The sequence below is a fragment of the Psittacula echo genome, assembly GCF_963264785.1.
Source record: "Psittacula echo genome assembly, chromosome: 2".
Lineage (NCBI taxonomy): Eukaryota > Metazoa > Chordata > Aves > Psittaciformes > Psittacidae > Psittacula > Psittacula echo.
This window is the reverse complement of record NC_137737.1, coordinates 3,868,512-4,144,369: the sequence shown is the minus strand read 5'-3', so window position 1 is coordinate 4,144,369 and position 275,858 is coordinate 3,868,512. Positions and strand designations below refer to the sequence as shown.

The 275,858-nt window shown below is 42.9% G+C and overlaps 8 protein-coding genes across 12 annotated transcripts; 6 read left to right on the top strand and 2 right to left on the bottom strand.

The window, feature by feature from the left end:
- Nucleotides 1-41,255: 41,255 nt before the first annotated feature.
- PIK3R4 (phosphoinositide-3-kinase regulatory subunit 4) lies at nt 41,256-65,793 on the top strand. 2 transcript variants are annotated; one of them, XM_080611118.1, is made up of 20 exons: nt 41,256-41,288; nt 41,469-42,231; nt 43,453-43,586; nt 43,760-44,342; nt 46,603-46,737; nt 48,641-48,862; nt 51,287-51,460; nt 52,653-52,798; nt 54,666-54,869; nt 55,086-55,287; nt 55,834-56,033; nt 56,991-57,201; nt 58,155-58,320; nt 59,058-59,222; nt 61,140-61,351; nt 61,617-61,748; nt 62,721-62,821; nt 63,874-63,962; nt 64,377-64,485; nt 65,329-65,793. In XM_080611118.1, the coding sequence occupies exons 2-20, from the start codon at nt 41,502-41,504 to the stop codon at nt 65,497-65,499; spliced, it is 4,086 nt and encodes a 1,361-aa protein (XP_080467244.1). In that variant the 5' UTR covers nt 41,256-41,288; nt 41,469-41,501; the 3' UTR covers nt 65,500-65,793. The 2 variants fall into 2 exon arrangements, 1 of the variants encoding a protein (XP_080467244.1); XR_013956284.1 differs by lacking the exons at nt 61,140-61,351; nt 63,874-63,962; nt 64,377-64,485; nt 65,329-65,793 and having other exon boundaries at nt 62,721-62,791.
- Nucleotides 65,794-71,299: 5,506 nt separating this feature from the next.
- On the top strand, nt 71,300-103,915 carry CAPN7 (calpain 7). 4 transcript variants are annotated; one of them, XM_080639337.1, is made up of 21 exons: nt 71,300-71,497; nt 75,210-75,318; nt 76,394-76,551; nt 78,923-78,990; nt 80,719-80,916; nt 81,750-81,836; nt 82,774-82,900; nt 83,635-83,720; nt 84,622-84,715; nt 85,062-85,208; nt 86,738-86,844; nt 87,766-87,886; nt 88,116-88,260; nt 89,895-89,994; nt 91,756-91,891; nt 92,351-92,426; nt 94,681-94,826; nt 95,507-95,569; nt 98,510-98,640; nt 99,848-99,940; nt 100,023-103,895. In XM_080639337.1, the coding sequence occupies exons 1-21, from the start codon at nt 71,396-71,398 to the stop codon at nt 100,165-100,167; spliced, it is 2,439 nt and encodes an 812-aa protein (XP_080495463.1). In that variant the 5' UTR covers nt 71,300-71,395; the 3' UTR covers nt 100,168-103,895. The 4 variants fall into 4 exon arrangements, with proteins under 4 accessions (XP_080495463.1, XP_080495465.1, XP_080495464.1 ...); XM_080639338.1 differs by lacking the exon at nt 71,300-71,497 and adding an exon at nt 71,787-71,831 and having other exon boundaries at nt 100,023-103,894; XM_080639340.1 differs by lacking the exons at nt 71,300-71,497; nt 75,210-75,318 and having other exon boundaries at nt 76,415-76,592; nt 100,023-103,890.
- A 1,416-nt stretch (nt 103,916-105,331) lies between these two features.
- SH3BP5 (SH3 domain binding protein 5) lies at nt 105,332-155,954 on the bottom strand (the record flags this gene model as incomplete). Its single annotated transcript, XM_080639341.1, has 9 exons — nt 105,332-105,522; nt 105,868-106,128; nt 108,806-109,025; nt 110,573-110,615; nt 112,485-112,615; nt 122,370-122,534; nt 142,948-143,076; nt 153,410-153,472; nt 155,874-155,954. 9 exons carry the CDS (start codon nt 155,952-155,954, stop codon nt 105,341-105,343), a joined length of 1,275 nt encoding a protein of 424 aa, XP_080495467.1. The 3' UTR covers nt 105,332-105,340.
- A 26,676-nt stretch (nt 155,955-182,630) lies between these two features.
- On the bottom strand, nt 182,631-187,810 carry METTL6 (methyltransferase 6, tRNA N3-cytidine; the record flags this gene model as incomplete). The annotated part of the gene is made up of 5 exons (XM_080611530.1): nt 187,517-187,810; nt 186,910-187,044; nt 185,556-185,726; nt 184,861-185,002; nt 182,631-182,788 (listed from the first exon to the last, which is right to left on the bottom strand). The coding sequence occupies exons 1-5, from the start codon at nt 187,796-187,798 to the stop codon at nt 182,631-182,633; spliced, it is 888 nt and encodes a 295-aa protein (XP_080467656.1). The 5' UTR covers nt 187,799-187,810.
- A 1,748-nt stretch (nt 187,811-189,558) lies between these two features.
- EAF1 (ELL associated factor 1) lies at nt 189,559-207,391 on the top strand (the record flags this gene model as incomplete). Its single annotated transcript, XM_080611150.1, has 6 exons — nt 189,559-189,661; nt 193,173-193,267; nt 197,071-197,207; nt 199,850-200,016; nt 205,083-205,313; nt 207,345-207,391. The coding sequence occupies 6 exons, from the start codon at nt 189,559-189,561 to the stop codon at nt 207,389-207,391; spliced, it is 780 nt and encodes a 259-aa protein (XP_080467276.1).
- A 12,115-nt stretch (nt 207,392-219,506) lies between these two features.
- MTURN (maturin, neural progenitor differentiation regulator homolog) lies at nt 219,507-231,300 on the top strand (the record flags this gene model as incomplete). The annotated part of the gene is made up of 3 exons (XM_080611472.1): nt 219,507-219,668; nt 225,350-225,472; nt 231,190-231,300. 3 exons carry the CDS (start codon nt 219,507-219,509, stop codon nt 231,298-231,300), a joined length of 396 nt encoding a protein of 131 aa, XP_080467598.1.
- A 16,982-nt stretch (nt 231,301-248,282) lies between these two features.
- ENTPD3 (ectonucleoside triphosphate diphosphohydrolase 3) lies at nt 248,283-262,957 on the top strand (the record flags this gene model as incomplete). Its single annotated transcript, XM_080610936.1, has 9 exons — nt 248,283-248,402; nt 252,511-252,628; nt 255,774-255,924; nt 256,710-256,869; nt 258,890-259,120; nt 259,583-259,855; nt 259,953-260,063; nt 260,552-260,689; nt 262,380-262,957. The coding sequence occupies 9 exons, from the start codon at nt 248,283-248,285 to the stop codon at nt 262,611-262,613; spliced, it is 1,536 nt and encodes a 511-aa protein (XP_080467062.1). The 3' UTR covers nt 262,614-262,957.
- A 4,023-nt stretch (nt 262,958-266,980) lies between these two features.
- RPL14 (ribosomal protein L14) lies at nt 266,981-270,247 on the top strand. Its single transcript, XM_080610344.1, has 6 exons — nt 266,981-267,038; nt 267,473-267,574; nt 268,198-268,292; nt 268,974-269,073; nt 269,461-269,514; nt 270,060-270,247. The coding sequence occupies exons 1-6, from the start codon at nt 267,036-267,038 to the stop codon at nt 270,225-270,227; spliced, it is 522 nt and encodes a 173-aa protein (XP_080466470.1). The 5' UTR covers nt 266,981-267,035; the 3' UTR covers nt 270,228-270,247.
- Nucleotides 270,248-275,858: the final 5,611 nt, after the last annotated feature.

The following is a 275,858-nucleotide window of genomic DNA, read 5'->3' as shown; positions in this document are numbered from 1 at the left end:
AGCTCTACTGTATAGTGACAGCTGAAAAATCTTCATCTCTGGAGCTTAATCTCTTTACACCAATCATACACAGCTGTAATGCTGCCAGGCAGCTGGGAAGTGCCTCTTCTGCATTATACCAGGACTGTATCCATCCTTGAAGATTATATTGCTGCTTCTGCCATACTCTACACCTACAAACAGTAGCTGTTTAATAAACAATGCTCAAAGTATTTTATCTCCATCTGCTGCTAGATATTGCTGTTTAAAAAATCCTGACCTTAATGTGAGCTTGATACACAAGAGTGTATCGGGACAGCATTAGTATCTTCAGGAAGCCTCATTAAAGAGTGTGGCAGAGGCATTATTTGGCAAACCAAAGAAACGTTATTAGAGTATGACTGTGGAGATGAAGTCTGAAATTAAAGAAAAGGGCTTTGCTTACAGGAACCGGTTATAGCCAGCTGTACTCACAAATTAGAATCATGGAATCACAGAATGGTTTGGGTTAGAAAGGACCTTAAGATCATCCAGTTCCAACCCCCTGCCATGGGCAGGGACACCTCCCACTAAACCATGTCATCCAAGGCTCTGTCCAACCTGGCCTTGAACACCGGCAGGGATGGAGCATTCACAACTTCCCTAGTTGCGGGGAATAATCCTATTAGAATAGGATTTGTTTTACCTTTTTTAATCTTGTAAAAAAATCTTGCAGATAAATGCTCTTCTGAATAAATATCCAATAAGCAAGCATGTCTAGCCACAAGAAAATAATTGCAGTAAAAATACATACATGAATTAGAAGAACTTACACAAATTCAAATATGCAAGGCCAAACAATCTCTAAACTTCACAAAAGTAGTACTTGAAAGGATATGCAATAGTGATGGGTATTTGGGGAAAAAAGACTGGACATTGTTAGATCACCAGTCTTCTCTTTTCTAGTTCACAGACCTGAAGAAACTTCCTAAAAAAGCAAGTCAACCTGCTGATACTATGTTTGTATTTAGGAGAACAAAGTTTCATGAGTGTTCAATGCCACCTTAAGCAGCTCCCAGCCCCAGGCATTCTCCTTCTCTTGGTGTGTTGTCAGGTTTAAATGCCACACAATACGATCCTAATCTTCTGCATCAAGAAGAGTTCCTGTCATCCTGTCATCCTGTCAACCCCAGCACCACACACTCCCTGCACCCCTCATCCCTTCCCCATCCTTTTCCCCACAGACCTCTCCTATTTTGCCTCCTGTTGATGCCCAAGGCAGACCTTTCCTTCTATGAGTGGCTATCAGCAGCAGGGAGCCACTAGATTATCTCAGAATCACTACTTCAAACTGACAAAACACTGAAATCTATGTGGAACTGATACATGTCCTGAATAACCCAGCAAATCAGTAAATAGAGACTTCTCTGAATCAGGAGTGGTTATTCTGCCACAGCCAACATGGTGGAAGAGGTGTGGGGAGCACAAAAAGGTACTGTAGCTCTCAGTACCTTCTGTGCTCCTCTAGGTATCGAGGGCTGGAAACCAGTGATTTGATAAAAAGGATTGGTTGGCTGGTTGGTTTTTTAATAGTCAGCTGTACAAAAAGCATAGTTAGCTTCTGTGTGAATCTAAACGCAACCCAAAAGTTGCTTTTAGTTGCCTTTCTACTTCAGAAGAATTAAGGGCCTCTGGAAGGCTTGGAAAAATTAAAAGATAATAAATACGTGACATTGCAGATAGTACCATCTATCAATTGGAAAAGAAGAAGGGAGAATTCGGTCTAATGGCATTGATCAGATAGCCCCTAACCTGAAGCATGGTTATATGCAAGCTTAACATCAAGTTTAGAATCACAGAATCATAGAATGGTTAGGGTTGGAAAGGACCTTAACATCATCTAGTTCCAATCCTGCTGCCATGGGCAGCTTAATTTAGTCTTCATGATCACAATAAATTCGATTTCATCTCAACTACTTCCATGTGCTACAGCACTACCAGAAGTAGTAAAATGTATTTTAAACGCAACAAAGATACCTATAACTGCATGGCTCACAGACTGGCAATCTGGAAGTTGTTCAAGTCACTTTTCAGACTGTAACAGCACTTGAAATACTTGTTGCTCTGAAGTGAGCTTCCAGATCCTTTTAAAGATGCATTTGTTTAAACTCTGTCAGTGTTGAGCAATGCTAATGAAATCTTCTACAATTTTTGTTAGTCTCGTGAAAAGCTTATTTATACATTATAGTAACCATCAGTAGTGTTTTAGCATGGACAAAGCTTTCTGTAGCATTTCAGTTTGGGGCAGAAAATGTTAATATGTGATCCTTCTGTCAAAACAGGCTTCTCAACTATTTGCTTACTTTAGGTATAATTCAAACTGTCCTTAATACACTGAGCACAAATTACCTTTTCTAGAAGAAAAGAAGACTTTCTGGTAAGATGGACCTTCATTTGATTTCATCTCATTATTTGTTGTCTTTCATCTTGTCGTCAAAAACTCACCAGTGCTTTTACAGTGCTCTACAGAGTACTTCTATGACTGGAGTCAGGACAAGGGAAGGATGATATTGAGCTCCTCATTTACACAGTTTAAAAGGCATGTGTCATTGGTAAAGCCTGCATTGCGTATTTCCTCCCCACATCCTTTCCATCCATGCTGTTCAACTGATAGCTGATAGAAGCAATCATCTCATCTCTGGATAGAATTTTCCAGAGGAAAATCCATGGTAATACCACCTAAAGTGTGAATGTTTTTATGTGTGTATGTATGCCTACGTACACACACACAAAAGCCATTCACTAAATTTAAAAGAAGAAAAATGATACATTTTCCCCAGAGGAAACAAGTGCTCATTTGATTTTAGAACTCGGAGCACGTTAAGATGTAAGAAACAGCTACATTTTCAAATTACTTTTGTTCAGCCCTGTCTTGACACTGTGCAATTATGCTAATTAAGGTTTATGGCTTTCATCCCATCCCTAAATAGCATCCTTACTGGCATCCAGGGATGGGGGTGCAGCACCACAGCAGTTTAAATTGATATGGACCCAGGCTTTTGTGATTCTCCTTTCACCAATGCTCAGTTTTATGCTTCCCATGTACTGGCCCTGACACTGTCATCTCTTGGTATCCCAGCTCAGGGGAACTGATCCAGCTATGAAGAAAGCCTGCCTCAAAAAAGGCTGAACTCACAGAACTGGTGCAGGAAGGCAGTGTGGGGCAGTGGTGGGACTATGGGAGTGGGACTACGGGAGTTCCAACCTTAGATCAGTTTGAGCTGTTGTGAACATACACTCTCAGAGCATTCAAGAATATCTGGTTTAACCTATCCTGCAGGGAAAGACTAAAGGAATTAATTTTCTGACCATAGCACTCAACTGTTGTGTCAAACCTGTATTTCATCTTGGATAATTTTCTTCTCGATACCTTCCATTTCTCCCATATATTCCACACTCACCCGCCACTCTCTTCCTTCAGCAGCACTACTTCGAAATAGTTAAAAACATTACTGGCATATTTTCCATAGAGCTTTCACCTCCCTTCATTTAGGGCATAAAGAGCTCTTTTGCTGTTTCTGTTTTACCCTCAGTGATTGTTTTCAAACCTGACTACTCCAGTAAAGCTGGCTATTACTAATGTGGAAGCTCTCAGAAGTGCCTCTATGCTGTCTACTGAGGTTTCACATTTCCGGAGACAATCCTACTCATTTTGTGCAGTAAAAGAGCTGGTTTCCCGTTGCCTGCAAAAGACAGCCAAGAGACACGTCCAAGGAGATTGTGCTCTATAACTGGAATATGCTGTGAAGCAAGTTACTATAGGAAGTCGTAGCTGAGGCAGGCAACATGCCTTGTCACATGTCTGCTACAGGACAAAGGCACCACTCCTCTGCACTGTCAGCTGCAGCTACAGTCATGTTATGGCGCAAGTATAGGATAAGGTGAAAAACTGGTCCCTAGTAAAAGTTTATGTCTCATCGAAGGATTACTGCAATTCATTAAATGGGACAGAAGAGTACCCCATTTCCTTTTAAAATATTTCAGTTACATTATCATAAGATGTAAGTGTGAAACATCTTTACTGTGATGGACAATAAACATATTTCAACAATGAAACTATCAGCAGTTAAAAAAACAGTGGTAGTGAAGTACTTTGAATTTATTCAAGGCTAATGTCCCAAGAACTTCAGGAATGCTGCATATATTACAGACAAGTGATATTGCCAAGACTCTTGGCACTTTGGAAATCCTTTCTCAAGACTACTGGTGGGGGTAAAACAGGGTGAAGGTAAAACTCAGTAAGGACCTGGCATTAAGGTTATCTGTTAGTAAACAGATGTTTACGTAGCTACAAGATGTTAGCTCCTGGCAAGAGTAAGATAATTTGGTTGATACAACACTGCAGTGTAATTCGGTTCAGACTCAAAGCCAAAGAAATTATCAAATGAAAGCAAGCAGCAGCTTTTCAGGTTGGGAGAAACTCATTACAAACTTTTGTTCACATTCCACTTACCTTTTTATTTTCAGAGTTACTGCTATGTGTATGTAAATGGAAGTGAAGTATTTTGAGGGTTTTGTTCCTCCCTTATGTCTTAAAAAGTGGTCTGAGGTCACATTTTTAAAGCTGGTAGAGGTTATTGATAAAAGAAATTAATGTAGCATGCTTCTATTGCAACTATGTGCTATAGCATAAAAGACCCCTAACCTTAAGGTAACCCCAAGCCGTTTATTGAAAGGCTAAATCTGTATTAAGGAGCATTCTTAATTGACCTCAACAATAAGGTTGCAAGGAGAGGAATACAAACTGTACCAACAGGTTATGAAACACTTAGAAACACAGTGAGGACACTTAGTAAAAATACCCAGATTTAGCAAGGGCATTTTGACCTGTTTCCTACCCAGCTACACCAGCTTGTGCTAGGACAGCAAGTGCTCAGAAGTGTTTCAATACCACTGATGCTGGATATCAAACTTTGGCACAAGGGAATTAAAACCCAGACATCCATGGCAGCACAAAAAGGCTCCTGTCTGTCTTGGAAACAGGTGCTAGAATATTTTTCCACCAACATCACCATCTTTAGCTTAACTCTTAGATTAAATAATAGATCACATACTCAAGTCTGCACATCACCAAGAGTTGGATACAGCCCCAACTGCAATTGGCAAGAGTGGATATGGGAAGGACAATCCCATGTGAATTGGGAGGGTATGTTCCACCAGCCTGTCACAATGCGAGGGTTAAAAGGGCCCTCTTTATCCCTTTCAGTAAATCAGTGACTAATGTCAGCTGCATTCTGTGCATCTGCAACAAGCCAAGAAGCACCAGAAGGGGGGTTAATTTAAGAAGAGTTGAAACTTGTGCCGTATGCCCTCCTCCCCACCATCTGGCTAGTGGGGACATTCTGTACAAACTGAGAATGCTGACTGCCTATTCCGAAGGAGAAGAAAGTTTCTAATTCACTAAAAATATTAGGCAGTTCCCATTCCATCTTTAAGGGCCTCCAGTATAATCCAGATCGGTTGAGGAGTTCTGAGGCTACAACCCTATTTATAGACTACTGGTAGTGATAGACTATGTGAAGTTCTGTTTAAAATAAATTATAACCCTAAAGACTCTACATAATATTTTAAGACTGCCCTCAATCTGTTTGTATCTAGTTAGAGGCATGATTTCTATCAGATATCTTACATATTTCATATAATAAATTTAAGGTCAGAACTTTCTAATATCTTGTGATAAGATGTATTAATATATAATTGTCATGAGTTTATATTGCCTCAGATATGTCTTACATTTTATATTTTTTATTCCTATCATATCTATGATTTATTAATCATAAATTTATATGTTTAAATCCATCATTAGTTTACCTATCATTAGGTTATATCTAATCATCTATCTATCCAGCCTATAGCTTACTTAATATGCTGAACTAAAAGGATATCAAGCTGTAAAGGCTTCATGCACCACGAAACCCACCATTTTCCCACCAAGTCCTAGGCCCGCACATAATGGCTTCTGATCCCAACAGGAACTTTTTAATAAGTATTTTCTAAGGAATTTCAGGTTTACTGCAGGTACAGAAGCTTCACAGTCATTTCTCTTCAAAGCAGAGCTCTTTTTGTTACATTTACATGTAGTCATCTGTGACAGAAATTCCATTCAACCTTTTAAAATAGCTGTGGCATGATATCCTGTCCTTCCATTAAAATTAGCCCTGCTCAAACACAGTGCCTCTTGAAGCACTTTAACTCAAAAAGCAACTACATGAAATTTGTTCAGGTCTTTTAAAAGCTTCTAACAGCAATGCCAGCACTTCCGAGTCCTATACATAGAATGGTTGCAAATACATGGGGGTGTTTTTACGTTAGTCCTCATTGAAAATATCACACATTACTAGGAAAGGCCCCCACTATTGTCAAGATTGCTATTGCTAATTCAGGTTCCTCCCTTTGTCTTAAGGACTGAGTTCAGACTATAGTAGCCTATTAGAAACTGTGTGGCATTTGTTTTGCATCCACAGGAAAAGGCATGGCATGAACACCAGAGAAAGGCTACAACCAAAAGCCTGATTCCTAGAATACTGCTGTGTTAATATCAGTTGCACTTCCTGGGTTTTCATATCATATTCTTTGATATTACACACTGGTTCGTGGAATTCTCAGTTCTATCAAAGATGCTTGCATATGCCAAAAAAAGTTTCTAATCCTTTTAGCTGCATAGGAAATCTTGAAAGCATGAACCTCAAAACTTGACTAGAAAGGCCAAGGGGAATTTCTCTGAAAGGAAATAAGGATTTGAAAGGCTAAATAATTTTTGTAATTGTTAGGATTGACAGTCCTAGAATTTCTAGCATTCAGAAGTATTTTCAGTTGGCTTTTTATGATGCCTTTTAGGCATTTTCTGCTCCAATTAATTTTATAAAATGATTAAATACTAGGGGCTGCTATATTTCTGTCTAATTTCCTGAGGAGAAATGTGAATATATACATATGCTACTGAATGCACATGAGCCTAGTACCTCTTAATTGTAGCACATGTTCAGTACATGGTGTGATAGACTAGTTTGACAGGGCATAGCTGAAGAAATTCCATTAAGAAAACAGGAATCACAAACATCTGGTTTGTTTGACTGTCTCAGAACTTTAAATGCTGCCTAAATTTTGGTGGGTTTCTTGGCTTTCTGTGGTACTAGAAGTGCCCACATTAAGGTCCCGTAAATTAAATCTAATCCATCTGTATGTGGCAGACTTATTAAACTTAAAAAGGGAAAAAACAGTGGGATGGGGCAGGGAATTATTTAAATCAAAAATTATTCATTTTATTTGTACACAAGTAAAGCTACAGTAAAGGAATATATCTTAGTTTTGAAATCTCTCTTGGCCTTCAACCCTTGACATACTTGTGGTTATTTACACTGCTCTACCAGTTACTCAAGTAATGCTTTAAAAGTTGAGCTTAGTCTTTCTTTAAGCTTTCTACTGCACAGCCTATTCTGTTAGGGTTTTTAATTCTACTGCATCTCAGAAGTGGCAGCCAGCCCGCTCCATTCCCCACTCTGTCCCAGCAACAGTTGTCATCAGCAGCAATCCAGGCATGATACTGGCCTAAGCAAAGAACCTGACTATACCTGATTGAGGTGATAGCAGTGTTGCTAAACATGCCTAAACAAAAAATAGTATTTCAGGGAATGTAGTACAATCCTATTTAATGTCAATGATGTAAGAATTCTTCAGCAGCCCATCTCAAACTTCAAAACATAAATAAGCATTGACCATTTAGTTTAAGGAGTTATCAACTTTTTCAAACAAGGATTTGAATAGTTAAGAGCTGCCACAGTCCATAAGCAGCTAGATAAGTTCTTCAAGATCCTAAGGGACACCAGCTGCTCTTTGCTTTTGTCAAAAAGGCAGAAGCTCGACACTTCAGATCTTTATTTAGCATAGTGCTTCCTTCAAGTGGTTTGTATTAATTGCTGTTTTCCTATGACAGTACCAAAACCTGCTCATCTTAAAATGTGTGTATATTTTAATACACACATGTATATGTCTTTCTATAGACAGACATAGCATATACTCGAAAAATTGACTAGTCCTGTCTGCCACAAAGCAGTGGAGACCCAGCTTACGTTTTAACCAGAAGATGATAATTCAAAGATGTTTATCTGAAGAGGCGAGACATCCAAGCTTCAATACCAATGATCATAATTTAAGAAGAAAATCTACTTGGGGAGGGGAGGGGGAAGGAGGAAGAATGGGAAAAAGAAGGGGAGGGAAGAAGAATCTGCATGTTCGTGGAAAACTTCATACAATCCTGACAGGAATTTCTGTGTGACTACAGTAGGAAGTCTAGCATAAAGCCAAACCAGAGCAAATATAGATTTCTTCTGCTGCAGCGTCTTGAATATTGATCCAAATGAGCTTAGAAGAAGCAAATGTGACAAAGAGAACACCTGAGCTACTCATCCCTACTAGAAGATAGGGAGTTTTCCAAATGGATTGGTGAACTGTCAGGACACAGGAATCATTTTGACATGAGGGTGTTAAGTATAGAATATTAAACAACATAATACTCATCAATCGCAGAGAACCACAAAGTATTTCAGATTCTGGATGTACAACCCTTGGGATACAGAGCAAACAGTTAGTGCTTCAGAACAATGAAGAACAGAAATTAAGGAAAACGTTTCATTAAAGAAATGAGCCTAGCTTCTGTTTAACCACCAAAATCACAGCACCTTACACAGCACCTTAAGTCATTCAAAGCAAGCAGCACTTTTAACATGTCATCTCAAATATAACATATGCATAATTTTTACATACCGAAAAGTATACCACTATTATTAAACAAACATAACATGTCTAAAGCCATTATAATGAAGTCTTCATTAATAGCTATATAGATTTCTTTGTTGTCATAGTAGAGAAGTACTGTGTCATTTGTAGGCACTAGAACAGGTTGCCCAGAGAAGCTGTGGCTGCCCCAATCCTGGCACTGTTCAAGGCCAGGTTGGATGTGGCTTGGAGCAACCTGCTCTAGTGGAAGGTGTCCCTGCCCGTGGCAGGGGGGTTGAAAGGTCCCTTCCAACTCAAACCATTCTACTGTTCTATGAAAATGCCTGCATATACTGGAAACTTCAGGCAACTACATCAAATTTATGTGTTTTGTTTTGGGGTTTTTCTGGGAGGTGTGGTGAGGGTGGTGTAATACCTGAGAAGTGCCAATACTGATTGGAGCTTTTCTGGTGTATGAAGTACTCATGATTGTTCTCCGCTGCATGATCTGCTTGATGAAATGCTGCTCTTAAAGGCAGTTTTAATAGGTTGCATTCATTATTTTCATTAAGCGTGTGAGTGCTTTGCATCTTTGAGACTTTTATCCACAAGGTCTACAGTTACTGGGGGAGAGGACAGATCCAGCTGATATCCTTCAGCAAAGAGGCTAAAAAGGATTCTGCCAAAGCAGTTGTGTTAATTGCTGAAGACATACATACTCTCAATGCCAAGCATGATGTACAAATTCTGTGCTGCCTCAGTTCTGGACTCACAGAATTCATTTGGTGGTTTCTCTAATGGATCAAACCCCATCTGTTAATACTCATGTAGAGAAGCTGATTGATGGTATCACTCTTAGGCATAGAACTCTTAGCTGGAGAAATTACTTTAGCATTCATCTTGTGGCTGGTGTGTAGTTCAGAAATAACTCTGAAGAAGTTGGGCTGGAGAGGCTGCAAGAAATGCCTATTTACTGCTAGGATTCAACAGGAAAGCTGACGGTTTCTCAGCACAGAACAACGGCTCCTCCATTTTCTTTATCATTAACCACATGCCTTTTGGAAGCCAATTGTAAAGGGAAAAAAGCATCCTGTGGTTTTATCTGGGTCACACTGGAATTTTCAACAGGATGTCTAAGTTTTATGGCCATGTTTTGGAAAGAGGTAGCATTACAATACTCTTGAAAAGTCATTTCCTCAAACGCTAATTCAGGGACACTCAACAAAGGCAGAAGTTTGGTGGGTTTTCACTTTCCCAAATGAACTGAAAAATTACTTCAAGGAAAGGACATAATTCTCCCAGCATAGACACCATTAAACAAGCCTCATAAATGCTTTCTATTGCATCTTATCTAACCGGAGAGGCCTCTTAAACACCTTGAAATAACAGGCGTTTTATGTTTGACAAGAAAATAACTGGCGTGTTTATAGCTATACCATGGCTTTATCAATAGGAGCAAACAAAGCTTTCTGATTTATATACTCAGAAATGGGGCTGACTGGGGCAAGTTGGCTTGGTTATGTCATTAAAACCACAAACCCATTGCATAGTCACCAAGGAAAACTTATTTCCAGGGCTACTCGGAGCTGTTCCAGGATTGCTTGCAGTCACTTCCAAGGCTACAGTTCACAGGGCTTTAGATTGGCCAGCCCCCAAAAGAAGCAGTAACCATATCAACACATAGATTGTATTTTCACCTTTCTTCTGGTGTATTCCTTTCTATATTTTCTAAGTTCATTCATTACCATTTTTATTTGGAGCTTTTTTTTTAAGTTACAGGAAAAAAAAGGTTACTTCCCCTGTCAATGGCAGTTCCACATCCTAGGACATCGTTTCATTCATTTCCTTACTCAGGCTGAATGAATATTAAATACCTCAGAACTTTTAAGAGCTTCCTAATATGGAAAAATTCAATGTACAGAATTAAATAAGAATTAATCTTAAAAATACATATTCCCATAAGAAATAGCTATACAGGTCTAGATAAAAGCCTTATTTAACCAGAATTACCTCCTAAACTCAGCTAGACTGTTAAAATGTCACTTATTCTCAAAGAAACTCTTAACATGTAGCTATGAAACACTTCTTTACAACACTTCTATAAGGCTTGCTAAACTTGCAGATTTTTGTGCCTTAAAACATTCAATATGAGTTTAAAATAGGAGAGGAAATCTTAAAAATCATAAATAATTCCATTATTGGATCATACCGATGCTCCACAAAGTCCATGCTTCCAGGCCTGGTGTGTTCAGTAAGAAATTATTCCAGAAGGTAAGAAATGTTTCCAAGAAAGGAAACATTTCATATGCTGCTAGGATAGAAATAGGCTTCCTAAACCATACTGTGTACCTGAAGCAAGCAAGTTTATCCTTCTTAGTGTAAGTCTGGATGTTCTTCTCTATACATGTCCTTCTTATCTGCTTATCTCTTGGGTTTCATAATATTCCATGCTAATTTTCAGAAGCTATTGTTTCTGAGCAACACACATTTATTCCACAGCTTTAGGTTTTACTGGAATATTTGATGTCTAATGCTCTTACTGGTGATCACTTTCTAAGCAAGCAGGTAAACAAAATCTTTAGATAGAATCATAGAATCATAGAATAGTTAGGGTTGGAAAGAATCTTAAGATCATCAAGTTCCAGCCCCCCTATCATGGGCAGGGACACCTCCCACTAAATCATGTCACCCAAGGCTGTCTACTTCCCATAGCAAAATGCAACTCATTAAAATAAGGATGCAAAGCTGACCTCAGATTGAAACCATTGCACTTATTTTAACGTTGTATTTCATTTAAAATGTTTGATCAGTGAACAAGTCTCATAGGATGCCTATGTTTTCTGGAACGCCACAGTTCCAAGCAAGCCTGATTACATTCGGGGCGTAATATCAGGCAGCATAACACGGATTGAATAGTAGCATCACATTCAGTTCATTTTGTATTGGTAAAGCTTTGTGTCTTGGGACTAACACGCTAATAACCACATAAATGCTTGTTTTGCTTAAATGGATTTCTTCCAGCAGTTTGGAGCAGCAGTGCCAGAAGCACACTGCACTGAAGATATTCACATCCTTACACAAACAGAATGATTACATTTAGCATCAACTTATAGTTTGCTCCTTAAACCATTCAATCCCACCAATGAATGTTCAAGTTATAACTGGTCTATGCATCCTCTGAAGTTCACCTGGCAGGACAAGCCTTGAATAACTCATAAAGTATTAGCCAACCAGGCCTGCATGCATCGTTGTGATTTTTGCCTGTGTGGCTGGAGAAGCAGCACTACGCACATCAGGCAAAAAAACAGCAGAAGAGGGCATGACAACAGCACACCCAGCATGAATCCATCACTTCTCCTGAGCTTTAATATCTGTTGAGATCATTAATTGCTGACTATTGAGAAAACAACAGAAAAAACCCAAAGAAAAAGCATGCATCCTCTGATTACGCTTATTAAAAGGCGTTGAGAGCCAGTACTAGGCAAATAATCCCAAACGTTTACCCTGCTAGGTAAAAGAATGTCATCCTTAGAAATAAAAAGCTTATTCTCAACACCATGCAGGGTGACCTGCTGAGCTCAACTGCACTTCCCACCCTAAGTGTTTGTAGAGTAAAGAAGCAAATGTTAGTGTTTGGTGTATATCAGCCCCGCCAACATGGAACAAATCCAAGGAGAACGAATACAATGTTTCTTTAAGCATGGAGCACTTGAGCTGCTAGCCATTGTGAAAACATTAGGAGTAAGAAAGAAAATAGTGGACATGACTGCACCAAAACAGGAAAAGCAGATTTCCCCCACCCCCTGGTATATTTTTTTTCTCCAAAATATATCATGTCAAAGGAATGTGCCTCTCTCTGCCGGCTGAGCTCTCATTTCCAGAAGCTTTTCAACAGCATTTAGGGCTCAAAGAACAAAGAAGTTCCACTGTTGCAAAAGCAGGCAGAATTTCAGCTCGTTGTAGGCTTCTTCTGAATTCTCATCATATAGCTTAAAATTGAGCACATATTGAGGGAAAAAGCACAGTATCTCAGAGATGTCCCATTCCTGACCAGATTCACCTCTCCTCTCTCCCCCCCTGCCTTTCCCCCTCCATTTATAGCTTTCATTGCCTTGTGGAGCAGCAACAGCTTCAGATAACAATTCGTTTTTCCTAAGGATATTCATGTTGCATTTAAGTTAAGGAATCATAATCTACCAAAACATTTAAGAAGCTAAGTTACAAGCCCTAATGCCAAGAATTCAACTTTCTGTTTAACACAGATTTACATGGCAAAGGGCCCAAATACTGACCAGTCCCTATACCTGATCTCAGACTAAATAACATCTCTTAGACAACAACAGGGCAGAAGAGTTGAGAAAAGAAATATGGTTTATTTTATATACATAGTTAGGATTTCATTTTCTCAGATATACCTCCTTTAATGTAACAAGCAGATTCAAGACTATCCAAAGTAAAAGGAAGTTTAACAGTTTCTTCAGCCAGCTAGGATGGAGATGAACTGGAATTACACTGAAATCGGCTCATGACAGCAGTAAAATATGGATTTTTGTGATCCCCAACAGACAGGTAATGACTACTTAAAGCTTTATTGTCTCAGATGCCAGTTGCTTTAAGTGTCCAGTAATTTCCTCAGAATCAAAAATTATCTGTTCTCAGGGCAAACGTTCCCAGTCACAGAGCTCTCAAAAGCTCAAACGTAGCCATTACACCCAGATACTGACATTTAGAAAACAGCACAGCTAAACTTTAATCCTCTCCCTTTAAGGCAGAGCCAGGTCACCCACAGGGTTACAGCTGAAGGGTTTTGTTTGTTAAGTTTTTCATTTCCTTTACCTTTGCTTGAATCCTCTTGTCTTTCACTGTCGATACCAGTTTCCACACTGCATGGATAGGCAGCTTTATGAGAAAGGAGAAGACGGACTTGGGAAGGAGGTTATCCATAATGTAAGCAGTTTCTGCACAGTTAAAGAGGTTTCCCTGTTTGGAGGCTGAGATCTGAATGCATGCTCTCTGCCTCTTCCCAAAGACTGGTAGTCCTCAGCTGTTGCACAATCCTTTTCTGCAGAGCAACTGGGGAAAATCAAAACATCAAATGCAGAGCCTACAACAAATGACCAGTGTTCAAGTGCCACAAGGGCAGTGCAAGCTGGAAGAACTGAGGGGCAGTTCTACCAAATGCAAATCATTTCCTTGACAGCATGATTTAACAGCTCTACTTCTGTTAGGCATATTGTGTTGCAAATATCAAATAACAGTGACTAGGTCCTGATTTCTCCTACCCCTCTAGCTACAAAGAACAAATCCTAATGCCTCTTAAAGCTTGTTCAGCTGCAGTAAAGAGGTTAGAAATCTGCTGTTTATAGCATATTCCCACCTCATCCTCAAGCTATAGTTCACTGACTGCACTGTCTGATTTCACTTTTGTTTTGCACACAATCCTGTTATGTGGATTTCAGCCAGATTAATGCTTTCTTTCATACTCTACTTTCTAAACTGGAACTGCAAAGCACCAGTTACAGGGCATAACAATGTAAGCTCAGATAAAGCTTAGCCTGCAACTGGAGGCTTTGCCTTAAATCTTACCTGCAAACTCATTTCCTTTCAAGTCATCACATTTCTCTTTCAGTGAGCCTTTCTCTACCTTGCACCTTTGATAAGCAGCCAAATAGTGTGTGTTTGCCTGGCTTTTCTATAAGCTGCAAAACATATTTCCACCAATTATGATCCTAAATTCTTCAGTTTTAGAGTTACGGAAGTCTATGTTGGTGTTGTCCACACAGAAAAGTCACAGAGAGGAGCTGGGTTCTTATTAGAGTGAGGCAATTCAGTCCTTGCTGCAACTCTGCAGCCATTGGAGATTAACTCCAAGCCTTTTAAATCTTTACTAAGGTATATTTTTTGTCTATAATGACTTATTTAGAGCTTGGCTAATACTATGGAATTTGTCCTGAAGCTCTTATACAGCAGCCAGAGCAATGTTGCAGGCCTCCTGCACATCAACATCTGTGCAAGGAAAAGGAGATCATTTCTTTACCTTGTCAGCACAGGTTGTGGAAACTGATCTCTGTGGCAGGGACTGTTCTCCCACTCATCCCTTCTAGGTCTCACAGCTTTCAATGGACCCAGGAAAGGTTCCAAGGCAGATCTTCATGCTTGTTTTCAGCGTTAGCTCATCCCACACTACTCACACGTATTCTCCCTTTCAAGTGTGGGGGCTTGACAAAGGCAACCATTCTGAGATTTCATGCTTGGAAACCATCAACAAATTCATTTTGTGTTCTTAAATGACTGTTTGGCTGCTTATACTTTAACCCATCTGTTTGGATGGCATCAGGCCTGCTTACAAGGTCATCTTCCAGCTTTCATTTCAGTTCCCATTCAGAGATGCCAGCCAATCTGGGGCCCTCGGCACAATACCTCTCCTGCCCTCACTTTGGTACAAAGCCCTGCTAAGTCACAAACACTGCTTCTGTGCTTTATCACGTTTGTCAGGACTTGCATGGCTCTGACCACCTGAACAGCAGAGGAAGAAAACTGTAGTTGTCAGTGCTGGAAACTGCCAAGTACACTTGTTGCTGTGAAGCCAGAGGAATGTTATAAAGATCAGTGACACATCATGGCATGAGAGTTCTAATTGCAAACGCTCTACAAAGCCAGCATTGCTATAAGCAGAAGGACAAGGACAGTAAAACTGAAGATAAAAGCCCAGAAGATTCAAGTAGGTGAAAGCATTGAGCTCCACTTTGCTATAATGGTCCCTTTAAAATGAACAAATACTAGGACATAGAGTGTTAGTGGTTTATGACATTTGCTGAAAAATCATACCACAGTGAAGATGCTTCTTTGCAAAGTTCTGAAGTGCATGACCAAGCTCTTCCAGAGGTACAGACCACTTCTTATCAGTTGGATTGTTTCAGGCTGGCCTAATATCAGTGCTTCAGCATCCATGTGTACACCCAGCTCATATGCATATCACAAAGGGAGACATCTCCAGTAATCCAGACAGCTGGAGCCTCAGAAGTGTGGAAGGACATCGTTTATATAACTTGGTCTTGGCCAGTATCAGAATTCTACATTTTTTTTACTAGCCCCTTAAATTCCTCATTGAAACAGAGATGAAACAGTCATGTATAATCTGGCTCTCTTAACTAGAAGAACTCACACTAACAAGAGTATGTCAGTGGTACATATCACTAAGGTTCTCCCCCGCCTCTGTCCCCCTTTGAAAAAGGCAGTAACAAGCCAAGGAAAGCAAAGGCAAGCTTTCAACATACCATATCAGCTGTCAGAATGGTTTAGTTGAAGAGTTAGCGAAAAAAATCTCTTTTCTATGGTTTAAAATAATGTGACAAAAATTTCCAAACAGGCATTCTGACACCTGAAAGAAGAGTTTCTTCTTGTGCCCTCTGGTATTACTGAAGACATACTGGCTTCTCAGGCCATAATAGATTTAAAAGGAAAAGAAAGAAATTTAAACACTAACTTTTCCTAGGAATGAACCCAATTTAATAATAAACTAATAACATAAATAAATAAACTAAAATAACAATCCATTACGTGTTCAGAAAACAGCAAACAATAGAGAATAAACCGCTCAGCTCTGGCATACCAACTATCCAGTATCAACAAGAACAGCATTAACCTATTTGTTCAGCTAATGCATGTGGTATTAGTCAAGGTGAATTTAGCACCTCCCATGCAGCAATTACACAACCCCTACCTCGTATTATAAAAACCTTTATTGATAGTAATGAAATATTCCACTAGCAGCCGAAATCCACAAAAAGCATCCAGATCCTGTTGTAATAAATAACTCTTTGCATTGAGTGAAAAAATAATATCTATATATGCATCTATATAGGTATACATGTAGAGCTATACAGATTCATACACACAGCAACCCCACCCAGAAAACACATACGATCAGGTGCTGATCAACAAATACAGACTTTGTCCTGCCACTCACTGCAAGCTGCTATTAGCTTGAGAATTGGAAAGATTTAACTCTTGCTCATTGTGAGATGCTTTGTCATCTTCTCCTGTCATTTTGGTGTCTCAAAGGTTCATCTTCCAAAACTATTCATTTCAAAGTTCATTGGGCCAAGATTTCTCTACCCCAAAGAAGCCATGGCCCTTGGATCCTTTAGGCATATCTTACGTATAACGTAAGTGTTATGTTTTGGGTTTGTGTACTGTTACAATAAGAATTTGCTTCTTTGCCATCCTCCCCCCTTATTACTTTGATAAATAACAATAATTCCAGCATAGCTGTTAGTGTAGGGTTTTAAACTAGTTTAATTTCCTGTTCTGTGAGCAGGATGTATTAATTCAGTTCTAGTTAAAACTTGAATCGGTTCCTATTTTACTTTGAATCATGCAAACCATCTTCAATTCGCATCACTCATTTAGATTTTCTAAGATTACAATGAAACAGTATATTTTTAGTTCCTTGTTCACTTACAAGCTCCCCAGTACAAGACAGACATGGTTACACTGGAGCAGGTCCAGCAAAGAGCTACAAAGATGATTAAGGGACTGGAGCATCTGTCATGGGAGGAGAGACAGAGAGCTGGGACTGTTCAGCCTGGAGAAGAGAAGACTCAGGGATCGTAGCGTGCACAACTACCTGAGGGACTGAAGTGAAGGACCCAGATTTCTCAGGAGTGCTTTGTAAAAAGACAGGAGGCAGTGGGCACAGACTGAAATACAGGAAGCTCCCTCTAAATAGAATTATTTATTTATTAAACCACTGTAATAGCGATGAAACACTGGAACATGCTGCTCAAAGGATTGTGGAGTCTTCAACCTTGGAGGTATTCAAAGCCTCACAATCAGTCCTGAGCAGCCTGCTCTTTCTGACTCTGCTTTGAGCAAGTGTATTGTATTAGTTGGTTTCAGGAGTCCCTTCCAACCTCAGCTATTCTAAAATACCATGAAATTACAAGCTATTACTATAGAAAAGCCCCAAGCACATGCAAATGCTTGTATTGTTGATTCTGTGTAAAAATAGATGCTATTAAAACAAAGAAGATATAGTTAGAAAATGTCACCAGTAAACTGATTCCCAAATGTATAGATTGTTTGTGCAGTGCCAAAATATGATATTTAATTTCACTGCAAGAAAGAATTTACCTGAGTTTTCATAAAGCTTCTCAACATAATACAGTAGTCTTGTGTAGAGGCATTCACACAGACACAAAAATAACTGTATCTACTACAAGTTTTGTGCAAATAGCTTATTTAGAACTGTTTGACCAGTTGTCTGGCCTATAACTCCTCTCAGACACCAAAGGAGTTTGACATTAGTTTTCTTTCTTACCTCTCCCACGTATCCATGAAGCAGTTTGCTTCCCTCTTTTCTTCCTACAGATATGCAATTTCCCAAGAATATGAAACTATGAGAAGCAACTGCCTGCAATGGTACCTCTGCTTTGCCAGGGCCTCAGTCTAGATGGAAGTCACTCTTAGAAAGCAAGACTACAGCTTTAAATAAAGGCTCAATAGGAGTACCCATTGCTCAAAAGCTCTTTCCCTGGTTGCATTATTCATGTTGGCCAGCCTTCCCCACCCATCAGAAGATACTGCTAATTCAGTTCTGTAGCTCACAGGAACAGGTTAAGGTGGTAGACAGCGGCTAAGACTTCTACGCTTACATTCTGCTACATTTTCTGTGATCAAAGCAGCTCACTCCCATTGCATTTTGCCTAGTATGGGAATGCATCAGAAGTCAGCATCACTGGGTCATATGCAGGGTGCCTGATTAGGTGCCACCTGGCTGAGGGGTGGACTGCCAGTGGCGCACAGTGTGTTCATGTGCTTCTCAAAGGCTCTGTTCACACATCTGTCAGCTCTGCATCACTTTGAGAAGCTGTATTCCTTTACCATCCAACCTAGAGGTCACAGTCAAGGAGCTGGGTAACAGGTTGAAACTCTACACTTGCATTGCTGCACTAGAAACAGAGAGTTGACATCCTTATGGCCACTGTCCTACAAATGACCTCCCTTTCACTCTCTGTACAGCCAGGAAAGCTATTTGTTGTTTTAAATCTCTATGGTACTGGGATTTGTGTCCCATTTGTTACCCACTCTCCTAAGTCCTTCCCTCCATTACTGATCTCTAATCAGCAGGATTCCATTTTATAAAGTGTCACCCTTTAGTGCGTTGTTTAACATTTATCTAAATTAAAATCTCAGTCTATTTAAAATTTGCCTTTTTTACTCTAAAATCTCTTGATCAATCTTTCTATAGCTACAGCTTGGCCATGACAAATTCTATCAAAGCATGCTTTGTTTTATCTTCCAGATTGTTTAGGAGAAACCTTAATTAGTGTTTTCATTAATTAATACCAGACCCAGTGCTGATCCAGAGATGTTCTATTTGATAGCTTCCTTGTCACTGGTGTTTCATTGTTAGTTATTCTGACATTGTAGCCCAGGCAATTCTGTATTCATATTACAGGATTATGAAGCAGAAAAGGGCTTTTTTTCCTACTGAATTCTTCCTGAAAGAGCTTCCCGCACATAGCAACAAGAAGCCATGGCAGACATATGTTTTATTTGTTTCCTAAACACATGATACACTGCGGACAATTAGCTGTGTCTGAAAGGAAAACTGATCATTCATGTCTGTCTCAAAGAATCATGAAAACACCTTCCCCACTGTACTGATGCACTGTGGGTCAGTTTTAGGGTGCAGTAGGGCTGGAAAGGCCAGGCTGAAGTCCTCTGCTTGTGAACCTAGCAGCCAGCTGAGCTTATTCTCATCTTGAGCTATCCCTTATCCACAGTCCAACACATTAGATTCCCCACAGTCTTCTGACTACCACAATTAATCTTGCTATAGAGATGTGCAGTAACTGTTCTCAGATTTGCCCTCAAACACAGGAAATTAAGTAGCCTCTCCAAAACCTCACGAAGCTCCTAGACAGGAGAAAATGCTTGAGGGAGGGGAAAAAGTACTGCTGTGAAGGGGGACTTTTCTCATTAGTCTTCCTTTCCTCGTACACACAAAGCTTCCGGCTCTGAAGTGGACTCATCTGAATGTTTTCCATCTCTCACTCAGAAGAGTCTTATGTAAAGAAACTGTCACAGCAGGTTTGCCTCAGGTCGAGAACACTTACAGTACAGTCCTGGGTTTTAATAAGCCCACATTTAAGACACAGACACATACAAGGTCAGATTATTGAGAAAACTCTTACTTCAGTACAAGCTTTACAGTAATTGCATAGTGGACATCAAGGACTAGATCTGCAGATGTTCTTAGGGATAAGACTCATTCTTGCTAGGAGTCCCACAAGAGACTTTAGAAATCTAATTTGACTTCTTAAATCTCATCAGAAGGCTTACAGTAAGAGCCAGAAGTGCTGCCTGCTGTTGAGAGGCCTTCCTCTTCTTCACACCTGAACCAAAGGAAGGTCTCTCTCAAACTGAGTCCGATTCCAGCAGTTCAACCTTAAACACTTGTTACTAACTTTTCAACATATTTCTCATGTAAGACTAGGAAAAGACAACAGGGAAATTCAACATGCATTCTGCCCGATGTGACATACAACTTTCTCCTTGGAATTAAGTAGACACTTCACTAAAGTGGAAGCAGCACCTCCTAGCAACTCACCTTTGTGCCTCACACTAGCTGCACAGTATACTCTGCTATATATCTTTATGGCTTTATACACATGTAAAACTTTTTTCTTTCTAAATGTAGCTACCATTCTCAACATAATTTAACAGCTGGGAAGGAAAAATAACCTTTTTTTCCCATGTTCTCATGGTCTGTAATTCTTTTTTTTCCAAAGCGTTTCCAAATGTTCCCCTAGGAACATGCCCCTCAAGAACACTGCTACACATGCAGAAAAAGAAGGGTGCAATACTTGCATTATAAAGGCTCACCTTGCAGCCCTTCCCTCTCACTTAGAGTGTCCTAGCCTCGCCTATGGTGGCAGGAGACTACAGCTAGGTAATTCTAGAGTTTTTCCTCTTGTCTTTATGAAGATCATAGAATCACAGAATGGTCTGGGTTGGAAAGGACCTTAAGATCATCCAGTTCCAAACCCCCTGCCATGGGCAGGGACACCTCACACTAAACCATGTCACCCAAGGCTCTGTCCAGCCTGGCCTTGAACACCGCCAGGGATGGAGCATTCACAACTTCCCTGGGCAACCCATTCCAGTGCCTCACCACCATTACAGTAAAGAACTTCTCCCTTATATCCAGTCTCAGATTTGAAGCTGGTGAAGTAAGCAAGCAAGCAAGGAGAGGAGATATTTTGAGTGCACAACATGTGGCTTGTGAATCCTGCCAATGACACAGAATAAAGGATCTAACTGAAAGCATCTATGTAATTTGAAAGTGGTGGAGAGTAATGACCAAGTGATGAGCACCTCAAACTCCAGGTGCAATTAATAGTTAAAGCTGCTTAGCACCTACTGAAAAAACCATACCCTATTCTATATGGGACTCCATTTTTAAAAGGTCTATCTCTCAGGCCAGTTCATTTCTCTATTGATCAGATAATAAGAAGAATGTGTTAGAAACCTACATGCAACTAAAAGTAAGAATCAGCACGATAGTTTAGCATAAAAGCTCAGCCAAAAGGCTCCGGAATTCATGCAGTAAATTAGCAAATGCCTGCCCTGAAGAATGGTATTTGAAAGGAAAAAGACACTCAGAAAATGGATTCTGGAAAATTGTGTCTGGTTTAGAGTTTATCTGTTTATATATCAAAGAACAGCCTTCCTAGTAGCTGCATGTCAATCTGTTCTTCCTGCTTTGCATACACTACAAAAACCATTTGAGGATTGAATTAGCTGTCAGTTTTGTATCGCTTGGATCTCTAGTGCAGAGGACATACAGCCACTTTAAAGACATCAGGTAGAAGGTACTGCTCACATTATGCATGAATGATCAATAAAGTAGGCCTAGAGAATGAGATGAGGCAGTATTAGTTGCTATTTTAGAAACTAAGGATGTGTCTAACTGGCAGCACCCATAGCCAGATGTATCATCATCTCACACAAAAAGCTGCAGAAATGCAAAGATATGAGACAGACGATGGTCATGAATAGTTGTACAAGAGCTTTTATATGAAGAAGGACTGAAAAGATGCAAGCTGTTTGGGGCAGGCAGGAGACAGACACAGAGAGAAATAAAAGACAGTACAGAAGAACAAAGTACAGGAAAGAAGAGCTGAGCTCTTACCTGCTTTTACCCTACACGGGGGAAGAACCAAGCCCCACCACATCTGAAAGGTAGGAAAGAAGTCTTTTTCTTTTTCTTTCTTTTTTTTTTTAAATAGATTTTCTTTTGAATAAAATAGGAAATGATTAAAGTGTAGATTTTTTCTTTTTTTTTTTTTTCTGCAGGTCATCTCAGTGGTCAAATGTTACTCAGATTCAAAAGAAGATTGGACAAGTAAGCATATAATGGGAACATTCATTAGAAAGGGTACAGGCTGGGATATCAAACTGTATGCTTCAGGGCATAAGTCCCTCATAAGCTCTAAGGAATTAGAAACCGAACTTCCATAAGCAGTTATTGTGGCAGACAGGGAGAAAGTTGTTAATTTATCATTCCAGTGGGTCACTGGAATGGGTTGCCCAGGGAAGTTGTGAATGCTCCATCCCTGGCGGTGTTCAAAGCCAGGTTGGACAGAGCCTTGGGTGACATGGTTTAGTGTGAGGTGCCTCTGCCCATGGCAGGGGGTTGGAACTGGATGATCTTAAGGTCCTTTCCAACCCTAACTATTCTATGATCCTATGATTCTATTTAGAATGCTTTTGACCCAAAACACAAGGGAAGGATATAGACGCAAAAGGAAGTATGAGTAGATTTGCAAAAATATAAATGAATCAACATGTTGTGACCTATGAGAAAAGAAAACAACTCAGTCTTTATAAAAAGGGAGGGGATGAAACATCAATTAATTAGCAAGAGAGAAAAAGAGTGGGGTTCTGAGGTTAGGCCTAGTAAGGTGGAAATATAAGCAGACAGAAAAAGTGCTCTAAATTGTTGAGTGGAAGAGAAAAATGCACGGCAGTTATAAAGAGGCTGAAGCAGAACTGTATCATATGGAAGAGATGAATAAAAGGGTTTTCTATTACAACAAAAATTACAGTGAATTACATCTGACAGAGCAGATGCAATATTAAATGTTTGAAGGTTTTGTTAACATAAGCTGATGCTTTACTGAGGGAAGTAAATTGACTAAATGATTTGCTCTATGTCCTTTCTCGTCCTGAGCCTGGACATGGGTCAATTCTAGCAGAGCAGAAGGTAACAAAGAAATATTCCTTCCCCACCGGCACTGAAACTTGTTGACAGGAAAGGGTGCTGAAACTTGAATTATTTGATAAATGATCATTTGTAGGGGGTGTTTGACACCAGCTTCCTTTGACACTGAACTCTCAAGGAAGGAAAGCAGGAAAAGAAAACTTGCCACCGATTCTCTGTCTCATGGGGCAAATTAGATTAACTGATTCCAACTGCAGACTGTGCTGTGTTATTAACTTCTCTCAACTCTGGGCAGTGCTTATGCTGATAGACAACCTGTTGGTAGCTGGAGGGCATTATCCTAGCTTACAGCTGCAAGTGAGCCATAAGCCACATTTCAGCCCAGGCCATTTTATTGTCGTCTCCTGTTCCAAGTCGAAAGAACCCACCGACAAACTTCTAAAGACCCTGGGCAAGACATGTCTCAGTCACTTTACCATCGTTGCTGGAGTTCATTGAGCAACCATATCCCGACACACACCTAACCTTTGTGTTTGACATGGTAACCTTCAAACTTTCAAATTCTTGTAAGAGAACCTCTGCGAAGGTGCAACTGAATTGCAAGATTCATGGTGCTGCATGATCAAGCATAATATTACTGTCAGATCTATCATTTTTAATCCCAGTGTGTGGGACCACATGTGCAAGGTGCACATGGCAGAGGCAAGCAAGCAATGTGATAGGGGGGTGTTACAGCTAGGGTGTGTGCCTGGGCCCCACAAGACATAGGTGTGCAAAACACCATCCTTTCATCACCTACTCCATGTTCAATGGTCAGTGGATCACAGATTCGATCAGCACACTGGTCATGGCGTATCAACTGTGAGCTACAGACATTGGTGTGGCACAGCAAAGGAGTGAGATAAGAAGCTAAGAGAACCTGTGAGCCATGGGGAATTGGTGGGCCAGGAGGGCACGGCCTCACCAGCCAGTGCCCATCCCACTGTCCTCATGGAATGAGCAGGGCAGGCTGGGGCTGTGGACAGGCAGGCATAGCCTGGAGCAGAGATCATCAGGCAAGTCCATGCGGGATGAGGCAGGTTTAGGGTCAGAAAGCTAGTTCACGAGTCAGGGTCCACAGCCAAGCCTGGGTATGGCTGTGATGTGGCTGCAGTGCAGATTGTTTGGGACCCAAGGAGTCTGAGCCCAGCTTAAAACCAGATCCTAGGTGAATGGGAGGTGGGGAGGGAGCTCACCAAGTCCCTAAGACCACCACCTATGCCACAGGGCTCTAGACTGGCAGCCAAACTCCTAGAAGGTGTAGGAGATGCCCTGAGGGCCCTGACACAAGGTGAGCGACTGTTGTCACCCATTTCTGCCAAACAGGAGTATTGTCATGTTCTTGTATCACAAGAGCAGAAGTTACAGTTCTGGGGGCTCTCTTTGAGGTCCCACCATTTGCCTTAAGGGATTCGTAAGAGCAGCCATACCTGGTTAGAGTATGTGTCCATTGTGATGTGCTTTCTGCTGTGGCTTCAAGCAGATGCACAAAGAAATGGCTAAGAGCAGAGCAGGCACATCATAACATCACTTCCCTGGGGTGCTTTCATCAGCTTTCAGCAATCTGCAGGTCAAGGATTTCCTGCACCAGAAATGGCCACTTCAGGTGTGACAGCCCAGATTGATTTTTTGTGCATGAATTTGTCTAATTCCAATGAGAACTTACATGAACTGCGGGTGCCAACAGCATTCTGTAGCAATGAGACCCCCTTCTTAGCTTTTCTGTCTGTTGAATTCCTTAATGAATCCCTCTAAAAAGCAAAACATTATATGTATGTGTAGCTAAATTACTGCAGAATTCTTATGGGTATCTGAGAACAGACTTTGATCTGGTACAGCTATAGAAACATCAGGTGGTTTGAATGATTTAATACCACTGTTCACATTCAAATATAGGATTTCAGGCTTAGAGATACAAGTAAGAGCACTCTTGGGAAGAAACAATATAATGTACTTCTTTTCTGTAAAATCTGACAGCCAAAATGTGGAGCAGATTAAAAAGGAAGGTTAAGGGCATGTTAATAAAAATTTTATTGCATAGAGATACTTCCAGAGATTACAAGAGCAGAGAAATCACAGTGTCAGTGCCATTTATCACTGAGGAAAGACTTGGGTTCCCGCTGTAACCTTGTGTTTCTATGGAGAAGGCTTCTCTTGGCTTTCTCCCTATATTATCAATATGACACACTGAATATGCACAAATGCTGTTTCTAGACTCAATCAAGTTTTCATGATAGAGAAACAGGACATAATCCGTCATTCAGAAAAGAAAATTACAATACAAATAATGTATTATTCAGTGCAGCAGATGGCTGCGAAATGCTTCCTAACTATGGATTATGGAGGAAATTTGAGAAGTAACATTGCAGAAGTGGGACAGATGAGGACATCAGCAGAATGGCATCACCTACTGCTCGTATCAAACGCAGGGACTTTTCGCCATGTCTCTGCAATGGGGACATGCACACTGGGAATTAGGATCCTGCACTGTTAGGCCTTTGTTGCATTGCCTTTTGGGGTGTAGGAAAACATGCTCCATCACAGAGTATTTTTTTCTTGGCATTACATACATTCAATTGAAAGAGTGGTTTTCAAACAGCACTCTTGAGAGTTTGTTGGGTGTATATGCCATAGGGCACAGCTAAAGGCGTCACATACCGCACATTTCCAGCCAATCTCCAGTTGCTCCAAGCAACTTCAGGCTGTTGCTTCTCTCCAACAGCAGCTTATTGTGTGAGAGAAGATACCACTTCCCCATCTGATGCAGAAAGCTGATGCCCGTGGTGCTCTGCTGGCTTTAAAACAGTGATGAAAATAAAGCCTCTATTTTCCTCATGCCTCCATTTCAGGGTTTTCCTTGCAGGAGTAGCCTCAAAGGCTTCCTGTACACAGAACAATAAACTTTTTGAATGCTCTTACATTTCATACTCTCAAGAGATCATTTTTTCAAAACAAGGTTTCTAATGGAGTTAGTGTTGTCACTACTGGAGTTAACAGGGCATCTCACCCCTCTTTTCTCCCATTTTCTAGTTAAAGCCCATCTTCAGCATACGGTTCTCTCAATCACTCTGTAGATGCTTACAGTGCATGTGAAAGACATAATAACGTTCTACTTCCATTTGTTTTTCCAGGACATCCCATGAAATAACATGATGACCTTTGAAGGTCCCTTCCAACCCGAACTATTCTATGACTTTATGACACTATGATGCCATCATCCCATGATTTACTCCTGTACCCTTTTGTTTCTTATATCTCTCCGTGCCAGAGCGCAGGAAGCTAACCTCCTGCTCTGTTATCTCAATGCAATTTCCCTCATCACCTCATGCAAGCTAAGTCCTTATCATCTTCTTTGATTCTGCTTTAAATAACAATCTTCAGACTGACTTTACAGAGAGCGTACCATACTCCCTGCTGTCAATGCAATGTTAGCTTCTGTAAATCAATGTATTATGACACACTTAACAAGAAATGATTAACAGTGCAAGAAAATAACATTTGCCTAACCTGTAAACTAACCACCTGGAAAGCCTGCGTATAGGAAACATCTGGATTTCTTTTTGCTATATCAGAATTTGATTCAACAGTACTGGGTTATTTCATTCCCTTGATCACTCTTATTACCCTGGAATGAATGGTGCAAGTTGTGTGCCAGGGAACACCTATGTACCAAAGAGTTGTAAAGTAAATGGATTAAAAGGACCTGTAGAAGTCCTTAGCTGAATACTTCTCAAACACTTTTCACCACTGGCTCATCAGATCTTAGAGGGCACGTTTACCGGATGATTTTAAACCCCATAATGTTAATGAAATATACAGCCAAGTATAAGCAAATGAATAAAAGTGATAGTAAAAAAACTAGAGCATGAATGATCCCATTTTAGCCCATGTGTTGTTTAGCTACACAAGAAAAAAAAATGACAAAACCAAATAGGGTATATCTTTCTTTGCTTAAAGCCTGGCTTGTTCTTCACCTAAAAAAAGGCTGAGAAACATTGACATAGACTATTGCTCTGTCCTAATTTTTGTGTATGTTATTCCTCACAGTGTTTGCTCTGCAACCAAAGATCTTCAGGGATGGAAATTACACAAGTTCCATGAGTGACACATGGACCAGTCTGTGGAGGGTTGAGCTGAGTAACCTGTTGGTCAAAATGTGGCCCCTGTGATTCGTTCATGCAGCAATTTCTGAAGAAAATGAAAATACAAGCATAAACCCCGTGTATAATTCACGTCCTTTCCTTCTTTGCTGGGAAACAGCACTCGTTTTCAGAGCGAATTAAACAAGGAATAATTAAAAACTAAACATAAAAGAATGAAATATTGAAAGACATCACCTCCTGTGACAATTTTACTCAAAACTGCCCTGAAAGTCCATAGCAGCTTTATAGTACTAGGACGTTAAATCAAATACCGAGGAACTAGCATTACATGATACTACAGCAGTAGAAGATATTATGATACTAGCCTTTCACATTTGCAGATCCTCCTTTACCCATAAGATCTGAAAGGGGGGTTGACAGTATTATTCTAGACCCTGTCTGTAGGTATCAGGGAATAATGACTGTTGCAGTTGCAAAACTGGCTGAACCTGTTTAGAAAAGGCTTGTCGTGGGAGTAGGAGTGATGGGAGTAGGAGTGATGCTGTACCTCAGGAATTAGTCTCACATGCTCCTGCTACTAGCACATGAAAATACGCAGCAAAATGTCACAAAACTTGCCTTTTAGCTTCAGCATAAGCCAAGGCATCCCATCTGCTGTGCCAGGCCAACAGGGATCTGCATGCTGCTGCGCGGGAGTTGCCAAGAAGTGCAAATGAAGGTGCGGTATGTAGGAGGTAGGTGCTGCAGGTGAAAAAGCAATTGGTTATATGGTAATATTATTCCTGTAACAATCCAATAAAAGTAGCATAAATGGTCATTTCTGGAGGCAATATTGTGCTGCAAAAACTCTATTCTCCAGAGAATAGAGGTCATCTTGCCTGGTTACCTGAGAAAATCCACCACTCTTTTTCCTTAATTGTCAAAATCAAGTTCTTGGTTGCAGGTATCCGAGTATAAATGTCTAGATGCTGGGAAGAGGCATGATCAGGGGAGATTCTTCCTTCTGGAATTCATTCATCTAACACAATCCAGGTGCTTTGACTGAAGCAGGCTATGAAAGGTAAGAGTCTATCAGTACAGTTTCAAAATACATATTTGTTGTGTGCACATGAACTAATAATTCTTTAACAGGCTTCAGCACCACTGGAAGCAAAGATTTATCACTCAAAGGTTCTCTGTATGTAGGTAGGTAAGAACCAGCTCTTACTCTTCCTTTTATATATAAAAGGAAGATAATTTTCTGTTAGTTTAGCTTACTGGACATGAGATGAAAGTTAACCAAATGGGTCGTAAGTAAGGATGGTTAAGAGGCAAATTATTAGCTATTCAGATAATCCTCCAAAACACCCTTCAGTGCAAGGCTTCAAGGCTGAACTAAAGCTTGGTCTGCAGTCTATGTAACCTTAGCTTGTGAACCTTGAGCAACCCAATTTCCTTTTAAGTAAACAGGTTAATGTCCCCAGATACTGATTAATTATACTGCAAAATCCCTCAAGCAGCAAATCACTTGGTTGTCTGAAATTGTGCTTTGGCCCCTTTCTGCATACAGGTAATCAAGCATATGATACAGTACAGATGCCAGCTGGTTATTTTATCTGGTAACTCCAGAAATGAGGACTAAATTGGAAAAAATACTGTAGCACAGTTATCTAGAGTTATAAAGTGAAAAGAACTTCCGTTTTCAAGACCATGCAGCTCCTAATGGCTGTTTTAGATTATTCCTTATTCTTCATAAGAAACATCTGGCCTACAGAGTTACCATGTTGGCTTTGACACCATGGATTAGTTAGATGTGAAGCGTAACAGGTCAAAAAGAAAAAGCCTTCTTCAAACATTAATTCTTGAGAGGATCATTTGAAGAATGTGTATGGCAAACTGTTCTTGTGCACAGTGCTCAGAGGAACATGGAGGAACGCCAGCATTGCAGATACTTCCACTCAGCGAGGGATCCAAACACTCTGAATATCAGGATTCTGCCCAACCTACATTTTCAATGGTCATGCATCTCTTTTAGAGAAACACCTGTATCAATCAGCAACGTCCAGGGGTCATGAACAGTTTTCTGACTTTGATGAGAAAATCAGTCTTCAGTCCCCCAGGAGATGCTGGTGTGGACACTTTCCTGCCAGCTCTTCTAAAGAATAACTACAAATTCCTCTCTTATCTATTGCTTAGGGTTTGTTGGGTTTTTTCTGTCAGTATTATGTTATTTGTATACAATCGTGGGTGTAGCAAAAACCTTTTAACCAAGACATCTTCATGGATGCTAATTTAGCACAATTATACTTACTGACAGTGAAACTACATAACAGGCACATATTCATTCAGTGACACGGGCAGTTAAGTACTAATGAGCTCTTAAATTAGTGTGAAACACCAAACTTCGATCTCCTTATTGCTGTAGTTTTACTTTGGTGTGTACTTTATGCTACAGCAAGTCTTTTCAGAAGCATTTTTGTCTCTCTTAATCAGGATAGCTGTTTAATTGAGTTGGCTGTCTACCAGTTCAGAGGATTCTACTGATTTAATATTCAGATTTGCTTAGCTTTAGCTAATCAGATATGAAGATGTGGTGCTCCCGCAGGTCTTTCAGTTAGAAAAACAAGCTTATATGTTGAAGAGCATCGGTTAGAGTAATGAAGAAGATATGCTGCAGGTATTACGCATTCCTCAGTGTACCAGGCTGCTTTTCTTCCTTCTAAATTTTATATCACTGTTACAAATCACTATTGGAAAAAAACTGTTTTGTTCACATTAAATGCAATCTGAATGTTTAGGTTAAGAAAAAGAAACTAAGAAAAGAAGTCCACAGAAAATAAGGGGAAAGTGCCTAAATCATTAAATTTGCCTAGCAGCTAGGATGGCTGGTGTTCTCCAGTGATGCACCACCAGTCAAAAGCACTCTAGAAATAAGGTCACAAACACAATTTCCATTTATCCCTGCAGGTTCTCTTCATGCCACAAAAAGCAGAGGAAGAGATGTCTACTGGAGAGGGGAAAAAAAAAGGAAGAATAATAAATTACCCCATGAAAGGAATTAATGAACAGTCAATAAGTAGCTTTACTTTCAGCAGCCCACATGTAATTGCAAGACCTAAAGCCAAATCTGGCTATTCCTGTGGAGATTTTTAGGGTGTTCAAGAACAGGATGGTCCTCATCTTTCTTGAAACACCTATACCTCCCCAGGGCGCTCAGGACCCTGTCTCTTGTACTGAAAGCATGAGGCTAGAGGGTTTCTACTGCTACGGCCAAAGATGAAGTGGATGTAGTGCACTCTGCCCTGCATACTCTTATAGCCAGCCCAGGACAACAAATAACACAACAGAAAGGTTAGTAGGGTTTTTGTGCAGAAAAAGGAAATATATCATTGCTAGCGAAGTTTCTAATTTGTGAAGGTGTATTTTACATAACAAAAAAGGGCTGGGAGAAAGGGATACATCATCAAGACTTTACTTTGTGCTTCTTAAATCTCAGAGTTCTTTTCTTCTTTCATGGCAGATCTTCTGTTTTCCTCTTTTTGGCCACTAAGCTCTTCCAGTGAGGATATGGAATTTCCTTCCTCCTCAGGCACATCCTGGGTTTTGGCATTTTTTCGAGTAAACATGCAGGCCCAGCTCTGCACCACTCAGTAAGGCACTTAAGTTACCACTGTTTTCATCAGAAAATGACCTGTTACTGTTGGTTACATCGTAGAAATAATTTTTTGAAGCATATCGAGGCCAGAAAGGAACCAGCTTTAGCTATGAAGAGATTTCTGCGTGTTAGTGTCTTCAGAGGAGGAACAGGATTATTTTGTAGTCAAGCTCTCCAGTCACTTAGGAGTCAGCTCTGTGCTCTTCACACCCGAGCCTTTCGTCTTCCCTTGTTTTGCAATGGCTACTTTTAGGACCGTGTTCTGAAAAGGAATGTACACCTTGGCACATCAGCTCCAGAAGCTGTGAAAGTGTAACAGCATTGATAGACATTTCTTACTTTATAAAGCACAAATTACAGCAAACTGTACTTTTTTTTTTTTACTTGAGTAAAAACAATTCCAGCCTTCCTGCAGCAAGAGGACAAGGGGCAACGGTTTTAAACTGAAAGAGAGAAGATGTAGACTGGACATAAGGAAGACATTTTTTACAATGAGGGTGCTGAGGCGCTGGCACAGGGTGCCCAGAGAAGCTGTGGCTGCCCCATCCCTGGCAGTGTCCAAGGCCAGGCTGGACACAGGGGCTTGGAGCAAGCTGCTCTAGTGGAAGGGGTCCCTGCCCATGGAAGGGGTTGGAACTGGAGGAGCTTTAAGGTCCCTTCCAAACCAAACCAATCTGGGATTCTGTGATTCTTGTTATTCAAATTGTATTTCAGAATACTTACAGTACGGAAATGCCCTAAAAAAGTAGAAAAACATGATTTCCTGTTTAATATAAAATTATGGAAACTTTCTAGTAAAATAGGAAGACATATGTACAAAAGATCAGCATGGAATCTTGATATAAACTATATAGGATCTCCTGAATATTTTCTTCGCCTGTGTTTCTAAACTCCCTGGCAAGCTGTTTATAATGTAAAGAATCTCAAATGATGAACATGATTCATGTTTTTTGCAGAAAGAGAAGGTGATTAATTATTTACAGGAAGATATAGCAAATATGTACCAGCTGTCAACTCACGTGTAGTTTTGTCCATCCTGACAGATTGTTGAGGGTATATACACCAGTATTGTTCTTCAGTTTATCCTGCTTTGATTTCATTCATAGCTGACAACTGCATTTTCCCTTTTTATATTTGCAATAAAATACTGTACAAACAAAATCTGGGGGAATACATGCAGCAACTCTTGTAACTAACACTGACTGGATGCCAGACTGGAATCAATTCGCTGGTTAGTTTGAGGGTGATTAATGTGTGTGTTTAATTTAAATCCCCAATTTAAAAACATTATGGAAAGAGAACTGAGAGCATAAATAGCACTTCAAAGTGCTACAACTGTTTCTTCCCTAGACTCTGCCTCTGTGAAGTCTGTGGGTAAGTTTTTGCTCGGGTACAACGTGCCATAAGGTGATGAAGTTCAGATGCCAAATTTTTCAGCCCTTCTTACAATAAGAAATGGTAATTGGTAACAGTTTCTGAGGAGAAAATGGAAGAAACCCCACTTTTTTCAACCAAAAGGAACACCAATAGATGGCTGGATAGGGTACACAGGTTAAATTCTTTATATATCCACACTTGGAATTTCAGTGTGCTTATGTATACTACTTCTAGCCAGGACAGGACAAGTAAAATTGCATTTTAGGTTCAGACAATAAAAGAAGTCCCTGTAGAGGGTCCAATGGTTTGCTGGTGCAGACATTAACTAGACTAGAAGCTTCTCACTGTCATACCAAACCTGGTGCCTTCCCTCTCTGTACAACTCTGCCCAATACTCACTGAAAACCTGTAGTTCAGGTCCAGCCTGGCCTTCCAGGCTGGTCTGCTGTCCTGACTGCTTTGCAGCCCTCCAGGAGCAGTGCAGGAGGGATCCTATGTAATGAACCCACTAACAGAAAAATCTCAAGGCTAACACTGGGAAAGAAAGGGGTCTTGACATTAGGCCTTGTTTTGAAAGGCATTATGAAAAACAGGAGTCACAGCACTGAAAAATGGTCCCTTGCATAGATTATGAAGGCAGCAATCCTTTAGGAGATCAAATAATTTCTTTTTATTAGGGCATAGCTGCATGCTTTCCCTTGAACAGACTGAATACACATCCTCGTGCATCCTTGAACTCATCCGATTTTGGTTGTTTGCTATGGGATACTGTCTTATGATCCTTCTAAGTCACTTCCTTTCTCAAAGTCAAAATCACAGCAGCGTTTTATAGACAAATTACTGGAAGCTCTCATGTCTTAATGTATGGACATACACCATCATTGTTTAGTTGACCCTTTCATCTGTTTAGATCTGCCTGGACATGCTGGAAGCAGCCAGTATTTAATGGAAAATGACAAATGCTCAACGGCATTATAGGGTTTTTTTCATTCCCCAGCTCCTTTGGGAAAGATTTATAAATTAAATCCAACATGCAACAGTGACATCTGAGATCCAACATACTCTTCAGGCAGATTTCCCAGATATTTGGAAGACACAGAATTCAGAACTGATGTTGTACCTAGCAAGTATATTTTTGTGAAGTGTTTTGCAGCCCGTAGCAAACTCCATTCTATCTCTTATGGTCATATGCAACATGAATAATGGTATTTTTTTCTCTGCTCTGCCTATACCTTCCTAGGTAAGAAAAGGAAATTGCCTCTTTCTTCTATTACTTTAGGCTGTCAATAAAAGTAAAACGTTGCAGTAACCACCCATCATGACTTAGAAGAGATTTTCATTGTTCTACAGAAGTTTGGCAATTCAGAGCTGACCTAAAGTAGGCTGTATTGACCTGGATTATATTCAGATTAACAACTGGAGGGAGACATTCTCCTGTCCTCATCATTAATCCCTCCAAAGTAGCTTCGCTGTGGTTTGCGGTGAATTGAACCCTATGGAGTTTGTATGTAGAATCAGAGAGAATGGATTCTGGCCTTTTATGGCCTTCTGCCAAGGGAAAAAATTAGTATATTGATTATAATGTTAATACTTGACTAGCAAGCACATACAATAGTGTCATTTTGCAGAGCTTATTCACTGTTCTTCAAAACACAAAAAGCACAAGTTCTTGTTAGAAGAGAAAAATAAAGAAGAGAAATTGCTCCGCAAAACCTTTTTCTTCATCTTTTGCAATAAGCTCATAGCACTCTGTCTTCATTAAACTGTAAGGGATCTGGCGTGGGTCCTGGAATAGACTCTGGTTCATTTTAAAAGAGGGAAATAGCTCCTAAATACATTGAGCTGCTTTTTGGAATTTATGAAGCAGAACACAGATCTAAGAGCTGGCAACATTTAACAGTAATAAGGCAATTTTTACATCAGAAAGTTCATTACAGGATCATTTCATGATGTTTTCCAGCAGCTGGAAAATGGAATCTTTTGCAGGCTGGGAATGAAAAATCTTGCTTTAAAATAATCTTGTGGATACCCCAATACACAATTGGTTTGAAATGGAAGCATAGCAGAATTCATCCTGCTGCTTTTAATGCAAAGGGCTTTTACTGAAGGAAGAAAATGTGTTTTCAACATGCCATGCATTTGTGCTGGCTGAGCTGCAGCATATAGTGGAGAGTGGGTCTTGCCTGTGTTTTGTTCCTCTGCAAATGTTTTGAGGTGGTCAACACTGCTCTTGTACAAGACAGAAGCTGTTCTTGTATTTAAGGAGCACTAGGACAAGGATTGTGCCTGGCCCCATGTTGCAAAGAAGAGGCATTTCCTTACAAATTCATATTTCTTCATAGTCTGTCATAACTCCCCAAGCCATCCTTCCTACTGTTTTCCATCAGCAAAAGCGTGGCCCAAGGAGCTTGAAGTCTCTTTGCAGCCTAATAGCTGGAGTGAGCTTGCCAGCACTGACTGAGCGATGTAGATGTGATGCCTATACCACAGGTCACTCTCACTGTTCTTTCACTACTCAGATTCTGACCACGATGAGTTGCGATATGCTGTTTCTCAAAGTGACTGTGTTGGTCAGCCAGTGGATGCCACTACAGTTGAAAACGCAGCTGTTTAGCATCTCACTTTGCATTTTTCTTTCAGCTTGTCTGCAGCATGCATGCTGAGAGATTCTCTAAATCACCCACGGCTGCAAACACTCTCACCCCAAAATGCAAGTCCCACAGGGAATATTTCGTGTCCAGGTTGCTCTCTGCTGCTCCTCAAAGTATTTCTTTCTAAAGATGCTGAGGACTATTTCACTTCACTTGCTACCTGAACACTGTCCCCAGCTTTAAAAGAGAAATAAATAAGTTGAAAACAACCAGACAACAAAACATCCCACTCAGCCTTTTTAAAGACTGCAGAACCCAGAGGATGCTTAGAACCATTCCAGAGGCATTCAGTCACTCCAAGTCAGCTGCAGTCCCTCACCAATTACTGAGCTGGCTCCCACAGTCAATGCTGGTGTAGGAGATGGTGGAGACCAAGGACAAAAGCTTAGTCCCTCTCTTGAGTACTGCAGTTTCCCATCTGGCTAAGGGAGCTGGCTGTCATCACTATTTCCCTCTTCTCCAGTTAGGCATTATGCAAGGCTCAAATATGCTTTAGGAGTGAGGCCACAGAAAATACAGTTGGAGAATCAGGAAGGGTGTGGGGAAAGAACAGAGATGAACTGTAACCCACAGTGCATTTTATATTTAAAATATACTATACTAGTAAAAATATGCATGAAAATTGCAATTTCAGATTTATATTAATTTTATAGCAACCTAAAATTAAGGTTGTCCTTTAAAGAGCAACCACTAATGGTCTGAATTTCAGAAACAAGTGAAGGGAGGAACAGTAAGCTCTGAATGGGACATGAGAGAGAGAAAGTATCTCCCAATAAACCTTCCTAGTAAATATGGGTATTTATGAGACAAAGAGGCTGCAATTCTTGGCCTACCGCTCAACCAGGATGTACAGGTCTGCAGCAAGCTTCTGGCTGAGTATTTGCCTCTCTCTGCAAGAATTCAGACTAGCTGGTAGCAGCAATTTCTGTCCTGAAATCCAGTCTATAGTTCTAAGAGACTACCCTGTTGTCATGGCTGAGTGAGATGAGGAATAAACTTTAATAGTGTTAGCAAATAGAGTGATACAGCTGAAAGCCTGGGTTTGCATTTCTGTGCTGGAGAAGACATAATTTCACAGTCATTTTTACCCTCATTATAGGCAACTGACAACTTCCCAGTGAAGTTGGTGGGCAGATATCAGACCTCTTACTGTGAGCTGACAGGTGAATAATAAGGTGCTACATATGAGAATGTGATTTACCCTGTATGTTAATAAAAGTTATTTTTTAACAGCTCTATAATATCAGGGATTCTTTAAAAATACAGCACTGGCAGATTAAAATGCATAAATGACAATGGTTTGGTATGAAAAAAGCCAAGATATTTTGGTGAACACCCTCCCACTCCTGGATGCATTAAAGCTGCTTTTCTTGAAGCAGTGGAGAGAACAGAGGAAAGGAGAAAAGCCTGGAAATGGGGGAAAGGAAGCAGGAGAAAGAAGTTATCCAAAGATGAATCTGCTATTACTTGTAAGACCCCTGTGTTATCACCAGCCACTTATAACCGGATTTGCTAGAGACCATTCTGCTGAGCATTGGGCCTTGCTTTTTTTCTTACTCTCTTGCTGTACCCAGAAACAGCAGCGATCCTTGAAGTACCTGTGCATAAAAGCAAAGCCCACAGGGAAGCCCAGCGTGTTTTTTTCCATGCACTTTGTGTGCAAGGAGTGAAACCATGGTTCATTACCTGTCTCCAGCCACTCCTTAAAAGCTGAAGAGCTTTTCTTTGTGTTTGTATGGCTATGTTGCCATGGCAGCTGCTCATTTATTAGCTGCAGCACACATTAAAGCAGGCTGTGTAACTAGATTGTGTGGAAGGTGAAGATGCATGCACATTTCTATTTGTAAAGAAAAGTCAACTATCTCTTTCCTGAGAGCAGGTAATGGAGATACCAAGCCAAAACAGAAACTGCCATGTATTGAACCATAAAGCAAAAATGACTAATGACTTAATTGCACTGATTTATGTAATTATGCTTTGATATGTCTAACTACACCAGGCATCTGATAATAGATCATTCACTAAAGATGGGACTGAATCAACCATTTTCCTCTCAAATTTGAATAGCCAAAACCTTTGGCAACATTAGATGCTGTATTCAGACTGGGATTTAGAGCTAAACACAATCACCGACCCCATTAAGACAGAATATTCTAGGGAAGGGGAAGGAGAAATAGAGGGAGAAAAATAAAATGCATAAGGTGTTTGGCTGGCGTCAGAACTGACTTAGGCCCAGAAAAGGTGGCCATTAGCTAACTTGTGGCTTGTACAGAAGAACCACTGCTGAGTCTCAGGCAGAGGAATCAAACATGGAAAGGGGGAAAAATTACACAGGTTAGTTCTTGATGTTAAAGAGCTACCAAACTTCCACGGGAAGCTCAAGAAGGGCTGACATTTCTCCCCTTGAATTTCCATAGTGTGGTAAAACAAAACCCAAACCATTCCTCCTGCTCTGCTCTCACTGCAAGGGGGTGGCCAGTCAGCACTATCAACAGCTTACAGGTATGCTTAGGCTGTAATAGAGCCTGGCTTTATAATTTCCCCCTTTCTTTTTTTAACTCCCAAAGTTAAAAGTAGCCACAGGCAGGAAAGAAAACTACAGTAGGATGACCTAATGGTGGGAACACATCCTAGCACAATTTAACCTACTGGGTGGCACAAACACTAAACTTGGTCTGAATGAAACACTAATAGGACCGTGCCTGTGAAAGTACCACACAGGTCTTGATCCTTCCAAGCACATGGTGCGGGAGTGCAAGGGAGTGACAACTGTAACACAACTTGTTAGTGACTGGAATCAGCCTTGTTTAAAATAAACATCACTCTCCCCTTCCATCTGGTTTCTTGCTGAGTTCTGTGAAACTGATTTTGTGCATGCTGCTTTGGGAGAAGCATGAAGGAGCAAGTGATTCACATTTCAAAACATAGCACACGACTAGGGAACAAATCTGTCAATACCTTCGGTCTGGAGACTACGCTTCAGGCAAGTCTCCTGCTTTAGGTGCTTTTAAAGAAAGTATTTCTCTCACTCATTTAAGTCCCTGGGATCACTGCCGTATCACGGTGCTAAATCAGCAGGACAGGCTGCCAGAAGATCTGATAGCACAGAGTGGTGCTGCAGAAGGTTTTAAAGGGTTGACACATACTAATCAGAGGTAAGATGGGAAAATCTTGAATACCTTTGCAGATTAGTAACGAGAAAAGTGCCATTCAGATGAAGTCAGATGACACAGGAATAAATCTTTTCAAAACCAAAAAATTAGCTCAAGCATTGACACAATCACTTAAATGAAAACCTCCCAAGCCCCTTTCAGTAAAACACATGAATTTAATGAGTTTCAGAAGCTTTGCTCTTATTCCAAGATGCTTATGAGTGGAGATTGATTAAATCCATTCTTTCCTTCCAAGGCAGCTCTGGTTTCACACAACATAAATACCTCCAGAAGCCCTGGGATTAGTGAAATGGGGTTTCTTACAAAGTTGTGCCTCCTGTCTCCTTTCCTTCATTGCCTACTCTTACCTTAGTGCTTTTTGTGTTTCACAGACACAGTTCTTCCCGCTGTTACAGGCAACCTGCTATTTTTAAACAACTTGCATGCTGACCCCTTCCCACTCATTTCTCCATATGGGATAAGTTCTTGGTACTGGGGCAGGAGCATTAGAGGTCTATAGGACACAATATTGAGCACAATGAGTTTCCAGGCTATTTCCAATCCTTATCATGATCATAGAAGCATCATAGAATCCCAGACTGGTTTGGGTTGGAAGGGACCCTAAAGCTCATCCAGTTCCAACCCCCTGTATACATCTGAATAAATGCTGGCTAAAGATGCCACAGTGAAATGCTAGGTGTTCCTTTCTATTAGTTTTCAATTTGGAGGAGCACCTAAAAAGCATATAACTGAGAAAAGGGAGGAATGGCAGGAGAAGAGCATATACACAGCTCACTGTTTTTGCTATTTTATTGCTCTGAAGCCACAAATGCCTCTCTCCATTTGCTGTGGCCATTTTAGCTTAACTAGAACTAACTCCCATTATAGTGCATGAAAGTCTGCCACTATTTTTCAGTGTCTCTGCCCACTATACACCTGGCAGTACTTCAGGTGATTTCACCCGAAGACAAGTGGCTGAAAAACTGTCTTGAACTGTGGTGACTCTAGCCCACAGCAACCACGTGCACTGACGAAACGATATGTCTTAGCTAGGAGACAATAACTAACAGCTGAATACATCTAAGCCAGGAGACAGTAACTAATGGCTTAGCTGGGAGAAAGGTCTGCTTAGGGGAGTTACAAAAAGCCCTTGGTATTATAAAGCTCTTAGTATTAAGAAGCCCCACTCTCTTTTGAAAATTGAACTTACCTCCTACGAACAAAGGGAGGAGAGCAAAGCCAGGCTGCAGGGACTGAGTGATGCTCCTCTCCAGCCACATCTGGAGCTTGACTGCATGGTGCCTGGCATCCCTTCACAGCTAAGGTGGAAACTCAGTCATGGGGGAAGCATAAACACCTGTGAACTCTGCTTTGGCAGGTGTAGGCTCTTATATTGTTAGTGTTTTCTGTTCAAAGAGAATGAGAGGCACATTGTCAGGATGGGCTGGCCTTCTGAGCAAGCTCTGAGAGGGTCAAACCTTAACTAAGGACTGCTGTAGCTACAGTCTTAGTTCAATGGTTTGAGCAGTAAGTAAGTCACAGCATGAATACAGGTTCTAGTCTTCATTGAACACACAGCCAGAGCATAATTTAGGTAGTTTTCATGGGATTTATGCTCACTGAACAGCCCCAGATACTTTCTTCTGAACTTGTATTTCCGTGCATCTGATTCAGCTGAGAAAATGTTTTTACTTTAAATCCATTAGCTTTTTCCATTAGAGAGAGCAACCTCTATGTAACTGTCTTGCAGACAAGCTAATGGAGATTTTCTGATTACCCACTTACTGACTTATGAGACAATCTATGTCCAACTTGGCCATAGACATTCAGCAGTCACTCAATTTTCTTCCCACACAGCTGTCTCCACACGTTTTGCCCTAAAAGAACGGGATGAAGTTTTAGGTTATTAGGAGTAATCAAAACAGCTCACTGTGTTTCAAAGTCAAAAAGGGAGCACAGGAGTCACAACTCCATATTCCCCTCTCTACCCACCGTGACAGCAGCTAAACACTGGGGTCAACAGCATCAGTGTTACAGCATGAAGCCAACCTGCCAAGCCTCAAGCAGAGCAGGAAATTCACTCTATTTTCCATCTCTTCCAAATCTCCCTTGGCAGTATTGATGCATACCCTGCCTGCCACCCAGGTAAAGGTCCTGTGAGCTGAACAGTTATGTCCACATCATGGCATCCGAATGAGAAAAAAGGGCACAACTAGGATTCTAGAAGGAGCCATGCCTAAGCACCAATCTAAATGCCTACAGGTTTCCTACTTTTCACTCTCCTCACCCTATTCCCAGCCCTAACTGTAATCCTAAGCCTGCACCAAGATTCCTGCCCTGCGATGTGCTGAGCCCCTGGGTACCAATTGCTGGTGGGAGGGTCTTGCAGGCAGGAAGCCGCTGCTCGCACAACCCGATCCCCTTGGGAGACGATGTGTTTAAGTGACCTCATGCACAGCTTGGTGGAAATACACATCTGAGTAAGTTTCAATTGTACAGGCACTGGAGTGGGGGACCCACACATCACTTTGTTAGTGATGTGTTACTTCTACTAGTTAGCAAAAAACCAACATTGCAAAGGCAATTGCAAAGGGAAGGATGCACAACCAACCATGGGCTTCTCCTTGCTCTTACAGATCATAAGGTCCCCTTCTTGTTCCATTCTGAGCTTGCTATGAAAAGCCTTTTTCTCCTATTTCAGATACATGAAAACCTGTCAGGATTTACAGACCTAGTAGTGAAGTAATCTAAAAAAACTTTCCCACAGGCACCTCATGCTAAGCATTAGGACAAGGAAGCATGGCAGCTGTTCTCCTGTTTGCTTGGCCAAGAGAAGGTCCTGACTAATGCATCTAATGCCTGTTTTACCAACGTACTAAACTCCTCCCATTACTTTCTGATCCACACAGCTTGCACTGCATCCGTACCAAGCTCAGGGAAGCAGATACGCTGTACCCACCATAGCTCTTCCCTGACATTGCTGAATAGGAAAAATAACTTATAAGCTGCCCAAGCGCATCACTGTTCCTCCTCCCGCCGTACACTCTTCTCAATTACAAAGCACACAAGAAGGACGATTCCCTCACAGGGAACCCCAGTCCACCAGCAGGTACCCATCCCAGGTCACAGCGAAAGCCGCCGCAGGGTCACTACAGCAAGCACCAACGCAAACCCATCCGCTTTCGAAGCGGGGAGGCGGCGCGGCAGCACCGGGTCCCGCAGGATGTGAGCTCACAGCACCGCCCCTTCCCCGTCCGCCTCTCGGTGCCGGTTCCGCCGCCCTCCCGCAGTCCCGCCTCGCTCCATCCCTCCGCGGGAGCTGGGCGGGGGGATCCCGGCTCTGCCTGCGCTGGGGGCGCCTTGCCGGTGAGTGCTGCAGAGAGGGACCCGGCCCCGCGCAGCGCTGCCCCGGCGGCGGGGCTTGGGCAGGGGGGGGAGCCGCGGCGGCGGGGCCCGCTTGTGGCCGGGGGAGCGGGGCTGCGCTGTGCGGGGTTAGGGGGCAGCGGAGGAAGGTCCGTGTGAAACCCGCGTCGTGTTGTTGCGCAGGCAGCGGCGGGAGAGCCGCGGTGCGGTGCCGTCATGGGGAACCAGCTGGCTGGCATCGCCCCCTCGCAGATCCTCTCGGTGGACAGCTACTTCTCGGACATCCACGACTTCGAGTACGACAAGAGCCTAGGGAGCACCCGCTTCTTCAAGGTCGCCCGAGCCAAGCACCGGGAAGGGCTGGTGGTCGTGAAGGTGTTTGCCATCCAGGATCCGACCTTACCCCTGACGAGCTACAAGCAGGAGCTGGAGGAGCTGAAGATAAGGCTACACTCGGCACAGAACTGCCTTCCCTTCCAGAAGGCCACCTTGTCCGAGAAGGCTGCAATGCTTTTTAGGCAGTATGTGCGGGACAACCTTTATGATCGGATTAGTACTAGGCCATTCCTGAACAACATTGAGAAAAGGTGGATCGCTTTCCAGATCCTTACCGCTGTGGACCAAGCGCACAGATCTGGAGTCCGCCATGGGGACATTAAAACAGAGAACTTAATGGTAACCAGCTGGAACTGGGTTCTTCTAACTGATTTTGCCAGTTTTAAACCAACTTATCTCCCTGAGGACAATCCTGCTGACTTCAATTACTTCTTTGACACATCACGGAGGAGAACGTGTTACATCGCTCCCGAGCGCTTTGTCGATGGCAGTATGTTTGCCACGGAGTTGGAAAACATGCGGGACCCTTCAACTCCTTTGGTGGACTTGGCAAATAGCAATCAGCGAACAAGAGGGGAGTTAAAACGTGCAATGGATATCTTTTCTGCAGGTACTTGGAGCCATCAGGAGGGACCAGCCTGGTGTTTATGAGTATGTCAGGGCACAGACCCAACCCCAAACCTTTCATTCACAAAGTACACAATACAATAAGCTACAAAACTTAAGTGCATTGCCATGTTATCTAAGAAGGGAAATTGCAGACTGTTCCGTTATGGTTCAGTGCTGCCCTGGGAAAGAGATGGTTCTGCAAGGCACAGACCATCACCACCCTGTGGCTGTGGTTACAGGGATGCATAGTGTATACCTCGTGGAACCCAGGAGGAGGTTAGTCAGTGGTTCACCTAAGGTATAGCTGCCTGGGGGACTGAGCCAGCTTTTAGTTTGGCAATATTGGCTTTAGAAGCCCCTTCTTATTTCATTGTCTCCCCAGGCAGGAAGTTGGATAACTAAGTAAGATCCTGGCATACTCTCGCTCACAAATACTTGCTGCAGTCAGACTGTGGGGGTCTGCCTTGAATCTTGGGCTTGTCTTGAGCAGTTAGAAATCCATAAGTTTGGTTGGGTTTTTTGTTTGTGTTTTGTTTTGTTTTTCATAAAGTGATTGAAAATCTGAATTTAAAGATAATGATTACTTCATTGTGCAAGCTGCTCTTATGGCCAAACTTCCAGGGCACTCCGCTGATAAAGCAAGATGCTGACTATTGGGAGCAAACTGCAGGAGTGGGACCACTGAAGAGAACATGTGTCATGTACATGATGGGAGGGCTGTGTTTGGAAGTCATGTTTCTCGCTGGGCTTATAAGCTTGTGTGAATGAATATATGCTGTGTTTCAGCATCACTGTGGAAGTAGAGAATGTTTCTTTACCTTCTGTAAAAGGATGGTGTAGTTTTGACCTACTGCCCGATCTATCCTGAATTACTGGTGCTCTTCTGCCACGTGACAGTGATGTAGATTCCTTTTCTGGAGGTGTGTTTTCCAGCTGGCAGGTGGCTGAAGGCACTGCCCCGTGTTTCCTAATTGCAAACTCCTCTGCTGTTGGCATGTTTGAAATAAAATACTTAGGAGATATTTCAGGGACCAAGGGTAATAAACAGTTTTTAGAGTTTGAGATGTTACCTTCTTTCCACAATTTGGCAACTCATTTGCCTTGTTTTTAATCAAGCTAACAGTCACATAGCGTTTATTCTTGTCTGCACATAGAAAGCAAAACTAAAGTGTTTATAATCCTCTGATATCTTTGACTTTTTTGGGGTTTTTTTGTTCCTCAGGCTGTGTCATAGCAGAACTCTTCACAGAAGGTGTACCCTTGTTTGATTTATCTCAGCTTTTGGCTTACAGAAATGGCCTCTTTTCCCCTGATCAAGTCCTAAACAAGATTGAAGACCGCAGTATCAAAGAACTGGTAAGGATGGACTACAGCTTTAGAATTATTTCTGTGTCTGTTTGTAGCTTTTCCACCTACTGTGGTGACAAACTGCTAATTGCTTGGGTTTGGATTTTGGTTTATTTTGTATTACAAATGTTTAAACCCTTAATCTTTCTCTCCCATTCCCTCCTACTCCTGCCTTTCCCAAGGTCACTCAGATGGTCCATCGTGAGCCAGATAAACGTTTAGCAGCTGAAGATTATTTGAAACAGCAACGTAACAATGCATTTCCTGAAATATTTTACACTTTCCTTCAGCCTTACATGGCCCAGTTTGCCAAGGAAACGTTTGTATCAGCAGATGAGCGTATACTGGTCATACGTAAAGATCTGGACAACATTGTTCACAATCTCTGTGGGCATGATCGCACAGAGAAGGCCGAGGGAGAGACAAAAGAGAATGGGCTGGTTATTCTAGTGTCTGTGATAACCTCCTGTTTACAGACTCTCAAATACTGTGACTCGAAACTGGCTGCTTTGGAACTGATTCTTCATTTAGCACCAAGATTAAGCGTAGAGATTCTTCTGGATCGTATTACTCCTTATCTGTTACATTTCAGCAACGACTCTGTGCCCAGGGTGAGGGCAGAATCCGTGAGGACACTAACTAAAGTTCTTGCTCTTGTCAAAGAGGTGCCACGCAATGACATTAACATTTACCCAGAATACATTCTGCCGGGTATTGCACACTTGGCCCAGGATGAAGCCACCATCGTCAGACTTGCATATGCTGGTAAGAGGAAATCCTGTCAAAACTCCAAATCTTGAGCTTTTCTGTATGTCCTTAACTGTTTTCTCCTCTGCTCAAAGTCAAAAAAGCTTGCTGGTTTTGGTTCAGTAAATCTCCTCCGAAGTCTCAGAAATGACTGCAGGTAAAGACACCTGTACTCACTTAAGGTTGATGGCAGCAACTAAATGATTAAATGAGTTGAACACTTAACAGGTGAGTTTCCAGTGTAGATGTGCACCCAAACTAAAGAATTGCATTTTAAATAGCTGACAAAATGTGTTTGCTCTCTGCTAGATGAGTAAACGTTTTTGTTGTGGGTTGGTTTTTTTAATTAACATTTAGTCTTCACTGTAGTTTTGCACATAAAAGCAACTTGCAGAGTGTATACATGTGCTTTGAGCTAGGGCCTGGATATAGCACACAGTAGGTCTGCCTACAGATAAGGAAAGGGTGAGAGTTTAGGGAAGCAGCCCTGGCTTTATTCCCTCGATAAGCAACAGCATAATGAAGAAAAGTACCAAGCAGCCTTTATGGGGCTAATTATGCGAACAGGGCTTTCTGAGCTTGCCCACCCTTTGCTGCTTTTATTAGTTAATCTCAGTTGACATTTCATTAGCTCACATTGTTTGCTTAGAGTGGCCTGATTGAACTGAATAAATATGAAACTAACTTAAATCATCTATGTGTTGCTATGCTTCAGCGCTCTTTTCCCACAAAGGGAAATATGATATTCAGGGACTGAAATTACAGTATCTGCTTTGTAATAGACTAGTTTATACCATAGCAGGTGTTTTCTTTGTACGTTACTCGGATGAGTTATGCCCGGATTAGAAAGAAACTTTATAGTTATGCCCGTATTTGTTATTTATCATATACCTCTATTTGCTACGACTAGCATGTTTTTAAGCATGTTGTTTTGTTGTTTGGTTGAGTTTTTTTGTTTTGCTTTGGTTTGGGGTTTTTTTCCCCCAAAAAACATAAATGCAGAATCCAGTTGAAAATGTCTCAGGTGATGTTTCTCTTCTGTTTACTAAGCTGATAAAACTACTGATAAAACTAATTATTAAAGACAGTGTATGGTTAATGCATAGAACCAATTGCTTCTGATCACCTTGATCTTCCACATTTAGGTCTTTATGGAAGAACCATATTTTCATGTCTCACTTTTATTTGTAGATTTTAAAAAAATCTTCTGAAATTATAGTATAATGATTTTTTTAAGTTAAGTAATGTCAAGCTGAAGTTGTTAAATAAGCTGATATGGAAGAAACAAAATGCAGTGTCTTTTATGAAAAAAGGCTACAGGTCTCAGTACCCTTAGCCTCCAGTTGCATCTGCTTACACAGAGATTCTCTCTGTGTTCAGTGGCTTGACTTTATTTTCAAACTAAGAGCAGCTACAGTATTATCTGAACTTTGAAAAGGCTGTTTGAACTGTAGATGGTCAGGTCTGATTAAGTTGCCTTAATTTCAAATAGCTTTTCTTTTAAGAAAGCAATTTAAATTTCAAGTATATATATATATATATTTAGAGGTAGTCTAATACTTGAGTTGTGTTCCTGTAGGACACTTCTTGGAAGTGCTCAGACTGGTGACTTGCAGCATTCGATACGGGCTGTGGTCAGGCTCCTTTGGCATGCTGCTGTTGTCTTGGCCAACACTCAGAACGGCTGCTTAAGTAGGACTTCTATCTCAATGAGATTATTCCTGTGCCAGCACTGGCCTGACCCATATAATATAACCTGCGTTGCTTCAGCAGATTCCAAATAGTGCAGAACAGTGCCAAGTTGCATGAAGAGGTATGGGGACAAATGTTTTAAAACCAGAATCCAGACCTCGAGGGTAACCCTGTTGTTGTTCCTTAGGATATGTATCCTGGCATGGTGGTTTGTTGTTGCTCTTTTGTTGCAGTCTGCCACATGGGCGTGTTAATTAAGTTAATTGGCCTTTAAATTCTATCAAGTTATTTAGTCATGAGCCTGAGATTAGGTGGCATTTAGGGCTAGTTCTAGGAGACTGAAGATAGTCCTTGTTACACTTGTTATCCTTTCCACTTGTTTACATGACAAAAGTACTGTGTAATTTGAAGTACTTGGCAGTTTTGCTGGAGTCAGGGTTGACCAAAGCATGTTGTGTAATTTCAATCCCATTTGCCCATCATGACCAGTATTGTCAGTGTTTATGATCTCACATCAGGAGGATCGTCAGACTGATGTAAATTGGCAAAGTAGAACAATTCTTAACCAAAATGTTTTCCTTTGCAGAAAACATAGCATTGTTGGCAGAAACGGCTCTGAGATTTCTGGAGTTAGTACAGCTGAAAAATCTAAATATGGAAAATGAACCAAATGGTGAAGAGATGGATGAAACATCTCACCCTAGTGATAACTATGACACAGGTAATGTCACTTCTGCTTACCTTACCTGCTTATAATAGCAAATCATGGGCTAAAGCTCCTAGTTAGCACTGATCTTCCTCACATCTTAAAGTTTAGCCTTCCTATTGAATGGGGAGAATGCTTTGTCTTGACCAGTGTCAAAGCATGTGTGTTACAGTTTCATGCAGAAAAAGACACCTCTGTTCTGAACATTGTGCGAGACAAAAAACTATGTAAATGGCCCATTTTTCTTCTCCAAAAGTTCTCAAGGTATTTGTGATGCTGGCTGCCTGGTTGCCTATCCAGCTTTACTCATTTACTCCTGTAAACAAGTCAGCTGCAAAAACATGGCTGTATTCCAAATACTGCTTCCATTGAAATGGCAAGCAGTGTTAGCTTTCAAAAACCTGTCAAATTCTGGCACAGTCGTAGTACTGTATTTTGTGGTCATTCTTCCCATTCTGTTCTTATGCCTGGCAATTCCTGTCTCTCTTTTTGCGTGAAGGTGCTGAATGTATGGATGCCGTTGGGCAGTATCACTGCTGTCTGTATTACTCTGTGTCACAGAGAATGAGTTAAAATCCTAAGGATGGCTTTTCATTTTCTTTCCCTTGGGAAGGAGAGATGTTAGTAAGTGACCTGGGTGTCAGCTGCAGTGCCATTTAGTAGTGCATGGCTTTCCAGAACAATGCTGGGTCAGTCTTCTAAGCTGGGAAGCATTTGTGGTTTAAGAATTGTCCTTTATCTTTTGGGTTAAGTAGATCAGTCTGTGACTGTAATTGGTAAACATGCCACACATATTCCATCTGGTAGAGCAAAAGGCATGTTTCAATTATTTCTTAGCTAGTTGCAGGATGATAATTTATAAAAGAAACCCCAAACCACGCAAATCCTACCAAAACCAAACATAAAAGAATCCCCTTCAAATTCTTAATGTAAGGCACAGGATGCTCAGAATTGCTGAGGAATTAGAGAGGAAGGCCCATCATACAGGCTGTGTATTTAAGAAATACTGTTCCCTATCCCTCAAAATATGCCAGACATGAAAGAAGTAACACAAGGAAGAAAGAAGTTTGGATACTTCTATTCGCTTTACCCTTTTAGAAACCAAGCATGAGAAATTTAAACCCAGAAGGCAACTCTTACCTCAGAACAGAGAGAGTCCTGATAAAAAGCAGAATAGCTGATCATCTGACTACAGGCAAACGGTAATCACCCTTGCAAAGCTGGGACAACTGTGTGTTTGAGAACCTCCTTGTACAGCTGTCAGTAATAGCCAGTGCATTAACAGTTCTGGTTTTTCCATGTAATAGAAATGTTTTCTTAGTTGCATCATGGAGTAGAAGCGATGGGCAAGGTCATCTTCAAATTTTCATTGATATTGTTAGGGTCACTGCTGATATTTAATGAAATTGGAAGCTCTCGCTTTTTCAAGTGTTGTTTATTCCTCTCTGTATCCTTAATGAAGCCAATCTATCTACCTAACTCAAAATATACTCTCGATCTGTTATCAGTTCACGAATTTTGAAACTGATAGGCAGATAAGCATATCACACCAGAATTGCCTTGAAGCATTTTGTTGACTGTTGTAACATTATCACTGACTCATTCTGATGCTTCTTCACATCTGCATTTCACCTATATATCTAAAACGAGCTGGATCATCTTAGTTGAAGTTACAATGATTTTAGAACATATTGGTCGGGTATGGATGTCTTACATTTCTATCCTTTCTTGCTTTGCCACCACCTCATGCTTAGCCTGAGGTCTTTGGGGAACCAGTTGTTGAAATTATTGAGGTTCTCTGGTGTTGTCCATCTTGCTGAGTTTGGTGGTTTTCAGTGTAATTCCTTTAGCAGCAGGTAGTGCACATGCACGTATCGTTTCTCTCCAGTCCAAATACTCACCCTGTTGTCTCATGCAGAGTTGCAAGCCTTGCATGAAATGGTCCAGCAGAAAGTTGTGACATTGCTAAGTGACCCGGAGAATATTGTGAAACAAACACTGATGGAAAATGGAATAACACGTCTCTGTGTCTTTTTTGGGCGTCAGAAAGCCAATGATGTTCTTCTGTCTCATATGATCACTTTCTTAAATGATAAAAATGACTGGCATCTTCGAGGAGCTTTCTTTGACAGTATTGTTGGTAAGTGTTTGGTTTCAGCCAAACAAAACAGGGAGATAATAATGGCAATTAATTTTTGCATATGCTGAAAACTCTTACAGTCATACAGAAGTCCTTTCTTATGAAGATTGCTACAATTTATAGGAAAATACTTTGCTGAATTACTGGGTGTAAATGTTTCTTTAGGGAGCAAAGATAAATATCTGAACTAAAAGAAAAATATGTTTGTATTTATTTTAATACAAGTGAGACTGAGGCATTGAAGTCTGGGTAAGGTTAACATAAACTTTAGATGCTGAGGGGTGTTTTGGGTCTTTTTTTTTTTGAGTCTTTGCTAAAGCCACTAACTCAAAAAACTGAATTATGACAAGTAAATACGAAGACTTCTGCAAGCTGTCTTGTAGATGCATCACTTCACATGTGTGCGTGGTGCCAATAACTTCAGTTGACCTGTTCATATGATGGAAAGTACGCGTTGTTATAGGCCTAAATTATAATAGATTTCTTTTTCAGTGTCTTAAAACCTCACTTAAAGAGTCCTGTGAGCTCAGAAAACTTACCAATTCTAAAATCTTACCAGTGATGACGTCAGATGTTAAGTATATGTAATGTTCTGTGCGTGTTGGAAACTGTTCCGTCTGACTGTTGCTGAGAGTCAGTCCTCAGGATTTGTGGGTCAAGAAAACTTTCCCATTGCAGTACCTGGGAGGAAAAATGGTATATCAGGTGCATGGCAAGAAAAATGAGCATGTTCAGACTTGAAGAAGGGCCACTATGGTAGGCATACATTCCATATGACTGGAAGCCACAAAATGCTTCGCTGGCAAAGCCTGCCAAGATGTGATGCTAGTAACTTGTCGGAATTTGTTTAGAAGGAGCAATGGGGTTGCCAAAGCACAGGTCAGTGTCCTGGCTTGCAAAAGACGTGTAGAGAGATGTGAGACAATTAAGTGTAAATGTCAAGACATGTAACCTATATTTTTAACTCCTCCTCTCTCAGTATCTGTTCAAAACCTCCACAAAAGAGTTCAGGTAAAGTTCAAAAGTTGTATTTTTGTTTTACACTGTTTTACTTAAAGCTTTTGCACATCTTTAAAACTGAGCTCTAATGTGTTTTAAGTATGTGCAGGCACTGCTGCCTGTGCCTGTGGGCAGATGCCCTTCTGTAGCAAGTGCCACCAAGGGGATTTCTTACTTGTGCTTTTTCTCCCTTCTTCCTCTCTTCCTTTTAGCAACTGGTTGCAAAGCCAAGAATTAATAGATGAGCAAGTATATGGATTATTACCTTATTAGAGTGAAAGCCATAAAGTTATTTTATGTTTAATCTTGATTCTAATGGGAAGACGTAGAGTTCTCTGGTAATTATCAATCCCAAGTAAGTGGACTAGAAGCAGAGGCAATTATGGTCTGTGCTGAGTACCACATATAACAGTAGCATCAATAAGCTCGAGCTATCCATGAAAACCTTTTTCTTTACTCTTGAGAACGATCAGAGGACTTGCTCGGTTGTTTGTGGTAAGAGATGATAGCTTGATGGATGTAAAGCTAGAGGAAAGATCAGAAATCCAATAAGGTCCATCTTCCTGACTGTTACCAGAGATCAATTATTATAGATGGATTATCTAATCCAAACAAGCAGTTCCAGATGGTAGTTTCCTGTGGCCAGTGGCTGGTTTTCACATGGGAAAGGAAGAATAGGAAAGCAGTTTATTTTACTGTGATGCAGTTGATATATTTTTCCAGCAGCTTTGAAGGAATTACTTTCATTTTGCTGTTAATCTTGCCTTATTTCTAAGATTTTGAATTATATTTTAGAATTGGATTTATTTTTGAAACTAGGGCCAAGGTGCCTTCCTGTTGGCAAATAATTTGAGAGTGTTTAACTGAATGGCAGATCTTGCAGCCAGTTCAGGCTGGAAGATTTTTAGAAGATTGTTCTAAAATTTCCTTTTTGACTGCTAGTGATTCTTTCTTTTGTGTCTAAATGAATGTCTGTGCTTGTAGACATCCCTTACTGATAATCAGTCCAATATCCAGTTCAGACTTCAAGAATCTGAATGATACAACCACTGTTAAGTTAAAAGACAAAATCCTAACAGAACTATTCATTGTTGCTTACTTGTCATTTCCATGTACAAATGCAGGCACGGCACCCCTTAGGAGCACTGCTGGTTTTGCCTTGCTGTTGCAGACTTCTGCTGGCCAGCTGTGTGCTGACATCTGTGCCTGGCATCTGGAAGGACCTCTGCAGGCACAGGGATCTGCTTTTATCAAACAGTTTTCAGAATGTTGGTCTAACTTTGAATGGAAAAAAGCTTCCTTTTTTTTTCCTAATGACTAATAATCTATTTTGAGATGTCTCTGTGGGATAGCTATTTTAAACTCTGGTGAGGAATGGCAAGGAAGTGCTACTTTGGATATTTATGGTTTTGTTTTATGTTTCAGGTGTTGCTGCTTATGTTGGCTGGCAAAGCTCATCAATACTGAAGCCTCTGCTTCAACAAGGTCTCAGTGATGCTGAAGAATTTGTCATTTATAAAGCCCTCAATGCTCTCACGTGCATGTGCCAGTTGGGGCTGTTGCAAAAGCCCCATATTTATGAGTTTGCTTGTGATATCGGTGAGTTGGAGCACTGGAGAATACATTGTTTTTCCTAGTTAGGAAAAGAAATCTGAGTATTACAAGATTATTAGAAATTTTAGTATTACATAAAGCGTCACTCTCAGCTTAGCTGTCCAATATACATACCTATAGTACTGGTTTAGAATCTACACGAAACTCTGTTAGTGAACTATTGCTAGTCAGAGCATGTGGGTGCTCAGAACTCTTAAAATATTAATTTCGGTGAAGAAAATAGAAGCAGCTTCTCTGATTTTATATAGGACAGCTGCAAACATCACTTAGTCCAAAAGCATTCTGCTTTAAGATCTTTCCTGCTTTTCATTACAACCTCCTATAAAGAAAAACTCCTGGTTACTTCTGGAAGCTGATCAGTCGCGTAACTTGCAAACTCTTAGCCATCAACCTTTGAGGAAGGAGGGAATCCAGTCCTTCAGACAATAAATTATCCTTTCTTATCCTATTTCTAACACCATAAAAACTCACTTAACTCAATAGAATCTTGAATAGAGTTGGTCTCCTTCCTCATCAGACTGACAAGTTTAATTTAGATGTGCCCAAGATTTACCAGATATTTATGGAAAAGAAAATACCAACTGATCTTTTGAGATGTGGTCGTCTTCTTCTTAATGTTATGGCTTTTCAAATGCCATAACATTATGGGGCAGATGATCTGTGACTGTATCTCGTGACTAGATACAGTCCTTTGATTACAACTTCTTAGAACCTACATAGAGATACATGAGATGGATTTCTGAGTCTGATAATCTTACAATATAAGTAGTGACTATTCAAGGCAGAGAGGGCGAGAAGGAAAGAATAAAGATTTACTTAAAAATGAAAAAGAATAAAAAATAATCACTGGTATTAGGATTCTCCATAGTAGCCCAGAATAAGGTTGAGACCTATTTTTGGATTAGTCTCCTTTGCAAATCTGGAGTTGACAACGAGGGATTGAAATGAATAAATAGGAAAAATATACTTTTAGGCAGCAGCAAGGAAGCTCAGCAGCATGGACACAGTGAAGTCCATGAAATAGTTTTCTCAGTATGAGTGTTTTAATCTTGGTGCTCTGAAGGAAGGTTCAGTTTTGGGATAATTCTAGGGGAAGGAAGGCTGCCATATACAAGGTGATTCCCTCTTTTTAATATGAATGATGTATTTTAACAGCCTATTACTTTTTTTTTTTCAGCACCTTTCCTGTGTCATCCTAATCTTTGGATATGTTATGGTGCAGTTGGATTTATCACTGTGGTAGCACAGTATTTGAATATTGCTGATGTCTACTGCAAGCTAATGCCGTACCTCCATCCCTTTATCACACAACCAATAATACAGGTAATAATTCAAATACTATTAAAGTGAATATATCTTGGCTAGTCATAACTCTTAAGTCTGTCTTGGACATAGTCCTGGCCAAGATTAGTCCAGAATCAGGTTTTTTTTCTAGTAAGGTTAGAGGCAGTATTTTTGGACCTCACCTGGCAGGCATTTCATGTTTGAAAGGCCGTTTTCTAATTTGTTGCAAGTTACAGAATGTTTTACAAAGCTTAAAGTCAACAGGCATGTCTTTGGTTCAAGCCCTTTTCTGCCTTGTTTGCGATCAAACTCTTGCAATATTGTGCTAGTTTATAGGAGGCTAAAAGTCATGAAAAGTTGGCTGTGAAACAAGTGTTTCTGTGTTTTCTGTGTTTTATGCTTTCATCTTCAAGACCAAGTATTCCAGCCCTGCCCTGCTAGCACATTTGACTGTGGGCCTGACCCTCTGAAAACATGGGCAGTCTTGTTAGGCAGTGATTACCATGCTTGTGACTTCAGCAGTGCTACTGCCAAGGGCAAGGGCAGAATGCTCAGCATAAATGAGTTAAGTAATTTCATAACAGCGCGTGTCTAGGAATGACCTGCATGATGCTGGTAACATGTTCATATTTGTATCCTATTGCATATAACTTTAGGACCTCTAGAATGCATCTCTCAGGTGTTTAAATAAATAAGAAACAGGTGCAGTACTTAAACACATGATGCACTTTTCAGCATAACATTTTCTTGTAAGCCAGGCAGGTGGTAACTTCACTAGTTTACATCTCCCTAGACACCTTGTGCAGTGTTTTGGGCACTGATTGATAAACCTGTCTTGCTCACTTCCTGCTTCATTTTAGTATGCAAGTCTTTACTATGCCACAGTAAACGTAGTAAGCAAGTAGGGGGTAGTATTGAGTTGAATCATAACAAAGTCCTCCCTTTGGACTCATTTTGAAGTTGTTTTTCATGTAGATGGTCAGCTATGAGATGCGTGTTGTAGGAATGAGGTCTTCGGACACTGATGGGAAGAAACAATTCTTGAAACAGCAAAGATCAAGTGCTAAAAAGTATAAACTCAAAGGAATGTTGGGGCTGCAAATAATATGGATTGTATACAAGATTTTGTTTGTTCAGACGCATTCTGTGGACAGAAGCAGACACTGATTTGCCACCTGGGAGGATAGAAACTTGTTTGGGTTTTTTCTGTTTCAACAGTAATGAACAGTCTTTAGCAGTAAGGAACTGCCCTAGTTAATGATTCTAAATTATGCCCTAACTCATCAGTTTCTTATGATCGTTTATTAATGTCCCAGTATGCTTTTAAATATTACTTAATTACATGCTTGTGCATCCTTATTCCTTTGTATACATAGGAGGAAGCCTGGTAATCTGACTGACACAGGGGAGGAACTTTTCTAGTTGGCATTCTTACAGTGTAAATAGGCCAAAGAAAGTTTGAAATATGTACTTGTAACAGAATTTTTAGTGCATCTAGCAATACCAAGTTACCATTTTGAGACTGCTGGGAGAAGAGGGAAAGAGAATGGAGAAAACTGGATGTGACCGACATGGATCTTACTTTCAAGAAAGGAGAGAAATTGAGTCTAGATTATTTACACAATGATGTGCAATGATTTTGAAGTCCTACATGATTTTTTCTTACTGTAAGTTTGAAACCATCTCTCCAGGACTGAGCTTGAAACTGGTTTTTAGAACATGCATTCAGGGGAAGAGATTAATTTTTGTATCATATTTGCAGTTGTCCAGTTACTGACTTTCAGGATAGGAGAAAAAAATGCAAACACTGTAGACAGGAGGTGACAGTGTTTACTGCTAGATTTCCTCATGTTTATGTGGATATCATCCTCCTCCACTTTGACTGATCTTTCTTTTTGAATTGCAGATAGATAAAGAAATAGTCCTGCTAAGTGTACTTAAAGAGCCTGTCAGCCGTTCCATATTTGATTATGTCTTAAGATCAAAGGATATCACAAGCCTCTTCCGACACCTTCATATGCGTCAGAAGAAGAGGAATGGTGTTCTCCCTGACTGCCCGCCCCCAGAGGACCCTGCCATTGCACAGCTTTTGAAGAAGCTTCTTTCACAAGTAATGTTTTTTCATTATGTACCTCGAAAGTCAGGCTTGAGACGCTCGGGCTCTGGACGTCTCCACAGACCCAGACCTTGCCATTGCTGCTGTGAGGGACTCTCAGGATGAGGTTCTGATCCTGCAGTGTGCTCTCTCCTTCCATTTCTGAGCCAGAAATTAATGCTACTGCTGCTTACATCTTTATTATAAATAATATTTTCTTTTATTTTGTAGGGGATGACTGAGGAGGAAGAAGACAAACTGTTAGCACTGAAAGACTTCATGTTAAAGTCAAATAAAGCTAAAGCAAATATAGTGGATCAGAGCCATCTGCATGACAGCAGTCAGAAAGGGGTGATTGACTTGTCAGCTCTGGGAATAACTGGGAGACAAGTGGATCTTGTTAAAACAAAGCAGGAGCCTGATGACAAGCGTGGTTGGTATATTCTGTGGTCTGTATAAAGTATAGCCTTTCTTTCAGGGTCAGAGAAATTTAGTCTTTAATTTACTCAGCAAGTGTTCTCAGTAATTCAGCCTACATAATTATCACCATCCTCACTGGATTTGCAATAAGAAAATTACTGCTGCTATTTGAAATGTGAGGTGGTGAAAGACGGGCATGTTTTGCCCCTGAGAAGATTTAAATTACTTTGCATTTGCAGTAGTAGTATGCACCGTTTGTTTAGCAGGTTGTGACAACCAGGGCTCTAGTGACCCATGCTAACTGCAAATTATAAAGGTTACATTTCTGTCCTCTCTGTTTTCTCTCAGGAAGCAATGAGCTCTAACATGTATCTGTGTCAGCTGGTTTAACCTAGCAGTAGGGGCTTCCTTATATAAAAAATAATAAACAGGCCTATAAACATTGGACTTGCATGTGGCCTGAAAGTATTGACCAGCCTGAGTTTATGTTGTCATGATAGTGTTTGGATTTTGGGGTTTTATTCTCTTCTTCCACCTCCTCCCTCTCTCCTGTTTATAGCTAGAAAACATGTAAAGCAAGACTCAAATGTAAATGAAGAATGGAAAAGCATGTTTGGGTCCCTGGAACCAACAAACATCTCCCAGCCCATATCCAAAGGACATGGGCAAACAACTGATCCCGAAGCCATCCAGGCTGGGAAACCACTTCGTTCAGAGTCCTCAGCTGGCATTTGTACAACTTTATCATCCTCTCCACAGGTATTACTGAAAACCATTATTTTCACATCCTAAAGTGATTCAGTTGTTTTAAAGCCAAGTGGGATGTGGCATTTTTAGAATCATAGAATCATAGAATAGTTAGGGTTGGAAAGGTTGTTAGACACTGGTCATGGTATTCTCTGGTGTCTTCTCTAGTACAGTAGCTGACTTTCAAGTTCTGAAAGTAGGAATTGAGAGGAGGACAGAAGTAAGTTTAGTCACTTGAAGAGCTTCACTAACAAGTAGATGCTTTGCAAGAAGGGATGGGGCTTTGTGAATTAGTCAATCATTAGGTAAGCTGTTCTAGCAGGTAAAACTTTCCCTCAAATTGCATACCCTGATATATGTTGTGAGGAAGAGATGTCATGATTTTAACTTGGAACTGGTGTATCACATCATAGCTGCATTTGGATATCCCATACCTGTAATACTTAGTACTGGCTACAGAAAGATGGGCTGGAAGTCCTGCAGGCTGTGGAGGCATCTGAACGCTGTTTCCTATTTGGTTTCTAGTTGGAGATTAACTTCTAGCTTTAAAGGAGTGTCCACTCTGCACTAAGGGGGAAACACTTCATACTTTTCTTTTTAAAGCCCAATATAAAGAAATAATTGTTTGAGAGCTAACCTATAATTCTGTGTGTCTTGAGAGCTGTAACTGCTTCTGTAATCACATAAGATGTGTGCATGGCACAGTTTGTACAAATAGAATACAGAACAGACTAGGCAAACAGTGTAGAGTAAGTGAATGGTTAAGCTTTTCTATAAATAATAATTTTCACTATTTTAAATTGTTTTCATGGAACATGATTTTTTTTAATGCTAGTTTATTGCTAGTTGGTTCAATTTAAAAAATAATAAAAGCTTTTTCCACTTCAGTGTGACCCAGTAATCTTAAAAGCAAGATCTATCTGTGTGTAGAATATAAGGGTTATATTTTGAAATACTGACCTCTTACAGGCATCTGATGGGGTGGTTGTTCAGCCCAGGAAACCGACCATGCAGGTGCTGAGCAGTACAGCATCCCCATCTGCACACCAGTTACGCATCACCACTTGCAAAACAGAACTTCAGCAGCTAATCCAGCAGAAGCGAGAGCAGTGTAATGCAGAGAGGCTTGCCAAGCAGATGATGGAGAATGCTGAGTGGGAGAGCAAGCCCCCACCTCCAGGTAAATCACAGGCCACTGAGGTGACTATACAAAAAAATATGTATATACAATTTGAGTCAAAACATCATCATCTTGAGGAAAGAACGTAAAAGATGAGGAAAAGGGGAAATTATTAGAATGCATAACACCCATTTGGCAAAATACATGCATGACCTATGGAAGAGGTCATGGAATGTAGAGCTTTACCTTGCAGAAACAGACCCAAACCACTGGTCTGAAGCCCAGGTTCCATGCTCTGTTCGAGTGAGTTTTCTGTTTGCAGCCAAGTATATGGCAGATCTGGCATATAACTTGCCATCCTGCAGCAGCCTCCTCTTGGTTTGGACAAGGGGAGAAGCACTGTGTTGGGTGGTGAGAAATGTATTTTGCCTGGGGTAGCTGCAGATTTTTGGCCATCGTGTGAGTATTGTGACCTGTTGGCCAGGTTTTCTTACAAAGTGGCCCACGTACTGTGGTGGGCCGTTGGAGCTGCCCTTCTTTACAAAGAAGCCTGTCCCCATGAGCGGTGTAACAGTGACACAGTGCCCAGCCACAAAAGAATATGTTCTGTCACACGAATGTGTGTTCTCATACTACGTTGTTGCATTATTGTTCCTTCTCGTTCCTCCCCTGGAGCAACACCCAGGTTTTGCTGATTAGGGCTCTGGCAGCCACTGTGGGAGAAAACGTACAATTTTAAATCACAGCCATCTCCCTATGGCCACAACTTAAATTTTGAAGCTCCAAATCCCTCTCCAGCATCCTTGTAGTCCCCTTCAGACACTGGAAGCTGCTCTGGGGTCTCCACGCAGCTTCTCTTCTCCAGGCTGAACAGGCCCAGCTTTCTCAGCCTGTCTTTGCATGGCTTCATATATCCTGATACAGCTATTGGTAGATGGGATCAGGGAGATTTTCATGTTCCTGATGAGATTATGAAATCAACACCAAATTCCATGGTTTGTTTTTCCCTGTAGGATGGCGTCCCAAAGGATTGTTGGTAGCTCATCTTCATGAGCACAAATCTGCAGTGAACCGTATTCGAGTCTCTGATGAACACTCCATTTTTGCCACTTGCTCAAATGATGGCACAGTGAAAGTTTGGAACAGCCAAAAAATGGAAGGAAAAACCACTACAACCAGGTAGCTTTAAAACTCATGGGGTTTGGGGGCTGCTGTTTCAGGAGTGCAAAATAAAGCAGAGCTGGAAGCAAAGTATGAATCACTTGTGAGTGTGCTGGAGATACCGATAATGAAATACACTGATGTTCTTTTTGGCATGCAGCTATAAAATACTAGGTTTCAATTAGTTAATGAAAGAAAGTAAATCAGTAGCAAATGCAATCGCAGCTGTGGTAATTACGGGCTTTTTTATCTCATTCCTATATATACATAAATATCTTCTGGTGCTGCTGTTTAAAACCATCTGAGGTTTTTTTGAACAAATTAGCTTTATGCTTGACTGTCTCATCCACTGATACTTGATGCAGGAAAACTGTATTGCTGTTTGAAGCACAGGTGGTATGGTGTGCTGCTTTGATACAGCCCTAGGATAGACTTTTATTTTACTGGTAGGCAGATGTGTGCTGCTGCACCTGGAGACTTCTAACCTAGAGGCTTAAAGATGGAGAGTTAAGCTTGCAGAGGCAGCACAGGCTATGTTGCTTTGTTATTTTGGAACACTTAGAAAATGTTATATAAAAAAGTGTCATTTTCACTTGGAAAATGTTACTACATTACCAGAATGTAATGGTTCACTGAAAATAATGAACCATTGGTTTTAAGTAGGTGTTTGGGAGAAGTAATTTTTTTTTTAAGTGCCACCAAAAAATGCCATTTTTAATCCTTCTTCCCCCCCCCCCCCCTTCTGTACTGTTTAGATCAATTTTGACGTACTCTAGGATTGGAGGACATGTAAAAACACTTACATTCTGCCAAGGATCCCATTACTTGGCTATAGCTTCAGATAATGGTGCCATCCAGCTTCTTGGTATTGAATCTTCCAAGCTCCCTAAATCTCCTAAAATTCATCCAATACAAAGCAGGTATGTACTTAGAGCAGTTAAATCTCACTACAGAGCTCAAGCTGTTACTGTATTCCTCGTTTAGGTCCCTTGATTTGCTTGAGGCTTCTTGCTGGCTGAGGCCCAGGCTGTACTGGAAGGCTGTAATCCATGATCATGGATTCATACTGCTTCATACAGAAGTGTTGAAAGGAAACCGTGCAGGGCTGAGAATTCATAGCTGTAGGTTATTGGTGCCTCCTGTGTCACTGGACTTACTATGAGCCTAAAACAATCAGTCCTCAAGTTCTTTTATTTATGCACTGGGATTGGTAGTTTCTTACCTCCTCCATTGCTATGTTAATACTTATAAAGTGATTTTGGAGGTTCTTTTACAGGTCAATAGATAAATGTTTACAAATGTACAACATGTGGTTTGGCCTCAGAATTTTTCCTCCTAGGCTTTTAATATGAGTAAGGTGACAAAGATATGGGGGATGGGATACCAAGTAGGGGGAGGAGTCTTTGAGGATGATTTAGTTCTTTCTTACCTCTCTCCATATGAGCAGTTCTTGAGTAGTTGGCAGTGATTCAGCAGCTTAGTCTTCCATATTGATGAGGGACGTGTCCAGGCCCCAGCAAATCTAGCAGTCATCTCAAAGACTTCTTTTGTCCAAAGTAATAAGTATCTGTCTTAAATGTCCTCTCCTATTTGGGGTTAAGTGCAGAAATTAAATAAGCCAAATACAATGGAGGTGGAAACTATAAACCGTACTTTCCCTTTTGGTATACACTGTATTTCTGCCTGAAGAAAGTGTCTATTTGCACGGACAGTAAGTGATTGATGACAGTGCTGGCAGTATAACATGAACAGGGGTGTTCCTGCCTGTAAACTCTGGGTAGGTGAATATCTGATAAATATGGAGCATGAATTACAGAATCACAGACTGGCTTGTGTTAGAAGGGACCTTAAAGTTCATCCAGTCCCAACGCCCTGCCACTGGCAGTGACACCTTCCACTAGACCAAATTGCTCCAAGCCCCATCCAACCTGACCTTGAACACTGCCAGGGATGGGACAGACACAGCTTCTCTGGGCACCCTGTGCCAGCGCCTCAGCACCCTCTTAGTTAAGAATTTCTTCTTAATGTCAAACCTGTATCTACCTTCTTTCAGTTTAAAACCATTCCCCCTTGTCATATCATCGCATGCCCTTGTAAAAAGTCCTTCTCTGGATTTCTTGTAGGCCTTCTTTAGGCACTAGAAGGCTGCTGTAAGACCTCCCCAGAGCCTTCTCTTCTGTAGGCTAAACAACCCCAACTCTCTCAGCCTGTCTTCATAGGAAAGGTGCTCCAGCCCTCTGATCATCTTCATGGCCCTCCTCTGGACTCGTTCCAACAGGTCCCACATTCTTCCTATGTTGGGAGCCTGGAAGCTGAATGCAGTACTCAAAGTGGGATCTCAAAAGAGCAGAGTAGAGGGGCAGGATAACCACTCTCAACCTGCTGGTCATGCTTCTTTTGATGAAGCCCATCGCACAGTTGGCTTTCTGGGCTGCGAGCGCATGTTGTCATGTCATGTTGAGCTTCTCCTTGTCCAGCACCCCCAAGTCCTTCTCCTTAGGGCTGCTTTCAGTGCATTCTCTGCCCATCCTGTAGCTGTGCTTGGGATTGCCCTGACCCGGTTGCAAGACTGAGAAACCCAGAGCACAGAACTGTGTTTATGTTTGCAAATTGCCTCTGACAGCCTTTTACTAGTTCGTAGAAGGCTCACAGGTCCTATTGACAGAGAGACTTAAAAGGGCATAAGCATCTGTTGTACTAAAATCACAAATTTGCTTCTGACAGATGCCTTGAGAAGTGATATGAAGAGGAAAATGCTCAGCATTAGCTATTGGAAGGAGTCCTAAACTTAGAGAGAGTCATACCTATTTCTAAATTCATTTATTCTTTTAATCCAGGTCCTTAGATCTGAAGGATGATGGCTGTGTGGTAGATATGCATCACTTTAATTCAGGAGCCCAGTCAGTACTGGCTTATGGTACAGTTAATGGATCTCTGGTTGGATGGGATTTGCGATCTAGCAGCAATGCTTGGACACTAAAACATGATTTGAAGTTAGGCCTTATAACTTCATTTGCTGTCGACATACACCAATGCTGGCTGTGTATTGGTAAGCCTGTATTTCTTGTTAGCCTCTCCCTCCCCTTCTGGTTTTCTTTTACAGTAACTGTTGCTCAAACTTCTGCTTGATCTCATTTGCCTAGTATATGCTTTTCTGAAACAAGAGGAGAGAAAAACCTTGTGATTATTTGTGGGAATTGTTCTGACCTTTAATGATTGAGGCTGAAGTCCATCTCCCTATGAATAGAGCAGAAGGATATGGGCAGACCTCCGTATATTTATGCTTCTGATTATGGCGAGCTTTCTCTCACCAGGAACAAGCAATGGTACCATGGCATGTTGGGACATGAGGTTTCAGTTGCCTATCTCCAGCCATTCTCATCCCTCTAAGGCCCGAATCAGACGTCTGCTCATGCATCCTGTCTATCAGTCCTGGGTAATTGCAGGTAAAGGGTGTCTTAAACTTGCCTCACTGTTGCCAGAGGTTGCTTCTGCTTAGTTTCTGCTTCAAGCCCTAGGTGGAGTGTTTTTATTCCCTTGCAGATTCTCATGTGCTGTGCTTGGGGAGAGTATACTTGTGTTCTGCCACTGCTCTTTCTGGCTTTTTGAAATTGAAAAAGAGAGAGAGGAAGGGAAAAAAAAAAAGAAGCAGTGTTAAGCCATTATGAAAATTACTAACAGCCTTTACAATTCCCATCTTCTGAGCACTAGAGGGTCACTTCATGCATGCTGTCTACCACATCACTTTTCAAGGACAAAACCATGTAAAAGATAGAACCCAAACTCATGACATACATTGAAGTTGATGGGAATTCTGCCACTGCCTTCAGTGCCTCTGTAGAGCAGAGAATGAACGGCTGTCTCATTCCAATTCCCCACATGAATCTAACACAGCTGTGTCATGGGTTAGAGCTTTTGAAAATCTCCCAACATTCCTCATTTGGTATGCTCACAACTGCTTTATTCTCACTGCATGTAGCACTGTTATATACTTTTAAGTGTTTGTTTGTGTTGGGAATACATTCTGAAATGGACAAGTAGCTTAAACTAACCCTGCAATAACAAAATATATAAGGTTGCTGTAAGATGAGAGTAACTTGAGTTTCATATTTTTCTTTGTCAAAGAAGGATGAGAAGTTATCTTGGGGGGAAAAGGGAGGTTTTAATAACTTTTTAAAGGGTTGGAGATTAAAGCAGACACTTCAATTAGACATCTTTAGCTGTAGTGAAGCTGCTTCCAAGTGGTAAATGGAAAAAAATCGTGCATGGCTTTAGTGCTAAAGTAACAGTAACACAACTGCTGCTGAGAGCAAGGCAAGAGTATTTCTATGTTTTACCCTCTATGTCATGTCAGCAGAATGGGTGAGAGCCAACTGACCTGGTTTATATTTTTTGCACTGGCAATATCTTTCCTGTAGCTGTTCAAGGCAATAATGAAGTCTCTATGTGGGATATGGAAACTGGTGATCGGCGCTTCACTTTGTGGGCCAGCAGTGCACCTCCTCTTTCAGAACTGCAGGTCTGGTTTCCTTCTTTTCCAGTTTCAGTTGTGTGGCCAGGGCTAGAACAATCTCAGGCTCCATGCTGTGCATCAGCACAGTTATGTGTTTCCATGGCCAAGGCAATTTGGCACCTGAACTTGCCCTGGGATTTATTTTGGCACCGTAATTGTTTTGTGTCAAAATCAAATTCCCTTTGTAAAACAGCAGTGTAACCTGAACCTTCACTGGTATCTTCTGCTGTCTGTGGAATGTACTTGTAACACTCACTTGCTATATCCAGTCATGTTCTTAGAAAACCAGGGAGCCTGTCAAGCCTGTGAAGATCAGGGCAAAGCCAAAACTCATGGTGTGGCATTGTACTTACTTTTACATGCTGTTTCTGGGATTGTGCATACTTCTGTGAGCATCTGCTCTTTGCACATTCTTTCTGTAATACAATGCCCCTACTATACTGAACTGCTAATTTAAAGCATGAATTTGCTCTTTTTCAAGGAGTTAACTGGGGAAGGAGCAATCTGGGATATTTATTGTTCTTAAAACAGAAATACACAAAATAATTATAGCTGCTTCTATGCTGGTTTATAGATCTGGAATCTATGTTGGTTAGGTAGATCTGGAATCTACCTAAACTTGAATTTGTACAGGCTGCAAAGATTGCAGGTTGAGTTTATTTTGGTCATGCCCTTTGCACAGGAATCTCTACAGTTCAAGCTAGTTTTCTGTTGCATATCCATCCCTTAATGCCATCATACCATAAAAATTGAACATCCATGTGGTTTTCAATATGATTTGCCTTCCTGTTCTTTTAGAAATAATCTCTTCCATTTGCCATTGAGAATGGAATTTCCAAGATTCCAGACAAGCATTAAATCTGCTGCATTACACTCTGAAATGTTAAGAAGCAATTTACCTTAATATATTAAGATGTGGCGCATTAAAGTAACTTGGCATTTGTCAGAAAGATTTGGGAATTGAGTGGATGAGTGTGGTAAAGAATGAATTCCCTTTCTGAAGCATGGCAACAGCTGTTGGTAATATATTATTTTTATATATCCCTTTTCCCTGCTAGCCTTCTCCTCACAGCATCCATGGAATATACTGTAGCCCAGCATCTGGTAATCCCATATTACTGACAGCAGGCTCAGACATGAAAATAAGGTAATAAAACTAACAACTATTTTGTTTGACACCCTCCCCTCCAGCCCTGCTGGTGTGCTAAATTTTGCCAAGTATTGCGTAAGTAAGCTCCAAGAAGTCAAAACAATATTGCTGAAGATGTGTTCATTTAGTAAGCATCAGTAAACAGAGAGAATTGTTCTCAGCAAAAGTACAAAACTTGGTGCTTCTCTGAAACACATGTAAAGTTCTTGATAGAATGCATTGGCAATATAAATCATGTGTAAGTTTGATGTGAATGTTGGTATTTCTGCACACTCTTTTCCACTAAGTGTAGAAGAGAAATAACATTTGTACCCACTCATTTTCATCGTAAGAGCAAAACAGCTTTTAAACAGCTATATTAATATGATAAAATTGAACATCTCAGCTTAATTTTTGTTTCTTTGTGTTTAGGTTTTGGGATCTTGCCTACCCTGAGAGATCATATGTTGTTGCTGGGAGTTCTAATTGCCCATCTGTTTCCTACTACAGGAAGATAATTGAGGGCACAGAGGTGGTTCAGGTATTTGCTTTGTTTGGTAGACATCTGTTCTCCTTGCCTTTTGGATGGCCCCATGGGTCATGTTAATTACATGATAGCTTTAATTATAATTATCTCACTCTTATCTTTTACGGATGGTGTTGGCCTTGCATTTTCAGACGCCAGAGTTGCATGTTTCTTTTGGATATTGAAATCTAGTGTTTTAACACTTTTGAATTTGATCAGTCTTTGGGATGTCTCTTGTGTAGGATTCAGCAAGACAGTGTGAGATGTACTGGCCCCAAAATAATATGGTAGCAGAACTTTGTGGGTTTTATTACACACCTGAGAGTGACTTTTGGAACTGACAGTGCTGCTAGTTATTGAATAAGCACTATGTTTTGTTCCAGTTCAATTGAATGAATGCTACTTCAAAGATGACTGGAAGAAAAGTCAGCGAGGGTCTACCTATGCACTATGATATTTTAGTGCTGCTTCCTCTGAAGTTCTTGAACAATTACATTCATTCTATTGAACCCTTGGGGAGATGTATGTGTCGCTGTAGCTTCTTTTTCGCCTATAGGAATATCAAATCTTAGTAGTAAGTGTAATTGAAATAAATATGAGAAAAAAAATTATCCCTAGTTAGAGCTGTAATGTCAGTCCAGATTAAGAATTAGGTTGTGTGTGATGAAAAGAAATGAATGAATCAAGGAGTAATAATAAGAGAACTATCAAAGGGTGGAAGTTTTTTTTGTTTGAGTATTTTGTTTGGTTTAAGAGGTTTCGGGTCTTTTTACACTGAGAACCTAGTATGTGTGACAGTTCCCCTTTGCAAATGCTCACCCTTCTGTAAATAATATTTCTCACTTTGTTTTTGTACAGGAAATTCAAAACAAGCAAAAACTGGGGCCCACTGATGAGACGCCTCGGAAAGGTCCAGAGTCTCTACCAGTTGGACATCATGATATTATCACAGATATCGCAACTTTCCAGACTACGCAAGGGTTTATAGTAACTGCATCAAGGGATGGAATTGTTAAAGTGTGGAAATAGAGGTTGCACTAATATATAGTATGTAAATATTTGTAATAAAGAAATGGTGTTATAATGAAGTTTTCAAGGACTGTTTCCAGATCATGGAATAGAATGGTCTTTAAAGACTGCAAAGGTGATGATAAAATTGGTTATCTGTATCCTACCACCCTGTTAGCACTTCTTAATCACTTCTTTTAATAAAGATGTTTTGTATCTATACCATTTCCACAAAATGCCAGTCTATGAAGGAATTGTTTAGCCTGAGTTTGACTACATTGTTCTTTAAGAATCTTTCAGAAGATGATTTAAAGATGTCCCACATTATACATTCTTAAAGGTTCTAAAAGCAAAGAGCTGATAGAAGTACTTCAGTGTCTGACTGCTATGTTCAGTCTGAGAAATGAAATGAGAACCAGTGCACTAATGTACCTGTACATTCTAATAATTAAAATAAAGTCCACTTGAGCTTCCCTCTTTCGTACTTGGGGTTTTTTATAACCTCTGCAGTGTCCCTGGTCTCAGCTGCCAGTGCAATTGGGCTGCTAACTGTAGTTTGAGATCAGCTTAACCTTGCATCAGATCCTTAACTGCCTCCGCGCTCCCACCGCCCTGTGCCCTCACCTCACTCCCACCCTTTGCCCTTGCCTCGCCTCCACTGCCCTATACCCTCACATCGCTCCCACTGCTCTTTGTCCTCTCCTCACTCCCGCCCCTTGCCCTTGCCTTGCTCCCACAGCCCTGTGCCCTCCCCTCGCTCCTGCTGCCCTGTGCCCTTGTCTCGCTCCCACTGCTCTTTGCCCTCTCCTCGCTCCTAACACCCAGTGCCCTTGCCTCACTCCTACTGCCCTGTGTCCCCACCTGCTCCCACCACCCTGTGCTCTTGCCTTGCTCCCACTGCCCCTTGCCCTCACATTGCTCCCACTGCCCCGTGGCCTTGTCTTGCTCCCACTGCTCTTTGTCCTCTCTTCACTCCCGCCACCCTGTACCCTCACCTCACTCCCGCACTTTGCCCTTGCCTTGCTCCAACAGCCCTATGCCTTCCCCTTGCTTATTGCTACTGTGCCATTCCCTCACTCCCGCTGCCCTGTGCCCTCACCTGATCCCACCACCCCATGCCCTCGTCTCGCTCTCACTGCTCTTTGCTCTCTCCTCACTCCTACCACCCCGTGCCCTCGCATCGCTCCCACTGCTTTTTGTCCTCTCCTCGCTCCTGCCACCCTGTACCCTAGCCTCACTCCTGCCCTTTGTCCTTGCCTCGCTCCCACTGCCCCGTGCTCTCACTCACTCCCGCCCTTTGCCCTCGCCTTGCTCCCACAGCCCCATGCCCTTGCCTCACTCCCGTCATCCTGTGCCCTCACCTGGTCCCACCACCCCATGCCCTCCCCTCACTCCCACCGCTCTTGGCCCTCTCCTCACTTGTACCACCCCGTGCCCTCACCTCACTCCTGCCCTTTGCCCTTGCGTTGTTTCCACCGCCCTGTGCTCTTGCCTCGCCTCCACTGCCCTATACCCTCACATCGCTCCCACTGCTCTTTGTCCTCTCCTCACTCCCATCACCCTGTACCCTCACCTCACTCCTGCCCCTTGCCTTTCTCCCACAGCCCTGTGCCCTCCCCTCACTCTTATCGCTACCGTGCCCTCCCCTTGCTCCCGCTGCCCTGTGCCCTTGTCTCGCTCCCACTGCTCTTTGCCCTCTCCTCGCCCCTAACACCCAGTGCCCTTGCCTCGCTCCCACCCTTTGCCCTTGTATCACTTCCACTGCCCTGTGCTCTTGCCTCGCTCCCACTGCTCCATGCCTTCACATCGCTCCTGCTGCCCCCTGTCCTCGTCTCGCTCCCACTGCTCTTCATCCTCTCCTCACTCCTGCCACCCTGTGCCCTCACCTCACTCCCGCCCTTTGCCCTTGCCTCGCTCCTGCTGCCCCGTGCCCTCGTCTTGCTCCCACCGCTCTTTGCCCTCTCCTCGCTCCTAACACCCTATGCCCTCACCTCACTCCCGCCCTTTGCCCTTACCTCGCTCCTGCTGCCCCGTGCCCTCGTCTCATTCCCACTGCTCTTTGCCCTCTCCTTCCTCCTGCCACCCTGTGCCCTCACCTCGCTCCTGCCCTTTGCCCTTGCCTCGCTCCTGCTGCCCCGTGCCCTCGTCTTGCTCCCACCGCTCTTTGCTCTCTCCTCGCTCCTGCCACCCTGTGCCCTCACCTCACTCCCACCCTTTGCCCTTGCCCTCGCTCCCGCTGCCCCGTGCCCTCACCTCACTCCCGCCCTTTGCCCTTGCCTCGCTCCCGCTGCCCTGTGCCCTCACCTCACTCCCACCCCGCGCCCTTGTCTTGCTCCTACAGCCCTGTACCCTCCCCTCGCTCTTATCGCTACCGTGCCCTCCCCTCACTCCCACTGCCCTGTGTCCTCGTCTCGCTCCCACCGCTCTTTGCCCTCTTCTCACTCCTAACACCTCGTGCCCTTGCCCCACTCCCATCGTCCTGTGCCCTCACCTTGCTCCCACTGCTCCATGCCCTCACCTGCTCCCACCACCCTGCGCTCTTGCCTTGCTCCCACTGCCCTGTGCCCTCCCCTTGCTCCCGCTGCCCGGTGCCTTCACCTGATCTCACCACCCCATGCCCTCGTCTCACTCCCACTCCCACCACTCTGTGCCCTCACCTCACTCCCGCCCTTTGCCCTTGCGTTGCCTCCACTGCCCTGCGCTCTTGCCTCGCTCCCACTGCCCCATGCCCCCCCCTCACCACTACTGTGCCCTCTCCTCTCTCCCACTTCCTTGTGCCCCCACCTGATCCCACCACCCTGTGCAGTCTCGCTCCCACCATTTGCCCTGTCCTGGCTCCTGCCACCCCATGTCCTCACCTCACTCCCGCCCTTTGCCCTTGCCTCGCTCCCACTGCCCTGTGCCCTCACCTGCTCTCACCGCTCTGCGCTCTTGCCTCGCTCCTGCTATCTGTGCCCTCATCTTGCTCCCACTGCTCGTTGCCCTCTCCTCGCTCCCACCACTCTGTGCCCTGAGCTCGCTACCACTCCACGCCCTCGCCTTGCTCCCACCGCCCCACGCCCTCACCTCACTCTTGCCACCCTGTGCCCCTCTCCTCGCTCTCATCGCTACTGTGCCCTTGCCTCGCTCCCACCACCCCATGCCTCTGTCTCTCTTCCACCGACTCGTGCTCTCGTGTCGCTTCCACTGCTCTCTACCCTCTCCATGCTCTTGCCGCCCTGTGTCCTGAGCTCGCTCCTACCACCCCATGCCCTCGCCTTGCTCCTACCGCCCCGCGCTCTTGCTTCCGCCTGCTTGTGCAGTACACCCTAAAACCCCAAAACACGGTGTCGTGGTTTAAGCCCAGGCCGTAAATCAGAACCACGAAGTCCACTTCCCCCCCACCTTTCTTCCCCCCGCTCCTGGAGGGACGGGGAGGAGAATCAAAAGAATGCAGCTCCCACTGGTTGAGATAAGAACAGTTTAATAACTAAGGTATAACACAAATCACTACTGCTACCACTAATAGTAATAATGATAAAGGAAATAACAAGGAAGAGAATACAACCGCTCACCAACTGGTACCTCACCCCCACCCTGCAGTGCTCCAGCCCTTCCGGGAACTCTCAGTTCTACCTCCTGGGCATGACGTGCTGTGGTATGGAATACCTCTTTGGCTAGTTTGGGTCAGGTGTCCTGTCCCTGCCTCCTCCTGGCTTCTCCTCCTCCCTGGCAGAGCATGAGACTCTCAAAGTCCTTGGTCAGTCTAAACATCGCTGTTATCAGCCCTGTTCCCAGGCGGAAAGTCAAAAACACAGCACTGCACCAGTAGAAAAAATGACTGCTACTGCTAAACCAGGACAGTATCCACCCCTTATTCCATACCATTCACGTCATGCTCAGATCCCACATTTTCAATATACCCTCACTCTCATCTCAGTGCACTCTTATCATCATGCACAGACCAATCCCTATAAAGCGCTGAGTCCATATGATGTTGGGCTCCATCTCTTGTAACAGTCTTTCAGAGTAGGAGAGGCCCATTGCAAAGTCCACCCCTCGATCATGAGTCCATCTCTATGTTGCATCTCTGCCCTGATGGCCTGAAGTGCCATGGGCCCATCAGGCTCAAAATAATTCACCTTCCCCTGCAGCAGTCTCTGCAACTTGTCGGGGACTCCATGCGGCTGCCTTCCATCTCCGACGCTTCCAAAGCACTGGAGGGGCCCAGTGGATTAGATACTCGCCCATACTGTCCCACACACCATGACACTCATGACTGTCCAGCCCTGGGGAAAACCTCTCGGTCCCCCTGTATTGTCTAAACCCAGACAAGACCCAAACCTGACTCTGCTTAACTCTCAGGATCAGACAAAATGGTCGTGGGTAGAACACACTCTGTGTGTGTGCCAACATGCTGATCCCCATCACAATCAGCAGGCAGGTCCCAAGGGTACCCAAAGGCCATTCAAAACTCTCAAATGATGCTGCTGTACTTGTCACTGGGGCTAGTGTAGCTGCTGTGCTTGAAGGCTTTCTCACCACCAGCTTCTCTTTTTCCGAGTCCAGATCTTCCTCCTCTGCCTTGCTGGGAAGCGCTGCGTGGTCTCCTGCATCCTTCTGGGGCTCAGGCTCACGGGGCTCGGCAGACGGCTGCTGGGGGATGCTCTCGGCCGCCGCGGGGCTGGGCTCGGCTGTGGGGCTCTGCTCCTCCGCCGCCTCCTCCCGCTGCTCGGCAGCCGCCTCCTTCCCGGCCTCCGGCCCCGCTCCCGCCGCCGCTTGGTCCCCGGGGCCGCTCTCCCGGGCCGCTTCGGCCGCCGCCGGCTCCCGGGGCCGCTCCCCCTCGGCTCCCCGCAGCCTCACAAAGACGGAGGCGAGGACGAGGGCCAGGACAGTGAAGAGCAGCGGGACGGCCAGGTACAAGTCCATGGCCACGTCCATCCCACCCTGCTGCCGGAGCCCCCCCGTATCGCAAGCCATTACCATAAAGTACAGTGAAACAAGAACCTTAGCCCAAGGCCCACACTTGATAAACACTAACACAGCAAATACCGGCTCTAAGTAAGCTACAGCATACTGAAACTGTGACATCAAGAGAAACAACTTTGAGAGCCAATAAATCAGCATTGTGCCTTGGTCAGATCTGTTGTTATCTCAACCCTTCGTGCCCCACGTTGGGCGCCAAAAAGAACTGTCGTGGTTTAAGCCCAGGCCGTAAATCAGAACCACGAAGTCCACTTCCCCCCCACCTTTCTTCCCCCCGCTCCTGGAGGGACGGGGAGGAGAATCAAAAGAATGCAGCTCCCACTGGTTGAGATAAGAACAGTTTAATAACTAAGGTATAACACAAATCACTACTGCTACCACTAATAGTAATAATGATAAAGGAAATAACAAGGAAGAGAATACAACCGCTCACCAACCGGTACCTCACCCCCACCCTGCAGTGCTCCAGCCCTTCCGGGAACTCTCAGTTCTACCTCCTGGGCATGACGTGCTGTGGTATGGAATACCTCTTTGGCTAGTTTGGGTCAGGTGTCCTGTCCCTGCCTCCTCCTGGCTTCTCCTCCTCCCTGGCAGAGCATGAGACTCTCAAAGTCCTTGGTCAGTCTAAACATCGCTGTTATCAGCCCTGTTCCCAGGCGGAAAGTCAAAAACACAGCACTGCACCAGTAGAAAAAATGACTGCTACTGCTAAACCAGGACACACGGGCACCCCTCTGAGGGCATGCGCGCTCCCCTTCCTGCCCCGGCTTCTCCGGACCCGCTGGCACCGGGGCAGGCTCAGTCAGGGCAGGTGGGCGTGCCCAGGGGAGCAGGCGGTCGGCATGGGGGCGGAGCCGGCGGCTGTGGCGGGGTCAGGGAGGCGGAGGCGGGGGCCGCGCGGTAGGTTTAGGGGCTCGCTGCCGCTGGCGGCGGTACTGGGAGAGCGCCGGTCATGGATGCTACTGTGCACGAGCTGGATGCGGTGAAGTTCGCGCAGCTGGCGGTGCAGAGGGACCACAGCGGGCGCTACCAGGAAGCAGTCTTCTACTATAAGGTATGGGGGGAACGGAGGGCGCGTCGGCGGCAGCCGGTTCCCTCAGGGCGCCGGTGTCCATTTCTCCTCGCTGTCCTGAGGTCTTTGGCCTACCGGTAGGTTTGCGCACCCCCGCTGAGCCACCAGAGGGCTGGTGGAGGGAGAGGTGGCCCAGCCCTGTCCTGTCGGTGGGGGATCGGTGTGCTGGGTTAGCGCTGCCGGGACTGCTTCCCGATCCTCTTGGCGGGTGTGTCCCGGGGACGGGAGCACTGCTCGGCCTGGGGCAAGGCGTGTCGGTTTCAGCCGAGAAGAGACCGGAAGGCCGGCCTTGCGCGTCGGAAGTTTGTCTCCGGAGGTGCGGCGTCCTTCGGGGCGGGTTGCGAAATGCGTTTTTCCCTGCGTTGTGTTACCGGGTGGGAGTAAGGGCTGCCCATGCGCTGCTGCCTGCTCGCGGGCTGTGGGGTAGCACTGCAGCGGCGGTACTTGAGAAGCGGGTATGGGCACGGGCACTTGTGCAGCTGGTGGAGACACAGGCCGTTTTTGGGACGTTGCTGCTTAAGCTAGCTAAAAACGCCTCTCTCCCGCTGGTGGTCCACTTTCATTCTTGGCCTCTCCCCTACCTCTGCCAGGCTGTTCAATTTTATGTTGGAGGTGTAAGCGCTGAGCATTCTGGAGAACTGTGTTAAGGGAGGCATAAGAGAAGCGGGCATACTGCAGCTCTTGAGCGTGCATCTGGGAACAACTGTTGTATCATCAAATGGAGACTTACATGGTGAAATACAAGATGTTCAGTAGTAAGCTGTCTTCAGGTCGCAAGCTACCAGTGATGTGTTTTAAGCCACATATGAATATCCTTTATGTTAGGGATCCCACTTTATTATTTTAATGCAGCTTCCTCTTCCTCTTATTCCTGTAGAATCCAGGGTATGTTGATGTTGATTCAATGTGTTGCTCAGTATCTATACACTTACTCCTGGTATTTAGTAGCTTCTCTGCAATCATTATGACTTCTTTACCTGTGCAAGTGGTCTCATTTTGTTGGATTTATGTTTTGCAAAGTTACACTAAAGTTCCATATCCCACTGGCTTTACATCCCACCTGTGAGAAGGGATTTCTTTGAAGCCTATGTTTAATCCTTGTTTGAGTAATCATTCCACAAATTCCATTATCCTGCCAAAGTAACTCTTCTCCATTAACTTGCTAAGAACTCTGTAGTTGACCTTTTACTTCATGAGTACTATGTGTCTTTGAAACAATATAAAAAGTATAGTGCTGTTATCATGGTGGCCTATGCATGTGTGAAAGGATAGGTACTTTTTTTTTGAACCTGGTTGGTAATGTAGGGTGAGCTAAGTTTATATATGTAAAGCATATATACACTCCTAAACCAAGTGTAGTTACCCATAATAATACAACAGTGTGTGTGCAAGGTCTAATAGCTGTGCGCAGTACTTCTTTATTACTTTACTACCTTATTTAGTACATTTCTTAGTATATCTGGAAGAAATTATCAAATGCTCTTCAGAAGAAAACCATCTTTTTGTGCAGGTAATCACTCTTGTGTGTTTCTCTACAGCGTTTGGAAAATCTCTTCCATTTGCAGAATTCTTCATGATGATTTAGCCTGTGTAGGTTTGGCTTTCCGGCTGTTTCCTGAAGAATCACTGTCAATTTTAAATTAAACAAGAATAGTAAGAAAATACCACCTAGTATTTTGGGGTTACTTTTTTATTGAACAGTGTGAATAAGCTCTGGCCTGTCACCAACTTTCTTATCAACTGCTCTAAGCATTTCAGAGCCCTCTGGTGCAATTACTAAGCAATTCAGAAAGCTTGGGTGCTGAACAGGATTCTGCAAGAACTTGACCTTACGGATGAAGCACAGGAAATGATGCAGTTTGTTGCTGATAGACAGCAAATGGCCTGTCTAAATGGAGTTCCAGTGGCTAGCAAATGCTGTTTGCTTCCTGCTATTGTGTAACTGATAGATCCCTAGAGGAAGTCTGCATGTGAACCAGCTTAGGGTATCTTGCTAAGGGTGCTTTATGGAAACATCAGACTTATTTGGGCAGCTGACGACTGCAGCAAAACTGGTGGAGGCTGTTGCTAAGTTTGACTGTTGACCACCATTTAGCAATTTAGACTGATGACCAATAGCCACTGCTGTGTTTTGGCATGAGTAGTGTGCAACAGCTACACTAACTCTGAACTGCATGTCCATTTTATCACTGGAAACGGTTGGCATGCTGGCTCTTCAGACAGTTTGTCAACTGCTTCAGTCCTTTAGAGGCATAAATTATAAAAGACTGTTTTCATTATGTTTACATCTTAAAAACTGGCAAAACAGTTGTGCTTAAAATCACAGGAGCAACATCAATTGTGCATTGAATTTGCAGCACTGGTTTGAAAATCCCACAGTTGATCTTTGTGTCATATGTAGACAGCTTGTTGTCTACAATATTGCACCTGTTTTGTCAATCTGTAGTTGTGGTGTGTCACAGACAAATACGTATATATCCTTTGAGCAGATCTCTACAGTGCACTTTTTATCCCCGTGAAATATAGTTGTATGCTAGACCTTGATGGTAGTTAATTGCTGCATATGAATGGAACAGTACTTATATTTACCTTTCTGTTGCTGTGAACATTTTATATGATGTGATATGGTGATGGATGTTGACGGAGTTTGAAGTACTTGGTTCTGTGATGCTTGTCAATAAAAAATTGCCCTGATAACAAGCACAGGTTGTATCAGGATGAGTTTTAAGCTTGGGTAAACTAGGCAGATGTGTATTGGAGCAAACTGCTGAGCTTGGCAGAAATTATGGCCATAAAGCACGCAAGAGAAATCTTTTGGCCATGGCTGTGTGCTTGACCTATGCAGAGCAGCCTCTCCAAGCACCACCTTTGTGGAGCAGCTCTCTAGTTACTGATCTCCTTCCTAAATACTCAGCCTGCTACATGGCCACCTTCTCTACTGCTGCTGGGAAGATGAGTGCTGCCACAAAAGTGGATTTTTCCATGCGAGTAATGAGGACAGAATAGAGTTTTTATCCTCATCTTTGTGAGTGACAAATTTCAGTTCTCCATATGCTTCTGACACTGTGCCAGCTCTGTTTATCGCAACCCCGACAAACCTTGTATGTTTTTCATAAGTTTAGTGAAATGGATAGACAGCTGATGCAACTGAAGGCCTTTTTTCTTAATAAATTTGTACAGTCTGCAAAAGCCTTCATGCAGATAATATACTGTGCTTCTGAGCTGGAGGCCTATGCTCTCTCCTGGAAGTAGGCTTTCATCCAGTGTTTGGTGTATGGTTTTTTCACCCATAACTTCAAGTCTGCAGCTTTAAAATTAAAAGGCAGTTTGTGGCTTGTGAGCTTTACTGAACTGATTTCAGTGCATGTTTGAAACATGCTGATTTTACTTAAAATCTCTTAATTCCATGCATTCCTGTATGGGCAGACCTAAGATCTGGCCGTACAGAACCTCCAAAGTTTGATTTCTTTTTTTTCTTTCAGTGATATTACAGCTTGTCCCATGTGTGAAATCTTGAACGCAACCTCATTTGTAACTTGAAATTTGTTATTTCCAGCAGAATTTCCCTGCAGCCATATTGCAGATGCAGGGGCTTGCTTTCACCTAATTTATGGCTCCTGTAGGTCCTCTGTTTACGGAAAGTAATTTTCTAGGCAGCAAACATTAACTTTGTCTCAAATTCTTTTCACTGCAGGAAGCTGCACAAGCCTTGATTTATGCTGGGATGGCAGGGTCCAACTTGGAAAATATTCAAGAAAAAATAAATGAGTATTTGGAAAGAGTTCAAGCTCTCCATTCAGCAGGTGAGTAAGGACCTTTCTAACTAAACCTATGCGTAAATTCATTGAGTGTAAAGCCTTTCAGTGCTGTGAAATAGGTATCAATGATGTGTGCTGGTTTTCGTTATTCTAATTTCCTTGTCTTTTGTGAAGAATGACAAATGAAACAAGCACATCAGTGCTTTGAATTCTGATATATCAGAAATGAAGTGGAGATTTACTTCCTAAGGATGTGGGTGTTGGGTATCCTTTCCTTTTAAATATTATTAGGAACCACAACTGCAGAGCAAACCTGAAAAAGTAATTCAATATAGCAACAAAAAATGTTCAGGAACAAATCAAAACTCATGTCTAAGCCTCAGCTGAATGATGGATTTGAAGCAAGTGGGTTCTGGTATTCATGTAGTATTACTAACTTTGAGAGGGCAAAGAGCCCTTTGCTCTCTTAAGGGTTTCCTTGTTTGATCCAGTTTTGGTGTTTGTGCTTAGACCAAAATCCCAAATTTTTGTACACCTGCAATTCTCAGTTAGAAGCATAGAATCACTTGGCCAGAAAGGGGCCTTGGGAAGTCTATAGACCAGTCTTGTACTCGGAGCACTGTAGACTTTGATTTTTTGGACCAGGTTGGTCAGGTCCTCAAAATGCCTGAGAACAGAAATCTTCTTCAGGTCATTAATAAAGGTATTAAATTATATTAGACCCTGAGGAACTTGTATGTTACCATAGGTGATGTATTTTCACAAATGATGCAATATTTTGGGGATTGAAACTAGATGATCTTAAGGTCCTTTCCAACCCAAACCATTCTATGATTCTGTTTTGCATAATTAAACATCCTTGTCCTTAATATAATATGAAAGAGGTTTTATTTACATTGACTTGTGAAATACCCTGAGAGTGTATTTCTGCTTCAGGAGGTGGTAGTGGTGGTCGTTTCTTGTCCTTGCAAAGATGTTTTTAGCAAAATTAAGAAATATTTGCTTTCCAGCCAAGAAATAGATATTGCCCATCTGATTAGAACTGCCAGTGTTTCAGTACCAGTAGCTGTTTTTACATATCTGCTGCTGTAGAAAACTAAATACTTTCTTTTTCATTTAGTTCAGTCACAGAACACAGACCCTCTGAAGTCAAAACAACAGTTGGACTTGGAGCGTGCTCACTTCCTAGTTACACAGGCTTTTGATGAAGATGATAAAGGCAATGCAGAAGAAGCTATAGAGTTGTACACAGAAGCAGTGGAACTCTGTTTGAAAACAGTATGTTAAGCTACAGATTAACTTGGTGGAATTATGTGATGGTAAGAAATTCTTCCACTTATGCAAGTGACTGGCCCTTAAAGGCTGGCTTAAAAATGGAGTACCTGTATTTCTAAAACCTAATTTTTTAATTGGTTTGTTTTGTTTTTTTTTTTTTACTTTTTCCACTGTTTGGGTTTTTTCTCTTTGTTTTGTTTTTTTTGGAGTGTTTTTTTTGTTTTGGGGGGTTTTTTTGTTGTTGTTGTTTTTTGTTGGGTGGTTTTTTTTTTAAGTGTTTCTTCTAGGATTTGTACTATGTTGCTATTCAACACTGTAAATTTATGGGGACTTGAAATTTGTGTGTTTTTTCCTGAAATGGATTATACTAAAACCTAGAAGTATTCTGTAACTGTTCTCATGTTAATTTTCGCTCTGGAGCAGATGCAACACTAAACCAGAAATTAAACCAGTTAAAACGGAAGCTGTCTGGCTGATGTGTAAGCTGTATTGCTTTCTGACTACATTAAAGGAAGCAATTTAAGGGGAATTTTTGTGTGTAACAGTTTCTGAGAAAATAACAGACTCCTGGTGCCAAAACTGGTAAAAATACTACTTGATTACTCAGTGCTCGACATTAAAGCTGTTACATGTGAATTTAATTCACACTGAAATTAATGGTAAGGATCAATTGGCTATTATGTAAATGATGAAGAATGTAATTACAGGTACTGCTTTTTTCCCTTAAGTCCAGTTGCCTTAAATAACTCGTTACAGGAAGAGGCTCACCATCATAATGTAACTCCACCAAGTCTGTTTTATTTTTTCTCTTCTTTTCCTTTTTTATAATGTAAATATATGTGGGTTGTTGGGAGGGGAGTGTTACATTTGTTACATGCTAGAGTAAAATCTTCTTTCTGAATTCTGTAAACTGTTATTATGTAGGCTAAAATACCCTGGTGATACAGTGTAACCGGATGAAGACTAGAGCTGCTCTAGTTTTTTCCGCTTGAGCTGCTGGAGCAGAGCATTTTCAGTCTATTAGATAACATTTACTGCAGCAGCGTACTGTTTTTCCTCTGTTGTGTTCCTCCTCTTGTGTCAGTGCGTGCAAATATTACTTACGTGTACTGAAGTTATTCTGAAATTATCTCATTAACAACTGCCTTTATCACATATTTCATTAAGTAGAGATACTGGTGAAGTTTGTTTTAATTTTGACTAACATATTAATTTGCTGAGATTACTGTAGGCTTTGTCCCTCAGGGTGATTAGAAAGTACTGCTTTCTTCCCCAGGATGAAAGAAGACTGAAGGAACTCTGCTATCTTGAAGCTTTACTTCTGTCTCTCTCAGTAGATTCAGGTGGAGAGATTTAGTTCTTCCTTACTCTTGAAGCACTTGGAGAGCAGCCATTCCTCCTCTTCTATGGCTGACTCCTAGATAAGTGTGCTGGTGTTCCTGCTTATCTTCATATGTCTTTCAAAGTCTTTTCTAACCAGGAACTCTGGAGTGTAATTTAATTGCAAATGAAAACATTTGCTTATAAAGGGTGTTTCTAGTTTTGTTTCTTGATGTGAAACTAGCTTGCCTTCTGTTTACTCAGTTGACCTAGCTGACTCAGGAGAAAGGTACAAGTCTAGAACTTGAAACCTGCTTGTTGGTGTTACGGGAGAAGGCACACCTTATGCTGTGCCTCTTGCAGATTCTTTAGCTGCAGTAGCCGTGCTTCATCTGTAAGGAAAACAAAAGCATAAACTGTCATAGCTGACCACCTGTCCTGGGTTCAGCAGTAGCAGTAACTGGGAAGTAACTGAGATGAGAAGTTAGGACTCTTGATACCTGTTTTAGTGCCTTCTCATAGATTGTTTTATGCCTTTGCTTGCAGGTTAAAAATCTTGTTCTTGCACATCTGTCTTGTTTGTTTGTATTTTAAAGTAAAATTGTTTGTTTGAAAGTAAATGTTCAGATTTTCTTTTTTTCCTAAGTTACCATGATTATTTTTGACTAATTTGGGAAAAAGATTGGAACACATTTAAGCTCAGTAGTATAGATAACATATGTTTTTGTCTTCTTTCTGCTCATAATGTTTTAATATAGTTAATTCTTCTGGAGACTTGGTGTTGTGTACAGTGTTTCCCATGCTGAAGAATTTTAAATGCCATGTTCTCGAAACACTTACTTAGAACAACAAAATTACATTTGCTCGCTTGGGATGCTTTTTATACTAAGAAATAAAAAAAACCCAAAACACATTTGCTCATCTGAAAAGAGAATTGGAAAAAATAGCTAGTTGCTCTTTGATTCAACCTGTAAGTGTGGAATTTTGCAAACTGAGCTTGTAAAACCTTCTGTTTTTTTGGATATGTAGGTTTTTCTTTTATTTTGTATTTAAGGCTACTGAAACTTCAGAAGCAGGCCTACAGTCCAAACTGAAACAGCTGGCTCGACAAGCACTGGATAGGTGAGTACTGCTAATGTTAGTGACCATACTTGCTGTCAGGTCTGAATGCACTCTGTGAGTTGGATTCTAAATCTAGCATGTCTGTTCTGTACTGCAGAGTATGGATTCTGAGTTTGCTCCTGTAGAGATCTCCTTGCAGGTAGCTGTCAGCTGCTATGCCACTGACTACAGCAGCTCTTGTGCCAGCCCTCTGGGAATATTGGAGCATGCAGAATTAGGAAAGGACTGTGTATTTGTTGGTACCAATGCACTACTTCAGTATTCAGAGATATAAATTGGAGTACTCTACTACAATTACTGGCTTTTATAAAAATGCTGAAACACAGAGATGTGTTTCACATTCTGTGTGTGAAACACAGAAAAACAGATAAGGTGTCAATGTCCCTTCATAAGGAAGACAGTTTGGAAACTGGGACATGTTTATCTTGATGGTAGCAATCTAATTGTGGTGTAGATATAGTGAATTGAAGTCTATATCTGAAACAAATTACATGAGCAGAAGTTCACTCTTAATTCTTTTCCAACCAGCCGTTTGGTGCTGAATAATGGACTGTGTTGGGCTACATTTCCGCTTAAACTGGTTTTTGCCTCTTCTCACTCTGTGTTAAGAAACAAACAAAACTTTTTGCATGTGTGTGACTATCCAGCAGCTTAATGCAACAACAACAAAACATAGCTTCTGAATATACAGCCTTCAAGCCATTGAAATGAATATAGAATGCTAGTGAGGTTTTTTTCTGCTTTTGTAGCTCTTAGACAAATTAAATCCTGAAGGTATGAGGGGACACAAATCAGTTTTCTCTCCCTGTGTTTCAGTGGCCTCATTCATTATCTGGAAGCTCAGAACACCTACACCAATTCCCCCAGTAACGTAATTTAAAGGCAACTGTCCTGGTTTTGGCTGTGGCAGAGTTAATTTTCTTCCTGGTAGCTGGTACAGTGCTGTGTTTTGGCACTAGTCTGAGAATAATGCTGATAACACACCAATGTTTTAGTTGTTGCTCAGTAGCACTTACCCTGATCAAGGAGTTTTCAGTCTCTCATCCTCTGCCAGTGAGGAGAGGCCTGGGAAGCCAGGAGGAAGCAGAGACCAAACACCTGACCCAAACTAGCCAAAGGGGTTTTCCATGCCACAGCATGTCATGCCCAGTATAGAAACGGGGGGGAGTTACCTGGAACAGATAAATCACTTTTCAGGTTGAGCTGGGTATCAGTCAGTGGGTGGTGAGCTATTGTGTTGTGCATCACTTGAGTTTATTGTTCTTTTTGCATTTTCCCTTTTGGTTTTATATTCTTACCCTCTGTTATTTCACTTATTATCACTATTAGTAGTGTTAGACTGTAGTTCAGTTATTAAACTGTTCTTATCTCAACCTGTGGGTTTTTCATTCTTTTGATTCTCCTCCCCATCCCACCTGTGACAAGGGGAAAAGTGGGTGGGGGGAGCGAGTGGCTGCGTGGTGCTGAGGTAACCATGACAGCAACCAAAATCTAGTGAGTTTTGCCATGAGTAGTTTATATACGAGTTGAAAAGGCTAAATTTTAATTTATTCTGGAACATACTGTAGTACTGGCATCAGAAATTGATTTCTTTTCTTAGAAAAGTGGTGGAGGTTAACTTGGCATTTGTTCATTCCATTTAACATATGTGGGAACATGAAGCAAGCAAATCAATTATTGAACCATAACTACTTTTCAGTCATTATAAACAATTTTTATTTGCTTTAGAGCAGAGGCACTGAAGGAATCTACGTCAAAGTCATCTCAGAAGAAGTCAACTACAGCTAAACCAAATCATCCAGTCAGAACATTCTTTCCACTGGGACCTGATTTTTCTTTAAATGATAAACCACAGACAATCAGAGCAGTGCAGGCTAGTGAACCTCAAGGTCAGAGATACACTGCAGAGGAGATTGAAGTCCTGAGGTAAGTTGAAGACAAGTTTTTCCAAATTTCATCATTTGTGCTCACATCCTTTGTGCATCTTACACAGTAGATTGAAACAGCTGAAGCACGAGGTTTTAAGCAGAGGGTTGGAAAACTACTTCTTACCTCATTGCTGGTATTGCCTACACATCAATAAATTGTGTTATTTATGGTGGTGTAATTAGTGGCTTTTGTGGGAGGGAGTTGGAACTGGATTACTGTAAGGTCCTTTCCGGCCCAAACTATTCTGTGATTCTGTGATTTGATTTTAAAATATTTTGCCTAGCTCTTTTCAGTTAACTCCTTGTTTGAAACGGAAATTACATTCATGTTTAAATACGATCCTCGTTTTTTAGAAGGTATTCTGTGCATTTTAGTAAAAAATGTATTAATAAATATGCAGTATTTTTGTTGTTGTTTGACAAAGTATTCCAAAATAACTGCCCCAAATCTAGTGTTGCTAATTATTAATTGCTGTCAACTTACTCTAAGACTCTAATGAGAGGCCTAAGTGACTTGAGAAATTCCATTTAGGCAAATGTAGTTTTAAATGTGACTTCTAAAAGTAGCAAGAAGTTTGTGGCTGATAATCACTTTTATCCTGGCATGGAGACTTGTCCACAGATATGTATGTGCAGGATTAGTGCTGAGTCATCAAGTACTGCATGTTTCAAACCCAAATAAATACAGTGGTGGTTTCATTTTCAACAGATATTTTCACAAGCACTGTGTCTTGTTTGTTTTTAAAAACTAAGTTTGTTGTTACCTTCTGGAACTTGGTGTTTGAGAGACTGTAGACATGTTTGTAACTTCTTTTTTCTTATGACTTACAGGAAGACTTCAAAAATTAACGGCATCGAATATGTACCTTTCATGAGCGTTGATCTGAGGGAACGTTTTGCCTTCCCTATGCCGTTTTCGTAAGTGTGATTTGATTACTGAACTTTACTTTTGTTTTTATTTCCAAAGCTTTCCCATATTTGGTGTTTCTATGTTTTGTTTTCCAGAGTTTAAAATTGTTTGAATAGGCTTTTAAGCATAATTCAGGGAGAGATATTTAAATACTACCACTTTCTTCTTCTAGTCTGATTGTAAAATTTCAACATAAGCTGATCCAGTTGTGCACTGGTTTTGCAGTTCTATCTTCAAGCCCATAAGGACGATATTTTATTTGGCTTTTTAGACTATTAGGCTGGACTGCCAACTTGGGTCAGTTTCCTGGTTCTGCTGCTTACTAATGAGTTTAGCTCCCTCCCTCTCAGTTACCTGTAAAATGGAAGTGGTAGAAAATTCGTCTATAAAAGGACTCTTCTGAGGAAGAGTGATATGTAACTGTTAGACCTTCATTCATGAGAAATAATAATGTTAAGATTACATAACTAATAGACAAAACCACTGAGGGTTGGTTTTTGGATTTGGGTTACTTTGGTTTTGTTTTTTTTTTTTTTTCCACTAACAGCTTGTCAAACACACAGGCCTTGATATTTCAGAACTAAAGAAACTCTATTATTAGGTTATCATACTGAAATAAAGTGAAGAATTTGAGTTTCTGCTATTGTAGATGACTTTTTGGAATCCAGTTCTCCTATTTGGTCCTGTATGAAGGAAGTTCTTGGGTTGCATTTCATGGTTTTAATATTTCTGCTTTTTTTCTCTAAAAATCACAAACTTAGGAGTAGTGTTCTTTGAAATTGTTTTACAGCTCTGTATATAAAACTGTGTAATTGTTCTGCACATATTTTGCACCATCTATCAGATGTATATAAGACTAGGTATAGCATGAAAAGCTTTTCTAAACTGCTACTGATTTATTTCTACTACTGACTTATTTCTACTCTTTTTCTCTCTTAAATCTAGTGATAAATGTGGGAAGCTACCATTGTCTCCCAAACAGAAAGCAATGTTTGCTAAGTGGGTGCGACCTGATGATATAACAAATAACCCCACAATGATTTATACTGTATCAAGTTTCAGCATAAAGCAGGTAAATTGTTCCTAAAGAGAAAAGTGTGCTGCTAGCAGTGTATTGCAGGGGACCTTCTTGTTCAAAAAAGAATCCCCAAATGTGAGAGTGCTTTCCATGGTTCTCATGAGATTAAATAAATAGTATCACTTAAGATTCCATGCATTTTCTAGCCATGAGAATAAACAGCTGTGTTAGCACACAGTGAAAATCAAAATCTGAATTCCAGCAGAAAATCCTATTTTCCAGAAATGGTGGTTAGGAAAAAAGGTAAGGTTACTCTGCAGCAAATTGTTCATTTAATTTACTGCATAGAAAAAATAATGAGTGCAATTTTTAAGTTTTTATTAGACAGGAAGCAGGGTGACCTGTTGAGAATCATGGGAGCATCTTGCTGAGTGTTGAGTTGCAGATGCCCCAAGCTACGCTGGAATCAACAGTAGAATATGCCATTGGATATGGTTTATATTATGCGGTTTGTTTTGGGTAGGGGGGAGGAAGTGTAAGTGAATGCTGAGGTATCTGCAGTTGTCACTGATTCTCACTAATAATTCTGGTTTGCTCTGTAGGGGCCTTGTGTTGAGCAAACATACATTTCCTGTCTTTTTAAGAGTAACTTTGCTTCTCTTGCTTGAAATCTTTTCCATTTGAAGGGAAAAACTCACTGATGATTTTCCTTCCCTCCATACATCCGATCTGTTTTTCAATATCTAAGTTACTAGTAAATGTCCTCACTGGCTTTCTTTTCTTTATAGACAATAGTGTCAGATTGCTCTTTTGTGGCATCACTAGCTATCAGTGCAGCATATGAAAGAAGATACAACAAAAAATTGATCACAAGGTAAGTAGCTGTTGCTTTCTAAGATCTTTTCAGACTTAATAACTGCCAGGCTTCTGCAATATGTATGACAGTTGCAGTTGGATACAGTAAAAAACAGCACTTTTTTCACTTTCATCTCCTTGGGACTTGTGGCTTTAGCACTTCTGAGAGGAAAGCCAACTTTATACAGATATGTATACAGACACTGGAGTTTAACTCCGGATGTGCTTGGAGGAGTTTTAAAGTTTGGAAGGTTTTGTTTGGGTTTTAATAGAAATTTTACTTTATAATGCTTTATATAATGCAAATTTTCCTACTTTGCTATGGCAGCTGCTGTGCAACAGGCATAGCATCTCACTGTAGAATTAATGTTAACAGCGCTGTCTCAGTTCCACTTGACTGGCATTCTGTGATAAATTTGGCATGGGTTTTGCCACTGCCAAGAGCCTATTGCCAGACCAATGTGTAAACACTATTTGTGGGGTTTTTTTTGGTTTAACCTATTCTCATTAGAGCGGAACTTGCTCTTTTTTGAGAGCAGTGAGTTCTGTGCTGTCTTCTCCTTCTTCAAATGTTTGACTTGTCATTCAGGCAAATACTGTATTTATACTACAGATATGTAAATAGCATTTGTTTAATAGTAAGATAAATTTGTTTGCCTTGCTTCTGATGGAGAAGCAATTAGGTTACTTATATTCTCTTTATTGCTATATTAAGCAGAGAACTGCAGCAAGAGCAAGGCCTGAAAAGTAAGACCTGTTTAAACATCTTTGTCATTTTTACTGAATTGAAGTTGTTCTTCCATATGTATGTTCAGTGTAAATTCTAGAAATAGACTCTGTTAATCCCACTTCTGTTATCAGTGTGTGTGCAGCCAAGGTATTTATGTCATAATTTCTTTTTTTTTTTTTCTCTTTAACAGTATTATTTACCCTCAGAATAAGAAAGGAGAACCAGAATACAATCCATGTGGCAAATACATGGTAAAGCTTCATATCAATGGTGTACCTAGAAAGGTAAATGGTTTGGGGAAGACTTTTATTCTGGTAATTACACTGAATATTTCTGTGCCTACTTTTCACAAGGTGTTAGATACTTTACAAGAGAGTACTGTCATCATCCCCATTTTACATAGGAGAAAGCAAGGCATGTTATCACAGGTCACCTGTAGACCTGGAACTGAATTTCTTGTTCACTTGGGCAAGCCGTTGCAGGATTGCTAGAGGTGTCCATATACGAGAACAATGGTCGGGGCTGGTTGTGTCTGAAAAGCTGTATATTTATTAAGTTTGGGCTTATTTTTTAAAATACTTCCAAAATACTTTATTTGCATAATGATGATTTTTCATTTATTTCCCACAGGTAATCATAGATGACCAGTTACCTGTTGATCATAGTGGAGAACTTCTCTGCTCTTATTCTAACAATAAGAATGAATTATGGGTATCATTAATAGAAAAGGCTTACATGAAGGTCATGGGAGGATATGATTTTCCTGGATCAAATTCTGTAAGTACTAGATTATTTCTAAGAGGCAAAATATTCCCCTTAAATAATCTTGGGTCTAATATTTTTCCTTCTAGTGAAATCAAAGTAAATTGCCTGGGGAGGCAAGTATTTGGTTTGACATTTTCTTGATATTTTTGTGTTTCTTTCTTTCACAAATATGCTTAGCTGTACTGTTTGGTGCTTATGGTTGGAAAGGACATGTATTTATATAATCTAGATGACAGTATTGGATGAAGTAATTATGTTTTGCCCATTTCAATATTGCTGATTTTGGTTTCTAACTGTCATTCAATAGATAGGGCAGTTAGTTAGGAAAGGAACAGGCTAGTCATTTAGTACATGTTTGTAGAGGGAGCAAGTACTTTGATCTGTGGAAGTTTATCAGATTTACACTCCTTTACATAAATATGTACTGGGTTCCTATAATGTGGTTACTAAAGAAGCAGTCATTGTACTGCAGCTAAAATGACATGCAAACTATTCTTTCAAAGGACAGGTTACTGAAATGGGCAGCCCACATAATCTTCATTTGTTACTTAGGAAGAATTTCTGATTTTAATTTGAAATGGGTTAAAATTTTAACACTGTATTTTTATTTCATGGTGCTGTCCACATTCTAGTTGATGTCTTAATGATTGCATTCTTGAAGGATATACTAGGTAATCATTGTCTTTTGAAAAATGATAATGGAGACAAATGTGGCTTTGTATAAGGGGTCAACTTGTCATACATTTTTATGTTTATGTCAGTGTTAGGCTGCTTTATTTTGGAGGACAGAATTTTATTGTTAATAATCTTATTATTCTCATTGTTGTCCTATAACTTGCTATCTGGAAGAACAGCTTGACGTGTGACATTTAATCTCCACCCTTCCTGCCCTTTTTCAACTGTATTACAGCTTCCTTGTATAATAAGGCTGTGGTGTACTTGTAATTCCTCAGGTTCCTACTCACCAGTGCTGGTTATTAACACTTCAAGCATTTATAGTTTCTGCTTTTGCTTTGAGGAGTACAAAGTGAAAGAAAAGGGAATAATCAATATTTCAGGGAGATAAAATTGGGAGATTAAAGTGGCTTTTTATGGAAATATATGTCAGTGTCAGCTTTACCAAAAAGGATAAAAACCCAACCCTGAGCCTTAGAAGTAAAACTTAAATAATTTAAAATGCACGTGTAATAGCAAAGTTCCAGATGGTTTCTGAGACTGTGCTTTAAAAAGTCTCTGCATCAATTAAATAAAACGCATCATAAAATTGAGCACAATTGATCATTCTTATGCTTCTTCCATTGCTCTGAAATTACAGTTTTCATTAATTCACTTAGTTCACTTTTCAGCTTTTGTCCTAACCTCATCAGATGAGGTTTTGTTTGTTTAATATAGTTTTAATCTTGAGCCTTTAATGTGTAGAGCTGTATTGTAACTTGTGTATACTTGATTTCTTTCAATGCATTTTTATAACCTGTTCACAGACATCATATGCATATAGCTGGGTCATCTGCTCTCATTTCTTTTGAATGTTTGTGTTTCAGAATATTGATCTCCATGCACTGACTGGTTGGATACCTGAAAGAATTGCTATGCACTCTGATAATCAAGCTTTCAATCAAGATAGTACTTTCAGAATACTTCATCAGAGGTAGAAGTTTTTAATTTCCTGAGTACTTAAAATGCTTGCTGTTTAGTAGCTCTAAAAAAGCAGTAAAAGCTGCCCTAGAAAAGCACTCTGAAAGCAGTACAGTCACCACAGATCCTTAATAGCATTTTGGTACTGCTGCAAATTGTGCTTTATAAGGCCTCCACATTGCTTTCTGGAAGATTTGAGATACTGATGGTTTTGATTGATAGAACAGAAGAGTGAAATATTGTGGAATTTTATTTGAGGTGATTTTTCTTCTTTCCATATGAAGAAAAAGAGTAGTAGCCATTTCTTGATGAAGAAAATAGAATATAGATTCAGAGAAGAGCAGTTTGGAACCAATTTACAAGCTAAAAGTGTTTAAAAAGTAGAAGGACATGTGTTCTGTGTTCTCACAGAGTTCCCCAGATCTTTGGCATTGATCTGCTGTCCTTAGCAAGCAGGTACAGTATAGTATTTCTAATTGTATCACAAGACCTTGGTTATTATACCCCAATAGTAAATCCCCTGGAGGAGCAGCAGAAGTCTTTCAAAACTGTGATACTGATCTTCAGATGTGTGAAGAGTGTCTTTAAAAAGTGACACACATTGAACTTCAGGTTGATAAATGCTGATTTTTATTTATAAAAATATGAAATGATGAAATTGTATGCAAATATTTTTTTCATTTAAAGCCTATACTTAAATACTGACAGAAAATAGTTTCACTTTCTCAAGGTTTTTCAGTAGTGGTTTCTGCTGATGAAAATGTGTTCCAGTTTTTATAAAGCAGGGTCACACTAATAATGTAAAAACATTGTTACAATATCTGACAAGTGTTAGTTTGAAACTTGCAAGATTTTAAATTAAAAGCTATTTTATTTGGGATTTTTTAAAAGCTAATTTTAAATTTAAAGCTATTTTTCATCTCTCTTTGAACAGATTTCACAAGGGAGATGTCCTTATCACAACAGCAACAGGGGTGATGTCTGAAGAGGAAGGAGAAAAATGGGGTTTAGTTCCAACCCATGCATATGCAGTCTTGGATATAAGGGAATATAAGGTATCAGTGTTTTCAGATGACTGTTTGAAAACTGTCTGCAGTGGATAGCTGCTGATTTTTTTTTTTTTGCTCTGATGGCTGCTATAGTTTATTTTGTCTTGAGCTCCATTGGGAAGTTCCAGAAAGCTTAATGATGCTGTATTTTCTTGAGCGGTTAGTCCATATTCTATGTTAATATAAATATAAAAATTACCTTGAGAAGATGAATCCATCAATTTTATTTCTTTAGGGACTTCGGTTTCTTCAGCTGAAAAATCCCTGGAGTCACTTACGTTGGAAAGGACGATACAGTGAAAATGACACAAGAAATTGGACCCCAGATTTACAAAAATACTTGAACTTTGATCCAAGAACAGCTCAGAAAATTGATAATGGTAATAAGGTTTAAAAAGTCACTATCTTTACAGATAATATAGATCTTTGTGGAAAGAAATGCGTAAGTACAAGGAGAGGGAGAGTAAAACTAAATAGCGTCAAAGTTTAGGAAGTCTTTGTGTATTTAAATCTGTAATTTCTGGTTTGTCTGTGATTTAAGTTTAATCTGGACTGTTTAATATAAATCAAATTAACTGACAAGAAATTATCTGCTTGCTTAAGTGTTGCTATCAGTATCTGGACATGAGGAGGTCGGGGCAAAGATAACATTCTGATAATAAACTGCATAATGCTGCTTTTTAATACATGAATAGACCTTTTGTGGTTTGGGGTTTTTGCCTCCAAAATTTGTGAATATGTGTCAAAGTGCTTTTTAAAATCAGTATTTAAACTAGTCTTGCCTGTATTTGAGTTTATGAACTGGAGGTAAGTGGTGGGTTGTTTTTTTTTCCTTGCATTACATTAATATATCCATACCAAATCTTTATGTACACTCTTATTTCTGGCTTTAAGAGTAGATCAAGACCTGTCTTTGAAACAGTGGTACTGCTATGTCACTGTCCAGAAAAACCAATTGGAATGATGCCTAGTACTGTCTTGTCCCATCTTCCCTGGGGAGCAGCAGAGCGTAGCATCTGGAAAGTCAGTGTGGGTTTGCTGGTGAACAGGCCTTCAGAAATTCCGCAGAAACTCTTTTTGTACATTCAGAAAGAGATATTTTCCCATTTTATAGCATTCTAGGTGCTGTCTGTTTATCTCTGTAAGGGAGCCCTTTTTTTCAGCGCTACTCTATTTTTGACAGCAGTGTGTATCCAAATGCATTAAATTATAACATTTATTGTTAAATTTCATACAAATGTATAAGGAAAACTTTTGATTTAATTATAAGAATAGCAGCCCTGGCTTTGTGACAATTATGGGAGATTAGCTCATTGTTTGGGGTTTGGGTTTTTTAATTGCGGACAGATCTGCAGCTGCCTCTGTCAGAGACTTGAATTATAAGGCTGTTACCTTTTTGAGAGCTCCTTTCATCAGGAATCTGTCAGCTTGCAGGTGGTGGTCTTGGTTGGAGTTGCAATTAGAGGTGCTATGGAGAATTAGATTAAACACATGAGAATGTTGTAAAGATAAAGCAGATTCAGGGTGCCAAAGCAAGTCATGTAGGTGTTGAATGAAATAGCATAGAAGTACATTCAAATGTACTCACATGTTGATTGAATACTTGATTGTGTTGGATGACTATTGAAGCAAATTGTTGAATTGATGGAACCTTTTAGGCTATGTAATGATTTTTAAAATCTTGTTAGGTTTTTAAAATTCTATTAGAAACCTAGGAAAGGGGGAGGAAAGGTTGGAATCATCTAGTGATGTCTCTTTCAATACAACAGATCCTATTATTACTTATGCTTATTGCTTGAGAATGAAAAGTGTCCTGACAGCTTCAAAAAGTGAGGACACTGACTTTTTGAAACTGACTTGGTTTAACATGTTTGTTTTGAGGTAAGTTTAAGTTTAGAAACGTACAAGGTTTTACAGAAATGTTGGTTTACATAAACTGTATTTATTCACCTGCAAAGAGGCAAGTAAAATCAAGGTGTCTAGTAAGGAAACAATAACAGCATGTCCTTTTTAGGCATTTTCTGGATTGCCTGGGAGGACCTGTGCCAGCACTATGATGTTATTTATTTGAGTTGGAACCCAAGTCTTTTTAAAGAATCTACGTGTATTCACAGGTTGGTCAAATAGAGAGAACTTTTGTGTCAGTATTTCAGTAAATGTTCTGATGGGGTGTTTCCTTCCTTCCATTCTTCCTAGTTACAGCTGAAGAGGTGAACTCCAACCATGCTCTCTTGAGCCTGACTTTACGCTTTTAAACTCTGAGCCCAGGCTTTGGTTTTGACTGCTTGTGTAACATCATTGAAACTCCAGTGACCTTTGTGATGTTGCTGTGGACCTAAGGCTGTATAACCAGATTCTGACCTCAGTCCCGCCTCTCTCTATGAGACTAGAAATCAGATTTTTGTGCAGTCTGTCTTTAAGCAAGTGATCAGACAGTACTTGAGTGACCTAGTTTTTGTTTGGAATTCATTTTCTTGGCCGGTTGTAAGTTGGTTGTGCAGTGTGTGTTGTCTTTACAGGGTGTGTTCACTGATGTCAGGAGTTTAATTCTATTTTTCCCCAGTTGCAGTTATCATAAGTAATCTTCCTTGCCTGCTGAGTTTTGCTTTTACTGAGCACAGTACTTGTCTCCTACCTAGTATCTATCATATTCAGTCTTTTTGTCCCCCAGTTTGAGGATAAGTGTGTGCCTCAGTTTCAGAAAACAAAGGTTTCTCTATTTTTCCTACTCATACTGCACTTTGCCGCTGCTTTCACACTGTTTCTGCATATGTTAGCTCTACACAAGCTCCTTCATTCATAGTTTAACTACTGAGTTTATCTGCGGCTCCTTCCATCTTTGTGTTCAGATTAATTCTAAAATACACTATGGTGATGTAGCAAGCTATGTAACATGTTTGCTAGTCTCAGAGCTCATCTACTAGTCTTTCCTTATATTGTGATTGTCGTACCTCTGTGTAGGGAAATGCCTAGCACAGTGGCAGCCTACATAAAAAGCAGAGTAATGATGGTGCTAATTTAAAGCTTAGTTTATAATGCAGACTTCTATGCCTGCTGTTCAGTTTTAAAAGTGGGGAGGGGGCCAGTTTGACTTAAGTGGCTTTATCCACTTCTGATCCCAGCATGCCATACTTTGCTTTCAATCATCAGCACTTTTTCTTTTTTCAGACTGTTATTTTCCTTGTCCGGACAGTTCATGAGGCAGCAGGCAGATTTTGCAATAGGGTACCTCAAAGATCTGTAACGCTTCATGCAAGTACCCGTCCAAAGAGGAAACAAATGGAATTTTACACTAAAAATTACCTCAATAAAAAACTGGAGAAATAATATTTGGCAGGGTTTTGAAAGTAACCGTAGCTTATATATGGATTTCTATAGTTACAAAAGCACAGGTGTCTTTCATTTAATATCAGTGTATGCAGTCATGACTATAGTCAGGTAGCCCAGACTTCTGAATGGTTTGGCTTTTTCTGTGCTTTGTGTGGTTGCAGTCACCATACCAAGCAGCCAGTCTGTTTGTATTTAGCATTTTTCATCATCACACCTGTATTGCTAAGTAATTTATAAAACAAAGTTGTAAGGTAATGCTTCTGATGTGTTCTGGTGTTGTCCAGCCACTGCAATAGAGTCCAGTGGAATATTGGCCTTCAGTAACTGTGTTACTGATAATAGCTCTGAATAGATGTAGGATCCCTGGCAGTGTTGAAGGCCAGGTTAGATGGAGCTTGGAGCAACCTGGTCTAGCGGAATGTGTCCCTGCAGGGGGTTGGAACTAGATAATTAAGGTCCCCTCGACCTAAACCATTCTGTGATTTGATTTTTAAAGCACCAGATAATGTCTTACTCAACTAATCATGTGTCTGCATTACTTCTAGTACTTGGGATGCCAAGCAAGGTCCCGTGAAGGATGCTTACAGCCTGGCTAATAATCCTCAGTACAAGCTAGAGGTCCAGTGTCCACAAGGTGGAGCTGCCGTCTGGGTCCTGCTCAGCAGGCACATCACCGATAAGGTGCTGGGTTCTTTTCCTGTATTGTGAGTTGTGCAGCATCTTCTGTAAGCCTTTCTGTATAGCTTTCTGTTATTAGTATATCACTGCTTATGTTTCTTGTTCAGGTATTTATGTCTATCTATATGTCTACAGTTTAAATTTAGCAGCTGCATGCACCTGCAAACAAGATCATTGAAATAGACCCAGGTTAAAAATGGAGCTAAGTGATTATATTCCACTATAAAGGTTCTGAAGTAACTTTGAATCCTGGGGCCTGAATTGTTATAAGTGAAACCAGTGGCGGTTTATTTACTTCAGGTATTTTAAAATAAGATTGGATTGGGTATCTCAATAAATACTAATATCATATCATACCATGTGGTGATCAACAGGAATGATAGAATGTGTACTTGATTCTGATAAAGCATTACTTATATTCCACAGAAGTGTACAAATCTACTTGATTTGTGTTTTTTATAGGATGACTTTGCACACAATCGGGAATTCATTACAATGGTTGTATACAAGACTGATGGCAAAAAAGTTTACTATCCAGGTTAGTGTACCTTAATTGCCAAGAAGATTGTTAGAAGGAAATGGAGAATTGCAAAGGATTTTGTGGAGAGAAAAGACATTTTTTGCTTTAAAACTAGAACCCGTACTCCAGGAGGTCAGTCTTCTGACACAGTTGTTTAGGTCAGTGTGACCACCTTCAACAGTCTACACTGCAGAGATAAACCAAGCTGTACATGTTGGAAGTGGCAGTAGTTAGTGCTTAGAGGGAACAGATGATGTGCTTCTGTTTATCTGATAGCATAAGTATTTCCCCCATTTTTGACATTAGTTAAAGGACTATGGCTTCCATTAAATGTAAGTAATCAAGGTTAATTGTTCTGTGAACTTGTAAAGTTTCTAAGCTGGCTCATGAGGTAAAGCTGAACACTTCAACATATGTCAGACTATCAGGTCTGGAATGCTTAAGAAAAATATTTAGATGTCCAAATTTTATGACAGTATTACGCTTGGTAATTGTACATCATATTCTACTCACCTTGAGAAAAAGGGTCTTGGCTTTTGAAGCTTTGTAGCTGTGAAAAAGCTGTGTGTGTTTTATTTCAAGACAAATAGGAGATATGAAACATAGGAAGTTAAGGTAATTTCCAGGTTGAATGGACAGATTGCAACTTTGAGGTAGAGCTAATAATGGTGGGGGGGTTTATTATTTACATCAAGTTAGAATGCTCTGTAAGATATTCCTTGGATTTATTCAGTGAAGGTGCATCCAAAGGCAGATAGGATTTGGCCTGTTGCTTTTACATTTAGGGATCCTCTTTAGAACCAGAGTTGCATTCAGGTAGCCACTCATATGCAACGTGTAATAGCAACAGGTAATGTGAGAGTAGCTTTTAAAGCTCTTTTCACCAAAGAGTGGAATTTGTGGGGTTTTTTTCCCTATTGGAATGGTTGGTAAGGGTTGCATTATTCATCTCTGATCTTATTCAGTGTATTCTGCTAAGTTCCACTAGAATCCAAGCTGTCTTTCTGCAGAAAGCATCTGCTGAGACCTGAGCAAATCATCATCTCTTTTTGCAAGAGCTGATCTTGAAAGCATCTGCTTCTCCATATAGCCCAGGACTTGCTTCTGGTGTTGCTAGTACTTGTGGCAGTGCTTATTTTACAGTGTGTCTTACTGAAAACATTAAGTGGCCAACCAAACACACTTGCATAGTGGAAGAAATTGTTCAATAGTGCTTGAAAGAGACAGTCTTCCACCAAGACCACTAGCAACAACTGGATGATTCATATGTTTTGTCTCACTACCCAAACTCTTTTATAAACTTCTAATCTCACAAGCTCAAACTTGTTTAAATTTTTTTTCCATGGAAATCTATTGGTCAAGCTGCAGTACTATTGTTACCATCTGTTAAAATGAGATGGGAACAAAGCAGGTTGATCCTTTGCAGTGAGGTGAAGATTTCCCTTTCCTAAGCTGCTTATTGTTTTATAGTAATCCTTTCCCCTCTCCCATGTTGCTTTGTGGAAAAAATAAAAGGATGTGATCCTGGGCCTCCTGAAGTAGTTGCTAGACGTGTTCCTGCTTCCCTGAAATGAAAAGTAGTCTGGAAAGAACCAAGTAGAGGCTAAATAACAAATTACATTGTCTAACTGTAAAAGCAAATATTTAGGATGTTTATCATAAGTAGTGCATGTACATTGGTACTGCGAATCAACTACATCTATATAATGATCACAAGGATTTGGAGAGAGAAAGAGAGAGAGAAAGCATGTGTGACTTAGTTAAAGCAATTAACATGTTTTAAAGTCTTGTTTTCCTAGTGGCCAAAGATTCGGCAGCTTGCATTCTGAACTCTCCAGCCAATGGAGAAGGAGCAAACTCCTCAGAGAGAGTTTTAAAGAGTGATCAAAGGTGCCTTATTTTTCTCTTGAAATTTCAGCATCATTGCAGTAGGTCTTCTTTGAGTAGTGACATTGGTGGGAGATGGGTAATCAGTTCTTGAAGGTCATGGGATTTAAGCTGTGCTTTCAAGTGTAGAATTTGTGTCCCATCATGTGTTATGTACGTCTTGATAAGGTTGAAGGTACCAATGATAGTTGCTCTTGCCTGCCCTTTTTATGAGCAAAACTTGAGGCTCTGTTGTTTTGAGAGCACTCAGATCTGCTTACAGTCTAACCTTAATACCAACAATCTGACTTTCCTGGCAAAACTCATTGATACAAAACGGCTGAGAAGTCTACCAGGCTAGGGGATGTTTTGATCAGAGAAAAATGTTCATCCTTCTCTTTTCCAGCTTCTCCTCCTCCATATATTGATGGTATTCGGATCAACAGTCCTCATTATCTGACCAAGATAAAAATGACCTCTCCGGGGCCCTATACGTTTACCTTAGTGGTGTCCCAGTATGAGAAGCAAAACACTATCCATTACACCATCAGGGTATGTATTGTTAGTTTCACAATGAATATAAACAACTAAACTGTAAAATACCCTTTATTTGTAAGTTTGATAAGAAAGTGCACTTCTGGATTGATATTATTATTTTGGGGAGGAAGACTGAGTGATGGAGCAGAACCATTGGATGAAGTGTTTGATAATGTTCTTTGTTTATAGTTAAGACAACATAGTGTGTATGTTTTGAGTAATGAAACTTTAGTAACTAAACTAGCTGGAAAATAATACTTCTATTTCCTAGAATAAAAGATGTATATCTCTGTACAGGCAAAGCATTGACTCTCTTTATATATACAAAATAAGGCTATTTTATATCCCAGTTAACATTTAAAGTTTTCTAACTTCTCCTAAATTCTTGGACTCAGTATTTGGGTTTTTCTGTATCTCCTGAGTCATGTGATGTTCAATGCTTGATGTCTGGTTTTGTCACTGAAAAAGGTAAAATGCAGATCTTCAAGTAGACCTAAGTCTTGTTAGTCCCAGACTACTCTGGATTTTGAATTTCAGACAGACTTGTCTGATGAGTAATATAGGCATGTAGTGAACAAGTATCTAAAAATGATGAGTAGGTAACTCTGCTCTTTTATTTTAACCTGTCATGATTTTGTATCAGAAGTGCAAGATTTTGTATGAATATGTAACCAGCTGCTTCTTTTACAACACAGGTGTATTCCATGTGCAAGTTCACCTTTTCCAAGATCCCCACACCTTACACGATTTCCAAACGGGTAAAGAAATACTTTCTTCTGTGGGGCACTGGATAATAATTCTGGTTTGGCTTTTCCATATTTGAGATGTACAAGGTTTTTAAATATATTTTTATACTACTGCTCAAAAATGCTAGCTTAGGCCATCTTCTGACAAATGACAGTTCTTAATGAGAGCTTAATCTAAGCATCATTAGCACAAGGCCAACCTTCTATTTAAGTTACATACAATTTGCCAGTTAGCTGTTCTGTTAGCATAATTCATACCAGCATAAAAGTCCTTGGGCTGTCTCACTTTCACACCACTCTGGATGGATGGAGGCTTAATTCCACTGGCATTTAGTACGTAAATTCTACCTTCAGTGCAGTGTGTTGATGCAGCTGCACCATTGCAGAAGCACTGCAAAGCCTTTAGAATAGACTGACCTATTTAGAATAACAATCTGTACCCTAATACACAGTTACTCTACAGAGATCAGGTTGATTGTGCTAGTACTACTGTAGAGTAAAACCACTGTAGAAGTGTTGCTCATCTTCCCTTGAAAGAATTGCGTGATTTTCTTGGAAAAATTCTTGGCATGGTGGGACAAAACCAGCACTGACAAACCAAAGGCACCAGTAGCAAGCCTGTGACAAATGCACTTAGGATGGTAATATCACAATATATTACTGTTCCTCAATTTTGCAAAAATGTCTCAAAGGTCTGTAACCACTGGGCTAAGCACTCATGGTGCCAGATGGGATCAATGTGATATCCTGGTGGCAAGTTTCATGTAGAAATGCTCCCTGAGAGTACAGAGGCAGAGCAAGAGCAAAAAAACTAGTCAGAAGCCCAGGCAGTTTTGAGGGCAGCTGCTGTTTGTATTTCAGCTGTCAACATGAGCTGTAGTTATACCTTCAGCTGAAGTATAAATATAGCCAAGGGCTCACAGGATAAAGTAACTTGCATGTATTTTCATGTATTAGCAATTTTATCCTCAAGAAAGAATAAGGCAGCAGCTGTTAACTGTAAGCTCTGTACCTACTATGCCTACCCTGGGGAATCCTACTAGAGGCAGAAGCTTTCTGTCCAAACAGTGATTTCTGTGGGAAGAGGGAAATGAGGCTAGTTTGAGCCATGGTGGAACAGTCAGTTTTCAAGGAGACTCATGCCTGAAGCAGAGGATCACATTACTTTGTGTGGTCAGAGGCGACATGTCAGCTTGCAGCTAGGGTCTTGAGTTCAGACAGTGTTTCATACCAGTTGTTATTTCTGGAACAACCCCTTGAAGTGAGCCTGTTCTGGAGAACACTCAGTAGCTAGAGAGATTCCTGGGAAGAAGACAAGATGATTTGCTTAGTTCGTCCCGAACCCATTGTCCTTTTTAGCTCTTAAGAACTGGGCCTAGTTTGGTGGAATGCTCTAGGAAGTCAAAGCCTCATTGAAGGTGACCAGCCTGTTTGAGGCTGGACATCTGTTTTATGCTGTAGTATGTTTCAAAAGAGCATAAAGTATGTGGAAACCTCCTGTTAATTATTTGAAGATGCATGTCTAGTATTCAAATAAAAGGCATGTTCAACTTATCCAGGGCCAGCTCTGCCTTTATGACTAAATACAAAAGTTAATTGGCTGTGTTTAATGTTTATTTGGTCTTTGCTTAGCAGTCATCACACTTAACTTGCAGATAACTAACTTGCAGTTTACCAGTAACAGCAAGTTCTGTTAGATATATACTTATAGTCTTATACTAAAGTTGAGTGGTTGCCTCTGAGCTCACCAAGGGGATTCTTAGACCTGAGTGCAGCGGAGGTGGAAAAGGCCTGGAAAGCTACAGCAGGCAGCAGGTTTAGGTTCCTGGGTAGTAGTCTGGTGAGGGAAGAAATTCCCCTTGCTTCCAAACTTGCCGTGTTTGAGGCTTTTGGACACAGAGTAAAGGACTTAAATCACAAGAGAAAAAAAGAAATGTTGCTCCTTGTTTGACTGAAAGGGAAGGGAGGTAACAGAAGAAACAGATCTCGGCTATAAATTTGTGTGAATGCCTGGCATGTCTTGCAGGTCTAACCTTTCAGTTTAATGACTAGCAGGAGGAACTTGCAAGCAGATGGCCCATTTCTTAAAGTCGGAGCAGCATTTTTCCTTTTGTATTTCTTTGTCCTTATGGAATCTGTCCTTATGTCTATCTTGTCCCTGTAACACCAGTTATCAGAGTGCACGGAGGTGAATGGACAGGGCTGGAGGCAATGATTTCAAAAGCAAAAGTTACAACACAAGTAGCGTTGGACTTCCTGTAGTGCTGTTGTTTCTTGTTTGGTGCAAGAGGAGTGTGTGAGCAAACAAAATAGCCTGCAGAGTCCAGTTGTCACAGGGTAGATGGGAATATCAAGCTTTTGTTAGATGCAGTTTGTTATAGTCAGTCATTCATTAGTTATTTAATATAGATTGAAAAAAATGCAGTATATTTCCAAGGGATCGGGAGAGGGACTCTTCATCAGGGACTGTAGCGGTAGGACAAGGGGTGATGGGTTTAAACTGCAACAGGGGAAGTTCAGGTTAGATATAAGGAAGAAGTTCTTCCCTGTGAGGGTGGTAAGGCACTGGCACAGGTTGTCCAGAGAAGTGGTAAATACTCCATCCCTGGCAGTGTTCAAGGCCAGGTTGGACAGAGCCTTGGGTGACATGGTCTAGTGTGAGGCGTCCCTGCCCATGGCAGGAGTTGTACCTGGATGATCTTAAGGCCCCTTCCAACCCAAACCAGTCTGTGATTTTATGATCTAAGGCTTTGACGAAGGTGGGTGGATGGCTGCAGTGAAAGTTTCTGAATTCTTAACACAGGCTTTCACTTGCACTTTAAAAATTAGGAGAGATTACTAAAGTAAGTGACCTCTAAAGCGAGAGGAGCCTCTAGTCTTGTTTGTGTGTGTAAATAAGCAATATAAATCCTCAGCATATAAAGTATTTTTTGTACTTTTGACTTCTTTCAGGTTAATGGACAGTGGAAAAGTCACAGTGCTGGAGGATGTGGAAATTTCAGAGACACCTACAAAAATAACCCCATTTATCAATTCCAGCTGGACAAGAATGGACCATTACTAATTGAACTACGGGGACCAAGGTTAGTAGACAGTAAGTGTGCATCAACATAGCGAGAGTATCACATGCTACAGGGAAAGCTTTGTCAGTATCTTCCATGGGGAGGGTGGGAAGCTCCCTGAAAATCCTGAAACAAAGTGTAGGAGGTAGCTCAGCTTTTGTGCTGCTTATGTTTCTAGCTTTACCATCAGTACTTTTAAATGTGTTTTAAACCTGCACATTTGCTACTGAGGAAGTCCTTGACCTACAAGGAAAGCAGGAGCCTTCTTTCTCTTCAGTTTTGCGGTCTGAGCAGAGCTAGGCCTTGCACAGAAGGGAAGAAGGTGTACAAAGGACTTTTTCTTCCTCTTTAATTATGATCATAATTCCTTTAGCATTAGAGCTAATAAGCGAGATATAACCCTTACAGGCTCTCAGTCAGTTGCTGCAGTTCTGAAAGTACATTTACTCTGCCACTAGCAAGCCAGAAGTATTGGATGTCAGTGCCCTATAACGTAGACCTAGGCAGGTCAAATTCCTTTGGCAAAATTAATGATCTACTTCAAACCACCAGTATACAGGGCTTCCAAATAGTATCATCTCCTGACAGGCAGTCAACTGTTTTATCTTTTGCCAAGCTGTGCAGTGCGTCCACAAAATGGCAGTGCTTTTCTGTTGGTCCTCCCCTCTTTGAGGAAGCTTCTGTCATGAAATGGAGTGCAAAGGTGTGTGGCTATACAGTTCCACTAATTAAGCAGGTTTTGTATGTATTTTGTCCTGCATTTGTAGATCATATTTGGGTAGTTTGAATGATGAGGCAGTGGTACCTGTCACGTGCATTAACAGGTAGTAGACAAACTGTCCCAAGTTAGAGTACAACATGAAGAATCCTGCTGAGGTCACTGACATTCATTCCTCTGACAGCAATCAGACCACATCCCAGGATCTGCACCATGTGGCAAGGGGTTGAGTGACCAGACGTTTAACTAGTTGAAGTCTGCTTAAATATGGAGGCAGACTTCTAGCAGGCATTTTCCCTGTACTGTACTCCTGAACCTGAAATGTGCCCTGTCTTCCTCCAAATTCTACATTCATGTCATGGCAAATTTGACTTAACATTTCTGTCACAAATGTGGCAATACTTTTCGATGTCTTCCAGTCATGTTGTCTAGTTTTTAATAAATAGCCCTCTTCATGGTGATCCTGATGACCCAAATAACTATAGTAACAGTCTGTCATGTTGCTTGCAGGCAATACAGTGTTGGTTTTGAACTCATCACAGTCTCGACAGTAGGAGAACCTGGTTCCTATGGCTTTCAGAAAAAGAGCAGTGGTGACTACAGGTAATGCTCACTTAATGAAGTCTTAAGAGGTTTGAAACATACTTCAGATTTTAGTTCTAACAGGTAGTTTCTTTTATCATAGGTGTGGATTTTGCTACTTGGAAGTGGAGAACATAGTTGCTGGAGTTTACAACATTATCCCTACCACATTCCTGCCTCAACAAGAGGGTCCTTTTTTCTTAGACTTCAACAGTACTACTCCTCTTAAGGTATCACAGCTGCAGTGAGGAGACAGATCTATACATTCCTGTTTCAGGATGTGATTTTGATCTGTCCCACTGTCTGAGAACAGGTGGACAACTCCTAGTACACATACACAGAAAATAAGATCATTCTAAGTTACAGCCAAAAGCATGGCATTGTGGGTTTGCCAGTTTAATTGTTGCAGACAACTGTGGGAGTTGCTGCTATGGTATTGGAGCAAGCACTGCTCAACAGGCTAAGTGATTATAGTCAAATGGCAGACTCCATTTATTGCAATTTTTTCACACTTCAGAGTCTAGCGAGTTAAGGGAAAAAGCCCTCACAGTGACATTCTCTTCTCCCAAATTACAGGGTATATGGGTTTAAGATTTTATTCTTAGAAGTAAACGTGTAAGGAAAAAAAAAATGTTCTTGAGTATCTGCTTATTCAGTCTCAAGACCAAATAGCTTTTCCTACCTATTTGTGCTGCCATCTTGAGTGTTTTCAGCATTGAACTAGTTCTGACATCTAAAGGTAAACTGCTACTGCTGAGCATATAGTATTCCAGACGAACATGTTCAGCTTATCCAGGATACGTATATTGGAGTAAAGAAAAAGGAAGATTCTGGCTTTAGCTATTGCTAAAAGAAAAGCAATGGCTTCACTCATGTTATGTGTACTTGAGAGCTGTCACTTCATACCTGCATTATTTTAGTACATAATATTACAGCACAAGGTACGCTATGGCTTTCTTCCTACTTTCTTCCCTACTTTCATTCTATGGCTCAAAGATCCAGATCAGCAGTAAAAACAGGAGGTTAGGCAGCAGCATACGGAGAGTGCAGTAAATCCTTCATTTAGCAAGTGGGAAGGGTTTTCATCTGCAGGTGCACTAGAAAAGTCCCCCCGTATCTGCTGAGGCAATCTCCTTTGCTGGTGTGAGGAGGTAGGGAACTACGCATCATTTGCATCTTAGAAAGATAATGAAAATAAACATGTCTTTACTATGTGTTCAGCCTGAAGGGGAATGATCAGTTAAACTTCTCTCCCTAATAAACTCCAGCTCTAAGAAATACACTTGCTGCTCCTATTAGACCAGACATCTTCTGGTACCTCTTCTAAGTTGAGACCAGTGAATGAATCGAGCACTTGGCCAGTGTTGTCAGCAGGAGCAGGGGCAGAGTTTTTAATAAAATAGTGGAAGTAACGTTAGTGCAGAACAGGATGTTTTTACAAGATGCCTTTATGTGCTTTTCATAGAATTGTGGAATGGTTTGGGTTGGAAAGGACCATAACATCATCCAGGTCCAACCCCGTGTCATAGGCAGGGGACACCTCACACTAGACCTTGACTCCCAAGGCTCTGTCCAACCTAGCCTTGAACACTGACAGGGATGGAGCATTTACCAGTCGTGTGGGCAACCTGTGCCCAAATGGCTTTTAGCTGAGGTTAAACTGGAGTGGCAATGGAGTCCTGCATATATTTCTCACCTGTAAAGTTAGTTAGGAAGTCTCAACTGAGAATGTGCTTGACAAAACCAAAGGTTTTGCCAGAACCGCTTGCTTTCACTACTGTGTTCTTGCACATCCTTTGCTGTTTGAGATCAGGCTGGTAGGCTTGTCTACAGTAGAATCTGTTGTCGTTCTTCTGTCTGCTCTGCAGGAAGGGGTTTTTCTTTCCTGTCTTGAGCACAAGCTAGTGCCAAACCTTATACTGGATCAGATGAGTGTAAGGCTCAGTTTTCATGATGTGCTAAAGTAAAAGCAAGGAATGTACTCACTTCCTTAAGGACAAAGGCTCCTGTCCCCACCAGGATCCACTGACATTTCTTGCATATGCAGGACAGGCACTGGATTGTGCTTATCCCCATAAGCACACAGGGTCTAAGGTTAGTATCAGTGTCCATTACAGTGCAAGACTTATTCAGATATTGCACCTACATGAACAGTATAAGTTTCCTCCCTTCAGATATAGGACAGAATACTCAGGTGGAATATTGAAAAGTAAATACAACATATTCTTATAAATTCTAGTATACAGATTCTGCTTGTGGCAAATTACTTTTATAATAAAATTTTCTTACCTTTTTTTCTTAGAGAAAAAAAGTTCATGTCAACACTTATGATTTGCTTTGATATTTTCTATGTATCTATATAATTCTATATTATTTCCACAAATAAAGCAGGAAAAATTACAGGAAAGTGTAGATCCTTAGATTTTTAAACACAGCATCTAGGTTAAGCTTTTATTTCCTCGATACCCCCTTACCATTTTTGATCCATGTGACAGAGACTATAAGATGCAGATGCAAGCATGGAAGTGTTATGCAGCAAGGCATTTACATAGCTGCCCAACAGCTCAGCCTGTATCAAAGGTACACTGGTCATGTTACTTCCAGTTTCACAGCCAGGTACCTCTTGCCCCTTAAGTCTTTTCTGCCTGTAAACCTGCAGTTCAGGCCTTTAAACATTCAAATACAAAGCCTCATGAAATACACCAAAAAGCATCCTGCTCTCCCAAGTTGTTTAGCACATGCTGGGCAGTTGTGACTACTACCTGAGCAACACAATGAGGGATATGATGGGCAAAATGAAAGCCAGTTACTCTAAGGGGCTTTAAGAGGATTTAGGTTTTGATTTACTAAGTACCAAGGGAAGACTACTGCAAAGGGGAATGACTTTCAATTCTCTGTCAGCAATGCAGAGGGGTAGATGGAGATAGCCTCTGCACGAGCTCTGGCATTCTCATCAGACTCTGCAAAGCCTTGTTTGTAGAGTTTTGGGTTTTTTTTGAGTCCTACTTAAAAGCCCCATAGTGCTGCTCTTATAGCTGAGGATGAGCCAGCTTCACAGACACACCTCCCCAGTTTGTTTTGTTTGTTAGGGAGAGACAGGTTAATATTTGATTACTCCAATCTATCAGTTCTCAAAAACTCAGTCAGAGGAAGTACTGTGGATGAATGGTATCAACAGCTTCTATCCCATCTGCCTCATGAGTCTGAGATTCAGCCCTGGTTTCCTCATGCAGGTTTCATGTAACTCATTTGTACAATGATTAAGCACTTGATCATACAATCTATGCCAAGTTTGACCAACAGCTAATTAGAATAAAGTCTGTGTACTTACAGTAGTGGTCTTCATGACTTAGTCAAAAAGGACATTTACATTGTTTGATTAATACCAAAGAAGTTAAATTCCTAAGTCAACTTTTGCTTTATACATTCTCACTTCAGCTGAAGTGATCACATATACTTTGATACACCAGAGGCTTATTTTTATACCCTTGAAGGCAGCTACCATCGTATCACGCTTCAGAACACACAAAGAGCTCCAGCAGACAACAGCTTAACTACAAATGTTTAAGCAGAAATATGTAATATAATGTGCCACTTCTGTACGGCTTTGCATTTTGTATTGTCAGTCCCAGCTTTTCCCCAGGTAATGGTCAGATCAGAACTGGAACCATGGACTTCTTTCCTAAGCAGTGACTGGGCTGGGAAATGCTAGCAAGGAAAGAATTCAGCCTTTGGGGCTTCAGAAGATGTAAATGTATAAATAATTAAAGCTATTAAAGCTTAACAGCTGTAATGTGTTGAATCTAATTTTTATGAAAAGGGTTTCTGTACCTCCAGCTCAGCATGGCCTTACAGGAAATGTCAGCAGTGTTAAGGATAGAGCTGTTTGTTACATATTAGAATGTCTCCCTCGCTCCTGCACACGATGGGATTTTGGAAAACCTGACTAAAGCGCTGGTCTTGTGCAGCTTAAAATAAAAAGCACATCAGGTTTGCAGGGATTCAGGAAGCTGAAAGGAGGTAGGTGTTGTCTATGTACTGTGAAGGATTCTAATACCAGAGTGACACCAGGCTGCAGCAGGAGTGCATCTTCAAAGACTAAACTTGCTGCGGGAGAAAATTCGGTTCTTGGCGCTTGAGATGAGATGGATTTGGCTTGCACTGAGTCGGAATGTGGAAAACAAAAATGTTTACTGTAGTGTGAAGAATCTTACATTAACTTTGAGATACACAAGCTGTGGCAGGGACGAAATACAGCAGGACTGCAAAAACATAGAATAGAAAACACTTTGGGCAATACTAAAATTCCCATCAAATTAATGATAGAAATGGATGGTTTCGATAAAATGGTGCTTTCAGAAACGCTTAGCTACCAAAACTGAAGAGTCCTAGGATTTTTTACTACCACTTATTAGCATAATTACCAGACACTACTACTGCCTAACAGCTGCTGGCAAAACACACCCTTGCCCTGTCTAGTTTTATTGAACAGTTTCTCTAGGGCATACTAAAATCCCAAGTCCCTTAACAGTTAAAAAAACCCACACGGTACAACCTACGGAGAAGCTTAAAAACACATTGTCAATCTACACTGGCAATTCCTTGTCTTCATGCATATTCCAAGGGTGAATCCCTTACCAAAACTGTTCTGAAAACACATCCACAACTCCCATTTTGGAGGAAGAAGAACCCCAAAACACTTAAAGTGCTGAAAAATAATACTTCACTTCTCAGGGAAGGGAAAGGCCAAGGAGCCAACCGACTCTTTTTGGTCACTGGAATCACCCTTGGAGTCCAAGCCAGACTTGGGAAGAAGGTCTGAAAGGGCCACCGCTGTTACCATCATCTGCCTGTCTCTCAGCACCAGTTTTTATTGGCGTGACTCATCTTCATCCCTTCTGTGAGCACCAAGGGAAAAGTGAAGGCTTTTAGACCCTGCACATGCAACAGCTGTCCTGTATACAAAATATTTCTACAGTTTCAGCATAATACAGACAAATACAGATATTTAAAGAATATACCACTTAGAAGATCCACCATATCTAAAGAGCATTTCGTTCTACAAAACTGAAGCCAAACTGCTCTCTGCAAAAGTCTGGCTTGAATTTCAGACCCTCTACTGGCGTGAGTTTCCACGAGAACATTACTAGTTATTGCTTCAGCCGGCTGCTACAAAATAAGTTACAAAGTCTGTGAAACAAGAGTACAGCTTAAACAGTTGATAACGCATCCGGCCTACAAAAGATTTACTGAATAAAAAACTTCAGCCCTCCACATCAATTAGACTTAGTGCAGTTTTAAATTCTCAGAGTAAACGCTTCAGATTTGGCATATATTATTGGCACAATGTTCTTCAAACACTTAGAAGTTCATATATAAATATCTATACTCCCATTAATCAGGACAGGGCACAAAGAAGACTCAGCCAATCTGGGCAGCTTTTCTGCCTGAGCATATTCCCTCTTTGATTTTCATGCACTGGAGGGAGAGCTGCTTCATTCGGTTATCCAGAGCCAGCCCTTCAGTGGAGCTGTTCCTGTTGCTGCTCCTATTCTTGTTCACTCTGTCACTTGTCTTGTTCTCAGCCCCTTCTGCCCTATCCCCTGCAAAGAAAGGAGAGAAAAAAAAACAACCCAAAACTCAGATTTTCCTTAAAATAAAGGTCCCATCAGAATCTCAATGATGACTTATTTTGTGAGATACCTCAAACCCCTCCACCAAGACAGAACTGGGGAAGCTTCCCAGCCAAGAAAAGCATCCTTACAACACTTTAGATGCCACTGTTACCTGTGGGATGCAGGGCTTTCAGGAACTGCCTTTCCCAAGGAAGCAGCCAGCTGGTCAGAGCTCAGTGAGCTGGCAATATGCCTAGAGGAGCTGAGAAGGTTTTCCTGCTCCCCTCATAAAGCTGAGCAGCATTGGCCCAGAGTGTATCCAGCTGTGCATACCTCTATCAGCTTCACACTCAGGGGAGGATGCTCCACTGCATTCACTTCGGGGGCCAAGGACAGGAAAGATCATCCCGAATTCAGATAGGGATACAGGGCTGGGCAGATCCAGGCTTCCAGGTCGCATTGCAGGAGGAAACTGAGTGGGCACCTCGCAGGGACTCGTAGGACCAGAGCTGAAGCTGGACACGGACTGAGTTTCTGAATCTTCTTCAGATACGAAGCTGCTGCCATTGTCATCCTCAAACACTTCTGAAGCCACTGCAATGTTCAAAGAATATTCCAGTGAGCAAACCTACCTCCCTCCTGCACCTTCCCAGGCAAAGGCAGCTTCCCAGGTTTGCATCCTCTGTACATGCGTGCACTGCTAACCCACCGGCTGCCTCTTCTTGCACACTGTCCCCTTTGCAAAGCTATAATCTGGCATTTCACACGCAGATCACAAAGGCCTGACTGTGCTTCAGGGAACAGCACACCCGCCAGCCGTGCCAAACCAGCTCTACTCTACCTACTGCTCCTCATGCCAAGATGCTCTTGGATCGTTGCTGCCCTCAGTCCAGCAGGCCTTGTTCACTTCTGGTCTGCAGTATGTAACTCAGGCCAGGGCCAGGTCCCCTGTGCCCACCTCACCCAGGACCACCTTGATCCTGGCAGGGACTCCTCTTTCCTTGAGGCTCAGATTTAGAAGATGTAGCTCCAGGGGCAGATTGCTTCCATTTTACCTTCCCACTTCTGCAGTTAAAATGCAGCATGAACTCCCAAGATCTCTTTTTGGATGAGGATCACCAAGCAACACTGCATTAAAACCAGCCCCACCCACAGATATCATTTTCCCTGCTCCTGTTTGCTCAGATCTGAATCCTAATTAAAGCAAACCAACCCCAAACTGTCTGGCTAAAGTAAGCTGCAGGGTCTTTGTTAGAAACAGGAGGCGGAATCCATTAAGGGAGGGTCTATTTTGTGCAACATAATGGTGTTGATTTTGCTAAAATTGGACATTTTCAAACTTGGCTCATTGTGGGATGGGGACCCGTGAACCAGAGACTCTGCACACCATAATCCCACTGAGATCCAAAGGGGTTTTTGCATGCATCAGCCTCTCCACAACAAACACATGTGCTGCAATCACACTGGTCTGAAGTCCCATGAACAGCAAGACATTTACAGTGACCTGAGGTTATCTGCAGCTATGCCTCCCTATGAGTCCTGCCATTGCTAGGCTCAGAACCACCTGCAAAGAGCAGCAGGAGCAAAACAGTTAATGAAATGGCTCAAAGAAGAAGTTCCAGACTCATTCTGTGATGCCGGGGTTCACAGGCACCCCGGACACAGAGGGTGCCAACAGACGCGTCCAGTTACAGGAGTCCTCTGCTTGGCAAGAAGCACTGACATCAGCGGGTCTACAAGCAGCACAACTTAAACCATAGCTTACTTGTCACCATCACGGTTGTACCATAACACTCAGGAGCACCTGCTAGGGCCAAGACACTCCTACTGCTGCTAAGGTGGTTCATTTGTTCAGCTCCAGCAGACAGAAATCAAAATATGAAAAGGCCCTGGTGGAACCCCATACACACATTACAATGCATGAGAGCTTAACCCGTTGAGGCCTTTTTGGGTACTATGGCAGGCTGTTAGCCCTGCCGTATCAGTCTAGTGCCTGTGCTGGCACTAGACACAACCTGGAGTCCTTCCACCTCTGTCAAGCTGTGCAATTCAAGGATAGGGATGAGCCCGCGCCCCTGAACACCTTTCAGCACAAGAAAACCCTCAACTCAGTTATACCTAAGGCTCCTGGGAGGCCTTTGGTGCAAGCTGGGGGGGCTTGTGGGTATCCAAAGAGGCAACCCCTGTCTGACTCGGAAAGCCTCAGCTGTGGGACTTCAGGGTGGCAGAAGACAATGCAGCCGTACCAAAGCCTCACTGCATCAGCTGGCCCAGACACTGCACTCCTTGCAGTGGCAACCCTGGTGCCCGCTGCACAGCACGGAGTGAGCTCCATTGTACATCGTATGAAAGCTCCTGCCACTGCAGAGGAAGGCCAGCCCAGGGCTGCCTCCCAGCTCCCATGGCACAGATGGGCTGTACCACAGACCTACAGGGCCTCAGCACTGCACGCACCAGTGTCTATGAGGAAACTGCACATTCAGCCTTTGGGAACTGGGGTCGTGTAGTTACAAATTCCTGCAATCCTGACCTCTACTTTTCCCTGCAGAGTGAGTGGCTGCGTGGTACTGAGCTACCAGCTGGATTTAAACCATGACAGTTACCTAGGACTGGAGCTCATTCAGTGATTGCTGTTGTTACCCAAGAGAAAAGTCTCTCCTAGAGAGCCTCTCAGTACACTGCATTAGCATACTGCTGCTTCTTCACTTCCCTTGCTCGCAGCACACATGTTCTGCCAAAATCACATATTGGCCCAAGATCCTGCAGTGTGAAGGAGCTTATCCTTACACCCTTCCTGGGTGAGCATCATGCCTCTCTGCACTACTGTAGCCGCAACTTTAGCCCCCCTGCCACAGGTCCAACACTGCAAGACAAGTGCTTGATCCAAGAGGTCTGTTTTCAACCAGTCTGCTGCCTCGACAGCCTGGCTCAATGATCTGCCACCTCCTGTGACCGCTCTGGGCAAGTCACCAACAGCAGCAGCAGAGGCATGAAAGTTCAAAGGATGCTTTGAAGCACATCAATTTTGTCTTTTCATAACAGCACTGTACAAAACCCAGCAGTGATGCTAAGGGAGCAGCTGATGCGCTTCAACTCCTATCATTTCCCTTTGCAAACTGGCTATTAAGGAACACAATCAACTGCAACAGTCACAACAGCCAGCAAATTTCAAGCTGCAGAATACACAGAGCGATCACTTGCTCATATCCTCAGTGTTTTATTTTATGATGCTGACGGGATATTTCCAGGCACGGGAGTGCTCTGTACTCACCGGAGATGGTGTCTGACTCCGGTTTACTTGCTGACAGGTCTTCCACAGAGGTATTGTTCCCTTCAGCACCCACACCACATCCTCGGGGCCCCATGGCAGTGGAGCGTCTCCTCTCGTGAATCTCATCTGAGATCATCTCCAGGTTTTTCAAGGCAGTTTTATACTCTCCCTTTGCCAGGGCCAGTTTTGCCTGCAGATCATCCACTGTTTTCTTCAGTTGCTAACAAGGAGGACAGGTATTAGAGGTGCTTTCATTACAAATGACATGGATGCAGTTCTCTGTTATGTGTCTGTGGAACTTGGCTCTGCTCAGGCAAGCCAGCATAAACCAGGGTTGGTATCTAGGTGATGGAGAGTTCATAACTCACAAGCACCCCAGCTCGAGCAGTGGCACTTGTGGAGGAGACAGCAGCAAGGCACACCATGGGATCCAGGGGCTGCGACTGCCTCTGATATGTGGTGACAGCCCCTGGCTGAGCACAGAGCAGGGTCCCCCCCCACTAACATGCAGCTTTCAACAGTATGCTGCTGCTTATCTCACAACCCTCAGGGCACAGCACGGCTGTGGGTCATCCCTGAAGGGGCTCAGGTTCACTCTCTGAGCACCAAATCCATCCCTTCTTGGTTACTAAAGCTGCAGACTAGAAAGCAGCAAGCCTCAAATCCTGACAGCTGGAATACAGCAGTTTCCACATCTTCAGGCACAAACTCCATTCTACAGTAAGGGCAAAAGTGTTGGACACCCTGTCTCCCAAAGGTAAAACACTGCTTATGTATCTGCAGCTGTCTTAACTCTGTTTTATATTGTACATTAAAAGCAGTTTGTGCTGTCTTTTGTAGTGTGTTTTACACAACCACCCCTTCTTCAGGAGAGCACGGAGCAGCTGTCACAGAAAAGCAACAGGCCCCCAAACAGCAGCAGGCCTTTGCCCATGGGGAAAAGGGCACTTCTTAGAAGATGCCTCTTGCCAGAAGGGATTATTGGGCTGGCACCCAGCCCAGGGTGGGCAAGATTCACCTCTGACCACAGCTATGCAGGCAAGCAAGACGGAGGAGCAGGGGACAGCCCAAGCCTAAATCCTGGCAAGGAAAAGGTGTGCACCAGAGTCTCTGAGCCTTACGGAGAGAGCTGCTGCGTCTCAGACCAGGGAAGGGCTCACAAGACATGTGTGGGACATACCTTGCATCCCAGGCAAGGAATGGGAATCTTTAGCTAGGCTCCAACTGAGCCTTCTCGCACCCATGGCCAACAGTGCAAGGCATCGTGCTCCTCTCAGACCCCGTGCATATCCCACACACCTACAGCACCAGCCACTACACTGCAACTCAGAGCAGCCAGGCTCCCAGTTTTGGGGGGCCACATGCGGCGTAAGTCACTCAAATAGAGAGTGGTTCCCATGAACTGACCCAAGCAGTGACAGAAATGAGCACCCCAAGCACAGTTAAACAGCCTGATGCGTAAAACACTGGGGGGGAGGAAACACCAAAGACCAAACCAACCCCAGGACTTGGTCCCAAAGCCCAAGACAATCCCCAGACTGTTCAGCTCTGGCAATAAGCAGCAGGGTTCAAACACTTCTTTCACACAAGGAAACAAAGTCTCTCAGTCTTTTATCTTTAAAAATGTGCTTAGCAAATTGCTCGAGACATCCTGAACTGATCTGGTTTTGTGCAGAAACGCAGCGCAGTTGTCAGAGCACTTTAGATGTAACTTCAGTATTTACCGTAAGCAGTAAAGCTTCAGATGGATCTGAATTACACACGTACCTCTAGCTGGACATAGTACTTCGCCTTGAGTTCAAAATAAGGTCTGTGGGGAAACAAAGAACCGTTGTTTACAATCACTGGCACTGAATGGGGAGTACTGGAGTGGGAGCTGCTCTCTCTGTAGCATTAAGATAGCTATTTAGTGTTCCATTGCAATTCCAAGACTACTATCTAGATGATAGAACTCAGACGTGTTCTCAAGATCTCTCTTTTCCCCTCTAATATATCTATTCCTCGAGAGCCTTTTGACCTAAATACAGTTTTGAGTTGAGGCCTAGATTCTCCCAGGTATCTGAAGGCAACATCCCGCTCCAGGTGCAGCATCCTCTCTGTATCCATCACAGCACATCACTCCACAAAGGGCGAGCCTTAAGCTTCCCCGTGATCAGATCTGGGGGTGGAGGGGAGGTTCTTGGGCTCTTCAGTGAAGGAGCAGGGATGAAGGGAGGTCAGAGCATCACACACGCGGGCACAGAGCTTCCCTCCTGCTGCGCAGCAGTCAGACGACTGACCTCTCCAGCATCCCCATGCATGACTTCAAATACACCCGCAATAAGCCTGTTTGCGCCATCAGGCATCTTCCACTTTAAAACTAGGTTAGAACTGGCATTTCTGTACAGCCCTTATTAAAGGATCTCCAGAATACTCTATGCAGGTGGTTTTTGCTGAAGTCAGCCCTGCTGTGAGACAAAGGAGTAAGCTGGGATCCTTCCAGCCCATCCTGAGGAGGATGACACAAGACAACACCCCCATGACGGTAGTTCCAGCAAGGAAATGAAGATTCAGAAAGCAAATCATAAGAGAGGCAGCTGGGGCATCAGGCTCAGCACCATCAGTGTGATAAGAAAGTATGCAGGACCCCACTGACCACTTACCATGGTCTTTATTTTGCATCTTATTGCAAGGAAAGGGCTCTTAGCAGCCAAAATACTTGTCAGATATTGCTCTTATCCAGAGGAACCTGCCATTTAGTGACCTGGTGATGTTTTTCCCAGTCCCTGAGCAGTGCTAGACAAACAGCACGCAGCTCATTCTCAGAGGCCGTGCTGCCACACTGTTCCGACAAAGGTGCTTGAATCTGCCTTAGGAAGTGCTAATCCTTTCTTGAATTGAGCAAACACCAATCAAAATAGGCTTTTGGTTGACCGATTTCCCCAAAAAGTCATTTCTAGATGGAGGGATTAAAAACTAAATACAGCAAGCAGACTGTTTAGACAAGCTACAGTCTGGAGATAGAGGAAATGAGTGTGAAATATAAAGGGAATTAAGAATTGGTTGTAAATCAGGGCCAAAATTTTAAGCAGGTTCTGAGCAAGAAGCTGTTTCATCAAATGCAGACACATTTATTAATGACACTGCTTAGCTATGCTCTCTGAAATGCATTTTCTTCCCCAAGAACAGCGCTCTCACAGCTTTGCTATGGCAGCATTAGGAAGTAAACAAGTCTGATGTACAGCACTGATGCAGTCTCGCACCTTTCAGGGCTCTGTCACTTGCTTTGTCGCTCTGCTAACTAGAAAGAACTAAACTGCAAACAGTCCTAAGCCGCAAAACATCTACACACAGAGCTCTGCAGCTCTGTAGACAGCATCTATGTAAATCCCACAAGCCTGTTTCTCGAATCACAGTCCACCAAAGGGTTCAATGCACTAGAGAAAGATCAAGGATGTGCCCAGAAAAGGTTTCTATTGCACTTAGGTCACCAGTCTGCCACATCAGGTGCTTCACAGGACACTTAGAAGGACAACAAATGCAAAGACAAATGCCAGTACCAACTGTGCTGTGAGGCTGTTGCATGCCGATAGGAGCCCAAAGAAGAGGTACAAAGGGCAACACACACAAAACCCCACAGAAATGATAGTTCCCCCAACCAGATTTCCCCACGAAACTCATCTCCAAATGTAAAACTTACTTTGATTTATTGATGGCTCTTTTCAGCTTCTTCTCCAGTTGTTTCATCCTTCCCATAGCAGCATTGTATTTGGCTGCAGTCTCCTTGTGAACCAACTCACTTCTCGTTTTGGTCTGTTCTGCCTCCATGACCTTCAACAGGATAAAACCCAGGTTGAGTGGCAAGACACAATGATCCATTTCTTATCATTTCAATAAACAGCATCTCTATAATCTCTCCAATCAGTTCATGCCAGGAAAGTGAGGGTGTAGGAAACACATACTTTCAATGAACCCACTTAAAAGTCTTTCCTGAAATGAGCAGCAATATGCCAGATTTGCAAACACTGCGTTAATTATGACAGAGGTGTTGCAGCTTCTTGCATAACCTCTCTTACAGGAAGTTCAGATGAGTCTCACATTTTGGGATCATCCATTTCTTAACCCAGCCAAGGGAGCAGAGTAGTGCTAGCAGAAGTCACCCATTGAACAGCCTCCTGCTCCTCTCTGCAGGCTGCTCAGCCCCCAGACGCAGTCCCACCACTCGGGGAAGGGCTGAAAACCAAGCACAGCAGTGGGAGGGCTGAATCACCAGGGAAAAGCGTGTCCGATGACTGCCTGTTTGCAGAAGGCCAGGAAGCTTTTCTCTCAAAGCATCTGACCAGCCTCAAATCATGGTTTCAACACTAAAACGCAGAGGTTTGAGCCCTCAGCTGACACCCCCATAATGCAAACAGGGGAAGACTGCCCACTGTCAGGCAGGCAGATGCTTAATGCGCTGCTGCCCCAGGCCCAGCACATCAGCCACTGTCCATAAGGAAGATTCGTCTTCTTTAATGCACGAGCCATCAAGATTTGGACAGGGAGGTAACAGATTTGGTTAAAGTAAGAAAAGTGGTGATGCAATCCCAGAATCCCAGCCTGGTTTGGGTTGGAAGGGACCTTAAAGCTCATCCAATTCCAACCCCTGCCATGGGCAGGGACACCTTCCACTGGAGCAGCTTGCTCCAAGCCCCTGTGTCCAACCTGGCCTTGAACACTGCCAGGGATGGGGCAGCCACAGCTTCTCTGGGCACCCTGTGCCAGCACCTCAGCACCCTCACAGGGAAGAGCTTCTGCCTAAGAGCTCATCTCAGTCTCCCCTCTGGCAGGTTAAAGCCATGAGTCCAATCTGTATAATTTCTTTCATGATGAAAATAAAGAATATTGCCTTGATTATTTTGGGTGAGCAAACCAAATCTGAGCCCCCTCTTCAATCTCGAAATATGATGCTATTCTTTTTTGACATATTTATGATCGTCCTAGAATCCACATGGAGCAATCGATTCGGCCAGTGTCCTATGAACACTTTCATTTCATTCTTGAGTGATGGTTCAGTGGTTGTAGGTTTTGCAGCAGAACTGATTAGAATTTAGTATCATACAGATACAATTGATAAAAGCATGATGAAAGTAGGCCCCACAGAAGCCTTCACCAGTAGATGAAGCGTTTACACAAAAACATGATTCAAGGTAATCAGTATTAAAATAACAAAAAAGATATAAAAATCTCCAAAAGAACAGAGAGGAGGACATAAATCAGACATCACTGAACATAAGGTTACTTAATGATTTGCTGTAGGGGTGGAATGTACATCTCCAGAGGAGAAAGCAGGCAGTCTACAGGCTCCCTTCTCTTGTAGCTATGAATGCATCCATACAAAAAATGGCAGGACTTGGTTTTCACCAGTCCTGGGTCTCAAAATGCCTCAGCTTTGACCACAACTTCAAGCGCAGTTTGCTCCAACTGGCTCCCACCACTAGAACACACATCTGAGCTCTCAGATCCAGACAGAATAGTCAAGATTTCCTCATTTTAGACAACCTCACCCACAGAGCTCTGATTTCCTGAAAGCATTCCAGCCGTCAGGCTGAACTGCACAGGGAAAAGAGCACAGTCAGCCTTGACTTGCCTGGAGTGCTGCTCCTCCCAGGAAAACTGTCATGGTGTCCTTTCTGATTCCTAACTGAAAGCATGAAACTGCTATATGTTATCAGATTGATAACAGGCTCTCTCCTGCATCCCGAAGTGTATCAGCATCAACTAGAAGCTCCTGGTGCCACAACCTGAGGCCACATTTTGCTCATCTGCACACACCACTTATTAAACAAAGAAGTTGCTACAGGACTATGAGAAAGAAAGGTTTCCAAAGGCTCTTTTGATCAGATATAAAACAATATCCTCATCTCCAACACCCTTCAACTATTTCATAAATAAGGCACCCGGGAGGGGAAGGGAGGGGAGGAAGGAAGACAGAAAGGAATCCGCCAGATTGATAACAGGCTCTCTCCTGCATCCTGAAAGCACACTGCAGCTTCTTATCTTGAGCAGCTGTTTGAAAACTAGCTGGATGCAGTGACTTCCCTTAGCGAAATACGTCAGACAAGGCTGGTTTTAGCACGGAAGCGTCTTAAATTGAAACGCCGTCTCCACAGACTGCACAAAAGCACCTTGCTTGTGGTGTGGCAAGGAAACTGCAACTTTAAAGTGCTGGAAGCCACAAAATAATGGAGCAGCTGGAATTTGCCAGTGCTCAATTAAATGTCGATCCCTCACATCCATTCCAGGGGCAAAATTAACATCAACTGTGACGCGTGGGATGAACCACATCAGTACTGCCAGCATCAGGGTCATGAAGCCAGGTCAGGCATCCAGTATTGACTTGATTTTGCCCATCTTTCATATCGAACATTGCAGAAATGCTGAACCCTGCAGAACTGGGATTAGAGGGTGACAGACTGCAAACACCTCTCAGTATCTGACAAAATAAGTCATTTGCTGCCAGCCACATGTACCCATGTTCAGCACCCTTCCCAAAACAAAAAAGACTGCATACTTCATCCGTCTGGGAAATCAGCGATGCAAGGAAAAACATCTTCTCCCACTCTCTTGTTTTCCTATGGGACGTTCTGTCATCACACATTACCCACACAAGTCTGTGCAGAGGCCAGGGGCAACCTGTTTCCTTTCCCCCAGGACAGCAGCTCGGGGTGCATGCCTAAGGCTGAGGACAATACCTGGATGATCGTGAGGTATCTGTGGAGATCCATCACCTGCCAAGATGCATTTCATTGAGACAAGAAACAATAAAAGGACAATCCACCCCTCACAAAAGCCAAAGGCCCTACTAAAAGGCCTTTAAGTACAGAAGCTGTCCATCAGGGCAGGTGGACAGAACCAGACACAGCAAACCACGCTGCCACCTCTGCACCTGGGAGGTTCATTGGAAGACCAGCTAGGGAAACCGCTCACCTATTGAAAAGGTCTTACTTAAAAGACGATTGACACTGCTTGTGTAAGTGAGAAGTACTTTTAATCAGACCTCATAATACAGTTGGGGACCCGTAAACAAGCTTTTGGTCGCAGTCATCAAGTAAGCTGTTTTGTCAATGAGCTTCTACCACCGACCTTGCCTTGCTGATGCTCCTAAGCCATCACAGATGCAACAGCATCGCTTTGAAACAGGCAGAGATATAAGTGAGGATGACACCTCTTCAGATTAAGACGGCTCAAGACACACCTCTCCTTGTTACTTAGTGCCTGCCATTCATACCCTTAGGGCAAGCAGGAGACCACTCTTACACAAAACCACCCAAAACAGGTGAACTTCCAGGATGCCCACAATTTCACCAGACATTCCCATAGCTCTGTCCTTAATTACCAGATTGAGTTCTGCCTGGAAGAGGTGCTCTCCCAAAGCAGCACAGGCTACAAAAAACCCAAAACAGGTATCAACTGATTCCTCTTCTCTCCTCCCTCCCCTCTATTTCCAACCCAGCTGTCTGGGAAAGGAAGGTTAGTGTAGAGTATGCATTTTTAGTGAATAAATCTGAACTAGTAGCTTTGTTCCCCAAAAGAGATTTGCATGACCTGAACTCAAAGATGGACTCCAGGCAATATTTCAGTGATAATGGATGCAAAAGGAACATGCAGCAGTGAAATGAAGCAAAGCTGACCATCTAAGCCAGAGAATTACTCCTGAGAACGGTTGGGTTTTTTTCCCCCCTGAAAAATAGAAATTGATGGCTCTTCTAGGGGAAGAATGGTAAATAAAAGATGTAAGGAGCAATGCAAGATTAGCAAACCAGGAGGACAGAATCAACAACACAGGAGACTTCATTTAACCCCCGCATTTCCAGGGTAAAGGGACAGACACATTAGGATAGGGAAGGATGCAGATATTTTTGTTGTTTCTTTCACAGACTTCTCTTCTCCCCCCCTTTTTCTCCAAGTATTGCTGTCTGCAGGAAGTATCTCTTCTCCCTACACCACGAAAGCACCCACGCATTGTACAGTGACAGATGGTGTAATATCAAAGGGAGCTTCACAAGCCAAATTGAACCAAGAGGGAGCATGCCTCCTCCCTCTTCGCTCTCCCCTCATCCATTCCTTTTTAACATTGCTCATGATCAAGAGCCAAAACATTTCTTCTCCCTGCCAGAATTCATGAACCAAACATGTCTCAGGAAACACTGTAAAAGCAGATTGCATCGGCAATTAGAAATCAGCGATTCCTCTTGAAATTCATAGAGGAGCTTCCTTTCTCCTCCAGCGTGTCTGAAACTTGACGTAACCCATCTGTGAGCACTTTCCTTTTGTACACGTGTATGAGTGATTTTCAACACGAATACAAATGTGAAGATCTCTCTCCTTCATCCCCCCAGAATTCTCCATCCTTTGGCCTTTCCATAGGCCTGCTCTCTGCATCCCAACCTGCAGCATTATAACTCAAGGTACTTGCAGGTAGGAACACACTTCCCAAAAACATTTTCTCCACATTTTAAAGGCAAACTATAAATACCAAAAATCTGGTAAGCCAGCGGCTAACAATAAACAGTGCTTTTCTTCTCCAGGCAGCTTAAGAGCTCATCAAACCTGTCTACATGATGATATTTCCATTATAATCAATAGAGAATTCATCTGACAATGAATTTGCCCCTCTGGTCACGTGAATTGTTCTCCAGACACCATCAACTTATTGAACAGACCTCCTTTGATTATAATGGAAGTTTAGGCAAGTAACTGGGACATACAAAATCATGTCCAAGACACCTGAAGCTGACGAGCTAAATGCCAGCCTATGTGTCATTACACTTACCTGAGATCTGGAGAGAAACAGACACCTAGGGAAAAAGGCACAGGAATATACCCAAAAATACATACCAAGTTAAGAGTAGAAGCAGGTAAAGCAGCTGCCTGACTTGCAGGATCAGATCACAGTCCTGTGCTTCCCTGTGTCAACACATATCTCAAGCGCAGACATTCACAGGGCTTAGTTGCATCTTAGAAGGCAGGCCACCTCCTATTTAGGCACCCAGCTTCCTTTGGAAACATAGCTCAAACTGCAAGGTCAAAAAAATCACTGGGTTCTCACTGTAACCTGTTCCTGCCAGTCCTGTCTGCTCTGCAAACAAAAACACCTTCCAAATGTTCTGCTTCCAGCCCACCTGTGATAAGCAGAATTTCAGTAACTTCCATTTCGCATCAGTTTAAGTATATGATTTTCTGTATCAGTGGCTACAAAAGGTTTGTTTGCAGTAACCCATTAGGCTGTTGTGTTCCAAATAGTCTTAATAGCCTTTCAGTCTATGAAGAAATCCAAACATACAACCCTTATCTCCATTTCCTCCCAGTGAGGGTCTGCAAACAGCATTTCCCATTTGATACTCTGGAACCCAAGTCTTTGTCCACATCCATTGGATAAAGTGCAAAAGTAACCTGGCAGTATTTCCATACATGCCTATATATATACACACACACACATATATATATAAAAATTCAATGTCTGATTTGTTCTCTTGCCCACCCTTTTCCTTTGTGCACTCTGCTTGCATAAAGCATAAACCCAACCTACTACAAGGCCTGGGTTTTGTTCCAAATTCCAGATTAATTTAAGAGTCTGCAACCTCTGCCTAAGAACAGCAAATAAAACCACTCTATTCTTGCTTCAAAATCCTATCAATAGAGAAACAAATTAATTAGTAGCCCACTTCTAACATTTGGCACAGAAGTGCTTTTCTGCTCTTGATGCATTGCTGTAGAAGGCCCAGTGCAAGATTATTCTCTGCCCAATGCAACTGCCATTTATAAATACATACAAAAAGCTAGCAAATCCAAACAACTTGAGTGCAAAAACTTTCCCCAACAGTGATTTCATAGGTAGAAATAGAGGAATTCTATTTCTTAACCCTCAGAAACAGTTTTTTTTCCAGTAGTAATTTCTAGTGTAATTAATAGTTAACAATCCGAGTTAACAGGCAACACTGTGGCAGTCAAGGAGAACTTCTGTTCTAGGAGATCTTATCCTCCAACCTGTTTTCATTCACAGCTTGGTAGGGAATGATGATGGCTTCTGCTCCTCCAGATCCCTATTATTCTGCTTTCCTCACTGAACACCAAGCACCTCACTAACTGCATGCACTGAAACCAAGAAAGAATTCACTCTGCTCCTAAAGAAGATACAAAACTCAGCCAGGGGCTCCAAACAGGCTCATGCTGGGTCTGTTCAGTCAGGATTTCCAAGAGCATTTTCACCCTCCTTAGCTCTGGCCCCAGTCTTAAGACCTCCAAGTGTGGCCAATGAAAAATACCAACCAAACTTCCATGTAACTCTTCCAAACCTGTCTGTACCCTGGCAAGGTGCAGGTCACTGCTTTCTGGGAACTGACCTTACTCAGGCTATTTTAAGCACCAGGAAGAATTGGGAAACACACTTCGCATTCAAGGAGCCACCAGCTGCTCTATACAATCCAATCCGTGCCTGCAAGGTGTTATAACTGCAGTAAATAAACCTAAGGTTCCTATTTACTGTGCAGCTATAGCCATTATGGCTTGGATCAGCCCACCAACAAGCAAATATTCTTCATTTAGTGATGATATCGTATCAACACCAGCAACAGGACTCCATCAAACACTGCCAGCAGCCCTCTTCTGCTCTAAATCACTGGGTTTGCCCATCTCAGGTGGACTCCTCTTGCAGACGGTCAGGGAAGAATTTCAGGTTGGAGAAGGACACAGGGATCCCCTTGAAATATCCAAGGAAAAGAGGAATCCATTTGAACTCTCAAAATTGCTGGCATTTCCCAACCCAACAGAAAATATTCATTATGCCAGTTAGAGGCAGCTGATTTCATGGTTGTTATCACCCCTCACATCTGGTGATGATCGCATCAGTTCACCAGTCAGGAGCTGTAGGCAACTCCTTAGATGCTTCTAGTTTTCTCACCTACCTATTCTAAGAACCAAAAATTGTGTATGCATATATAGACTTTGCTCTCATTGAACAGGGATACCAACGATGCGCTGCTGAAAACTACACTGAGAGCAATGGGCAGCGGGACTTTCAAACACTGGGATACACATTGAGGGAAAGTCACCTGGTTGGTCAACACCAGGGGATCCGCCAACAGGGCTGGCCCAGCTGAATCAGAACATTTATGTACCATAGTGGGTGATAAAGTTCCCATGGTGCACATAAAGAATCTGCTGAGGAAAAGTCTGGGTCATTCCTGCCTTGGACAAAGGCAAGCCCATTCGTGGGATTGCTTTTGCTCAAGGACCTGCGAGAAATTAGTGGGTAATGTGGGAGGATGAAGAAATCCGATGTGTACCTCAAAGGGGATTTAATTTGGGGTAAAACCAGCAAATTATATGAGCTCAATTATACGCTATATAACACTCATGCGGCAGCTAAATGCCCACCTCCATCACTCCAGACTTTGAAAAGAAGCTATGTGCTGTCATGATCATCAGCAGAGACTAAAGTCATGGGAAAAGCCAGCAGCAGCAGCAGGACTCTCCCAAAACCGTCCTCAGGTCACCACTGACTGACCCTGACTTCCCTCCGACCATCACCCCAACAAACAATGAACTTTGAGGAGACCGGATGAGCTCAGCAGTGACCAGACGAGTTTGGCAGTATCATCAGCAGGCAACAATCCAACACTACACACTGTCCCTCCTGCCCTGAAAGACTGTTACAAGAAATGGAGCCCGACATCATGGACTGAATGAATTCAGCAAACTTTATAGGGATGGTCCATGAACTAAGGAATGATATCTGTCTGTGTGTATATATATATATATATATGCGTGTATATATATATATATATATATATAAAAAGAGATCGATCTCAAAATACAAAAAAGTGATGGGCATATTGAAAACTGTGGGATCTGAGCATGATGTGAATGGTATGGAATAAAGGGTGGATACTGCCCCGGGTTCAGCTGTAATAATATTTTTACTCCCTAGTAGCTGGTGCAGTGCTGTGTTTTCAACTTTAGTCTGACAACAGTGCTGCTAACACACCCAGGTTTTAGCTGTTGCTCAGTAGCACTTACCCTGTTCAAGGACTTTTCAGTCTCATGCTCTGCCAGTGAGCACAAGAAACTGGGAGGATGTAGAGACAGGATCCATGACCCAAACTAGCCAAAGGGGTATTCCATACCACAGCACGTCATGCCCAGTATAGAAACTGGGGGGAGTCACCTGGGAGGCCCAGATCGCTGCTTAGATGGGGCTGGGTAGCAGTCGGTGGGTGATGAGCAATTGCATTGTGCATCACTTGTGTTTATTATTTTCTTTTCCCCTTTTAGTTTTATATTCTCTCCCCTTATCATTATTAGCAGTAGTAGTACTAGACTGTTCTTCAGTTATTGGACTCTTCTTATCTCAACCCATGGGGTTTACATTCTTTCAATTCTCCTCCCCATTCCTCCTCGGGAGGGAGAAAGCAGGGGGGATGTGAGCAGGCGGCTGCATGGTGCTGAATTACCAGCTGGGTTTAAACCATGACAAACAGGGATCCCAACAAGGGATAACGGCAGCTGCTGGTGACCTGGCACACACACACTGATAAGGTGGGGCTCCCTTCAGAAAGACCTAATGCTAACAGGGACAGTAACACAAACGATACCCTGGAGTTTGCTTTCTCTTTGTAATATATTCCAGGTTTTCCATCTCTCCCCTACGCACAGCCAGCATCCTTTTTGTTCCCTGTTTCTTCATCAGGCAGCTGGTTTTTAGAATTCACTCTGAAATAGAAGCTTTCTTATAACTGAGAAGCTTCTGCAACAGAACAGAGCTACTGCATTGAGAATTGAGAGACAATACAAACATTGTATGGCACACTAGCGTATTTGGAATAGCAAGCTCAACTTCACTGCCATATTAAGGGAAATCTCTGACAGAACAAAGGTTTTTAACTTCAATTTTTGATTCTTTCATGTTAAAAAGAATATTTCTGCCTTTTCAATGAATACCACCTTTCATTGTTTGATGGCGCATCCTTTCTGTAGATTTAGAAAGACTTTATAAAGGAGGTAAGACCTTGTCTAAATTTGGAAGGTACTTCAGGATAGAGCAGTATGCAAGCTTAAAATGCAGCACACATCTTGAGCAATTCTACATTCAAACACGTTTCTGAAGCAAAGTGCCTTGTTCAACTGACCCCGTAATAAGAACATGCTATACTGAAATTGGAGCATGTCTCTGTTTTTCCAGAGTAAAAGTTTCCATAACACATGCATTCAGGAATAGGCATCCCTACGCAATTAGCCTGGTATAACTCCAAATGCAGGTATGCCTTAAGACACTGTTTATCCCTATTACATAGATGGCAATTTTTTCTTTAGAGAGCTACTTCACTAGCTATTAGCACAGGCAGATAGGGAACCAGTTGTCTCAGTAGCAGCCCAAAGCACAAATCACTTAACCTTAGGCTTCACGATTTTCTGTAGCTTAATTCCCTACAAAACTGTGTATCTGGACCAACAGGAAAAAGTGGCCTTTCATAAACTCAGCCTCATGCACCACAGAAGAACACAAAACACAGAAAAGACAGATGCTGCGGCAAGTCTGTGTTACCCTCTGAGTCGCATGGTTGAGCATCTCTTGCCAGGCAGAGTCAAACTGACGTTTGTCATCTTCCAGTAGCCTCTGCTCAGCAAGCGAAATGGTCTCTTTGGCAGCACGCAGCACTTCAGTGGCCCTCTGAAAATCCTGAGTTGCCCTCTGAGCTTCCAGCTGTGCCTGAAAAACACAGAGAAGTTGGGATGAGAGATAAAGGAACGCTCTGGATCATGTTTAGAAGATCCACCACGCTAATCCAAGGACTTTAAAACCACCACGCCAGTGTTACGGCTTCCCAAACTTTTACTTGGAAGTGACACATATTCCCTCATTGGAGTAAGCACTGCTTATTACCCACCCAACTGGGTAATTTGCAAAGAACTGTCCATAATCAAAACCCACAGAGCTAGTTGCCTACAAAGAAGCACCTACTGGAAAGATAACTACCTTATGAGGTAGGTTTAATCACTGAGAAACAAAAGCAAAACACAATAGCAAGCTTGTGGCGTGTCAAGAATACCTTGAGAATGGCACTCCCTGGATGTAGTCGGGGTGGGTTTTTACCTGGTGTACCATTAATCATGCTGAGGAGACATTCTGGCAGTGTTACATGGCTGTAAGCCTCAAAACAAGGTTTTTCTGAGGTGCCTGCTGACTGTGAGGACTTTGCTCTCACTGATTCCTACTGGTGCTGCAAGTCCACAGTACATGGACAGGAAGGTAACCAAGGAATCTACACTGCATGTAAACCACTGATAAAGGCCCTGCTAAGTCCTTTGGAAAGTGCTGCTTCTTTTCACCAATATAACACAAAGCTTGAGTTTGAAGGAAACCCTGTCAAGTGTCTGCATGGAAGCAGGGATAAACAGAGGCTTCTGGTGAACTCTACGGTTCCTGCTGTGAGATCAGACTTGTCCAAAACAACATATGACCTTCCCAGCAAAGCAGGCACAGCTTAGAATCAATGAACTGTGATCTCTTTTATTCCAGACCAGAACAAAATTCTCCAAGACACTGCATTTACAGACACCCTCACCTCTCCTGAAGGTTTTAACACAGCTCTCACAACACCCAAATCCCACTCTGAAGGGTCCTCAAGTAAAATGCTCACATCCCATTTTGGAGGCTGAAGCCACATCCATTTTTCATAGCTGAGCACCTCCAGGGTCCCTTAAGGCTGCAGCAGCACCAAAAGGGAGAGCAACCAATAAAGCAGAACTAAAGCCAGTCATACTGCAGATTTCAGTAGTACCATGGTGACAAGAGTCATCACAGAGTTCGGCAGTCTGCAGTGTTGCACCATAGTACCAGTGACAAGTTTTAAACGCTCAAAATTAGGTGATGCTACAAGAAACAGACAAAGAATATCCATAAACAAATCACCGGTATTGGCTGGGTTTCGGTTGGTTGGTTGATCAGATAAAAATGCCTTCTCTTTTTATAGCTGTCACTGAATGAGTAGCAATTTGAACATTCAGGCTTTCAAACATGCAGGTTTCACGTTGCTTTCCTCATCAGAAACTTTTACTTTCCAAAGCTTTTGTATTCATTTGCTGCCTCTTAACTATACCAGCACTTTACTGCCCTGTTGAGGTTGATACCCAAATACCTTGTTTAACTCAAAAGTAAAGTCTTCACCCAAACTTTCCTACATTATATATTTCAGAAATGTCTATTTAAAGGAGGATTTTGGAGCTATTTTGCAGTGAAACGCCACCCTTCAGACGTAAGCTTCACTTAACTGAACATCCAGCACCGTGAAGACAGTTTCAGTGATTTTTTTTTCTTTTTAAATAAACTGGAATTACCCAGTTTATACCTATGGGAAATGCCTTTGACCAGACATGGCTGACAGAACAGGATAATGGATAAAACTTTCATGTCATGATATACAGAGGAGTCATCTTAGGCTGAAACAGGGTAAAGGACTCTGACATACAGAATACTAAACTGAGGAAGATGAAGTCTTATGGGTAAAGGAAGAGGTTTTAGTGTGAAGAAATGGTGGCTATTTTGGAAGTGGCTAAAAGTCCCTGATACAAAGCAGGAAATAAGTAGAAAAATGGCGCATTTCTCCATCAAACAGCTGGCTACACCTCCTCAACACCAGCTGCACCAAATACATTTGAGCCACCAAGTTATTTGTAAAGGTGATGGAAAAAACCCTTCCCTCCCTGCCGCGTGCCAAGGAAGAGAGGCTCCTAAGTTAAACACAAGTCTCAAAAGGAAATAAAGCACACTAAGTTTCCCTCACTGGCTCCTGAAGTAGCAGAAGGCTCTTCTTACTTCCTTCCTCCTATCACACAGAGGTACTTCACCCCAGAGCGACCGTGGAAAAAATAGAACTTATGTGTCAGGGGTCCTTCAGCTACCAGCTAGGGAGGGAAACCAAAGTCATCACAGTCAGTGCAGTAATTTCCTTCCAACCAAGTTCCTTGATGCACTTCCTTCTGATGTGGCTGCTGATGTTTTCCACAGAAAAGAAATTCACCTAACCATGCCCTTTGCTGCTTTCAGGCAGCTCACACCATACTACCCTGCCAAAAGCCTTCATGAAGAGCCAGGGCATTGAAGTGTGCATTTCCATGCAGTATTGTACATCCCAAAGCAGCACGGAACTTCGGGCCAGTGTGAGTGGATGAACAGCATCCTGCATCATTCATAATGATGAATGATGTTAATTCATCATTAACACGGTCCCTTAAGAAGTCTAAGGGAAAACCCCCATACATTACATCTCCTCACCACCCCAGTCACCAGCTGCCCATTCCAAATGTATTAACACATTTTGTAAGTACAGAATAAGCCTGACTAAAGAATACTTTAATTTAGCATTAACTAAACCATGGTACCCACCAAGCACAGGAAACCCATCTGAGGAACTTGAAACAAGGCTCAACCTAAGCTTCCAACGATGGACACAGCAAGAGGCTTAATCTTAATCACCAAAATAACCTCTGCTGAATCCTCTGCAAATTCACAGCTTCTTTTTTACCTCCCAGTAACTCTGACCTATGCTAGTAAAGGGATCAAATGCAAATACAGACCCAAAGTTTTCCATAAAAATAGTTTGAGATGGGATTTTCAAAATGCAAGGCTCCAGTAAGAGCCAGCACCAAGTACTGCAGAACAGTGCTGGGGATGCTGGAAGAGCAGGACTAATCTTCAAGAAAGACCCTTTTGAGGGTCAAAAGAGCCAAGAGCCAAGTCCCAGTGACTTCCAGGCAATGATGCCGTCAAAGCCTTGCCCCAGTGAAGGCTTCAGCTCCACATCTGCTCCACTGCAGGATGAGCCCTGCCCATGCAAGAACCAACTTAGGGACACATGAAAACAGCCCGGCAAAACCACTCTCAGCAAAGGCAGAACTGCACCAGCAAGTAACAGCTTTCGAAACTCCAGTAAAACCAGGTCCCAGGGGCAATGTGAGCACAGGAGAAGAACAGTTTTCTCACCGTAACTGCATCAGTACTTGTAAGTTTCTGTTGGCACAGATACTGGGTCAGGGATCAACATCTAAGCCAGCAAAAAGTCTTCAGAGCATTAGGAACCGAGTTACTAAATCCCCATGGAAAACATTTAGTGGTAGCTTGCAGTACTAGTAGCTCGTCTGACGAAGCCTCTAAAGCACAACTGGCTGCACAGGGGAAAATGTTCTTTATGGTAAGAAAACCAGAAGCTAAATTGACAGTTCTGTTTGATTTCTACTGTCACCCATAGGACATTGAGAGATGAAGCTGTTAACAGGTAGGCCCATAACTCTGGCCACATTCAGCTTCATGCCTCGTAGCTGTGGGAGCAAATGGAAAACTGAAACAAAACCACAGTTAAATATTGTCTCCCAGCTCTATTTGTTGAACGCTACTCTGCAATGGCAGCTTGGAAACTTTTTTGGAATACAAAGTGCTTTTTGGTTTAAGTCAAAGAGTCCAAATAGCAATTTAGCTTCAACAGTTATCTGAGGTCAGTCTACAGTCTTTCAAGCAACTTACTGAAAGTCTGGGAAAGAAAAAAGCCAAATGCTAAGGTAAAGAATGACACATTAGTCATCAGAGAAACATCAACGGGTTTGTGGCTTTGCCAATGCGAAAAGGGATACACAAACACTTTAGTTGGTACAGTTATCCAGTAATTAGCCTTCATTTAAAACTCCCTCCAGCATGTACAAGTTGTTCTGCACCATCACAGGCAGACTGCTCTCACGCTCTCCTTCTCAAGCCTGCAGATCACTCAGTTTGATGGAAGAGAAAGTAGCCATGTTCTTCATGTGCTTTTAAAACCATAACGAACAACAGGAGCTCACATCTCCATCCAACCTCCTGACGCTGTATATGAACTTCATTATTTTAGACAGTGGCTGTTTCTCTCAAAAGAGCAGAATTCAAGACTCAAACGACGAGCTGAAAACTAGGTTATTTTGCTTTCAAGCACAAACTGGTGTTTGAGTTGAGAGAGGTTTAGCCTACAGTAGCACAAAGGAAAATGTACTAGATGATGATGGAGGTTGGAGGCAAATGGGATGTCAACTTTCTGCCTGCCAACCTTATCGCTCATGGATGCTTGATGGAGTCTACCTGATAGAGAAGTGAGCATCTCTTTCAAAAACACCAGAAGGAGCCAGGCCACTGAAACCCTTTATTGCAAATGATGAAGCCTTGACACCTTGAGAACTGGGGAACCTGTGCTCCTGCTCCCACTGCCACAATGACAAGGAGCAAATGGTGCCTCATCACCAGTGCTTTTTGCCAGGGAGCTCGACTGAATGTCTTCACAACTGCAGACCCCCTACTACTGTAAAACATAAAATGGGATGCCTTGAGAAATGCAGTTAAGCAGCCACAGAGATCTCAGCTAAGGAGAATCCCACCGTCACAGCAGCCTCTAACACATGCCATCTACACAGCACACCAACTCTTTTTGCCACTGTGTTCATCCCTCCTCCACAGCCCAGCACTCTGCAAGCAACCTGCTACAAACAAGTCTCCCACAACAGTAAATCACTTCCCTACAACAAACAGCACGCTCAAGTCCTGCTCTGCTCACCCAGTCCCCTCCTCTCCACCTCTCCTCATGGCCAAGAGCCTTCTCTTTACCACTATCCACCCTGTGCTCTCTCACCAGCTCATCTGCCGCTCACCGCCCTGGCTCTGATGCTCACAGACCCAGACTTCCCAGCCAGCTCCCAAAGAAGCAGAGGTGACACACAGAGGCAAATGGAGCACTGCAGTATAAAACAGGTCAACTTTTAAAATGAACAATGAAGTCAAATTAAAGGGGTACTGGAAGGCTATTAATGCAAGCTGTTACTGAAAGGAGCTCAGTCCTAACAAATACCTTTTGGGGGGATAAAAGCTGTGCCCTCATGGGCAACCCTCTGCTTCGTCTACACAGGGCTGTGCATAGAAGGGAGCTGGGCACAGCAGCTGGTTGTGTTATTAACTAAAGATAGCGATGAAAACAAACTGCCAGGCCATGGTTAAGCTAATTGAAGAAAACAATCCAGGCACTTTTAAAAGCATGGTCATTCTTCTGCAGTTGGCAGCAGCGTACAGATGGGTTTTCAGGCCTGCACAGACACATCTGCTTGTCCACTTTCAAAGCAGAAAACCCTGTACTCTCTAATTACAAAATACAATTTTCTGTTTAGTCCACGTAGCTTTTATTGCCCCAATCCCCCTTTGCAGTCAGAGCCCCTGCCCAGCTGACATAATAGAGGATTTTTCTCACCCTACCATACAAAGCTTGAACCTTCAGTATTAACATCAACCAAGACTTCTCTTCTTCATTTCATTTACCTCTGATTTTTGTTTCTCCCTCCCCGGTTATACAGGACTGCACAATATCACTGACACAAAAAAACACAGTGCAACACAGCTAGAGCAGGTTAGCTGACATCTAATATACCCTGACACCTAATACAACGCTCTAATATACTGCTCAGCCTCTGATACGTGCTCTGACCTGTGAGCACATGCACACACCTAAGAGCCAAGCCAGACTGCCAGAAATAGAAGCAGAGGGTACATGTTGTAGGGCCAAGACTGCTACTGAATTTCACCCCTCAGGCAGCCTCCCTCACCAGGGGACCAGGACCACAAGTGTTGATGAATTCGTGAAAAGGGCATCGCTAACACAACAGGCAAATGTCCCATTAGAAACAGCAGATATATGAAAATAACTAAGAACAGTTATTTTCAAGTATTTACAAAACTGGCTTCTCATCTGTCCAGGTGAACCTACCTCATCCTGTACGTGCATCTCTGTATTATTGCCAATAGAAGGCATGAATAATCTCTGTTTCTAAAAATCACTGTAAGCTGAAGCATGATGGAAACACACAGCTGCTGCTCAGAACAAGGCGCTGGCACCCCACATGCTGACCCAAGGCTTTTGCTCTAAAAGGCACTTGTTTGTCACTGTGAAACCAATGTCTCTCCCACTCGGTAATCTTTAAAACAATAGTTTAATTGCTAGCAGCAAACACATGCTTGCGTACTACCATATACACAATGATTAACTGTGTTCCAGTCCCACTCTTCAGAAGGAAGCAAGTTTCAGATGTTTCCATTCTGGCCCCCTCTCATTCTTTTAACAACATCCCACGGTTAATTTGCTGTGCAAAGTACAACATGAAGCCTGTTTTAAAACAGGAACTTTCCTCCATCAGTCACCCACCAGAGTTGCTGTAGCACTGCCTGTCTCCGGGGATTACCCTGATCACAGTGACTGCACTGCAGCATCCTGAACTAGCTTCTGGCAGGGATGAGGACAGCAGGATCACAACTCATTGACCAAGGCATACTTGTCTTACCCACCACTGCAGTGAAGTCAATAATTCAGAAGCCTACAAGGTGAAGGCAGGTAAGTGCTCGCTGCAGCATTCACAGTAACTAGCAGCTGAATGCTGCTGGTTTGGCTCCAGTTTTCTTCAACCTGTTTCAATGCAGCTGGTAGCCAGTAACAAGAACAGCAGCCTGGATATCAACACAAGAGCTTGTAATGCTCAACATCCAAATAACTATCTTGATACCAGCACAGCTACACCCCCAGCAAATCTGGGGATGATACTAAGTTAGAGGAGATGATTGAAAAGGAAAATGCAGAACCTCAACCCAGATGGACTTTGTGAAACTCGACTGCACCAAGAGAAACCTCACAAAGCTCAACAAGGAAAAGTGTATAGTCCTGTACCTGGGGTGGAATAATCCCATGATCAGCACAAATAGGACGATCAGCCCTGTGTGTTACATCTCAGGCTGAGAAAGTTGAAAAGGCGAACTCCTGTAAGACAAACCATGTCCTAGGCTACATTAAGAGGGCCACGGCTGGCCAATCATGGGAAGTTATCATTCCTTCCAACTCAGTGCTCGTGAGGTTGCACACTGAATACACGTCCCAGCCCTCCGATGCAAAAGGGATGTCAAGGCAGGGTCCAGAGGCCTACAAAGAGTGCAAGGGATGTGGACCTTTTTAGTCTAGCAAGGAAGAGACTGAGGAGTACTCTAAGCTAATTGACTGCCAGCTAAAAATTGAAGGGGAGCTGCAAAGATGACAGAAGTCAAACAACGTTTCTCAGCAGTATTGGATGGTGTAACATGAAGCAACAGCCACAGGCAGCAGCTTGGATGTTCAGGTTGCCCATTAAAAAAGTCTTTCTTACCAGGACGGCAGCATGACCCACGGACAGGTTACAAATCTCCATCCCTGGAGGTTTTCAAGACTTAGCAAAGGCATAGTTGATGCAATCCATCAATGGTGACAGTCCCACTTTGAGCAGGTGGCTGGGTACAGAGGTCCTGTACAAGCAGCACTTCCATCAAACACCAACATTTTGTCTTACTGTTCCTCAAAAACCAAAGAACATAGCTGCAAGAACTTAGCTGCGATGCTGAATGCTCTGCTAGATTCCATGCACTTCTTTTCTGGAATGATCAGACAAGTGGTGCAGTTGTGGGGGTAGAAGTTTTGTTTGCTTTTGAAGTTCCATGATCCTCCTTTCCATTCTCTTTGCAGACTAAAATCTCCAAGCCAAACCAGAACTGAGAGGTAGCAAATAAAACCGAACCTGAAACCCCTCCTTCCTATAGACCATGTACAGGGTTTTATAAACAATTATAAAATCCAAAGCCTTGGGAGTGACCTCATTTTGGCAGATCTATGAAGCTTTGCGAGCTATATACTAATCTGTGATGGCTGTTTGCATTATTGGCAGAAAATATAGCCTCTTGAGCCTGAAACACCTTTGTATTCTTAAAGCAGTTCATTGAAAAGCTATAAAAAGGTACATGGGTTAAATTTGGCTAATACAACAATCAGATGTCACTTAGTCTCTGCTTTTGATTAGGTGTCTTGTTCTTGTGCTGGGTGGTTTTGGGCCCATCCATGCATCCACCCCATCTCTCCTAACAGCTTCAGTGTCATGGAACTGACCTCACCCCAGCTCTGCTTCATCTTCCTGCTAAACCTGTAGTCTATAAAAAGGTTGAAGAAATAAGAGCAGACCTACAAAGCATGTTGAGAGACATCGAGCTCTGTGCTAAAGTTAGGTGATATATGTAACTCCCTTAAGAGAGGATCACAAGCCATGTTCCAAGAAGCAAAAAGCTCAGGGCACAACCAGCAGCTCACTTCCTTAGCTGCTTCTATTACCACAGTACAGACAGCTCATCTCCTCAAAGATAATGCCACCTCCCTTCTTTAGGAGCTACATAAGGAAATGAGGAAGAAAATACCTAAACATATGATTTTCTTAAATGCTGTTAGGATGAATCCTGGACTGGACCAAACAATCAGCTGCCACCCCTTCTCTGTTGGCTCCCATCTAGGCGTTACACTAGGATCTCGTGAAACAAAGGCAAGAATATGATCTCCGGGCCAATCATGGCCTTCAGGCATTTCAAACCTACTGAAGTCCTCACTGGTTTTAAATGATCGAGCTCCTTGCATTACAGGAGTAGGGAGATGATGCTTGTTTGGGCACAGAGATTGTATGGGAGATACAATTCCATACAAGCCTTTTGGTTCTCCCTCACTTTTCATGAGGTTGTTGCAAGATGCTGGTCTACTTGGAGTTACTCACACTAACAAGTCTATGGCACCAGAATATGACAAATTGTACATCCTAATAGCATCCAGACGCAGCCTTCTTGGGTGTTCACTGCCACCTGCTTGTTAGCTGTGCATTTGTTTGTGGCCAAAATTATAAAGCTGATGCCTTCTGGAAGAAGGGATCACAGAATCCCAGACTGGTTTGGGTTGAAGGGACCTTAAAGCTCATCCAGTTCCAACCCGCTGCCATGGGCAGGGACACCTCACACTAGAGCAGGTTGCTCCAAGCCCCTGTGTCCAACCTGGCCAGGGATGGGGCAGCCACAGCTTCTCTGGGCACCCTGTGCCAGCGCCTCAGCACCCTCACAGGGAAGAACTTCTGCCTTAGATCTAACCTGAACTTCCCCTGTTTCAGTCTGAACCCATCACCCCTTGTCCTATCACTACAGTCCCTGATGAAGAGTCCCTCTCCAGCATCCTTGTAGCCCCTTCAGCACCCTGAGGTCTCCACGCTGTCCAGGTTTTTCTCGCCAATGTAAAATTTAAGAGAGAAAAATATGAAGCTAATCCTCCCCCAAATATGCACCTGCATTCTGAGACCTTAGGCAGGGACCCAGTCCAGGGTTTACAGCCGGTTTCTAGGTTTACAGAGGCTCTACATGCTCATCTGTACCTGGCAGCAGCCTCCTTTGCTGAAATCAAATATAGAAGGAAGGAACAAACTCCCACAAATACACCCTGCAAGATGTACAGTGCCTGCCTGAGTGGATTTTGCTATTTATCTAAGATAACGAATGTTTGGCACATACAGATGCAACAGATATATTCAGGAGAAACACCAGATTGTTGTCTCACCTTACTGCCGCCAAAGCAGTGAATGTTTGGAAGTAGAAGTTTCCAGAGGACTGGCAAGGGAATTGGCAGCCTGGTTTTGAATGCACATCTTGTGCAAGCGTGCATACTGCCATAAGCTAAGACAAGGTGTGTGGGTAGGAGTTTCACCCGGGTGATGGGCTGTTCTGGACGTGTTCTCCCAGTTCCCAGAAAGCCTCACACCCATCAGCAACTGCCTATCCTCAGGAGCAGGGACATGCTCTGGAGAAAGGGCCCAGGCTACCTGACTGCATGCTCACAGCTGCTTCTGAGACAGTCATTTCCCAAGGGACCTGTTGAAGCTAATTAATCACTTGACCCTGCACATTTGTCCCTAATGGAATTACATGACTCTACAGCGCATGTGAATAACAGGCTTGCTTCACTTAAGGGAAAGAGCTGTGGATGGTGTCCTGGACAAATGAAGGGCTAGGTCCATTCCTTGAAGGAAAGAGTCAAGGTAGCAGCAGGGGCAAAATTTCAATTCCGCTTCACAGCAATAAAATCCTCCCTTAAGAACAAGCCATTAGCACCCTTTACCAAGTGAAACAAAACACAAACCACCAAACATCAGGATCAGATGCAGCTGAAATGCCAGGCATTGCTTCCACATCCTGGCAGTTTCATATATTTTCTAACAGTAGAACTACAAGTTTGCTGCAATTAAGAGAGATGTTTCTAACAGAAACTGAGTCAAGGCAGAGCCATTCCCATGCATGCTACAGAGGAATCTGTATATAACTTATGATATTATAATAATAATAATATATATAAGTAATAAATAAAATATATATAAAATATATAAAAATATATAATATATAATATATATTTAAATAATAATAAATAAATATATAAATATATAATTTATAATTTGTAATAATATATAAAAAATAAAATATATATAAAATATATAAATATATATAATAATATAATAATATAATAATGATATAATTAATAATAATCTGTATATAACTTATGATATAATAATAATAATGATATGATAACTTATTATATAACTATAAATGAGGAATCTTCAGATAAGTTTTTCTAGCAAGAACAGACATAAATTCATACTGTTTCATACTAGAAGTCATAATGAAACACACCCAGAAGGCAGTAACCACCATTCATATCAGATTTGTTTTGGTGGCAGCCTCTAGCATAAGCATTTATCACTTTATAATAAACTCCCACCTATTTAGACCACTGCAAACCATAAAGATTGGGGTGGCTGAACAGCTTCCCCAAAGTTGCAAGACTCATGCTGCCTTCAAGCAGTCATCCCTGAGCAATTGACATACAAAACAGGTATATGGGATCTTGCCCTGACCTTGCTACTATTTTTAACAGATGATCCTCTCTGTGGCTTACAGTCTCTTTAAATAGTCTTTACTAGTGGCCAGCAAAGGCTGGGAGGGGAAACAGAGAGAACAAAGCAAAGTAATCCTTTCTTTAGATTACTGGGGTTTTAAATGCTGTAGATTCTGCTTTTGGAAATAGCTGTGCAAAGGAACACACAATCTAAACCTCTTGGTTTTTTCCAAACTGAAGAGGATACAAGTTGATGTTAACGAAATAGACAACAACAGTGGGAAAAGGAATTAATCTCTATTTTCACATCTCAGCATCCTTTGAGAACTGCTCACACCTTCTCACCAGTTCCAGCATCTGCCATTGCATCTGTGACTAACCATAGCAGCCAGACCACCTGTATCCCTTCTTTCTGCCTTAATCAGCTGACGTCTACCAAAAAAACCCCAAACTTCCCTTCCTTAGCCCTTCTCCTTGTTACTCCAAAGAACAGAGGGCATTTCTACACCAACTTACTCCAGTATTCCAATATTGAAGACCTACTTCCTCAACACTTCTAGTGTTTTACAACACAAGAAGAACAAGGAAAAACATTCTTGACAGGTAGGCAAAATAATTAGGTCATTGCATACTTGACAATTAATGGAGAGGAGGTTGGACAGTTAGCTGGCCTCATATTGCTGCCAGCCAGGTTAGCTAAGAGCCGATGGATGCTCTGTGGGACTGGAGAAGATGGGAGAAAGAGACACCAAAAAAAGAGTGATTCTTTTTTCCTCTCTTTTACATGAATTCTTCAAAACACTTAGATGAAAACTGTATTTTCTTCTTCTGGAAAGAAAAACAGAAGAGGGAAGAACCTCTAATTGACAGTGCACAGCTAACAAATTCACATAATAGAGCCCTCCAAGGCAAGTCTTGTACTAATGATGAGAAGACCAATTAGAGTTTTTGCATCACTAGCTCATACAAACTCATCACCCATCAACAGAATAGAGCTCACATAAAAAGAAAACATAGAATGTATAAATACCAACCCAAAATAAGTAGACCCGAGGCATAGAAAGCATAGACACAGGTAATCTAACTTTTAGAGGGGGATGGATATGCACAGGATTTATTGATACAGGTATTTCAACAATCAAGTGGATAAAAATTAGTTCCTACTGTCCAAAGATGCCAAGTGCATGGTATTTGCAGATGGTTTTACTACCGTTGCCACCTAGTTTGCAGAACATACAAGTAACAGAGCACTAAATATGAATCAGATAAAGGGCTTTTTTCAGGTCATCTGTGAAGTAGCAGCTGTTGCCTTTCTCAAACATGGGACAGATTTCCAGCTGCTCAGGATTAAGAGGGTAGAAACCTGCCAGTCACACTGACCTACTAGTGTGCATTAGCAGGGTTGATGGGAAGAGAAACACACTGAGGAGCTTTCCTCCACAGATCAGAATCTTTGGCTTAGCTTTCCAAATTCAACCAGGCAACATCTGTTACCTTCTCAGCAGTTTAAGGACAGCTACTCTGAGACACTCCAGTATCACACCGCTCAACCAGACGACAGAGCCAGAAAACAAATGTAAAACCAAGGTCTTAAACTTCAAGCAAATCAATAACACCACTAAGAAATCATCCAGGCAAACCCCAGCTGATTGACTCAGGTAAGTCTCACTGAGCTCCCTGCCTCTTGGGCTTCATCGCAACCTTGGTCTGAAGGAAAATGCAACAGAACCATAATATAAGACTGAAAATACAGCTTTCAGGCTTTGAGTATTCTGGTGGAGGAAATAGAATGCACCAAGCACAAGCTCCATCTGCCAACAGTGAAACACTGAGCATTACATCCCTGAACACAGGGTAGCAACTCATATGTGCTACTCACAGGGCTTCAATCACAACTGTGCAAACATGGTAAGAGTACAAGGGGCACTCCATCAGATTTTGAGTGTGGCACAACATTTTCTTTACTTAACCCAAAGTGCATCCTACTTTAGAAATAAAGTTTACAGAGGCCAATGGATTCCCTGGTGGAATTCCAGGAAGTGACTCCTCACCCTCAATAAAATTACTGATGTCAGATTCCTTTGCTTGGCTTATTTCCTCTTCAGATGGGTGCCTGACCCCACAGTCAGACATGTACCATGTAGAAAGGGAGATTAATATACTGAGAACGCCCCTTGGGGTCACAGCAATGGCAACTCCACATTTCACAAGAGGACTGATGTCACATCAGGGTGGTTTCCGATTTAATGATGTGTTTCGTAACGACAATAAAAAAAGGAAGAAAGAGTTGGAGGGAAGAAGGGGTTCAGGTCTAGAGCAGCTCCACAGGGAACAGAAAGGGAAAAAGGACACACAAAATGAGGCCATCAGGTACAACCCACAGACCTCATGCTTTATCATTTTGAGTACCACTATTTTGCATAGCTCAGAAATTTAATCTCTTTACCATTTCTCTACAGCACTGGGATCCCTGATTGCCCACACAGCAAGTTCTGTATCTCGTTTCCCTTTGAGCACCCCAGCTATCTCTTCCCAGGCAAAGCTTGCCTGCCTCCCTCCCTTCTGTGCCTGGCCTGCCCTAGCGCTGTGGCCATCATGTCAGCCTCCCTCACACAGACAAGTTTGTCGACCACTAACAGGTAAATCCCAGCTCAGGAAGGAGCTGCTTCCCTAACTCTGAGTGGCCTCTCAACCCCACCAGCCTTAGTGATCCAAACTCAAATCACAGCATGGTTGATTTACACATCTGGGGAGCAAAGCACTTCTCACACCATTCACGCCACCTTCCTAAACCAGTGATCATTACCTTTTCTATCCTCACACTATTGTGAGGCTCCCCGAGAGCCACCAGGGCAGCTGCAATACAGCATCTTCAACTAAAAGGGCAAACTATCAGCATAGGTAAACCACAAATAGCCTATATGGCCAGCCTGGACTGGTTACTGCAAATGGCTGGAGGAACAACATCCATGTAAAATCGTTTCTGCTTGCTCCCCCACCAGAAACATGAGTGGAAATACTCTTAGGAGCCTATGACAGTTACTGATCCCACACTGACAGAAGTTCTCATTTGATAAAAGGGGCACTTTTGCACACATCAGTGTCTAAGGCTTTCTCCATAGCAAGATGAACAAACTGTAGGAGAGACCAGAATTAACAGCCCATTAATGGCAGCGATAGTGAAGCACCAAACCATAGCCACAGAAAGCAGTCAAGTGCTCTGGGTGTTTGCTTTTCTTCTTCTGAAGTGGCTGGAAGGATTTGTAGTGAGTTTGTCAAAGTCAATTTTCAAGTTCCTGTATTCCTGCTTTCAAAACCTGAATCCATCAGACAGATTTTGGTTCCTAAACAGTTAACCAGAAACACTCCTTCAGGAAAGGTCAGTTGTTGTTCCACTGTAACTGTGATGATAATTTGACTTTTTACTATCTCCATAGCAAGCTGCCAAATGGGAATGCAGGTCTGTCACAGTTCTGCTGACACTTAGTTTTTGCTTCTCAAGTTTCCTCTCCCTCCACCAAAAAGCCAAGATAAGCTTACCTAATACTACAAATCAGTCTTAACTCCTTGTTAACGTGAGCATCAGGACTTGAGCTCATAAAAGTAGGATCAAAAAGAAGATTCCTTATGACATGTCTACCTGCAGTATACCAATGGATAGCACATTTAATGCCTGAGAACCAGAAGGAAAGATCTGGATATCCACCATGTTGGATCTGGACCCAGGAGCTGTCACTCACACTCCATGCTGTCCTCCTGTCCCCAGCAGAGCCAGCTGGTGCTGCAATCCAACTAGCTCTCACTCGCTGACCAGATTTGGATGGGAAACTTGGGTGCTGCAGGAAGTGACACTGGCAAGACCAGTTTCCAATTCCTAATTCATTTTTAAGGGTGATTGGCAGTTTTGAAGCTCCAACTTCTATGAATTTAAAAAGCTTTTGTCTAAGAAAGTTATCATCTGTAACTTTCCAGGCTTGCCATGCTACTTTCACACATCTCAAGCTGGACACTTAGAAACTGAGATGCAATGGCCACTTCGGAAAGCTTCATTCATTTATAGGCATGGCAGTCCTGAATACTATAAAGGATAGTATCTGTCTCATCTGCTGAGAAGACTCTTTCAAATAGGTAAGTGTGCTCTTATCTGCTTATACCCCTCCCACCTTCACAATCAAGTGGTTCAGTTTCACCTCATTTCCTGTTCTGCAAGATTACAGCAGCTCCTTTTCATCCTGGTTCACTCGGATATAAGATTCATTGAACCACTTGGTGCAGGATTCACCCGACAACTTTCAAACAACCCAAGATTCATTATCTAAACTTCCTCTGCGTTTAAGGAGGAGGGATGTATGTCAGAAGGCTTTTCACATGCACCTACCTCTCAACACTGATTACAGTCAGGAGAAGAGAAGCTGCATGTGGAACTCAGAGCAGCCTTCCAGTGTCTGAAGGGGGCTACAGGGATGCTGGAGAGGGACTCTTCATCAGGGACTGTAGCGATAGGACAAGGGGTGATGGGTTCAGACTGAAACAGGGGAAGTTCAGGTTAGATCTAAGGCAGAAGCTCTTCCCTGTGAGGGTGCTGAGGCGCTGGCACAGGGTGCCCAGAGAAGCTGTGGCTGCCCCATCCCTGGCGGTGTTCAAGGCCAGGTTGGACAGAGCCTTGGGCGACATCCTTTAGTGTGAGGTGCCTCTGTCATGGCAGGGGGTTGGAATAGGATGATCTTAAGGTCCTTTTTAACCTAAACCATTCTATGATTCTATGCGTACCCTTCAATATACTCCTGTCTGAACACTTGCTACAAATGGGTCCTAAGAGATACATATAGATGTGACCTAGCATAGATCTTTCATCTATTTTTGCCTGAAGCAAGTTTTCTGACACTCTTTCTTAAAAGCTAAATGAGGTGAGGCGAATATCACACAGCAAAACCATGTCCCTCCCAAATAAGCTCAGTACTAAAGCTGAGTAAAGCACCTGCACCTACTTTCAGCCTGAGCCAGTACTGGGGATTACAGCATAACTCCTCACTCTGTAAACTCCCCTGCTCATTCAAAGGAGCTAAAGCTTAATTAAAACCAACACTCCCAACACGGGTGAGGGTCACTACTAACACATGGTTTGTTTTACTTGCAAGGGTGAGCGGGAACACATTTATATCAAAATTTAATTTTTTTTCCAACAGAAACAAAGCAGAAAGACAAATCCTCCTGTTCACTTTGTCCCTGGGTTCACAAGCAATGACGTACACACAACAATGTTTTAATGGCACCCCTCACCCAATGACCCCGAAGTGCTTTTACTTCCCTCAATGAACTTGGCTTCACAGCAGCCTGACAGCTCCATTTTACATGGGAACTGAGAGGTGAAGTCATTTACCTCTGCCATGCAGCAACACAAAACCAGCTCCTACAGACTATCACCTGCTCAGACACTATTACACGGGCACTTTCCGCCCCAGCCCTGCAGAAGTCAACAGTGGCTTTAAGACACTCCTTAACTCAGAGGCTCAAGACCTGTTGTTTACATTATTAATGTTTCCTGGTAACGTCACCCTTCTCCTCTATCACCTTAGGGTGAGAAAAGTCTCGTTCTTCACCTAGCCATTCAGTGAAGCAGATTACTAGCAAATATCCCCCAACACCACCCCTCCACCCCCCCACAGGAAAACCCCACTACAATAACAAAAAAATAATAATTAAAAGAACCCATCAACCTAACAAATAGGTATGGGACAACTGATCTTCCCAACACCTGTAAACACCTGGACCACCTCCTGGATTAAAGGAATTTCATATTGTTGCAATGTAGTCATTGCTTGTGTACATATACAATACTCTGCTATATGCCAAGGTTCTTCCATTGACCGCACACATTATGGCATAAGTTAAAGAACAACATGAAAAGGCAGTTTGCCAAATGCAAAAAGGTTCTTGCTGCAGAAATACATTCAAAGTTGATTAAATAACAAATTTGGATTAAAAAGCTCCAAAACAGTAAGGTGTGCACCACAAGGCCCACTGCTACACCACATGAGGAATCACAATCAAGTTGTCTTGGCAGAATTTGCATGAAATCTACAGGGGCAAGAATATTAGCCACTTCAGTCTCAGCAAAAGCCAAATGCTACTGCTTTGATACCAACAGACAGCATCCTCATTCCCCACGCCACCACTTCAGAGGGCAAAGCACTCAAATCCTGGCACTAAGGGTCCATTGTTCTGTTAAAGCAAAGTTTCACCTTGAGGAAGGCCAAGTTGAAGCTCTCTGAGCATAAGTTAAACTAACAAGATGCTACAGGACTTATACATGGGAGAATCAATTTGTTTTGATTTCACCATCTTCTGCCAACACAGGATTGTACACGATGCAGATACGGGTGAGTAGACAAAAGCACTCAAGATCCTAAAGCTTCTCCAGGGAGCTACTTGAGTTGGGGGCCTGTTTTTTGCTGAGCTCACATCAGTGCCCTCATGCCTTTTTAATGGGTTTTATCTCAGTAGATGAAACAAGTATTTCCAGAAGAGAATCATGCTGGTGCCAGGTGAAATCAAGCTCCTTGATATGACTAAACACAGCTTGCATCAGGCCACTAACCCTACAACTGACACCTTAAATGCAAGGAACTCTGGAAAACTCCTGCATTTCTGCCAAACTAAATGTTATTAATTACGTAGTTCTTTATTCCCAGAAGACTTAATTTATAGGTCGTAATTTTACTTCCCTTTACTGAGAACAAAACTGAAGAGTTTACACTTCCCTTTCTCTTACAAGTACACAAGAACCTTGTGCCTGTGTTCTCAGAGGCAGCCTAATGGCTCTAAAATAAGCATAAAGACAGGAGGAAGAAGTCAGTCTTCATAGGCTAGATGTTTCTATAAACTTGAATGGAAAAATATCAAGCTGTTCCCATATTTCTCTACAATTTTACAAATCAAAGTAAAAAGAAAGATGTGGACTGACATCTAAACATATTCATATTCTGATACATTCCTCCAGTTTCATGTTTCCCTACCCACTCACACCTTCTCCTCACTTTAACACAGCAAACTTGCTCCTAGTTAAACAGATTTTTTTCTAGACTAAACTTTAGATGCTTTACTGATGATTGGTACCAATCTTTCCAATCTCCTGCTTTCCAGATAAGATTCACTGTCCTTCAATGGTAATATTCCTCTTGGCCCTCCTATTTTCTATTTCAAGATATTATCAAAGAGCCAAAGGGAAAGCAGAGACAATCTTCCAGCTCTGTCTGCTGAGCAGATACAAAGAAGCAGCTCTGTTCTGTGACCGGCTCCATAACACAAAATGGAAAGAAGTGAAATGAACAGTTAGAAGGGGAATCCTGGCTTTGGAAAACAGAAAACGTTATCAAGGAATTAATAGCAAATTGAATGTGCAGCAAATTAGCAGATCTGGTATAAAAGCATTTGAGCCTAGCTAATGACAGAACAGACTGCCAGAAAAATACAATACCCTCCAACAAGCCCAGTAGTGGAGTGGCGATTCTACAGCACAGATCTTCAGAGGTTTGGGTTTCTTAGTGTATTCGCACTTTTGAACCAGCATGACTGAATGGGTTTCAGAGATAGCAAAGACATAGCAGTAAAAAATTCCACTTTCAGGGCATAATCTGCTGCCAACTTCAGGACAGAGGGCACAGCTCACTGCTCTTGGTGCTTGCTCAAAGTCATCTGATTTGCATTCTGAGTATGCATTTCAAAAGTTATACCTGGAAAAGTCAACAGTAGAAGTCCTATGCACACTGTGCATTACAGAGGTATTTATAGTAAAAGGAAGTATAAGACCATACTTAAGGCAGAGTTTTGGGGATTCTTTTAATTGCACTTACTAATTAACACAATAGAAACAATTCCTTGGTCTTTATTACTAACTTCCTCTTTTTCTCTAGCTCACTACTGGTTTATCTCTAGCACATACTAGAGGCCCCAAGAGCAGAGATTGTTTTCAGAACAGCTACAGATGAGTAGTAGATACTGCGCTTTCTGGGCTTTGAAGCAGAGGTTACCCATTTGCCACACTGCTTTCAGTCTGAAGGATTAAGCCTAAATAACCCCCACACGTCATCCCCAGTGCCTGAGACAATGGCTCCAAAACAATGTAATGCAATTTAAAGAGTTGACATGGTCACATATTATCTTGCATGCCACATCCCACCAATCCAATTCCTGCTTCATCAGCTTTCAAAGTGATGAAGCTTGCGTTCATGCCTCCCTTTCCTGTGCCTTGTTCTGAGGATGCATTCTCTTCTCTCATGCTGCAAGTTTCCTCCTGCCCCCCAGCACACACCTACACTACTTTTCTCATCCCTCAACCTCATCCCTACCTACTCTTCCAAACAAAATCCTTCTGCGCTTTTCATGTGTTTCACACGTGCTCCCCCATCTCTCACTCTCCCCTTGAACACAATCCCATCCCACCTACCCAGCCACAGACGCCACCCCTCCACATCCTTCCAGCCGAGCACAGAAGCAGCAGCTCTAGGGCAACTCTTCCACTACTTCTGCTTCTCCCTGCCTTGAGAGAAAATAGTACCCAGGAACAGCCTCCTGCTTGCCAAAAAGCCTCAGACACCAGCAAACCCCTTACAGACACCTAACAGAAGCAATGTCTAAATCACCACACATTCACTTCTCAGCTACTTCTTCCCTGAAGTGAGCAGCTGCCTGACATCTCACAAGCTCTCTTTGCTTTCCCTGCAGTAGATCAGACCCTTATTTCCACACCTCATCCTTCCCTGCCTCACCCACACAGGGCCTATCAATAATCAAGTACTTGAGAAAAAGGAGATAAGGTTCTGATGCCAGTACAGAGAGCAAAGCTCAGTTTCTGCCCAAACCAACACACTATAGAGCCCCAGTCAGCACACTCTTGCTTCAGCACAACCTAATCAGCACAAACCCCTGCAGGCTTCCCCAAGTCTGCCTGACTCCTGTCTCTTTCCCAGCAGCTTCCTGTTGCAGCCATTTAACTGTGGAACATTTTGCTTTAAGATTAAAAAGCAGCTACATGAAGTCTACACTGTGTTTTCAAATACTTACAAGTACTGATAGGAAAGAGCAGGGCTCTGAAAGGCCATTGATAATGAGATGAGAACAGAACCAGTCTTTTGCTATTGATCATTTACGTCTGCTATAGCTGTTCCTGGACTGAAGAACATGTGCAGCTGTGGCAGGGAAGAAACATTTCTGCCATCAGCTCTCACCACTGACATGCAACTCAAGACATAGACCAGTGTCAGCCAAGTGCATACCCTTAAGGTGTTATTAATAGCAGGAAAGCAATGCAATCAGCATGTGCTCTCCAGCTACCAGCACAAGCTAGTAACAGAAAGTTCTCACCTGCCTGGCCACCCTCCGAGCTTCCCAGTAAGGTTTAGAGTCTTCTACAGCTTTTCCAATCTTCTTTACCAGTTCATCCAGTTTTACTGTTGCTTCGACCAGCACGGAGCGGAACTTCTGGCGTGCGTCCTTCAAAATGTTGCAGAAAGGAAAGACAGAACAAAGACTGATTAGAGCTTTAAATATTCTTTCTACCTGTTTGTTCCCACCCTCAGGTTGCTCATTTAGATCCACAAACAAGGCGACGCATTCAAAGCAGTTACTGGCATTTGGACTAAGCCAGAGTTCTTCAGTAGAGGTAGTAACAAGAACTCAGAGCCATATCTGAAAGCTGGCATCCTGGACACCAAATCTTTGTCTTTCAGAGACAGCTTTCATATAAAGCCTGCAATACCCTGTGCTAGGTGTCACCTTTGGAAGGGTTTTACAGAGAGGAATAGATGTAGATTACTCAGTGAGGAAGCAAACAGCAGCGTAACAAGTTCCAGTAGGGCGCTCAGTGAGAAAGACATCTAGACAACACTAGAATGAGGCCAGCAGACAGGCCAAATACCCACAACAGGCTGGCAACTCAGATGGAATTAGCATCTCCTAAACCTTAGCATGCGACATCCCTAATACTGTTCCCCCCAGAGACACCACTTCACAATGTGAACAAAGATGGGCAGGATCTGCTTTCTGCAGGAAGAAATGGAGGCTGCCCACATGGTATATTTTCAAGTCAGCTCCCCTTTCCTTTCACAAACACACCCTACTTACTTTGATAGCAGCAAAAAGCTTCCAGGTCCTTGTGGCACGACTTGTTGCTATAAAAGCCCATCTTTTCACCTATGGCTTGTACGAATGGGTAAGGACACCTACTTTCAATTTATTATTTACTACATTTACAAAATGTAAATTCCAGCTACTTCCAAACTGGACAAATTGCCCTCTTCACATGATTAGCTAAAGCAATGAAAGTATTTTCTCTGCTTTGCTGAAATTTCCACACTTTTAAGCAGAGTGATTCTGATTTCGATCTCAGCATCCAACACAGGCTCTAAATCAACAGAGTTATTGCAGACAGATGCAAATTCAGGCTGGGACCTAGCCCGGGATTTAAGACTATGAAGAGGAAGGGCCATGTGAGCTCTTGACAAACCTTGTAATTCTAATTAGAGAGCAGCATTTATGCAGACTGCCGGAGTGACATGGTCATTATCAGGAAGCAGCTGGCTTGAAGAAGTGCTCTAATTCAGGAGGGTTTTGACATTATTGTTGAGGATTTCTAGAGTGCACAACACTTTATTCCCTGGAAGAATTAAAACACACAGGAACCTACCACTATGCATTCAGAAGTTGAAAAACCCTGCAATAATACATTAGTTTTTACAGAAAAAGTGACATACTTCAGTAACAGCTTCTCTGCTTCCTTTATCATAGAATGGTAGCTGCTCTGCTGGAAGCTGCTCTGAGGTCTCCACGCAGCTTCTCTTCTCCAGGCTGAACAGCCCCAATGTTCTCAGCCTGTCTCCATATGGGAGGTGCTCCACTCCCCTGATCATCCTCGTGGCCCTCCTCTGGACTTGTTCCAACAGTTCCATGTCCTTTCTATGTTGAGGACACCAGAACTGCACACAATGCTCCAAGCGAGGTCTCACGAGAGCAGAGTAGAGGGGCAGGATCACCTCCTTCGACCTGCTGGTCACGCTCCTCTTGATGCAGCCCAGGATACGGTTGCTTTCTGGGCTGCGAGCGCACACTGAAGCCGGCTCATGTTCATTTTCTCATCGATCAACACCCCCAAGTCCTTCTCTGAATCTCTTCTCTGCCCAACCTGTAGCTGTGCCTGGGATTGCTCCAACCCAGGTGTAGGACCTTGCACTTGGCTTGATTGAACTCCATGAGGCTGGCATTTGGCCACCTCTCAAGCATGCCAAGGTCCCTCTGGATCCTATCCCTTCCCTCCAGTGTATCAACCAAACCACATAGCTTGGTGTTATCTAAAACCTTAGCCAGCATTGGTAACATTTTAGTCCAATGTGAATAGTTTAGATTCTTCAGGCACCTCACTTTGTCCCAAGGAAGTATTCAAATGGATAACAAGGTCAAAAATGGATAACTAAATGCACATTAATTTATTATTTTATTGACTCCAACCCAGTCAATAATCTCATTTCTTCATGAAAGCCTGATATGTATCATTAAAACAATGGGTATTGAGTCAATGATTTTCTCAGTGAGAATTTGAATACTTTCAATTAAAACACTGGATGATACATGGTTCACTGTTCAACATGAGTTTCACAAGCAATTGAAATCAGACTGCAAACATGATGACTGTATTGCAAGAAAAACGTTAAATATTGACGCATAGTCAACAAAATCATTTTCCCTACAAGTACAGGAACAAAATGAAAAACTTATTTCTAGATGAGTGAGCCTGAAGGTTTGTTTTGCACCTTCTCTGTGAAAAGTGCACATTAGGATACTAATTGTGGATAGCAAACAGTTAAAGAAAACTAGAAATGCATACACATTAAGCAAAAAAAGCCCTGTGCAGTGATTCATCAAACAAATCAGTCCACATGTTTAGATAAGCACTTGGAGCAAAGGCACCATCACCACCAAATCTGTGCTTAGAGACCTACCCCATATTTATTCATTTAATAATTATATACACTGTTATCTATTAGGATAAAGAGGCCTGGTCTCCACCCGGATTTAAAAAACTAAAATAGAAAAATAACAAACTGAAAGCCAAGGACAGAGCTGTGAAGCCAATAGCAAGTTCTGTACTTATTAATCCTCCACCAAATCAGATGAAGCACATACAGATTGCTAAAGTGTAACTAAACCTGTACCTGGCACCTAAGGCACAGGTCTTTCAAATGGTTAAGCAGACATTTGTCCATGAGTGCAGCCACACTTCAGTAGGTAGTTAAACAGAATAGAGAGCTTCAGCTGCAGAATATGCTGGTGTCAACTTCCAGTTTATCATTTACCCCACAAGAGGCCCACTTCCTATTCTGAGGCTTTATTTGGGCCTGATCATCTTCACTTTTTCAGTGAAGAACAATAATGAAAACTGAAAGCCCCGGAACTTTATACCTGTGTCACCCACCACATGACTTATTTTAAATGACATTTATCCTCAGGTTCCTGACTGTCAGGAACACAAGCCTGCAGGCTCTGCCACCTTCCGCGTGAGAGAATAAGCATATGCTCATGCTCTGTTGTGATCAATCTCCTTACCAGACATTTCCAGCCATCCCCTTTGGACACAGCAAGAAGATGCTGGGGTCTCTTGAGAAAGCAAAATGCCAAACCCATCCCCTCTCCTGCACTACATGCATCAATTTTACTCTCCACAAGCCCCAACTACACTACAAAAGCAAACAATCCCACGTTGTATATCTACACTGCGCACACCCTGCAACAACCCAGTGCATTCATAGAATAGCTAGGGTTGGAAAGGACCTTAAGATCATCCAGTTCCAACCCTCTGCCATGGGCAGGGACACCTCACACTAAACCATGGCACCAAAGGCTCTGTCCAACCTGGCCTTGAACACTGCCAAGGGATGAAACATTCACAACCTCCCTGGGCAACCCATTCCAGTGCCTCACCACCCTTACAGTAAAGAATTTCTTCCTTAGATCCAATCTAAACTTCCCCTGTTTAAGTTTTAACCCGTTACCCCTTGTCCTATCGCTACAGTCCCTGATGAAGAGTCCATCCCCAGCATCCCTATAGCCCCCCTTCAGATACTGGAAGCTGCTCTGAGGTCTCCACGCAGCCTTCTCTTCTCCAGGCTGAGCAGCCCCAACTTTCTCAGCCTGTCTTCATACGGGAGGTGAAACACTGCTCAGCCTCTTCACGCCAAACTGATTCAGCTCTCGTGGTCTCTGACACAGCTCCAATCTGGGAGCTATGGCAAGATCTCCCAAGAGCCAGGGCACAGCTCCCTCCTGCAAACACACAGCCATACTCTGTGCTGGCTCAGTGTCAGCCCTGCCATGTGCTGGCAAAGCATCTGTAAAAGTCATCACCCCTGGGACAGTGCAAACTTCCCCTGGCAGGTGCCCCCAGGGAAGTTTAAATGAGAAATACCGATGCAGCAGCTATTTCTACTCTTCATGTGAAAACGGGGTGGTCAGAAGCACCAAGGGAATTAGGTTGCTTTACAAGCAAGGCAAGCCTGGGAACATTGGGCTTGGTGCACTTGCAGCTTACATGACGTGAAATGCTCATCTGTGTTTCATGGGAAGGATGGGCCTGTGGTCAAAACAATAACTTGGGAATCAATTTAATTCCCTGCTCTTTGTCTAGCTTCCTGTTTTATTGTCAGTGAGACGCTTCGACCCACATGTGAAGTGATTCAAAACTATAAACCGTCTTAATGGTGTTTTCTGTGAGTACACTCATATCAAAAACTTAGAGGCTCAGAAAGAGCACAGCAGTGCAGTTCATCCACAATCCCCATCAGGAGGGAAGCCTGAACATCTCCGTTAGGGAAACAATCACACCAAGCAAAAGCTCCGCTCTCATCAGCTTTCTTCCTGGAACTCCTTAGCACCTTCCTCCCAAATGATAGATTTCATGAGCAGAATCTAGGGAGCATGCCAGGCTTCTACCCCATACATGCTTTTGCTGCCATAGTTCGTCATTAAAAACAGACTTTGTTTCCAGTAATTTGCTATTGGGCAGCAACCTGCTATTGCACCAAAAGAGGGACAACACTTAACAACAGGCCATCCATACTACAGGATTTTGGAGATCCACCCTCCAATGTGAGGAGAAACTAAAACACAACTTTACACTTACACTGTGCTGGAGAATAAAGCACGTTTGTTTTCCTTCCTCACAAGTGATGGGGATGAGGTGGTGCCAGATGCCAGGCAAATAACTATTTCTGCCCACCAAATACAGCTTGTATTTTCAAACAACTTTGTTTTTAAAATGAACTTCACACATCAAGTGGGTAGGAAGCATCTTAGTGCCAAGCACATCTAAATTTCATTTACAAAGGCTGTCCTATGCTCTTTTTGACAGCTTGGTGTGCGGAACCTCCAACAACCCATTAAACAAGCCTGGAAGGTGCATGGGAAATGAAATTGATGACTGAGAGATGGGCTTCATCTGTTTGCAAGAGGCAGCAGGATCCATACCTACCTTCCTCTGCTACAGAGACCTACCAGCTGTCAAAGCTCATATTCCAAGCATTAACAGCATCTGTATCAACAACATCCAAGTGCAAAAGCAGGTAGGCTTCCCAGTTACGTACACACCAGATGCACATGGAAATCTACCACAGAGCATCTAACAGGTTAATGACATCTTTAACATCTATGCGGTGCCTGGGCAGTTCAAGTAAACCAGACTGACTACCCAACCTCAAAAACAAAGTGCAAGGAATGGGTTAAGTAATATCTCAATTTTTGTGCATGCAGAAAAGTCTTTTTTTTCCACACAGCTACTAATTTGTCATGTAAGAACAATAAAAACTGGTATTTAGAAGCTGCTCTAATGCAGACAGTTACAGACTGAGACTACCAACACACTGTTACTCTTAGTCCTTTCAGAAGAAAGCAGCGCAGCGAAAGGCACTGGGTGCTCCTTCCAAAACAAGATTTCTCTGCCTAACCCTTCCTCCCTCTCTTAGGCTGGAAACACATTTTGAGCTCAGGAATACGAATCAAGTAAAGCCCTTTGACTCACTTGGGCGACAAAATCTTTCCAGCGCCATAGCAGAGGAAGCAGCCTTGCCTCACTCATCCATGCACAAAGCAGAAGGCAAAACAAGAGGCAAACCACATGCAGGAAGCATTTCCTATGGAAACAAGTAGATTATAAAAAGACATGGAAAGAATTGTCCTGCTAGTGCCGGATAAATCCATTGTGCGTGTATAGTGCACTCCCAAACCCAGCAGAAATACCAGCTAGCGAGCTGTTTCTCCCTTATCTGTGTACCCTTTATGGACACTGGAATATGCTGCACAGGGATACTGATAACGAGGCAGATGTTTCTACAGAAAGATGTTTGTGCAGGCCAAGCAGGCGTGATCAGAATGAGATTCCTGCCACTGAAAGGTCATTTTTCTAAAACTTGAAAGAGTAAGGATTGTGTAAGAAAAGGTTTACTTCAAATTCTTGCCTGTGATGGGGTCAAAAGCTCAATCTTTATCCCAAAACCAAGAGAAGAACAGCTCTAAACAAAACAGACCTCGCCCTCCGAGGGGGGTTTAAATGCTGACGAGGCTCACAAGTGGAAAAGCACCACAGTTGATACATCCCTTTCCTTTGACTCCATCCAACACCAACCCAGGGTGACCTTTACGATAAATCCAGGCGTAAAAGTAACACAAGGTCCTGCTGATCAGGACTAGAGGATCTAGACAAGCATACAAGAAGGATCCTAACCAGGCTCTACTTACAACAAGCACGGCTGAAAGCAGGACTGTTCAGCTCTGGTTTTCACGTGCAGCCATCTCCCCTTAATGTTGGCAAGCTCGTAGCTCCAGCAACACAACGCTAACAAAAACCACATTTGGATAGCTGGAATTCCAGTAGTAATTTTAATGGTATGTGCTGTATTTCCCCTCCCTGAAATGTTGCCAGAGAGTCCCTGAGTGAATCTGTTACATCTGAATTGTACATTCAGGAGCCAAAGACACGTATGAGTTAGCTGGGCAGGCGAGTCATGCACGTTTGTTAAATGCATTTGCAGCTCCTGATGCGAGTTCAGATGGAGATGCATTTCCCATAAACAGGAAAAAAAGCTCAAACAGCAAAGCACCACTCTAACTTGCATTAGGCCAAAACATGCCTGTATCTCCCCTGCAAGATGCTTCCCCCACCCTCTCACAGACACTTCAAACATAAACAGGGACATTAGCGAAGCCAAGTGTTAAATCTCTCAGAGGACCCTTATCATCCTTTGGCTGTGTCAGTAATGCTCAGTGTTGCAATCAGTATGAGCAGCATTATGGATTTTAAATCAAGGCTAATCAAAGATTCATTAACAGGCAATACATTAACGCAACATACAACTACCAGCCACTCAGTGCCCTTTAGCAGCTCCACAACTCCTGAACAGGCTGTGAGCATCAGAAGGTCAGCGTATTTCTCCAGGGTTTAATAGCATAGGTCAAAAGAACAGAAAATGAGTAATTATATCAAATAAAAGATGTAGCCAACTTCAACATACATGTTCAAGCCACGCCATGCATGTAAATCCACCCCTTTCACATGTGGTTTGGGTGCAGAACTTATATTAAAAGATAAAGAATGGCAGGCTGATCAGTTTAAAACTGAATTCCTCATTTCACCACCTCTGTGAGCAGCAAATACCAATACATTCTACACTGATCAAACACAGACATGTCTGTGGCTACACCAAGAGAGGGTAGTCTCAAAATCCTAGAAGCCTTTTGTGATATCATCCCCATAACATTTCCATTGGGGAAAGCAGAATTTTCACTCCCATTTTGCAGATGTAGACCTGAGGCTAAAAGCATTTAACACTTACAGCCTTTTTTCCCAGTTAATGGAACCGGAGACAGTCAGCAGTCCCAGTTAGAGGGACTCGTGCAAAGCTACAGGAAGTCCAGAACAGACTCACTGTACTTAGATGCCACAAGGTTACTCTTCCTGCTTATCAGAGAGTACATCAAGTCAGAGAAACATGGGTGTCTTTTTCTGAACTTCCTTCAAAGAAATATTCCTTCTACTCCCATTGCTTTTCCAGATTAGTCTGAGGGAAAATATCAACAGTGGGAATGTATGGACCACAAAGTAATGCTACAGGAAGCTGGCAATCAGCATCTTGTGCTGTAAATAGTCTAATTATACTATGTTAGAATAGAATCATAGAATAGTTAGGGTTGGAAAGGACCTTAAGTTCATCTAGTTCCAAATCCCTGCCATGGGCAGGAACACCTCCCACTAAGCCATGTCGCCCAAGGCTTTAATGTTTCCATTAAAGTCAACTATGATCAGATATTGAAAAGATGAAGAAAATAATAATAGAAGAATAGGATAAATAGAACCCCATTGTCCGATTTAAAAAATCCACCAACTCAAAACCAAAGCAACACATCTTTCTTCTAATGAAATATCTTGCAATAGCAGCACCACCATAAACCGGGAAGGGGTAGCAAGAGGGACCTAAAGCAGCTAGTAACAGCCAAAACAGCAAATCTTCAAAGGCAAACTCAGCAAGACTCTCCCAAAAGCCCACGTTTTCAACAGCATTCAAGGATTTTGGAAGACTTTGAAGCAGAAAGATCCCACTTCTAAACTCCCCCTTGCAAACTCTCTATTTATCCTAAAAGGCTGCTAGGCAAAGATTTCTTTCCTTATCCAGAGTAAGAATGCAGGGAGTGTCTTCTAACCACAAGTGTTGTGTTGCTTTGGGCTTTTTACATATCTTTCCTCTACTAAGGTCTTAAGTCCCTTTAAAATGCATTTATCAGCAGGTGTATAAATTACGCCTTGCTTACATCATTTGCATTTGTCCTCCAAATTTAAGCAGATCAAAAGTAATGAAAATCTTTCTGGATTAGAAATTATGCAGTTGCATGATACCACAAACTGGCTTCCACCCAGCAGATTTTCAGAAGAAAAGCAAAGAAGAAACTTTCATGAAAGCACACTGCCAATGGTATTTCAACTTAGTTCCATCAAAGACTCTTTACAGTAAGTACTACAGACAGATCTGCTGTAAACATTTAATGACATAGAGGTAGAAAGCATCATATACTCATTCTCCACACTGACACCTACTATTTCTTAGACTTAACTATTTCTTAGACTTTCTTACACTATTACTTATTCTTAGTAAGCAATAATGTAAGATCGAGCTAACGTGGAAACACTGCTCTTTCATTTACAGTGATATATCCAGGAGCCTTTTGGCCTTTAGAGCTCTGCATGTGCACACATGCAGTAGCTGAAAATCTCCAGGTTCTACAAACACTTGAACACATGAATAATTTCAATCAAGCAGCCAAATCCCATCTTAAGTCCCATCATTGGGACTTATTTCATGAGTATGCATTGCATTATTGTTACTACTATTCTATCTGCTTCATAGTATGTCTGTCCTCAGTGCAAGGTTATGACAAGATTAATGAAATCCAGGCAATTATCCATAGCACCATCTTTCAATTTCAGTACCTCAGCATGAAATAAGGAGACTGAAAAGATATACATAATTTTTTCCAATAGATGTATATAAGGAGTCCTGAAGCCCATTTAATCGGTGCTGCTGCAGACTAGCACACTGATTTCTAAAGTTCACTCATAAAATTTAGATCAAGCTGGTGATGCTGAACAGTTCTCACAGTTGAAATACAGTTTCATTTTAAATACCAAATAGTCCTGCATTCCCCAAAGTTTCATGATCATTTCGACAAATCAATTCATGATCTACATGCCACAAAGCACAGAACATGCAAACAAGTAGGGAGAAGAAAACAGCCACATAACAAGGCTGCTTTGTTTCCAAAAGAGTTCATAACCTTGTATTCTGTTTGATGCACACAATGGATACTCCAGTATTTTATAACACTACCAGGCACCATCCCAGGCTCCAGGCTTCCATCTCTTGAAAACCCACGTACAAGGAGGTATAACAAAAAATCAACAGGAACATTGACATTTTGAAGATGCAGACAGAAATCTAGAGATGTACTTTCAAAGTATGTTCATCACCGCAATTTCAGCATGTTTTGATGCAGTATTCCAAAACAATGTAATGTTATCAAAATTATTTAGGATGTAAAGTAGCATTTTATGCCAGTTTTCCTTTAGTAGCATATTCATCTTACACTCCTACTGGTTTTCTCTATTTTTTGTAGTTAATGAAAGAAAATCGGACATACAAGTAGGACAGCCTGTTTTGATTTGTTATTAGATCAGCAATGCTGAGCCTTCCGGAATAGCTACCAAGTACCTGAAGCTCAGATCTGGGGCTTTAGAAACAATTCCTTCAGAACTTTCTATTGGATGTTTAAGTGTCCAAGAAAACCTCTTTTTCCAACTACAAAGTATTTTCCTTCAACTTCCCTTACTCGGAAAGTAAGGCCAACAAAGGCAAAACTATGGTGGCCAAGGAGGAGATCTTGGCAGGCGATTATATGGCAGAGATCTCTTCATCGCATAAACTCACACTGTCTGCAACGGCAAGAACACAAACTCAAACCAGTGACTTGCATAAACAGAACTTGTCCAAGTTTAGTTTCAAAACCTAAAAATAGGGTTTGGCAGTGGGTGGGGGGGTGTTCTCCACGTTGACTTCTTCCCTTTCTGTTCCAGCTGTTAGCTCAAGCCACACCTTTACAAAAATCATCACTAGGCTCTTGCTGCCAAATTACCATCCAGGATGGCACAATTCAGGAAGGAACCTACTCAAAAATTACTGTTCCGTTGCTCACAAAATCCAACACACACAGAAAAACACAAGGATGAATTCCGTACCTCCAGCTCTGTCTCTCTGCGATTGATGTCATCTGTAGATTGATTCAGCTTTTCCAGCTCTCCCTAGAAAGAAAGAATGAAAAGTCAAACATGTACGAAGAAATCAGAGCGGGGAAAGTGGCTGAGAAGGCACATTCAGCATCCCCACTGAATACTCACAAGGGCTGTGGCTTATAAATTCAGTGAAAAGAGGAAACCTTGCAACATTTAGACTAACTTTGCCACTGCTCTTCTACTTACCACTGGGTTTGCTTCTGACAAGCTAAATAATAGAATCACGGAATGGTTTGGGTTGGAAAGGACCTTAAGATCATCCAGTTCCAACCCCTTGCCATGGTCAGGGACACCTCACACTAAACCATGGCACCCAAGGCTCTGTCCAACCTGGCCTTGAACACCGCCAGGGATGGAGCATTCACAACTTCCCTGGGCAACCCATTCCAGTGCCTCACCACCCTCACAGTAAAGAATTTCTTCCTTATATCCAATCTAAACTTCCCCTGTTTAAGTTTGAACCCATTACCCCTTGTCCTATCACTACAGTCCCTAATGAATAGTCCCTCCCCAGCATCCCTATAGCCCCCCTTCAGATACTGGAAGGCTGCTATGAGGTCTGATCATAATCAGAGAAGCTCCATACTTTTATTTTAAGGCAGTATATTTCCCTGTTCCAGTTTATGCCTTGCTATTTTAAATAAACAAAAGGTACCCTAAGTTCTGTCTTGTTAATCAATATGGTCAGTATCAGCTAGTTTCCAGTGAGATACACACACACACCCCCAAAAGGATTAGCATAAAGTTACTACTATCACAGAAGATGCGCAGTGAAATCACAGTATTGATAAGAAATCTGTCTTGCAGCACAAGAGGCATTTTACTCTGGATTTTGGCAAACCATTTCATAACACAACCAGTCAATGGGGCATATGATTATGTTTGCTTAGTCTGCCTCCCTGCCAGGGTTTTGATCTCTTAACAGCAAACCCAAAGTTGTTAAATCCCTTGAATAAATATTTACTAGAGGTGGTGTTGGCATGAATGGAGTTACTGTAAAAACAAAGCTCATGTTTAATGGCTTTCTTACCACAAAAAACAACCCTAAGGAGCAGGCTCCAATGGGCTTCTTTATTTGAGCAACATTACTCCATGGCAGATCCCACAATTTCAACAGGAGCCTTCTCTAACTGAAACGGTGTTTTATTGTGAACCGGTGTAACAGAATCCACAGTGAATCATCCAGCCGTATAACCCAAACACTGCACACAGATTGCCACCCGAGCAATTTCCCACGAGAGGACAAGAACGACCGCTCACACTAAGACAGGAATTAACTCTTATCCTTACAGGCCAGATTTCACTTCCAGCTTCTAGGATTTGGAAGAAACATCTTTGTGCTTGGCCTCCAAAACAGACAGACATACAGAAATTACCCAATTCCCTTTACTGTAAGGCTAAGAACGCTACAGCTCTTGTGGAGGCACACGCAGCAACCTGTTCTCCCAACCAAACAGAAAACTCAGCGAAAACACTGTTTCGCCACCCATATGCAAATCAGGTACCTGGAAACATGTTGCAAGCCGAAGAACATAACGCCAAAAATAGATCAATAGGCACTAATGGAGCTCAGCTTCTCAAAACCAGGGCAGTAACAGGCTGGCTTTTGGCTGAGGGCCTTGCTCTGTGTAACCATGTCCTGTTAATTTTGCAATTGCTCTGCTTGGCCCTGGAGAAGAAATGCTCACGATGGAGAAAAGAATGACAATTACAGCAAGGAGGGCCCTATGCCAAGAATCCATCCTCTCAGCAATGTACACACGGGTTTATATTCTCTTGTGACAAATGGTCCCAGCAATCCTGGAGGCAAAGGCCATAAATCTGCAGAGACCTAAAAATACTTCTCATTTCAGTGACCACAGTGGGCTGAAGTTTGCACCAGGCAATTGGGCAAGACATGATTTTGGGAAGAAAAGCTTTGTTTAGGAGCCATGCCAGAATAAAAAGCATTTCAGAAGGTATTCAGAGAGAAGAAAAATACCATCTTCCAACAGATCTTTTCTAAACAAAAATAATAATAATTAAAAAATTAAATATAAAACACCACCAAAACCTTTGGGTACCCCCATTTATAAATCTCTGAGCATCGGCCCTGTTTGACGAGCAAGGTCAAGCTGTCATGATCAGAAATGAAAGAGGAGGGGGATTTCAGCAGGGGAAGAAGGAAAGACGCTCAACCGCGGAGCCCGGCGCAGGGCCGCGGGGTAACAAAGGACTGGGGAACTCCGGAGCCGCTTCCTCCCCGCACCCGGTGGGTATCCAGACACTCCGCTCTGGCACAGGCATATATATATGCGTGTATATATGTACGTGTATAGATATAGCTATAGTAAAAGGCAACCATCATAACAATTATTATCGACATTCCCCACGTATTACAATAACAGCTTAACCCCGCGGGAGCCCTCACCTGGATGCGGGGATCCACCTCCTCCTCCTCGGGGAGCGGGCCCTCCTCGGCGGCGCGACCGCGCCTGCCCCCCGGCTCCATGGCGGCGGCAGCGGCTGCTGCTACCGGTACGTCCCGATGCACCGCTGCCGGCTTCTGCTCCGCGGTCGCTCCGGAACGGCTCCGCCTCCAAAGGGGTGGGGGGAGAACCCCTCCTTCTTCCCCTCCCTCCTTCCCCCCAGCATCCCCCGCCTCTTTCTGCATTCGCACCGCAAGGAGGAAATGAGCGCAGGATTGCGGGGTTTCCTCTGTTTTTTAAGCGGCCTTCCCGTCCCCACGGTGCTCTCCAGCGCCCCGGTTTTTGTGTGTTCAACGCTTGTGCTCCGCTGTGCTCGGTACTGGCTCCGAGTGTGCGCACGAAACCGAAATGAGTAGGTTCAGGTGCGGGGAAACGCCTGCGGTACCTTGGGTGGCTTTGTATTGATTAATTAATTAATAATAATCCTCTTCCCTCCTTCTTTCATCTGTTGCAGGTTGGGCTGGGGGCTGGCATGCTATGGAGAAGAAAAGGGGAGAGAAAGGGAGGAGGTAAAAATAATACAGGCACTTTCAACAACCTTGAAATTTCAAGTGAAACCCAGGTTTCCATTGTGGCAAGCAACTCTCGTACCTACTGGATACAACAGCAGGAGACACACTAAAGATGTGCCCTTGTCTTGTCAGTAAAAAAGGGACTTCTGGCAAGAAGCACTGATGTTATGTACATGCAGGGCCCCTGGCTAGCACAGTACTTCAGATTAGGGTCGTCTTCATCGTGGGGACAATGCCCAAATCAGCACCCAGACACTAACAGGGAAAGAGTGGGCAACCCTTCTCACTAGCAGTGCACAGCAGGAATGAGCTCCAGTGCTGCTTTGTCCCACTGACCTCGGCCACAGCTAAAAGCCCTTCTGTGGGCTGCAGTGAATAAATAGAATTGTGAACAATTGCTTTCTCTTCCCTTCTCATGGTAACCCCAGAGAGAAACCAACAGCTCATTCCCTTATTATTGAAAAGGACAAACATGATTCTTTGTCTTTTCCCTCCTGAAGACACAGAGAAGACAGTCCCACCATTGCACATGGGCCAGGCTACCCACATAGCTAAAACAAGGCAACAAGTGGCAACTGGCTCAGGCAAGGCCCTTCCTTAAATCACACCAACCACAATGAACCCCTTCCTCGCTCCCTCTGGGTGGACAACTATTCATTTGGTATGGATGAGGAATATAGCTCCACTTTAAAAGTATCACTTTTGATGTAACACCATTTTTGTTTGAAAACTCCTCAAAAGATTACCAAAAAATCAAAGTAAAAGCTTAGATGTGGTAAAGAAGCTTCCTTTGTGAGACTGGAGATGAAAAATATCTCAGCAACACGCAAGAAGATAAAACCCCATGTTCCTAAGGTAAAAAAGGAGGAAAAAGAAGAGTCAAGCTCTTCCAAACGCTGTAAAACTACCAGTAAAAAAGAGGGAAAAGGGGGAAAAGGAAAAGATGGGAGGAATAGGAGTGGCACAAATAGTTGGAAATAGTGTAAACATGCAAAGTGACACCAACAAACTAAAATAATCAAGGAGCAGAGGAGGTGTTGCCAAAACGCAGATGGGTTGTTTGCAACATCTTCATTTCTCACAGCAAAATAAATCATGTAAAGGGGGAAAAACCCAAACCAAATCAGCCATAGCCAAGGGTTTGCTCTCCCTGCTGTCCATAAAGGGAACTCAGTGCATACACACAGCCCGAGGTCTCCAGGACCCCAGCATTCCTCATCCCTGGTGTGCTGTGGTGGTCAAATAACAGAGGTTATCTTCATCCTAACAGGGCATGGAAAACACAAAGCAGCACCTGGAAGAGTTAATGATGGATATCCCCCTGTCGTTGCTTAACGTGTCTAGAAAACAAGGCTATGTAACACAGCTACTGCAGCTATGCCATGACTCTCCAAAGCCTATGTGGTCTGACCCACAGCAATATCATGTGAAGCACTGCCTGGGGTACAGAAATGCTGCCCCACAGACATGCTTTCCCAGGGAATTTGTAATGTTCACACGAGGACCCTGTTCTCCCATTATCACCACGACAGTCCCCATGATTGTCACAGCTCCAAAAACCTCCAGCCAAATTCATCAATCTGCTACCATCAATGCGGAGCAAGCTGTTTCATCCCTCAGTCAAACAGTGGGATTTGCATGATGGGAGAGCTGCCTGCAGAGCTCAGTGCTGTGCAAGAGACGGTATGAACACACAGGCCCCTTTCCCCATGACTCTGAAACTTCACATTGAGCCCCAAGGCCACCAAGATCATTTTATATCAAACCAATATATTGGAAAGATTTATATATAAAGAACTCGCTGAGGAATGCACAGGTTATACATCAGCCATCACCGCAGACATCAGTAAGGCATAAGCAGAAAAATGGCCTTAAGGGAAAGATTTGACTGAAAAGGGAGAGGGAGACTATTCTGTGCACATTAAGATCAATAAAAGAGACAAGAATATTGTTTGCATGCCCAGTTTCTTCTCTTCCCCATGAATTAGTTTTAACTGAAATCGTTGTCACATGCAAAGGGAGTCAGAGTCCCGGGAGTGTCCAAGGAACAACCCTGTACAGCACGTACATCAGCATCGTGCTTCAGTGCATTTCAGCAAGTCTGCCTATGACACCAAGCTGTGTGGTACAGCTGACACACTGGAGGGAAGGGATGGGATCCAGAGGGACCTTGACACGCTTGTGAGGTGGCCAATGCCAACCTCATGTAGCTCAATAAGGCCAAGTGTGAGGTGGTGCACCTGGGCCAGGGTAATCTCAAGCACAAATACAGGCTGGTTATAAACTGGATTGAGAACAGCTGTGAAGAGAAGGACTTGGGAGTGTTGATTGATAAGGAGTTCAACATGAGCCAGCAGTGTGCGTTTGCAGTGCAGAAACCCTTCGTGTGCTGGGCTGCATCCAAAGGGGGTGACCAGCAGGTCAAAGGAGGTGATCCTGCCCCTCTACCCTGCTCTCGTGAGAATCCCCCCTTGCAATCCTGATCCAGCTGTGAGGCAGCAGCACAGGAGGGATGTGGAGCTGCTGGAGGGAGTCCGGAGGAGGCCACCGAGATGCTGCGAGGGCTGGAGCAGCTCTGCTCTGGAGCCAGGCTGAGAGAGCTGGGCTGGGTCAGCCTGGAGAAGAGAAGGCTCCTGAAGGGGAGATCTTAGAGCAGCTCCAGTGCCTAAAGGGGATACAGGAAACCTGGAGAGGGGCTTGGGATAAGGTCCTGTAGGGACAGGACAAGGAGAATGGCTTTAACCTGCCAGAGGGGAGACTGAGATGAGCTCTTAGGCAGAAGCTCTTCCCTGTGAGGGTGCTGAGGCGCTGGCACAGGGTGCCCAGAGAAGCTGTGGCTGCCCCATCCCTGGCAGTGTTCAAGGCCAGGTTGGACACAGGGGCTTGGAGCAACCTGGTCTGGTGTGAGGTGTCCCTGCCCGTGGCAGGGGTTGGGGCTGGAGGAGCTTTAAGGTCCCCTCCAACACAAACCAGTCTGGGATTCTGTGCTCTGCTTTAGTCAGTGCGGTGCAAGAATTCAGCTGTGGATGATGACATTTTGATATTACTTTAGCCAAGCCATGAGTGATCTCATCCCAGCAAATCTCTCCTACATGGTGTTAAAAGCCAGACACATCCCCAGCCCCACCCCACTTGCAGAAAGCCAGTCATACCGACCACATGCACCAAGGCAGCTGAGTAAATTCTGCACAAGGCTTGACCAAGGCGGTCTGTGCTTTCTCCTGTCTGAAGATTTCCAAAGCCTGGTCCCAAGTCTTCACTGTTTGAACAATCTGAGACATTAAGGCAGGAAAACCCAGCTCGTTCTTTCACTAACGGAACTGCAGAGTGGCCACCAGCCTGGACTGCAGCTTGACACGAGCTGTGCTGGAAATGGTACAGCTCACCTGAAAACCACGAAGTACTGGTGTAGGAAAAGCCATGCTTCAGGTTACTTCAACAACCAGTTTAATTGCAGCAGGCAACGCCTCTGTGTTGTGACATGACAGCAGGCATTTGGGGTACAAGCTTTATCATGAACACCAGATCCCAGAGCATGGGAACTCCTGAGCAAGGGTGATGCTCTGGCCAAAAGCACTGCTACAGGCTTACTTTTCAGGGAAGCTGCTAGATAACATCATCTTTTGGTCCCATGGGAATCCTCAGTGTACAAGCAGCATTTGGCAAGGGGAAATAGGGAAACATTGGTACTTCGAGGGAGGAGTACAGAGAGGAATTCTCTCCCTCATTCTGGAAGCTGGTTTGGAGATGAAGTATTTCATCTCTGAATAGACACTGGGGAACCAGGAGCTGTATTTTAAATAAAATCAGCTGGGAAGATCTATGCATCAGTGAAGAACTGCTTGGGGAAACATCCTAATGAGAATCAAAGGGGATGGATAGTGTAATTTTACATATAATTGATAACAGTAGATTCTGAATGGACTTGAAGGAAAGGTTGAGTTTTCTTCCAAATCTCATCTTGCATTCAAACTTCTGCTCATACTTGCCCTCAAAGCTTGTTTCTGCCCAAATCCTAGAGGGCCTGAAATAGAAATCAAAGTTGCATTTCCTTCCCTAGAAACAAGTCTGTCCTCTTTTTGAACACTGATAACATATTGAGTGGAGTGCAGGATTAATTAATGCACATTTGATTCTTGAAGACACATTTGCAGCTCATGGAAACCTTTGTGGAGAAAACCTGAGAGCCTTGCCCATAGAATACTGCCTCTGTCCTCAAGATGACTGGAGAAATAGTTCTGCTCTGCAAAATTCTTCTGCTTTTGTTAATGAGGATGCTAGAGGCAAACTTGAAATTGGCTTCAAATATTGAAGCACTGCAGCAATTTGGTTTTCAGCAATTTACCATCTAACAAAACACAGAAGAAGTACAAACAGCCCAATTCTAAGGAGAAAAAAAGAAGTGTCTAAAACATGGCCCCAAAAACACATTTATGGGTATAAAATCCTCCATACAATTTTTAAACTCAGTTAATCCTGCAGACCAGTTTACCCCACTGACTTTTGCAATGTTACACCAGAAACCAGTGTAGCTCATAGTATGTAGAGACAAACCCACCATCTCCTTCTTCCAAATGGCAGCAAAGACATTGCTCTGTCAACATGCAAACCCCATATGCTTTCCTGGGTTTCAGTAGTACATGGCACGTGTTTGAAGCATTTAAGCATTAAGTAGGATCGTGGCCACAGTCACAGTACCTCTGCAGATCTCCTCCATATCTGAATCGTTGATAAGAGGCTAAGCACATACGTGTTTTGAAGATTTTGAATGCCCTGGGTGCAGCCGCAGGGTATTAAACACTTGAAAAGTGGTCAGAATCAAACTTCCTCTGGCTTATTTCTCAAGCAGATTTTCCATCACAGCCATAATGGCTGTGGCATGTTTGTGCTCTGCATTTGAGGAAGTGCTAGAAATCAGTTATCTTTTTTACACTATTTTGTAAGATGCTATTACCTTACAAACTTGCATGCAAACGATGTATACAGAGACACATTAATGGAGCTTGAGCATCTACGGTACAAACAATTGTAGATTTCCCCACCTACAAGGAACGTGTTTAAAGAAAAAGCTACGTCCCAAAATACCCCTTAATTTCACTTCTTTTTAACAAGCACCATTTAAAGATGATTAAAAATACCCTTTAGGCTTCCCAGGGCTACAAACAAAGGAGGCTCATTTAAGGGGGTACAATCTATTTTTAACTGCACTAATCATAATATCCTTCATAAAACCTAAATACAAATATTTAGGTATATATAAATCTATATATAAACATATATATAAAAATGTATATATAAATATATATCCCATAAGCTACTTTTCTTATTATTGTGAAGCCTGATATTGATGATGGATTGTACAGATGGTTTATATACACACACACACACTCACATATACTGTGCTATAAACGTATAAAATGCACAGCTAACAACTTGATGGATTTCCCTGCTTGCTATTGTTTATTGGGAAAGAACCATCACCATCACAGGACTTCTTTTTTCCTCCTCCAAACTGTCATTTGGTAAGGGGGGTGGTGGGTGGAATTTCCCACTGGAAACCATCAGTGTCCACAGTTCACGTGTCTCCTTCTAGATATGTATGAAAATCTACAAGCCTTTAAAAGATCCAAATAAAGGAAAAGTCTGTCTCAGCTTTGTGAAAGTGAAATGCTTCCTGTGTGCAAAGCCCCTTTCCACCATCTCCTACCAGTAACAGCAAAGACTTTCTGCCCTCTACCCACTGCCTGGCAAAATCATACAATTCAGTGCTTCCAATTACATAAAAATCGAGTGATTGAGCACATTGTGTGTAGGAGGGAAGTAGAGTCTGTTTTAGCACCCAACTTTATATATGAGGATAAGAAGTAGTGATTATTTGTGTTCCCCCTCCTGCCTTCCTCCATGCCACAACCCGCAGGGGCATGCTGCTGCAGAGCCACAGCCCTGCATCTCCAACGTGGTGCCCAACAGCAGCCCAGAGCATCAACAAGGCTGTGAAACTTGCCCCAGTCCAAAATCAGTCACACAGGGCATGTTTTGAAGCCTCGCAGCGACAGCCCTGCTGCCAGCAGCAGCAGACCAAGTGCCTCACATCTCCAAGAGCTGCATAAATGCTTTTGGATTGCAATGCAGATTGCAGGCTCTCCCTCTCACCTCTGCTGCCCGCTCCTCAACTATGTCTTGTCTACCTCTCCCTTACCATCCAAGCTGAGCCTCTTTTTTTCCCCCAGTCTTAATACCTTCCCCTTCTTCCTACCATCTCAAGTATCATTGAACCCATTGCTTCTGTCCTTCCTTAGTTTGTCCTTCATTTCTCTTTTTACCTTCTTCCAATCTCCCCAACTTTATGCCCTGGAAATCCCTCTCTTAGAAGCAGAATTTGGTGTTCACTCTACCCAGCTGAAAACTTTCCTCTCATTTCCCTGTTTCATCCCATTTCTCTTTCACTTCCCCACACCCCAACTTTTCATCACCAAAACACAGTCTCAGTAGCTCTCTCTCTGCATTACAGCCCAGACTAGACACAAATCCTCAGGCTGACCTTCACTCATCCCACCCTTCATCAGCTGGCAGTGTGTTCAAGGCCAAGTTGGACAGAGCCTTGGGTGGCATGGTTTAGTGTGAGGTGTCCCTGCCCACAGCAGGGGGTTGGAACTGGATGTTTTTAAGGTCCTTTCCAACCCTAACCATTCTATGATTCTATGTCTGGAAGATACAACACAGATATGCAGGACCAGGGGATGGGAAGGGTCTTCAGAGTTTTGTGACACTGAGTGGTTCAGATCTCCATCAACTGAAGAGCTCTGAAGGCACAATGACAAACCTCTGAAGCTACCAGATTACAGATACCTGCACTACATGCTTCTGGTCTCACGAACTGCTGAACTGCTTCAGACTTTTTTACCAGCAGATGCAAGCAAGTTTCAGACCTAGGCTTAAAAATATTAATTCAATATACCAGCAAAAATCTGTTCCCAAAGCAAGGCCAGCTATGGTGTCTCCTGGGTGGTAAAAGCAAGTGCTATACCAGAGAATGCCAACGGAAGCAGCTTTGGGCAAGAGACTGAGAGAAGATCTGTACCTGTACTATTGTTATATCCATTTTCAGGCAAGGCCATTAAGACATAAAGAGGCCAAATGACTGCAAAAAAGCATGTAAAACTCTTACGGCAAAATTCAAGACCCCAGGAATAGCTTTTTAAGTTTAGTTTCCAGTATCTTAGTTTTAGTTTTTATTCTGGACTCGCCTTTTTAGCATGCTTCATCCTTGCTCTATTCCTCTAGTTCTCATTTTGAACTCAATTACGTATTCAGGAGGATGCCTTACTGCATAGCCCTTAAAGAAACCCCTCTACAATTTCCATCACACAAGTTACACAACTGAAAACCATAATTCTTCACAAGTTAGATAACTAAAACCCATTCTTATTATGGTAATAAATTCCTTCAAAACCAGGTTTCTTTTGTTCATGTATATATGTATATAGCTATATGTATACAGCACTTGCCATGAGCCATGGCTCGACACCAGTGTTTGTCCAAATGATGCAGCTCCACCATTTCAACCTCATTTTGGAGTCATGCTTGCTTGCCTCTTGCAGAGACTGGAGAATTTTAGCAGTACTGTCCACAGTATGTTAATCCTCCCAAGACCAGGTGAGTCTCTTAGCCCACAGAAAACATGTTGTAGCCCTAGGAAAGACTGACATTTTTACCATCCCACTGAATAAGAGCTCATAGGGGTAGAAGTGAATTATGTCACCTTGGGAGGCTCCTAACAGTCAGAAAACTCACTATGCCCTCTAGACACAGCGTGGGGTGTATATAGGATTGCTATGTGCCAGGGAATTGGATTAAAAATCTGCTCCCTTTCATCCCAAAAGGCTGTTCATAGTGTTGCTTTCCTTGTTCTGTTGGCACAAGGAGGTAAGGTGACAATTCCTTTATTCTCAGCCGGTGACTATATCAGAACAGCACTTTTCCAGCTCAGATGTGCCGGCCGTTTGCCAGCAATAACAGGCAGTGCCTACCCCAGGAGCAAGCTCCACAACAGCAGGAAGAGATAAGGGAGGACACTTCAGAAAACCCTGCCCAAGAGGACCACAGGGAGCTGGACAGATTGTCCTTCATTGACATGAACACAAATCACTCCACACCGGGGATTATGTCCCTCTGATCTAAAATGTGACCCCTGAGACTCCCTTTTAGCTCCTTTGGCCTTTCCTTCAATTTTCTCCCATCTTTTCATTTCCTGCCTTCCCACAGGGTAACTCCTTGCAAGTGAGCTGTTAGCACCAGCAGCCACACATACACCCCTGCAGCCACACTTCTGATGCGCTGCCAAGGCACAAGCCACTCTCTCCCATTGCAAAGTGGCTGAATTCCCTGGGAAAGGTAGGCGCGATGAATACCTGGGGCAGGTTCTGGGTAGGACAGCGGGATTTTACATGTCCAGAATTTGATCTGAAAGGGTACCTTCATTTCTCTAAACTTTTCGCATTGCTTTTTGTTAAAAACGAGGTGTTCAGGCCCTGTGCCTAGGAAAGGAAAAGATTCCTAGGTTATTTGTTGCCAGCAAGCGGACTGAATGGCTCAGGAACTCAGTATGGCCACCAGCAAAGATGCAGATAAGGAGGAAGGTACTGAAGGGACTTGTGTTTGGCAGGTTGTGAGGATCATCCAGCCCTTGTTTGGGGAAGGATCCGTGTATTGCAAAATATTCTGGGAACACGTTTGACGCACAGAGCAAGCCTATCAGGATGGATCTGCCTCCTTGGTCACCATCACAAGAAAGGGTACAGTGTGTCAGCACCCTGGGGACCCAAGAGGCTTGTCTCTGAGATTTCCCAAGCAAATTGGGAAAACTCAACAGTGCAAATGCAGTCCTTACACATGGGGACAGAAGTTACTCTAAATCCGGCATCCACACTGCTTCCCAGTCTCAGCAAGCAGGACTGGGAGGGAGCCCCAGTCAAACAATAGCTGCAGTGACACAATCAGTCCTCCAACTGCTGCTGCACGGTGCTGGGGATGCACAGTGGGATGCATGCATAGGAACTCCCTCTCCAAACAGCAGAAGATGAAATTGATTTTCAGATGCAGAGAGAGTGAAAGGAACAAAGCAGATGTCAGGCGGTTGCAGTACAGCTCTCCCCTTGTGGGCAACCCTTTGGAGCAATCATTCCTTCAATGAGAGGAAGGGGAGGAAAACCAACCACCCAGCAGTGTGCTAATCTTCACAGACAGAGCAGCTTTAATCCTGACTAAGCCTCTGGAGGGAGGAAACAGCACTTCCTTTTGCCAAGCCTATCAGCATGGTTGAAGGTAGCAATCTCCGCCGGCATTAGCTTTATTAAAGAAGGGGTATTTCCACAAGTCCTGAGAAAGCTTGGTCAAGAGCCAGCTGGAGACACATTACTATATAAGCATCTACTTACAATGATGGTGACTGCAGGCAGTTGGGAACTCCTGGAAGAATATATAGGCATCAAGCGTACGCACAAAGCAGAGACTGCATATCACAGCCACACACATCCATTTTACAGCTATCAAATAATAGCACAGCAGCAGCAATGTGAGCAGCTAATCACCACCTTCTATTCTTTTTAAATTGGGCTCCTGTATTATTTTGCTGCATCTATATAATTCACCTGTATTTTGAAGGGAGGAGTGGTGCCCTGGGTTGCTGCTACAAGAATGCCAAAGCTTCTTGAGCCACTTCCTCAGCAGAGAATGATTTATACCATGTAAATTTGATGCAAAAGTGAAGGAAAGGAGATCTGAGTAATAGGAGCCTGCATTTAATGAAACAGTCACTTTCACGTTCTACTCATAGAAAATACCAATACATTCATCTCCCCTTCCTGGAGGACAGTCCCCAAGCAGATTTTGCACTGAATCACTGTGACATCTGCTAGGGAAATGAACACAGATCTCTATATGCATGCAGCAAATACACTAGCAAGGTTGCAGTGGGAGGAGGGGAAATTGCCACTTTTCACACAAACTAGAAAATGACAGCTTGTCACATCCATAAGCAAATACTAGCAGAAGTGAGAGGAGGCAAGAGGCTCCTTCATCTTTCCACCCCCCACCTCAGCATTACAAAGGTACAAATTAAGTACAAAACTGTGGCTTCTTATCCGCTGCCTACTGTAACAGCATCTGAACACGTCTCACCCCCTGGGAATGCTAACAATAATGCATCATACCTACCACTCACATACATTAGCAAAGCTCCACTGAGTTCAAGGGAGCTCTGCCCCTTCCCAAGCTGAAAAGCCAGTCCAACATTCCAGAACAGAGGCCAGAAGAGACCCAAAGGGTGAAGGTGTAGAGTAACCTCCTTTGGGTCACAGAGAACAAGGATTGCTCATAGCCTTATCAGCAGCAGGGACAAGGTTGTACTAAAGAAGCAAGGGGTTTAGTCATGACTTGTCTACATGCAAAAATCATGGCATAATGTGGTGCAACCTTCTTCGTATTGATAAAGACACCCAGAAAAAGGATGAAGTTAACTCAAAGTCCCCCATGTTTCTCAAGGGACTTGAGTATGGACATGCTGTCAGATAACAGCTGCAGAGCCACCGACATGCTATAGCTTGCTTGCCTGTCTGAGCCCATAGGCACAAAGGTGAAGACCTTTCCCGTCTTCTTTCAGTCTAACACGCAAGGCTTCACCAGTTGCATCACATGGCAGGGCACAAGGTCAGCTCCCAGCTGCAGGATGGAGGAAGGGTCATGGTATGAAGCTGCTGATAGAAAATCACCTTCTAGCAAGAGGTCCCTTGGCTCCAAAACCTACCCCATCTGCACCATAGACTGTGGCCTCTCCTCCATCCCAGTCATACACAATGCTGGAGATGAAGGCAACACAGCACAGCATGACTGAGACACACGTATCTGAGTCTCATGCAGGATCTAAAAGATGGATCTGACCTTACACTCACGTGAGAAACAGCAGCATCATTCTAAACGCCTTTTAAGCTAATGATACCATCTACACAGGACTACAGTAACTGCAGCTGTTCTGGGAGGAAACAGGCTCTACCAAAAATACATAAATGGGTCCACAAATTCTGCATATCACATGTCTACTGATCTTCACCTACTGACCTTCACCTATAAGAAATGCATTGCATTAATACATAACAGTATCTCATTGCCGGAGCGGAGCAGCACAGCACCATTCTATCTATTATGGCTTGCTTTCAGGAGCACTTTCCCCACACCCAAAAGCCTGTGCTCAAGATATTGTGCGTTCTGTGATTCAGACAGTAAGATTAACATGACTGTAAAAAGGGTATTATTTTAAAGAGATGTACAACCCTCCACCCACCCTTCCTTGTGCTTTTACAGTGAGAATTCGTTCCCAATTGGTATTCAAGTGGGTATCCAAGTCAGATCAATTTCTCTTCAAAAAAGGAGTGCTGCTTTTTATCCTGATGAACGCAGATACTGCAGACTTCACAGATACAGGATCTGATGTTTAAGATTACTGTAATCAGGCTTTGATGAAACCACTCTGATAACAGACATGTGGCTAACATGTTTCCTAATTTCATAATAACTCGACTACAGCCGAAGTCAAGAAATGGCTTAAAAATAAGCAAAGCTTCAAGAACATGGACAGTGGTGATGAACCCCAAATTCAGAGCCCAGAAGTCTCCTTTGAAGTGCTATTAGTCCATATCCTCCTACTTCTCCACAATCTTTAGAACTTCAGATAAATGTATATAAAGAAAACTGACATTTGGACTCCTGGTCTGAATTTGCTTTCTCATGCAAGGGATAAACTTTGAGCTTTCAGGAGTTACATATTGACAGTCTGATTTCACAACAAAGACCATTGATTCTATTCAGTCGAAAAATAGAAACACTTCCTTCAAGAAAGCTGTGTTCTATAGTTTACAATGAGAAACTGCCTGAGAAAAGTAGAAAAGAAGCAGTACGGTTTGTTAGGTTTTTAAGCTATGTAAAGTTATTCTCAGAAGTGAAAGAATTCTTTACACCGGAATGATTTAATAAGCATACAGAAATACTTTTTATCAAATCATGGGTTTAAGACAGGCACTTTAAACTGATATTGTCACAAACCCATGTGGTCTAACTGCAGGGCTGTTGGCCAGAGCCATTCCAATGCCCTTTTCAAAACAGAGGTGAAGAATAAGCGTATGATCTGCCCGATATCTCCTCCTGTGCTTGCCACAGCCTGGCCAAGAGCCAGGCTGCTGCTGCCACCCCTGCCTCAAGCAGTACAATAGAAGATTGCAATAGGGGCGTGCACAGAGACAGCACAGAAACACCTGTATGCCCTGAAGGGGAAAAATAAATGCAAAGAATTAAACAAAATTTGAGGTTTGAAATTGCCCTTCAGTCCAAAAGGTGTATTAGAAGAGTCTCATAGCTGTTTTACACACAGGCTGACAAGCTATAAAAAGTCAGCAAGAAGTTCAAAGACACTGATTGCTTTTATCTGCTGGACAGTTTGCCTTCAAGTCTGCAGTTCTATGTAGCTTTTCAGACGAGCAGGTTGCTCTTCCAAGCATTTCTAACATGCGTACTGACTTAGATTCCTATCCTGCAAATAATAACAGTCATTACGTGCATTCATTCTTGTCTGCCATATCCAGAATACATTTTATGTACATTATACCTAGGACACCTTTAAAAGCTACAAGCACCAAAGAGGGACACATATGAAACACAGCAGAGTTACATGAGATAGTTGAAATACAAAGAGTCTTCCAGTTTTAAAATCAAGAAATCCTAAATAGGTTCCCCTCCATCAGCTCCAGGTTCCATGGAACGTTTCCCACCTCTACAAGAACTGGGGTGGGGGGGAGAGGGGAAAAGAATTCTGCTGCTTCTGCATAGTGCAGCCAAATCTCCTCCTTCCGTCAAATCCTCCTCCTGCCCACAAAATGGCTTAAAGTAGATTTGCAGAAGAGCCTTATTTTGGGGGTCTTACTATCTTATTTATGCCACTGTTTTGAGCTCTGTAACTCAAAGGATTGGGAAGAGATTGCACTTCTAGGAACAAGAGCTGAGTTTGTAATACAAGGACTCCAAGACAAAGGAAAGCAATGAAAGTGGGCTGCACATTGAGAAGGCAGCAGAGAGCTGAGGTTGCACGCAGAACCTTACTTCCATCCTCCTGGCTTATTTTCTCTTCTAGTGGTGTTCAAAGCGTGTTTTTGTCTTTCATGTACTGCGCTTGTTCCCTACTTTAAGGCCAGATGAACAACTTTTGTTTGTTAGGGACCTAAGGAGCTCAGGGCAAGACAATGAAAACTTTCTTGAGAGCTAAAGCCAAGTCTTGCTGAGTGAGCAGTCTTCGCTATTTATATTGACTAAGAATTTCAGCCTCATGCTGCTGCATGGTATATTATATCGAGAGCCTTGAGCCAGCTAGAAATGCTTGGGAAAACAAGAAGGGAGGCACCTCGGATTGCCTGCAGCACAGAGAACCACAGAGCTGAAAACAAGCAAACACAGCCAAGAAACTCCAGCCTCAAGGAAAACCAGAGCCAGATTTTCTCTGGTCCCTTTTTGATGTCCTTAACAGACTGTGAGAGTGGCCAAAATTCCTTCAGAGCTGCTTAACACAGCATTTTCTCCCTTGTCCATATCCTTGCAGGGTGGCAGAGCTGGCAGCCATTTAGTTATAGGTAATCTCACTATACAACCTCAGTGATACTCACCTGTTAGTGAGCCTGGCCCATCACTCTCTGCTGCTTGAGTCCCTGGCCTCAGGAAACAGGAGCTGCCATTTAAGTTTCTCCAAACAAACTTCGTGTGTGTAAGGCACTACATCCATTTGCTAGCTAGCTTTAAGTTAGGCCAGTGGGATTTACACTGGCCAGGTATCTCTTAGGAGCAAAGCAAACTGCTTAGAGGACAGCTAGCAATAACACTTAGATTATCTTGCACCCCTGTTGGATTTTGTCTCTGTTATAATAAGGATTCTCCCCTGAAGCAACTCTCTAGGCAATAATTAGCTCTGCCCATGCTTCTCTGGTGGTTACAAGGCCCTACAGCTTCTGTGTTTTGGAACTGAAGCAGAAGCCCAAACAGTTTGTGTGCTTCTTATACATGCCTGAGCCCATCACTCAAACAGGCTTCTCCTCTGTTTTGCCAAACAGCTGAAGCTCATCCCCAAATCTCTCACTTCTCTTCAGCTGGGCTGCTCCTCCTCTCACCCCTACTTTCTTAAGGGAACATCACCCGAACTGGGGACTAGGCACTGGTCCTGGCACTGCAGGTTTCCTCTCTTTCCGTGCAGCCTCACAAACCAGGCTGCATTACATATAGGCTCACAGACCAATTAAAGCAATTTAGGATCTTTAGTAGCCTAAGAGCTTGCTGAGATGGGAACAAATAGCTGAAGGGAAGACGTTTGGGGACATACTCTGAGTAACTCTATGTGAAGAGTGACATGGAACTGAACTCACTAGACAGAGAAGGCTGTTACAGCTTGTAAAAGAAAAATAATCTGAATTGTCAACATTTTTGTTAGTGCTTAATAGAAAAAGGAGAAATTAAAAGAAAAAACAAGGAGATGTTGAATAAGGGAATAATAAGGAGCAATTAACCCCATGTTGGGTATAAAGCAATTTCCTCCAACACATCCTCTTTGCAAATGAGGCACAGCAGGAACTGGGACCAATGGAGGCAGCAGTGCTTTTGCCAGAGCGTTTACAAGTAGAGCTTCTCATCTATAAACGGTAAATAAGAATAGGGGTGACTAAATACTGGCAGGTGCAGCCCAAATTTGGGTTCCACTGTTCCAAGTACCACATAAGCAAACAGGAAGTCAAACCTGCCCCCAAACATTTGCAAGTCTGAAGGCAACAAAACTACACAGGGAAGGAAACGTTTATCACATGCAAATGGCAAATGTTAGTTGTATGGTAGCTTGTATCACTGAAGGCAAGTCAAGTTACTGAAGGGAAGGAGAATTCGAAAGAGGAAAGTTATGGAAAAGGGCGAAAAGGGTTGGACAAGAGGTGACTTCCTGATAGGCTCCATTTCATGGTTCAGAAATCACCGTGAGCCAAGCAGGCAGAGATGTGCCTTGTGCAGTCTGCAAGCAGCAACCATACACCCCTGTGTAACAATGGGACTCTGCAGGGGACCCTCCCAAAAGGTGCAGCACTGCTTCCCTTCCCACCCATGCACAACTGGTGCCCATCAGCACCCGTACGCTGCATGGACCTGGTTACTCTGAGCTGCTACCAGTCAATAAAATAGCTCACAGTTGTCTGCTGAGAGGAGACCTATGCAGCCAAAGCAGCTCTCTGTATAAACCTTTGTTCCTTTTACCATTTACTGTCCTTTGCATTTTCCAGTGAGATTCCTCAAGTGCCAAGAAATCCCAAATGGCAGCTTAAGGCCATCAGGATGAGTATACTCCATAACAGAGGCACATGAGAGTACCCACGGGGACACTTCTGGCTCTCTTTCTGCCCACACAGCAAAGCCCCTTCTGTAATGAAAACCAAGACTTCAAGAGAGAGGAGGGGAAATGGTGTACAAAAAGCTTATCCCAACATTCATTCATCTGGAGCTCAGCATGCAGGTCCAAGTCCCACAGCGTAGCTACAACCCAAGAAAGCAACGTCGCAGGAACACAGAAGGTTTGACTACAGGCGTAGGCTTCTTCTTAGACTAAGAGCATCTTCCAGAAATCTGCACTCAGCTTAAGAAAAATGTATGACATCCTGAAGCGTTTTTCTTCCAGGTTATGGAAAAATGCTCCCTTTCTAAATGCTTATGAATTTTCTTTGGGTTCATATATGAAGTGGATGATTCTGAAAGGGGCTACAAGGATGCTGGAGAGGGATTCTTCATCAGGGACTGTAGCGATAGGACAAGGGGTGATGGGTTCAAACTGAAACAGGGCAAGTTCAGGTTAGATAGAAGGAAGCTCTTCCCTATGAGGGTAGTGAGGCCCTGGAACAGGTTGCCCGAAGAAATGGTAAATGCTCCATCCCTGGCAATGTTCAAGGCCAGGTTGGACAGAGCCTTGGGAGTCACAGTCTAGTGTGAGGTGTCCCTGCGCATGGCAGGGGGTTGGAACTGGATGATCTTAAGGTCCTTTCCAACCCGAACCATTCTATGATTCTATGATTCCAGGTTTTTGCCCTCTCACACAACAATGAGCAAATGGGCATCCATTCTATTTGCTTGTAGATTTTGTGATTCTTAGTGCAAGCAATCTGCCCATCTTTTCCCCCAGACTTCAGCCTTAGGACAAGGAGAACTTTATTAAGGGTGTGAATTATGGCCCAGTTGGACTCTCTCTGTTTGGTGCTGTGTTACAAATGTTGCTGATCTGTGAACACACTCTCAAATTCTCTATTTATTCTTTTCTTCCTGCCTGGGTACAGAGGACAGCAGCAAGGTAAGTCCCAGATTCCTATAGCAATTTACAGTCCTCTCCACTCCTGCTCCCAGCACACTCGAACAGTGACCACTCACAACCTAGTTAATTCACATCTCTTACCATCATCACTTAGGCTTTATCTGTTTCTCTTCAGCCTTATCAGCATGGTTTCAGTCTCGACATTCTCATTTCTGATGTATCACTTTGTGCCCCACTGGCTAACGCATTGCTAACACATGTCCCATTTGCTTTAGGTGAGGTTATCTATATAGCTTCAGCATCATCCACTTTTCCTTTCTTCCTGAAGCTCACTGTCCTCCAATCCAATCTATACTCACTGCTGCCACTAGCAAATAATACAACCCACAGCTGTTCTTGTATCATCCTTTCAAATGCTGCATTGTCTTGGCTCACAACATTTGCCAGAGTCTCTGCATCATCCCATTTTGTTTCTTGAGAATCCAGTTTTGAGCTCTGGCATCCCTTTCTGCATTAGATCTCCTCGCTTGTAGTCTATCACATTGGACAGTTGTTCAGCCTTCATCCATTTCATAACCTCTTATCTTTTTCAGACCCCACTGTCTGCATAAAAGGCTTTCTTAGTTGGCCTCTGAATGTCAGCTGCAGTGGCATTTTTAGCTGTGGCATTTTCCCCACTCGGAATATTTTCTTAGCCCATTATACTCCATGTACCGCCTGCCATATAACAGTCATACACTGCCAAGAAGCCCGGCCAATCTGCTTTATTTAGTGGACAAGCCCAAATAGCTTAGCCTGGCACAACACAAGCCACCGCACGGCACCGCATCCAATTCCAATGGCTTGTGCCACAGTTTCTCAGGGGTACAATGCTCCAGCACAGTCCCAAGGGCAGCTGTGACCACCGATTAGTTCCGACATAGAACAGACGTGCTTCCATTCAACTTCTGTGAAGAGAGGAGGGAGCGACCACTCTGTAGGCCTCTGGATGCCTTTTGTTCCCAGTTTCACGCTGGGAATGTGGCAGAAAAATGAGACCATGAGGCTGGGACTTGAGCAAAGCACTGCACATCCTGGATACGAATTGTCTGAGTGATTCTACTGTCTTGGCTGGTGCTAGAGAATGCTGGAGGGGTGGGGAGCAGGAAGGCTGGGTGTATGGTGCTCTATCTAGCTGTGTATTGGATGCAGCTTCATCCAATGGTACATGTATGTCAGGATCATCCAACAAAGGGCAGATGCCAGTTTTAGTACCCCTCTTGCAGCCTGTATGGCTGTTGGCTCTGAGCACCTGCCTCAGTGCGTGCACTGTAGAATGCAAGCACTCAATCTCATCCTTTTCCATTGTGAATTGGCCATGGCTCCTCAGAGCCACAGGCAGTGACACAGACCAACCTGCCAATAACACCAAAGCCCAGGGCATGGCTCAACATCCCTGCTCCATTGCTGTTTCAACGTCTACCAAAAGCAGATGCTAAGGCTGAACACAATCCTAACCCAAACCTCACAGTCTCAGAGCTCTGTGACACCCCAGCAGCCTGTGTTAACCAGAAAGGGAAGCCTTCTTGTCCTGCCCAACTACACCAGTATGCTGTCAGCTGGCACTGCCCCTACGTCTGCTGCTCTCTCAGCCTGTATGCACACACGGATGTTATACGACAATGATGCTTTTCTTTCTGATCACTGGCTAATTAGAGAGGCAGTGGTAAGCCAGATACAACTTCTACCCAGTGGAAATCAGGACAAGCTTGATGTACTGGGAAGGAAGAACAATACAATGTGCTAGGACTCCAGTACCACACTATTAATAGTCACTTGTAAACCCCTATCACAGTTCCCCGTCAAAGAAACCTTTTCTTGAAATATCTCAAGGCCCAAACATGAGGGATGCTGTGATCCCTCTGTGGAAGTCAGTAGAAATTGATGGCAGAACTCAGCATTTTGCAGGATAAGCCCCTTGGCAATAAATAAGAAGGCTCTGAGCAGGAAAGCCCACAAGATGACCTAGCAGACAGACAAGACTGCTTGGAGAGAGGCTGCGAAAGAAGACGTTGCCTGTGGGAGGAGAGCCCTTTGCAACACTTCTCCTGGGCTGAACACACTTGTTTAGTTCAAACCACCACTGTCCTGGGAAGCAGGAAAAGGCAGCTCTCAGCCTGCTCCATTTCTGCCTATCGCCGAGTTGCTGAAAAGGAACCATCGAGAATGCAGCCTCTGTGCTCTGCTTGGTGACAGATTTCACTACAAAGAAGCCTTTCCATGGACCTCCTAAGTCTGGGACCCGCAGATCCCCTTCACTTGTGTAAAAAGCAAGGATAAGCCAGTCCTAAATAAAGAGAAGGGAAAGTGTAAGAAAGCCAAGGAGAGGAGCCGTGTTCTTACAAATGGGTTTCCGAACTGGCAGACAATTAGCATTTGCACTAATTCAAATATTTAATATCCAAAAGAATTACTGTTGCATAAAATGCGGTTGAGGCAATTTTATATGTAGCTTATTAGTGGTAATGATTATATGAAACACACAGTGTTTAAAGCAAGATATCAAGCCAGCACAATGTAAATGTGATTTTATTCTATGCTTCCTCTTTCCCTTGAAATGAAAAGGGCTTGCTGGAAACAAAATGGGGATTACTAAAGTAGAAGAAACTGTAAAATGGCAAGCTAAACTATAGCTGACTTCAGTCAATGATTAATGAGAGAGATACAGCCTTCTGGTCATCTGCATCTTGTGCAGCTCTGCTTGAATGGCTGCTCAACTGGAAAGCAGCTTACCTACAAAACAAAAGAAATGGAAAGAAAATGGGAGCAGTTCATATAAACAGAAATTTGTCTAATATTTGTGAGGAGTTAACAAAATACAGTATTAAGGCAGTGCATTTTTCAGTCTGTATCTTAAATCACTGCAGTTTCTAAGGTAACAGTTTAGTGGGACTCAAATTAAACAGAAACTGCAAATTGTCAATGCAACGAATTATTGCCTCGTGGATAGAGGCAATCAGGATCCCAGCTGCCATTAACAGTATTTCACTTTCCCTCCCACTGTGCTAAGAACATTCCCTTTAAATAACAAGTATCTCTGAAATTGTAATGAACTGTATTTCATTAAAAACGTCCAAACCCTTTTGTTTTCTTTCTTCAAGATCCAAGAGCTATATAAGTATACAAAAAGATGATTTAATGGCATATAAGATTCTAGCTGGCTTGTCTGTGTTTAATCATTACCAGCTTTTCCTACCACTGTGTTCAAGATGCAGACAATTCAGTGCTAGGGTTAAAAGATAGCACTGGTTAGTGGCTAGTGCCATCTTGTGAACAAAATCCTAAACACCCTTCCTTTTCAGTCAAACCCACCCTTTTTAGTCAAACTGCACCTATGCAGCAGGGTAGAGGGAAAAAAAATCCAGCTTTTGCACAAATAAGTAATTTCATTATAAGAGCTCTGTATTTAGAGCATAAAATAAGCCTCCTATAGAGAAGAAAGTTATTTCACAGTGCAGCTGATGGTAGGAGAAGCTTTTCCTTTTCCACTGTGTTGCAAACAATACCTAATGTTAGCCTTACTCAAGAAATACATACCGTGTCAGCCACAGGCTTTGCTAACCAACAAAGTCTGACAGACAAACTCCTTCCTTGTTTAGGTCAGTTTCTTTTTTAAGACCTGTGTTTCTTCTGTGCCTGGGCTTCAAGCAGCAGTGGAGGACAAGGTTGCATTAAAATTATTGAACATGGGGAGGTTTATACTATAAATCCAGCACCTGCCAGACACAGGGATCACAAACTCTGCAACCTCCCTATGGACTCCACAAGGCTTGGATTTGCAGCGTTCTGATCACCAACAGACTGGAAAGACAGAAGAGTTTAGGTGAAGAGCAGCACTACAACTTCCTGTAATATACTATCATTTTTATTACCATGTCTGCTCCTGGCGCCAGGCAATTGTAACTGAAACCCTTCTGCTGAAAACAAAAATACTGATTTCGTATCTCATGGATTTTGAGTACCTACTTCATTGGGTTTTATTATCAGGTTTGACTGTATCAGTGGATCCTCTTTCCCTAACATCTAAGGTCAGCAAGGGGAGAGATGCATTAAATCTCTCATCCTAAAATCACAGACTCAGTTAGGTTGGAAAAGACCTTTAAGATCATCAGGTTGAACCATTACCCTAGGCTAGGACTTCCAGTACTCTGGAACCTCCCACTAGACCAAGACTGCTGAGAAATGGAGAGTGGCTTAGCAAGCTCCTCCACCAGCTCCTTCAGCACTCTTGGGTGGAACCCATTTGGCACGATAGACCTGTGTGCATCTAGGTGGAGCAGAAGGACATTAACCCTTTGCTTCTGCATTACTGGGACTTCAGTAAGCTTCCCATCTCTGTCACCCACCTCAGGATGTGGGAGCCCCTTTCCCATCTTGGAGTTGCAATAGATCTCAAGGAAGTCAGATGAAGTTCTCCCATTGACTTTGACAGAATGAGCCTTTTACCGTGTCCATTTGCGATCCGGGAAAGTAGCTTTCAGTGTTGTCCTTTTACCCAATGTTTTCTTTTTCAAGGATGCACGTGGTTACCTCTTCATCTAGACTAGAAAACTTGATGGTTGTAGCAGTAGGAAAATAAGATGACATACAACTCACACCAAACAGCTATTGGTTTCTTACGTACCATTCTTCACTCCAAGATTCTTCCCACTTCCCTACAGGGCAGAAAGTGAGGGGCAGTGCTTGAAATCACTCAGGAAAACAACAGCAGGGTTAAGAATGTTACTCTTGTCTTTCAAATTGCAGTGACAAGACATTCAGAAACCACATTTTCCTCCATCAGAGCTAGTATCTCTCATTAACAAAGGAACTGCTCTGCAGCTAGATGGCTTGCTGTTTAGATACTGAACCACGGTATGGGAAATAATTTCTTCAGCCTCATGTTTGCAGTAATTTAAACTTGAAGTAGGGAAAATATTAATCCTTGTGTTGTATCACAAATGGGATGTCTGTCCTTCCTCTTCTTACCCATCTTTATTAACTGAATGGTTACAGAGTTTAGGAGACAGATTGTCTCTTAGTCTCTGTGTCTACAGCATCCAGAAAAATGGTGTCCCATTCATAGGTTTCCAGATATTGCCACAACAAGCATGCAGTGAACATTTTTAAAGGGGTTTTGTTCAAAAGAATCCCCTTTGGAAGATGCCGTATGTTGAACTTGACATTTGGGCTCCATTCACCCTGGTTTCAGAGACTCACCTGTAGTCCTGTACATTCTACCATTTCAGCACATTGTATTTCTTTCCACCTCCTGTAATATTTAACATGTGCACCATAAAAATCTGTAGCAATAAAAACTTAGCTGAAGTAAGGATATATCATGTCAAAAGCTTCAAGAAATGTCAAATCAAGACACAAAGGTGAATTTTCTCATACTTTACTCATATTTATGACTCATACTTGACTCATTTGTGAACGTAGTCAACAGTCACATATTCTCAACTCTCTAAAAGGCTACATGAAAGAGAACTGTATCATCACAGTGACAGGCGTTTACACTACTGCTACCTGTGCTACAAACTCATTTGAATGTCCCTGGAGCAAAGTCTGGCATCGCACATCTTCAGTTTTGTTTGGTATTTAAATATGAATAATGCCACTGTTGCAGCTTCAAAGCATTTTTATGCTCCTGTGAAATTTACTTTGCTAATAAAACAAGTAGAATAGAACATTCGTTGTATTTGTCCCCTGTGGGAATATGGGGGATATTAAGGACCCAGCCCCCCAAAGTTCACAGCCCCCCTTACTGTAACACTAAGGAAACCTTGGGGTAAAATGCAGCTGCTACTCTGAGGGTCAATGCAGTTGGATGCACAGAATCTACCTGGTGAGAGTTCCCAGGCAACCCTGCAACCTTGGCATATGCTGAGAGACACTGACTAGAGGGTGAAGTGGAGCAAAAGCCCGGTGTCCAGGCTCTGTTACAGTCCCTGCAGGAGTGGGAATGTGAAGGCACCATGTCCTGATGAACTGCACAGCGGCTGCCAAGCAAGGAAACTAGAGTTGTATGTGTAAAAGCAAAGTGAGAGGATCCATAACACCCATCCATAACAGTGCGTGTGACTGGACTGACTCCAGCTCCATAGGCATGGAGGTAAAAATGGAAACTTGCGTAAAACTATGGAAAAGCCTGGACAGAGCCAAGGGCTTCCTACAAGGTCGGGATGAACAACACTGCCGAACAAAGAACTGAGAGCGGGAGAGGAGGCAGGCTAAGAAACAGAGCTAATGAATCTCTAATGAAAGACTGGTACATCCCGTAAGCACATGGACATGGTTAACCTTCAGCTTCCTGCGTCAGCAAAACATGACTAGGGTGTCCTTCCAGTGGAAATGATGTAACCTCCTGCAGATTCACTGACCACTCTGTACATGGTGGGAGGGTAACAGGGAGCTCCCAACCTGAATCAAATTGTATGAATATGTGAAATTAGGAAAGGGAAAGCAGGGAAGGCTCCATCGTAACTCCTGGGATCAGTCGATGGGTTGAACCTGTCTTCTCCCCCATGGGGATGCCCATTGGGCAAGAACTTTATTGGAGGTAAAAATCCATAAGCAAAGACCTATTTTCACTAACTGTATCTTAACACTACCTCTCCAATATTAAATTCTGCCTTCCAGATAGTCTTGCATGAATTACTAATTTCACACACATACAGATGTCACCCTTCTGCCTGTCTGTAACAATAGTCTAGTTTTGGAAGCTGCAGGCTTTCATTTCTATGATGTCACCTTCTAGATGAACAACTTACTAAATCACATATCATCCATGGCCTGTGAAACTCAGAAAGCTTAAATATAATCTTATCTTTTTTCTTCACATACTGATGCTTACACTGATATCCACTCTAAATATATATATATATATATATTTTAAAATAACTCTCCCAGTATAGTCCTTATTTACCCTGATTACCACTTCTCCCTACGGACAGTTCTTCAAGTAAGGATACTAGGTACAGGTATCCTTGGCATGTGCTATCTCTGGTAAGCTTACATGAGCTTGCTAAAGCTGAAGGGTTGGGGGGGATACGTCTGCTTTACTCATCACTACAACAGCCACGTGCACCCCATCAGTTATTGTGTCTCACATGATGAGGCAAGGATTTCTTAAAGCTGACTCAACTTCCTCGAACTTTATCACAGTTACAAAACCTTGCAATGATTTAGAGTTCACAGAAGCAAGAGGCGCAGAGACCTAATAAAGCTTTCTGACTATTCATCTCAACGTAGCATCTCCTTTATGACAGTTACAGCTGAATGCCTTTCTGGCAGGGGCAGTAATGCATGCTACTTTATTTTCCAGGTCTGACTGGAAATAAGCCTGTGTGACAAATAATTAGAAATACTGCTCTCCATTTAATGTGCTGCTAAACAAAAAGTGACAGTAGTTCCTCAAGCAGAAATACACAGAAACACTGAAGTTACAGCCAGCCACAAAAAGATGCATTATTTTTCAGGCAATAGTTCAGTGTAAAAATGAAGTCAATTCTTGTCTGCAACTATGTCTATTGGGTTGACTCAAATTTCCTAATTAATATTTTTAATACTTGCCTATGTTTCATTTCCATTTGGGGATGTCCAATTCAGTGCACTTGCCTTTGCATAGGCTGACAATCATATGACAAAGTGATGAGGTGCCACGCAAACCAATCCTTCAGTCTCATTTAATGTGCTGTAAACTCTGAAAGGACCAAACACCCAGTTCTGTAAGGCACTTGGTGTTTCAGGGTTCAATCCCACTAAAAATCAACAGAGCTCAGACTACGTGCAGTTATTGCAGAACTATTGTATGGAAAATGAACATTTGCTGAGGGAAGCCACAAAATGGTTAGAATAATGCTATCATTATGTTATAGCCCTTTTTAACGTATTTCTAAATTTACTATAAATGTTACTAGATATTTATTACTAGTATGGCAGAAAGTGCTAATGGGTTGCACAGCAGGGGTCAGCAATGCATAAATACCCAGGATAAGACTCTCTGTAAAAAAGGAGATGTCATGTAATAACCCTTTCTCAAAGAGTCATTAAGAGAATTGTTTGGTTTAATTGGATTTTCCTCTGAGGCCAAAGCTTGATGACGCAATAAATCCAGCTTTGGGGCTCATGGTATCAGACCAAAAAAACAACTGTGGTGCCCTGACGCAAAGCAATAATCTGCTGCAGATTTATTTATAAACATATCAATTGAATAAGAGACCTCTGGCAGCTCAAATTTGTGAAAAATAAAATAAAATTAAATTAAATAAAAAACCCCACAAACCTGGTTAACTGTAAAATTAGGCTTTATGCTGGAAAAGTTCTTACTTCTCTCCCTCCATGCATACACTGCCAGCGTTAGGAGTGATGAAAAAAATCATCACATCCTACGGCTAGCTTGTCATAAAGAGAGGCAAATACTCGTCTCTGGTTCATGTCAGATGTGTATGACATCTATCAACACACAGGTCCAGTGCAAGGACAGCCTGAGTCAGTCAATCATATACTAATACTGCAAGAGATTAAATCCCTACTCAGAATAGGGCCACCCTGAAATAAAGTCACAGGTTGCTCAAGGCTATGCCCGGTTTATTTCCAAGTATTTCAAAAGACAAAGGTTCCATGATTTCTCTGGGCCCTGTCCCAGTGTCTGACCTCCCATTACACATGGAAAAATTATTAAAAACCCCAACAAACCCCTTAGTATTTCATTGGAATTTCCCTTGTTGCAACTTGTGTACATTATACAAGATCAGTGCAGCCTATTGCACAAGTGACTGGATACTTCTGAGCTTCCTCTGCTGAAGAGCAGCTGTTCAAAATGCAGGTTGAAGATCCAGACACGGCTTTATGATTGCATCTCCCAAGAACAAAGAGGTTCTGCAGTGTAGAGCACAAGGGCTGTTGAAGGGAAAGGAAGAAGTTAAGTTCCTTCAAGCAGTTAAATCTGTGGCGGGCTATGAGCTATAGTGTCAATACAGTGGTTTTTTGCAATAGGAACAGCAAAGACCAACATCTTCCCCATGAGTGATGCAAAAGAATTAAGACCTTTGCTCATGAAAGAAGCAACTGACTACAACTGATGTAAAAGAAAGTACTTCTGATTCACCGATTTCTGTTTCAAATGGGAAACTGACATGCAAAACTTCAACTATTTCTGCTCATCCAATGTAAAACATCTGGAATTAATTAGGGATAAAGACAACCTGATCCTCTAACAACTTTCATCAAGCACGAAATCAGATAAATTAGGATCTTATTTAGGATATAAACATTTGTTTACGTATCTAGATGCTGAACACGTTAAAAAGACACCATTATTAAAATATCAAAGCAGTTTACATTATACCACTCACTGAGTTTCATTCCTGTTATCTGAGACATTATAACCCAAAGTCCTGCAAGTACTGAAAGCAGAAGAAATACTGTAACAGGCCACAAAACCCCTGTAAAGTGATACGAAACACAGGATAGTTATTTAAAAAATACTTTTAATAGAAAATGGAAATACTAATTATAATAACTCATGTAAACTAGTGCTTAAAATTAACCATAGTTAGTGTGCTCTACCTGATCCTCTGCCAATGCTGCACAGGATTGAATACAGATACTGAACAGGTTGCCTGCATCACTAAACCATCTTAGATTTGAATTAGAAATAGCATTCGTATTTCATATCTGAGGATGTAAACCAACAAGGGGTATTTGATGCAGTCATTTCTGGTTTACCAGAAAGATGAGCACACACAAGGAAAATCTATGTGCCAGCTTCCATTTCAAACAAGCAATGCTGTTGCTAATCAGCAAGAACTTGTCTGACTGAAAGGCTTTTGAAATTTGCTTTGAAGAAAAACTCTTGGCACACGCAAGTCTTCTTTCCTATTGACAGTTTCTCTTCGCACGTATTCATTGACCACTTCTTCATATCCCTCAGCCTTGAAAAGCTCAGACAAGAACTCTGGAAAAGAATTTAAAAAAATAAGATGAAATATTATGTTTAAGCTATTTTTAAAATACTAGTCAGCATTTATATAAGCATATGTTCTTATGTGTTACAGCATGAAAATCAGACAGGCCTTCAGACTTCAAGCTGCTCTACGCAGGCAGACTGCTGGATAAAAATCAATACAGATCTCCTTCAGAAACATCAACTCAAGCAAAACAGCTTGCAAAAGTGGTGATAGTGCAGGCTTGTAACAACCTAAGACACATGAAGCCACATGCACTGGCTGTAAACAGGGTGCTCATGTAAAGTGGAGGACCCACATCGATGAAATATAAGCAAACAGCACTTAATTGTGGATCTATTCAAATCTCATTGTGAGGAAATTGTACATATTCCATAACACAAAATTACACCCATGCTTTCCTCTACAAATATAATAATATTTCAAACAGTGGAAGAATGGAATTGTTTTTCCCATGGAAGAAGTTCAGTGTTATCTGATACAAGGCACATTAATAAATAAGCATTATTCAAATCCTCCCAGGCAGCAACCACTTGGTGTACCAGTGTAGTGCTAAACAAATGAAAAATAGCATGGGTTGTAAACTGTGCAGAAATGATGGGAGTCATGTTTCCAGTAACAAAAGAATTCTCAAGCATTAAGCAATATTTATATGAAAATCAGTGAGATGAATGAGATCATAATGATTAAAAATGGGAGCAGAGGTGGTCCACGAGACAGTCACAAACCAGCCCAAAGCAAAACACTTGCTAACATGAACAGTGTGAGAGAAATTCTCTTTCCTCCTTCCTTCTTCTTTCTTCTCCCTACCTCAATTCTTTCCCCGAAGCAAGCATGCATACTAGCAAGGAAATTCTCATTTAGAAACAATTCTAACACACTATAAAAATGTGATTTAAAATTCCATAGCTAGGTCAGTCTCGTATTTGTTCCCTTTAGCATCAATTCTCTTTGTAAAAGCTAACTGTTTAAACAGATCTAAAAATCACTTAATACACAATAATTCTAGAAATGCTTCAATGAAGCTGTTGCATAGCCAGCATTATCTTATATTTCATCATTGTCCTATAGAGAATAGAGAGAGCTCAGATAAGGTTAATGGGTTTTATATATCAGGAGCAATTAGGCAACACTTTGTGTCATAAAATATGAATAATATTTACTTCACTCCAAATCGGTCTATTCAGTGCCTATATTTTACTTTAGACAAAGAACAAAGAGCCCCACAGAAATAAACACATAGCTCTTACTACATACACAATGTCCTGTAATTGATGGGGGAAGTCACTGAAGTTTAGCATGAGGAATTGGGAGTTAGAAGATGAGCTATAAGCCCAACTCATTGTGAGACTTTATGCAAATTCCTTCATGCCTCTGTGCTTCAAATTCCCCACCAGCGAACTGCAATAATTCCCTTCCTTCCTAAATCATTACGAGCTCTGAAGGAAAACCTGTTTAAATACTGTATCACATGGAAATGGTTTTGCATCATCTACACTAAAAAAACCCAAACAACAACAGAAAACAAGACAGAGTGACCACAGCTAGTCAGTCCTATCTCAGCAGGTTTTCTGCACAAGCTTCTCAGTGCTGTAGTCATGGTCCTGCTTTAGAAATCACCAACTTCTTCAGCAGATCTCATCTTACACACCAGGAATAGTCTTGCAAAATAAAACAACAACAAAACCAATGCTAAGATAATTGCTTAGTTGCTTCTTGAAGATGGTCAGTTCTGTTACTGAACACTGGTCTTCCTCCCTGTGGTAATAAATCCGAATGAAATTCTGCAGTCAGAAACTGTTTCTCTTGGCACATTATAGCACAAATAAAAAGCTTTAATGCCTTAAAGCACACACACAAAGCTTGTTAAGCAAGAAAGTGCTCAAAAAAGTCCTGCCAGTCTAGATAACCTCTTCCTCCCAAAAAGGGTGGCAAATGAAATACACCACAATTTAACAGTTCATCTGGGTAAACAAAACTGCCAAGGACATGTTGGCAACTCCCTGAAGCAAGTTTAAACAGAAGATTCACAGAAAACAAAGCACTCTACAGCATCTCTTACCTTCAGTAAAAAAAAAAGATCTTGTCCCATCTTGTCTAACATAAAAGTTTTCTCCAAGTTTGCTGCCAGATTTAAACCTCAGCATTGCATGATCATATAGTCCATAGTCTCTGAACAACACACACTTGCCTGGTTTTAATACCTGTCACATAACACATACATGCTTTAATAAGATAAATGGATTTAGCCATATATAGAGATATATATACTTGTATACACGGACACAAACACATATAACGAAGAAAAGGTATCCTAACACATTCAATACAAGAAGTTATATATACACTCAATTCATTCCCTCTGCAACAAAAAAGTTGCATATAAACTGGATTGTCCGCTCTTAAATACATTTCCTTATGACAGTAGACTACAAATAGCTTAAGATATCTGTTCAGGTGCTGATTAGCTGAATAAGCTTTTTGCTCTTTTAAACACAGGCAAAATATCTTCCTTGTGTTGATGGCACACAGTAGGCCAGCCAGAATCCAAATAAATTCACAATACCAAGAGAGGAAAAAGAACCCTTGTAAAACATATTTTTATCCCGTATACTAGGTGAACTAACTAAATACATCCATTAAATATAGTATTAAAGATCACCATTACAAGAGGGGTTATTTTCTCAGAAGAAAACTGTACTTTCAAGCTAAAAAGAGGGAAAGTGCTTTAAAGGCTGTAAAATCAGCTGATTTTACCTTGTAAATGTTCCTCAAGACAAGATGCATTTTGTTGGGATGAATGGCAGAGAGCACAAATATAAGTGTGACAACATCGACAGAATCTGCTGGTATATGTTTTAGAAGATCATCTTTGGTAAGATCGCACTGGAACACTTTACATCTTTCAGTACTGTATAAGGCATTTCTCTAGGGAAGTGAAAAGAGTATACTTTCATGGAAAATGAGCAGCATTTGTTCTTGCAAAAAAAGTAAACTTGTCAGTAGACAAAAAAAGAAGAAACTCGTCAGTAGAGCAACACAAAACAAGGTGGCAAAAGAACATTCACTTCCAACACGTGTCTAAAGCAATCAGAAATTCTTTGCTGCCTACTACAATAGTGAAACTACAACTAGTAAAATAGTCTGTTCTCAGGAACTTGAGAAAGGACACGTGCTAAGGCAACTCAGAAAACGTAACACTCCTGTTTTACTGCTGCTTCTACTCTTTAACAATACAGAAATATTATTAAACTAATTTTAGTGATACAAAGTGATCAAAGTAGAGCTCTTGACCTCCAAGTAGACTGCAAAGAGCTCATGTCACATAACCCGCAGCTGGGCTGCTCTAACCCACGATTTTGCTGGTTAAAAGGAAATCTGGTCTTGACAAGAAAGAACTTCAGCAAGCATTGTGGAGGCAGAAAGCCCAGGGTATACACTCAGCCCAACCTAATTTTGCAGTGTAGCTGTGGCAACTCAGGGAGCTGCTCTCCTCTCCTCATCCTTCCCATGAGACATGCAGTATGTGTCTTGTGGTTCTTGGTCGCAAATGTACCACGAGAGAATGATTTCAAATAACAGATATATGAAAATTTACCTGTGATTACAAACTTAATAAACCAAAGGACTTCTAAAGCTCAAAGTCCCCACCAGTCTTGCTGGAAAACTTAACTTTGGCCTGGAGTACTACCTACCTATGAATAAACAGAAACATACCTATTTCTAATCAGGCTACAAATTTCCTTAACAGTAACTTTCATAGCACCACAATATCAAGGGCAAACTTCCACCACAATCAGATTTTGCTTGTACTGCACAGTCAGCAGAGACATAGTAGTTCTCCCAAAAGCCATAGTCTTCACAAATCCTTCAAGCAATATACGTGCATTACTATAATGCTGCAATTGGATGCTAAAAAACTAGGTCTTGAGCAATGATTCAGCTTCTTGCATCGAAGATCCATTGAAATGGATCAGTCTCCATTTTTTTGTACAAGCTATTCTATATTTTTTACAAAAAGGAAGGCAAGAGAAGTCTGTCATTCCAGGCATGTGCAATTCCAGAAGCTTATAAAGACACTCTAAAGGAAGTTCCAAATTATCACACCAACCTTCACATACTCAACAGCTCTAGGAGAGAAATCACAGGCATATGCAAAAATATTCAGATCTTCTTCTAAGAGTGGAAATAAGCAGTTCCCAACCCCACAGCCTGCTTCCAGAATGGTCAGTTTCTGATCTGCAAACTGGGGAGAAATAAATCCAAAGGAAAGCACACAATTTTTGTTTTCCTCATTATATGAACAGAGACACTGCTCAATCAGCATTTTACAAGCTATAATCAATTTTAATTACCATTGATTCAGAAACCAAAGTAGGCATCCATTTGATAATCTGACATTGCAAAACAGAAATCTTGATTTCAGCAAAATTACAAATCTTTTTAGAATATATTAATGTATTTCTTTAGTCATCTAGCCTTTAAGTAACAAACATTCCAGATTTTGTTCTTAGTATCCAGCATGGGTCAATTATAAACCGAAACGAAACTGATACATCTGATTCTGAGGAGGTATCTTTGATATTAAGAGAAAGTACACAGGGCAGTGCAAACATAACATGTGACAGGTCTTACACTAATACCTTTGTTTTAAGTATTATTAAATCATTTTGAAACAATCAATCCCATCTTTTAAGGAGGAAGTGTATAGATCTCACCTCCCGACAGGCTTTTAACTCTTCAAACTCTCTTGTTGTCCAGTGTCTGTCTTTGAAGAAGTTGGTGCTGTTTCTTTTGTAAAATAAATCCCAGTTCTTCTGTGCCTCTTTCTCTAGTTTTAGTTGTTTGAACTCAGACACTAAAACCTGATCTTTCGCCAATTTCTCAGCTTCTTCTGGGCTAAGGATTCTTGCACTATGGCCACTTTTTTGGAAAGCACCATCTTCAGTAGATGTTGTTATTATATTTAAGCAATTGTCTGATGTATTTTCTTGGTACATCCTAGATTCTTTCACACAAATATGAATGTCAAACACTCAAGGGTGATTTTCTTTCTTTAGTGTATGTTTCCATCACTTAACTTTGGTGGGATCTAGAAGCAGAAGAAAAGAGAAATAGTAACAGTGTGCACTTATTACGATTTTACAATCTATCCTAGCTGATGGACTGTAATGTCTCCAGATTTCAATTAATTTCTGAAGTCTTCCATCCAAACTGAGAACTGCATATGACATCCCACTAATGTCAAAGTTCATGGAAGATATCTAGAAACTGCTGGGCTTCTCTCTGCATTCTATAAAGCTACTTAACAGGAGAAAGATGGTGCAGCTCTAAGCTTATTTTCACTAAAACTGACTTTAAAAGGAAAGAAAGGGCTTTGCTTTTTGTTAACTGCAGTTAGAATATCTCATAAAAATAATTAACAGGTAACATTTGCAAGTTCCATTGCAGTTATGAAACAAACTGTATTCATGTTAGCATCTCTCATCCTGCTCTCACCTCTGTGAGAAAACACTGGTGACAGTATAAATCACCACGTCACTTGAACAAGACAGCAAATCAAGTACTGTGGCCAAAATGCCTATAGCAGGCCTGTGCCAGCATTCCTTCCACTGTCTCCTCCTGCGGATCCACACTGGTTTTAACAACCACAGCTGGGTTTATTTTCAGAAGTTAACAAAAATGGAGCAATGAAGAGTTCTACATAGGCTGGGAAAGGACCCAAATTTCATCTCTGATGTTAAACTAGTGCTGACCCCTGCCTTGCCACAAACATGTGGATCCTGGATCTGTCCATGTGAATTAAATACTGCATTGCCCAGTAACTCCCAGGGAAGCTCAAGCAGCCAACACATGCTACTCGTGTATGTCAGTGCCCAGGACCGGGCACTGGTGTCATTTTGCCAAAATGGAAATGAGAAAAAAACCCTAATACCCTAATGGAATAAATAAATAAATAAATAAAATCTTACATGATACAAACATAAAACACAAACGTGTGCAAAGGAAATAAAGAACTGTCAACATTTTGTCCAGCTTCCCTGGAGCAGGCACCCTCGTTTTCCTTCAAAAACAACAGGAAAAGGCTGCAGAGAAAAGGTTTCCCTGAAAGAAACTCTCCTCAAGAAGAGCATATCTTCCAAATAACAGTTTAATCAGCAAAATGTCCACTATAGGTCTGGCATGATCAATGTTTGTGTCTCTACAGGACAAGCTTGGAGAGAAAAAAAATCCAAGCTCTTTTCACGCTCAGAAAACGCTGAGGTAGGAAGTTAGCACGATGATAAACACGTTTTTAACAGCCTATACTTAGGCTAAAGGGCGTTTTCAAGGTGTTTAATGCAGCCCCGAGACCGCAGACAAACAATAGCTCCGCTGCCCTCACAAGGAAGCCGGTTTCCAGGCAACAGCAAGGAAACAGAGGGACCGCGTCCGACCCCGCATTCTGCGAGGAATACCCCGTCAGGAAAGGACCCCCAACACAGCCCTGCGCTACCCTACCCTACCCTACCCTATCCTCCCGAGGGCGTGGAGCGCCAGGCTCCCACCTCTCCTCTCAGGAACACCCCTGCAGGACCTGCGTCCCCTCCGCGGGGGCAGCGGCTCTTCTCGGCCCAACCTCGCCTCACCTCGCTGTATCCGCCGCCGCCGGCCCCGGAGCAGTTTCCCGGCTGCACTCGGCTCCCGGAAGGGCACCGGGCGGCAGCGCACGGAGAAGAGGAAGGGACCGGCTGGGCAAGAAGGGGACGGAACTAGGGCCATGAACGGCTCGGCGAACTCGCTGCTGGACAAAGAGGAGCACCCGCTGCAGCTGGGCGAGAGCTTCGAGCGGCGGCCCAAGGCCTTCTTCCACACCATCCGCTGTGAGCACCACCCCGTCTCCCTCCTGTCGGGCCCCGCTGAAGCCGCCACCTCCTCCTCTCTCTCCTCCCGCTCCCCGCCACCCGTCCCTCTGCTGCCTCCCCCGTGCTCCGGCTCCGCGGTTTCTTCTGCCGCACTCCCTGCTCCTGCCGGTGAACCCGCGCTCCTCGCACCCCTTCCCGCCGGGCGGCCCCGGAGCGGCCAGCGGTACCTGTCCGGCGCCCCGCCATCCTCTCCAAGGTTTCCCCCACGGTCCCGCCGCGGCTTCTTACTGGTTAAGGGCCGTCCCCTCCCCGCAGCCTGCGTGGGCCTCCGGTCCTCCACAACGAAGAGGGTCGCTGCCCGGCCGCTGCTCCTCGCCGCCACCACAGGGCTTCTTCCCCCCTCGGAGCCCGCCTTCCCTCCCCGCCACCCCCGCGGCTGTGTCCCCGCAGAGGTGTCCGAGCCCGGCGGGCAGCCTGAGCGGAGATGGGGAAGGTGGATGTCGGGCGGGAGCGCTGGTGGGGAAGCGGTGTGAGGGAGACAGGCCAGGGCAGACGAACAGCTCACCAAGTTTGTTATGAGGTGTATGTGAATCGCTTGGGAGCATAAAGCGAATTCCCTCAGTGAGGGAATATGAGGGAAAATGGCTTGCCGTTTTCTCTATGATTATTTTAAATGGCAGTTGCAGGACAAACGGCCACAGGCTGGTCAGCAGCTAAAACACCCACAGTCTGAATTTTAGCTGGCTGTTTGGTGATGAGGCAACATGTATCCCAGCAGCCCTGTCCCTGGCTGGCCCAACTGCAGCAGCTGGAATGAGGAAAGCAAGCAGAAGTCCCTCAGACACGTACACTACTGCCCGATAAGTGTCAGATGAATCCTGAGGTGGAGTCTTGAGCAATTATGAAGTTTCTGAATAATTGGATGAATATGTGGGGTTTTTTAAAGATACAGGATATTATTCCATGTCCTGTTTAGCACTGGGTAGGTTTAATTTCTTAATAGAAAATAGCTCAGAAGAGCAGCTCACTCTCTGTCCTTGAATTCTTTGGGAAGAAATTGCTTTTTCTTCCTCCAAATGAATCCAGAGTTTGAAATGAGTAGTAAATCACCAACAGTAAGTGAACTTGTATTAAGGTGGGAAATTTATACAGTTAAGAGTAGGATATTTTGCTTTATGATGCACAATCCTAGGCCCGGTTCTCATGGTCCATGTTCATATACTACAGCTAAGGATTTTGGTGATATTAGTCACCTGAAAGCGACTTGAAAGAACAGCTTTCTAGACTGAGCTGTTACTCAAGCAGATGGTCAGTGATTGAGGCAGAGCTATTTTGCTCAATAGTAAATTCTGTCTCGTGGGTTAGCACTTAAGTTTTGTGTGTTTCACCCCTCTGGTTATACATAACTCGACAATGCTGAAGAATACCATACCAGTGTCTGGTACTTGTAACTGTACATAACACTGAACAGTATTATCCAGCACTAGCATGCTAGCAAATCTCCATTTATAAATCAAAATTTTAAATAACCAAAATATGAAATGAATGAAGTTGTCTGATAGTTTATGAGTTGAACCCAAGCCATATCGAGATGGAAGTACACTGGCTTTCTAGAATTGAAAGTGCTTCAATTATTAGTTTCTTAAGGTGTTGCAAAGCCAGCGCTCTTCTGACTACAACTGGAAGAATGCAGTTTTGTTTCATAAGACCTGTCTGTGTGCTGTGTTTTCAGGCCATGACTTTCAAGTGAAATCTCTTCATTTCCTGGTTATAATTTTGTTTTTTCCAGCAGTTAATCTGGACTGATTTATCTGGGATCTGAGCATTATATTGTTCCCATAATCTTTTTCACACCAACTACAATAAGAGGATTTTCTAAGGCAAAATTTTTTCAGCCTTCTTAAAACACTTCAGTCCTTAATGTTTATGAAATACTGTGCTGAAAAACTGGATTATCACTGTAAAACACATCTTAAAAACATTTGACTTTTGGAAGAAGAGCTGTGGGTATGTTAGGAGGCACACTGGATCCAGGAAGATTAGCCAAGCGCATACATCCAGTGTGCTAACCAAAAGAAAATGGTTTGTTAAGTGTTTGTTTAGAGTAACTGTGTTTTGCTGATATCACTATCACACTTCTTTCTTAAGTTGCTGATTGCGTTGTTGAAACTCTTGATTTCCTTTTGGTAAAGACCCTAGATCTTGTGCAGCTGTTTTGTTTTATTTGGCAAGCTTGCACATAAAGTAGGTGGGAAACAATAGCTAGAAATAGATTGCTTAGATGAAAATGAAGTGAAGTATGATTTGGTCTGGCAGTCAAGGCATGAGGGTTAAGTCAAGTGTGCCTGATTCTGTTTGTAGTGCTGTCAAACTAAAATGCAATTAGACGTTAACATCCTCTTAATGAGAATTTATTGCAGGATGGGGTTTGGTGGTTGGTTTTGGGTTGAGGTTTTTAGGTTTGTTGATTGGTTTTAGTTTTGTTTTTGTTTGGTTTTTTTTTTTGCTGCAAATTTGCTTTTCATAGTGGAATTATTTTTTACATTTGTTCTGAGATATTAATTCCTTAACTAATGCAGTAATTAAAAGCCTTGATTGTGAATATAATTGCACCTCCTTATATCCATATCCAGAGATGCTAGAATTGGATGGAAACTGATTTTAAAACCAAACAAAGCAAACCAGCTTATATCTGTCTGATCTTATTTTACTTTGTCTAAATCTTTTGTCAGAGTATTACAGGTTCTGAAAGGGGGTTTGGGTTTTTTTTTTTATGGCTCATCAGCACAACAGAATAATGAGCAGAAAATGCTTTTAGGTTAAAATGTTCTTAGTTCAAATAAATACACTAAACAGAGTGCCTTTTTTGGGAGAAGAAGCATTTTGCATTTAAAATGCAGCAAAAATAGTTAAAACTAGGGCTTGTTTAAAGCCAGTAGTGTCTCACCTTAGTCATGCTTTCTATCCATAGTGGCTGTGGACTAGCATGGATCCTGCTGAAGTGAGATCAGCACCTTTTTTTTTCCCTCATAAGTGAGAAATGAGGTCTCTACCCTTGAGGAGGTAGTGTGGAGGCAAGATAGCTGTTAAATAGACAGAAATATCAAGAAGACTTAATTAGTTGGTATCACTAAATTAGTCCTCAGGTTTGGAATTGGCAAGAGCCATGCAGAGCCCTTGGTCTTGAAGTTGATACTCCTTTGAGATGGGTGGTACAGTTTTACACTTGCCTACAAAATTCAGTGTTACTCAAAGCCTGGGGTTTGGAGAAGTCTGCTTTTGGGCTTCTAGCACAAGGTCTAGAACCTTATTTCCATTTTAAAAAGGAAGTTCAGAATCTGGCATTGTCATATGACTGGGGCACAGAGCCACACACATTGTACTGGTGTGTTATTCCACCCCTGCTGTAAACACTAGTATGTATTTTAGCATTCCCTATAATCCCAGTAATGTGCAGTAACTCTTTGCAGGGCAGGGTGACACTTCTGAAGACTCTAAGAAATGTAATTGCAATTGTTTTCCTCTTTAGATGATTTTAAGCCAGCATCGATTGATACATCTTGTGAGGGAGACCTCCAAGTGGGTAAAGGAGATGACGTAACAATCACTCTGCCACATATTCCAGTAAGTGTGTTATATGTCGTTGCTTACTCTCCAACAAATTTGCATTGTAGCTGTAGTCTGATATAAATGCTACTTTCATTTTCATTTTTGTTAATAGAAATGGGTTCAGTAATTGAGCAGCCAGACTTGTATTGTGTTACCCTGGGAAAAGACTGTACAATTGAGTCGTAAAGGGTTATATTTGTAAGGTTGCAGTCTATTCTTTACTTTTAATTTCTTCCTTCCTGCTCTTCCTTGAGTGACTATAAGACTTCTACTGTTAGCTGAAGTTCTTTACCTGGTTTCTAGCCATTTTTAGTGCAATGGCTTAATGAAGAAGGGCAGACTAGTTTGGACTTTAGTCAAGGTTTCATGTTCAGAAATCACAGGTATGCCCGTAAGCATGTTTTTCCCATTACTAAAACAGAGAATCATAGAATGGTTTGGGTTGGAAAGGACCTTTAAGATCATCCACTTCCAGCCTCCTGCAGTGGGCAGGGATGCTTCACACTTGACCATGTCTCCAAGGTTCTGTCCAACCTGGCCTTGAACACTGCCAGAGATGGAGCATTTACCACTTTTTTGGACAACCTGTGCCAGTGTCTTACCACTCTCACAGGGAAGAACTTCTTCCTCACATCCAAACTGAACTTCCCCTGTTTAAGTTTAAATCCATCACCCGTTATCCTATCGCTACAGTCCCTGATGAAGAGTCCCTCGCCAGCATCCTTGTAGCCCCCTTCAGACACTGGAAGCTGCTCTGAGGTCCCCACGCAGCTTCTCTTCTCCAGGCTGAACAGCCCCAACTTTCTCAGCCTGTCTTCATACGGGAGGTGTTTCAGCCCCTGATCATCCTCGTGGCCTCCTCTGGACTTGCTCCAGCAGCTCTATGGCCTTCTTATGTTGAAGACACCAGAACTGCACACAGTGCTGCAAGTGGGGTCTCACGAGAGCAGAGCAGAGGGGCAGGATCACCTCCTTTGACCTGCTGGTCACACTGCTTTTGAAGCAGCCCAGTATTTGGCTGACTTTTTGGACATACAAATAGCACAGAAAGTTCCATGCCTTTAGCTTTATGAGTGGAAGCAAGGGGAGGTCAGTTCTGGTAAGTGGCAATGAAGTGGTTTCCCATCCACTTCCTCCTGAAATTATGCCATAAAGATCTGCTGCGTGAGGGTGATTGTCAAATGGCAATAAAACAAGTGATTAAACTGTTTATAGGTGCAGCTGTTTTGTAATTGAAGGTTCAGTGGTTTCCTTACCAAAACAAAGTGCTTGCATGCTTGAACTGAATTTGTTCGTTAGCTGGAGTTAATGCTCTGTGTCAAGCAAATAAACCAGAACCCACAGACACTGATGGGTCTGCTGCTAGCAGGGGGGCACCAGTCAGTTTGGAAGCTGTGTGTTAGATCCTTTTGGTATTGTTTAGTCTAGCATGTTGGTGGGTTTATTTGGTAGGTGATGGTACCCTAGCAGTTCTCACTGAATGAGGCTTCAGCCTGCTTTCCACCACTCCTGTTTTTATACGTTTTTGATCACCTCTGAGTGCTGCAGGAAGTCACAAACTGGTTTTTGTCTATAAAAATGATGAGCATGGCAGTGCTATTTGAGAGCAGGTAACAATACGATAAATAGCAGAGGCATTCACCTTGGAATGATTTGAAACAGTGTTGTTCATTCATTTTCTGTGTTGAACAACATCGCTTGTAATGTCCCTTTCAGAATCTCTGTACTGTTGTGTTCAATTTTATTGTCTTCCCATGAGTATGAGCAGCTTATTGAATGCTTTGGAGGCTTAGGCAGCTAACTGCAGTGAATGCAGCCACCCTGTATATATTGTTCCAAGGAAAGTGATGCCTGTGTTCTGGACAGAAATCTGGAAAATACTAGGCATACTGGAAAAGAGTGAGAAGTGTTGAGATCATTTAATCCTGACAAGATTTACTGAATTTCTTGGATTCTGCTTTTGGTTCTCAGTTGCCCAACAACTGGATAGCATTCAGATTCTAAGTTGGTTTTTGAAATTGCTTGGTCCCTGAGGATATCCCAAAGAATTTGTTCAGTGGAGGTATTTTGGTGTCCCTTTTTTTGTGGATTTAGTGGCTTTAGTGTTTGATAAACAGTTTTGGTTGGGGAAGCGAAGAATTCCTGTTTATTTAAAAAAAACCCAAGCTTCAAGCATGAAAACAAGTAGATTAAATGTCACCTGTTTCACCTACCACCTTCTTCTCTCCTGTAATCAGCAGAATCTGTAAGCCAGTGTTATTTAAGTACTAACATAAAACCTAAACATTTAATTTTATGTAGAAGGATGAGACTGTTAATTTGCTTAAGGAGGGTTCCATTTCTGCTTATTTCTTTAGGCAGAATCATTCTTTGCTGAGGTAGGAGGCTTCTGGGTAGCAGAATGATAGCAGCAAATTTTGATCAATTTTCCTTAGATTTGTGCATTATACATCTCCTGATTTAGTTGTCAACAGCAAGCAGGACTTGACTTTCAGTTTGCTTTTTTATTCTCAGAAATGTTGCTTTCTTCTCTTAAATGCAGGAATGCTAAAAATGTAACGTGACTTTGAAGACATGACTTTCTTGAGACATATTTTCTGAATCATATCTCTGTCTCTTACTGTATCTTGGCTGGGAATTCAGATTTTTCACTCTTATGGTTCTAAACCCATTTTAAATTCAACCATAATTCTATTTTTAGCAACATGAAGAAAAGGAATTGCATTCTGAGTGGTTAAAATATGATTATTCATTTTTGCTACTCAGAAAAAAATCCGTAGAAGAGTGTGTTTTTTCCTTTTCTCCTCAATTTTGGTTGCTTTCCTACAGCATGTGCAAATGTGCACATGAACAAACATTTTCTTTCTAAATTCCTTTTCTACAGTAGCTATGCATTACAGAGAAGTCTGAGCAAGTTTCACAACTGAGAACGTATTTCTCTATATTCCCTTTGAGTAATATGTCCTTTTCTGACATAGTAATATGTGTGTCCATGCTGCTGTGTGCAGATAGACCATGGATTCTGTGCCTGTAACCCCAGAACCAATTGTATGAGCCAGCCTGTGCATGGATGCAGTACAGCTGAGCATCATCTCGGCAGTATCAGTTAACCAGCGTGCACCACCACATGAGTTTATCTTTATTGCTTCTCAGTCTAAGCCATTAGACTTTTATGGCTCTGTGCAGCATTGTGTGGACTTGGGGACTTTCTGGAACATGTCAAAATACCCCATTTGCTTTTGAGAAGACATTTCAGCATAACTGCGTGGCATCATACATGTTAATCCGACTTTGAAGAAGACAGTTGTTCTTACATAGTTAGTGACAGTTGCTTGTAATCCACGATGATAATGCTGCCTTTTTTTAAAATACAAAGCAGTTTAAATTCTTTTTCAATTGACCACATATTTCTTTAGGAAATAGTTCTGCTACACAAATAATTAGAGCTTTATTTCTTAGCCAAACCCAAGATTTCCAGAGCAGAAATGTCAAGAAGATTTATGACACTTGTCAAGGCCAGCTATGCAAATTCAGTGATCATTTTGAGAATGATAACTGTCAATAATGGCAACCATGAAGAACACGTTGTGTCACTGCAGAGACACTTAAAATGATAGAAGGCATAATATTGCTATAAGGAAACATCTCATCTACTGCATATAACTATTTTTCCCATTTCATGAATGAACATTTCCTGTAGGAACTAAGTGCTTAACCTCTTGGTCCGAACAACACATATAATCACTAATATAAATGAATATAAACTTTTGGGTAGAGGAATATAACCAAACAAATGTGTGCTCTTTCTTTGATACCAGAGTTCAACTCCACCGATGACTGTGTTTAGAGGAAATAAAAGGCCATATCAGAAGGACTGTGTGCTTATTATCAACCATGACTCTGGGGAATATGTGCTGGAAAAACTTAATAGCAGCATTCAAGTCAAGAAAACAAGGTAAACCTGGGGACAGGGCTCTTGATAGGGTTAATTTTTGCTGAAGTTTCTTTTTCAGACTGTCTTTTGAACCAGAACTCCATTTTCTCTTGTTTTGTAGTGAAGTTTAATTACTAAACCTTACGGTCTTTACATGTCAATTTATCTTGCCTAAAAATGTGAATAGGAGTGTAAATTCAAGAGTAAAGAATCTGTAAATTCTCCAGTGCTGAGAGGACGTAATTGTAGCTTGCAATCAAACACTTCCCATGATTTGAAGCTTTCGAAGCTGGCTGAAGGATGGGATGTGTTTCAGGAATCTCTAGTTAGCTGAAAAGGACAATAGAAATATTAGGCTGTCAAAAGGATTGCTGAACTTTCCAGGTTTGTTCCCTACAGCTTCCTGTGGGAGCCATGATCTTTAATAATACACTCTTAGGGAAGATGAAACACTCATCTCTGTTTTGGATCAGTGATATATAAAGTGGAACACAATCTAAAGCCTCCAACTGGGGAGGGGGGAAGAAGATGGAGGGGAGGGGACAGGGCCTATAGAAATAATACTAATGAGATTTTGCCTAGAAGAATTGCTAAGGCCAGAAATCTACTCTGACCCAATATTCTTTCTTCGCTGCACAGACACTATGAAGTGTGTAGTTGGAACATTTTTTGTAGTCTTGCTGCTCCGCAAGTACCTGAAGTCTCTGGATGATGTTCTTTCAGTGTCACTGGACCACAGGCTACTGAAATCTAAAGGGAAAGCAATTATTGTTTCATGAAGAAAAGCTCTCAAATAATTCTACAAGTTTTATATTTTAAAAAGCCCATGCCTTTATTGCAGTGTAAAACTTTTAGCTGCTAAAACTACTAGAAATGCGAGTTGCAGCTCATTAGCAGTTGGCTGAAAGTTAACCAAGAATACCTTGATTTCAAGGTAAATGAACTGTAGCACGCCTGAATCAGTGATGTGAAAACCGATCCATGTGGCATTCGTCTTGTTCAGTGGATATGAGCACATCATAGATGAGATGTGAATTCCCAATTTAAGTTCTGCTGGACTTTGTCCAGGTGAAGCTTAAGTCAGAACGGCGCAAAGAAGTGCAGGAGAGCTTAGGCTCAGTGGAGTGTTTGGATCCCCTGAGTTTTGGCTCTGGTGAGGTGAAAAATATTTCCACTTTTCTCAAGCAGAAGCAAGTTAGTGAAAAATTGGAGATCTCTGTTTTGAGTAGTGCTTTGCAAAGTCATTCACTTCTCAGATCAGAAGTGTCTTTTTTGTAATGGCTACTTTGATCTTTAACGACCTGGTGACACTGTGCGAACAGAGTTTTTAGTGTCAACATCCTGATGACATTAATGGGGGAGTAATTGCATTTGTTCTACATAAGACCTTTTGTAGTTCCAAGAGCATAATTAATAACGGAAACAATCTTTTTCTTTTACCTTTCATTTGATGCAATGAGTGTATTCCCAAATCCTCATTTCTATTGTAAATGTGGTATCTAATAGCTGCATTTCAGTGATGAATGAAAAAGTGTTTCTGTGTTTCATTTTTGAGGTTGCATCTACAATTCAGTGAAGCACAGAGATACCTGAGATAGTGTTAAATGTGCTAGTTCAGATACCAGAAGCAGTTTAGGTGAAATCCCAGAAGTTCCACATGGCCTAGTTCAACTTGTTTCTCAGTAGTATTAGCTTAAAGGCACAAAGTGTCACACTGCTGAGCTGGAGCCCTCCTAGAACCGAAACTAAGTTCTAATATCCACATAAGCTGCTTCCGTGCTACACTACAGCCATACCCCAGAAGCCTTTGGTGTTATTTGATAAACTACACCACATCTCAATATGGTTTGCTATAGAGGGACCTGAATAAGTAGGTTTTGTTCTGGTTTGTTCTGTTTTGGTTTTCTGCCAAGGATATTGACTGTCCAACAATATCAATCACACCACTGATTCAGTAGGAGGAAGAGACACAAGATTTGAAATGAACAGCTGGGCATAGCGTTATTGTGGAGACTATTTCCCACTAAGGAACAGCTCAAACTATTTTTAAGCGATAATAGCAAATGAATGAAAACCAGGAATTAAATGCTTACATGCTGTATTTAGCAGTAAGAATGAGTGTTCTAGTCAGATCGACCTCTAAGAGAGTTCAGTCTGAGATGATTTAATTGGAAGTAAGAAAATTGTTTCTTTTGCTGCGATTTTAAGCAGTTTTGTTATAAGTGGATCTATTTCATGATGTACTTACTTTAAATTACCATGATTATTTCTTCTTTTTAAAAAAATACAAATACTAATTGCTAAATTACTAGATACAGATTACTAGATAAAATAAAAATACTAATTTACTAAATCATCTTTAAGGTCCCTTCCAACTCAAACCATTCTATGAGCCTATGAAATTAAAGTCTTCATTGTTCTTAGAACAGCAAATTTGGCTCCACTGAACCACATCTGGATTTGAAAATTCATTTTGTAAGAGCTGCAGTGTAGCTGTATATGCTTATTTGTCACTAAAAGCAAGTGTTGCATACAGAAAGCTGTAATTCACTGTTTATTTTTACAAAACAGAGATTTGTACAGATGATGAATTAATTCAAGGATATTGAAAAAGCTGAATATAGTCACATAGTACGATTGAATGTCTCTGGTTGTTTTTTCAGAGTGGAAGGTAGCAGCAAGATCCAAGCCCGAATAGAGCAACAGTCTGCCCGAGCATCTCAGCTTCCTTCACAGTTCAGAGCCCCAGCCAAGCCAGCAGTTGGACCTAAGACTTCTCCTTTGAAAGATAATCCCTCACCTGAGCCTCAGCTGGATGACATTAAGAGAGGTAAAGAAGGGTTTGTAGTTTCCTGAGTTTTGGTTGGTTTTGTTTTTCTTCATTATAATAAAAACTATAACTGTGCAATTTGTAAAAACATTAGAATGTTCAGGGATTAGAAGATGTTACTTGACAGCTGGTTTGTCATCTTTGTATCTCATTTTAAGGCGTCTTAGTGAATTATTTATACTATTCTGCCAGCATAGATGTTTATACTGCAACCTTCTCTGGCATGAGAGAACTTCCTCTTTCTGGATAGTTTTCTCTCTTCCAGGCTATTCCTCTGTTCTTAAAAGAAGACAAAATAAGCCTAAATTCAGAAACCTGTAGCTGAGTGCTAGACGAGTTGAATGGGCGTCTTAGGCAACAACAACAACTACTAAAGCCAAGACCTAGCTATGCAGTCAGGTAACTTGGACGAAAGTTATTCCTACACTGAGTAAGTCTGGAGCCATTTGTCAGTGGCATGGAAGGGCTGGGTAGCTGTGTTCCCATCACAAGACCTGGAACTTGTGGCATGCCAAGTAATGCTAATAGGGGAGGATGAGAGAGTGAAGAACCCTGCAGCTTCTCCTTTACCACAGCCACTCCTCTGAAGCTTTGATCACATCTGCCATATAGTTGCTCTACTTCTGTTAAGGTACCTTGAAGAGATGACTTGCTCAACTCGGTCTTATGCCCCAGCAACGCTTTGTCTCAGTGTTTCGCTGTGGGCCGGGCATGCTTTCTTTGCCCATGTCCTTCCTTTCATACTGGTGTGATACCTGATTTTGCTGTGGATTACTCAGTCAGAATGAGGGAGAGGTTAAATTTCAATTTGTATTTGGTTCTAGGTTTGTTGAGTTTTTTCTGGGTCTCTCTTTCTCTTTTTCCCTCTGTCCCATATAGCTACTTTTTTGCTCTAGACTTAGCCTATGTTAATTGCCCAGACTGTGTTAATTACTTAACAGGGTATTTTTTTCAATTCATGGCTATCGCTACGTGACATTTTTACTGCTAAGCTATCTGTGTTTGCATAAGTGCTGACTGATCTCACTCGTTCACAGCAGTAGTATTATCAATACTTGAACGCTGGTCAGCAGACAGATTCAACACTACAGTTCCCTTAGCTGCATTGCCATTTTTATTTTCTGTGTAATAGGTAAGGAGAAAGATAACCCATTTGTCTGGTGTCACATCTGTTCTACAATGACCATTTTGTAGTGGTCTGAAGGGAAAAAAAAGAGAGGGGAAGATAAAACCCACAGAAACATTTCTGGTTTTGGGGACTGTAAATGCACTACTTAAAAGTCTGAGCAGATCTTGTTTACCTAAATGCAGCTGTAGTTGGTGGGGATTATGCCCTAGCACTGTGTTTGTCTCTCAAGGACATCTCAATCAAACTTTTTGCACCTCAGTGTAAAATACTGCCTGTTCTAGCTGCCATCTCCACATGCACAAAGTGCCAGTATTAAGCTGATTTCTCTCCGCCTTGCATACCATTATTAACAATAAGCTTTCTGCTATAGGCATACAACCTTATCCTCCCTAAAGCTGAATGACTTTATTTCCAAAAGTCCTTGGTGTTCTTGCAGCCCAAGGTTAGAGCTTTAGTTAAAAATTCGGCAGAGCCTATTGGAATCGAGAACCTATTATTGGTTCTTAAGTAGTAAGAACACTTAGAAATGATTATGGAAATAAATTAGGGCATTTGATACTGAATATATACAGAAGACATTCCTGTTGAGAAAGGCTGTTCTGTTTGTGTAATGATTTCTGACCTTGAATTTTTTGCTCTAAAAACCGCACTGAGTGCCAGCATAAGACAGTAAGCCCTTTTGTTTCCTTCAAAGAAAGCCTGCAGTTGTAACATGAAATGTGCAAAAGCTAAGGTTCCCCTAACAGTGTCAGTCTAGGAAAGATCCGGGAAAAGCCTGACTCTTGTTGTTCAGCTTAGCACGTATGTACACATACACACACACAACTATTTTAATTGGAGGCACTGCAAGGAAATGTTTAGCCAGGACTTCAGTTACCTATAACTGCTCTAACAGGCAAATAGGAAAAAGCAAAATCAGACAGTTTTAAAACAGATGTATTCTTCTTTAGAGCTTTAGTGTCATCATTGGCGTACCCACCATCTTTAAGAGTAACACAATAGGGTTTTGGACAGACTTCCTTAGGGATCCTGCTGGAGTTCTGCCTAGCAGATTTTTAGCGATGCTGCAGCCACCATAACATTAGTGAAAATCAAGACTTTTTCTACTCTACACAGACAACATATTTGGAATTCTGGGCTCAAGGAATTAAGATACAAGAGAGACCTGAGGGGAAGCTGACAGCCTGTAAGGCAAAAGCCGTCTTGAAGATGGGCTTGGACGGAGTTTCCACCAGTGACCACTGCCACTAATAACACCCTTACGTTCCCAGTCCTTGAAGGTTGTGACAGTGGTGCTGTTTTGCTTTTCCTGCCTGTATTCAGCAGTGAGCCTTACCACTTCTTCCAAAGCATTCTCCCTTTCTCTCCTCATAACTAAACCTCTTTCATGGGCTCTTAGTTTTCTGCAGAAAACCCTCACTTTTCAATCTGACAGTAATCTTTAGCTCTGTTTAAAATTAGCCAGGCTAATCTTTCTTTCCCGTTCATCAGACCATCACTTTCTTCCTTCAGTTATCTTTTTGCCTACTGTATCGAGTTCAAACTTCTTGTTTAGATTTTTTTTTCCTGGTTCTCTGGAGTGCATTTCTTGTTGCATCTGTTCCCTTTCACCACCAATGGCTCTTAGATTGCTTCACCTTCTTCACACTATTTTATATGCTGCTTTCTGGGCTGCTATGTTCTCAGCCCATGTGCCAACGCACCTCCATTTCAGCCATAGACTAGCTCTATACGCATTACTTCCCAGACATTTGTGCTTTATTAGACTTCTTTACTGAATCTTTCTGTAATAGGAACTGTGGTGTGCTTGCTATAATCCAGGATATTTCTAATAATGTATTATTAATATCAGTATAACTTACAACTAACAACTCCATCACTAGAAGTGTGTGGAAATTTTATGTCATTAAGCTAGGGAAAATAATTTTAAATCTGGACATTTTGAAGTGGAAGAACCCTTATTCCTGTTTACCTTTTTAGCTTTCCCCTATGAATTTCTTAGCCTTAAACACTGGGAACGTTTGAATTCGAAGTCCTCAGTATGGGTAGGCTGAGAACAGTGACTTACAAGTGCTCATTTGCCTCTAGGAGTCGAGGCATGAAATGGATTTTTAAAGCCTGCAACACTATTTTGGGTGAGAATAAGGGAAAAAGACATGACAGTACAATGTAATATCTTCTGCTGGCCTTCCTCTTCCAGTGGTCTCTTAACTATGTCTTCACAATGAAAGAGTAAGTTTAACATGGCATACTAGTAAAGTACAGAGAATACAGGCAGTCTAGCCAGGGATCTAGATTTAGGAAGAAATTTGGAGAAACGACCCCACTATCCTTCATACCCAGCGGGAGCTAGTCATATGGTTGTTCCCTTTCAATACGCCTTCCTTGCCTCTGCTTCAGTATAACTACAGCATTTGAAATTGATCTCTGAACTTTGAAATTGAAAAACAGTGGGTTTAAAACTGGCAGAAGAAAACTTAATTTTTCAAACCAAGGCATGCTGAGCTAGAGGAACTCTCTCCAGCAGATAATGTGGAGGCTGAAAACTTAGCTGTTACTGTATAATGTTAAGCAGCTCAAGGAAAATGTGCCTTCTTAAAAAAGGAAAGAGTTCTACTTGCTCAAACTTACTCTTGCAGGGGCAGGAGATAAGAAGCATTAAAACTGTGCCATTTTTACATAAAAGAAAGACTCATTTTATGGGATCTGGCTATGCCATACACAAGAAACATGTCCCAAGCTGAGAAGCTGGGGTTCATCTTGCTTTGAGACACATCTGACCTAAGGTGAATTACTCCTGGCATCAGTTCTCCATTTGTCAGGTAGAGATGATAATAGCTCATCTTTCTCTTCTTTCAGTCTTGTCCCTTTAGCCTGTGACTTCTCCAAGACAAGTGCTGAATTTTAACTCTGTGGGTGTGGAGCTACTAGCACAACAAAAGCCTATATTTTAAGGGTTTCATATCTTATGCTTAACATATGTGTTCTCTCATGGAAACCTGCCTAGGTGAACTGAGTCATTAGATACTTGACTTCAGGTGGGCACACAAGAATTGTCCTCTAATAGTGTTTAGGCCACTTAAAATTGTTACAAAATTTAACAATATGGTATGATTTGAGGTGCTTTCCTTAATAGCTGTTTAGTAAGCAGTTGTTCAGCCAAAACTATTGCTGATGCAGCTGTCATGGTGCTGTCATGGTATTCCAGTCTTTCTTTGCACTGGAAACTGTGAAGTGGGGTGTGTCTGACTTGACTGCCTTCCCAGTTTCAGAGTAGTCTCCGTATTTCCCTGACTACTTGTAAGCTCTATAGCAGGTTAAGGTATTATTGCCACTCCCTAACATGGGAATATTCTCATCTGCCCCACTGCAAAGTTATCTGATGTAATCCATCTGCTTCTGAAGTTTGTTTAAAATGAGATGTGTGACTTTGTGCTGGAGCAGTTTCATGCATATCTGAAGTCAGGAAAGTATCTGTTGTGATCATGTGCCTATGTCCTTCCCTACCCACTTTTTGTGTTGTCCAAAAGCTTAAACGTCACTGATAGCTAACAATTCAGATTCTTCCACTTTGAAATGCTTTTTAAAAATGGGCTGGCTGTTGGCCTGTAAAACTCAATCAAAAAATGTACTTACTATGTATGTAGAGCATATAATCCATCAAAAAAAATTAAGCAGGAGATGCTTTCAGGAGTGTGAAGCATATAAATAATAATAGTGGAAGTGAAGGTTTTTTGATCCTGACCTGTGCTGTTGCTTCTTTAAATTCAGCTACAATGACTAAGTAAGAGAGTTTTGGGAATTCTGTTTTTCCTTCCTCCTCTTCATGTGAGATATTTTGATGTGATAGATTACACTTGACAAAACTATTGCGTTTGCCAGAATTCTGTGGGGCCCTATTTATGGTTTCAACCAGATGAATGTTCTTTTATTTCAGAGCTGAGGGCAGAAGTTGAAATTATTGAGCAGATGAGCAGCAGCAGTGGAAGCAGCTCATCGGATTCAGAAAGCTCAGCTGGGAGTGAAGATGAAAGCTCCAGCAGCGATGGGGAAGAGCCAGCACATGTTTCCCCTTCGCAGCCACCACACCAGCAATATAACAACAGGAATGCTATTGCTAATGGCACCAGCAGGTCACAAGGAAGTAATCAGCTCATGAACACACTCAGTAAGTAAAAGCTTGTGTCTTATTACTGTGGGAAGCTGCTTGAGAGCACTCATTTTCTTAGCATGTTAGGCTAACTCCATGAAGTGCAATTTGCCAAATAGGAGTCCCAGGGAGTTGTGCTGGCTGAAATATGTGGGCAGCTTTACTGGCCAGAGGGCCAAGACCAGTCTGAAGGTGTGGAGATGGCTTCATTTTTGTCTCTAGTCTGTGGGCATCAGTGCAATGGCCTCCATTGACCTTGCTGAGCCTTGATTCAGGCATCCAGGAAGAATGAATGGGTAGAAAAGTCATCATTGTGGAAGGATCTGGTGCACCAGAGAATGGGAATTACTTTAATGTGAAACCACAGATTAGACACAAACATCAGTTAAAGGTCTGTAAAGAATCATGAATGGCGCAAGGCTGTCCTGTGGTCATAAATTCACAGTCTCTGTGGTCTTCATTATTAGCTGCATTGCTTTGTCCAAGTGTTTACTTTATTCTGCCTGTGTTGGTCTCACAAATTTTCATACCGCATTTTGAAGGGAATTTTAAAGTGACATGTATTTGGTTAAAATATTACATCTGTGGTGTTTCAAGCATTGAATCACTACAAACTCACCTCCACCCTTTAAAAAGTGTAAAAAAGATTTTTAAACCATAGTTTTGTCCCATGAGACTCTCTCAGGGAAGATGGTGTACATCTCTGTTGCTCTTTTCTTATGCTGGATCAGGTAGATTTTAATGTAGTGGAGTTAAAATACTGTATTTACAAGAAACTAGGACTTAACTATCATAAATAGTTCTTAATTCCTCCTGAGGCATATTTGCATACATCTCTTGGCACCCATAAATAGGAAACCAGTGGAGCTTAAGTACTGATAAATGTAGGGTTTCCAGCTTCAAGAAGACAAGTGTATTATACAGACTATACTGCAAAGGCCTGCTGGAAAACTGGAGAGGCCTATTGGTCTTCCTGTCAGTAATGAATATCTAAGTGAAATCCAAAGTTCAACAAAGTCATAAAGACACATTTCTGTTTCTGGTTGTGAGCTGCCTCTTCCCTGCTTCTTCTGGGCCATGACAACACTAGTGCAGAGGTTATTGAACGTCAAGAAGCCTCTGACTCCAGGAGAATTTGAGAGCTAGTCAAAACAAGGGTTTTGCTCCTTTTTTCAGGCAATGATATTTGTCTTTGGATTTCAGATCCTTTTGCCAAGGATTGATATGTCCTTGAGCATTCAAATCACTGGTGACCACCATCTACATGCGTAGATGGAACCCAAGTTCTCGTTTAATAAAAGAGGAGATGGAGAAATACAGGGCATAGCCCATTAGCAGCTGTTTGGGGCAGGGCGATGAGAGAATGCTGGAAGAGCTAGGTGTAGTTACCAGAACACAAGCATGATTCTGCCTCCTTTTATCCCCTCTGCCTCATCAAATCACAAGTGTTCTGCAAAACAAGGTCTGAGGCTGTAGGTTTGGTCCATATCCTGGCTGCCATTTGTCTGAGCTCTCTTTGCACTTTGGAGGGGGGCCCTTCCCATCACAGCATGTGTCAGCTTAGTTCAGCCAATAGCATTGACCTGTGTTGGCTTTAACATTCCTTTTGGTTTATTGACATGGAGGGGGCCCTTGCCTTGGCTACCCAAATGGTCTTAAAATAAAACAAAACTATTTTAAAAGGGCTGAGAAAGCCAGGGAATTCCCCAACAACTTGTCCAGCAACTCCATATGCAGGAGTTTGTCTGGTGAAGGTTGTGGAATGCATGTGGAATAGCATGGGGGATGCTATTCTACCAGAGAGCAGCTTTGGTGGCTGTGGAGCCAAGGACACTCCATCTGGCCTGGATCCCACCGTGTATTAGCCCCATGAAGCTCTTCATGTTCTTGGGCATGGAGTTCCATTAAATGACAGATGATGTTTGTGTTCATTTATCATATTATTTCAATCTTCCTGTGTAAATGTGACTGTGCTTTGGTTTGATTGCCATGAAATGTGAATTAACACCTACTAACTTGTTGTGTTTTGTTGGGTTTTGTTTTCCATAGGAAATGACTTGCAGTTGAGTGAGTCTGGGAGTGACAGTGATGACTAGAGGCTGAGCTTTTGCTGCTTCTGTTACGTATACATGAAGAACTAATTTACCTTGAATTGATCATTGCCTATGAAGAGGAGCTGGCACAGAGATAGTTCCAGAGATGCGTGGAATTGTAATAGAAGAAATGCATGGCCCTGCAAAATAGCAGATGTCAAGGGCTGGTTTACTTTGTGAATTAAGTATACATTTTATGTATATTCTTATTAAAGCTTTAAATAGATATGTACAGTGAGCAAGCAAATATATGTTCCTGTATTCCTGTCCATCATCTGTCAGTTTAATGTGTAATTATATGATGTCCTCCAAAAATATCTTGTTTGTAGAAGATATTCAGCCCATCATTACTTTGGGGGGGGACTTTTGTATATAGGATGAGCATGAGCCAACAATGAGCTTAAAAAAACATGCAGGAGCTAATGTGTGCACTGAAATGGGACTGTCATAAATTAAGTTTCAATACCAAGTTGATTGGTTTGGAACTTTTCTAATGTTTTTTTATTATTATTGTTGTTATTGTTATTGCTATTTATGGTTGATTTAATAGACTTACTTTGAAACAGCTGGAAAATAGGAATCATAAAACCATGGTCGTCACAAACCTTGCTGCACCAGTGCCTTATAAGCAGTTTTTCTTAAATAGCACTTTGATTCCTGCCACCTTTCCTATAGGAAGCAATACTGAAACTTCCTCAGATTGCTTTTGCAAACAAGAGCTGTATTGCACATACAGCCAGCTGTACTCTGAGGGCAGTTAACTCTAGCAAGATAAAGGATGTACATCAATCACCTGAATGCTTCCAAATAAGAACTGGATCAGCATTTTCTCTTGCAACTGAAGTGTCTCATTTAACTCAGACATTCAGACCTAGTCTTCCGAAATACTTAGGAGCCCAATTACCTGTGAAATTGCAGTGTTACACATACAAGATGTTGGACTTACTGAAATTGTAAGACCAGAGCCGCCTCTGCAGTTCCTGGGGAACGCAGAAAGAAGAGATGACTACACACTTAACTGTGAAACAGCGGAAAGCTCTCTCCAACCACAGTTGTCCAGGCAGACTTTAGTCTGTATTGTTTGTTGAACAGGATCTCTGTGCTTGGCAGGAGTACACAGGACATTAAATATTTACCTAGGATGAAATTCACCCCTGTTTAAGGGGGTTTAAAAGGTGCTCAGTTGGATTATCATTAACTTGGTTTTGCTCATATGGCAAATGAGTGCCACAAGCAGCCTCTTAGAGCTTGAACACCAGGCTGACTTTTTATAACTAAAACTAAACTGGCATAGGACAAGCGGCACCGCAGTTGTGGTGTAATCCAGGGGAATGGGAAGCTGAATTGGATGCCTCTCCGTTCTTCCGTGTCTTTGCACTGCTTTTGTCTGTTCATTTGTGTTTAACTCTGGTTTGTTTACTAAGCTCTTTGCTTTTTTGTTTTTTGTTTTTAAGGTGTTGAAGAGCAAGGGGACATTTGAAAGGAGATGTTATTAAATGGTTTATTTTTTTGCATTGGATACATATTTAGGCATATTTTTGCATTATTGTACATACATTTTAAAATACCTGGGGTTTTTTAAAGTGTTTTGTGACGTGGGCACATGTTTTAACAGACAATTATTAAATAGACTTGATGTAAAGCCATAATTGCTTTCCTGGGGTTTTTTGTTGCTCCTGCTCTGACAATGAAAGTGCTCTGGTTTAACAAGGTGGTATCAACTTGGGGTTTTGTGCAGGTAGTTGGTAGTCTAATTAATGCTAATACTGTTTCTGACTTTTCCCCAGCTTAAGATCTGACTATGCAGGGAGACATTTCTCTGATGCTATTTCCCCATTACTGGAGGTTATTCCTGAGGTCTGTTGACATTATTTGCACTTAAATGGAAAAGCAGCAGTGCAGCATTTTCATTGCTTCTCACTCACTGGCTGCTCCATGAACTCTAAAATCCAGGACATGTCATAGGAAGTTTACTATTTATGTGTGAATAAAATCTGTGACATTTAAGAGGATAAGATGACACCAGGCTCCATTGATTTGAATAGCCAATTTAATTATGGTTTAGATCAGCAAGAGGGGAAGCTTCATTCAGATAATCAATTTCTGCCCTGCTTTGTATTTGTGCTCTAGGTCATGTTTCCCTGCTATCCCTCCCTAAAGGATTTCTTCCCCTCCCTGTTTGTTGGCAACCAAATCAACATCTTTTTCACACAACTACACCACTTTTAAACTACATTTGGCCATCCTTGGCATCCTTTGGAGATACCTCGTACCAAGAGTGAACCTGTTGTTTGTGAGTGTTGATCTGAGCATCTCACACCCAAACTACAGCATCTGGCTGGTGAGTTAACACAGTGTCCTGCAGCCGACTCATGGGTATCAGCACATGTGTGACCAGCCCGTCCCTTCCCTGCTGCTTCGTCCTGAGCAGCCCTCAGTGTATCCTCCAAAGAAGATCTCTGGGATCTCCACCCTTCCCACAGCTCTCCTAGGTACACAGAACTTGTTTGGTGAAGGTGAACCATGTTAAGGAATAGTAAACATTGCCTACCTGTGCCTATTAAATGGTTGTGCATTTGTTCACGGTTGCAGCAAGTTTTATTCAGATGGAAATTGGAGTCCAAATCTTAGAATCATAGAATCCCAGACTGGTTTGAGTTGGAAAGGACCTTAAGATCATCCAGTTCCAACCCCCTTGCCATGGGCAGGGACACCTTCCACTAGACCAGGTTGCTCCAAGCCCTGTCCAGCCTGGCCTTGAACACTGCCAGGGATGGGGCAGCCACAGCTTCTCTGGGCACCCTGTGCCAGTGCCTCACCACCCTCACAGGGCAGAACTTCTGCCTTAGATCTAACCTGAACTTCCCCTGTTTCAGTCTGAACCCATCACCCCTTGTCCTATCACTACAGTCCCTGATGCAGAGTCCCTCTCCAGCATCCTTGTAGCCCCCTTCAGACACTGGAAGCTGCTCTGAGGTCTCCACACAGCTTCTCCAGGCTGAACAGCCCCAATGTTCTCAGCCTGTCTCCATACAGGAGGTGCTCCAGCCTCTGATCATCCTCGTGGCCTCCTCTGGACTTGCTCCAGCAGCTCTATGTCCTTCTTATGTTGAGGACACCAGAACTGCACACAGGGCTGCAAGTGGGGTCACTTGCAGAAAAGCAGTTATTTAGAATACTTTTAATTAGGTGTTAGTATCTCACATGCTGGGGAAATAAGGTGAACTGAAGCATGTTAATGAAGCAAAGTATTCCTGTTTATTCTCGGTAGGTTCTAATCCTGCAGGATTTTGGCACTAGCAGACCTTACCACTTCATGCTGATTTTTCCCCGTAAAGTAGGAAAAGTTTTATATGCCAATTAGACTAAACATGAATTACCAGTGCATATGGAATGCAATTACTGAATGAGCTGAAACCAAGTAAATACTTCTCTGCATCCATGGGTGAGCTGCCTGCTGTGGTGAGATCAGCCATTCAGGACAGCTTTGGTTTCTGATGGTTTTTTCTGTTCAGTGACTTCATCCATTTCATTGGTTTGACTTTATAACTGCACCAGCAAACATGGCCTGCTTGTGACTTTTCCCATAACTGGAATTGCTTTAGGAACCAATAATGATTTAAATCAATGGGATTAGATAGCTGTAATTTCAAATACTGTAACAAATGTATTTTTTAATGAAAAGGCTTGGTTGCCAAACGGACAGACACAATCACCTGCTTGTCTGCATTGAACACCTTAAAATACGATGCCAGCAACACTCACGTTCGTGTGTCAATTTTCAGTCATATGTGGAAAAGCTTTCACCCACCTCTGCCCTTGTTCCACTCTGTTGGGCTGAGCAGCCCTACAGCAGGCACAGCTCGAGTCACTCCAGCTGAGCCACCAGCATGGTCGCCTCCAGGCAAAAGGTGTCCCAGTCCCCTGAGTGGCACCGTTTTCAGAAGCACATGGCACTACCCTTCCCTGTTCCACCACAGCATTGCCCTCCCCTCATGTGTCTTGGCTGAACTAATTTGACAGGCTGAGAACATTGGGGCTGTTCAGCCTGGAGAAGAGAAGCTGCGTGGAGACCTCAGAGCAGCTTCCAGTGTCTGATGGGGGCTACAAGGATGCTGGAGAGGGACTCTTCATCAGGGACTGTAGCGATAGGACAAGGGGTGATGGGTTCAAACTGAAACAGGGGAAGTTCAGGTTAGATCTAAGGCAGAAGTTCTTCCCTGTGAGGGTGCTGAGGTGCTGGCACAGGGTGCCCGGAGAAGCTGTGGCTGCCCCATCCCTGGCAGTGTTCAAGGCCAGGTTGGACAGGGCTTAGAGCAACCTGGTCTAGTGGAAGGTGTCCCTGCCCATGGCAGGGGGTTGGAACTGGATGAGCTTAAGGTCCTTTCCAACACAAACCATTGTGTGATTCTATGCTTTAATGTAGAAGGCAGACTGATAGGAGAATATTTGTTTTCTTAAGCATTGCTTGGAATAGCTCAAAGCTGAAGTGTGGGTAGTGCATCTATTTTGAAGATACTGTGCCTATGTTGATTTGCACAGTTGGCTTTATTATAGACTAGCTATATGCCTCTTTATAGCTATGTATAGAAACAGTTTGCTTGCAAAGCTTTATAGGTTTTGTCCTCTTTCAAAGTCCATTTATTTCATAGAATCATAGAAAGGTTTGGGTTGGAAAGGACCTTAAGATCATTGCACCATTGTAAATAAAACACAAATTCACTGCTACCCATGCGCTGTGTCTGGGAGGAGAAAGGAGTGGAGGTTGGATAAAAAATGAGTTAAAAATACCTTGCTAAACGGATGAGTGCAAGAGTTCTGGTGAGATGTTTGGCCCTGCTGAGTTGCATTTAGCTCTGCCAGTGAGTTTCGGTGTGCTACACATGGTGGCATACCCACGTCTCTCTACTTTTGGGGCAGATGCTGGCAGAAGCAGGGGCTAGAGCCAGGCTGACATAGTTTTCTTCCATGTGCTGTTGGATTTAGTTAAGCCATGTGTTCTAAAAACAGCACTGACAAGCTAAATGAGGCGATTGATGGGATAACTTGGAAGGAATCATATGAATTTGACGTGAAACCCCACAGAATCCATAGGTTCTCATAGACCTGTGATTTTAATTTCCCTGAATATTTGTAAAAGCAGGGCTTTCTGAAGGGCAGAGTGTAAAAGTGCACTTAATATCATGCTCAAGGTGTTACATGACAATGTTGACCTGCGTTTCTTCCCAGAGCAGCTATTGTTGTAGGAGCCTGTGTGAAAACCTCTGAGGCTCACTTGTACAGGGCCTGCTCAGAAGGGAACATTCCCTGTGTGTTGCAAGATGTAATTGTCCACTTCTTTGCAACCCCAGCCAGCCCATAAGTTCTGTCATCACCCGTTTGTAATCTGGGAGTTGTCTTTTTCCTATGTAGCTCTGATACTTCCTTAATGTTTTCCTACTGCCAGACATTATAATCACTAACAAAAATCAACAAGCATCTGCTAGGGAAAACAGGTATCAGTGAGTAGCATGGGTTTTACTCCAGTGCTCCAAGGAGGTTCTGGGAACATGGCACTCTGCCGGGCGCATAGAGCCTGCAATACAAGACCTAGATGCTCATCACATGTAACAAAGGTGGCCAAAACTTGATAAGCACACAGTAGCTGCACCATAGCCCTGCACAACCAACACAAGAGGTTACTGGCATGGGAGAGAGAGGCTTTGAATGCGTTGAGAGATGCCGGTGGTTGTCATCCTTTCCTTCATGATGTAAGAAGTATATTTAAGTGCACAGTCACTGCTTCATTAGGGAAGAGAGCTGGTTGCTTGGGTCTGGATAGTGGAGAGCGAACACGGAAGGGAAGGGTAGGGATGGGGACCACTCTGCAGCAGCAGGCTCTGGTGGTTCCCTGCTCCTTTCAAAGGAGACATAGTGGACCTCAAGACTAGGGAGGTCACCAGTTCCCCCTGGGAGAACAGATACTGACTGAATCTGATCCCTGAAGTGACCGAACACTTCCAAAACCCAGCTCTGAGGTAACCCAGTCCTACCTCAAATTAATTCTTTCAAGCTTATGCAAAGGCTGACATGCTCCTCAGGAACCAAGCCAGATTTTTCTTCCATGCTGCTGAGGTTGGACTTGGCATCATAAACAAAGTGGTGTAAACAAGAAGCTAAAGTCCCTGTTTAACGTTAGCCAGTTAAGATACTAGGTTTTGATGGTTAGCTAATCCAGCCACTGAACTTGCTTCCCAAATGCCAGCAAGAGATTTTAAGGTATGGTAAATACACTGCAGCTGTGTTTATGCTAGCAAGTCATCCAGCCCAGGAGCAGATCCATAATGCAGAACAGTGCTGAGATTGCAATGTCCACCTTTCACCTAAGGGGAATCCACTTCATGCCCTCTCCATGATGCAGACTGCAGCAGGGTGAGTGGGGATGATTGGAGCATTCACTGGATAAGTGCTCTCCTGACCTGAGCTAATGTGTAGGTGCCTTGCGTGAACTGGCCCTGTTCCAGCAGCTTCTCTGCAGAAATCCTGGGATAAGAAACACATCAGGAAATATTGCTTAATCCCAGAAGCATAATGTTAGGTTTTATAGAGGCATTCTCAGTGTGGTATTAACACGTGAATCATGCTGAATCATAACACATGATCAAAAAGCTGAGATTGAACCTTTTTGTATTTGGTATTGGTTTTTAAATGACTTTTCCGCAGGAGAAACTCGTATTTTCACCAGCTTCAAGGCACGCACAGCATTCCCAGGTAATGAAGACAAACCTCCATCTTAAAAGGTGCTAAGTGACTATGCCACATCAAAAAGCAGGCTGTCAGCAGCAGAGCTAGGGCCAGGCTGCAGGTTTTCTCATCTACTCCTAATAGCAGCCTCATGCCCATGACATCAACTGAAGGCTTGTCTGTGCAGGCAGGTATCCCAGCAGACTGACGTTTGGAACCAGAGCTTTTAATTGCAGATGAATGATCAATGCTTTTTGCTTTTGAAGCATAGGCTGAATTTGGGAAGGGGCGAGCTTCCTTTGCCATGGGGTGTTGACCTGGCCAATGTCATTGCTGTCACTGTCTGCACTTGGTTTTTCATCCCTCTTCCCCTAAAGCAAGTAACAGAAATGAGTGATGCTTCCAACACCAGTGTGGACCTACTGACAGAGCAGTTGCAACAGAAGCTAGAACAAGGTCTGGGCCAGTGTCTGTGCTTGGGAAAGGACCCTCAGGCTACAATGGGCCAGATACTGCCATATCTTCGTATGGCAGTATCTGCCATACCAGTGCTTGTACCAGTGTCTTTTTCCTCTCAGTAGACAATATGGTCAATTTTCCTCTGCTTCTCCCAGCCTTTCGAAGGAAAATAAATCACTGTAGTTAAAATCACAAGCCCTCATAAAAACCTGCTTGTGCCCAGAAAGCTAAGTATCAGAGCTTGCCTGAAGCTGAGGAAGAAGTGGCATCAATAAATTTACATCTCTAAATAGACGATAAGTGTTGAATCAATTTCCATATGTTTAAAATAGCAGAGCATTAAGGATTCTGGCACTTCAAGCAATCAACTAATTTGGGACTATTGAGAATATCTTTTATACGAGTGGAGTGATTCATCTGAAAATCAAGGCCAGTCTGCAGGCCTGTGCCCTTTCAATATCATAAAGGACAGCAAATTGACAACAAAATCCTGCTTGCCTGAAGAGGTTATGGTGCCTTTTGACATTCAGGTCTTTGCAAAATCACCTTTCAGTTCTTAATAAACCAATTCATAATATGCTTTCCACTTGGCTTGCCTGGCATGGTCTGCTCATGGCTCCACAGATCGAACAGGAAACAAGACTGTTTTCAGATACTTCCTGGTGAAAAAGGCAGGAACTCTGATGTATCACGAGCTCTGTGTCAAAAGAGATGCCAGGGCAGAAGCTGTCCTATGCTCTCCTCCCATTTTCTCCCATCCCTGCATTCAGCCTGGGCTCGCCAAACCTCATCTCTCACCGTGTCTGGCTGGCCCTAAACAAAGCTCACAGCTCTTCCTTCCTACTACCGTGTCTGTATTTGAGATGAGTCACACCATTTCCAAACGGGCACTGGATATTAAATGTATACACAACCTGTGCTTCAGGGAGTTTCAAAGAAAATCAGCTTCTTTCAATAACAGCTGGTGCTGTTTTTACCTACATACAGAGGACAAAGGCTTTGTGCTGGGCTTTGAGGGTCAGAAAAAAGGAAGGATGGATGAAAATATCTATGGAGCTTCAGGTGCAGTGATTTGGCCTCATGTGTTGTGTTTGCTCAGCCATCAAATATTTCCATGCTAGTTTGGTACACTGCTCACAAATGTAATGAGCTATTGCTTTATGTGCTGCACTACTGAGCCTGGAGACACTCTGCTATTAGTGCACAGCACCCAGCAATGTGCTGTGATACTGCTGGTCTGGGTCTCAAGAGCAATAGAGACTTCAGAACTACCTGCCTGCAGGACCAGGAAGATGGCAGAGCATCAGTATATTCTCCCTCACATTTAGCACATGATCTTCCTATTCCTAAAAAGCAGGGACTTGGAGGAGGACAGATTTGGGGGTTGTTTGATATTTTGGAGCACCACCAGGGAAAGCTCCTAATTAGCACATGGATTTTGCATAGCCCAGATCTTCGTCACTTGCTTGATTTCTTACTGCTGCAGCAATAGGATGCTCAACCATTGACTTCAAAAACAGGATGTCAGGATTTGTGGGAGCAGCGGGATCTTCATTCTGTACAGAGTTTTAACTAGCATTTGTTGGTAGTTTAAAACTTAACTGAGAAACATTTCTAACTCACCTCTACAGCATTTTCTTGGCTTGGATCTTTCTTCACAGTTTTCTTGCTCTTTTCTCAACTTCATTTACCATGGGAATGGGTTTAAAACAGAAGAGTAGCCCAAAGCAAAGATGACAGCCAGAGCTATGTTCCTCATTAAAGATAAGACAAACCCAAATTCCTGTCTAGATGCTCTGGAAAGCTGAGTATCCTCCAGAGCATAGGTGGGGAACCAAGATACCAGTGTGTTGGCTTCTGGACTCCAGCTTCAAAGGAAGGGGTTGTATGCTCAGGGAGGGCGCAGCACCTGATGGGTAGGTTGGAAATATTGCAGGATCCAGGAATTTTTCACTTTATTAACCTTAATGTAGATGCTCAGCAGTTAAAAACTGGTTTGCTGGGCAAGAGTCACTCATCTTGAGTCCCTGGAAGAACCTACTACTGCAGCAGGATGTTTAATGCTGTTACACGCTTGGTGAAAACACGTATGGAGGTGTGATGGTGCAAGCACCACTGAAAGCTCTGCATTGACTAGGCAATAGTTACTGGGTAGTGGTATCCCCGCGAAATGAGGTAGCAGCATTTCCCTGACCTCATGGTGGCCTGGATTTGGGTGATGGAAAACACTGGAACTCCTGTGTCCTGGAAGGAGATGGAAATGTGAGTGCATCCCCACAGGGTAGAGGGAAATACCTTCCCTCTGGTGCGGTTTCCCTTCTGCAAGCTGTCCTTGACACAACAGACAGCTTCTCGACCTCCCCTCTTCTCCTCTCCCAGGACGACAGCTGCTCCTCTTATGTGGCCATCCTTTGGGGCATGGATGCTTGTGGGTATTTGGAGCAAGTTGGAAGCAGAACCACGCACGTGATTTATACACTACTTTGGGAAAGCTAAGGCATAGTTCAGCACTGCTGTACTTGTACTCAAACGAGCACTGAGTGCTTCCGCTTTCAACTGGCTGAAGGGCGTCACAGGCAAGGCATACACCTCATGTCCACGCTGCCATCCCTCAGCCCCTGGCTTTGGCATGATGGCCAGGGCTGCCAAGTATGGCTTGCTCTGCAGGCAGCACTTCCTCAGGTTGCTTTCTAGCATTGCCAAAATCACTGTCCTTTACTGGGTTGTTTTGATAATCTGCTTTTGGGGTACAGGTGGAAGGCAAAGAGACCCACCACATGTAAATAAACAACTAAGCACGGCTGTCTGGTTTGAATGGCTACACTGTCAGACATGACAAAGGAGTTTGCAGCACATGCTGCAATAAGGTATTTAAAATCTCATTCAAAACCTGTCAACTTCCCTGCTCCACAGAAAGGAGATAATGAACAGCACATACTTCAAAGTGACATTTTAAGGACTACAAAGACTTTCATGTGGGGATTTGAAAACACACATAAATTGCAGGTGTCAACACTCAGACCTCGTTTATGTGAAACTGTGTCTGCTTGCAACACAGCCTTGACCTCCCACTGCTGCTATGGGCCAGGGTGCTGCAGCCAGGAGGACACGGGGAGGTCTGAAAACAAGGTCAAGTCTTGGGGAAGCACAAAGAGTTGATGGGGTTGGGGTTGACCTTGGCATCAGAGTGCTGTGGCAGAGGAGGTACCTGCCCAGGCAGTGGCTCCCTGCCCACTGGTTGCAGGCAAGCTGGCAATGTCACATTTTAGGAGAAAGAGCTGGATTCCTCCATATCCTGTTTTCAAGGTAATTATGTAAATACATTTGGGAAAAACCCCACCACCAAACACCCAACACTGAGTGATGAAGCTGCAAAACCCTGCACAGGACTCACAGCCTCGCCAGCTCCTAGAGCCCCGACAGCCTGCGGTCACATCTGGGTTTCTGCAGGACCCCTGCCTCCTTTGGGAAATGGCAAGTGGTTCAGGATTGGCTTCCTAGCGATTCAGTGTTGCCTCATTTTCCCCTGGCAAAAGGGTGTGATGGGACCAGAGTAAGTACCTACAAGAGCACCTGCAGATTCTGGGATGTGAGACGTCTGAGCCAGGAGGTTTGTTGTTCTTACCGTGCTTTGCACAGTCAGAGCACAGCTTCAAGTGCAGTGAAGGGTGCTCAGCACTGCTGCTCAAATAGCACCCCCAAAATGAGAGCTATATCCAGAATATCTACATAGAAGAAATGAAACATCCTTTGGCGACAAAACCAGCAGGCAATCACATCCCACTTGCACAAAGGGGCTGAGTTACGCTCACACAAGTACTCACATCACTGGTATTTTCTGATACTTCAGCGATCTGCTCTAATGCCAGCAGAAGGGTTTCTCTGTGGTGTCATTAGCACTGAGCTGACAAATACGGTGAGGTTGGAAGGGACTTTAAAGCTCATCCAGTTCCCACCCCTGTCACGGGCAGGGACCCCTTCCACTGGAGCAGCTTGCTCCAAGCCCCTGTGTCCAACCTGGCCTTGAACACTGCCAGGGATGGGGCAGCCACAGCTTCTCTGGGCGCCCTGTGCCAGCGCCTCAGCACCCTCACAGGGAAGAGCTTCTGCCTAAGAGCTCATCTCAGTCTCCCCTCTGGCAGGTTAAAGCCATTCCCCTTGGCCTGTCCCTACAGGCCCTTGTCCAAAGCCCCTCTCCAGATTTCTTGCAGGCTCCCTTAGGTACTGGAAGCTGCTCTGAGGTCTCCAATGCAACTGAACACCACTTTGGAGATAAGCAACAGCACTTGGGCATTATTTAAAGACCAGCGTTGCCTTTGTCCATGTAAAGTCTTCTACCCACCACCATGCATGTGCTCTGTGCTACCTGCTCATCTCTATGAGATCCTGGGCTTCCAGGGTCCACAGACTCACCCAGGTCTGTGGGGATTTGTTTTCCTTTGTGGCACAGTAGACACCGATGCAAATCTAAGGCCCTTTCTAAATGCTGGTCAGCTCTTGTACCCCATGTGCCTAGCCAGACACATAGACAATCCCTTGGGATATGCCGGGAAGAGTAATGCGAACCGAACCACAAAAAAAACCCCTTGGTCCCCAGTGTCACTGGCACGCACCTTAAGTCGTCCCAACGGGGCGAGTCCCCCTGCGCTGGGGCAGCGCCTCGCGTTTGGGTCGCTCCCGCAGAACTCGGCGCCGAGGGCACCGGCTCTGGAGAGCCGCGGGGACGCAGCGGGGCGGCGCGGGCCCTGCCGGCAGCGCGCTCCCGGTGTCCCGTCCCCCCCCCCCCCCCCCCAAGTTGCCAAAAGGCGTCGAGCCGATTGCCTGCAGCAAACCCCATCGCGGGCGGTGGCGCTCCCACCCCTTGCTCCGCCTCTCCGGTTGCACGGGCGGCTGGGCGCGAAGGAGCGCGGCGGCGGGGCCGGGGCCGGGGCCGGGGATGGCTTTCGAGGCGCTGGCGGAGGCGGCGGAGCGCTGGTGCGCCCGCACGCCCTTCCAGCTCATCGCCGCCGAGGAGACCGAGCGCCGCATGGACTTCTACGCCGAGCCCGGCGTCTCCTTCTACGTGCTCTGCCCGGAGGCCGCCTGCGGCGACAATTTCGTGAGTGCCCCATAAAGGGGACCGGAGGACGGACGGACGGACGGGGGGGGGGAGCCGGTCACGCGTGTGTGCGGGTATCCGTGCGTGTGCACGAACGGGCGGGCGGCCACGGCACCGCTTTGGGACACTCCCCCCTCCCCTCCGTCCATGCGTGTCCCCGGGGGGCGGAGGGATGCGGGATTAGAGGGCGGGGGGTGCCGGGGCTGCGGGGGCTCCCGTCGTGTGTGCCGCGGGTGGCGGGGACGGGCCGGGGGGATCCTCCGCAGCGCGCACCACCGGCTGCAAAATGGAGTCCGCTGCAGGTGGGGGGCGGCCCCGCGGGCAGGGCTGCGGGCAGGGCCCCCCCCTCGCCATCCCCATCACCCGGCCCGGGGACACTGCGGGCTCCGGGTGAGGGGAGTGGGTGCGAACACGCCCCTGCTCCTCCTGCTCCCCCGCAGCTGCTGCTCCCCCGCAGCCCGATCCATCCATCCATCCATCCGTCCGTCCGTCCATCCCTCCATCCATCCTCCCGGGGCCAGGGGCGGGCGGACTGGTAGGGCTGTCACTGCAAATGGAGAATGGGCAGGAATAAAATGGAGTCAGGATGACAGGAGGGCCGCGGCCCCCCTCCCGTTTCCCCCCCCCACACCCCGGGTCCGCCGCGGTTTGGGGACCGGGGCAGGTGCTGGCCCAGCGCCGCCTCTCCCCCTCCCTGCCAGTCGCAGAGTTGAGCGTCAAGTTCGTTCTGAAAAGGCACCGGTAAAACAAACCCGTGGCTTTGGGATGGGGTTTGTGATGTGCTCCCCTCCCCCAGAGCCTCCCGGTGGTGAGCACAAGTGCTGGAAGAGTCACCGACAAGCGGCACCTCGCCGCGGGGTCTGTAACCTGCAAAGCTCCGGTTAACTGCGACCAAAGGACCTTATTTCGTTGTTTAAAGAGCAAATAGGTCCTAGCACAGAGCGTTACCGTAGGAATGTTACTGTAGCTCCTTCCTTTCCCAACTTTTGTCCCTCGATCTGCTTGACAAATGTTCATTAATTCCCTTTCCAACAGGTAAGTGCTGTATGGACCCATTCAACAGATAGGGTCATGGAAACAAAGAGCAGTGAAGTGACTCTCCAGGACCACAAATCCCAGCGAGCAGGACAGTTATTTATTGCGTTGGGCAGATTGGCGTGCTGAATTATGGAAGAAGTTGTCTGGAATTTAGTTATGCATCTGTCCAGGGATACACGAGACCTTCAGGTGCAGTCCCAGCCATGGCAGTGGAGCATCTCTGAGTGCGGATTATCCTGGTCCATGGTGGGACTAGCACTGCACACCCATCTACCCATGAGACTATCAAACCCTGGCACTCGTTGCCTCTTAGAGATGCCTGTGCCCAGGAAAGGCCATGCCTCCTGGACTCTTAAGCAGGGATACATATGAATCCAATGCAGGACTAGGCTAAATCTGTGCTTGGATGCTAATGATATCAGAAGATGCAAAGAAAGCTCATTGTTTTTCACAGACACATATTGTTTCTTTATATGCTGCTCAATAATTGAGCAGACTCTTTCAAAACAAAATCTAGTCGACTTAAATCTGAAGCAGTTTCAGATCTTATTCCCATGCTTCCGACACTTGGCAATTTCTATGGGTTTGCAACCACATTTTCCCTTCTTTTCTTTTTTTGGCAAATATTTTCATTCCAGGGTTGCTGTGGGAAGGACTCAAGCACCAAGCACCAAGAGTAGAACTGACCATGGGGAGGACTCCCCACCTGGAGTCACCAAGAGTAAAACTGAGCAGAAGCACCAGCTCCTGTCAAGTGCGAAACAGAAACAGTGGAAAACCAGAAGCAGGGTTGTCTTCTGTATTTTTTGTTTCCCAGTATTACTTGAATCACTTTTTGTGATAATAATACTTTAAAGACAGGCAGATAGATGTAATCCTCAATCCTTTTCCCATTGATGGTATCTCTTCAGAGCGATTAAGGACCACGAATGAGCTGATTCACCAGCATCCTGTTTGCTGCTCCTAGTGCACTGTGGGAATTAATTTCTGCTCCCAGCTTGGCTATCTTGGGGTTCTTTTGCAGTCATTTCTTGTTTTGTTTGGGTTTTTTTAATGTTCCAGAAGGTAAGATGCCTTTTGATGAGCTGTTATAGGCTAAAGTTTGTTTTAAGAAGACTTAATACAAGCCAGGGAACTGATTCCCATTTGCACTTGGGCCTTGTTGCGTGGCTCCAGTAACACAATGGAATGTGAAAGTGAGTAACTATAAACAGAAATCACAGTGACACACTTTAGAGCCTTTTTGCACCCTGTGACTCTCATAAAGGAGCCTTACATTGAATAAGCATCTAGTGCCCAATATTCTTGTTCTCTTTCTTTATGTCTTCATTTCATAACAATGCGACTTCAAAAGCTATGTAGGAGGTGCCTGAGAAGTCTATGATAACCCAGTTGTAAGTAGGAAATGATAAGTATGATGAACTGAAAAGGGAGAAGGAGAAAAACATGGGAAAGTTGCCATGGAGAATAACTGTGAATTTTGTAGAAAATCAGAGATTCCAGATCACAGCAATCCTAGAATTTTAATTTCCTGAACTAAATGGGCTAGGTTTTTAACATGCCAAGGATGCCGAAGACCCTTCTAGATGCCTGCTGACATTTTCAGTACCACCTGGACTCTAAAATGCCCTGAATCAGCATTTTAGATAGCTGAACTATGTATAGTTTAGCTACTGAGGCTTGTGGTGTTGTTAAGCAATTAATTGGACTTGTATAGCCGTAATCAATAGGGGTGAGGGTTGCAGTGATTTAGACTGCAATTTGTTTTGTCACCATGTTAGTGCTGGTGTTCAAAGCAACCGGTAAAGCAAATAAATATATGGTGCTACCTTGATGCAAGGTTTCCTTGCATTTTAGAACAGAGTCAGCGAGTCTGACTATTTCTGGCAAGTCAAATTATCCCGCAAAGAAATCCTGCTATGCTCAATAGGTGGGCTGGTTAGAAAGAGGTGGTCTAGCAAGTGACTTTGTCATTCAGCAGCACTGAATCATCTAAAGGCATGAGGGAAAGCAAACCCCTCCAGATGTAAGCCCATGAATTGCCTCAGCTCTGTGCTGCGCGTAGATGCTGATCAACCATGATTTGTAGCGATAGGACAAGGGATGACGGGATAAAACTGAAATGGGAAGTTCAGGTTAGATATAAAGAAGGAGTTTTTTACTGTGAGGGCGGTGAGGTGCTGGCACAGGTTGTCCAGAGAAGTGGTGACTGCTCCATTCCTGGCAGTGTTCAAGGCCAGGTTGGACAGAGCCTTGGGTGACATGGTCTGGTGTGAGGCATCCCTGCCCATGGCAAGGGGTTGGAACTGGATGATCTTAAGGTCCTTTCCAACCCAAACCATACTGTGATTGTATGATTGATTCTATGATTCATGCTATTAACAGGTTTTCTTGGGAAGAAGATGGGATTCTGGATTTCAGAATGAAGTGCATGCACTTATGGCATGTGAGACCTTTCATTCAGCAATGAATGCTACAGACAAAGTCCTAAATCTTCTGCAGATGTGGAAATTGTTGGAAGCCTTACTTGCTATTGACTTGCTATGCAAAAAAACTCTCTTCAGAGGCTCAATGATCAAGTTACTCACTTAGGTTTTCCACTTGTGCTAGATCACCTTATTCTGCACTACTGCTGAGAAATTCACACCGGAGTCTAAAGCATGGTGCAGCTTGAGAGACTAAAAACATGATAGGACGACATGGAGTTAACTTTTCTGGGGGAAGGAATTAGCTGTTATTTATAAAAGGGCATGGCTTGATTTTCATTTGTGTGGAAGATGCTGTGTATGGCTCTGGTAGTCAAAAGAAGCCATAATTTAAAGAAGAATCAGGATCTTAACAGTCATAATCGTTTTATACATACAAACAATTACAACAGGTATAGCCGAGCTGCAGCATCCAGCTCTTAAGTTGGATGGATTAGAAGTAGCTAAATGGTTATTGCTAACACAAGCATTAAGAAATCATGGGCCAGACCGCCAGAATCGTGAGGCTGTTCTTAAAATGTTGTTGTTTGAAAGTGTTCATTTGATATTTTAAAGAGGGTTCATTTGAGTTCACTTCATGGACTGTCTGCCTTTTTAGGCCACAGAAGTCTCAAAGTGCAGGCTTTGTTTGTTTGTTTGTTTTAACAGAAGCTGAGATTTGGTTGTATATTTATAGGAGTACAAGGCCCATGACTCTAAGATGGCATGAAGTATCATGAGATTTGTGGTATGTGCCTTTGAGAGTTGGCAAGACTGTAAAGAACTTCTTTTTATTTCCAGACTGGTTAAGAGATGACTCTGCTTATATGGAAAGAGCAGAACCTACTCAGTAAGGCAGGGCTCTATTCATAACAAAACATTTCACTATGTTTATGCTTGTAAAATGCAACAAGCAGCAAAGAAAATGCAGGTCAAGTGAGGTTCATAGTGAAGCAGTTGCAGTTTTTGTCTTGAAGATGCAGTTTAAGTGATGTTAAGTAGTGTTGTCTCTCGAGAAGTGTAAAGCTGCATCCCAGGCAGGTATTCACTGCTGAGCATTAAGGTGACATGTAAGCCTTATGTTAGCGATTGAAACATCTGTCATTCTGTCTCTTCCCCTGAATGTTAGTTAAGCTTCAGAGACACCCTACTCGTTCCTTGTTTAAGCATAATCTACTGTTTATAGGACCATAAAAAGCCTCACATCACTTTTGGGAAAAGAGCTGCTGTGCAGAAATGGAGGTACGAGTCTCAAATGGATTTTGCAGTATTGTGCTTTCTCTGTGTAGCAGGCTGTCTAAGACAGTCCCATGCATGAAGCCTTCAAAAGGAGGGTCTTTAAAAGTATGCATTAGCTTGAGCTGCGTGCTGCCCTTGTGTGCAAGAAGCATTGTTGTCTGTGGCTCCCACCATGGCTCACCAGCTGTGTTTCAAACAACCTCATAGCAGGAGAAGAAGCACCAATTTTGGTAGAGGTTCTGCAGAGCCAGGCTGGGGAACCAGTATCTTCAAAGCAAGAGCAAGATAAGAGGAATATCCTAAGTGAGTTTAAATGTGCTCGCCCAAGAAGAGAAGATTCAATTCTAGGAGAAGTAAACTTCAAAACAGGGAGGCATGAGGTGTTGGATGTTGTGAGTGCCTGAATGTCTCTTCCTCAGCTCTGTGTGTAACCTGTGGGTATATTTTGCACGTTTTCTTCTGCATCATCAAGAGAATTAACACATCAAGTCCCACCTCCAGGGTCACATCACAATTCCACTAATTCCAGGAAGACAAAGAGATGCTTTAGCTCTTCCAGAGGGCTTTATTGTAGATGATGATGCAGAAGAAGAGAAAACCCAAAGTGACTTCCAGGTCTGAGTAGGGCCGATGTGAAACAAAAACACCTTTACTAATAAAATGCATGTGCACAAGGTGTCTGTACCCTCAATTACTGGTGCTGTCATAGGACCTTTTCTCTTCTGGATCAATTTTCCTGCTTTCTGATGTATCCGTGTTAATAAAATCAAGGTTCCTTCTCAGAAGCGCAGCTTCTGAAACAGCCTGCAGGTCCCATCCCCAGCGCACGTCTGAACTGCAGGAGTGTGCTGTGGCAGATGTTTACAACATATCACCGTATAAAATCATGTGGGATTCCTGTTAATGCCTTTTCTTTCTTGTGCTGCTGTTGGCTTTCAGCACGTGTGGAGCGAAAGTGAGGACTGCTTACCTTTCCTGCAGCTCGCACAGGATTACATCTCTTCCTGCGGGAAAAAGACACTCCATGAAATACTGGAAAAAGTCTTCAAATCCTTCAGACCTGTAAGTGCCTCTTTTTTACTTCTAAACATTGACAGGTACCTTTCACGTTTAACAGGGTAGCACTAGATGGAGCAAGGTGGTTTTTATTCTGCAGGGCTTACATCTCCAGTTGGCTGTTGGGGTGCAGGGGTGTTAGCACATAAGCTACTACGAGGCAATTGGGAGTTGTGTCTTGGAAGCCAGATGCCCTTTTATTTCCATCTCTGTGTTTCCAAGGCTGAGATTCCCACATGGGGTGGGAGGCCAACTGGTGTGGCAGCTGGTGGCAGTCACATCCTGCTGGCTCAGTGCTGACTCTGAGGAGCAGGATGCGAGTCAGCACCCTGGGACTTTGTGGCAGTTGTTTCCTGGCACTGGAACTGCTCAGTTCTGCAAGGATCTGAGTAGCAAGAGTAAAACCCCTGAGAGGCTGGAAGTACGGTCCCTCCTCAGTAGTTTCTTTCATTTTAGGGCTTCTCCCAGGTGGTCCAGATTTTGCTGTTGGGATGGTTACCACTTGGCGTTCCCAAACACCAGTGTGGTCGCTGCTTGAGAGGAATTTAGAGCAGAAGCTGGGTTTTGTGGGGAGTGGGCTTGTATTTGTCTGTTTTGCTGCTACTCAGCTTTCTGTGTCCTCGTTTAACACCAAGATTTGGGTCAAAGCCTGGGTTTGCTCAGGAGGTGACTTTGGCTGACTGTTGTCCTTCGTGTTTGCACAGCCTCTTCTTCTGAGTGCCTGGGGCTGGGTACGGGGCTGGTGCAAAGCAGGGTGGAGGTTTGTTGCCAGAACCATGCTCCCATGATGTCCATAGGAAGGCTGACTGAGGGACGTATTTATACTCCCAAGTATTTAGAGCAAAAGGGAGGGCCTGGAGCTCCGATATGAAAACACTGGCCCTCCCTGTGTTAATCCCTTGCATTGCCTTGCCACGGACCACCGCAGCTGGTTGACATAAGAGAGCATCGTTTTAAAGAATCCTTTGAGAGACTGGAAATAAATGGAACAGATGCACACTTTTCTTAGAAGGGACTGGAAATCGGATCTGTCAGGACAGCTGCTTGTAATTGTGAAAACATACAAAAGTATAAATATGTTTCCCAGAACAGTATTTGGCTCTTGGATCTTCAGAGCTGTTTTCCTCTGCTCACAAAAGCTGTGTCTTTGAGGAGAAACTCCCATTGGTTTAACTAAAGAGGACTTCAAAAAGACTTAATTAAACCAGTACAGATCACTTATTTCATTTAAACCATGTTTATTTTGGTGTAGCTCAAGTTCCTGAGAAATTTGCTTCAGTCAAACCAAGTTAAGCTCCTCCTCGGAATAAAAAGGGGAATTCAAAGGAAGGGGAACCAATATGCTCCTATAGTCTGGGCCCTTCCTTAATCCATCACATTTCACCCTATGATTCCCACAACCAAGCGCATAGATTTTAGTTGAGCTGGATTGTGTCTTTTCCAAAGACACCTGGTCTTGATGTAAAGTCTTCAGGTGACTTTAAAGGATACAACAGTGCTGGGCACATTTTCTTCTCATCATTAGCTATTCTTCTGTGAAAAACTCTTTCATTTAGAAGCTGCATCTTTCCAGTTTTGCTTCCTAGCTGTTGCATTTCATTATGCTTTTGTCTGCTCAAAAACTGCATCCTCAGTTGTCAGAGTCCTCTTTCAGTCTGTAGCCAAGTACTTCTCTTCACTTTTTCTTGGATACAGCACAAAGATGAAGTTTCTCAGATTCTCCTTTGACCCAGTATTGAGAGATTTGCATCAGCGTAACAGAACCAGGTCATTTGAGGTATGGGTGTGTGCAGACAAATCTAATAAGGAATGTAGTGACATTTTTAAAGTGAAGGGTGTTACAATAGAGATATAAAAACAGTTATTTTGCACACTCAGGCCTTTGCCATAACACACCCACTTTTCTTCAATGTTGGAAAATGATTTCCTTAGTGTTACTTTGTGTTGTCCCACATCCTTTCTCTGCTGGGCTAATGAAACCACCTTACTGTCGGCATGGAGGTAACAGAGCAATTGCAGGGCATTTCTTCTCCGCTGCCACAACCAAGTCTGCTGTCAAAGACCAGTCTGGCAAATTGCAAGTTGAAAAATGATACTTTAGGTAAAACTGCACCTGAAGGTGAGACCCATCTCTTCTGGGGCTACAGAGTGGGAAAGGATTGGATGCTTGTGCTGCTGGCCCCGGTGCTTTGGAGAAGGTGCGATCAGGGATGCCCAGCAATTGGCATCCCTTTCAGTGAGAGATAGAGATTTCCCTCTGCTCCCTGCTGTTCCCTGCATGCAGGAGGCAGAGGGTGGTCTGGGGGCTGCTTATCAGCCCTCACTGCTCTCAGGCATCTCTCCCTTATGTTTTATGGGCATAAACACAGTGCCAGGACAGGGTATTTATTTGGACGATGCCTTGAAAAAGTGTTGGCTAACCTGTGACAGCTAAACAGTACTTCTAAATCCTGCTGTAGGCAAGGTCAAGCTGTTTCTTTACTGAAAGTGGTGGGGGGGCATGTTGTCTCTACCCATTACTGCCTTCCTGGGTTGATTTCCACAAAACTCTGGCATATGACTTCTTATCTACTTACTCAGGGAGCATCCAAAAGTACCAGACACCACACAGGTACATGCATGTGTTATCAATAGCAGTGGGCTCAAATATCATTATTTGCCTCAGAGCATCCCAGCTTCTCTGACTTCTTGTCTCTTTGGTGCCAGAGGTGTCCATGCTGGTGCTTGTAAGCACATCTGCCTGGAGACTAAGCCCTTCACATCAGGATTTAGCAGAACCACGTTATATTTAGTGTAGCATCATGTAGACCGTTAAAGCTCACTCTTGTACTTGGTTTAATTTTCAATGTGCTTGTACATCAGCTTTTGGTGGGAGGCAGCATCACTGCCTTCACGACTTAAAACCTCCTGGGTTATTTGTAAAATCAGGGCACTTTGAAAGAGTTAAGAAAGAAAGACAAATCAGAAATGACAAATGCCTGAGGGACATCACACCAACTGGCAGAGTTTGCAGAGAACCAAAACAGGAGTTGTGCAATTCAGCAGCAAATTGCAAGGGCTCCTGCACTGAGCTCACCTTCACTCTCAAAAGCCTACATCTGAACTGGGGGATCTGCAGTGTAAAAGCCATTTATGCCATATTCATTGAATTCATACACATCCCAGTGATCTCTCCTTTACCTTCAGATGGGTAGTGTGGCCAACAGGAATAAATACACGTAGTCCAGGTGGTGCTGCCACTGATGGTTGTCCTTTCTGCCTCCTCACCACCCTTTTGTATTTCTCCCCATGCATCCCCACCTGGCAGTTTTGTTCCCTTTGGCTGATGGATCAGCTCTCTTTTTCTACATCCCTTTCCTGTTTCACCTCTTTCTTCCTTGTTTTCACTCTCCATTTAAGTCCTTTCAAATCTGCCACACAGCTGATACTTTAATAAATGAAGTAGACGTGGGCTTTATAGATGAAGTAGATATGGGCTAGAAGCAGAAACATGTGTTTGAAAGAAGACAAGGCGGAAATTGGTCTAGGATTAACTCAAGCCATCTTCATAATCTTATTTTGTCCTCATCTTTTAGATACCCTTCTGCTTTGGCCCAGTGTTTATAGAGCTCCCTGCACTTTGGACCCTGATCCTCCCTCCTTGGGGTCAAGGTGTGGGCCAATCTATCACTGCAGTCCAGAGAGCAGTAAGGAGTCTGTAATGGTGTGGGAAGTGATAAGATGCGACCTGCAAGGTTGAGGTACATGATGGTTTGGAAGGTCCTAAAGTGTCTATGAGAGAACAAAACTGCACCTCTCTTTGAGGAGCATCCCGTCCCATCCCATCCCGTCCCCATGCTTTCTATGCTCCGTAAAACCACTGATGTCTACAGCAGCACTCTGATTTATGCTGTGCCGGGGAGAGGAGAGCTGGGTTTCATGAGGGCAAAGGGAGATGGGATATGTGAAAAGCAGGATGTGCTCTCCAACCTTTGGGATCACATGCATCTTCTTTATGGTTCTTGTGTATTTTGTGGTTTCTGTACAAATTTTGCATGGGAAAGGCTTATGGTATCCCATATAATGAAGACCCTTTGGCTCGTTTTCCTAGAAATCAAGGAGGAATTATGACCAGGGCTGGGCAAAACCAAATGTGATCACATCTCTTTCTGCCAGGTGATAAAACCAGAGCAATCCAACACTCACATTTATTAGAATACACTGAGTCAGTTTAGAAAAACTAATACTGGGGGATAAGAAAGCCTAGAGGCCTTGCTTTTGCTTTTTGAAAACGGAGTAGTTTAATTTTAGCTTCAACATGAAGCAAAACCCCCGCATGATGAAAGTGAACCAAGTAGTTTCACATTCAGTTAAGCATTTGATTTGAAGAATATGCATGCATAGGAGTATTTACTCTTTGTTCTGCTCAGAAAACAAGAACGGTTTCAGCTCGCAGGTCTCTCCATGACAGAGTATTTCTAAACTGGGAAGGAGGGGGTTTAGTCAGCAAATTCTCCTTCCATTTTCCTGCCAAAGAAACCCTGCAACTAAAACAGCCTGCTTTTCTCACAGTGACAGTGAAGAGTACAAGCTTCACTGGACTCAGAGGCTAATTCTGTGCATTGTGTTTGTGTCCACTGAGTAATTCTGGATGTTGATCACGGACTGAATTAGTTACGGTCCCTAAATACCTGCTTCGCCACAGCCTGCGCATTTTCATGCTACCAACCTTGCGAGTGCCGCTCTCCTCCTGATTTTCCTGGGCTTTGCCTCTTTCGAGAGCTAACAGCGGCATCACTCTCCAGACAGGACGCTGCATGTATCTGTGATGCTCTTCCAGCCCTGGCAAGCTGACTGCATGGTATTCCCAGTAATGCCTGGCACATGCTTTTGCTTTGTGGCTATTAGCAGCTGCTAGTGTATGATTCTAATATGAGATTTACACAACAGGTGCATTATTTTGACTGTTATTTGTTTTATCTGTCTTTCTGACTTCTTTAGGCTTGGCAGCCCTTTAGAGGAGGGGGAGAAGTTCACATATCATTGTTTGCTCTTTTTCCTATAGTAAACAAGTGCCATTGCAGTGATCAGATCCATCAGGTGGGGGAATCCAAATGTTACCTGAGGCTGGCAGTTCTTCACAAACCCAAATCTAATTTGCAGAAATCTAAAGGGACTGAGACGATTTTGAGTTCAAATCACAGTATTTTTCACTGCGAGGGCTTCACCCAGCGTGCTGGGCTTTGTTTGGTGTGATGAAGAGTTTAAGAGATGTGCTTAACATGGTCCTTGGATTTTAGAGACTCTGCCTACTCCATGCTGGCAAGTTCTGCATGAGGATGCTTCCTTCTTTGACTTTTATATGGTTGCCAAGCACAATCTTAAACCAAGATAATTACTGCTACAGTATTACCATGGTTCTCTCTGAAGTGAAACTACTGCCAAGTCTAAACACTCAACAATTGGTGATATGACCTCAGGGAAGAAGGCAAAGCTTTTCACAAGTGCTTTGCTTGAGTTTTATTTATCTTCCAGTCTCTGAGCACTTAATTTGGTGTGAGGATGCATTTTCCAATCTTTCTATACCACAGGAGGGAAAGAAAGATTTGAGTCACAATTGTTATGCAATACGAACATCCTGGGGCTTGAGGCTTTCAAGAAGTGTCACCTAGGTGTTGTACGAAGATTTCCAGCGAAGTTGCATGAGTAATTCACTGTTACACAGTATTTTCTCTTCTTTGTAGTTACTTGGGCTTCCAGATGTTGATGATGATGCATTTGAAGAATATAACGCAGATGTGGAAGAAGAGGAACCAGAAGCCGATCACCAACAGATGGGTGTCAGTCAGCAGTGATTTTCTAAGAAGCTAAAACAATTCGGAAGCCTTTGGTACCAGGTGGGGTCAGGTGGTCCCACGTTAGCGTGTTCGAATTAGCACATCACAAGGGGATATCTGGCTCCCAGGATAAAGGTTTTACAAAATGGTTTAAAAGAATTACAATAATAATAATAATCTGTGATGAGCTTTGCTAAGAAGTGACCTGAATTTTGCTCCTGCTTCAGTGGGTTTTCTATGGAGTTGTCTTGGTAGCATCCTGCCATTATCAGCCTAGAAGTAGTTTTGTCGCTGACTTGTCTCTTCGATTTGTGTCCGAGAGTAGCGTTCACTGGCATGAATGTAGAGTACCAAGGATGGGGGAAGCGTGCGGTGAGAGGGCTGAGTCCTCACCAGTGACCTTTCCGAGGCGCCAGCGCAACGAGCAAACACCACCTGCGCTTTGCTTTTTAGTTAAACAGGGTTTTTGACAAAGTACCAAACTTGGAGAGATTTCTCCTGAAAAAACACTAGTTTAATAGTGGTCGGCACTGCAGAAGTGCACGTGAAGGCTTAACAAAAACAACAGGCAGCAGGAAACCCAGGGGAGTAGTGGTGACAGACATATGGATGTTGGTTTACTGACACCGGAGTTTGCAAGTGCTGTATTACTGACTGGGAGTAATAAGTATCAGCAGTTGTAACCAACCCTGGTCCTCCAACACCATATGATCCAAAGCCAAATGCTGCTTTCATACAGATCAATCTAAAAACAGCCATCGCCTATCCCACCTCTGCATGACAACCAATTTCAAGTTTTGCTCTTTTTTAATACACTGCTAAATTGTATCTCCAACCTCGTGGCATCATGAACTGAAGTGCAACTTAACTTTGAAGCCATAAGGGTATAAACCAGCACCTGGCTCTTAAAATGCCGGACCTGTTCTTCTCCCTGGGCCTTTGAGCTGGTCCAGGCATTTACATCTCATTGGAGGGGAGCTAAAATACTGCTACTACCTTGGCTGATATAAAAACTAGGGAGGTTTTATTTAGCTGGGAACTTTTCCCCCAGAGGGGTTTGGTGGGGTCTTGGTCTACAGGAGAAGAAGACCCCTCGTATTTTGTACCTACTTTGCATAGATTTTAGTGACTTGGATGAGTACCAGACTGTGAAGATGCAGGGTCTCTTTATTTACTTGCCTTTTGTACTGCGAATATGAGAAGCGGAGGAGATCCTGTTGTGATACAGACGTTTTCCACAATTGAGCAAAATGTTTCTAAATTTACTCCTTTTTCTGATTTTTAAAAACTAATGAAATGAAGGTCACCTGCTTCAAAAAGCCCTTTTATACAGTATTAGCTTTAAAAAGCAACATGTGAGTGAAGAGAAAATGCTTGAACAACTTCTAGAAACAGCTTGGACCATTCTGAAAACCCTATTGTTGGCAATGTCTCCTTTTCAGTAGGTTTGTTGAAGACTTTTCTTTTTAAGATTACTGAAGAGAGCAAGTTTTCTTGGTGGTTTACGTTTCTGATGATGGCTTGAGAGATGCGCAGCACTTGAGTCTTTTAATCTGGGGCAAAGACCTTCCGTCACCAGGGTGGTATGGAAGTGTGCACGGAAGTGTCTGCAACGCTGTAAAAGTCAGAGTTTAAGACTATCAAAAAGAAGTGGAAGAGAAACAGAGCTTAGTGCAACTTTGTACATTCTTTTGGCATGCAGGCATAAACATGGTAGTCACAGCACATTTTCTATGGACTAGTGACATGAGAACTATGGCAGTTCATTGTATAACACTGTACAGCAGCAATAGGCTTTTTGCTTACTAAAATAAAGTGTAAGAAAGACCAGTGGTTTCCATCCATGCTTTAAGTCCCTAAGTTTTTCTTTCCTCCCCAGCTAAACCAGATGCCATAACCTTAAACAGAGCCTTGCTGCGGGAGAACCTTTCTCTTCACAGCATCCCATCCTTTGATTGTGGCTCATTCAAGCAGATCTTCTGGGGCTGACTTTCCTCTGCTGTAATGTAATGCAAGACACAGTTTACAGTAGTGCAAGCTGGAGGCAAAGTCCTGCTGTCCAGGTTTGCTGGCCACTTGCACCCATTGCATGCCTCAGGCATTGCTGCATCAAGAGCTGGGCTGTGGGATTGGTCTGGTTGGGAAATAACCCCATGCATCCTTATGGACAGGCGGTTTTCCAGCTGGATCAGTCCCACCTGGTTCAGCGAGTGGCTTCACAGATGAGTGCTGGCACAACAGAGGGAAGGGGACAGGGGTGGACATGAGTGGTAGTTGAGGAAGGACCTGCAGCTGAAGGCGCCTCGCACCCCTTGCATGGTGTGAGGGGCCTATGGCAGAGGTGCAGATGCAATCTGAACCAGTGCTGAGGATTGACTTCAGACGGCCCAGTGGAGAATTGGGCTCTGGGTGGCAGCAGGATAGGCAGGAAGTCCTGAAATGAAGAAAGACTGAGATTCAGTGCTTGTAATTGCGTAAAGGATGTTGAAATATTTACTGCACTCTGCTACCTTTCTGTGCATATCAGTTGGATTTTTCATGAGGAGCTGAGCGTTAATATGGTTGCAAAAACACAATACTGTGATTTATGTTGATATATTATTTTCTGTATTCACTAACTCACCCTTTTGTTGGAATGCCATATGTCATTTGGGTGACTTCCACACCAGACTGCAAGTGCTGGACAGCCAGGGGGCCCTTCTGCAGCGCTCACCCCTGCAAAATTCCCACTGAAACCAGTGGGATTGTGTTCAAATGGGACCTGCGGGATCAGGTGCGCCAGGGGATGTGTGAGGCTTGGTCCTGCAGAAAGCTGAGCTGCCTTGTCCCTCTCACTTTGCTGGGAACTGAATGTGTTGAGCCCTGCTGCTGAACCGAAGCATGAGCAGGCAGCACTGAGAATGAAGAATTTTCTACATAGGAAACTGAATTTACATGTGTATTAAAGTGAATGAGCACTAATATCGAATGTATTTTATCAAAAGATATCGATTGCTTACTTTGACTAAATACATTCCTGCATTGCCTGTTACTTGTTCCGTACTTGCCAAACAGCGCAAGAGATGCAGAACAGGTTTAGTTCTATTACAAAGTATTTGTATGTTATTTTTCCCTCACTCCCACCACGTACTAAGGTTAGTAGCTATTCAGTAGTTACCCAGGCATAGCATGACCCAGCCGTTGAGGCTGCCAGACTGAGATGGGGGTTTGAGAACACATGCATAAATACTTGCAAGCCTGGGGACTCAGTGAGAAGATGGGGGTTCAGAGCTCTGCCATTGACTTATCCTGAGCTTCAGGTGGATGTCAGTGGCTGGGAATTCAAGGCAAGCCTCCAGTTATGCATCCAGACCTTCATGGAATTCAGTGGGAGCAGGGTAACTCCTTTGGAAGTGCCACTTTAAGCCTTTTGTAAAGGGGCCATTAGCGTTATTTGCCCACCAGTGAATAAAGCTGCCGTACAGAACAGATTCCCAGCCTCTTCAAGCATCTTTACTGATCTTTCACTGGGACCAGGGCTGAAGTCCATAGCTATTTTACTCATTGTCAGCTTTATGTGTAGCAGGAGGTGAGATCAACTTCATCTACCATTACCTCATGTCCGTCCTTACCTCCTGTCCATGCTTACCTCTCTGTTCTCAGAAATTCCCATTCCCAGAAGAGTCAAAGCAAAGAAACAGGAAGAGAACACCCTGTTATCTGGCACAAGTTGCAGCCAGGTACATCGGTGAGACCTGCAGTTTAGCACAGTGAGCCACGCTGTCCTTTCTGCTCAGGGGCATGAGGGGACATGGGAGATGTGTTATCCTTTGAGGACCCATGAGCTGTCCATGCCAGACAGGGTTATGCGGAAGAGAGCAGTCATTTTAGGTGCCGAACACGAGGAGTGATGCCTGGCTAAATACTGCAGTCTCTGAAAATCATGACCCATAGAGGCTTTCCAGGCTGGGCATCCAGAAAACGAGACCTCTCTGGCTGCTGCTCACTGGGGAGCCTGGCGCAGCCTGCAGTTTGCTTTCTCAGCAGTGTCTGGTTTTGGTCTGGGCGTGGGATGTGGGGAACTGGGATGGATCCGTTCAGGGGCTCCAGCTGCGTGCCCCTTCCTGTAAATCACCGAGAGGTGGGAAATGCTTTGTTTTACCTGTTTAATTCTGGCAGGAGCTCCCCTTCTCCCTAGCAGCCTGTCTCTGAAACCGTGGTGTGACAGCTAGGCAGGAGTGATTCAGGGCAGCAGCTCTGGGACCCTGTAACAGGCTGGGCTTGAGGTGGTCCCTGCAGGGTTACCATGGAGCTGATGGCTTAGGGACATCACTTCCAAGGCAGATACTAGAATAGATTCCTTAAGTTTGGTCCTTACCTCTGATAGGGTAATTGTGTTATTGCAAACCTCAGTTTCTACAGAGCTACATAGCGCTGCTCAGTCAGTATGAACTTGGTCATAAATACAGAGAAAAACAAAAAGGGTGTTCATGTGTCTGAAGAAAAAAGAACTTCTCTGAACTAGTTACTGCTGACTACAGAAAAGCTCACTGGATTCATGTAAAACACATTGAAATTCCCTTATCTGTACTGACATGCTGTTGCTCATGTAAAGGATGTCTGCTTTGGGGGCGGTGATGGAAACGTCAGCTCTGGTTTTCAGTCAATGCATGTTTTCTTTGTTGTCAAGTTTTCCTTTACTAACGCAGGGACCAGTCAGACCTCAGCATATTGAGCAGAAATCGTGTTGTGCCACGCTGTGCAAAGGCTGGTTTTGGTGCGCTTCCACCATCTCTCCTGGCTGGAAGACCGACCTGTCTTTGGGACTACAAAGCTGTAAAACACCAAAAGATCAAATGGTCAGTCTAAACATCTGTGTTATCAGCTCTGTTCCGAGGCTGAAAGTCAAAAACACAGTGCTGCAACAGCTACTAAGAAGGAGAAAAACTGACTGCTACTGCTGAACCCAGGACAGTTGTCCTTTTGTTCAATGCTTTAAAAGGTGTAAGCCTTCAGTGGAGCCCTACCTTTCCTCTGATCTTCCTTCCTCTCCTACCATCGAGGCATCAAATCCAGCGGTGTTGTTACACCATGAGCTTGCCATTAAAGAGCTTACAAACTCTGATGATTGATGGATCTTTTCTTTGTGAGCAAGGTCAACCAAACGGGGATTAAAGAGTAACTACAATACGTGTGGCAAAGAGAATGAGAAGATTGCATTTCCTGGACACTTGGTGCATGGTGTTTGCAAGTGCAAGGAGGAGAAAACGATTTCATCTGAGCTTTGGGTATTGCAGAGTAAACCCTGCCTTGCAGGACAGGACCCAGAACTGCCGGGTGATTTGGTTTGGTGCAGTCTGAGGCGGTGGGTTTGCTGTCAGAAGATGGGAACTGGTGGTAATATTTGTGGGTGAGCCCTTATTTCAGCCCTGCCAGGTCCTATTCTGTGTTTGCACAGATTAGGGAGACATCTCTTCTAATTAAGAGGCATGTAATGATGCTGAAATGAAAATTGGTGGTTCTGTTCAATTCATTTGTCTCTTTTCTTTAAACACTGCACTTTTAATTGCTGCTTTGACAAGTTCTCACCCTGATTTAGTTGAAGGAACACTGTCAGTCATTACCTTTTGTCACGAGCCTCTGTGGATTGAAGAATATCTTCCAGCCCATGGAAGAGCAAGTGCTTTAACTTACTGCTTGCCTTGTATTTTTGGCACTTCCCAGGGCACGAGTGCTGAGTAGGAGCATGCCAATTACATGCCCTGTGGTGTGTCCAGAACCCTCAGCATTGTCTATAAAGCTATTCCTGCAGCTGGTGGAGTGCCTGCCAAGACTAACTTCCTTGTGTTGGTGCACAGTCCTGGCAACACAAGCCCCACAACCTCTTAAGGTTTTGGGGATGGATGGACTGGATAGTCCAGCAGAGCTTTGCGTATGGTGGAAGCCACTGTGACAATTAGGCTCTGGTTACAGGTACAGCCGCTCTTTATGGAAGAAGTGATGGTCCCAGCATGTGTTTAGCTCCAAATAGGAGTCTGCTGGCCTCTCAGGTCTGCTGGATGAAGTTCTTCCTGCAGAAGGTCAAGTGAACTGAAGCAGTTTAGAGAGCAGCTCTCTGCTGTTCCACACTTCAGCCCAGGGACAACAAGCTGCCCTGCTATGGTGCTGAGTTCCTACACACAAGGTGGTGGCTGCAGCTGGGAGCACTTTGCCTTGCACATAGCTCTTGCCTCAGTCCAAGTTTGTCCACACTCCAGCTCCCAGGCTTGTGTTGCGCCTTCTGCAAGTGAAGCAATGGGGATATTCCAGAGCTATGATATGTCTTTGTGTCAAGGAGAACAGATCCATTAGAGGTGTGCAGCCTGTGATACGTCTGTAGGCTCCTGCCTAATGCTCTTGTCTTCCACCACAGCTGTCCTCAAGCAGAGTCAGCTGGGAAATGCAGAGCTCACCCCCCTCAGCAGCTCCATGTGTTGTTTTAAGGAACACATCAGGTTTTACTTGTTCTTTCTACAAGGCTTCATGTTCCTTCTTCTCTGACAGGGCTCTCGCTTCCACCACTTGTTTAGTGAGTGCTGAAATGCCATAAGAAAACCACATTTAACTATTTCCAGTGCTTAGGTGTATGCATCCATGCTCTAGTACAGACATCAAGGCAAGCGCAGCGTTCGTGCTGTGACCACAGATTGTGAATTGGTGCTGCCTGCCCGCCGAGGGGCACGAAGAGCAGTGAGGTACAGGGCTAACTGCAGCCAGCAGTTGTCACTGACCTGGTTAATCAGGACCGCGGTACACGAAGGGCTTCCCCGTCATTTCCACTGCCCCCAGCATCCAAACCAGCAGCACTAAAACCAGTTTGTGGCTGGTGCGGGGGGGATGTGGCCACCAGGTGCCACTCTCGCTCCACGGGGAATACGGGGAGGCTGCGGGGACGGACAGAGTGCAGGAAAAGCGGAAACGTTTTGTCCATCCCTCGATGTTCCCACAGGGGGACGCCGGGAAGCTCCCGACGCTGCAAACCCGTGGGTACCACTCAGCCCGGGTCTAAGTTTCAGCTTTGCCGGCAGTGTTTTTGCATCGGAAGGGAGCTGTGGATGGAAAGTTGCTGCTTGAGAAGGCTGTGGCCTCTTTCACCATCTCCTCGTTCTGCTGTACATGGGAAAAGTTGGTGCTGCCTCCAGCCCATGTCCCCTCCGGGACCTTCTGGCGCTATTTAGGACGGAACAGTTTGTGGTTGCTTTCAGTGCAATAGTTACCCCTTCTGTTTTGGCTATGGAATTCAAGCCTGAGGTTTCCACAGTGTAGCCTCTCTGGTTTTGCTCATCTTCTGGGCAGTTTTCTGTGTCCTAGGGAACAGGGACCTGTCATTTCCTGGCCCTCGTGTTTCTTTGTGAATGAAATAATAGAATCACAGAATGGTTTGGGTTGAAGGGACCTTAAAATCATCTGGTTCCAGCCGAGGCTTTCCTACCTGCTTGCCACCGTGAGAGTTGCCCTGGAGGCTGACTGCTGTTACCGGTGGCCCTAGGAGGTGCCTTGTGATGTTCTGTAACTGCTTTCATTTTCAAGCAGGAGGGGCTGGGAAGGCACCGTCCGCGCTTCCTCTCCTGGTTTGCTGGTCCTGGTGATCTGGGCTGACGTTTGCGTGCAGCGGGGTTTGAGAACCAAAGGGCTTCCAGACCTCTTAGCACCATGTGAGCACTGTGTCTGCTCCTCATGTGTCCCTAAATCACATCAGTAAGCTCAGTTTTGCCTCTGCTTCTGCTTGCCTTGCTCTCCCTTTCTGCAACCCTCCATTCTGTCCTGCCCTTCAATGACTCATTGGACTTGGGTTTTGATGTAGCCTGTAACATCCCACTTGACTTTTCTAATCAGATCTGTTTTCATTTGAGTTCTCCATGCACTAAACAGTTTCTGCTTCAGTTGAAGGCCCTTCATGTCTGCTGGTTTATCCTTTATGCTTTTTGCCTTTTCTTTTCCTAAATCATGAATGAAGATGTTAAATACAAGGTCACAGGGGGCTGCTGATTTCCAAACCCTGGAGCCAGTAATATTTCAAGACCAATTTCCTTATGTGATTACGTTTCACTTACTGGATTTTCTCGGGAAAATCATTTGTCATGGAACACCAGCTTCCTGTAACCCTCTTCATTATTTTATCTACGACTAGGACTAGGACTAGATAAATGATTTCAATATTTTATTAAAATAAAATAAATTATTGCATTAATTAAATTAATTAAAAATAAGTTAATATAATTATTAAATTATTTAACTATGAAATTAAATTTAGCTATTAAATTAATTAAATATTAAAATTAATCATTAAATGAATGATTAATTATTAACCCTTAATTATTTTATCTAGGACTAGGATTTAATCTCAGACTTTTAGAGTAACTCAGCCAATTTCATCCATTCCTGGAAGAGCACAAAAAGGTGACAGAAACGTTGCTATGAGCACAACTTCGTACTTTCTTGGTAAACTAGAGGATGAATCTCTTCTCCTGAACTAGCAGTTTCCAGCAGTTCCTCCTGAGCCATGCAAAGTGAAACATTATTCACAGCCTCATTGCTCCACATGGAACAGTTTTCCACAGAGCATTTTTAACGGATCAATAGTTTCTGGAGTTTGTCCACATTCACTAGAGATGATGCATTTCCTTGAGTACAACAGTGAATTTCTTGTAAGAGAATGATGTTTCTTTATCAGGTTCCTGTGGTCAGTTTTATGACGATGGAATGGATACGTCAGGATGTAACACCTTTGCAGGCATGGCTAGAAGAAGTGTATGAGTTTGCCATAAAGCTCTTTGAGCTTGGCTTGCAGCTTAAGGGCAGGGAGCAAGACGGATGGGAGAGTCACTGTTATTCCTGGGAAGCTCCTCTTCTTCCAGCAGCATAACATGGCTGGCTCACACCCTCTCCTGCTGCAGTTTGGCTTTCAAAAGCTTGGCCATAGCAGAACAGACAAAGGGCTGCCTTTTTCTGCTGTCCCAGCAATCTGCTGCCCTAATTACGTGCTTATGCTGCCTGTGCATACAACTTGTGCTGGCTCATCACCATCTGATCAAGACTGTCCCTGGGGCGTTTTGATTGATTATAGCAGCTCTGACTCTTTGGACAAGAGATGCGAGGTATAAAACTTTAAGTCTCAGGAAGGGAAATCAATAGGTTAGAACGTATTTTGGTTCAGCTTCAGAATTAAATTCTTATTTGTCTCAAGACCTCATGAGAAGAAGATGCGGTCCAGAAAACTCTTATTACCTGTTAATAAAACTGCTAAAGAGTCATATACATGAGACAGAAGATTCAGAAACTGAATCTAAGACACAGCATTGGTTTTAGTCCTGCGATAAAAAAATAGAAACAGAAAGTGACAAGTAGCTAAGTATTTCAAAGGAGCCATCAGCAAAACTGATGGAAAGAAAAGGCAACATCTAGATCCAGCCATTATTCAAAACTGTATTCCTCATTGCTGTAGCTGTGAATTTGCTCTATGGTGTTCTCCTCTTTTTTGTCAGTGATGACAGAACAATATAGGGCAGCAGATGCTTTTAAAGATTACTGAAAATAAGTCTTGCAACTGTGTCAAAGAAACAGGAGACTGCATGCTCGATCTCTGAGGAGGATCGGATCGGACATTCTTCTAAACGTAGATTTCAGATTGGTGATTTCCTTGCTCAAAAACCTAGGGAGCTCTCTTCCTAAGTCTGGCAATTGACAAGCTATGCTGCTATAATCATGGAATTATTTAGGTTGGAAAAGACTTTTAAGATTATAAAGCCCAACTGTTAACCCAACACTGCGAAGTCCACCACTGAACCATGTCCCTAAGCACCACATCTACAGGTCTTAAATATCTCCAGGGATGCTGACTTCACCACTTCCCTGGGTGTAGCTCTTCCAATGCTTGACAACCCTTTCGGTGAAGGAATTTTTCCTAATAGCCAATCTAACCCTCCCCTGGCACTACTTGGGGCCATTTCCTCTTGTCCTACCACTTGTTACCTGGGAGAAAAAACAGTCACCTCCTCTCTCCATCCTCCTGTCAGGTAGTTGTAGAGAGCAATAAGGTCCCCCTTGAGCCTCCTCTGCAGGCTAAACAGCCCCAGTTCCCTCAGCCACTCCTCAGAGGACTTGTTTTTCAGACCCTTCACCATCTTCATTGCTCTTCTTGCAACACAGTATGTAGGATGACTGTCTGAAACATCAACTAAAAAATGTGCTTTTTGATTTGGAATAAAATATTGGTCATAAAAATAGCCTAGAAACAGTGTTTAATTTAAATGTCCTGAGTCCTGCTGGCTCAGAGGCTCCCAAATTCTTTAGGCAGCTCTGCCTGCATTGCCAGTTCTCACAATTGATCCTGAGGTCAATTGTGGTACCACCTCCCGAGGTATGGAGGTGTACAAGAAGACAGGAGGTCTTTGGGAGCAGAAACCTAGTGAATGAAGGCTCTTTGTCAACACTGATGAAAAGTCCTGGGAAGAAAGCATCCAGTAAGATTTTGAAGAAGTGTAGCGATAGGACAAGGTGTGATGGGTTCAAACTGCAACAGGGGAAGTTCAGGTTAGATCTAAGGAAGAAGTTCTTTACTGTGAGGGTGGTGAGGCACTCTAACAGGTTGCCCAAAGAAGTGGTAAATGCTCCATCCCTGGCAGTGTTCAAGGCCAGGTTGGACAGAGCCTTGGGCAACATGGTCTAGTACAAAATGTCCCTGCCCATGGCAGGGGGTTGGAACTAGATGATCTTAAGGTCCTTTCCAACCCTAACTATTCTATGATTCTATCATTCATTCTGAGATTGATGGAAGTGACGGCTGAGCTAAAGGGCATCACAAATATCTGCCAACATCAACATAAATGGTGGAAAAGGCAGTGGAAGCTTAGAAGGAACAGGAGAAAGCCTCTGTTTACTGAATGTTGTGAAGACTGCACAGAAGCGGGGATGGATCTCTTTCCTCTGAGCTGGCAAAGTACCATGCTAGAAACCAGACTCATCTTACTGCAGCCACCAGTGCCTTCTTAACTCCATTTTTGCATTCAATTTCTCTACGTTTCACCCCATGGATGTTCTGAGGCTTCATGGTGCAGTATCTGCTGTGTAACCTGTGTAAATGTGACACCATAAATGCATAGCAGAAATGTGTCTGTAACAAACACTGTGTTCATTTCCATAATATTTTAGTTTCTAGAGATTTGCTATTGACCATAGCAACTGGCATTCACAGATGAATCTGCCAATATCAGTCACTGTCTTTTAACTCCATGTATTCGTGCCCAACAGTAGCAAAAGCAATACTTTTTCCTTGGGGCTTCCAGGAATCCAACTCCTTTGTCATTTTTAAGTGGACACCTGAGGCAGATTCTGTCCGAGCAAAACAAATCAATGTAGTTACTTATACTAAATGCATCCAAACAAGGGTACTTGAAGAGAGGAGAAGAAAAAAGTGCTGCAGCAAAGGAAATGATGGAGAGAAGTACGCATGCTACAGGCTTGGAGAAGGCTGGGAAAATGGCAGCAAGTTTAATCTATGCCCTGGGAGTGAGGAAGAGATTGAGGATCAGATAAAGGGAATTATGAAAGGGAGGTTGGGGCTGCGGAGGAACCTGAATACAAGCCAAAGAGGCAGATTTAACAAAAGAAAGAAGATAAAGTAGTGAATCTAGGATGGGTCTCCAGGGTTGAAGCAAAGGAACCAATGGAACCAGTGCTGTAGACAGTGGGCAGGCTTGGAGGGGAATCTTGTTTCTGGACCATTTGATTTAGGACCAGTATTCTGGACTACAAAGCGGCTGGGGTATTTTATAGCCCGTATCACTTAATGCTGCTAGCATGGCTTTAGCATGGCAATAAATGTCACAAGAAAAGCAGCTTGTGCTCTTGGAAATGGTGCAGAAAGAAAAAGAATCTCTTACATCTGTTTTTATAGAAGTAGATAATATGGAAGGTAGAGTTTGCTTTCTTTTCAAGCGGTACGTTTTAGTCACAGGTGGGGGTGAGTTGTAGGACTGGTTGGTGTGGATGTCAGTGCTTTGTTTTTCACTTTAAAATGTTTATGTTTGATGATAGCAAAAGAATACGCTTTTCTGTGGCGAAGCAATCCAGCTACCTTGTCATTTTAAATGGGCACCTGAGACAGATTCTGCTGCTGCAAAGCTGACCAATACAGTCAGCTGGACTAAATGCACTAAACCAAATACACTTGGATGGGAGAAGAAAAAGATGCCACAGGAATGGAAATTATATTGGGGGGGGTGGAAGGGGAGAGAGGAGTTATTTGCAACAGGGAATAAGGAGGGATGGGAGGCTTCGTCTCCATGTGCTAGAAATATCTGAACTCATCCACCAAGATCATAATTAAACCAGCTTTAATAGTGCAGTGTCATCAAAAAGAGGGAAATTATCTCCACTCCCAAAATAAGTACACTATGAAAGGATGCTTATAGATGTCTCGCAAGTCTCCAGGTAGTTTCTTGTTCTCCTTTATTCAAACACCAACGTTACTGTAATCCATCAAGATCATTATGAGAGAAGGGATCAAGAGGTGCATTTGGTATTTTACATTATGCGAATCTGAATCCTGGAACAATAAGCAGATGGTGGCACAGTGGTAGAGGTGTCTCATTGTGATGAGCTCATGCCTCTGACAAACTCATCCTGCAGGATGATCCTTGGCTGTAGCTGATCACACAGGTCAGACACTGATGGGAGAAGGATCCCAGTGACTTGGCTGTTACTATGCCTCTGGGTATGTGCTAGCTCCACTGAGCAGTCCAGGTTTGGCCAGAAGTGCAGCACAACTACAAAACAAGTGGTGCCAGTGCGCTTGAACTTGAATGGAAAGGTAGCCCTGAGACTACTTGTTCCTGGGGGCTGAGAAAAGCCCTCCTGGGAAAGCACTTGTTCCTTTCAGAAGAGGCAGGGATATACCATTCTTTCACCCATAGCGTCACCTCTAGACAAAACCCTTTCTCTGTGTGGGAGGGAACTGAGGAATATGATGTAGGGGCGGCCACCAGCATCGGGCTGTATGAGCACAAAAGCCAGATCGGCGTTTCTGGAAGAGGCGAGCGGGTGGCGGAGGGGGAGAGGAGGGAGACACGGCCGCGCTGCGGCTGTTCGTCCGGGCGGATGCTGCTCGGTTCCAGCGAGACCTGCCCCGCCGCTGGAGCCTGTCCAACAGTGCCTGAGCCGGGCTGCAAGGAGGGACCGCGCCCGAGGACCCTATGCCTCACCCGCACCCCTCTCATCTCTGCCGGCTGCGGTAGCGCCACAGATGCATCCACTCGGTGTCAATCTCCTTCCTCCGCTGGAACTACTTCACCGGGCTTTTTACCTGCAAGTCTTGGGGGGGTTTCTTTAAAGCTCTTTGGGAGTAACGTGAGCAAAGGGCGTGCAAACACCGAGTGATTCCCCACAACCCCTCTCCGCGGCGAGAGGCGCTCGCACATCCCCACTCCAAAGGTGCAGCTCTCTCCCTTTTCCCTTCGACCCAGGACGGAGTGGGGAAGCCGCAGCTTAGGAAGGTAGGTTGGGAAGCGGTGTGGGGCATCCCCGGGGAGGGAGCCGGGCGGAGGGGCGTTTTACCACCCAACTGCCGCCCCACCGAGGCAAAGTGAGGGGAGAGCCCCTTGGTGGGGCGGGCGACGGCGGTGTGTGTGCATGTACATATATGTGTGTGTATGTGTGCCTGTGTTTGTCTGTCTCCGCGATTTTCTTTGTCTGGGGTGAAAACTTTGTGCTCTGAGGTGCAGATGCTGAGTTGGGGTCCATGTGCTTGTTTTGACTTGATTTCTCCAGCCTGTGAAGCCTCCCCACGGGTTTTCATTGCGGGTTTAAAAACGCTTTGGGTGTTGGGGGGGTTGGTGTTTCGTTTCTTTTTGCTTTCCTTTTCAGCGCTTGAAAATCAGTGACCTGTAAACCACGTCTAAAATAAACGCTGATGCGTTTATCTCTCTGGTTACAGTGTGAAGAAAGAGGAAGATCCTTACGGCGCTTGCCTACCCACCCTATGAACAAACAGGTCAGTACTTAAAACAAATCCAAGTAACTTGGGGAAAGGAATTTCAATGTATAATATGCACTGTCATTTATACAGTAGTGTATTTAACCTAGTTAAACTCAAAACATTGGTGGCTTGAAGAAGTTTAGCCTGTTTTCCTTTGCAGGTAGGAGTGCTTTTTGCTTGAAATGAGGTGTAGAAAGTGATCCTTGCAGTACGTTACTGTGTGACCCAGTGTGCTTCATTGGGTGTGGGAAATACATATTAATGCTATTTCTTGCTTCAGGATGATATTATTTTAATAATGGAATGCAGCTGCTTTTTAATCCTTCATAAAAGCCTTAAACATTTACTTTAATTTGCAAGTGTGCAATGTTAGCAAGAGTTAGTTAACATTGCAATTGTGCTTGAACTGGAGCGAATGAACTCTCTGGTATCTCTACAGATCACAGTGAATGGGCAAGTGTGACTGTATTGCCCAGTATGTGTGTGAGATTTAGATGAGTGTAGCTAAAAGTAAATACAGGCCTGTGCTTTTGATCCAGTTATGTGAAGTCTTGCAACGTCTTGCACAATTCACATAGTGAAGACATGAACTGTATGAGGTGTCCTTCTGACACAGAGGCTGTTGTGTAAATCAGGATATAGAGATAATTCTCTGATGAACTTGTCCTGATGATATGAGGAATGTCTTAAGAGATGCTCCCTTACCTCATGTGCTCCCTGTCAAAACTGAGTTTTGCAAAGAGAAATTATCTCTAGTGAAGACAAATCCCAGCACCAGGGAAGCATGTGAGAAATTCAACACAATGAGTTTTCCATTTCCCCTTTACAAACCAATGCAGCAGAAAATACTGCAGCAGCCATCATGGGTGTGCTTAAGTGTTACTGTTGTATCAGTGGTTATTGCTTTGCTCTTTAGTAATGCTTTGGTTTTTCAAAGAGTCATTTGCTCTAAGTGGTGTTTTTTTGGATAATGACTTAATGTCTCCAGCACTGAACAGCAGTGCTTTGATGCAGGAGTGGCTGGGATATGTTAGGTTGTGAGCAGACAGTTCTTTTTTGTCACTTTGCAATTACAGATAACTCCATGTATAGTTGAAAGATAAAGACTTTTTCTCTCCCTAAAGACAAGTATTTTACCCAGGTGGTTATTGATAAACGTACAGTTAAAATCTGCTCTCTCTTTTAAAAATGAATTGATGTGTATCAATGCTTCTAATTGGTATCCCTGACATCATCTGCAGGTTACACTGAGAATTCTTCTTAAGTGTTAACGTATTTTCTGATGGTAAAAATAAGATTTCACTGTCATTTAATCATGGTGTACATGATGCTTGATTGCCTCAGGATGGTAAAGCAATGGATGCAGTAAATAAATCACCAGTGTGGCTGGTAATTTTAAACTGGCTGATGATTAATAAAGCTATTACCAAGCCAAGAAAAGAGAGTATTGGGAAAGTAGACTGGCAGTAAACAAGGAGCCCATATGGATTTAAAAAAGGGGGCCAATGAGTATAAAAATCTGACATTCTGGAAGTGAAACGTGTCAGTTTCCAAGAAAGCCAGTCTGGGTTAGATTTCACAACAGAAATCAGAAGACAAAGAAGGAAAGCAGAAGCAGTGGGCAAAGCTCAGAGTGAAGCTAGTCCCAAAACCAAACAAATACCTTGCTTCTCTTTTGAATGTGAACATAGGTGTTGGACCATGGGTACACAGGCTGAAGAACCCATCGGGTTTAGAACATGGAAACTGCGTGAGTAAACATTCTGCCTTGTCCCTCAACTCTCTGTCTCTGGTTGGAGCTAAGGAGACCACAGGGCTGACCCAGTGAGTTGTGGCTGTGGACTGCAGACCACCTCTTAGCTCCTGTCCTCAGCACAGATTTGCACTGGCAGTTGCTGAACAGCAGGGAAGCCCTTAACAGCCGCTGGTGTACTCCACTGTTGGTATGGAAGAATTAGGAGATGGGGGTCAGGATAGATCACACCAGAATAACTTGTTATTTCTGTGCCAAAATAAGTGGTTTCTGAAGCAGGGAAGTGCTCATTCTTGTGTTCCTGTGACACTCCTAAGCTTGCTGTTTGCCATCAGCCACCCCTTTCCTCCTCAACCCCTGTGGAACATAAGGATTTCTGATGTGGGAATTGTCAGTGCTCTGAGGTACTGAAAAGCCTTTTGGCGTGAAGAGCTGTCTGGCCAGGGCATGGAGCAATAAAGGATGAACAGAAATTACAGGAAACCTAAACCACATTTGAATCCTAGAAAACCTTTCAAGAGGATATGAACTTATCAACAGCCTTACCATCAGTGCGCATGTTCCATGTTACCTCTGGGTTTGTCTGACGTAACTACATGTTAGATTTGTTTAGATTTAGTGACTTCTCATCACAAGTTAAACTGTTTATGTGTAGTGAAGAGTGATCGTAATAGCCTCTGTATTAATATGCACACCCACATGTACACAAGCACACTTCATGAACGCATCAGCAGACAGTAGAAAGATGCCTGCCTGAATGTTCTTAAAACCTTTGTTTCTTGCTGAAGCAGGCTGTATCTGCCTTATAACTCTGGCAAAAGCATCCAGCTGTGCTCAGCAGCCACCAGCATTGTGCCTACATGGCTGTGGTTGTGTCTGTGTTGTGGGGATACATGGGATTGCTGAGTGTGCACTAGCCCCAACGTGCCCGTTGCTCTCATTTCCTGAGGCAGTGGGAGCTGGTGAGCGTGCATCTACATGTAGGCACTGTGGGAAAGGAGCAGACTGGGACCTGAGAGTGAAATCTGGCATCATTATCATGACAACATAGACACCTCCCTGCTCAGCAAAGAAAAGTTAGTGGTAGCAAAACACCTGGCAGTTCTTGAGGAGAACACAGAATTGTCATGCAGTATGATCTAGTTGGTGAAATGAGTTTTTAGGAGGAGCCTCAACTGACTGAGTTCAGGCCTTAAGACAGAATCACCGAGTTCTTTCACAGCCCTTAAGTGTTTATCTTTTTGTTGTTTCAGGATGCTCACCAGAACGCCAAGTGTTGTTGCCCAGGCGTTCCTTCTTCTAAGCATTATTCTTGTCATTGCTATTGCAGTGATTCAGATAAATCAGCAACAGATCCTCTCCCCAGGGCTTAAGGTAAGTCTTAGAATACCTGAGGAAGGAGAACAGTGTTTTGAACTGATATTTCATAATGTCCCTTTCTAAACTAATTTTTTATGGGGTGATTCAAATGAGACCTAAATTAATGTTTAATCCCATTGGGAAAACTGAAGCTGAGAGAGAAAGAGAATTGCTTAAGACCACAGAGTCAGTGGCGAAACAGGAAAAGCATTCCCTGATTGCCTGTGATGCCTATCACATAATGTTTTCTCTAAGACTGAAAGGCCAAATGTGAATCTGCCACTGCTTTTCTATTTTTGCCAGATTTTAGGTAATATTATAATAATTTCGAATTTTAAAGTTTAATTTCTGCCCCCTCCGCCCAAGCCAGGAAGCTTATGCTGAAATCTTTGCACGCTGCTGCTGTGTATCAAAAGCATTTGGGCTCTAAGTGTGCACTTTATGATTTAGCACGTGTTGAGTCTTGCCAGATATTAACAGAAGCAAAGTAGCTTTACAAGGAGGAGCAGAGCAAACTGGAAGAGATAAAGTGATGTCCTCTGGAATTCAGGCTTTGTCTTGTGTTGTATGTGTGCTGATTCTTCAGTGAGAGATGTATGCAACTGGGGACAAAGGTGTAGAAATGAGCCTTCTAGGGAAGCTGTGCAGCCTGGCAGTTTGAGTTCTGCCAATGATAGCTACAAGCACATAAACCTTGTCAGGTCCTTCTTTGAAGTCCTTTTTACCTTTCCCTCTGTGAATGCACTTAACTGGATAGTTCACATACTAATGTCTTACTACACTTCATGAAGTTATAAACACCTTTGGCTTTGTCTGAATTGTTTGGTGGTGTGTATGAATCATACAATGGGGTAAAACTGTAGTCTAATACCAGTTTTATGTGTTAGTGGTGTGGCAGGGTGTGTGCACTGGGATCTTGCATGGGGACACAGTGCCTCAAGTTTACTCCCTGTTGTGCCTTAAATCTCAGCCTTACATCCTGCCATTTTTCATGCAAGGCAAGACTGGATTGACCTGTAGGCTGAAGCCACTATCTAAAAGACAGCCTACGCATTGCTTGTGTTTGTCACCAATTCAGTTTCACATTCAGGAGGATGAAGTTGTCTGCCTTTGAACAACTGTTGGACCCACCTTGACCATTTGGTTTAGGTGGGGAGGTCTGTTTTCTCAATCTCAACAGCTTCATGGCTGGTTCTGAAGGAAGACCAATTTTCTGCCTGCCAATGCAGAAAATCCCAGCTGACACAGAGGATCCTGTATGCACTGAGATGCTGAGTGGTCCTCAGTAAATGATTAACACTCACGAAAGGAGCACCTTGATTATGCCAGGGTGAAACCTTCCAATAGTTAGTTGATCTGATGGAGCCTGGAAGGGGCAGTGTCCTGATGTTAGTGATTGATTAAAATTAAATATATATGACAATAACACGATGAAAACAGACTTGCTCTTTGCAGATGGCCTTGTTCTTCTGGCTCTTGTCCATGAAACCGAACAGCTACTGAATGATAACTAGAGTTTGTGTTGTAATAGTTCTTTCCCAGGATGCACATTGAGAAGATCCAGGTTTAGTGTGGCTCAAGAGAGAAATTATCTGCTACGCTATGTTTTAAAGTGTTGTTGCAGAATTAAATGGTTTGGTTCCTTAGGTTATCTGAAGATTGAGCCACGGATTTGTGAAGGAAGGGCCTGGCCATGTGCACGAGGCTGGGGCACTGAAAGAGCTCATGACTTAGTGGCACACACTGTGAAGTGAGAAGCCTAAGGATGTCTGTGCTCTCTTCATCACTGACATAGCCTGTGAAGAGGGCCAGAACTGTAGATGATGCCAGCTCTGAATGTAATGAGCCTTTGTACCAGTCTAAACGTTTTCCATTGTCTAATGATGTTTTGTGAGCCCTGAAGAGAAAAAACCCTCCCTTCATTATTGTGTTTCTTTAATTTCCCTCTCCAGGTGCTACAGTTCCCTACACCTAAATTTTACACGTCTCTTTTGGCTCTTCAGAAGTGTTTGGCCTTATTTGCAGATCATATAATTGATCAGTAGTTCAAACCTATATAATTGAAAGTAGTTCAAACCTATGTAGCTGAACTGAAGTGTACTTCCAGCATGGATGCACTTTTGTAGCCTCTATCCTCCTGGTTTAGCTTGTTAGCTTCTCGTGTGATAGTTCTCCAAAGTGATCAGATGGCAGGTAAGCCATCATAACTGTGTCAGCTTTAGGAATACTCTCATCCTCTTAAAATGCTGCATCTTCTGTCATTTCTGTTTAATTAAAGATTAATCTTAGTCCTAATATCTGGCACACTTCTCAGTGATCACTGCTTCATGATGCTGCACGGACAGGCTCAAGTGCAGAGGAGCTTTGATAGTCACCCTGAAATGGGCTCAGGAGCCCTCTTTAAAAACAAGCATCTCTTTAAAAGGACTCAGGAGGCTGTATAGGCAAAAGAGGTGGAGAAAGGAAGAACATAATGAACACACTGGTTCAGATAAGTGCAGCATTACTGTTTGGCACTGAAACCTCTAACTTTCAGGAAGGAGGCTTGGAAATATAGGGGAGGATGGAAGTAGGTCAGAAAGCCCCACAGCTAGCTGAGGTAAAAATACTTCCATTATCTTCCAGCTCTACTTGGACATGATAGTTAGCTCTAAAAGTAGCTAAGCTAAAAGCTTATGGTTGGCACTTCGAGCTGCCTGAAACTAGATTAAATTAATAGCCCTTGAGCAGATAGACCATTACTGTATTATGTGTCTCCACAGTGCCTATCTGTCTTTCAAGGGGTGGGAATACACTCACAGTATTTTTGCTAAAGCAGTTCCTTGAACAGAACCTGATGGTGTAGTAGTGGCTTGCTGGTAGCTGTGGAGCCTTCCACCTTTTAGTTGATCAGGGTAAACGTCATCCGGATAAATATAAATGGAATTCTCATTATCCAACAGTCCTCTGGGCAACAGACCAGACTGGAAGTGCTGGTATTTCTTTGGGGTTCAGGAGTTTGTAGGATTACAGTGGAAGCTGGGAACTAATGGGGTGTGGAAGCTGAATGGTTTGCCACCTGAAGCAGTGATCCTTCTCCATCAGACTTGAGGCAGTGGGATGAAATGTATTGGCTGCTGCAGAGGCTTGTCCTGCTTTGCAGCCAGATGGAAGCTCTCACTTTCAGTATTGCCAGGCTCTGAGGCAGCTGTGGTTTCGAAAGGAAAAAACATTAACAGAGAAATGACCTCTACAGCATGAGATTCCTACCAATGAGATGGCTTTGGAAGAGGCAGGCAGCTAAACGTACTTTCAGGGATCACAAAGAGGATAAGCAAAATCAGTTTTCTTGCTGTCATGCAGTTTGCCTTCCCAGTTGCTACAGTTTTCTACTGCCATCAAAGATGGGAAAGAGGGAAGGGCCCATCTGGGTAGCAGTGGAATGGGACGAAGAAACCTGTGCTTCCCACAGGGAGTGCAAGTGACCTGGGGCAAGTCACTTAAGTATTTGTCATTTAGTTCGTAAATAAAGCTGGGATAATCTTGATTCCCTCTTTGTTTTTTCGCACTCTGGCTCAGCCTGTTTTCAGTGGCAAACTCTTAGGTTGACTGCCTAAACCACTCAAAGGGAGAGGTTTATGGGGCAATCCACAAAGAACCAGACTCATTGCATCATTCTCACTGTGAACTGCTATGTACTTTACCTCTTTGCTTGTGGCTTTAGGGATCCCTTGTGCATCCTTGAATCTAAAGCCTATGCTTAGGTATCAAACCCTTCAGCGTGCAGGGAGTATAGCTGAGATAATAGGAAATGATCTTGCTGTAAAATCAGATCCTGACACAAGGTTATGTGTGTGTCAGTGTGGATTTTGAATCTACTGCTGAAAGGAGATGAGCATTCTCAGTCCCCACTGAATTCATTACTGTAGATACATAGAATGTTCTTTGTTGTGCAGCCAGATTCATTCTGTTTGGCTGTTGGATTCAAGCCTGAGTGCCCAACACCAGAAATAATCTCTGTTGTAAATATACTGTGCATACATATTCTACAGTGTTTGATGGTGCAAAGAAGAACAGCTGCGTATGGGCTGTTAAGCTGCCACTGTCTGTTTCTTGATCTAACATAGTCTTTTTTAATCCCCAGTATGGAATAGTCCTTGATGCTGGATCCTCTCGGACTACAGTCTACATCTATGAATGGCCAGCAGAAAAAGAAAATGACACGGGAGTAGTAAGCCAAACCTTCAAGTGCAACGTGAAAGGTGAGCTCCAATGGAGTTATCCTCTAAGAAGACATTATCTGGAATCTTATACTGCCTTTTTTACACTGTGTTCCCTTTTCATTGCTGGGGAGCAAGAACTGTTCAGGCTATGTCTATATCTATCAGCATCAGTCATTCTCCTACTGATACAGCAGGGTGCTCTGATCTGCAGTGGAGACGGGAAACTGTAGCTAAACTTGATGTACTGATTTAGTAACTGCAGCGCATGAGTGGTGCAGGCAGATTTCAATCCACAGAGGATCAGGCTCTGTAAATGTGTAGTCCTTGTGCACCAAAATAATTTCTTTTAAAAGGAAAATATAAAATATTTAAAAAATATCTTTGAAGAAGAGCTCTTTGAGAAGAATGGAGATCTGCCCTCCTTAGATGTTAGCCATTAATTTCGATGGAGTGATGCTTAAAACCCTGTCTCTGATGTTTGAGTCAGGTTTCCTAGAGAAACAAGGTTATGCCGGTCATCTGGAATTGTTCTGTAATTACTTCCTTCAGGTATCAACCTCAGTGATATCTGAGTAAGCTTTCAAAGATACCAAAATTCCACACATTTTATGAAGACAGGTGGCCATGCAGGGAAGAGCAATCCATATTATTAAGCAGCAACTAATCCATAAGGGATTTCTGCAGGAAGCTGGACTTCATAAATTCTGCTACCTAATGAACTCTAGTGTATTCTCTAAGGTACTGACTTAAGCAGCACTGCTTTATTTGATGCACTGGTTTGTGTTTGCCAGTTAGGTAAGAGAAGAAGGTGGGGCAACTCAGGAAGTCTCAGTGCAGATTTTGTTGCACATAATAACTGTGGTGGTCAACAAGAATCTTTCCCTTTCCTTCCCTCTCAGTTCTACATCCCTCTTTGTGTCTGCAAATAGATGCTGGTGATGCAGTCATATTGGTCCATGAGTATCTAAGAGATAAGGCAATAGTTTCTTAACAGCACCAGCATTTCTATCTTCAGCATTAAACATGTGTGGGCATTCTTAGCAATTTTGGAACAAGGAAAGGCAAGCAAGGGTAATGTGCACAGAAGTAATGCACTGTCACGTGCCTGATGCTGTGTCTTCACAGGCTGCGGGAATGGTGGCCAGCCTGCTGAGGTGGGGGAGCACTCTGCTAGGTTATGCCTTCGCTCATTAGAATATTGCCTTTAAGGATTACGATTTGAGAAGAACTCACAGAGAAACTGCATTATTCTTCTGGAGAGATGGCAGAGGAGTACTCTGAGCACTTGTTTTAATAGGATTAGATTTTGGTTTAATTCCAGCCAAATATGAAAAAAAATTGCAAAATGAATGAGTCCAAATTGCTGTGAATTGTTCAGGTCCAGAGGAGGCTTAACCATGATCAACCAGAGCACTCATCCTCCAGCATACAAAATATCCAGGGTTTACTGCTCAAGTCTTGAATAACTGCACTGAAAGAGACAGAGGGCTCAAAGGAGAGGTCCCCATAGAAACAGAATGGTTTGTGTTGGAAAGGACCTTAAGATCATCCAGTTTCAATCCCATGCCAAGGGCAGGGATGCCTCAAACTAGACCATGTCACCCATCTGAGCTGTGAATACATCTGTCTTGTTTCTTTAGTGACCTTCCAATCATAGCCTTAAGCACTTAAATTGGGGGTGGTTCTGGGCATGTTGAGAGACAGACTTTCACATACCTACTGAACTCGAAAGTCAAATGATCAACTACTCTCTAAGTTCCATGGTTGGTTTATGATTTCATGTTTACCTTTATTAGATACCTCTGCCCTGTGTGTAGGAGCCAGCCCCCAAACCCTTTCTACACAGCACAGTTCATCTGTCCTGGTTAGGGTGTAAGCATCGACAAAGCAGTTGTCCAAAGCAGAATGGTCACTATCTGTGACCTGCTCTGTCTGAACACTGGGAGATGGAGGCTGCTGCCACCAAGGGACTGTGAGGCAATGGCAGGATGTAAAGCAGTAGTTGCTGCTCTGTTTATCTCCAGTAACAGCTTTCCCTCCAGCTTCAGGCCTGCCTGTGCTAGACTTAAGACTTTTAGAAGGCCCAACCATCTAATGATGACACAGTTCATACTGTGAAAAAGAGAGTGGTAGAGTGTGGAGTCTGTAAAGTCTTACACACTTTTTCCACTGTGGGTTGTTCTTTTTTCAATGCAGTGTGGCTGAACATAAATGGTTTCTCATTTTAACTCTGTAAGAGCCACCTTTTGCTTAGGTTGGGATCAAGCTGTGGGAGACATGGCTGTTACAGGACAACTAGATGGAGTTCTGGCAGAGCTGTTGTCTGTGGGGCAACGGCTTCATGGCAATGCCTGCATTTCTCCCTGTGCAACTTACCTAGGAAAGTTGAGTGAGGAATGGTTTTATTCACACTCAAGGTGAGCCTGAACAAGTTGAAGTCCTGGTGGTCCTTGGAGTATTGAGCAAGGGAGGAAAGACTCTGATGTTAATTATTCAAACAGTTACACCTTACACACATGGTGCAACTTTCATTCCGGTTATGCAAAGGCTTTGGGAATCTGGAAAGCTGTGAGGTACCGATTAGCTCATGCACCAGCTTAGACTTGGACCTCTTATGACCTCAAGAGCTGTTTGTGCATCTTGAAATTTCACCAGCAGTTCTTTGCAGAAGCTGCTTTATTTTGTTCTCAGTTGAGAGCACTGAGCTGTAGAGGTGCCATGGTGTCCAAAACAGCTGTGGCAAACCAGATCAGGAAATCTGTGGTTGAGGTTTGGAAGGAGGGATTTTCTATACTTTAGCAGATCAGAGAAATTTTACATCCATAAGACATGCTGTTTTCTACAGCATCTGCCATGAATAAGCCTATTTCCCTCATAAATATAGCACTGCTTTCACTGTGTTGTCACATGGTTATACTGTATATCTTACTGTAGGTATGGTATATAGGTGTATATGTATACACACTGAAATACAGGTGAGCAGTTTGCAAGTATCTGTCTCCCACAGCTGAGACAGTCACTATGTTGATTATTCTTTAAGCACTCCCAGTTTTCAAGCATCCTCTCCTTGTTTGCAATTACAGGAGGGATGGGGGAAATCTCTTTCTCTTAGCACCTGCTTGCTAATTGGGCTAATTTGTAGTTGGCAAAGCAGAATGGAATCAATCTACTTGTTCTCTTTTAGGCCCTGGTATATCCAGCTATGAGAATAACCTTGGAGCTCTTGCCAAACCTTTGGATGACTGCCTGAATGAAGTCAAGGACAGAATACCAGTTCATCTGCATAAGAACACTTCTGTTTATCTGGGGGCTACAGCTGGCATGAGGCTATTGAGGTATGGCAGAAACGTGAGCTCCTCTGTGTGCATTACAGCAGAGCAGTCTGTGAAACCAGGGTGTGAAAAATGATCTGGATGCATTTTTATCCATTGGAAATTGGCCATCCCTGAAGGAAATGGAGCCCAGCCAATTTAATTTAATTAACTTTTCTGATAGGGAAAATGGGGCTGTATGAAAATCCTCTGTGGTGCCATACTGAAAACAAATCTTGCTTTATTCTGGAGAAGGCAGGAGTTTAATTTTCTCTTCCATAACTGTCTTGAAATTCAGTGTTACACAAACAGGTAATGTTCATGTGTATCTGTGGGCAGCAAAGGCAGATTAAAGCTGGACACCACAGGGTTTTATGAGGGCTAATGTGGCTTTTGGGGTCTGCTTGTGGCTTTAGCCCTGGCATAAACTGGCTTTTTATAGTTGTTCTGTGGTGGAATGGAGTGGGAATAAAGGCTGCAGGACTGTTCTGACCAGCAGTTGTCATGTAAGCATTCAGTTCACTAAAAAAGGAAGTGTGTGTGTGTGTGTATATGTATGTATATATTAGAAACAAAATACTCATGAGCTTGTATGCTAAAGAATGAAGTTTATACATACTGGGGGAGTTGCTTGCTGAAATGCTGTTGCGTAACGTGGCTGTTCCCTGTCATAAACTTCCCTTGAGGGAAACAACATCTATTTTTCATTAGGTGATTGTAGGAATTCTCTTGAATTGCCAGTCAGTGAACAATAAACATGAAATTGCCTTTCCAGATGCTCAGTGTCTTATATTTTGTGAATTGCTTAGGTTGCAAAATGAAACGGCAGCCAATGAAGTCCTTGCGAGCATTCAGAACTACTTCAGAGCACAGCCTTTTGACTTTAGGGGTGCGCAAATCATAACGGGGCCAGAGGAAGGGCTGTATGGATGGATAACAGCCAACTATATAATGGGCAATTTCTTAGAGGTGTGTGGAAAAAACCTGCATGCTTTTCTTTCACCGTTTCTCTCTTATAAATGAGAAGTTTGAGAGGACATGCCTGTTAAATGTCATAGCTATAGCTTCAGTTTTGCTCTGAAATATATAACAGGGTCTTTTTTGTGGCAGTAATAGAAGAAAACAAACATAAAAGACATGATGTTACAGGAACGTGATGTGGCAAAGGTAAATTGTTGATCCACAAACCAGGGCTCTTCCCTAAAAGACACTGGATGCCTTTCCTAGAAATAGAAGTTGCACTGCTTTTGAATGCATTGATGTGTTAAGTATGATAGGTCTTGACTGTCTTGACAGTGGTGCCAACTAGAGGTGTCTTCTTCTGCTTCTCAGTGAGTTCCTCAGTTGACTGCTGTCCCTGCAGCTGTACTGGTGAAGGATCTGCACAGCTTAGGGGGCTCCTGGCAGTGTTGGCTCACTTGTCTTAGCAGACAAGAGTGAAGAAGTGAAGGTGTTGAAGTTGATGTGGCCAAATGTGCCTCAGCTGAGCCAGAGATCACTCATACACTATTCATCCCAATACTGCTGAAGAGCTGCAGGCTATGAGCAGTGGGCTGTGATACTGTCTTGTGGAGACAAAGTGATACCAACATAAAGATACTTATGCTGTGTTTGAACTCAGAATAGGGTCATGCAGGAGCCTCATGGCAGAGAGGTAGTCAAGTATATTGGAAGATCCCTTTATATATATATTCAGTATAGTTTATTCCCAGTAAAAGCTGTACCAAGATGATGAGCAACTACATTCGTGGCAGCAGTTAACTGCACTTAAGATAGTCTTGCTAGGTTGAAAGACATTTCAAACAAACCCCTGAGTATTGTTTGCTGTGCTGGTTGAATGGTTCCTGTTAGATCATGGCAATTAATGAGGAGGAATTTGTCATTAGTAATCTTAAGTGATAGCTCATGGTGGTGTGTTGCTGACTCTTGCAGAGAAAATCGGTATTGGAATTGCATGTTCTGGAAGAGATTTTCTTGCTGTGTGTATTTCGTGCAACACGCATGATATGATAAACTTCAGGGTGGTGTCAGTTTTCTACCACATGGGTTTTAATAATGCAAACATCAAATTCTATCAAATATGGCAGATTCATAAGGAACACTGAAGCACTGCAGTGTGTGAAGCCAGTTTAGTATAGAGAGTTGTGTGGAAGACCTGCATGTGGAATATCGCTAGTAGAGGAGAGAAATGGTCACCATTCTTGTGACAGTGGGCTGAGTCAAATTCTGGTAGGGGCTGTTAATGGGAATCTTGCACTGTGAAATCTTGTGAGTGTATTTGCTAACCCTGGAAGCTTCTTTTCCCTTCCTCCGTATACACTCACATCATCATGCTCAGTAGGCAGTACTACAGTAAATATTGAGATAGATAATTCTTACAGAGTCTATATTCTGTGTAGATCAAATACAGAATTTTGGCAATGTTTGAGTAATGGGAAAATGCCAGCTGAATGGATCAGATTTATTGCCACTGCAGTTTCAAGGAAGGAAATGTGCAGACGAGGTGGTTTTGTTCTTTTGACTTCAATGTAGCTTTCATTTTTCTGTGGTTTTCATTCTATTTTCACTCTTTTTCTGTGTGACCTCTTAATATTCTATTCCTTTAATAATAATTCTTGCTTTTAAACAAGCAGATCTTCATACTATTTGCATCCACTTTTGTTCAAGTTCTCATGTGTACATAATACAATTCCCTGCATTCTAGTATGGATACTGACCTGGCTAGTCCTATGCTTTGATTGTTGTGCTGCCCTCTGAGTTGAACGCTAAACTGCATTCCTTTTTCCATCTTTCAAGATCACTTCACTCTGTGAAAATACATCCCTCTTACATGAAAAACATCTGCATGTTTGCCTAAGAGCTGATTTTTCTGAAAGGGTGCAGGACAAAGAGGCAGGGAAATCTCCAAAAGTTAAGAGTAGAAAAGCCTGAACAAAAAGGAGAACAAGCAGATGGTATCTCTAATTAGTCCTTTTACTCTTACATGTAGAGAAACCTTTGGAGGACATGGGTTCATCCTTACAGAAAAGAGACAATGGGTGCACTGGACCTTGGAGGAGCTTCCACTCAAATTTCATTTATTCCAGAGGACTCTCAGGAGAACTTCAATAGCACCTTACAAGTGAAGTTGTATGGTTACAACTACAATGTCTACACACACAGCTTCCAGTGCTACGGGAGAGATGAAGCTGAGAAAAGGCTTTTAGCATTGCTGCTCCAGGTCTGTTTAAGCTCCTTTGCTGTGTTGCTCTTCCACGTGTTCAGTAATTGTCTGAGGTTCTTCAGCTTGTGTGGAGTTTTGGAGTTTGGAAGTCTCCAAACTTCCCTTTGGTGGAGTTTGGAGACTGCAGTAAGAGCTCCATTGTGCTTAGTTATGGACCAACACACTTGGGTTTCATACAAAGATCCTTGTATCTGTTAAAAACTGATAAAGAGTTTTCTGCCATTCGACATAAAAAGGACCAACTGGTCTTGTAAGTGTTTTGCTGGTCTTGCCAATGCTTTCTTGAAGAAGAAGCTTCTATGAATGACAATGATCAGCAATGTACTGATATCAGTCATGACAGAGGAGAGAACAAAACTACATGCATGTGTGGTTTAAAAGATTCCTGTATTTACGGTCAAATTAGGTCTTTCTTGCATTTTAATAGCCTTTATTGGATTTGGTTTTTTCCTTTCCCAGAAATCAAACACCAGTTCCAATGTGGATAATCCGTGTTACCCTCACAATTATAATACTACATTCACCATGAAGCACCTCTCTGGCAGCCTTTGTACACAGTCCCTGAGACCAGCAAATTATCACCCAAGTGAGCTTGTGCACTTCCATGGAACAGGGGATCCAGGTCTGTGCCAGGAGATGGTTTCTTCATTGTTCAACTTCAGTGCTTGCAGAGACAGAGAAGATTGTCCATTTCATGGAATACATCAGCCAAAAGTTAAAGGGAATTTTGTGGTAGGTTTGCAAACTCAGCATTTCTCTTTGAGCTTGCTGGCTTTTGATTTCTATAGTTATGAAAATAACAGGCCTGCCATCTCCTCCTTTTCTATAGGCTTTCTCAGGATTCTACTATACAATTAATGCTTTGAATTTATCTGGGCACTTTTCCCTGGCTGACTTCAATTCAAGTATGTGGGTTTTCTGTTCCCAGAGCTGGGCACAGGTAAGCGGGTTGGCTGGGTTTTTTGGGTTGGTTTTGGTTTCCCTTTTGTATCTGTAAAAGCGAGATATAAAAAGAACACGGACTGAACAAGCATTCAGAACTTTTCAGAAGGTCTGGTTTAACCTCAACGTTTGTTTTCCCAATGTGCTTCAAACCATGTAGTATTTGTAGCATGCTTAAAACTTGGACTAGGTTTCAAAATCTATTCAGAGCTTTAGCCATGCTGTGAAGATGACATGGAAAACATAGAAACCATAACATCCTCCATCTTTTATGTATAGTCTCAGATGTAGTTTCATTTTTTACCACATAAACTATGTCACTGTCAGGGTATTTCTCTCTTTAAATCTCTGTATCTTGTCCACAATTTTACTTGGAGTTCTTGAAAAATGCGAATAAATTCTAAATAGAACCCAAAATATTCTCTGGTTATAAAACCTGAAGCATTTTTTGTAAATTACATGTTGTAACAAACTTTTTGCTTTCAGCTCCAGTTCATGCTGCCTAAATTTGAAGAAATATATGCTAGATCCTACTGTTTTTCAGCCAACTTCATTTATTACTTGCTTATACATGGTTACAACTTTGATGCAGAAACTTGGCCACGGATACATTTTCAAAAGGAGGTGAGTAATAATAATCTCCTCTTACTGTTGCTTTAATCCAAGGCAGTTTAGAAGGAGAGAGAAGATGCAGCAGCTTACGAAAATATAACAGTTGAAAACAGCCTTTGTAAATGACTGTCAAATCTTTGGCACAAGGCAAAACTACTTCTCAAGCCTCAGCAGCAATTTCAGCCTGGTTCTAGGGGTTGCAGCATTACTTTGAGATGCTGCCTAGATTCTTTGTAAGAGCTTTAAGAAAGGATCAAATAAGTGTGTGTCAAACCTCGTCCCAGTTTGTGAAAGCAGTAGCTCAAAACACCTCACCAGTCAAGGTCCACTGCTGGGTTGGACAGGAGAACTCCTGCTTTGCCTGCTGGCAAAGCCTTGGGGGAACCAGCAGAGCTGGTTTGTGATCAGTGAGTGGTGATGATGCAGCTCAGGCAGTTTTCATCCTTAGATGGCATATCCGTCTGTGCTGTAATCTGGTTCTCTGGAATAAGAATGTGTATTGATGGGGTACTGGCTCAGTTGGCAGAGAGAGAAGGCTTACAACATTTCTCTCATAGCTGTGTTTCTGTCTTCCCTGACCTCAGTTTTCCTCCTGAAAAACAGCGTACTTGTGATGAACTTGTGTGTGTGTGTGTGTATATATATATATATATATCTCCATTCTAAAGATACTGCTAAAAAATCTTTGCTTTCAAATTGGAAGGCATGGGTACTAGTGAAGCTTGGCTGTCACATCAAGAAGTGTGGTCCCCACAGTCCTCTCTGGGACTGTACAGAGCCTTATTTTAAACCCTTGTCCCAGACTGTCTCTTAATCTCCACACAGTCTGGAAATGCTTCAGCACTTGCATGTAGCAAAACAATGGGTTTACACAGTTTCTCCAGGAGAGGAGAGTGAATGTTTATTGCTTATGTATATAGACTGTATTAGACATAATAATATAATAAAATATAAGATATGCTTATGAATATAGGCAGTATTCCTTTTTAATTAGTGAACACAATGAATGAAAAGAACCTTAACCTAGTGCAAAGATCTAGGGCAAGATGATTTGCAAATGTTATCAACCTTATTATAAGAGATTTTTTTCCCTCTTTCAGCAAAGAGAAACCACTTTGATTCCCCTTACCTCTTTGCTCACCTGTTGTATTCCAGTTCCTGTTGATGTAGCTTTTTTTATCAGTTAAACAGAAGGTGTTAAGATATACACAACTATAAAAAGGACCAAACATTATAGGCCATTATGATCTCCTAACACCAGTATGTGACTGCTTAAAAGTGTTCATTAAAAACATTAAATCATTTAAGTTTCTCTCTCAACTTCATCATGCTGTTGATGGAATTCTAGGAATTAGCACAGTGGTCCTGATTTTATTATTTTTTTTATTTTATTTATTTATTTTTAAGTGTGTTTCTTGGACAGAAAATCCCGTAACTGGCTGCCTGCATATACACCACACATCCTTGTACCCATCCATCCAATACCTGTATCTCACTTCTTTAGCCCAGTGACCAATTTTATCCGCATCCTCTGGAACTACAAGAACAAGAGCAATTTAAAATGGTTTTGTGTCTTTGTATATTCCACTGAGGTTTTCTCCTTGGTAACTGAAAGGGCAGTTGTTAGCATCAGCAGTTGAGTGTTTGGAACCTCTTTTCTTTAACTGTCCATGGGAATAGGACTCTTCTGTCTGTATTTCAGGTTGGCAACAGCAGCATAGCGTGGTCACTCGGTTACATGTTAAGCCTTACAAACATGATCCCAGCAGAAGGCAAGCTGATCCAGTTACCTCTGAAACCTGCTTTGTTTGCTGGGCTCCTTGTCTGCCTCACAGCTACAGCATTGTTGTGTCTTCTCTTCCTTGTGTACTTGTGGATTGCATCACATCATCGGAAGAACGTCAGCCATGTGGAACATGTATTTATTCCAGAATGAATGAATTTTACTGAAAAAGTTTTACAGTGCTATGAGGGAGGACTTTAGTTTTGAAAAATGGAGGGTGAAATAAAGACAAAAGGCAGAAAGACTTCAGGACCAGAAGCATAAATAGAGGAGAGACATTAAGGAGTCTGTGATACGGTGACTTGGAGTGCTTTTATCTTGACACTTGGTTCTGTAAACCTCACTCATCCAGTGTGCAGCAGAGAAACCATGGGCAGGTTTGTTAATAAGGGATTAATAGCCTTTTCCTGACAGGTATGTATTATCGTTGCTGTTCATGTTCATCTGTGCTAACTGGTAAACTCAAGTGGTGATAGATGTGACCACAGTGGTGGCTGTTTAAGTGTGCCATGAAACATGGCAGCTGCTCTGGTGTGCTGTGCTGCCACTGAAAGCTCCCAGATAATCTTATTTCTGAAACTGGAACAAGCACTGGGTAATGACAGCAACTGAAAGGAACAGCTAGGGTAGAATTCCTTCTATTGGTGTTCCAAACTGATCTGCATAAAGGTGTAATAAACTGCCAACACCTCTCAGGAATGTCAAGCCTGTCTCAAATCTAAGCTATATCTTTTGGTACCATGGACATCTTGGCATGCCTCCGCTATGGTACACAAGATTTGTTTTGAAGGCTGAAGAAAATGCTTTCACGCTTTGGTAACTGAACGTAAACTTAAATGTCTCATAGTTACCTCCAGAAGCCACTGGGGGTTTCAATGTCCTTTTCTTTTACAGAAATACTTGTGGTAGGTTCTCATCCTGAAACACTGAGCTGTTGATCTCAGGCATTTGCAGTCAGTGCTGACTTGTGTATGTGTAATTTCAACCATCTGGATAGACTCTCAGAACTGGGACTTTCTGAAGTATTAACATGTTGAGCCCTTCATTCAGAGCCAAGAGGAACAGGAGCCACCCTGCAGGCCAGCAGAACACCCTTTCTGAGGTGGGTTCAGGAACGTGTTGCTGGAGCTGCAGTCAGGGTTGTAGTGTCTCAATAAGCCTTTCCACTGTCCTGGCCTCAGTGTGACTTCAGCAGCACTGGGATCTACCTAACACATGCTTCTGTCAAACACATCAACTCCAGAGCTTTCTAGAAGCACTGCTGCCTTTGTGCTCCAAAGAGCTGACTTCCCTGAAAGCCCCAGCATTCTTCACCAAACCTCTCATTCCCTTAAGTCCTAAGACTACAATTTTACCCACTGGTCAAGGCATTCTTCATGGTTGATGCCTCTTTTACCTGCTTGTCTTTTGGTCTTCTTCAGCTGAGTTCTGAAATATCCCTTGAAACAGTCTCCTGCCACATCTTCTGCCCTCTTTTCCCTTTGTACACTGTTAATTCCTCTTCATATTGCCATAACATGATCTGTGAAACTGCAAGGGTAATACAGCTGAAGGAGTTAGCAGGAAGAAGGGACTGTTGTATTTTTGAGGACCTGCAAGAGGAGAAAAGAGCGTCTCTGCTTCACTTCCCTCCTCCCCTTCCACCATCTCTTTTTTGCCCAGATTCAATACCTCCATGGAGCTCCATCCCCAAATGTCCTCCAAATAGCCTCTGCCAATCACTTCACATTCCTCCCTTTCCATCTTGTCAGGACTGCTTCCCTTTGCGTGCTGTTTCCCCTGCTTACATATTTCCTCTGTAAAGGGATGGTTACTCATTTAATGCAGAGTTTTTCAGTGTGAGAAAGTAAAAACTAGAAGGGAAATTGCCATATTCAGCATCTACAGCTAGTGAGTTAAAAGTTTGTGAGGCCACTTGAGTAGAGGTTTCCTTGCAGCTGTGTTGCATGCAAGAGAGTGCACGCACTCAAAAGTCAACACTGGATTATGAATTGCAGTGGCATGTCGCGTGTTTTCTATCCTGACTTCATCTATTCCCCATATTGATTAGGTTGTGAGAGAACAGTGGCCAGTATTTTTAGCCATTAATATTTTCATGTTCTGTTGTTTCTGTATCACCTTCTTTCAGGTTTGATTGGGGTTTTATTTAGTGTTTCACAGGCTGCTGGATGATTTGAAAGGAACTAAATACCTTTTTAAATGGAAAAAAGAATAAAAGTTAGTGAATTTCAAGAGGATCAGCAGTGAGGGTTTTGTCCCTTCTGTGTTGGTATGCCGCTATGTCCTGTCAGTCTTACTGAAGTAGCAGTACTTAAAATAAGGCAGAAGGCACTACAAGGTGATGAAGCGTTCTATAGCACCCAAGTTACATCTGATAAACCAAAAAGCTTAATTCACAATGCATTGGCATTACAGAATAATGGCATGAGATAAGAGCTTTATCTTTGGTGTGATGGATCTGGAACTGCAGTTAAGGGTAAAAAATCTGAACAGTTGGATGACAGCATTAAAATGTTTTCTTAAGTTGCTGAATGGTATTCTGGAATATGCACTTGCCTTACAAAACCTTTGCTTTGTGAATGGCAGGGGCATTCAGTCATGGGTTTACACAAATGAAAAACGCTTGGAAGTGAGCTTCCTTGGAATTGGCAGCTACAGAACAAATTTGTTTAACAATCATTTGGACTTCCAGATGTGCTTGGATGGAGTGTTTATGCTCAGGGAATGCCTTCCTCCTGCCAATCACCTCCTGTTTACCTGCAGTTCGTGCTTGGACACGCAGCCAGCTTGGCTGCCCTTGGCTGTCTGCAATGGTTGCTTCTTGGAGGTGAGCTGGGGCAGTGGTGGTGGTCATGGCTTCATAGCCAGAACTAAACCCTACCTGAGGTGCAAGGCAGAACCCCATCAGCCATTGTGTCCCTGGCCTGTCAGCTGGAACTGAGCAAGGGTCTGGGAAAGCCAGTATATTAGCGACTGAGAGCGTGCACAACTGTAGGTTGTCTTTTCATACTCTTTATTGCCTGTATATGAAGACTAATAAAACTAAGTTGTGAAAAGTTAATCCAAGTGTACTTTTATTATTTTCCCCCTGGTATCAGTGTTTTCATCCTGGTAGACAAGCTGTTCTTATTGGAGAGGTGGGAAACCTCTGAAATGCTTTACTGGGGGGTGGAAACTTGCAAGCTGCAAAACTGATGCTGCAGTAGACAGTGCTCTTTATCTCCAGATTCCATATTCTTAGCAAGGAATTAAAACCAAGCCACTCTTGTGACTTTTATTTTTTAAATATATACACACAACACACACAAACACATAAACTACTTTTAAACCCTGTTTTCAGTTAGGGACATCACCACCTTCTAGGGCTTCTTTCAGGTTCAGGGCCAGAATGCAGAGCTGAAAGTTTATGTGTCAAAGAGGAGTAGCAACTCCCAGTTAAGAGAGACAACTGATTGAGATGCAGATGCATTAGAGAAAAAACTGGGGGGCACTGGGAATCGGGATTCCCCTATGGGGAATAGAGATTGTCTAACATGAAAAACCACATCTATGGAGAAACAGCAGTAAATTAATCCACCAGGAGAATGAGATAAAAGATGAATTGCATAAGGCCACTGGTGAAGAGGCAAGGGGGGCAAAAGTGACAATTTCTTATAAAGCAATACCCAATGTTGGTGGAAGCAAGCAGCTACTTGTGCTGTGTGGTGTAATTCAGCACTGCCGGAATGGGTGAAAAGGACAGAACAGTAAGCAACATAAACTTCTGTAACCCATATGGGCAGGTTTTACTTGATTTTTAAGTTCAGTAATCATTTTAGGCACAAGGCGTGTTCACCTGGATGGCCATGAAGAGAGTGCATCACTCAGAGTGCCCACCTGTCCTGCGCTTGTCTCCGGAGCTCGGAGATAAAAGTGGTCATGAACAGAATGAATGCGCCTTTTGCTTGTTTCTAAACCAACTTTTCACCATCTACGGAGCCGACCCGTAACGCTGGATTTACCACATTCCGCATTTGCTCTGTTGTACCCAGCGTCCTGCCAGGCTGCACCCCCAAACGAGGGGCCGATTCTGCGCGGTGGTGCGAACAAACACCCATCCCCTCATTGAAACAAACGTCCCGTCTCCAACACGAGGACAACTGCAACAGACCACGTCGCAGCGCGTGGGTTGTTCTCTACCTGAGCTCAAACACAAGCTCACAGGCGGGCCTCTGGCTCTGCCGGCCTCAACGACACCGCGCCGCTGTCCGACGGTGAGGCGGAACCAAGCCGCCGGGCCGGGGCACCGAGGCTGCCCTCACTTCCCTGGAGCTCGGGGAGAACCGCAGCTTGCTGCCCGGGAGAGCGGGGCGGGCCCGCAGCCACACGCACTCCACGACCACCACCATCTCCTGCCCGCAACACACAAGGGCCCAGCAAGAAGGCAGCAGCCCTTATACTCCTACCCCCAGTACGCACGCACGCACGCACGCATGCACACCGTTACGCTACTCCGACGCATGCGCAGTGGCGGCTCCGGGTGGATTTCCGGGCGCTGCAGGGGAGCTCCTCCCTTTCTGCTCGCGGGCGGCCATCATGGTACGTGCGGCCGGCGCGGGCCTCCACGGTCCCGGCGGGCTCCCCCCGTCCTTTCCCCCTCTTCCTCTAGTGCCCTCCCGCTCCGCCTGTGTCTCCCTTCGCCTGGTTGAGCGGCTGGGCTCACGCATTCATTCCTCCGTGAGGGGGAGGCCGCTTCCGCCCCACGCGTGCTGGGCTGGGACCGAGCCCCGCGTGTGGGTGCGGATCGGGCAGGGCCGCAGGACAGTGCTCGGCTCACTGCTTCAGCCCCGCGCCTCTGCCTGCCCGCGGCCTCCAGCGGGGCCGGCTAAAAGCAGCTGTGGGAGTGTTACCGTGGGCCAGCGGCTCAGGCGGAGGGGGTTTGTGCGGTTCGAAAGCTTGGGAAGCTGCTTTAAAGGCTGTGAGGGCCTTGGGTCTGTTCTTGCCTAACTCCGGTCAATTCTCGTTGCTCTCAGGTGTTCAAACGCTTCGTCGAGATTGGCAGAGTTGCTTTCATTTCTTTCGGGCCTCATGCTGGCAAGCTGGTGGCCATTGTGGATGTTATTGACCAAAACAGGGTAAGCCATGAGTGCTCTACCTGTATTTTCTTCTTTCTGGCTTGAAAGAAGCTTGTACACTAAGACAGCTTGTAGATAGGTTTTTCAAAGAAATAAGCAATTGATAAAATGGAATTTAATAGTAATTTTCTATTTGAAACTTCCAGTAGCAAGCTTTTATCACTGGCGAGTGATGCATTCCCTTCTCTGCTGTTTCCTAGGAGTAGAAGTGGACAAGTGATGTCAGTTGGAGTGTAAAACTTATGAATGGAATGGCACTGATATATGTTTAAAGGAAACATTTGGGCTAGGGGACTCTCCTTGCTTAATGTTCAAAGAAAAAGGGGAAGAAAAAGAAAAGTGAAGTATATAATTTAAGTTCTATGTGGGATTTTATTTTTATGTCCAGTTTGTTGTGGGTTTTTTTCACCAAATACAAAAATTGGACCTTCAAAATTATTTTTGTAAAGCTTGGGGTGTGTATATAAGACTGAACTCCAGCTTTGTGTGCATGACATTTATTGTGATTTTGGACCATTGTTGTCAAGGTGCTATTCATAAAGTATTAGGAAGTTGCTGTCTAAATCAAGCATGAAGGGAAAGCGCTGGTCCAACATGCCCCCACATGTGTTTTCCTTTTTCAGGCACTGGTTGATGGCCCCTGCAGTGGTGTCAGGAGGCAGGCTATGCCTTTCAAGTGCATGCAGCTGACTGACTTTGTTCTCAAGTTCCCACACAGGTGAGTTGGTGGTGGTTTTTGACCTCTGTAACAAACTGTGCTGTCACTTGATTGAATTATTTGATCTGATGCTTGCTAAATCTAGAAGGTTCATACAACATGAAGTCAGTGGATTAACTGTGCACAGTAAACACTTGACAGGCTGTGTTATTGTAGTTGAATGCATTTAAGTTTGCATTATCAGTATTGGCTGATAGCTGCTGTGCAGGAGCAAAGGAAACAGCATGCTGGCCTAGGTAACTTGCAGATAGTTGTGGGGTGGACGGTGTGGGGGAAAGCAGTTGCAGTAAATACTGTGTGCATTTTCGCTTTTGCTACTGTTTGGGTCACCTTTAGACATTAAATGTATTCCTTGTGTACAGAACTGCACTGGAATTGCAGGAGTTCTTTTTAGCTTAGTTACTATATAAATTAATTTAAAATCAAGGATTGCTGCCTTTCTGACTCTGAAGCAGTGGTAGGAATAGTACCTCAGTATGCCTTTTGGAATCACTCATCTGTGAGCCCTAGCAAAGCATTTGCACACCAAAACGTTCATTGGGCCACAGAGATGTGGCATTGACTTTAAAGTGTCTGAAGTAATAGAGAAGGGTGATGTTGCATGGAATTTGATGGGACAGCATCAGAGAGAACCTTTTTTATAAAGCCTTTGAATACAATTTTGTGGCTGTTGTAATGCAGTGCTCGTCAGAAGTGTGTGCGACGTGCCTGGGAGAAGGAGAATATAAATGAAAAATGGGCAGCGACAAGATGGGCGAAGAAGATCGAAGCCCGAGAAAAGGTACAGTCTTTCACTGGATGCATAAGAGACATTGTGCTGCCTCTTTCTACTTACTAAAATCAGGTTGAATCTAATAAACTATGTGTATTTTCAGTTGCAGGCTAAGATTAAAGATAGACGAGGCATAGATGTGTAGTTGTTGCTACCTATTGGCTTCAACCTTTGTAGTTTAACAGTAGATATGGTTTTGTTAAGTCATTTCTATAATCACCTCTCTTCCTGCACCATTGCTTCCCAGCAAAGGCCTTAAATAGTGAACTAGTTCCAGATGTGTGGGTAAACCTAATTGGAAATGGTCAGGGTTACTTGTGGAATGTTTTGAAACACTGAGTTTTACTACTTGTGTATGAGTATGTCAGAGCTTCATGACTGATTCTTTTCAAACAGAAAGCCAAAATGACTGACTTTGATCGCTACAAGGTTATGAAAGCAAAGAAAATGGTAAGTGTTGGAGTGTTGCTTTTTTATTGCTTGTAGCTTTCACTATATAGAGTCAAATACAGATGCTGGGAGCCTTACTTTCATAGCTGGCTTGGGTTATGGAGTGGCACAAAGTATGTGAATCATTGAATTTTTCATGCTACTGTAGGCTTCTCTTCACTGTTTGGTCACACTTGAACCCATGTGATCTGTGTGTCAGTCCCCCAGGTTATAGCTGAGGAAGGAATTACCTGATGATGAAATCGGGTACTCTTGATGAGTTGCTGTTAGTATTTCATTCTATATGCATAAAATACTGGGATGCCCAAGTTACCAGCCAGAATGATGTCAACCATTTATCAGAACAGTTTTAGATTTTTTAGATTTTTGACATTTTAAATGTAACACATGGTAAATTTTTTGACTATAAAATATAAATAAAATTGGTTAACAAAGGGTGATTATAAAAAAGGACAGAATCTGAAAGCATAGGCTTTAAATTAAGGCATATTTGAGTCATTGCTGTTTTCATTCTGATGGATGGTGAATATTTTCTTTTTTTACAGAGAAACAGGATCATCAAGCATGAAATGAAGAAGCTCCAGAAGTTGGCTTCTCAAAAGGGCAAGAAGCCAGAGAAGGCGCCAAAGCCAGAGAAGGCATCAAAGGCAGAAAAGGCACCAAAGCCACAGAAGGCACAGAAGCAGGAGAAGGCGCAGAAGGCACAGAAATAAAATGAACTTCCAGTTGTGTATGACTTTGTGTCTTCTGATTCTTTAAAATTAACAAATGGTTTAACATCTGTTTTTAGATTTTAATAAGTTCACTTTTGCATTTGACCAAGAATTGTTGTCTGTCTCATTTATTAATAATGTCCCAGTGTTGGGTTCTAGTGGTTTCCAGGAGTGTGCAGAAATGTTTCTGTCACATTCTGTGACACTGACCATTCGGACTGTGCTGAGTCCTCTATACCTAAAGCCAGTTGAACTGTTTGCATACCGAGTTAGTTGTCCAGATCCTGACATTTTAAAGCAGCCTGTTATTGAAATAGTTGGGAATGTACAGGATTACTTGCACTGCCTTGAGTATGAAAGGTGAGAAATAATCACCCTCATTTTTTCTGTATAAGGCATAAACTGAAAGGATGTGTTCTGGTTAGAACTGAAGTCAGTCAGTGTTTGAAAGACTGACATGTTGCTGTTCAAATGCTTTAAATGACTCCCATGTTTAAAAAAACCCAAGCCTTCTACCACTGTTCAAGTACTGACGTGGAATACTTGCATCAGATGTCGAACACCACAGTAGTCCTGTAAGTACAGCTGCAATAATTAGTAGTTACAGTTAATAATTATTAACAAGATGGGAATTGGTGACTTGTGGTTAAGCGTGCTTGTTTTTTAGAATGGTTGCAAGATAAAGAGTTTATGTTAAGACCTGAGTCTAATTACAATTAGGCAGCATATAATTCCTGCTTTTTAGTCAAAATTAAGTAAAAGGGGGCATGACCTAAAACTTACTCAATCCATTTGAAGCGCTGAAGTGCTTTGCACTATAAAATGCTTCCATGTCTTAATGTTATAATCCAGCTTTTCCTGTGTTTTCTCCTGTGCAGTTTATTGCCAGGGGTTATGTGTTCTTCATTTTGAGGGAAGAAGTAGTGGAAGTCTTGAGATCTCTGGTAATTGAAAAGCAGATTATTTTTATAATATAAAATGGAGGAGGGAGAATATACATTTTAAAAACAAATACATAATAAAGTATATATTATATAATATACTGATAATCATGTGCTTTAAGTAGTTAATGGCTAGTGCTGCGTATTTCAGCCAGAATTGGCCATCTGCATGCTGAAACACTTCAAACCATATAATGTTGTTGAGCTATTTGCATGCCCTTGGAAATTGAGTTGATATGACCATGGTTGATCTGAATGGCTAGAACAACTGAGGAAAAAAAATCAAATTATGCAAATTGAGATTAAAACCCATGTTCAGGCATTGGGATCCTGATTTTAAATTGGATTTTAAAGTGATTAAATCCACATACGCTGAAACTTAACTGGAAAGGAACTTGAAAAGTGTATCAACCTGGAGGTCCTTTAAAGTGAAAGATTTGTACTTTAGGGTTGTTTGGGTTTTTTTTCGTGTGCTACTATTAAGCTCAGTTGTGTAAGACAGGGGGAAGATTGGTAATGGTGCCTGTAGAGGAACTGCCTTCAGTCGTAATGAGCTCACAAATGCTGTTTCTACATTATTTGCTCGTTTTTTAAAGGTACTTGCTTCCAAAGGGTAACTGGCTGTGACTGCAGCAATTTATCCTGTTTTCATTCCCACTAGAACCGCTTGGCAGCCTCTGAGTTATCCAAAACATTTCTGTGATACAGTGTGTGCTGTAACCTGCTGTGCTGCTTGGCAGTTCCTCAACAGGAACCTTATAATAGTACAAAAGATAGATGCAGGTTGTGTCTGCTCTAGCAGTGCACAGTGGAAGTGGGTGCACTGTGGGAGGGCAGCATTAAAAATGATGGCCCTGTTAGGGAGAGCAAGTGTTATGTGCCTTAGAAGAAAACTTGTCTGCCATCAAGTGCTGTGAAAGCACTAGTTTTTTACGGTTTGGAGGAAAGGGGAGAAGACTTGACAGTAGGATATATACTGGTCTTTGGTACTTGTGCTGTGTCTTTCAGACAGCATATTCCATGTGAGCAGCATCTGGTGCTCCTCTTAGCAACTCATAAAACCTTCTGTGGCTCTGTATCGATGGTAGCCCACCTTCCTTTCAATCCACGAGTGTTGTGCCATCTGTGCTGCTTTGTCCTCTCTTTAAAGCTATGGGGATAGAGAAATCTACCCTTAGTTCAGTTTTGTTTCTGAAGGTTGCCACACGATGGCAACGTTAGATCTTCATAAGGTTGTTCCTAAGACCCAGACCAGGCAAGCTGCCTGCAAGTGACAGTGCCAAACAAAGGGGATGGCACACACATTTGAGAGCCATGGATGTGCTAATCCAGGTCTTTGTTTTGCCTTTAGTTGGCTAAGATGTAAGGGTTTAGTTGACTAAGGGTGTACTTCTTTACTTTGTGGAGCTGAGTGTAAAGAAAAAAGATCTGTTTAGAAAAAGCTTAAAGTAAGTCCCAGTGTTGATTTTCTCAGTTTATTTCACGTAATGGGGCTTGCTGGGGGCAAAGGGGGGAATGTACCCTACCCCAGATATCCTGAGATCAGCAGATGGTTGCTGTGCTTCCTAAACTGATACCACTAGTCTGCAAACACAGTCCTAACCTCTGTGCCATTATGTCTGGGAGACATGAGCAATCCTAGGAGTAGGATTGGACCCTTAGCATAATCTGTAGTTAAAAAGTGTAAAATCTACTGCTACTGTGAAGCAAGTTGCAGTTCTGGGCCAAGTGATTTGCAAGTAATGCATATTTGGTTTTCTTCATCAAAAAGGTTTTACTTAAGTGCTTTTGTTCTCGTCTAAACATGTCTATTGCTGTGTGTGGCATCTGAATAGGTTTTAACTTTGTTTTGGAGATGTAATAGTCTTGCAAGAGGAATCTCTGGATTTACTGATCTTCCTGGTTTTCAGATACCAGTGTTCAGACTGTCCTTCAGTCGAGGTTTGCTTGGTGACCATAATGTTTCAAGCAATTTGGTCTTGTAGCTGCCTATATATTAATAGTATGTAATGCTGTCCACTCTGAACTACTTCTGTGCCGCTGATGCTGACATGGGCTTATGGCTGGTCTGGAGTACAGCTGGATTCCCTAATTTATTTTGTCTTACTTGTAATGCTCTTTAAATGTTTCCAGCCCTGTATGCTTCTCTTCTTTCCCCCTGCCACTGTGAGATGGTGTCTCTGAAAACTCCACGCGCCTGCTTTTCATGGAGATGAGAAGGTGCCGGTTTCTACTCACAGCATTATTCGTGTACGAGTAAGTACAGCTTACAAGCAGGAAGTGGTAACTGGAGCAGATTATGGGGAATGCTGTGTGGTTTGGGCTTTGCTGGTTTCAGGTCTTCAGCTTTTGGTTCCTCCTTTGTATAATCCATTTTTTCTTTTTTGTTTAATTTGGAAATAGATTTTATTACTGTTTCGAGCTTGAAGTCGCATATACTATTGTTGTAATCTGGTACTTTTGAGTTTATACTGGGATTTCCTTCTCTGAAGCAGAAAACGTACCTGTTTCAGCACTGCATGCTTAGTTGTGCTGAAGTACCACAACCCCTGTCCTTACCTTGGTACAGCAGTGGCCCTATGGATACTGGCGATGTACCCACACCTTCTCCTTTTTTTTCCCTGAACTCATAAAAGGCTTTGTTCTTGGATGCTGTGCAACCTCCACTTCATACTGTTCACAAGTGTGAGTTTGGCTCAACCTTCACTTTGTGCACCTGACCCCTGTGTCATATTTTAAATAAATGAGGAGTTGGTCATGTTTTCCTCACCTCACATTCAATGATCATGAGCCAACCTGAGTGGTCTCCAGGTAAGTCTTTGTAGCAACCTCTCCTTCCTCTTCCAAAAGCTTTCAGATCACTATGTGCATCTGAACTAGAGAACTCTTCTACCTGCAGTCAGCTATTTGTGCTGATCACCAGCCTAAAAATTACACCATTGCTACCAGCAGAGAGCCACTTCCTCCTTCATGAGCTGCATTGACCTAGTTCTTATTATAGAAGAAGCATTTTTTAGCATTTCCCCAGTGGTCTTCTTGTTTGAGGCTATTTTCCAGGATATTTTGTTCTGTCACTGTTCGGGAGCATCATTCCTTCTATACTGTGAGGAGAGGCCCTGACCTGCCGTTGTGGTCCTCAGCAGGGCTGAGCTCTTCCCTCACATCTGCTTTGGGCTGCTCATGGAGCATGGGTGGTGTTCTGGGGCAGTGTGCTGCTGATAAAGGTTTCTATGGCAGGATCTCATCAGGACGCTCTGCTTTGATGAAAATTCTGGGTGCTTTGAAAAAGTAATGGTGTTCATATTTAAACATGAAAGAACATTGTCTTTGAGATCAGCTGTCCTTTACCTAAGGACACACATTGGGAGGGCGCAACATACAAATACTTTCTCAGCAGTCAAGATGTTTTAGAGGCACTGTTTGAACCTCGTATTTACAAAAGCCATTAAACCAAAGAAAGGACCATCGCTTAGCTATGTTAACTGCAATCAGATACTATATTAAGGTGATCTAAAGAAAGGATGGGAAATAGACTTGTGGGCTTTTTCCTTCTTCTCTTCCTCCCTGGAGCCCCTAAATAACTTTTAAAAGGGATTTTTCTTTTCTGTGTTGGTTCTTTATCTTTTTCTTTCTACTGCTTGTCTCATTTGCATTGCACATACTGAGTCTTGGCTCATCCGGGAAGTCTCTGTGGATAATGGGGAAAAAATCAGAGAGTTTATGGCACAGTGAAGTAAATTAAGTCTGACTAGCTGAAAGTGGCATCATTTTTGCTCTGGTTGCTCAAAGCCTTTTCAAGGTCCAGGGAGAGGCTGGCAGGCTGCAGCTGTTGACAGGTCCTCATCCCAGATTTAAGCAGGCTTCCTCAGCTCCCAGCCGCCTCAATGTGACCTTGGAAGGGAAGATGTGCATGCAGTGGATATGCCTGGCAGTGCCACTGTTGTGCTGGAGTGGGAATCAAGTGTCAGGGCACAAGGGATAGAAACCAGGAGATGTGAGGGCTGATGTGCTTCTCCAGCTCATAGGTTCACCAAAAGCGGGGCATGGTCCCTGTCATGGCACAGTCCTCTGGCTCCTTTCATTCTCCCCTGCTCACTGGGTGGTTTTGGGTTGCTCTTCAGAAGGCAACACCATGCGTAGATCAGTTGCCAGGTAGGAATGACCACTTGGCTGTGGCTGCACTGGCTTCTCATTGGCACTGGACTGCACTAGACTGTGCCAGCATTCCCGTTGGGAGCATAAGCAGTGCCTTGCCGGGTCAGACCAGGGATCCCTTTACCCCCAGCCTGGGTGTCTGGCACTGTGTAGGGAGAGGACGTTAGTTTAGTCCCTCCTCTTGCAGTTCCCCAGCATCTACAGTAGCAGGATTATGGGTGCTAAAAGATAAGCCCCTGCCCATTCCTCTTAGTACATCTTTTACATCTACTGTCTGTGAATTTGTTCAATCTTTTGAGCCTCCTCATGCTACCTCCCTCCAAAATCTTGTAGTAACATGGTCCAGAAATTGGCTGCTGCTGTGTAGAAAACTGCTCTGTTTAGTGTTTTAAATCAGCCTCCTTCCATAAGAACTAACCAATGTTAGGGACAGGAGCTACTATTCAGCCCCGTGACACTGTGTGACATCCCTACCAGCTGTAAACTTGAAGGTGAAAAGGAGTCCATGGAAAAGAGGTGAGTTACAGTGAGTCCT

What these genes read in the sequence shown, in the direction of transcription:
- RPL14 (XM_080610344.1), top strand. An exon ending in GTTCTCAAGTTCCCACACAG is followed by an intron (nt 268,293 to 268,973) that starts GTGAGTTGGTGG and finishes GTTGTAATGCAG; the next exon opens with TGCTCGTCAGAAGTGTGTGC. An exon ending in AGATCGAAGCCCGAGAAAAG is followed by an intron (nt 269,074 to 269,460) that starts GTACAGTCTTTC and finishes CTTTTCAAACAG; the next exon opens with AAAGCCAAAATGACTGACTT.
- PIK3R4 (XM_080611118.1), top strand. Translation starts at nt 41,502, where the DNA reads ATGGGGAACCAGCTGGCTGGCATCGCCCCCTCGCAGATCCTCTCGGTG. An exon ending in ACCGCAGTATCAAAGAACTG is followed by an intron (nt 43,587 to 43,759) that starts GTAAGGATGGAC and finishes GCCTTTCCCAAG; the next exon opens with GTCACTCAGATGGTCCATCG. An exon ending in TCACACAACCAATAATACAG is followed by an intron (nt 52,799 to 54,665) that starts GTAATAATTCAA and finishes TTTGAATTGCAG; the next exon opens with ATAGATAAAGAAATAGTCCT.
- CAPN7 (XM_080639337.1), top strand. Translation starts at nt 71,396, where the DNA reads ATGGATGCTACTGTGCACGAGCTGGATGCGGTGAAGTTCGCGCAGCTG. An exon ending in GAGGAGATTGAAGTCCTGAG is followed by an intron (nt 80,917 to 81,749) that starts GTAAGTTGAAGA and finishes TATGACTTACAG; the next exon opens with GAAGACTTCAAAAATTAACG. An exon ending in GAATCTACGTGTATTCACAG is followed by an intron (nt 89,995 to 91,755) that starts GTTGGTCAAATA and finishes CATTACTTCTAG; the next exon opens with TACTTGGGATGCCAAGCAAG.